Source organism: Salvelinus sp. IW2-2015, linkage group LG9 (assembly GCF_002910315.2).
Source record: "Salvelinus sp. IW2-2015 linkage group LG9, ASM291031v2, whole genome shotgun sequence".
Taxonomy (NCBI): domain Eukaryota; kingdom Metazoa; phylum Chordata; class Actinopteri; order Salmoniformes; family Salmonidae; genus Salvelinus; species Salvelinus sp. IW2-2015.
Genome location: NC_036849.1, coordinates 18,880,334 through 19,109,315, shown reverse-complemented (window position 1 = coordinate 19,109,315; position 228,982 = coordinate 18,880,334). Strand labels below are relative to the sequence as shown.

Genomic DNA, 228,982 nt, shown 5'->3' with positions numbered 1-228,982 from the left:
GGTCACGACTTCACCGGGGCAGGCTCTTCCTTCCGGGTTGGTGGTGCTCGGCGGTCGTCGTCACCGGCCTATTAGCTGCCACTGACTCTTTTTCCTCCCCCTCCTTATGTGTTTATTTGTATCACCTGTGTTCAGTTAAYTTGTTAATTAGTGTGGCTTTATTAGTCAGCCAGCCCGTAGGCTTCTTTGTGCGGGATTGTTCGTCTGTAGCTGTGGATTTCGGGAGTGGTTTATTGTACTGTATACTGGGTTTGTCTCCCGTGTTTGTAGACAGGTGTTTATGACACCCAGTAAGTCCGTGTTGGACATTTTGGTTTGCCGGTTGTCACCGTATTGAAGCTCTGCTGTTCCTGCGTCTGATTTCACACCCCCCGACACCCAGGTCATTACACATTCATTCAAACAGCACTTTCGTGCGTTGTGTCAGCAGCTCTTCGCAATGCTTCAAGCATTGCGCTGTTTGTGACTTCAAGCCTATCAACTCCTGGGATTAGGCTGGTGTAACCGATGTGAAAATGGCTAGCTAGTTAGCGGGGTGCGCGCTAATAGCGTTTCAAARGTCACTCGCTCTGAGACTTGGAGTAGTTGTTCCCCTTGCTCTGCATGGGTAACGCTGCTTCGAGGGTGGCTGTTGTCGATGTGTTCCTGGTTCTAGCCCAGGTTGCGGCGAGGAGAGGGATGGAAGCTATACTYTTACACTGGCAATACTAAAGTGCCTATAAGAACATCCAATAGTCAAAGGTATATGAAATACAAATAGTAGAGAGAGAAATAGTCCTATAATTCCTATAATTACTACAACCTAAAACTTCTTACCTGAGAATATTGAAGACTCATGTTAAAACTTCTTATGGCTGCAGTCCCGGTAACGGGATCGATATGACAAAAACAAAAAAAGTGCAGGGCGCCAAATTCAAAAAACAGAAATCTCATAATTAAAATTCCTCAGACATTCATGTGTCTTATATCATTTTAAAGGTAATCTTGTTGTTAATCCCACCAAATTGTCCGATTTCAAATAGGCTTTTCAGCGAGATTTCTGTTGTTTGAATTTGGCGCCCTGCACTTTCACTGGCTGTTGTCAAGTCGATCCCGTTAACGGGATCTCAGCCGTAAGAAGTTTCAACCATTTCAACATGTGGACTGCGTCCTCACGTTCTCTGGTCTGTATGTTAATTATTCAGCGAGTCCTTTTAAGCACTCACCTTGGAGGGCGATTCCATCACATTTACACAATGTCTGTGCTCACATGGGCGTGGTTACTGACTTGGAAAAAGCGAATAAAACAAAAACAATGATCTCATTTAGAAGGCTAAAATCACATTGCTATCTTTTCACAAAGGGTTTCATATTTAATCATATAAGTTTTACAACATTTAGATGTGAATCTGATATCTATACTGTGACATTTCTTAAAGATACAGTTATCTTGTTATACCATCTGTAATGACATCACAAAATGCTAAATGATATGACATGATTATTGTTCGGATCCCCACTATACATTCTGAATGTTTGGATTCCAAAACTAATGTTCCAATGTCCAATCTTTTGATGTTGAAGTTTTGCCGGCACAGTCTCTCTCTGTTGTAACAAAGGGGTTTTTAACTTCTCCGTACCGCAGTGCAAGAGAGAGACATTTGGGGGGTCTGGCTATCCTCAAACATTTGCCTAGCTGATGGGTCCTTTTGATCCTCGCCAAGGAGAGGGAGTCCTGACATTAGCCACTTACTGGCGCTGCAGCATAAACATTCTGAAACAAGATCATCAATACAGCTGATCAGATGTCCTACTAAAGGACTGATATCTGATCCTACAGATATAAATACAAGTTTAGAGCATATTATTCAGATTCATACAGTTCCTCACATACTGTAACTTTCATACGTCTGCTTGTCGGCAGTTCCTGGAGAACCTTACTTTGCTCAAACTCTCTCAAGAAGAAACAGTTTTATTAGAGGAACCTGGCACTTATCCGAACTGAAAGCTGCTCTTTTAAATAAGAAAGATAAAGAGCTTGGTTTTGATGGAATATCTCCTGAACTCATTCTCAACTTTTGGGATGAGCTAGGACCAGTTATTCTTGGATCGCTTAACATTGCTATTGAAAAAGGACAATTCCACAAAGACATCAATACGGCTATTATATCCCTAATTCCTAAGAAAGGAAAAGGCCTCACAAATTGTGCTAATTTTCTAATACATTTATTCAGAACAGAAATGAAGATGTATGCCAAAGTTCTAGCCATGCGCTCGAGAAAGTTATTAACAAGATCATACATCCTGACCAAACAGGGTTTATTAAGGGTCATCAGGCAGCCGATAACATGCGCCGCCTGTTTCATGTGGTTGCTGGATACCCTGTGTATCCAATCTGGATACCCCGTGTACTGTGTTATCATTAGATGGAGAGAAAGCCTTTGATCGCTTAGAGTGGGAATATTTACGGCTTGTTCTTGAACATTTTGGTTTTGGGGCTATATTTATACATATGATTCGCATCATGTATGTGAATCCTTCTTCTATTATATCTACAGGCACTACCCATTCAAATTCATTTATCATACAACGAGTATGTAAACAAGGTTGTCCCACCTCCCCTATGCTATTTGCTCTCTCTCTTGAACCACTGGCACAAAGCATACGGCACAATTCGGCTTCCTCACATATAAAAATCAAACAAACTGAACAAGCAGTTTCTCTGTATGCAGATGACACACTCTACGTCGCAAACGCTCAGAAATGTTATACCTGTGTTTCCTGTCTGTCTGTTGCCAGTTCGTCTTGTTTGTTCAAGCCTACCAGCGTTTGTCTCAGCTTCTGTTTGTCCCTAGTATCTCTTTTTCTCGTCCTTGTTTTTGACCTTTGCCTGTCCTGACCCTGTGCTCGCCCGCCTGACCACTGCTTGTTTCTGACCGTGAGACTGCTGGATAATCAACCCATGCCTGCCTTGACCTGTCGTTTGCCTGCCGCTGTGGTTACAATAAACATTGTTACTTCACAGTCTGCACTTGGGTCTTACCTTGATTCCTGATAATAGACTATTGGTCTAAACTTGACTCTGTCATAAAGAAGTATATTTGGGGGAGAAAGAGACCACAGATTAAATATGCAACATTACAGAGAATAAAAGTATCAGGTGGTCTTGCAGTTCCAAATGTAACATTGTATCACCTATAATTCCAAATGAATTTCCTGATACTGATACAGTCTTATCTTTTTTCTTTGTTTTTATCTCATAATTTATTTTACATGCTATCAGATTGCTGGTGGGGGGGGATGAAAAATATATATATAAATGTATTCTGTGAATCGTATGAATTGAAATAATAAAAACTTGATGTAAAAAAAGAAAAAAGATAAGACTGTGAATCATGTTGGCACTGGTTGAAATCCCAGAGTTAGGGCAAAGCAACCCAGAATCTCCACCAGGGATTCATCAGTAGAGAAAACAGGAAGTACCCATGCTAAAGAATATTCAATGCTGGTCTGACCAATCGGAATCCACGCTTCAAGATTTTTTTGATCACACGGACTGGGATATGTTCTGGGTAGCCTCCGACAATAACATTGAAGAATATACTGATATGGTGACTGAGTTAATCAGGAAGTGTATATATGTTGTACCCATTGTGACTATTAAAACCTACCCAAACCTGAAACCGTGGATAGATGGCAGCATTCGCACAAAACTAAAAGTGCAAACCACCACAACTAACCATGGCAAGGTGACTGGGAATATGGCAGAATACAAACAGATTAGTTTTTCCCTCCACAAGGCAATCAAACAGGCAAATGTCAGTATAGAGACAAAATTGAGTCGCAATTCAACAGCTCAGACACAAGAGGTATGTGGCAGGGTCTACAGGAAAACCAGCCACGTCGCGGACTACAACGTCTTGCTTCCGGACAAGCTAAACACCTTCTTCGCCCGCTTTGAGTGCCACCGACGCGGCCCGCTACCAAGGATTGTGGGCTCTCCTTCTCCGTGGCCGACGTGGCACCGTGTTAACCCTCGCAAGGATGCCGGCCAAATATGGCATCCCTAGCTGCGTCCTCAGAGCATGCGCCGACCAGCTAGCTGGTGTGTTTACGGAAACATTTAATCTCACCCTATCCCAGTCTGCTGTCCACACATGCTTCAAGATGGGCACCATTGTTCCAGTACCCAAAAAAGCAAAAGGTAACTGGACTAAATGAGTATCTGTTATCATGAAGTGCTTTGAGAGACTGGTCAAGGATCATATCACCTCTACCTTACCTGTCACCCAAAACCCACTCAATTTGCTTACCGCCCCAATAGATCCACAGACAATGCAATCGCCATTGCACTGCACACTGCCCTATCCCATCTGGACAAGAGGAATAGGTATGTAATAATGCTGTTCATTAACTATAGCTCAGCATTCAACACCATAGTACCCTCCAAGCTCATCATTAAGCTCGAGGGTCTGAACCCCGCCCTGTGCAACTGGGTCCTGGACTTCCTGACGGGCTGCCCCCAGGTGGTGAAGGTGGGAAACAACACCTCCACTTCACTGATCCTCAACACTGGGGCCCTACAAAGGTGTGTGCTCAGCCCCCTCCTGTACTCCCTGTTCACACATGACTGCGTGGCCAAAAAACGGCAACAACTCAATCATCAAGTTTGCAGACGACACAACAGTAGTAGGCTTGATTACCAACAATGATGAGACAGCCTACAGGGAATAACCTCTCACTTAATGTCAACAAAACAAAGGAGATGATCGTGGACTTCAGGAAACAGGAGAGGGAGCACCCCCCTATCCACATCAATGGGACCACAGTGGAGAAGGTGAAAAGCTTCAAGTTCCTCGGCGTACACATCACTGACAAACTGAAATGGTCCACCCACACAGAGTGTGATGAAGAATGTACAACAGGAGGTTGAAGAAATTTTTCTTGCCACCTAAAACCCTCACAAACTTTTACAGATGCACAATTGGGAGCATCCTATCGGGCTGTATCACCACCTGGTACGGCAACTGCACCACAGTCAACCGCAGGGCTCTCCAGAGGGTGATGTGGTCTGCCCAAAGCATCACCGGGGGCAAACTACCTGCTCTCCAGGACACCTTCAGCACCCGATGTCACAGGAAGGCCAAAAAGTTCATCAAGGGCAACAACCACCCGAGCCACTGCCTGTTCACCCCGCTATCATCCAGAAGGCGAGGTCAGTACAGGTGCATAAAAGCTGGGACCGGGAGACTGAAAAACAGCTTATATCTCAAGGCCATCAGACTCTTAAACAGCCACCACTAGCATATTAAAGGCTGCTGCCTATATACATAAACTTGAAATCACTGGCCACTTTTTAAATGGAACACTAGTCACATTAATAATGTTTACATATGTTCCATTACGCATCTCATATGTATGTACTGTATTCTATTCTATTGTATCTTAGTCTATGCCGCTCTGACATTGCTCGTTCATATATTTATATATTCTTAATTCCATTCCTTTACTTAGATTTGTGTGTATTGGGTATATGTTGTGAAATTGTTAGATATTACTTGTTAGATATTACTGTACTGCCAGAGTTAGAAACACAAGCATTTCGCTAAACCTGCAATAACATCTGCTAAACACTTGTATGTGACCAATAAAATTTGATTTGATTTGAGTTAGCCTGAACATGAAATAGAGATAAGAAAATAGAAATGAAAAATAAGAAGAACACCAGAAAGTAAGTAAGCTATATACAGGGTCAGTTCCAGGATCAGTAGCTATATACAGGGTCAGTGCCAATACCATATTTACAATGTGCAGGGATAGTTGAGTGGTAGGGGTAGATATGTATTGGGGTAAGGTGACTAGGAACCAGGATATATGATAAACAGAGTAGCAGCAGCGTATATGAGGTTTTTTATGATTGTGTGAGTGTGAGTGGGTGTGATGTGGTGTGTGTGGTGGTGTGTGTGTGTGTGTGTGTGTGTGTGGTGTGTGTGTGTGTGTGTGTGTGTGTGTGTGTGTGTGTGGTGTGTGTGTTGGGGTGGTGGTGTGTGTGTGTGGGTGTGGTGTTGTGTGTTGGAGTGTATAACTTTGCTTTGGAACTCACCATGTTCAAGATAGACTGTGAAGTGTTGGCCTTGGCTGAAATCCAAGAGTTAGTGCAAAGCAACCCAGAACCTCCAGGGATTCATCAGTAGAGAAAACAAAGCCAGTCAGCCAGAACATATCGATTCCAGGAGAGCTGAGGTGACCTGTTTTATCCACTAGGTATTTCTGGGAATTTATTTTACAGACGTTTTTATGAGATGTGGCACGAAAGTCATATTTTTTTCAACGGGGGCTAAGTGTGGTCATATATTAATTTATTACAACCTTATTTGGTTAGCTTTTCCTAGCTCACGACAGTCTATTAGCCTTTGCTGACAACAGTGTGAGTTCATGTATTCGATTAAGAAATAGTTCTATATTGTGGTGTTATCAAGCTGTTGACATTCCATAACTAAGTCAGCGAGTGCTACTGTATAGTGGGGTTTCAATTTGAAGTTGTCTATGTGATAGGCGTTAATTAAGTATTCTTTATGGAGTCTGAATGAAAGAATAGTTTCATTAGTTTATTGTCAAGTGCATAAGTACAGTGATATGCCTTCTTCTTGCAAGCTTTTCCTAACAATGCAGTAATCCAATATCAGTAGTACTATAAAAAAAGTAAAGGTAAAACAAAAACACACAAGAAATAGAAATAAGAAGAACACCAGAAAGTAAGTAAGCTTATACGGGGTCAGTTCCAGGGTCAGTAGCTATATACAGGGTCAGTTCCAGGGTCAGTAGCTATATACAGGGTCAGTTCCAGGATCAGTAGCTATATACAGGGTCAGTTCCAGGGTCAGTGCCAATACCATATTTACAATGTGCAGGGATACTGGAGTGGTGGGGGTAGATTTTATAGGAGTAAGGTGACTAGGAACCAGGATATATGATAAACAGAGTACCAGCAGCGTACAGTTGAAGTCGGAAGTTTACATACACTGTCACGTTCTGACCTTAGTTCTTTTGTTATTTCTTTGTTTTAGTATGGTCAGGGCGTGAGTTGGGTGGGTTATCTATGTTCGTTTTTCTATGTTGGTTTTTGCGTTTGGCCTGGTATGATTCTCAATCAGAGGCAGGTGTCGTTAGTTGTCTCTGATTGAGAATCATACTTAGGTAGCCTTTTTCCACCTGTGTTTCGTGGGTGTTTATTTTCTGTGTCTGTGTGTTCCACACGGAACTGTTTCGGTTGGTTATTTCACGTGTCGTTTATTGTTTTGTTTCAGTGTTCGATTGTTTTAATAAAGAGCATGAACACGTACCACGCTGCGCCCTGGTCCTCCGATCCTTACTACTCCTCCTCGTCTGAGGAGGAGGAAGACAGCCGTTACAGAAACACCCACCAACAAAAGGGCCAAGCAGCGTGGTAACGGGCAGCAGCAGCGATCGCAGGACTCCTGGACTTGGGAGGAGATTCTGGACGGAGAAGGACCCTGGGCACAGGCTGGAGAATATCGCCTGAGCTGGAGGCAGCGAAAGCGGAGAGGCGGCGGTATGAGGAGGCAGCACGGCAGCGCGGCTGGAAGCCCGAGAGGCAGCCCCAAAAATGTCTTGGGGGGTGGCACACGGGGAGTGTGGCGAAGTCAGGTAGGAGACCTGCGCCAACTCCCCGTGCTTACCGTGGAGAGAGAGGGACCGGGCAGGCACCGTGTTATGCCGTGAGGCGCACGGTGTCCCCGGTGCGCAGGCAGAGCCCGGTGCGGTACATAGCAGCGCCTCGTATCGGCAAGGGCTAGAGTGGGCATCGAGCCAGGTGCCGTGAAGCCGGCTCAGCGCATCTGGTCTCCAGTTTGTCTCCTCGGGCCGGGGTACATGGCACCAGCCCTACGCATGGTGTCCCCGGTTCGCCAGCACAGCCCAGTGCAGGCTATTCCACCTCGCCGCACTGGCCTGGCTACGGGGAGCATTCAGCCAGGTAGGGTTGGGCAGGCTCGGTGCTCGAGACCTCCAGTGAGCCTCCACGGTCCGGTCTATCCGGTGCCTCCTCCACGTACCAGACCTCCGGTGGCAGCCCCACGCACCAGGCTGTCTCTCCGTTTCCTTCCTCCAGGTGCTCCCGTCTGTCCAGCACCGCCTGAGTCTCCCTCCTGTCCAGCGCCGCCTGAGCCGCCCTCCTGTCCAGCGCCGCCTGAGCCGTCCGTCAGCCAGGAGCTGCCAGAGCCGTCCGTCAGCCAGGAGCTGCCAGAGCCGTCCGTCAGCCAGGGGCTGCCAGAGCCGTCCGTCAGCCAGGAGCTGCCAGAGCCTTCCGTCAGCCAGGATCTGCCAGAGCCGTCCGTCAGTCCGGAGACGCCCCCCAGTCCGGAGCCGCCCCTCACTCCGGAGGCGCCCCTCAGTCCGGAGGCGCCCCTCAGTCCAGAGGCCCCCCTCAGTCCAGAGGCGCCCCTCAGTCCAGAGGCGCCCCTCAGTCCAGAGGCGCCCCTCAGTCCAGAGGCGCCCCTCAGTCCAGAGGCGCCCCTCAGTCCAGAGGCGCCCCTCAGTCCAGAGGCGCCCTCAGTCCAGAGGCGCCCTCAGTCCAGTGGGGCCATTTATTAGGGTCCCCAGTCCAAGGTCGGCGGCGAGGGTCGCCGCTCTAAAGACGCCACTGAAGCGGACTAAGACTATGTTGGAGTGGGGTCCACGTCCCGCGCCAGAGCCGCCACCACGGACAGATGCCCACCCAGACCCTGCCCTATAGGTTCAGGTTTTGCAGCCGAAGTTCGCACCTTGGGAGGAGGGGGGGTACTGTCACGTTCTGACCTTAGTTCTTTTGTTATTTCTTTGTTCTAGTATGGTCAGGGCGTGAGTTGGGTGGGTTGTGTTGTTGGGTTATGTTCGTTTTTCTATGTTGGTTTTTGCGTTTGGCCTGGTATGATTCTCAATCAGAGGTAGGTGTCGTTAGTTTTCTCTGATTGAGAATCATACTTAGGTAGCCTTTTGCCACCTGTGTTTGTGGGTGTTTATTTTCTGTGTCTGTGTGTTCCACACGGAACTGTTTCGGTTGGTTATTTCACGTGTCACTTATTGTTTTGTTTCAGTGTTTGATTGTTTTCATAAAGAGCATGAACACGTACCACACTGCGCATTGGTCGTCCGATCAGCCGTTACACCTTAGCCAACTACATTTATACTCAGTTTTTCACAATTCCTGACATTTAATCCTAGTAAAAATTCCCTGTCTTAGGTCAGTTAGGATCACCACTTAATTTTAAGAATGTGAAATGTAGAATAATAGTAGAGAGAATTATTTATTTCAGCTTTTATTTCTTTCATCACATTCCCAGTGGGTCAGAAGTTTACATACACTCAATTAGCATTGTCTTTAAATTGTTTAATTTGTAAGTCGCTCTGGATAAGAGCGTCTGCTAAATGACTTAAATGTAAATGTAAATGTTTAACCTGGGTCAAACGTTTCGGGTAGCCTTCCACAAGCTTCCCACAATAGGTTTGGTGAATTTTGGCCCATTCCTCCTGACAGAGCCGGTGTAACGGAGTCAGGTTCGTAGGCCTCCTTGCTCGCACACGCTTTTTAAGTTCTGCCCACAAATGTTCTATACGATTGAGGTCAGGGCTTTGTGATGGTCACTCCAATACCTTGACTTTGTTGTCCTTAAGTCATTTTGCCACAACTTTAGAAGTAACCTTGGGGTCATTGTCCTTTTGGAAGATCCATTTGCGACCAAGCTTAAACTTCCTGACTTATGTCTTGAGATAATGCTTCAATATATCCATATAATGTTCCTTCCTCATGATACCATCTATTTTGGGAAGTGCATCCTGCAGCAAAGCACCCCCACAACATGATGCTGCCACTCCCGTGCTTCACGGTTGGGATAGTGTTCTTCGGCTTGCACACCTCACCCTTTCTCCTTATACATAACGATGGTCATTATGGCCAAACAGTTCTATTTTTGTTTATCAGACCAGAGGACATTTCTCCAAAAAGTGCGATCTTTGTCCCCATGAGCAGTTGCAAACTGTAGTCTGGCTTTTTTATGGCGGTTTTGGAGCAGTGGCTTCTTCCTTGCCGAGCGGCCTTTCAGGTTATGTTGATATAGGACTCGTTTTACTGTGGATATAGATGCTTTGTACCTGTTTCCTCCAGCATCTTCACAAGGTCCTTTGCTGTTGTTCTGGGATTGATTTGCACTTTTCGCACCAAAGTACGTTCATCTCTAGGAGACAGAACGCATCGCCTTCCTGAGCGGTATGATGGCTGTGTGGTCCCATGGTATTTATACTTGCATACTATTGCTTGTACAGATGAACGTGGTACATTCAGGCGTTTGGAAATTGCTCCCAAGGATGAAATTTTTTTTCTGAGGTCTTGGCTGATTTCTTTTGATTTTCCCATGATGTCAAGCAAAGAGGCACTGCGTTTGAAGGTAGGCCTTGAAATACATCCACAGGTACACCTCCAATTGACTCAAATGATGTCAATTAGCCTATCAGAAGCTTCTAAAGCCATGACATCATTTTCTGTAATTTTTCAAGCCATTTAAAGGCACAGTCAACTTAGGGTATGTACATTTCTGACCCACTGGAATTGTGATACAGTGAATTGTAAGGGAAATAATCTGTCTGTAAATAATTGTTAGAAAAATTACTTGTGTCATGCACGAAGTAGATGTCCTAACCGACTTGCCAAAACTATAATTTGTCAACAAGAAATGTGTGGAGTGGTTGAAAAACAAGTTTTAATGGCTCCAACCTAAGTGTATGTAAACTTCCGACTTAAACTCTATATGATTATTATATGTGAGTGTGCGTGTGCAGGGTCAATATGAATGTGTGTGTGTTATATGTGTGTGTGTGTGTGTGTGAGAAAATAAAGTGTGAGTGAGTGAGTGAGTGAGTGTGCAAAGAGTCAGTGCAAAAATTAAATAGAAGTGTCAATGCAGATAGTCCATATAGCCATTTTGTTAGCTATTTAGTAGTCGTATGGCTTTGGGATAGGAACTGTTCAGGACACTGTTAGTGTCAGACGTGTTGCTCCAGTACCGCTTGCCATGTGGAAGCAGAGAAAACAGTCTATGGCTTAGGTGGCTGGAGTCTTCACCAATTTTCTGGGCCTTCCTGTCACACCGCCTGATATAGAGGTCCTGGATGGCAGGGAGCTCAGCCCCAGTAACGTACTGGGCTGTCCGCACCACCCTCTGTAGCGCCATGCGATCGAGAGTGGTGCAGTTGCCATACCAAGCAGTGATGCAGCCAGTCAAGATGCTCTTAATGATGCAGCTGTAAAACTTTTTGAGGATTAGAAGGTCCATGCCACGATCAGCTCCTTGGTCTTACTGACATTGAGGGAGAGGTTGTTATCCTGGCACCACACTTCTGGGTCACTGACTTCATCCTGTAGGCTGTCTCATCGTCACAGGTGATCAGGCCTACCAACGCCGTGTCGTCAGCAAACTTGATGATGGTGTTGGAGTTGTGCGTGGTCACACAGTCATGGGTGAGCAAGAAGTACAGCAGAGGATCAGCATGGCGGAAGGTGATGTTGCCTAACCTTACCACCTGGGGTCAGCCTGTCAGGAAGTCCAGGATCCAGTTGTAGAGAGTTCAGTCCCAGGATTCCAAGTTGGTGACAAGCTTAGAGGGAACTATGGTGTTGAACGCTGAGCTGTAGTCAATGAACAGCATTCTCACATGGGTATTCCTGTTATTTAGATGGGTGAGGAAAGCGTGGAGTGCAAGTGAGATTGCATCATCTATGGATCTGTTGGGGCGGTATGCAAATTGGAGTGGGTCTGGGGTGTCTGGGATGATGGAGTTGATGTATGCCATAACCAGCCTTACAAAGCACTTCATGGTTTCAGATGTTAGTGCTACAGGGCGGTAGTCGTTGTGGCAGGTAGCCTTAGAGTTCTTGGGAACAGGAATGATGGCGGTCAGCTTGAGACGTGGGGATTACAGACTGGAACAAGGAGAGGAATAAAGTTTATTTAACTACCGTCTGTGAAATTAAAAAGGCAAATGTGTTTTAAAGGGACTAACCACATGATAATTTGATGGAGCATTGGATGCAGGAGGGGGCTAGGGCAGACTGCTGACTTTTGGGAAGTGAAAGTGAGGCCTTGGCGCACCAGTGTTGTGGAGAGGGAAAGCCATCGTACCCATCATTTCATTTCATACTCATATAGGTCTCAGCTGATGCCCGATGATGAGGACGATTCAATCCTACAGGAAACCCACCTCTTATGTAACAGTCATCTTCAGACTGCATCGAACTTCCTCCGGAGCAGCTCATTAAGAGTATTCCACGTACAGTGTGCCAAGGACGATAAAACGGGGTGTGCTTTAATGGTGAAAAGCCTCTTTAAGCCATGGAACATCTCCTTGTAAAAGTGAGTTATTTTACTCCCATCTATTTCTGTTTGAGCCTCTGACAGAGAGCAATGCATCTGGAATTTGTTCAGGAAACCGTATACAAGCTGGGTGTTCAGGGTTGTCGTGTCCCCCCTGACTAGAGAACACACTGTTCCTCCACCACTTAGAGAAAGACACAAAGTTTACACCTTTAAATTAAACACTAACTGATTTACCAGAGGGAAAAAAACTCTAGACCGCCTTTACTCCACACACAGAGACGCATACAAAGCTCTCCCTCCCTCCATTTGGCAAATCTGACCATAATTCTATCCATAATTCTACTGTTTACAAGCAAAACCTAAAGCAGGAAGTACCAGTGACTTGCTAAATACGGATGTGGTCAGATGTCGCGGATGCTACGCTACAGGACTGTTTTGCTAGCACAGACTGGAATACACGTTCCAGGATTCATCAAATGGCATTGAGGAGTACAATACCTTAGTCATCGGCTTCGTTAATAAGTGCATCAACGACGTCCCCCCCACAGTGACCGTACGTACATATCCCAACCAGAAGCCATGGATTTTAGGCAACATCTGCATCGAGCTAAAGGCTAGAGCTGTCGCTTTCAAGGAGCAGGACACTAATCCTGACACCTATAAGAGATCACGCTACGCCCTCAGATTAACCATAAAACAGGCAAAGCGTCAATACAGGATTAAGACTGAATCCTACTACACCCGCTCTGACACTCGTTGGATGTAGCAGGGCTTGAAAACTATTACGGACTACAAAGGGAGACCCAGCCGCGAGCTGCCCAGTGATGTGAGCCTACCAGACAAGCTAAAGGAGATGATTGCGGACTACAGGAAAAGGAGGACTGAGCACGCCCCCATTCTCATCGACCGGGCTGTAGTGGAGCAAGTTCTTTGGCGTCCACATCACCAACAAACTAACATGGTCCAAGCACACCAAGACAGTCGTGAAGAGGGCACGACAAAACCTATTCCCCCTCAGGAGACTGAAAAGATTTGGCATGGGTCCTCAGATCCTCAAAGGGTTCTACAGCTGCACCATCGAGAGCATCCTAATGGGTTGCATCACTGCCTGGTATGGCAACTGCTCGGCCTCCGACCGCAAGGCACTACAGAGAGTAGTGTGAATGGCCCAGTACATCACTGGGGCCAAGCTTCCTGCCATCCAGAACCTCTATACCAGGCGGTGTCAGAGGAAGGCCCTAAAAATTGTCAACGTTTCCAGCCACCCTAGTCATAGACTGTCTGCTACCGCATGGAAAGCCGTATCGGAGCACCAAGTCTAGGTCCAAAAGGCTTCTAAACAGCTTCTGATGAGACACAGACGAGACACTGATGTCATCAGAGCGTGACGTGTATTTGATGTTGTTGAATGCTGTCGAACGCCGAAACTAAAACCTGACGAACGCTGAAACCTGAACTAAAGGCCTCGGTTTAAAAGCTGACAGTGTTTTAATATACTTTTTTTTCATTTTGAAACCTGCGGCTCTGTTGGGCTAAATTGCTTTGAGCACTGCTATCTGTTCCGGGATCCTGCCAGATTCCGTATAGGGGGAGAGACGTGAAAGCCCAGCTAGCTTAGCTGGCTCGGCGGTCTCAAATGGAGGCCGCTATTGAACGTTAAGAATGTTGCAGGAGCTGCGTTTACTTTTCTTTGTTCCAGGACAATGTGGACCACATTGACTTTCAATGTAGCAACTGCTTGCGGAGGACTACAGGAGCGAAGTAGCTACTCTTAGCAAACAAGTAGCAAACCATAAGCTACTGGGGAACCCACACCCACCTACTTTTTATTTTTCTTCCACCCCAGTAGCTGGACGCCGCTCTGATCTGGTGGAAGTTTTGCCACCGTGTCGGCTCTCCACAGCTGACTGGCCGGTGCTAGGCAGGGTTCCATCCCCAAAGGGGTCTCCCCCTTCCCTGGAGAACGGAGCTGATCTCAACCCAACCAGCCATGGAGGTACGTCACTCGCCGTGGAAGTCGAGGAACGCGTCCTCTGGCAACGGGGGTCTCCATGGAGATGTTCAGCCCGGAACTGACACGAAGGCCCTGGATCCAGAGCCTTCGTCCCTGGTGGCTTCCCAATCAAGATCAGATCCGGAGGTACCTGCGTCTTCGTCCTCGGCTCTATCTCCCTTCTACCTCGGGTTCAGATCCTTGGAGCTCTCAGCCTCACCAGACCGTGAGGCTGCCTGAGAGACCAGCCCATCCAACATCACCAGCTGTCATCATAGGCAGCTCTATGGTGAGAAACATCTCGGTCCCCAAGGCAAAAGCCCTGTGCTACCCAGGAGCACGAGTACAGGTACATAACAAGGCTGTTTCCCACTGTTCTACCACAGATGCCGGGAGCTGACACTGTCGTAGTCCATGTGGGGTCAAACGACATCAGGAGGGCTAGTTCGGAACATTTGAAAATGTATTTTAAAGCACGGATTTAATTGCACTGAATGCATCTGTTTATCCTACAGCTATTGTAAGCAGTAATCATGAGCCTATAAACCAGAGTTACACTGTTAGCACTGAGGCGGTGTGCAATAGTAGGAAGACCACTTTATGCAGCTCACCCTGCACTGTCATCTCCAATGTAAATAACATGAGTAAGTCTACCTCTGATAAGCTTCCCAGTAAAGCATTAAAAACAATCAAGCAACCCATAAAAATGCTAAAAATAGACCCTATTAACATATGTAGCCTAACATGCTGACCAGACCGGACACGTCGTGCGCGCGAGCGTTGCAAAATAAATGTAGAAATCCATGTTATTCAATTATTGCACCAACAAGCGTCTGCGTTGCCAAGGGCTAAAATAGAAGTCATTCCTATTTCTGACACAGATCACGCTGCAAGTCCTGCCTCTCCCATCTCCTCATTGGTTTATAGAAGCAGGTACCCACGTGCCATCTCCTCATTGGTTATACCCACGTGGGTGATTGAAAGACGAACTGTTTTGCCGGTCGTTGTGGTAATACTATGAAAGTTTAGATGCCAATCACAATATAAGTTCAAAGATGAAAAAGCCTGGAAGGAGGAGAGATGACTAGAAACGATTCGGTTGACGGTTTAATGTGTGGATTAATTGTCGGTGTAGAGGACCTTGTGCATTTCAGGTAAAATAACAACTCAATGTTTATATCCCAGGACAAATTAGCTAGCAACAGCAAGCTAGCTAAATAGGACAAATTAGCTAGCATGTGCTAGCTAAATTGCCATACATGTTTAATGCTTTACGACCTGTCCCCAAATTAATGTAACTGGTTTAGAGTTTGTTTTGATATTTTAACCTGCGTGTCGTGATCGCGTTTGGTGTGGGGGGACAAAATAAATGTATGCACAATGGCGCACGATGGCACACGCGCGGAGCTGGATTGGGTTTCGTGTAAGAAACAAGGTCCATGAAGTCAGTAACTTGCTTGTAACAGATGACAATCATCTCTGAAACTCACTTAGATAATACCTTTGATGATACAGTGGTAGCAATACATGGTTATAACATCTACCGAAAAGACAGAAATGCCAATGGAGGCGGTGTTGCGGTCTATATTCAGAACCACATTCCTGTAAAGCTTAGAGACAATCTAATGTTAAATACTGTTGAAGTAATATGGCTTCAGGTTCATCTGCCTCACCTAAAGCCCATTCTTGTGGGAAGCTGCTATAGACCACCAAGTGCTAACAGTCAGTATCTGGATAATATGTGTGAAATGCTTGATAATGTATGTGATATCAACAGAGAAGTATATTTTCTGGGTGATTTAAATATTGACTGGCTATCATCAAGCTGCCCACTCAGGAAAAAACGTCAAACTGTAACCAGTGCCTGCAACCTGGATCAGGTTGTTAGTCAACCTACCAGGGTAGTTACAAACAGCACAGGAATTAAATCATCAACATGTATTGATCACATTTTTACTAACGCTGCAGATATTTGCTTTAAAGCAGTATCCAAATCCATAGGATGTTGTGATCACAATATAATAGCCATATCTAGGAAATCCAAAGTTCCAAAGGCTGGGCCTAATATAGTTTAAAAGAGGTCATACAATAAGTTTTGTAGTGATTCATATGTTGATGATGTTAAGAATATTTGCTGCTCTGTGGTGTGTAATGAGGAGCAACCAGACACAGCACTTGACGCATTTATGAAACTACTATTCCAGTTACTAAGCACGCACCCATTAAGAAAATTACTGTAAAAACTGTCAAATCCCCTGGGAATGATGAGGAATTGAAAAATGGTATGGTTGAGAGGGACAATGCAAAAGGTATGGCAATTAAGGCTGGCAGCACAACTGATTGGCAAACGTACTGCAAATTAAGAAGTCATGTGACTAAACTAAATAAAAATAAACTACACTATGAAACAAATATAAATTATATAAAGAATGATAGTAAAAAGCTTTGGGGCACCTTAAATTACATTTTGGGGAAAAAAAGCCAACTCGGCTCCTTCATTTATTGAATACGATGGCTCATTCATCACAAAGCCCACTGATATTATAAACTACTTTAATGACTTTTTCATTGGCAAGATAAGCAAACTTAGGGATGACATGCCAGCAACAAACGCTGACACTACACATCCAAGTATATCTGACCAAATTATGAAAGATAAGAATTGTACTTTGAATTCCGTAAAGTCAGTGTGGAAGAGGTGAAAAAATGATTGTTGTCTATCAACAATGACAAGCCACCAGTGTCTGACAATCTAGATGAAAAATTACTGAGGATAATTGCAGACAATATTGCCACTCCTATTTGCCGCATCTTCAATTTAAGCCTACTAGAGAGCATGTGCCCTCAGGCCTGGAGGGAAGCTAAAGTCCTTCCGCTACCCAAGAATAGTAGAGCCCCATTTACTGGCTCAAATAGCCGACCAATTAGCCTGTTACCAACCCTTAATAAACTTCTGGAAAAAACTGTTTGACCAGATACAATGCTATTTTACAGTAAACAAATTGACAACAGAATTTCAGCATGCTTATTGGGATGGACACTCAACAGGCACAGCACTCACACAAATGACAGATGATTGGCTGAGAGAAATTGATGATAAAATGATTGTGGGGGTTGTTTTGTTAGACTTCAGTGCAGCTTTTGAAATTATTGATCATAGTCTGATGCTGGAAAAACGTATGTGTTATGGCTTTACACCCCCTGCTATAATGTGGATAAAGAGTTACTTGTCTAACAGAACACAGAAGGTGTTCTTTAATAATGGAAGCCTATCAAATATAATCCAGTTAGAATCAGGAATTCCCCAGGGTAGCTGTTTAGGCCCCTTGCTTTTTCATGTTTTACTAACAACATGCCACTGACTTTGAGTAAAGCCAGAGTTTCTATGTATGCAGATGACTCAACACTATACACGTCAGCAACTACAGCAACTGAAATGACTGCAACACTCAACAAAGAACTGCAGTTAGTTTCAGAGTGGGTGGCAAGGAATAAATTAGCACTAAATATTTCTAAAACTAAAAGCATTGTATTTGGAACAAAACACTCACTAAACCCTAAACCTCAACTAAATCTTGTAATAAAGAATGTGGAAATTGAGCAAGTTGAGATGACTAAACTGCTTGGAGTAACACTAGATTGTAAACTGTCATGGTCAAAACATATTGATGCAGCAGTAGTTAAGATGGGGAGAAGTCTGTCTATAATAAAGCGATGCTCTGCCTTCTTAACAACACTATCAAAAGGCAGGTCCTACAGGCCCTAGTTTTGTCGCACCTTGACTACTGTTCACTCGTGTGGTCAAGTGCCACAAAAAATTGGCTCAGAACAGGGCAGCATGGCTGGCCCTTGGATGTACAAAGAGAGCTAATATTAATAATATGCATTTCAATCTCTCCTGGCTGAAAGTGGAGGTGAGATTGACTTCATCACTACTTTTATTTATGAGAGGTATTGACATGTTGAATGCACCGAGCTGTCTGTCTAAACTACTGGCACACAGCTCGGACACCCATGCATACCCCACAAGACATGCCACAAGAGGTCTCTTCACAGTCCCCAAGTCCAGAACAGACTATGGGAGGCACACAGTACTACATAGAGCCATGACTACATGGATCTCTATTCCACATCAATTGGAACTGACGCAAGCAGTAAAATTAGATTTATAAAACAGATTAAAAAAAACAACTTATGGAACAGCGGGGACTGTGAAGCAACACAAACATTGGCACAGACATACACACACACACACAATAACATATGCACAATACATACACATGGATTTAGTACTGTAGATGTGTGGTAGTGGTGGAGTAGGGGCATGAGGGCACACAATGTGTTGTGAAATCTGTGAATGTGTTGTAATGTTTAAAAATTGTATAAACTGCCTTAATTTTGCTGGACCTCAGGAAGAGTAGCTGCTGCTTTGGCAGCCATTACAAATACAAATTCGAATTAGATGGCTACCCAGGCTATTTGCATTTCCCCCCCTTTTACACTGCTGCTAGTCTCTGTTATTATCTATGCATAGTCACTTTAATAACTCCACCTACATGTACATATTACCTCAATTACCCTGACTAACCGGTGCCCCCGCACATTGACTCTGTACCGGTACCCCCTGTATATAGCCTCGGTATTGTTATTTTACTGCTGCTCTTTAATTATTTGTTACTTTTATGTCTTAATTTTTTGGGGGTGGGTATTTTTTAAATTAAATTGTTTAACTTCTTATGGCTGGGGGGCAGTATTGAGTAGCTTGGATGAATAAGTTGCCCAAAGTAAACGGCCTACTCCTCAGTCTCAGTTGCTAATATATGCATATCATTATTAGTATTGGATAGAAAACACTCTAAAGTTTCTAAAACTGTTTGAATGATGTCTGTGAGTATAACAGAACTCATATGGCAAGCAAAATCCTGAGGGGAAATCAAAACAGGAAGTGAGAAATCTTAGCTTTGTATGTATTCACCAGAGTCCCCAATGAAATCCCCTTGAGATATTAATGATGTTGCACTCCCTAGGGGTTCCACTAGATGTCAACCATCAATAGAAATTATAATGAGACTTCTATGGTGTTGTGGGAGTGAATGATAGCAGAATCTTTCAGGTGTCTGGCAGTCAGCCATTTTCTGATCACGCTTATTCCTCATGGTACCCACTTGCGTTCCATTTCTCATGAAGACAAGAAGGAATAATCCGGTTGGAACTTTATTGAAGCTATATGTTAAAAACATCCCAATGATTGATTCTGTACTTAGTTTGAAATGTTTCTTCGACCTGTAATATAACTTTTTGAAGTTTTTGTCCGATGTAACGCTGACCAGAATGAGCATTTGGATATGTGTACCAAACACGCTAACAAAAAAAGGTATTTGGCCATAAATAACGGACATTATCGAACAAAACAAACATTTATTGTGGACCTGGGATTCCTGGAGTGCTTTCTGATGTAGATCATCAAAGGTAAGGGAATATTTATCATGTAATTTCTTGTTTATGTTGACGTCAACATGGCGGCTAAATGTGACTAATTCTTCTGAGCACGGTCTCAGATTATTGCATGGCTGGCTTATTCCGTAAAGTTTTTTTGAAATCAGACACAGCGGTTGCATTAAGGAGAGGTATATCTATAATTCCATGTGTTTAACTTGTATTATCATCTACATTTATGATGAGTATTTCTGTTGAATGATGTGGCTATGCAAAATCACTGGATGTTTTTGGAACTAGTATTTTGATAAATATGAACTTGATCAAACAAAACATACATGTATTGTGTAACATGAAGTCCTATTAGTGTCATCTGATGAAGATCATCAAAGGTTAGTGATTAATTTGATCTCTATTTGTGCTTTTTGAAACTCCTCTCTTTCACTGGAAAAAAAATGGCTGTGTTTTTCTGTGGCTATATCCGGTGACCTAACATAATCGTTTGTGGTGCTTTTGCTGTAAAGCATATTTGAAATCGGACACTGTGGTGGGATTAACAACAGGAATAGCTTTAAAATGGTATGAGATACATATATGTTTGAGGAATTTTAATGATGAGATTTTTGATGTTTTGAAAATGGCGCCCTGCACGTTCACTGGCTGCTGTCATATCGATCCCGGTAGCGGGATGCAGCCATAAGAAGTACTGCATTGTTTGTTAGGACTTGTAAGTAAGCATTTCACTGTAAGGTCCACACCTGTTGTATTCGGCACATGTATCAAATGATCAGTAATCAAGGTAAGACCCAGATGCAGACACGTCGAATTGACAATGATTTAATATTCCAACAGGGGCAGGCAATAGACAGGTCAAGGCAGGCAGGGGTCAGTAAACCAGAGGTTGGGCAACTTTACCGGCAGACAGGCTCAGGGTCAGGGTAGGCAGAGGTCAATCCAGAGATGGGGCAAAGGTACAGGTCGGCAGGCAAGCTCAGTGTCAGGGGCAGGCAGAGTGGTCAGGCAGGCTGGCTCAGAATCAGGACAGGCAATGGTTAGAATCAGGAGGGCAAGAAAAAGGGAGACTGGGAAAAGCAGGAGCTGAGAACAAAAACGCTGGTTGACTCGACAAACAAGACGAACTGGCAACGGACAAACAGAGTACACAGGTATAAATACACAGGGGATAATGGGGAAGATGGGCAAAACCGGGAGGGGGGTGGAGACAATCATAAGGACAGGTGAAACAGATCAGGGTGTGACACAAATATAATTTGATTTGATTTTTAAAATGCCTTTGATGCTCGCTTCGAGCCAAGCAACACTGAAGCGTGCATGAGATCACCATCTGTTCTGGACGACTGTGTGATAACGCTCTAAAATCAAATCAAATTGTATTAGTCACATGCGCCGAATACAACAGGTGTAGTAGACCTTACAGTGAAATGCTTACTTACGAGCCCCTAACCAACAATGCAGTTTTAAAAACTACGAATAAGAATAAGAAATAAAAGAGCAAGTAATTAAAGAGACGCAGTAAAATAAATAAAGTAAAATAACAATAGCAAGACTATATACAGGGGGGGTACCGGTACAGAGTAGGCAGAGTTATTAAAGTGACTATGCATAGATGACAACAAGAGAGACTAGCAGCGGTGTAAAAGAGTGTGGGGATGCAAATAGTCTGGGTAGCCATTTGATTAGATTTGCAGGAGTCTTATGCCATCATAGCACTGAGACTGCACTTGTGAAGGTGGTAAATGACCTTTTAATGGCGTCAGATCGAGGCTCTGCATCTGTCCTCGTGCTACTAGACCTTAGTGCTGCCTTTGACACCATCGATCACCACATTCTTTTGGAGAGACTGGAAACCCAAATTGGTCTACACGGACAAGTTCTGGCCTGGTTTAGATCTTACCTGTCGGAAAGATATCAGTTTGTCTCTGTGAATGGTCTGTCCTCTGACAAATCAACTGTACATTTCGGTGTTCCTCAAGGTTCCGTTTTAGGACCACTATTGTTTTCACTATATATTTTACCTCTTGGGGATGTTATTCGAAAACATAATGTTAACTTTCACTGCTATGCGGATGACACACAGCTGTACATTTCAATGAAACATGGTGAAGCCCCAAAATTGCCCTCGCTAGAAGCCTGTGTTTCAGACATAAGGAAGTGGATGGCTGAAAACTTTCTACTTTAAACTCGGACAAAACAGAGATGCTTGTTCTAGGTCCCAAGAAACACAAGAGATCTTCTGTTAAATCTGACAATTCATCTGGATGGTTGTAAAGTCGTCTCAAATAAAACTGTGAAGGACCTGGCGTTACTCTTGACCCTGATCTCTCTTTTGACGAACATATCAAGACTGTTTCAAGGACAGCTTTTTTCCATCTACGTAACATTGCAAAAATCAGAAATTTTCTGTCCAAAAATGATGCAGAAATATTATCCATGCATTTGTTACTTAGTTTAGACTACTGCAATGCTCTACTTTCCGGCTACCCGGATAAAGCACTAAATAAACTTCAGTTAGTGCTAAATAACGGCTGCTAGAATCCTGACTAGACACAAGAAATTTGATCATATTACTCCAGTGCTAGCTTCCCTACACTGGCTTCCTGTTTAAGGCAAGGGCTGATTTCAAGGTTTTACTGTTAACCTATAAAGCGTTACATGGGCTTGCTCCTACCTATCTTTCCGAGTTGGTCCTGCCGTACATACCAATACGTACGCTACGGTCACAAGACGCAGCCTCCTAATTGTCCCTAGAAATTTCTAAGCAACAGCGGGAGGCAGGGCTTTCTCCTATAGATCTCCATTTTTATGGAACAGTCTGCCTACCCATGTGAGAGACGCAGACTCGGTCTCAACCTTTAAGTCTTTACTGAAGACTTATCTCTTCAGTAGGTCATATGATTGAGTGTAGTCTGGCCCAGGAGTGTGAAGGTGAACGGAAAGGCTCTGGAGCAACGAACCGCCCTTGCTGTCTCTGCCAGGCCGGTTCCCCTCTCTCCACTGGGATTCTCTGCCTCTAACCCTGTTACAGGGGCTGAGTCACTGGCTTGCTGGTGCTCTTTCACGCCGTCCCTAGGAGGGGTGCGTCTTGAGTGGGTTGAGTTACTGACGTGATCTTCCTGTCTGGGTTGGCGCCCCCCTTGGTTTTGCTGTGGTGGAGACCTTTGTGGGCTATACTCGGCCTTGTCTCAGGATTGTAAGTTGGTGGTTGAGGATATCCCTCTAGTGGTGCGGGGGCTGTGCTTTGGCAAAGTGGGTGGGGTTATATCCTTCCTGTTTGGCCCTGTCCGGGGGTTTCTTCGGATGGGGCACAGTGTCTCCTGACCGCTCCTGTCTCAGCCTCCAGTATTTATGCTGCAGTAGTTTATGTGTCGGGGGGCTGGGGTCAGTTGGTTACCTGGAGTACTTCTCCTGTCTTATCCAGTGTCCTGTGTGAATTTAAGTATGCTCTCTCTAATTCTCTCGTTCTCTCTTCTCTCTGAGAACCTGAGCCCTAGGACCATACGTCAGGACTACCGGGCATGATGACACCTTGCTGTCCCCAGTCCGCCTGGCCTTGCTGCTATTCCAGTTTCAACTGTTCTGCCTGCGGTTATGGAACCCCTACCTGTCCCAGACCTGCTGTTTTCAACTCTTAATGATCGGCTATGAAAAGCCAACTGAGATTTATTCCTGATTATTATTTGACCATGCTTGTCATTTATGAACATTTTGAAAATCTTGGCTCTCTCTAATTTTCTCCTTCTCTCTTTCTTTCTCTCGGAGGACCTGAGCCCTAGGACCATACGTCGGGACTACCGGCCGTGGTGACTCCTTGCTGTCCCAGTCCGCCTGGCCTTGCTGCTATTCCAGTTTCAACTGTTCTGCCTGCGGTTATGGAACCCCTACCTGTCCCAGACTGTTGTTTTTTCAACTCTTGATGATCGGCTATGAAAAGCCAACTGAAAATTATTCAGGATTATTATTTGACCATGCTTGTCACTTATGAACATTTTTGAACATCTTGGCATAGTTCTGTTATAATCTCCACCCGGCACAGCCAGAAGAGGACTGGCCACCCCTCATAGCCTGGTTCCTCTCTAGGTTTCTTCCTAGGTTTTGGCCTTTCTAGGGAGTTTTTCCTAGCCACCGTGCTTCTACACCTGCATTACTAGCTGTTTGGGGTTTTAGGCTGGGTTTCTGTACAGCACTTCGAGATATTAGCTGATGTACGAAGGGCTATATAAAATAAACTTGATTGATTGATTGATTGATTATGGCTTCGAGGTAGAAGCTTACTCTAAGCCTCTTGGACCTAGACTTGGCGCTCTAGTACCGCTTGCCATGCGGTAGCAGAGAGAACAGTCTATGACTAGGGTGGCCTTCCTCTGAAGGCCAACATTCACAAAGCCATGGGGCCAGTCGGATTACCAGGACGTGTACTCAAAGAATACGCGGACCAACTGGCAAGTGTCTTCACTCACATTTTCAACCTCTCCCTGACCGAGTCTGTAATACCACATGTTTCAAGCAGACCACCATAGTCTACAGCATGTGAGAGTGCTGTTCATTGACTACAGTTCAGCATTCAACACCATAGTGCCCACAAAGCTCATCACTAAGCTAAGGACCCTGGGACTAAACCCCTCCCTCTGCAACTGGATCCTGGACTTCCTGACGGGCCGCCCTCAGGTGGTAAGAGTAGGCAACAACACGTCTGCCATGCTGATCCTCAAAACTGGGTCCCTCAGGGGTGCATGCGTATTCCACTCATGAACTCCCTGTTCACCAACGACTGCATGGCCAAGCACAACTCCAACACCATCACTAAGTCTGCTAACGACACAACAGTGATAAGCCTGATAACTGATAACGATGAGACAGCCTGTAGGGAGAAGGTCAGAGACCTGGCAGAGTGGTGCCAGGACAACAGCCTCTCCCTCAGTGTGAGCAAGACAAAGGAGCTGATCTTGGACTACAGGAAAAGGCGGGACGAACAGGCCCCCATTAACATCGAAAAAGGCTGTAGTAGAGCGGGTCGAGAGTTTCAAGTTTCTTGGTGTCCACATCACCAACAAACGATCATTGTCAAAACACACAAAGACAGTCATGAAGAGGGCACGACAACACCTTTTCCCCCTCAGGACACTGAAAAGATTTGGCATTGGTCCCCAGATCCTCAAAAAGTTGTACAGCTTCACCATCGAGAGCATCCTGACTGGTTGCATCACCGCCTGGTATGGCAACTGCTCGGGATCTGACCGTAAGGCTCTACAGAGGGTAGTGCGTATGCCACAGTACATCATTGGGGCCAAGCTTCCTGCCATCCAGAACCTATATACTAGGCGGTGTCAGAGAAAAGCCCAAAAAAATTGTCAAAGACTCCAGTCACCCTAGTCATAGACAGTTCTCTCTGCTACCGCATGGCAAGCGGTACCGAAGTGCCAAGTCTAGGACCAAAAGGCTACTTAACAGCTTCTACCCCCAAGCCAGAAGATTGCTGAACAATTAATCAAATGGCCACCCGGACTATTTACGTTGACACCCCCCCTCCTTTTGTTTTTATACTGCTGCCACTCGCTGTTTATTATCTATGCATAGTCACTTTACCCCTACCTAGATGTACAAATCACCTCGACTAACCTGTACCCCTGCACATTGACTCGGTACCGGTACCCTCTGTACAGCATATAGCCTCGTTATTGTTTTTTTATTATGTTACTTTTTAAGTATTTTTTACTTTAGTTTATTTGGTAAATATTGTCTTAACTGTTTCCTGAACTGCATTATCGGCGCATGTGACAAATAAAGTTGGATTGGATTTGACAATACAAACATTTAAGTAAACACTAACTGATATGCAATAGAGACCTTTCCAGTAAACACTAACTGATATGCAATAATACAACAATTTTAAGAAGATAACTCTAAAGTATTATCAGTTAATTTGTCATTATTTAAAGGTGTTTTAAAGTGTGCCAGAACATTAATTTTTGGAATATACAGTAGGCTTGTCTTTGTGATATGCCAAGTTTATAATAATATTCTACAGTGCCTTCCGAAAGTAATCACACCCCTTGAACTTTTCCACATTTTGTTGTGTTACAGCCTGAATGTAAAATTGAAATGTTGTGTCACTGGCCTACACACAATACTTCATAATGGCAAAGTGGATGTATGTTTTTAGAAATTTTTACAAATTAATTAAAAATGAAAAGCTGAATTGTCTCGAGTCAATCAGTGTTCAATCCCTTTGTTATGGCAAGCCTAAAGATGCTCACAAATAACATTTGCTCAACAAGTTACATGATGGACTCATACTGTGTGCAATAATAGTGTTTTGCATGATTTTTTGAACGACTATCTCATCTCTGTACCCCACACACACAATGATCTGTAAGGTCCCTCAGTCAGGCAGTGAATTTCAAACACAGATTCAACCACAAAGACCAGGGAGATTTTCCAATGCCTCGCAGAGAAGGGCACCTATTGGTAGATGGGTAAAAACAGACATTGAATATCTCTTTGAGCATGATGAAGTTATTAATTACACTTTGGATAGTGTATCAATACACCCAGTCACTACAAAGATACAGGTGTCCTTTCTAACTCAGATGCCGGAGAGGTAGGAAACCGCTCAGGGATTTCACCATGAGGCCAATGGTGACTTTAATATAGTTACTGAGTTGGATGGCTGTGATATAAAAAAAACTGAGGATGGATCAACAACATTGTAGTTAATCCACAATACTAACCTAACCTAATACTAACCTAATTCACATAGTGAAAAGACGGAAGCCTGTACAGAATACAAGACATTAAAGAAATACTGCAAACAATTTGGCAAAGCAATTCACTTTTTGTCCTGAATACAAAGTGTTATGTTTGGGGCAAATCCAATACAACACATTATTGAGTACCACTCTCCATATTTTCAATCATAGTGGTGGCTGCAACATGTTATGGGGAGTGTTTCAGGTGAAAAAATAACACATCAGACACTGAATTCACCTTTCAGCAGAACAATAACCTAAAACACAAGGCCAAATCTAAACTGGAGTTGCTTACCAAGAAGACAGTGAATGTTCCTGAGTGGCCGAATTAGAGTTAGGACTTACAGTGCCTTGCAAAAGTATTCATCCCCCTTGGCGTTTTTCCTATTTTGCTGCATAACAACCTGTAAGTTAAATAGATTTTTATTTGGATTTCATGTAATGGACATACACAAAATAGTCCAAATTGGTGAAGTGAAATGAAGGAAATAACTTCGAAAAAATGTCAACCTGAAAAAGTTGTGCGTGCATATGTATTCACCACCTTTGCTATGACGCCCCTAAATAAGATCTGTTGCAACCAAATACCTTCAGAAGTCAAATAATTTGTTAAATAAAGTCCACCTGGGTGCAATCTAAGTGTCACATGATGTCAGTATATATACACCTGTTCCAAAAGGCCCCAGAGTCTGCAACACCACTTAGCAAGGGGCACCACCAAGTAAGCGGCACCATGAAGACCAAGGGGCTCTCCAAACAGGTCAGGGACAAAGTTGTGGAGAAGTACAGATCAGGGTTGGGTTATAAAAAAATATCAGAAAATTTGAACATCCCACAGAGCACTATTAAATTCATTATTAAAAAATGGAAAGAATATGGCTCCACAACAAACCTGCCAAGAGAGGGCCGCCCACCAAAACTTATGGACCAGGCAAGGAGGGCATTGATCAGAGAGGCAACAAAGAGACGGAAGATAACACTGAAGGAGCTGCAAAGCTCCACAGCGGAGATTGGAGTATCTGTCCATAGGACCACTTTAAGCCGCACACTCCACAGAGCTGGGCTTTGTGGAAGACTGGCCAGAAAAAGCCATTGTTTAAAGAAAAAGATAAGCAAACACGTTTGGTGTTCGCCAAAAGGCATGTGGGAGACTCCCAAATGTATGAAAGAAGGTACCCTGGTCAGATTATACTAAAATGTTACTTTTTGGCCATCAAGGAAAATACTATGTCTGGTGCAAACCTAACACCTCTCATCACCCTGAGAATACCATCCCCATAGTGAAGCATGGTGGTGGCAGCATCATGCTGTGGGTATGTTTTTCATCGGCAGGGACTGGGAAACTGGTCAGAATTGAAAGAATGATGGATGGCGCTAAATACAGGGAAATTCATAAGGGAAACCTTTTTCAGTCTTCAAGAGATTTGAGACTGGGACGGAGATTCACCTTCCAGCAGCACAATAACCCTAAGAATACTGGTATAGCAACACTTGAGTGGTTTAAGGGGAAACATTTACATGTCTTGGGATGGCCTAGTCAAAGCCCAGACCTCAATCCAATTGAGAATCTGTGGTATAACTTAAATATGTGTGTAAGGTAGTAGTGTGGAATTGTTAGGTTAGATTACTGTTGGTTATTACTGCATTGTCGGAACTAGAAGCACAAGCATTTCGCTACACTCGCATTAACATCTGCTAACCATGTGTATGTGACTAATAAAATTTGATTTGATTTGATTTGATTTGAATATTGCTGTACACCTGCGGAACCCATCCAACTTGAAGGAGCTGGAGCAGTTTTGCCTTGAAGAATGGGTAAAAATCCCAGTGGCTAGATGTGCCAAGCTTATAGAGACATACCCCAAGAGACTTACAGCTGTAATTGCTGCAAAAGGTGGCTCTACAAAGTATTGACTTTTTTTTAAATTACTTGGGGGTGCATAACCATTCACCCCCAAGTATTTTTTTTTTTTAAGTCTTATTTCTTGTTTGTTTCACAATAAAAAATATTTTGCATCTTCAAAGTAGTAGGCATGTTGTGTAAATCAAATGATACAAACACCTCAAAAATTAATTTTAATTCCAGGTTGTAAGGCAACAAAATAGGAGAAATACCAAGGGGGTGAATACTTTCGCTAGCCACTATAAATCTACTTGAAAATCTATGTCAAGACCTGAAAATGGTTGTCTAGCAATGATCAACAACCAATTTGACAGAGCTAAATCCTTTTGAAATAATAATGGGCAAATGTTGCGCAATCCAGGTGTGGAAAACTCTTAGAGACTTACCCTGAAAGATTCACATGTGTAATCGCTGCCAAAGGTGCTTCTTCAAAGTTTTGACTCAGGGTGGTGAACAGTATGTAAATTATATATTTCTGTATTTAATTTTCAATACATTTGCAAACATTTCTAAAAACATGTTTTCACTTTTGTCATTATGGGGTATTGTGAGTAGATGGGTAAGAGAAAAAATATACATTACCATTCAAAAGTTTGGGGTCACTAAGAAATGTCCTTGTTTTCCATGAAAACATACATGAAATGAGTTGCAAAATGAATAGGAAATATAGTCAAGACGTTGACAAGGTTATAAATAATGATTTTTAATTGAAATAATAATTGTGTTCTTCAAACTTTGCTTCGTCAAAGAATCCTCCATTTGCAGCCTTGCAGACCTTTGGCATTCTAGTTGTCAATTTGATGAGGTATTCTGAAGAGATTTCCCCTGATGCTTCCTGAAGCACCTCCCACAAGTTGGATTGGCTATATGGGCACTTCTTACGTACAATACGGTCAAGCTCCCCCCTCAACAGCTCAACAGGGTTGAGATCCGGTGAATGTGCTGGCCACTCCATTATAGACAGAATACCAGCTGACTGCTTATTCCCTAAATAGTTCTTGCATAGTTTGGAGATGTGCTTTGGGTCATCTGTTGTAGGAGGAAATTGGCTCCAATTAAGCGCCGTCCACAGGGTATGGGATGGTGTTGCTAAATGGAGTGATAGCCTTCCTTCTTCAAGATCCCTTTTACCCTGTACAAATCTGCCACTTTACCACCACCAAAGCAAACCCAGACCATCACACTGCCTCCACCATGCTTGTCAGATGGTGTCAAGCACTCCTCCAGGATCTTTTCATTTTTTCTGCGTCTCACGAATGTTCTTCTTTGTGATCCGAACACCTCAAACTTAGAATTGTCTGTCCATAACACTTTTTTCCAGTCTTCCTCTGTCCAGTGTCTGTGTTCTTTTGCCCATCTTAATCTTTTATTTTTATTGGCCAGTCTGAGATATGGCATTTTCTCTGCAACTCTGCATAGAAGGCCAGCATCCCGGAGTCACCTCCTCACTGTTGACGTTGAGACTGGTGTTTTGTGGGGACTATTTAATGAAGCTGCCAGTTGAGGACTTGTGAGGCATCTGTTTCTCAAACTAGACACTCTAATGTACTTGTCCTCTTGCTCAGTTGTGCACCGGAGCCTCCCACTCCTCTTTCTATTCTGGTTAGAGCCAGTTTGCGCTGTTCTGTGAAGGGAGAAGTACACAGCGTTGAACGATATCTTCAGTTTCTTGGCAATTTCTCGCATGGAATAGCCTTCATTTCTCAGAACAAGAATAGACTGACGAGTTGCATAAGAAAGTTATTTGTTTCTGGCCATTTTGAGTCTGTAATCGAACCCACAAATGCTGATGCTCCAGATACTCAACTAGTCTAAAGAAGGACAGTTTTATTGCTTCTTTAAACAGAACAACAGTTTTCAGCTGTGCTAACATAATTGCAAAAGGTTTTCTAATGATCAATTAGCCTTTTAAAATGATAAACTTGGATTAGCTAACACAACGTGCCATTGGAACACAGGATTGATTGTTGCTGATAATGGGCCTCTGTACACCTATGTAGATATTCCATTCAAAATCAGCCGTTTCCATCTACAATAGTCATTTACAACATTAACAATGTCTATGTTATTTTAATGGACAAAAAATGTGCTTTTCTTTCAAAAAGAAGGACATTTCTAAGTGACACCAAACTTTTGAACGGTAGTGTATATTTAATACATTTTGAATTCAGGCTGTAACACAACTAAATGTGGAATAAGTTAAGGGGTATGAATACATTCTGAAGGCACTGTAAGTCTGCCATTTCCTAAACTGCGACCCACCCATATCTTTTCTCTTATTTTTAAGAAACCACAAGCAATCAAGGCTTAAACATAATCTGAACATGATCACAGAATGTCATAGAGACTTAGAAAAGTTATCATTAAAACAAACCACATTAATTAGTCAATAAACATCTGCTTCAAATAAATAATAGGCAAAAATGTGCTTGGCATTTTTCCAGCCTAACCTGAATCTCCATTGCCATTCCATATTTGGCCCATGTCTTATAATGAAAACATCTCAGCTAAAACAACTTCTGATGTCTCTGATTCACAGAGGTTAAGAATAAAGAAATATGTACTATATTAAGGTAATGGTCTTTGACATTGTAGGATCGTATATCTTCCTAATATTTGGGATTATTTACAACAACATTAAAAAATCTCTTCAAATTCATCAAAGCCTTCAACATCTGTTAACCTTTTAATGCAGTGGGCTAAATCAGGGTCACACAGAAGGATTACTGGTAGACTTAAACAAATCTGAAACAAAAGTATATACCTCACACACATGGTTATGGGCTTTAAAAAAATAAGACATCTGTACCATGTCATACTGTAGAGTTTACATTTTTTTCAATTTTAAGTTTGCATCCCAATAATATACTTTATATACATCACAGAAGATTGAAATATAGCAAAACTTTGACAGAAACACTGGATTTTCGCAACAAACAAAAACAACTTTATTAATTAGGAAATGAGAAAAAAAGTAATCGCATTCCACCCATGAGGCCAAAGAGTGCACTTTTGGTCACTGACTGCAGGAAAAGGCTACAGATAATCACTTTACCACCTTTAATATTTCCATATTCATTGTGTATTTGATATTCCCCTATTAATTGCCTAGTTGAAAGCATATCAAACAATAAACCATTTCAAATATGGTTAACTTTATCCAGGGTGTGTTTATATAGAAACCACAAGATGGAAAATTGAGAAGCCAGACAGACCTGGCCTGAGCAGGGCTGATTTCCAGAAACAGGCTCACCGCCTCAGACGTGACGTGTTGTATAGAGAACCTTGCAATAGAGAAGACTTCCAATCTCCTTTAACGAGCTGCCTTGGCTGACTACAGGGAATTTGATGGAGGGTCATGAAGAAATTACATAATGTTATATGGTAATGTCTGTCAGGTCACAGGCTAGGAGCTCACTTTTGTGAGATCAAACCAACTACTGTAGAGATTGGACAACTTGTGGGGTTGATAGTGGAGCAGTTGTCGCACTCACTAAGAGTTTGCTTTTGATACATATGGCTGAATTTAGTTATTATCAACTCAGTGGCCTTGTGGTTAGAGTGTCCGCCCTGAGATTGGAAGTTTGATCCCCTGCCAAGTCATACCAAAGACTGTAAAAAAGTGGACCCGATGTGTCTCTGCTTGGCATTCAAGGACATGGATTGGGGTAAGGCCCTGCGATAGACTAAATAAAATAAAATATTATTTGTCACATGCACCAAATACAACAGGTGTAAGCCATACAGTAAAATGCTTAAAGTGAAATGTGTCCTGTCCAGTGGGTGTACTTGTACATCAAGCTGCCTCACGCTATAGAAACAGGAGAAAGGCTCCTGCTCCTTTGAGCTTTCGGCTCGCACAAGCCAAGGCTCATGCAAGGCTACTTACTTTTACTTAACATATGGCTGAGGAACTTGTCCAAAGTGTTTGAAATACAAACTGAGTGATCAGGCCAAGGACAAGTCACAGAAGTAGAATGCACGGGACTTGTGGTTTGCCTCCCTCCTTGTCTTGCCTCTCCAGGGCTAGCTCAACACGAGGGCCCTGAGACTATCTTTGTACTAAGTGATTTAGCAGAAGGAAGCTGGTTGTCTACAGTGCTGGTCGGACAGAGAGGTATGCCACTAAGGTTTTCGATCACATGTTTAAATCAAAGTCTCCACCACTGTCCAACCACCAAGGCCAGAATAAGTAGAATGTATTTGCTGCATCGCCATATGTGATTGCCATTCTGTGGCTTTTCTGGGGGGCTCATGCTTGTACTGGTCTCAGGGGAAGATGTTCAAATGGGAAGATGTTCAGATGGACCATGGTAGAGAAGTTGAAGAGTTCAATGGCTCCTATCATAACATAATCTAGAAAGCCTCATGTGTTCTTTTGAAGAGCATTGTTAAAGTTTGCATAACATCACTCAGATCTAAAGTGTCCACTGTCCAGCCCCAGTTGCTTTCCCATGTAGCAATGTGTTTTTGGTGCTTCCTAAGGAGGACATATGCTCTCCAGTCCTGTCCACACAGTTAGGTTAAGGTATGTTGACCTGACTCACTGAAGCCAGGAAGACTCCTGGCTGATAGCAGAAAATGGGTGAAGTACAGTACACCTGCGTTGTATATACAGTATGTGTATTTCTAGTCACTTCTATGTTGTGGTCCTGATGATGAAAAACATGACATTCCTGCCAATAGAGAAAGAAGGGATGTCATTGTAATTTCATGGAGCATATCCTTAGCGTTTGTGTAAATCAAGATGAATTTGTAGGAAAAAAAAGTTATTGAACTTTTGAGCAGGCCATGGAAATTAAATGACATGCCTTCATTGCGTTTAGAATGGAATCCCTTTAGATAGTCAAACGATGTTCATGTCATGAAAATCAAAGCAACGGAAACTGTGAGAAAACTGTAGAGCGCCTGACCATTAAGCAAACCTCAGATTACTTTCCAGAGGTGTTACCACCAGTGATGTTGTGTAGATGTGTTGGCCGAACCAGTTGGATCAAGGTAGAGAGGCATGGGCACCGTCTGGTTTTTCATGTGGACAACATTCCAGGCCACATCTGTTTTTGATATCTCAACACAGCCAGCTGTTTAGACCTTTACCACCAGTCTTTCCCCAATCAGTCTAGAGATACAGTAAATATGAATGAATTAGCCTTCAACATTGCTATACATAGACACGCACCACTGTCTGTGCAAGCAGAGACATTTGTCAAAACCAAACATGGAGAATCAAGTGTCAAAATTGTTTCAGTTTTATCCAAACCGGTTCAGTCAGCCAAATGTACACCACTTAATACAGTACAAAATACAATTACATACTATTCAGCACTCTCAGAATATTTGTCCTGAATCAATCAGAATGTTGACATGATGTTGCCAGCATTGTGTATACTGCTCTGGCTTCTATAACCTATAATACTCAGTGATTGAACGAGCCAGGATGAATTCCATCTTAACTGCCATCGTGCTGATGAACACAACCATTTTAGAGAAACCTAGATAAGCTCAATTCTACAACATGGTTTCTCTAATCGCTGAAGTGACTAAGCTGTTGCATCTGTTCCGTAGTCCACTGTTCTGAGTCTTCTAGTTCCTGACAGAATAACAACCACCTCACTTGCTACTGAAAATATGTTTGTAGAGAGCCAGAGAAAAAAACATTAATTTAATTGCCATTGTTTATGCCTTGCATCGGAGCGTGACCCTCTTTACGATCAGACTAGCATCAAGATTTGATAATTACTTGCAAAGGAGCCCCGTCCGTGTGTTTACAGATGTTGGAGACATTTCACCCCACCGCATTCGTCAGTCAGAGAGGAGGGCTCATGAAGAAACAGATGCCATGGAGGTCTCGAGTAGAGAAACGTGTGCGTTTAAATCAACACAGAGAAAAGCAATAACCATGTTTTCACTTTCGCTAGTCGTGCTCATATGACAGGCATCACATTTTGACAATGTGTTATTCTGCTTGTGTCTGGGCTCTGCCAGACATGCTGTGGAGTGATGGGGCCCGGACCTTTCTGCAGCGGGGAGATTTACCCCAGCGTGATACCCCCTCCCCACTGATTCTCACATGCAATCGGCATTAAACATTACCAGCTACTGCCTGGATTCTGTCCCAGGTCAAATTTAATGGAGGTAAGGGAACAAATGGGTTGAATATTGATGTGAGATCTTTTAATCACTTCTCAAGGTAAACACGTGGAGGGATCAGATGACTTCATCCCCTCATCACTCTGCTATCTCCATTTGAGCTCACTCATTTCACCATATTTCCTTGCATCTTGGCTCTGTAACTTTGTAACATGCATTTTTACCTTTATCTTTTCAAAGTCTGCGACTGAACTATTTCCACACGCCAACCCCAAATATTCCTTGGCAGTCACCTTAAGCGTTCATTTGGAGATAGGATCTGAACCTGTCTGCCTGCTCTCATCTGGACTATGGAACCGTGTCAAGCTGTCCAGGAGGATGGTAGGCTTGCCTGTCCAACCTCTGTCCTGAGGGGACATTTTCAAGGGTCTACATACAATCATTTCATTAGGTTCCCAATCCATGTTGGTGCGGGGAGCTGATTATTTAGTATCCATATTACCATATGACACGGATATTTGTGATCAACTTGGTGACTTGTATTTTTGTCTGAATAAGATGTCATAGAGAGACGTCATGTCCAGTGGCGTGTATTCATGGATTCCAAGGGAAGCCAGTTTTCCCCCCAAAATTGTCTCTCTCTCTGTTTCATAATTTTCCTTCAATTCGCAAGAGGCTGAATGTATCTCACTGAAGAAAGCATCCGAGCGAGTGAAACAGCGCCTGTCTGTCTCTGTATGTATAGCCCATCTATCTGATGCTGTCTGGTCATAAGGAGAATGATATTGTTGCCGCCCGTAGTACTGAATAAAAGGGAAGCCAGTGAGCATTTGGCCTCCCTTGATAAAAAATATATAAAATTATAGCCAATCAGCATTGAGCTAAACTGAGAGAGCTGTGAATGGTCCCGGCGAAACACCAAAAAAGTATCAAGGGAAGCCAGTTTGGATTTGGCTTCACACCAATCACATCACATCAAAAAACAAACATCATTGACAGAAAAAAAGTAAAATGGCTACCCGGACTATTTGCATTGACCCACCCCCCCACCCCCATATTACCTCAACTAACCTGTACCCCCACACATTGACTCGGTACCGGTAACCCCTGTATATAGCCTCGCTATTGTTATTTTAGAAAATATTTATATTCTTAAAACTGCATTGTTGTTTAAAACCTCTACCGCTTCTCTCTCCCGGATCCGGGATCCTCCTCATCAAAAAAGCTGACTAGCATAGCCTAGCCTAACGGGACAGGGATATCATATAATATAATTTATGAAATCACAAGTCCAATACAGCAAATGAAAGATAAACAGCTTGTGAATCCAGCCATCATTTCCGATTTTTAAAATGTTTTACAGCGAAAACACAATATGTATTTCTATTAGCTAACCACAATAGCCAAACACACAACCGCATATTTTCACCATGTTTCTACCGCATAGGTAGCTTTCACAAAACCGACAAAATAGAGATAAAATTAGTCACTAACCAAGAAACAACCTCATCAGATGACAGTCTTATAACATGTTATACAATACATTTATGTTTTGTTCGAAAATGTGCATATTTGAGGTATAAATCATAGTTGTACATTGCAGCTACCATCAAAAATATCACCAAAGCAGCCAGAATAATTACAGAGAGCAACGTGAAATACCTAAATACTCATCATAAAATATTTAAGAAAAATACATGGTGTACAGCAAATGAAAGATAAACATCTTGTGAATCCAGCCAATATTTCCGATTTTTTTAAGTGTTTTACAGCGAAAACACAATATGGAATTATATTAGCTTACCACAATAGCCAAACACACCAACGCATTTATTCACCGCAAAAGGTAGCTTTCGGAAAAACCAGCAAAAGATATAAAATTAATCACTAACCTTGAACAAATTCATCAGATGACAGTCAGACACAGACTCGTGTTTGCATCTCAATGTGAAAAAAACTGTTTGCATGTTCTTCACAAAGAGGGCAACAGATGCTACTGAGCCAGATGTCTATGTGTCAGGGGAGAAGCTCCAGGTGGTATCTGATTTTAAGTACCTTGGCATCATACTTGATTCCAACCTCTCTTTTAAAAAGCATGTGAAAAAGGTAATTCAAATAACCAAATTCAACCTAGCTAATTTCCGATTTATACGAAATTGTTTGACTACAGAGGTAGCAAAACTGTACTTCAAATCTATGATACTCCCCCACTTAACATACTGCTTGACTAGTTGGGCCCAAGCTTGCTGTACAACAGTAAGACCTATTCAGTCTGTCTACAAACAGGCTCTCAAAGTGCTTGATAGGAAGCCCAATAGCCATCATCACTGTCACATCCTCAGAAAGCATGAGCTCCTGAGTTGGGAAAATCTTGTGCAATACACCGATGCATGTCTTGTATTCAAGATCCTAAATGGCTTGGCTCCCCCTCCACTCAGTATTTTTGTTAAACAGAAAACCCAAACATATGGCAGCAGATCCACAAGGTCTGCCATGAGAGGTGACTGTATAGTTCCCTTAAGGAAAAGCACCTTTAGTAAATCCGCTTTTTCTGTGAGAGCTTCCCATGTCTGGAATACACTGCCATCAGACACACATAACTGCACCACATATCACACTTTCACAAAATGCTTGAAGACATGGCTAAAGGTCAATCAGATTTGTGAACATGGTCCCTAGCTGTGTGTTGCCGCTTTCCATGTCTGTTGTCTGTAACTTGTGAGGTGTGGAAACACTTTGTTGCTTTTATGAATTTTGTCTTGCTGCTTTTTGTTCTATGTTGCTCTGTCTGTATGCTACGTCTTGCTTGTCCTATGTTGCTATGTCTGTATGCTATGTCTTGTTCTATGTTGCTATTGTCTATATTGTAATTGTTTTTAATAACCTGCCCAGGGACTGCGGTTGAAAATTAGCCGGCTGGCTAAAACCGGCACTTTTACTGAAACGTTGATTAATGTGCACTGTCCCTGTAAAAATAAACTCAAACTCAACTCTTATAACATCATGTTATACAATACAATTATGTTTTGTTCGAAAATGTGCATATTTAGAGCTACAAATCCTAATTATACATTGTGAATACGTAGCATCGATTCACCAGAATCTCCGGAGATATTTTGGACACTCACCTAATCTGACCAAAGAACTCATCATAAACTTTACATAAAAATACTTGTTGTATGGCAAATTAAAGATACACTGGTTCTTAATGCAACCGCTGTGTTAGATTTTAAAAAATAACTTTACCATAACATACAGCTTGCGTTATTGCGAGACATTGCTCACCAAACTGGCTGAGAATAGGACTCAACATTTTACACAGAAATACGAAATAACATTATAAATGTTTTCTTACTTTTGTTGAGCTTCCATCAGAATGTTGTACAAGGAGTCCTTGGTCCAGAATAAATCATTGTTTGGTTTTGTCGAATTAGCAACCTTGGCTAGCCATGTGGCGCGAACATGCCCATCAACTCTTGGCGCAAAGAACGGAAAATTCCAAAAGTCCCAATAAACGTTGAATAAACTGATAAAACTCGGTTGAAAAAACCTACTTTATGATGTTATTATCACATGTATCAAATAAAATCAGAGCCGGAGATATTCGCCGTGTATACGTAACGCTTTTCAGAAGCCAATGTCGAGCTCCGCGGCGCGCCTTGGTAGACAAAGAAAATTCCTGACCTGCCACTCCAAAAGCTCTTGTTCGGCCTCAGATCAAGCTAGACACCCCATTCCACCTTCCACTGCCTGTTGACATCTAGTGGAAGGCGTATGAAGTGCATGCATATCGATAAATATAAGGCAATTGAATAGGCAGGCCCTGAAACAGAGCCTCGTTTTCAGATTTTTCACTTCCTGCATGGAAGTGTGCTGCAAAATGAGTTCTGTTTTACTCACAGACATAATTCAAACAGTTTTAGAAACTTCTGAGTGTTTTCTATCCAATAGTAATAATAATATGCATATTGTATGATCTAGAAAAGAGTACGAGGCCGTTTCATTTGGGCACGATTTTTTCCAAAGTGAAAACAGCGCCCACCTATTGACAAGATTAAGGGCTTGTAAGTAAGCATTTCACGGTAAGGTCTACACCTGTTGTATTCAGTGCATGTGACAAGTGCAATTTTATTTTATCTCGTTGTGTTGTCCTCCGGTGGCTAGCTATCAAGCTAAAATTGGCCTTTTCCTAAATTAGCCATGGATGGAGATAGGGATTTGGACTTGTGGTTTTACTTAATTCTCTGTACTTGCCAATGATTATAACGGCAATTCTGATCCAACCATACATTCTTACATTGTGTTCCTTGCCTGAGAGGATGGAAGTTCAATATGTAGCTAGATGTAGTAGGCTAATGTTAACTAGCTGGCTCATCGTTACCCATGAAGGAAGTTAGGCTAGCAAGCAAGCATTTAAGCCAGGTAGCCTAGGACAACAAAAACTAAAAGTGTGTAGGCTACTGTATGAAAGAGGATAGCATTGGCGTTTCTCTACCGATAGGGTGAGTCAACATGTTTTTTTTACTTGCAAGCACACACACTTTATTAGAGTAAGCATAGGTAATCGATGATATTTAAATGTTAATAAAGTTGAAATGGTGCTGGAAAAGTGGCGGAAACTGCTGTTGTCTTTGGAACTCTCCATGGTTCTAAATCAATAGTTGTTTAGGAGTCCAAGAATGTTGGAAACATTAACTTGCTTGACCATCCTGTAGGTCATGTAACTGTTTATTACATGCAATATGCTTTGTGGACTTCACTGGACAAAGTTTGCTCTCCAGTTTTGTGATTAAACAAAGGTGTGGTTGAATTTATTCTGCCACTATGTCTTCTTATTGTCTTGGCTTTAGGCCTATATATCACAGTGGCAAGGCATATGAACTAACAGGTTATAGAGCAAACACAATTACCACAACACATAGGTTGTAATATGGCTGCTTTTTTTCTGATTTTACCCACGCACCGCTACTGGTCATGTCATTTTAATCGTCTGTGAACAAACGTGAAGTGAAACGTGATTAAGTGAAACGTGATTAAGTGAAACGTGCTCTGCTGATCATGTATAAAACATTTCAACCTCACCACGGAATCCTGAGTGCTGATTTACAGTATCAGTCTCACTCCGCAGGTCTACAGTATATCCAACTGGCTTAAGTCAACAGTCCCTTGATCTGCTTCCAACACTGCTATTAAGGTTAAACTGTTTTACAGATGGGCAGGAAAACACCGTTTCTTTTCTCAGTAGATACTGTATATTTTTCCCCTTGGAGAAGTATCAGCATTTTTCAATTTAAGTATCAGCATTTTTCAACTTATGTTGAAATGTTCCCTTCCAGCCGATTGGGTCAAAGCCCCTATAACCCGTCAGGCCAACAGCGTGATGCAGCTGGTTGATCAGTGTGCAGATGGTTAGTAGTACAGCCATGGAATTCCCCTTGTCTCACTCAATTGTCTTACTTTACAACATACATAATGCATGCACATGTAAAACTACTTAGAGCTTGATTATAAAAAACTATATGGATAAAGCAGCACCGTTTAGGTCGGCATTGCACTAAGAACCAGACAATACGCTGTAAACCTGGCAGAATCCATTCCCAGCGAAACAAATCAATTGTTAAAAAGCCACCAAGTAAAACAACTGCACTGCCAACACTGGAACACTTTCACATTTAGCTGTCTCATCTCTATTTTTGTATTTAAGCTTCAGTTTTGGGTTTGTTCACATTTTTGACAGTGTGCGGGTCTCCATCTTTCTTAGTATTCATGAAGTACAAAATGGATCTAACAATTATATAGACAGCACAATAATTTAATGGTGGAAGATGGGAAGATTATATTCCCTGCCATGCCCTTATGTTGGGAAAATGTTCTCATCCTATCAAATCAAGACTGCTTGGCTCCTGAAGTCCGTTTTCAATATCTAACCATTCAACAGTGAGACCGTTCTGTCTGCTTAGATTTAAAATGGCTTACTGGAAATGGCTTACTCCCCACTGTGTTCAGGTACTGCGTCACTGCATCTGTAGTCCAGCCAGTTATGTCACAGCCAGTGGTGGAAAAAGTACCCAACTGTCATACTTGAGTAAAAGTAAAGATAACTTAACGGAAAATGACTCAGGTAAAAGTACAAGTCACCCAGTAAAATACTACTTGAGTAAAAGTCTAAATGTATTTGGTTTAAAATATACTTAAGTATCAAAAGTATAAATAATTTTAAATTCTTTATATTAAGCAAACCAGATTGCACCATTTATGTTTTTTATTTATTTACGGAAAGCCAGGGGCACACTCCAACACTCAGACATAATTTACAAACAAAGCATGTCGGTTTAGTGAGTCCACCAGATTAGAGGCAGTAGGGATGACCAGGGATGTTCGGTTGATGAGTGAATTTTACTATTTTCCTGTCCTGCTGTTACGAATCACTTTGGCCCGACAGTCTAGGGGAGGATGGTAACGAGACCGTAACAACTCATGCAAATTATAACAGTGAAAAAGTAACAGTGAGAACAAATAACCACGACAACTTAAATCTACTGTCAAACTCCCAGGGTTTATTAGTAAACACACGGTAATGGCGGGGGGGGGGAACAGGAAAAGGGGCTGAGCTGGACCCAAGGAAAGAAACAAATATCCCAAAACACCCCTAAGCTAGACTAGCCTACTTCAACAAGAGCTAACTAACTAACCAAAAATACAGTGGGTGGTCCACCCAGTTCTAACTAGTGTATTTAACAAAGTTTACCTACAGGTAGTGTATGCCCATGGGCGACCTGTCTGGTTACCCCCTTTTCCCACCATCAAACAAACACCATAACAATACTCACAGGTGGGGACAAAGTGACATGTAGGTGCTAAACCACACAAGAGCTCTACCGACATATAGCATTTACAGAGAGATTGCTCCAGAGAAAACAACAGACAGGGTTTTTAAACCAAGGGAAAGGGAATGTGATTGGGTAAGGGAAAAGGAGCAGGTGTCTTCCGATTAGCGACTGATTGGGGAATGATGATTGCCACCTGTGAGAAGGGGAGAAGGAGAGAAAAGATACACACAGGATACATACAGAATACTTGTATCCGTAACACCTGCTAAACATTCAAAATGTAACGAGTACTTTTGGGTGTCAAGGAAAATGTATGGAGTAAAAAGTACAATATTTTCTTTAGGAATGTAGTGAAGTAAAAGTAGTCAAAAATATAAATAGTAAATGAAGGTCAGATACCCAAAAAACTACTTAAGTAGTACTTTAAAGTATTTTTACTTAAGTACTCTACACAGCCATGGATACCTGATCCAAACACCTTATGCAATGGAGCAGGAAGTAGAGAAATATGAAAATATATTTATCCTGGGGCAGGGCAATTACTTTCCCTCAGTGTTTAAAAAAATTAAGCAGATGTCACGACTTCTTCCGAAGTTGGTGCCTCTCCTTGTTCGGGTGGCGTTTGGCGCTCGTCGTCACCGGCTTTCTAGCTGCCATCGATCCATGTTTTTTTTCTCTTCCATTGTTATGTCTTATTGTACACACCTGGTTCCCATACATTATAAATGTTTTCCCTATTTAACCCTCTGGTTCTCATTATGTTGTGTGCTTGATTGTTCCTGGTTTGTTAGTCTTTGTGTTAGGGTTTGTGATCCCTGCGTGGATTTATTTCCTGATTATTTTTCTGAGTAAAGTTCGTTATTTTACATTTACATTTACATTAGCAGACGCTCTTATCCAGAGCGACTTACAAATTGGTGCATTCACCTTATGATATCCAGTGAACAACACCTTACAATAGTGCATCTAACTCTTTTAAGGGGGGGGGGTTAGAAGGATTACTTTATCCTATCCTAGGTATTCCTTAAAGAGGTGGGTAACCCGGAAGGTTACTCAGTTCTGTGTCCTGCGCCTGACTCCGTTCTCACCTCTGCACAACTAACACCTGACAGCAGACTTCTCGCCATGGTGTATTGCTTGCTATAGCCAGATGAAATGATGGAGTGTAGTTCAGTTTTCTCTTTGAACCATGACCAAAATGTACACTAAATCACACATATTCACAACATCACATTTCAATTAATTTCCCCAAATTGCAATCCAGCGCAGTGACATGCAGAAACATACATATTTAGAGCGGTTAAATTGGCACCATTGGACGCTCTTATCCAGCAGAGATAATTCAATGCTGTGGCATAACCACAATGTCATGAATATTATGATAAATCAACATTGAGAGAAACACAGGTAGGTAGTTATTTAATTTGGGTCCATAGCAGGCAGTATCAGGTTCCCTTCTGCATACGTCAGATAAAAGCCTCCTGGTAATGAGAGTTAATGTGATCTTTGACTCGTAGCGCTCACACACCCCTGCAGCGTGAGAGGAATGGTGAGGACTGGAGATAGAGGTGGGCACCATGCCACATGGGGTTCATGTCAACTCTGAGACAATACAGACTGGTACACTGATCAATATAGATATCTTGTTACATCTTAGGCTTATATACTGTAATTACATCTAGACGTCTCCATGTATGGATGTGTTTCCAAGAGACTGAATCCATTCTCTGACAAGCGTTCTTGTCAGACCCTCGCGTGCAGTGTCGATGTTAGAAAGAGGGGGAGGCAAGGGGGTATATATGATCCTGAGTGATTTTACAGGGCAGATGATTTTGTTACAGGTCACTGTTTATTCTCTCAAGTACTTCTTTTGACTCTGTTCCAGTGAATGACATTCCGGCAGGAGGTGATTCAGCTGTCTTAGCTGTGATCCCAAAGTCCAGAATGTCCAGCACGCAGGAAATTCCAGCTTTGGTAAATTTAGCCCTTATAAGTATCTAGAAGCCCAAACCACCATGACCAGGACAAAAAAAAATGGCTTTAGACTTCAGATAAATCCATCAACTACGACAGTGGTCAATGAGAGGATAGATCAAAATATTAGAGTAAGGCGTAAGTAGGTAGTGTGTGAAGGATCATTCTAGCAGCTGAGCAGAAGTTGAAGCCGTTCAAATAACAGAAGGGCATTCATGAGTCTGCTGTGGCTGGTCTGGATGCTACTCCACTACTGGCCATCTGTCTCCCCTGGATAGCTGAGATTCCTGTCTGTCTGACCTGGAATCAGGTCACTCTCAGTCTCTCTTAGGATCAAGTAGCTGTCTTTCATCACTTACTTGACATCTATTTTCTGGACAGCTACTGTAAACTGGTCAAAGGAAGGATCTTCTTCCCAGCATGGCCTTACTGTACAAAGTGCTCTTTGTGGACTGTGTCTTAGAGACTTGTTTTTGGCAGGAGACTGTGGTTCTGATTTGGAAAACACTAGAGAATAGAAATAAGCTACTGGAGACAATTTGTCACATGCTTCATAAACAACAGGTGTAGACTAACAGTGAAATTCTTACTTACGGCCCTTCCCAACAATGCAGAGAGAAAGAAAATAGAGAAATAATAGAAATGTAAAACACATAATAATAAAAGTAATAATAAATACATAATGAGTAATGATAACTCAGCTACATACACAGGGTACCAGTACTGAGTCCATGTGCAGGGGTACGAGGTAATTGAGGTAGATACTGTATGTACATATAACTAGGAATAAAGTGACAGTAACAGCAGTGTATGTGAATCAAAAACGTTAGTGCAAAAAGGGTCAATGCAGATAGTTAAATAGTAAACCAAATATCTAACCAGACAAACTATTTAGCAGTCTTATGGCTTGGGGGTAGAAGCTGTTCAGGGTCCTGTTGCTTCCAGACTTGGTGCATTGGTACAGCTTGCCATGCGGTAGCAGAGAGAACAGTCTATGATTTGGGTGGGTGGAGTCTTCGACCATTTTTAGGGCCTTCCTCTGGCCACGCCTGGTATGGAAGTCCTGTTTGGCAGGGCGCTCGGCCCCAGTGATGTTGGCCGTACGCACTAACCTCTGTAGTGCCTTGTGGTCGGATGCCAAGCAGTTGCCATACCAAGCAGTGATGCAGCCAGTCAAGATGCTCTCAATGGTGCAGCTGTATAACTTTTTTTTGAGGAACTGAGGGACCCATGCCAAATCTTTTCAGCCTCCAGAGGGGGGAGATACTTTTTTGTGCCCTCTTCACAACTGTGTCGGTGTGTGTGGACCTTGATAGATCCTTAGTTATGTGGAAACCGAGGAACTTGAAGCTCTCGACCCACTCCACAACAGCACTGTCGTTGGGAATGGGAGCATGCTCGGCCCTCCGTGTCCTGTAGTCCATGATCAGCTCCTTTGTCTTGCTGACGTTGAGGGAGAGGTTGTGGTCCTGGCACCATACGGCCAGGTCTCTGACCTCCTCCCTATAGGCTCCCTATAGGCTGTCTCATCGTTGTTGGTGGTCAGGCTCGCCACCGTTGTGTCGTCGGCAAACATAGTCGTGTGCAGCCTCACAGTCATGGGTGAATACGGAGTACATGAGGGGACTAATCCTCCACCCCTAAGGGGCCCCGTGTTGATGGTCAGCATGGTGGGAGTGTTGTTGCCTACCCTCACCACCTGGGGGCGGCCCGCCAGGAAGTCCATGATCCAGTTGCAATGGGAGGTGTTCAGTCCCAGGGTTCTTAGCTTAGTGATGAGGTTGGAGGGCACTATGGTGTTGAACGCTAAGCAGTAGTCAATGAACAACATTCTCACATAGACGTTCCTCTTGTCCAGGTGGGAAAGAGCATTGTGGAGTGCAATAGAAACTGTTCCATCATTCCAACCAGGTGTTTTAACCGACATATGCATAATTCGATTTTGACATTATGCCGATTAAGATAAGCAGAGTAAGGTGTTTACATGACTATTGCATAATCTGCCTAATGTCATAATCCGTTTAATATTGAATTATTAGTGTGCATATAAACATACTCAATGTCTCAGACAGACAAGAGCCATGGTGTTTACTCATTCTGGTGTGAGCAGTATGAATATTATGAATTGAAAGTCCCTAATCACACAGCATAATAATTATTTATCAGGGTCTGATGTGCTAGGGTACAGATTTTTGCTTCACAATCCTGCCATCTCAGTTTCATTCTAAACAGAGGCTGCTCTGTTAATGTGCTGCAGACAGTCCTACTGTATAGCTCCCACCCCCAAACAAAAACATGCAACATGCACGCGTGTACACACACACATGTTGAAGTGTACAGTAGCAGGAACGTAGTGCTGCCAACAACGGTAGCGGCGCTGCCTCGAAATATGATAACCCCTCCTCTCCTCCCTATGGACTCTCATAAAACCTTCAGCCAGAGAGAGAGGAGAATTAGAAAGGTCTCCTTTGTAGTTAGCAGAGCCGGGCTTTTTTGAATTATTGCACTTTCTACACCAAAAGTATATGGGTAATGAAATGGCCATCTAAAACAACTGTTTTTTATACTTTAAATTAATGCAAAGTTTGGGTTAAAGGTTTGGTTAAATTCCTTTGACTGTAATATCAGAAGGATGAGGAGCCATGGCTACACCTTTCCTTGATTACACTTGTTGATACTGGCGTAAAGTAGCTGCCTGGAACCAAGGCTATTACACAACACTCAACACACATTCAGCGCATCCTTCAAATGAGTTAAGTTAATACGCAACCATGTAAGAACCCTGATAAGCCAAACACATGGGCATGAATCAGTTAATTTCATTATTTAAATTTTTGGGGATTTGTGTGTATTTCTTGGTATTACTACACTGTTGGAGCTAGAAACATAAGCATTGGAGCTAGAAACATAAGCATTGGAGCTAGAAACATAAGCATTGGAGCTAGAAACATAAGCATTGGAGCTAGAAACATAAGCATTGGAGCTAGAAACATAAGCATTGGAGCTAGAAACATAAGCATTGGAGCTAGAAACATAAGCATTGGAGCTAGAAACATAAGCATTGGAGCTAGAAACATAAGCATTTAGCTGCACCTGCGATAACATCTGCAAAATATGTGTCTGTGACCAATACAATTTGATTTGATTTGGATTTGGTTTTATAGTGTCATTTAATACGATGATTGGATGAATGGGAAGAGGCAAACCAGTGACATAGTGATCCAGTAAATTGACAATAGGGGAAAAGAGAAGACAAACAACAACAATAGTGGTATGGAAACACAAAGTGAAGAAGGGCCATTGGAAAGAGGGAAATGGAAAATAACATCACTAGTTAGTGGATTAGACGGTCTGATAATGTAAACTGAGCTCTACTTCAAAAGATTTAGCTGACATCTTAAGTGTTGGAAAAACCCAAAACAGAATCCAAAGCTCTCCATCCTGCTTTGGTTGTTCTCGTCAACCCAGAGATAAAAAAGGCTGTTTATTTGAGATGTCAGAAGGATTACCAAAGGCTTTGTCTGTAGTCTTAATCAGCCTGGTTTGCATTGTTACTTTAATGATATAAACAAGGGTCTAAACTTAATGGTCCCCTTGTGGTTACTTTTCTGTGGTTGCTAAATGACAATGTCACAGCTCATTACTTTGTTTTTATAGTGACACACACTCAGTATGACCACTGTAGAGATGAGTTTATTAATTACATGTATTATTAATAGATGTATTATTAGATGCATATTTTTGATTAGTTTGCCTTGATTATAAACGTATGATGTTTTTATTTTATTTTGTATTTTATTATCATTATTTCTATTTTTGCCTTTGTTGAGCTTTGAGACAAGGCCATATCTCATATTTAATTTTACTTGCAGAACAGGCACGGAAACAGAGATGAAAGAGGTCAATTGAATGGTAAGTCACGGCGCAAAAAGGTTTGGGAACCACCAAGTGAGCCCAAGCGTGTCATCACAAAATTATCCAGGTGAATGGATTAAGCTTCACCAAATAAGAGATAATAAGTTGTCTGTAATAGAATGTTAATATAGGTAACACTTTACTTGACACCCAGCGTCATAACGTGTTATGACACGGTCATAACCATGTCATATGTCATAATAGCTGACATACCGTGTCATAACCTGTTATAATATGGTCATAACACTGTCATGACACATATATTTAAACCTGTTGTGACATATGTTGCGTTATTTAATGACTTCTACATAAGAGTGTCAAAACCTACCACACAAGGCAAAACAGTCCATTACACCATAGCCTACACGTCAACAGTACGTTTGTGATATACAGTACCAGTCAAACGTTTGGACACACCTACTCATTCAAGGCTTTTTCTTTATTTTTACTATTTTCTACTATTTTCTACACTGTAGAATAATAGTGAATACATCAAAACTATGAAATAACACATATAGAATCATGTAGTAACCAAGAAAGTGTTAAACAAATCAAAATATATTATATTTGAGATTCTTCAAAGTAGCCACCCTTTTCCTTGATGACAGCTTTACACACTATTGGCATTCTCTCAACCTTCTTCATGAGGAATGCTTTTTCAAGGAGTTCCCACATGCTGAGGAGTTCCCACATATGCTGAGCACTTGTTGGCTGCTTTTCCTTCACTCTGCGGCTCATCTCATCCCAAACCATCTAAATTGGGTTAAGGTTGGGTGATTGTGGAGGCCAGGTCATCTGATGCAACACTCCATCACTCTCCTTCTTGGTCAAATAGCCCTTACACAGCCTGGAGGTGTGTTGGGTCATTGTCCTTTTTAAAAACAAAGATAGTTCCACTAAGCGCAAACCAGATGGGATAGCGTATTGCTGCAGAATGCTGTTGTAGCCACGCTGGATAAGTGTGCCTTGAATTCAAAATAAATCACAGACAGTGTCACCAGCAAAAAAAAAACACACCATCACACCTCCTCCTCTATGCTTCACGGTGGGAACCAACACATGCAGAGATAATCCGTTCACCTACTCTGCGTGTCACAAAGACACGGTGGTTGGAACAAAACATCTCTAATTTCGACTCACTAGTCCAAAGGACAGATTTCCACTGGTCTAATGTCCATTGCTAGTTTTTCTTGGCCCAAGCAAGTCTCTTATTCTCATGGGTGACCTTTAGTAGTGGTTTCTTTGCAGCAATTTGACCGTGAAGGCCTGCTTCACGTAGTCTCCTCTGAACAGTTGATGTTGAGATGTGTCTGTTACTTGAACTCTTGAAGCATTTATTTGGGTTGCAATTTCTGATCTTGGTAACTCTAATGACCTAATCTTTCTCTCAGCACATATCAAAGCTGTAGGCTAAAGTTAAATCTTGACTTGGTTTCCTCTATCGCAATCGTTCTTCTTTCACCCCAGCTGCCAAATTTACCCTGATTCAGATGACCATCCTAACCCTGCTAGATATTTGGAGACGTAATTTATAGATCGGCAGCTAAGGGTGCTCTCGAGCGGCTAGATGTTCTTTACCATTCGGCCATCAGATTTGCCACCAATGCTCCTTATAGGACACATCACTGCACTCTATACTCTTCTGTAAACTGGTCATTTCTATATACCCATCGCAAGACCCACTGGTTGATGCTTATTTATTAAACCCTCTTAGGCCTCCCTCCCCCTATCTGAGATATCTACTGCAGCCTTCATCTTCCACATACAACACCCATTCTGCCGGTCACATTCTGTTAAAGGTCCCCAAAACACACACATCCCTGGGTCGCTCGTCTTTTCAGTTTGTTACAGATAGCGACTGGAACGAGCTGCAACAAACACTCAAATTGGACAGTTTTATCTCAATCTCTTCATTCAAAGACTCGATCATGGACATTCTCACTGACAGTTGTGGCTGCTTTGTATGATGTATTGTTGTCTCTACCTTCTTACCCGTTGTTCTGTTGTCTGTGCCCAACAATGTTTGTACCCTGTTTTGTGATGCTACCATGTTGTGCTGCTGCCATGTTGTGTTGCTACCATGTTGTTGTCATGTTGTGTTGCTACCATGCTGTGTTGTCATGTGTTGCTACAATGCTATGTTGTCTTCTTAGGTCTCTCTTTATGTAGTGTTGTCTTTCTTGTCGTGATGTGTGTTTTGTCCTATATTTTTTATTTATTTATCTGTATTTTTAATTCCAGCCCCCATCCCCGCATGAGGCCTTTTGCCTTTTGATAGGCCGTCATAGTAAATAAGAATTTGTTCTTAACTGACTTGCCTAGTTAAATAAAAATAAAAATAAAAATCCTCTGCAGCAGAGGTAACTCTGGGTCTTCCTTTCCTGTAGCGGTCCTCATGAGAGCCAGAGGTGGATGGTTTTTGCAACTGCACACACATTTTCCGTATTGACTGACCTTCATGTCTTACAGTAAGGATGGACTGTCATTTCTCTATGCTTATTTCAGCTGTTCTTGCCATAATATGGACTTGGTCTTTTACCAAATAGGGCTGTCTTCTGTATACCACCCCTACCTTGTCACAGCACAACTGATTGGCTCAAATGCATTAATAAGAAGGAAAGAAATTCCATAAATTAACTTTTAACTAGATCCAATTGAAATGCATTCCAGGTTACTACCTCATGAAGCTGGTTGAGAGAATGCACCTACCCCAGTGCTCTGTTGCTGATGACTGGGTTGAATGCAGGAGCAGATTTCAGGAGCAGATGACTGATGGCTGATATAAGGTCATGTACGTGATAGGCCTATCTGCCTTATATGATTATGATGGTCATAATGCTTCTTGACAGTGTCATAAAGTGTATTTTCTTAGTCCAAGTAAAGTGACACAGGATGGTCATAATGCTTCATGACAGTGCCATAAAGTGTATTTTCTACAAGTTATTTAAAATATGGTGAAAGAAATATTACTGTAAAGAATTTATTACAACAAAAACAAAGAGAACTTTCAAACGAAAGGAAATATCTCTGCAGGGAAAAAACTAATTAGAATAAATGTGTGTTCTGACATTCTTATGTAGGTGTTATAACCAGCCATAAAATAACGCAATATATGTCACAACAGGTGTAAATATACGGGTCATGACAGTCTTATGACCATATTATGTTAGGTTATGACAAGTTACGTCAGCTGCTATGACATATTATGACATGGTTATGACAGCATCATAACGTGTTATGACACTGGGTGTCAAGTACAGTGTTAATATAACCTTAATATACTGTACCTAGAAAAAGCATTTGACCAAATCGCTGTTGTCCCAGGTGATTAAGAAATTAAGTTCAACAGCTGACAAGTAAATATGGGTCTCAACCCATTGTAATTACTTCACTACACTTGCATTTGATTTGTATTTCTCATTCTCAAGATTACAGGCAATTTCTTGATAGGAAACAAGACTGGATAACACAGTTCTCGTAATCTATTTACTCCTCCATTTGAAATCTGTACTGGTTCTGCCCGCTAATGTTAGGCTGATCGTAAAATTGGGGAATTTACCACAACAACCAGTAGAATCAACAGTGTTTGAAAAATGGGGACCACATTTTTGTTTTATGGACACCAATTTCAGTCTGTTAGCCATCTTGTTTGGATAAACGGGACATCCTCTGTCTATTCATCTTGTCTACTTGACATCCAAGGGTAGTAGATTGTAAGCAGACCACCACTTCCATCATTGGAGGCCACTGCGTAGGTTTGTATGTCAAATCTTTGAGTCTAGATAACTTGAGTTGAAACATCATCAGCGAACTGTGAAATGACATATTTAAGATAAACCTCTGAACATCTGGAAATGAGCTTGGAAGATTTTATAGCCATACCGTGCCATCAATTCTAATGAGAGGTCGCTGAGCTAATGAGAACCCTGTCTGGAAGGTGAAAATGAATGTCATTTGAGCTAATATTTTGTTGCAAGTGCTGTTAGAACAAAACAAAAAATGATTTAGGAACACATTGCATACTGAAACCAACTTAACATGGATAAAATAACTCATCCATCATGTATATGTCCTTATACACATGCATTTCACAGACCGGAGCTCATCTGTCGGGGATAGACCAGATTCCTTTGAGATTAGTAAAACATAAAAGTGTTCCGCAATGAACAGAATATAAACTATTTCTTAGATGTTTTTATACTTTTCATACCACTTTCATTGAAACAATGTGTGTTATTGTCGTTAATGTTAACAGTCCCCATACACGTCTCAGTGGTCTGTTCTTATGTCTAATTTCCTGCAGGTCCCCTTAACCCTGTTCACAGCTCCTCTTGGCTCTCCATGTCTCTGGGCTCTGGTAGAATCTGTATAATAGATATCCCAGCTATGGGTTCCGGTAGATGCTGTTGTTCATTGCTGTGGTTCAGCAGGTTACACACCCCTGGGTTACGTCTCCCAATGGGAACACCACCGGAACGTGTCAGTCATGAGACTCAGCCATCAGCAGCAACCTAGAAGACCAAAAACAATTTGTGTCTGTTCTCCACTTTCACTGATGCAGCACATCTCAGAAGGCACATGCCCGCTGCATGGGACCTTCAGCGTAGATGCAGTACATTCTGTGAGTGTCCATGAAGCAGTAGCTAACCCTGTGGGACAAGGAAATTAATGGGTAGGTAATTATGTGACTGGGTCTCTCAGTGGAACTGGTGCGCTGTGTCATGTCATATTGAACAGCTCGTCCATCAGCAAAGCTGGCGTTCACCACCTCCCCTTTCAGCAGATGTCAACATGGCCTTCCAGGGCCAAGACTTACAGGCCCAGTACAGGTCCAGCTATCTGTAAACAAACCATGGGCACCAGTCACTGTACAACACTGTCAGTTACATCGACTTTCTGATCACAGGGTTGGTTAAAGCCCCACACTGGAGCCTGTGATGTTGAACCTCACGTAACCTCCTGAGCAGTGTAACGGGAAATGCATTGTATTATCAGTTTTGGGGAAATCTCATGAATAACTTCTCTTGCCGTTTCAGATATTCCATGGCACTTTCTGAGTGCAATCATTGTATTCATGCAGAATGTTGTCTGCATAAATTACTATGGAAAAAAGGAGAGTAACCATACACAGAGACACAGTATCACTGACTGATTCACAACTTTGTCTTCATTAGGAATGTTCCTGAAACTTGATGAAAGAGGTTTCAAACTTGCACACAGCTGATTTCAAACATTAGTCATCCTGATTTCTCTACAGCCACATATCATCCCATCTAAGACCCTATGTGATATATTGGTCACAGAGGATGTACCACTGACCTGAATTAAGGAGTCAAGCTTCCTGAACAAATTCATCCCCATTGAAAGACAGTTAGGGGCCACATCACTGAGTAGGAAAATGTAATGTTTGTCCATGTGATGATCTGATGATCGCATGAACTAGGTCATGTAACTAAAAGAAACTGGATGGATGTCACTAACAGAAATGTTCTTTAGGTAGTTTTTTCTTCAGCACACGGTTGAAAGACTTTAATTGAAGAAGCAAGAGGTGTGTATTGTAGCACTATGATAAAGTTGGCCTAATAAGAGCAAGTTAAGTTGTAGAAACACTACAGTTGAGGATTACAACCAGTCATTATACCCAACACGAAAATACGAGGCAGATGCAACTGATCTAAAAACCCGAGCAGATGTTTGTGTTTCTCCGCATTGTGACATTTTACTTTGCTTTTGGATGAAAGAAAAGAGACGAGGATCAAATGAATGCATTACCACCCCATGGTCCTGATTAATGTCAAGAAACTTCAAAGCAGATTTGAAGTAAATAAATAAACAAGACCCAAATATCTAATGAGTGATACATGTAGTGTCTGAGTTTCAGTAACATGATTCATGTCCATATTGTACACAGCTGCCCCAGCTACCAACTGGAAAATATTGCAGAAATCTGTCTGGTGACTGTGACTGTGTGCCAGAGAAGTCACAGACATCGATTGGACTGTTATCATTTTGCTCTTGGCTCGTTATCCAGCAACACAATGGAGCTTTGCCTCCCATTTGAATGTTTAGCAATATATATTTTTTTCTTGGATATATTGCTACTCTACTTTTGTAAACATGTACAACCTTAGTACAAACTCACGTGTCTCTGTAAGTACCCTCAAACAGCAGTATGACGATACAGGAAATCTCCCTGAGCAACGTATGATGTACTATTGCTAAGGAACTGACTACCCAAAACCTCCTTTTACACCATACTCGCAAAGTCTAGGGTCTCTAGGCTTGCCTAGTTGTCCGGTAAACTGACTACGTGTGTGCATTGACGTGAAAGTCTGAATGTGAGGTCGGTGTTGGATGTGGGTGTACCTGGGGACAGCGGGTTCCCTTACCGGGGATTCAGGTGGGCAGCTCCTGCGTAACTCCGCAAGCGGGTCGTTGATGTTCAGTTATTGACAAAGAATAAATAATAATACGAAGAACTCCAAAAAGATACAAACACAAAAGCCCCGCAGGTCGGGAGATCACAATGATCAGCTCGGTAATCCCACCAAGCTGTGCACACCACCGACTTCTTATGCAGACCGAAGCTTCCTTACCTGGCCCCCCAGCTGCCACTGGCCCCTAGGGGTAGGATCTGTATCATGATAATGTGCTGAATAACTGTGACCTACCGTTTTTACCTACCTACTACATAACACTATGCAAACACTGTGTGTGATAGAGCACTGCAGTAGTACTATGGAGAGACCCTCCCGTTCTCTCCCCCTCATCTAAGTTAGGGTTAGACCTCCCAGACTGCCTCCCACCACCGCTCTCCCTCCATAACATCTGGAGAAAGACACAGTGAGCCAAAACACTGGGGTGCTCAGATGGTCCCATGAGATCCAGCTGCTACATACTTCAGCTTTACCGTAAATGCGGTGACATGGAAACATGAGTTATACAGTTTCAGATGGAGGGAGCTGCTCTCTGTGGGGACATACAGGGGCAGGCCTCCGACAGGAACAAGAAAAGGATTGCCGGTAATCAGGATGACAAAGTCAACCAATATTTCACACGATTTTTGGGGAAAGCCCTGTTTTTGTCAGCTATGAAGAGAGGCGCCTAATGGAGCATTCCTTTGACTCCTGCTTGTTCCAGTAAATCGAATGGGTAGGCTTATGTCTTCGAATGCAGGTTTGAGTTTTATCTGTTATCCTTGGGATCCTCGTTGAGATGCTGCACATTTTTTACAGCATGCTGGAGCCTTTCTGTTTATTTCCTTCACAATCTGTGTGCCAAAATCTGCAGAAATGTTTGATGAAAATTGTGGCTGTAAAATATATAATACTTGTAACATGTTCGGAACACATGATTTGTGTCTTGTTTCCAGCCCTAGCTTATGAGTCTTCAGACTTTAGTCACTGCTAAATACACTGAGTATACAAAACATTAACAACACCTTCTTGATATTGAGTTGCACCCCCCCCCCCCCCCCTTTTTACCCTCAGAACAGCCTCAATTCGTCAGGGCATGGACTCTACAGAGTGTCTAAAGTGTTCCATAAGGGATGCTGGCCCATGTTGACTCCAATGCTTCCCACAGTTGTCAAGTTGGCTGGATGTACTTTGGGTGGCGTACCAATCTTGATACACACGGGAAACTGTTGAGCATGAAAAACCCATCAGTGTTGCAGTTCATGACACAAACCCTTATTTTACCAGGTAAGTTGACTGATAACACATTCTCATTTCCAGCAACGACCTGGGGAATAGTTACAGGGGAGAGGAATGAGCCAACTGGACATTGGGGATGATTAGGTGGCCATGATGGTTACATTGGGAATTTAGCTAGGACACCAGGGTTAACACCCCTACTCTACAATACGTGCAATGGGATCTTTAGTGACCACAGAGCATCAGGACAACCATTTTAACTTCCCATCGAAAGACAGCAACATACACAGGGCAATGTCCCACTGCACTGAGATATTTATTTTTTTACCAAGGAAAGAGTGCCTCCTACTTGCCCTCCAACAGCATATGCCATACAAGTCTCATTCCGTGGCCTCCAACTGCTCTTAAATGCAAGTAAAACTAAATGCATGCTCTTCAACCGATCGCTGCCCACACCTGCCTGCCCACCCAGCATCACTACTCTGGACGGTTCTGACTTAGAATATGTGGACAACTACAAAGACCTAGGTGTCTGTTTAGACTGTAAACTCTCCCTCCAGACTCACATTAAGCATCTCCAATCCAAAATTAAATCTAGAATCAGCATCCTATTTCGCAACAAAACATCCTTCACTCATGCTGCCAAACATACCCTTGTAAAACTGACTATCCTACCGATCCTTGACTTCGGCGAAGTCATTTACAAAATAGCCTCCAACACTCTACTCAGCAAATTGGATGCAGTATATCACAGTGCCATCTGTTTTGTTACCAAAGCGCCTTATACCATCCACCACTGCGACCTGTATACTCTAGTCGGCTGGCCCTCGCTACATATTCGTCGCCAGATCCACTGGCTCCAGGTCATCTACAAGTCTATGCTAGGTAAAGCTCCACCTTATCTCAGCTCACTGGTCACAATAACAACGCCCACCCGTAGCACGCGCTCCAGCAGGTATATCTCACTGGTCATCCCCAAAGCCAACGCCTCCTTTGGCCGCCTTTCCTTACAGTTCTCTGCTGCCAGTGACTGGAACAAATTGCAAAAATTGCTGAAGCTGGAGACGTACATTTCCGTCACTAACTTTAAACATCAGCTATCTGAGCAGCTAACCTATTGCTGCAGCTGTACATAGTCCATCTGTAAATAGCCCACCCAATCTACCTACCTCATCCCCATATTGTTTTTATTTACTTTGCTGCTCTTTTGCACACCAGTATCACTACTTACACACCATCATCTGCTCATCACCATCTGTTCATCTATCACTCCAGTGTTAATCTGCTAAATTGTAATTACTTTGCTACTATGGCCTATTTATTGCCATACCTCCTCTTGCAATTTGCACACACTGTATATAGACTTTCTTTTTTTCCTATTGTGTTATTGACTGTACGCTTGTTTATCCCATGTGTAACTCTGTGTTGTTGTTTCTGTCGCACTGCTTTGCTTTATCTTGGCCAGGTCGCAGTTGTAAATGAGAACTTGTTCTCAACTGGCCTACCTGATTAAATAAAGGTGAAATAAAATTAAAAAATTAAAAAATACTTTTTTTTATGCAAACATTTCTTTACCTGTTTTTGCTTCATCATTATGGAGTATTGTGTGTAGATTGATGACTAAAAAAACAATTTAATACATTTTAGAATAAGGCTGTAACGTAACAAAATGTGGAAAAAGTCAAGGGGTCTGAATATTTTCCGAATGCATGTACGTACAGAAATACAGTTAAACATCTCACACAATGTATACTGTTAACCTATTACAATTGGAGAAGGCTAACCCTAATGGAGATCTGCTGGGTGTGCAGGGTTCTGTTTCAGCCCAGCAATAACACACCTGGTTCAACTTATCAAATCTAAGTCTTTCATGTCTGCTCACCCAGTAGATCAGGGATCAGTGGAGCAAGGCTGGCCACTGCTGGCATGGAGGTTTTTTTCTTTCTTTTGTAATAATAGCCTACTTGTTACTTCTCAATGATCTATTGTTGTTTAAACTAAGATGTCTAATATTTACATACGATTTAGCTTATTTGTACATTTTGAAGTGATGAAGTGTTTATTCTTCGAAGTGAAGTGTTTACACTTTTTGTAAATGTTAAACTATTATTCAAAATGAACTAGTGTCAATGTTGATTTATCACATATCACAATCCTGCAATAAAGAGGTGTTCTGTCTGTAATGTGTCTGTTTCTGTGTTGCATTCTCGTATGAACATTTCCTGTTTGTCTAGTTCTCCAATCGGTTTAATTTGATTGCCACTCTCTCTCAGTAGATCAGCTATGTGAATCCATTTTGCAGCTTACCATATGGCATGCATCGCCAATGCATCCATAGGCCAACAGTATGATGGCATTACTGGCCTTATGTGCATATGTCATCTGAAGCAGAGAATAGCTAAACTCACGCATTGTATACATGTTGAGCTATATGTTCTCAATTTAAAATGATAGACAATGTGTATTTGTAGACAATGTTTATTGGGCAAACTATGTACCAGATTCTGTGCATGCCTTTTCGTGCTGACATATAAGATTGTTTAGTGCAAATCCAACCCATGTAATTTAGGTACAGTATGAAAGTAAGGAAAGGACAATTAAGCTACAGGAAATGAACATTACAGGTAACATTTTATGAGGTGTATTTTATGTAATTCATTTTAGCAATGTTGCTTGCAAAATGATTTGTAACGGTTTTCTTCCATAGTTGAAGGAGAGGACCAAAATGCAGCGCGGTTAGTGTTCAACATGTTTAATCTGACAATAAACGGGAACACTATACAAACAACAAAATAACAAATGTGAAAACCGAGACAGACCTATCTGGTGCAGAACACAAACACAGAGACAGGAAACAATCACCCACAAAATCCCAACACCAAACAAGCCTCCTATATATGATTCTCAATCAGGGACAACGATTACCAGCTGCCTCTGATTGAGAACCATATTAGGCTGGACACAGAAACAGACAAACTAGACACACAACATAGAATTCCCACCCAGCTCATGTCCTGACCAACACTAAACAAGCAAAACACATAATAACTCTGGTCAGGACGTTACATGATTGAAGTTGTTCCCACAGATAGAGCAATCATGTACTGCCTATGTATCATTGACCCTGGATAAGCTAGCGACTGGGCTAGCACATCTAACCTTAAATGTCAATAATAAGCAGTTATTAACATTTTGTTTATAATCGTGAGATATATTTAACTAGCCAGTAGCTAGCTAGTTAGTTATATCTAAGTACAAGAAAAAAATAATCTAAAGGGTTCTTCGGCTGTCCCAACAGGAGATACCCTTTTTGGTTCTACGTAAAACCGTTTCCACAGAGGGTTCTACCTGGAACCCAGAAGCGTTGTACCTGGAACCAAAAAGGGTTATCCTATGCGGACAGCTGAAGAACCTTTTGGATCCCTTTTTTCTAAGAGTGTAGCTTACAAGGTTAGTTGACTTTTCTCAAAACTAACCTAATGGTGGCTAGCTACTTCTTGTCCCTCATGCTAGCCTTTACAGACAAATATCACTTCAGAAACGTAAAAATAATAAAATATTGATATGGCCAGCATTGTAGACCATTTCTCCCTTCTGGCTGCAGCTTCAGCTCATCTCAAAATAACATAGAAATGCTGTGAAACCAGCATGCTGCAAACTCAAAAATATTTTGTCACCAGTGCTTGTTTTTTTTACATTAGTCCTAACCCACTGTTGCTCCTACAGCACTAATCTGGTGAGCACCTTTGGAGCTCCGCCCAAGCAAAGCATTTGATTGGTTTGATGTGTTGCAAAGCATCCCTGATTTACACCGGGCTCCAAACCCTCTTTAGCTGATTTCTGCCATAGAACTTCCCCAGGCTTCCCGTTTTAGGAAGACTGGTTCGCGACGAGGCTAAGACCCATCCAGTGAACATCTGCTTCTACTTGGCGTTTCCCTGTAACAAATGACTGGAAATGATGCACAGTCAGTCTGGGAGAGTTCCATGCCGACCTCTCTGAGCTTTGGCATTAATCACTGTGTAGAGCCTGCATGTTCTCCAGTCTGATGACAGGTCTCACTGAACTGTTAACTGGTGCATATTGGATGACTATGTTTCACACTAGTAATGGGCTTATTCTAGAACTTATGGTAGAATCCATCTATGTCAAGGTATGCCTGACCAGGACATTACTGTAGGTGAATTAACAACATGTTGTTGGTCCTCTCAAGTCCGGAGAAAACAAGAAGCTAAAAATAAATTGACAGCATCATTGTGGAAATTAAACAAGAATAGGTAATACATACATGATCCAACATCAGAAGGCAATCTATCTGGTTCTGAGGAAATCCAGCCAAGCAAATGCATTCATCCCTTCTTTGCTGTGCAGGGTTTCAATGAAAGCAACTGCGGCTGTGGTGCTAACATCTGGTAAAATAAAAGTTATAATTCAGTTGTATAATTTCTTAAGAAAACAATGCATTATTTCATGCTTAGTGCTTAGTATTGTGTTATTCTTAATGTGAGTGCTTGAGGACAGGTATTTCTTCATTGATCATGAGTTTAAGGTACATTTACTGTGAGGAGACCAAAAGGAAAATATTCAAAGCTGAGCCTGTCTTCACTGTCCTCTTGGGTAACCGTGTCAATAACAGATGGACCCAAGTGTGTGCCCCAGACTGAAACAAAACACAAGCCCTATTTGGACGGGTGGTTACTTGCTGTTGATGACACCCAGTCAACTCAATCATGAATCAAGGATAATCAAACCTTTTTCCAACATTTCAAGCCTTATCCAAACAGGCCATAGTATCATAGTACCTCATGGAATTCCATGACGTATTTCCCAGAAAAAGTGAAAAGAATGTATGATTATCAACAACCATTTCCATGCAAGACTGTAACTGGTACCCCAACTGCCAATCAAAACTATAGTACCAACTTTGCTTGTTTTCACAAGGCAATGTAATGGCAGACTATTTTTACTCTGCTTCCATTTTCACTGATATTTCCATCCCTACAGATCCAGTATGTTTATTGAAGGATGGTTCAGCTTCACTTAAATTTCTGCATTTCCTTCACCACCCCCTGCAGCTTTAACAGAGGAGAAGAAAAATAGAGAGCTAAGGCAAAAGCTCTAATAGATTTTCAAGATGGTAGAGCCATGAACAGTAGTCAGCACTTCCATTTAAGTACTCTCCAAGCTGTTTGAGAGGGCCTCACAGACCAACTGGTAAAGGACTCTATTGGAGTCAAAGGGCCAGGGCCATGTCTGTGTTTGGGTACATTCTTAGGCAAAGTTCACAGGCACCAACAATGGCTTCCATGAGTCCTCACTAGTGCAACAATGGCTTCCATGATTTCTCACTAGTGCTTTGTTACAGCCATAGAACTATAAACAGGGCAGAGAGAGAGTGATAGCTATCGTACACTCTTAGAAAAAAGGCTTCCAAAAGGGTTATTCGGCTGTTCCCATAGGAACATGTAGTGGAGAACCTCTGTGGAAAGGGTTCTTCAAAGGGTTATCCTATAGGGACAGCCAAAGAAACCGTTTAGGTTCTAGATTAGGTTCTAGCTAGTTTAGGTTCTAGCACCTTTTTTTCCAAGAGTGTAGATGGGAAGAAAGTGATAGTGGAAATAACTGTTCTCTGCATTAACCACAATCCCTACCAAGGATGCTTTATATTTCCTATCATGAGTATGTTCCATCTATTCCCATTTTGGGTTTGCTGGTATGGTATTTGGCAGAGTAACTAATTTTGACGGTCCAACTGTCTTTGATGATAAGCCTACAAAGCTTGGCAAACCTCTATCGATTGCCTGGAAGAATAACGATTGCCGGCAGTAAATAAAGAGGCCTGTCTGCTTCATAATTATCTCATTTACTATGACCCTGACAACATCTGTATATTGGTTTCCCAGAGGAGAGGAATGGTTGTACATGGCACTCTCCCCCAGAGCCAGAACGGACACTATTCTAGATGTGCCAGCTCCTTTGGAGAGATGATTCATTTTACGTCCTTAGAGGAAGAATCTAAATGGAGAGTGAATTTTAAAATTGAGGGCAAGCCTTTGTGTGCAGAACATGAATGCAAAACAAGGCTAGTGCAAAACATGTTAGGATACAGTGGGGCAAAAAAGTATTTAGTCAGCCACCAATTGTGCAAGTTCTCCCACTTAAAAGATGAGAGAGGCCTGTAATTTTCATCATAGGTACACTTCAACTATGACAGACAAAATGAGAAAAAACTCAGAAAATCACATTGTAGGATTTTTAATGAATTTATTTGCAAATTATGGTGGAAAATAAGTATTTGGTCAATAACAAAAGTTTATCTCAATACTTTGTTATATACCCTTTGTTGGCAATGACAGAGGTCAAACGTTTTCTGTAAGTCTTCACAAGGTTTTCACACACTGTTGCTGGTATTTTGGCCCATTCCTCCATGCGATCTCCTCTAGAGCAGTGATGTTTTGGGGCTGTTGCTGGCAACACGGACTTTCAACTCCCTCCAAAGATTTTCTATGGGGTTGAGAATCTGGAGACTGGCTAGGCCACTCCAGGACTTGAAATGCTGTCTTACGAAGCCACTCCTTCGTTGCCCGGGCGGTGTGTTTGGGATCATTGTCATGCTGAAAGACCCAGCCACGTTTCATCTTCAATGCCCTTGCTGATGGAAGGAGGTTTTCACTCAAAATCTCACGATACATGGCCCCATCTTCTTTCCTTTACACGGATCAGTCGTCCTGGTCCCTTTGCAGAAAAACAGCTCCAAAGCATGATGTTTCCACCCCATGCTTCACAGTAGGTATGGTGTTCTTTGGATGCAACTCAGCATTCTTTGTCCTCCAAACACGACGAGTTGTTTTTACCAAAAAGTTATATTTTGGTTTTCATCTGACCATATGACATTCTCCCAATCTTCTTCTGGATCATCAAAATGCTCTCTAGCAAACTTCAGACGGGCCTGGACATGTACTGGCTTAAGCAGGGGGACACTTCTGGCACTGCAGGATTTGAGTCCCTGGCGGCGTAGTGTGTTACTGATGGTAGGCTTTGTTACTTTGGTCCCAGCTCTCTGCAGGTCATTCACTAGGTCCCCGTGTGGTTCTGGGATTTTTGCTCACCGTTCTTGTGATCATTTTGACCCCACGGGGTGAGATCTTGCGTGGAGCCCCAGATCGAGGAGATTAACAGTGGTCTTGTATGTCTTCCATTTCCTAATATTTGCTCCCACAGTTGATTTCTTCAAACCAAGCTGCTTACCTATTGCAGATTCAGTCTTCCCAGCCTGGTGCAGGTCTACAATTTTGTTTCTGGTGTCCTTTGACAGCTCTTTGGTCTTGGCCATAGTGGAGTTTGGAGTGTGACTGTTTGAGGTTGTGGACAGGTGTCTTTTATACTGATAACAAGTTCAAACAGGTGCCATTAATACAGGTAACGAGTGGAGGACAGAGGAGCCTCTTAGAATAAGTTACAGGTCTGTGAGAGCCAGGAATCTTGCTTGTTTGTAGGTGACCAAATACTTATTTTCCACCATAATTTGCCAATTATTTATTCATTCAAAATCCTACAATGTGATTTTCTGGATTTTCTTTTCTCATTTTGTCTGTCATAGTTGAAGTGTACCTATGATGAACATTACAGGCCTCTCTCATCTTTTTAAGTGGGAGAACTTGCACAATTGGTGGCTGACTAAATACTTTTTTGCCCCACTGTAAGCATGCACCATAAAATTCAGCTTGAAAGTGGGTTTTAAAAGGCCATGTCTCAAAATCTGGCTAAACTTTGGAATACACATTATTACTCTAATCATGTCGAAGAGGTGGAAATACAAATGCCAAAGTAAATGTTTGGATGTTTAACATAATCTCAGAACAGGGGAACCAAATCTCAAGTGCTTGCTGGCCAGCATCATACAACTATTCTAATCAGTGACTTCTCTATACAAACAATATTATCTGACGCGTGACACACAGAACAAGGGGGTAGTTTTCTACTATAGTCTTTTAATAAAAGTTGGTCAATCATGTTCCACAAATCATGGTAATAAAGCATGTACAGCAGATCTTTTTCTAGCCCCAATTAGTACTGGCCGAAAGACCCGTTGAGACCTGGAACGTCCAGCAGAGTGAGTCACCGCTGGGTGATGTAGTGTCTGCCAGCCCCCTCCCCAGTATATTTCGAGCTGTCCCTTTATTTTACCTTTATTTAAACTAGGCAAATCAGTTAAGAACAAATTCTTATTTCCAATGATGGCCTACCCAATATTGACTTTGCCACTCCAGCATGCTTTTGTGGCCCAGTCAATGCCATGTAGGGCTACAGGCCAGAAAGTTGGGTTCGCAGACCACAATGGACAGTTCACTCTCCCAGCCTGTTTCATTACATTATGATCAGAGGCGGCAGCAGACAATGATCAGCTAGGCGGCAAACAGACTTTCAACATTTTGATACCATATTTATAATTACATAAAATATATACAACAAATATACAACAAATTTTCCACCAACAGGTTTTTTTGCCAATGCAGCACACAACCAATAAACAAAGCATACCGACTTCAGGCACTTAAATATCATGGTTTGTGTTTTCAGTCAGTTCAGCTAAACCTAGGGTATGGCAAAGTACGATATTTTTAGGAGTGTGGCGTACCGCGGACAAGCCATCAGGGGGAGACTCGTCGAGGCCTGGTGACAGACACTACATCACCCAGCGGTGACTCACTCTGCTGGATGTTCCAGGTCTCAACGGGTCTTTCGGCCAGTACTAATTGGGGCTGATTGAGGCTGGTGAGTAATTCAGGGGCTGATTGCTCACCAGCCGTAAGGGGCCCATAAAGCTGTCAGGATGGCAGCACTAGTGTTCTACCCTAGCAGAGACAGCATTCACCGGAGCCTAGAAGGGGTAACATGGAAGAGGTCTCCTGGAGGAGATCGGTGTCTTTTCTTTTTTTTATTGTTTTAAATAAACACCCTTGAATCTGAGGTATCACATTTCTGTCTATGTCTAATCTGTGTAAATGTCTTGATCTGGTTTGCCACAAGTGATGTAGAATGCGGACAAGTCTGACAACGTGGTCAGACCAGAGTTGACGTTTACACAGTATCAGCATGGACGAGTTGATAGCTCAGTTCGTTCGGGCCCATCAAGCGCAACAGGACATTCTGGAACGAACAATGGAAGAACATTGTCTACAGAATAACCACCTGCTGGAGGAAGTCGGAAGCAGCGAGGAGAAACACAGAACGAATCACATCCAATCTGTTTTTAATCAAGCTAACGGAGGATTACGACATCGAGACCTACCTCTGCATGTTCGAATGAACAGCACTCCGGGAAGGGTGGCCCAAGGCAAAGTGGGTGAATCTGCTGGCACCTTTCCTGTCCGGAGACTCCCAAAAGGCGTATTATGACATCAACACCGAAACTACAATTGCTTCAAGAGGGAGGTCCTCAGCCGCTACAGGTACAGCCTGGCCCGTTGGAACAAACTGGTCCATGACTGGAGGTTCGTGGCCAAATATGTAACCTACTGAGCATCACCAGGACATGGCTCTTAACCCACGTAGCCACCCTCCCTGTTATCAATAAAGTGGTCATGGATTGCTTCTTACTTTTGCTACCTCACAACATGAAGAGAGCGACGAGCCTATGCATGCCCCAGACCTTGGAGGACTTCTTGGGAGCCGTGGAGATGCATCAGAATACCGAGGCCCTGCTAAAGGGCCTCGTCGATTCCGGAAGCCGTCGGAGAGGACGGAAGGACAACCCCACCACCGTACTCCCCAATCCGACAGTCAGCCAGGCTAAAAGACTGTAGACCTGCAGAGAGACAGCCGGGGGAGAGTTGACCCACTGCCGACGACCCCAGGTGGATGAAAACCAAAGGAGGTGTTTTGATTGTGGCACCCGGGGACACTGCATGGAATTGCCCAGGTCAAGAGGAGTCGATGCCATCAGCGGGCCCCGGAGATGAGCCGGGTCAGCCGGTTGTCAGACTTGTCCGCAACCAACCTCCCCTGGTGAACAACCGGAGCCCATGCTCCCCCTCCTCGATTTCGAGGGCCCCGCAGGTACGTCGGAACCGTTCTACAGCTGGCTCACACCCAATTGTTAGGGGCACACCTGGGAATGGAGAAGACCCGGGAACGGATCGCCGCCCAGTTCCACTGGCCCAGGATGAGGCGGGCCATCGAAGAATATTGCCGCAGCTGCCCGAAGTGTAAAATCACTGCCCCAAAAGCACACTTCCAGAACCAGCTGGTTCTCCTACTGATCATCGGAGTGCCGTTTGAACGCATCGCCATGGACATAGTGGGCTCTCTGGTAAAAACTGCCCAAGGACACCGATACATCCTGGTAATAGTAGATTATGCCACCCGAGATCCCGACCGACCAAGGTACCAAGTACATGTCCCTACTAATGTAAGATTTGTGTGCTCTCCTATAGATAAAGCAGATCCGAACCTCCTTCTTTCACCCGCAGACGGATGGGCTCATCAAACGGTTCAATAAGATGCTCAAACAAATGCTGTGGAAGGTCATCGAGCAGGACGGGAAGAACAGGGACCAGCTACTACCCCACCTAATGTTCTTGATCAGAGAAGTTACCCAGCCTCCACTGGGTTTACCCCTTTTGAAATCCTCTACGGGAGGAGACCACGTGGCCTACTGGATCTCGCCAAGGAGGTGTGGGAAATCCAGCCAACCCCTTTACACAGCGTGGTGGAACATGAAGAGACGATGAGGGAGAGGATGACAGTCATATGGCCAGTGGTGAGGGAACATATGGAGAAGGCCCATGGAGCCCAAGCCAAGGTCTACAATCAGGGTACCCAGCCTCGAGAGTTCCATGTGGGTGACAAGGTGCTAGTTTTAATCCCCACCGGGAAAAGTAAGTTCCTGACAACATGGCACAGGCCGTAAAATACCACGTACGGCAGCCGGGGAGATGAAAATCCCAACAGGTTTACCAAGTTAACCTATTGAAGAGGTGGAATGTGACGACAGCCTTGGCCATGTTGTGGTCAAAACCTGGGACGTTGACCGGACCAGTGGTGGTAAAGGAGTAATGAGGACCTCGAACCGGCCCAGAAGCAAGTGCTCCGAGAGCTCATCGATCGGGAAAACACTGCTGTGTTTTCAGAGAAGCCGGGCCGAACAACCCTCATTGAACACCACGTCCACACCCGGCCCGAAGAAACAGTACGAAAGAGGCCATACCGGATCCCCGAGGCCCAGAGGGAGGCCGGGAAGCAAAAGGTGGAGGCTATGCTGAGGATGGGAGTCATCGAGGAGTCCCACAGCGCATGGTGCAGCCCCATCGTGTTGGTTCTCAAACCGTATGGTAGTCTGCGTTTCTGCAATGACTTCAGGGCGGTGATCGACATCAGTTGTTTCGACGTCTACCCCATGCCGAGTGTGGATGAGCTCATCGACCGGTTGGGAAAGGCCCGATACATCAGCACCCTGGACCTGACCAAGGGATGTGGCAGGTACCCTTGGCAGCCTCCTCCCAGGAGAAGATGGCATTCTCGACACCGGAAGGCTTATACCAATACCGGGTCCTCCCGTTCGGTCTCCATGGACCCCCGCCCACATTCCATCACCTGATGGACTGAGTCCTCAGACCCCACCAACAGTACACAGCGGACCGCAGACAAGCCACCAGGGGGAGAATCGTCGAGGCCTGGTGACAAACTGAGTCAAAATCACACGGCGGGGGCTCCCTCTGCTGGACATGCCAGGTCTCGAAAGGTCATCCGGCCAGGACTAATTGGGGCTGGTGAGTAATCAAGGGGATGATTCCTCACCAGCCGTACGGGGCCCATAAAGCTGCCAGGAAGGCAGCACATCGGAGGGTTGGAGGTAGTGAGAGGTTGCTACCGAACAGACGTCCGCACGGTCTGCTAGAACCGAGGGGCACTGTGTTCTACCCCAGAGGAGACAACATTCCCCTGGAGCCCAGAAGGCAGTCACCCGGTTTGTCCTGGAGGAGACCGGTTTCTTTTCTTTTTCTTTATTGTTTTAAATAAACACCTTTGAAACTGAGGTATCACACTTGTGTCTGATCTATGTAAACGTCTTGATCAAACGCCCTGGTCTGCCACAGGAGGTTGAAGCCCATTTAGTGCATTTTTTTTAAACTCAAAAATGCCTTTTGGAAGACAGCAAAAACAAACAAACATGACCTTAGGCATTTAATTATTACAGCAATATTAGGTTTAAAGGTCTGTGGAACTGTGTGTAGGCTACAATGTCAACCACTACTCCACCTCATAACTTGACTCATTTACTTGTGGAAAGGTGCATATGGTGAACATGAAATAGATGCATAATACACCCTATCAAGTCACAACAAGGCCGACTTCAAATGCCGACATCAATGTGAAAGTAACCAGTGCATAAAAAAGCTGACTGCGAATGCAGACTATGCCAGATAATTCCTACACATATATTGAAATAAAAGGCATCGCCTACATCAAAGGACTTACTTAGACCTATAAATCGACAAGGACACATGAAGACAAAAACTGTTGCATTAAATGGCAAATGTGCCTACTCTGGTCTTGGCATGTGCACTCTAAATCAAATCCAAATCAAATTGTATTGGTCACATACACATATTTAGCAGATGTTATTGTGGGTGTAGCGAAATGCTTATGTTCCTAGCTCCAACAGTGCAGCAGTATCTAACAATTCACAACAGTACACACAAATCTAAAAAATAAAACAATGGAATTAAGAAATATATAAATATTAGGATGAGCAATGTCAGAATGGCATTGACTAAAATATAGTAAAATACAGTATATACAGTACCAGACAAAAGTTTGGACACACCTACTCATTCAAGGGTTTTTCTATATTTTTACTATTTTCTACATTGTAGAAGACATCAAAACTATGAAATAACACATATGGAATCATGTAGTAACCAAAAAAGTGTTCAACAAAGTAGCCACCCTTTGCCTTGATGACAGCTTTGCACACTATTGGCATTCTCTCAACCAGCTTCACCTGGAATGCTTTTCCAGTACTTGTTGGCTGCTTTTCCTTCACTCGGTCCAACTCATGCCAAACCATCTCAATTGGGTTGAGGTCAGGTCATCTGATGTAGCACTCCATCACTCTCCTTCTTGGTCAAATAGCCCTTACACAGCCTGGAGGTGTGTTGGGTCATTGTCCTTGTAGAAAAACAAATGATAGTCCCACTAAGCGCAAACCAGATGGGATGGCGTATCGCTGCAGAATGCTGTGTTAGCCATGCTGGTTAAGTGTGCCTTGAATTCTCAATCACACCTCCTCCTACATGTTTCACGGTGGGAACCACACATGCGGAGATCATCCGTTCACCTACTCTGCGTCTCACAAAGACACAGCGGTTGGATCCCAAAATCTCAAATTTGGACTCATCAGACCAAAGGACAGATTTCCACCGGTCTAATGTCCATTGATCATGTTTCTTGGCCCAAGCAAGTCTCCTCTTTTAACTGGTGTCCTTTAGTGGTGTTTTTTTTGCAGCAATTCAACCATGAAGGTCTGATTCATGCAGTGTCCTCTGAACAGTTGATTTTTAGATGTGTCTGTTACTTGAACTCTGTGAAGCATTTATTTGGGCTTCAATTTCTGAGGCTGGTAACTCTAATGAACTTATCCCCTGCAGCAGAGGTATCTCTGGGTCTTCCTTTCCTGTGGCGGTCCTCATGAGAGCTAGTTTCATCATAGCGCTTGATGGTTTTTGCGACTGCACTTGAAGAAACTTTCAAAGTTCTTGAAATTGACTGACCTTCATGTCTTAAAGTAATGATGGACTGTCGTTTCTCGTTGCTTATTTGAGCTGTTCATAACCATAATATGGACTTGGTCTTTTACCAAATAGGGCTATCTTCTGTATACCACCTCTACCTTGTCACAACACAACTGGTTCAAACGCACGAAGAAGGAAAGAACTTCCACAAACTAACTTAAGGCACACCTGTTAAATGAAATGCCTTCCAGGTGACTACCTCATAAAGCTGGTTGAGAGAATGCCAAGAGTTTGCAAAGTTGTCATCAAGGCAAAGGGTGGATACTTTGAAAAATGTCATATATAAAATATATTTTCATTTGTTTAACACTTTTTTGGTTACTACATGATTCCGTATGTGTTATTTCATAGTGTTGATGTCTTCACTATTATTCTACAATGTAGAAAATAGTTTTAAAAAATAAGAAAAACCCTGGAATGAGTAGGTGTGTTCAAACCTTTGACTGGTACTGTACACATGAAATGAGAAAAGTCGTATGTCGCCATTTTTAAGTGACCATTTTTAAGTGTTCCATTATTAAAGTGACTAGTGTTCCATTATTAACATTCCATTATTAAAGTGACTAGTGTTCCATTATTAACATCCCATTATTAAAGTGACTAAGTGTCCATTATTAACATTCCATTATTAAAGTGACTAGTGTTCCATTATTAACATTCCATTATTAAAGTGACTAGTATTCCATTATTAACCAGTGTTTGCATGTCTAATATACAGTACATAAGGCAGCAGCCTCTAAGGTGCAGGGTTGCATAACCGGGTGGTAGCCAGCTAGTGATGGCTATTTAACAGTCTAATGGCCTTGAGATAGAGGCTGTTTTTCTGTCTCTCGGTCCCAGCTTTGATGCACCTGACCTCGCCTTCTGGATGATATCGGGGTGAACAGGCCGTGGCTCGGGTGGTTGATGTCCTTGATAGATATTTTTGGTCTTCCTGTGACATCAGGTGCTGTAGGTTTCCTGAGGGCAGGCAGTGTCCCCCAGTGATGCATTGGGCAGACCGCACCACCCTCTGGAGAGCCCTGCGGATGCGGGGCAGTGCACTTGCAGTACCAGGTGGTGATACAGCCCGACAGGATGCTTTCAATTGTGCATCTGTAAAAGTGTGTGAGGGTCTCAGGAACCAAGCTTAGTGCCTTCTTCAAATCAAATCAAATTTTTGTTAGTCACATGCGCCGAATACAACAGGTGTAGACCTTACAGTGAAATGTTTACTTAAACCAACAATGCAGTTTAAAAAATATGGATAAGAATAAGAAATAAAAGTAACAAGTAATTAAAGAGCAGCAGTAAAATAACAATAGCAAGACTTATTACAGGGGGGTACCGGACAGAATCAATGTGCGGTTAGTTGAGGTAACATGTACATGTAGGTAGAGTTATTAAAGTGACTATGCATAGACGATAACAACAGAGAGTAGCAGCGGTGTAAAAAGGGGGGGGGCAATGCAAAAAGTCTGGGTAGCCATTTGATTAGATGTTCAGGAGTCTCATGGCTTGGGGGTAGAAGCTCCTTAGAAGCCTCTTGGACCTAGACTTGGCACTCCGATACCCCTTGCCGTGCGGTAGCAGAGAGAACAGTCTATGACTAGGGTGTCTTGAGTCTTTGACAATTTTTAGGGCCTTCCTCTGACACCATCGAGAGCATCCTGGCTGGTTGCATCACTGCCTGGTATAGAGGTCCTGGATGGCAGGAAGCTTGGCCCCAGCTTGGCCCCAGTTCCTTGGTGGAACTTGAAGTTCCACCAAGGAACTTGAAGCTGTCAACCTGCTCCACTACAGCCCCGTCGTAGAGAATGGTGGCGTGCTCGGTCCTCTTTTTCCTGTAGTCCACAATCATCTCCTTTGTCTTGATCATGTTGAGGGAGAGGTTGTTTTCCTGGCACCCCACTGCCTAGTCTCTGACCTCCTCACTTTAGGCTGTCTCGTCGTTGTCGGTGATCAGGCCGATCACTGTTGTGTCATCTGCAAACTTAATGATGGTGTTGGAGTCGTGCCTGGACGTGCAGTCATGAGTGAACAGGAAATACAGTTTCTGGGATAATGGTGTTGATGTGAGCCATGACCAGCCTTTCAAAGCACTTCATGGCTACAGACGTGAGTGCTACGGGTCGGTAGTCAGTTAGGCAGGTTACCTTAGTGTTCTTGGGCACAGGTGGTCTGCTTATAAGATGTTGGTATTTCAGACTCGGACAGGGAGAGGTTGAACATGTCAGTGAAGACACTTGCCAGTTGGTCAGCGCATGCTTGCAGTGGGAGGGATTTCTTATCAGCTTCCAGGTTAGAGTCCCACTTCTTGAATGCGGCTGCTCTAGTCTTTAGCTCAGTGCAGATGCTGCCTGTAATCCATGGCTTCTGGTATGTATGTAGGGTCACTGTGGGGACGACGTCATCAATGCACTTATTGATGAAACCAATGACTAATGTGGCGTACTCCTCAATGCCATCGGAGGAATCTCAGAATATATTCCAGTCTGTGCTAGCAAAACAGTCCTGTAGCTTTGCATCTGCTTCATCTGACCACTTTTTTATAGATCTATTCACTGGTGCTTCCTGCTTTAATTTTTGCTAGTAATCAGGAATCAGGAGGATAGAATTATGGTCAGATCTGCTCATTCAATGCTGTCTTAGTCCTAGCCTTAGTCTGTGGTGGTATGTAAACAGCTACGAGAAATACAGATGAAAACTCTCTAGGTAGATAGTGTGGTCTACAGCTTATCGTGACATACTCTACCTCAGGCGAGCAATAGTTCGAGACTTCCTCAGATATCGTGCACCAGTTGTTATTTACAAAAATACATAATCCACTGCCCCTTGTCTTACCAGACGCCGCTGTTCTATTCTGAAGGTACAGCATATAACCAGCCAGCTGTATGTTGATAGTGTCGTTAGTCGTTCAGCCACGACTTCGTGAAGCATAAGATATTACAGTTTTGAATGTCCCGTTGGTAGTTTAATCTTCTGCGCACGTCATCGATTTTATTCTCCAAACATTGCACGTTTGCTAGCAGAATGGAAGGAAGTGGGGGTTTATTTGATCGCCTACAAATTCTCAGAGGGCAGCCCGCCCTCTGGCCCCTTTTTCTCTCCGCCTTCTCTTCACGCAATTCACGGAGATCTGGGCCTGTTCCAGAGAAAGCAGTATATCATTCGCGTCGGGCTCGTCAGACTCATTAAAGGAGAAAAAAATATTCTGCCAGTTTGTGGTGAGTAATTGCAGTCCTGATGTCCAGAAGTTATTTCGGTCATAAGAGACAGTAGCGGCAACATTATGTACAACATGAGTTAAAAAATAAGTTACAAGCAACGCAAATAAACACAAAAAAAGTGCAATCGGTTGGGGACACGTAGAACGTCAGCCTTCTTCTCCGGCGCCATTTCCCATAAGTCGGCGCATAATTGGCCCAGGGTCGTCCGGGTTTGGCTGGGGTAGGCCGTCATTGTAAATAAGAATTTGTTCTTAACTGACCTGCCTAGTTAAATGAAGGTTAAATAAAAATAAATAATAAATAAAAATTCACCATGCTGTCTGTGTGCGTGGACCATTTCAGATTGTCAGTGATGTTTACTCTGAGGAACTTGAAGCTTTTCACCTTCTCCACTGCGGTCCAGTCGATGTGGATAGGGGCGTGCTCCCTCTGCTGTCTCCTGAAGTCCAAGATCAGCTCCTTCGTTTTGTTGACGTTGAGGGAGAGGTTATTTTCCTGGCACCACTCAGCTAGGGCCCTCACCTCCTCCCTGTAGGCTGTCTTGTCATTGTTGGTAATCAGGCCTACTACTGTTGTGTCGTCTGTAAACTTGATGATTGAGTTGAAGGTGTGCATGGCCACGCAGTCATGGGTGAACAGGGAGTACAGGATGGTGATGAGCACGCACCCTCGTACAGTAGGGCTCTTGTGTTGAGGATCAGCGTAGTGGGTTGCCCGCCAGGAAGTCCATGACCCAGTTGTACAGGGCGGGGTTCAGACCAAGGGCCCCGAGCTTGATGATAAGCTTGGATGGTACTATGGTGTTGGGCTGAGCTATAGTCAATGAACACCCTTGATATTTATTGGAAAGGAGCATCTAGTTCAACACCGTGCACTTTCCCCACCCTGTGAAGTTCATCATAACTTATTTAATCTGTAGCCTAATAAACTATATGGTTTCCCAAGTGGTAGTGGGAGGACCACACACCATATCATCGCATGGCTCCAAGTTTACTTCGATATGATATCAATATTTGTGCATAAAGGCATTTCCACCGCTATTTCTCGCGTAATTCATTTTACAGACAAAAACTCCCACCATGTCAAACAAATGTCAGCATTTATTTATCTACCTAAACTTCCCTTTTCCATCACAGCTCTCCTGATTTTTTTAATACAGTATGACTTTACTCGCATTAAAACTGGATGGAAACATGGTTAATGTAAGGACATTTTGAGGATGCTAATTATATTTTGGAGAGCATGCCTACAGGAGACTTTTGAAATAGCCTAATTAGAAAAAAACATTGTGACTGGTTGTGTTTATGCCACATATAAAAGGTAATACATTTAAAAGTTGAATAATAAATATTTAGGCTATATTGAGGAGTTAGGTTCTAGGTGCGCGAGGAATAGACGCTCGAATTGGAGAGGTAGAGCAAGCATTAAGCTTTCCCGAATAACTAGGCCTGCCAGGAGCATATGTGGCCACATTACTATAACACGACTAGGGAGAATGATGATATGCAACAGACCGCGCATCTCAGTATCAGAAGTAAATATACAGCCAGACTGGCCTGCTATTGTGCCTTTTTAGACCTTAGAAACTGTCAAGAGTACACCCACAACTGATCCAAATGTAATTAAACATTTAAACAGTAGTGGAAAAAGTACCAAATTGTCATACTTGAGTGAATGTAAAGATATCGTAATATAAAACGACTCAAGTAAAAGTGAGTCACCTAGTAAAATACTACTTGAGTAAAAGTCAATAAGTATTTGGTTTTAAATATACTTATGTATCAAAAGTAAATGTAATTGCTAAAATAGACTTAAGTATCAAAAGTCAAATTAAAAATATGAATAATTTCTAATTCCTTACCTAAAGCCAACCAGACAGCACAATTTTCTTGTTTTTTTTTAACCAGGGGCACACCAACACTCAGACATCATTTACAAATTAAGCATGTGTTTAGTGAGTCCACCAGATCAGGCAGTAGGGATGACCAGAGATGTTCTCTTGATACATTTACATTTACATTTAAGTCATTTAGCAGACGCTCTTATCCAGAGCGACTTACAAATTGGTGCATTCACCTTATGATATCCAGTGGAACAACCACTTTACAATAGGATCTTAACTCTTTTAAGGGGGAGGGGGGGGGGTTAGAAGGATTACTTTATCCTATCCTAGGTATTCCTTAAGAGGTGGGTTTCAGGTGTCTCCGGAAGGTGGTGATTGACTCCGCTGACCTGGCGTCGTGAGGGAGTTTGTTCCACCATTGGGGTGCCAGGGCAGCGAACAGTTTGACTGGCTGAGCGGGAACTGTACTTCCTCAGAGGTAGGGAGGCGAGCAGGCCAGAGGTGGATGAACGCAGTGCCCTTGTTTGGGTGTAGGGCCTGATCAGAGCCTGAAGGTACGGAGGTGCCGTTCCCCTCACAGCTCCTTAGGCAAGCACCATGGTCTTGTAGCGGATGCGAGCTTCAACTGGAAGCCAGTGGAGAGAGCGGAGAGCGGGGTGACGTGAGAGAACTTGGGAGGTTGAACACCAGACGGGCTGCGGCGTTCTGGATGAGTTGTAGGGTTTAATAGCACAGGCAGGGAGCCCAGCCAACAGCGAGTTGCAGTAATCCAGACGGGAGATGACAAGTGCCTGGATTAGGACCTGCGCCGCTTCCTGTGTGAGGCAGGGTCGTACTCTGCGAATGTTGTAGAGCATGAACCTACAGGAAAGGGTCACCGCCTTGATGTGAGTTGAGAAGACAGACAGGGTGTTGTCCAGGATCACGCCAAGGTTCTTAGCACTCTGGGAGAGGACACAATGGAGTTGTCAACCGTGATGGCGAGATCATGGAACGGGCAGTCCTTCCCCGGGAGGAAGAGCAGCTCCGTCTTGCCGAGGTTCAGTTGAGGTGGATGACTCGTCATCCACCATGATATGTCTGCCAGACATGCAGAGATGCGATTCGCCACCTGTTATCAGAGGGGGAAAGGAGAATATTAATTGTGTGTCGTCTGCATAGCAATGATAGGAGAGACCATGTGAGGATATGACAGAGCCAAGTGACTTGGTGTATAGCGAGATAGGAGAGGGCCTAGAACAGGCCCTGGGGACACAGTGGTGAGAGCCGTTGTGCGGAGACAGATTCTCGCCACGCCAACTGGTAGGAGCGACCTGTCAGGTAGGACGCAATCCAAGCGGGCGCGCCGGAGATGCCCAGCTCGGAGAGGGTGGAGAGGAGGATCTGATGGTTCACAGTATCAAAGGCAGCCGATAGGTCTAGAAGGATGAGAGCAGAGAAGAGGAGTTAGCTTTAGCAGTGCGGAGCGCCTCCGTGACACAGAAAGAGCAGTCTCAGTTGAATGACTAGTCTTGAAACCTGACTGATTTGGGATCAAGAAGGTCAATCTGAGAGAGATAGCAGGAGAGCTGGCCAAGGACGGCACGTTCAAGAGATTTGGAGAGAAAAGAAAGGGATACTGGTCTGTAGTTGTTGACATCGGAGGGATCGAGTGTAGGTTTTCAGAGAGGGGAACTCTCGCTCTCTTGAAGACGGAAGGGACGTAGCCAGCGGTCAAGGTGAGTTGATGAGCGAGGTGAGGTAAGGGAGAAGGTCTCCGGAAATGGTCTGGAGAAGAGAGGGGATAGGGTCAAGCGGGCAGGTTGTTGGGCGGCCGGCCGTCACAAGACGCGAGATTTCATCTGGAGAGAGGGGGAGAAAGAGGTCAAAGCACAGGGTAGGGCAGGTGTGAGCAGAACCAGCGGTGTCATTTGACTTAGCAAACGAGGATCGGATGTCGTCGACCTTCTTTTCAAAATGGTTGACGAAGTCATCAGCAGAGAAGGAGGAGGGGGAGGAGGGGGAGGAGGATTCAGGAGGGAGAGAAGGTGGCAAAGAGTTCCTAGGGTTAGAGGCAGATGCTTGGAATTTAGAGTGGTAGAAAGTGGCTTTAGCAGCAGAGACAGAAGAGGAGAATGTAGAGGGAGGGAGTGAAAGGATGCCAGGTCCGCAGGGAGGCGAGTTTTCCTCCATTTCCGCTCGGCTGCCCGGAGCCTGTTCTGTGAGCTCGCAGTGAGTCGTCGAGCCACGGAGCAGGAGGGGAGGACCGAGCCGGCCTGGAGGATAGGGACATAGAGAGTCAAAGGATGCAGAAAGGAGGAGAGGTTGAGGAGGCAGAATCAGGAGATCGGTTGGAGAAGGTTTGAGCAGAGGAAGAGATGATAGGATGGAAGAGGAGAGAGTAGCGGGGGAGAGAGAGCGAAGGTTGGACGGCGCGATACCATCCGGTAGGGGCAGTGTGGAGATGTTGGATGAGAGCGAGAGGGAAAAGGATACAAGGTAGTGGTCGGAGACTTGGAGGGGAGTTGCAATGAGATTAGTGGAAGAACAGCATCTAGTAAAGATGAGGTCAAGCGTATTGCCGCTTGTGAGTAGGGGGGGAAGGTGAGAGGGTGAGGTCAAAAGAGGAGAGAGGATGGAAGAAGGAGGCAGAGGGAATGAGTCAAAGGTAGACGTGGGGAGGTTAAAGTCACCCAGAACTGTGAGAGGTGAGCCATCCTCAGGAAAGGAACTTATCAGGGCGTCAAGCTCATATGAACTCGCCAAGGGAACTGGAGGGCGATAAATGATAAGGATGTTAAGCTTGAAAGGGCTGGTAACTGACAGCATGATATCAAAGGAGGCGATAGACAGATGGGTCAGGGGAGAAAGAGAGAATGTCCACTTGGGAGAGATGGGATCCCAGTGCCACCACCCCGCTGACCAGACTCTCGGGTGTGCGAGAACACGTGGGCAGACGAGGAGAGAGCAGTAGGAGTAGCAGTGTTATCAGTGGTAATCCATGTTTCCGTCAGTGCCAAGAAGTCGAGGGACTGGAGGGACGCAAGGCTGAGATGAACTCTGCCTTGTTGGCCGCAGATCGGCAGTTCGAGGCTGCCGGAGACCTGGAACTCCACGTGGGTCGTGCGCGCTGGACCACCAGGTTAGGGTAGCGGCGGCCACGCGGTGTGAAGCGTTTGTATGGTCTGTGCAGAGAGGAGAGAAGAGGGATAGACAGACACATAGTTGACAGGCTACAGAAGAGGCTACGCTAATGCAAAGGAGATTAGAATGACAAGTGGACTACACGTCTCGAATGTTCAGAAAGTTTAGCTTACGGTATAGCAAAAATAAAATCTTATTGACTAAAATGATATAGTGCTGCTGGCGGTGAAGTAGGCTGGCTAGCAGTGGCTGCGTTGTTGACTTTGTTTGAACCGTTGTACTGTAATACATGTAAGTGAGTGACTTGGACCATTTCGGTCCTGCTAAGCAATCTAAATGTAACAAGTATGTTTGGATGTCAGGGAAAATGTATAGAGTAAAAAGTACATTATTTTATTTTGCAATGTAGTGAAGTAAAATCAGTGGTGTAAAGTACTTAAGTAAAAATACTTGAAAGTACTACTTCAGTAGTTTTTTGGGGTATCTGTACTTTACTATTTATATTTTTGACAACTTTTACTTTACCACATTCCTAAAGAAAGATATGTACTTTTTACTCCATACATTTTCCCTGACACCCAAAAGTACTTGTTACATTTTGAATGTTTAGCAGGACAGGAAAATTGCCTATTTTCACTGCAGCCTAGAGTAGGATTTTGTGCTTACTTGAAGACAATAATGCAATTATTCATTGCATTGTGGTGTTGTAGGATAGTCTGTAGGATAATTGTATCGTCCCTAAACAAGATCAATAGGGAGCTGCATGTCTCATGTCTTCACTGTTCTTTCATGCACAATGATGCACTTGTCCTCTCCACTATTCCTATTTATTCATATTGAACATTTATGCAGCTTTGAATGTGTTTATGTGTGGTATGATTGCTAGTTAGCCTATTGCAGATATGGACAAACAATCCACCTACCACTATTGTCACTATGAATGGTGGATAGAGGGCAGGATAGACAGTGAGACTAGTAGACTATTGTTACGAATCCCTATGGCCCTGCAGTCTAAGGGGATGGAAACGAGACCCGTAACATAACTCATGCAAATCATAATAGTGAAAAAGTAACCGTGAGAACGAAAAACCACAGACAACTTAAATCTACCATCAAACACTCATGGTTTATTTGGTAAACACACGGTAAAGGGCGGCAGGAAAAGGGGCTGAGCTGGACCCAAGGAAAGAAACAAATATCCCAAAACATCCCTAAGCTAGACTAGTCTACTTCAATACAGTTAACTAACTAACCAAAAATACAGTGGGTGGTCTGCCCAGTTCTAACTAGGGTAGTTAGACAAAGTATTCCTACGTGTAATGTAGGCCCATGGGCAACTTGGCTTGGTACCCCCTTTTCCCACCATCAAACAAGTCATGAAGCACAACAATACATACTCACATAATTCCGGACAAATGTGACATGTATGAACAAAAACCAAAAGCGAGTTCTCTGCAGACACAGAGAGTTCGAGACACAGGGAAAACAACTGACTGGGTTTTTAAACCAAGGGAAAGGGGATGTGATAGGGTAAGAGAAAAGGAGCAGGTGTCTTCTGATTAGCGACTGACTGGTGACTGATGATTGCCACCTGTGAGGGGAGAAGGAGAGAAAATAAAATACACACACAGGATACACACTCAGGATACCTGTATCCGTAACACTCCCACCCTTAAAAGAGCAACCCTATAAGGATTGCTTACAAAGTATTTACAAAACATACAAAAATCATCATTTTTACACACGAGACAAAGCATCTGCTAATACATTATCAGAACCCTTTTTGTGGCGGATCTCCAAATTATAATTTTGTACAATAAGCACCCAACGCATAAGGCGCTGGTTCTGGTTGTACATCCGGTGGAGAAACACTAAGGGGTTATGGTCAGTATATACGATCACTGGTAGGGCACTGGAACCAATACATACCTCAAAGTATTGCAGAGCCAACAACAAAGCTAGAGCTTCTTGTTCGATGGTTGCATAGTTTGTCTGACATTTGTTAAATATTCGTGAAAAATAACAAACACTCCACTCTTGTCCTGCTGCAGTAGAACAGCACCAGCACCTCTGGCACTAGCATCTACCTCAAGTTTAAATGGTTGTTCAAAATCCGGAGCAGCAAGTACAGGGGTATTACATAAGAGTGCTTTAGCAGTATCAAAAGCTACCTGACAATCAGGGGACCACTCCAACAATTTAGCCGGACTGAGCAAATCGGTCAATGGAGCAACTACCAGAGAAATGTTTACAGAAACCACGGTAGTAGCCAACCATCTCTAAAAAGCGGCGTAGCTATACCATTGACCTGTGGTACAGTAAAAGTTAGCTGCAGAAAAGTGTAGTGCATAAGGGAAGTACCAAAATAACTTGTTATAGGGGAGGTGCATGCAAGCAGATGAGGAAATGTGGCTAGGATGGAATAAATTATATAGTAAAACCTGCAAAAGGGTGAATGTAAACCAGGGAAAAACACACTACCCTCCCGTGTGCACAATTTTTTTTTAAACACAAACCTCCTCAAAGCGAACCCCCCCCCAAGTAAATTTAGATACTGCATATCACTTAATGTTTCCACCACATTACTTTTATTTTACACTTTTGCTACTATGATGTGCCAGAGCACAGCGTGATATGATAAAGTGGTTTGCAACAAGAGCCAATGATCCAAGAATCGAAGGCCGATGATTTTACGGCCGGTTGTGATGCAGCCTGGAATCAAACCAGGGTCTGTACTGACGCCTCTAGCACTGAGATGCAGTGCCTTAGACCGCTGCGCCACTCGGGAGCCCATTCATTACTAATCAAAGAACATCCAATTCTCATCCTTATATTATAATTTTTTATTTATCCAAAGCCTAGTTCATTAGGTTTTTGTTGGGTGCAACAAGTGCAAAGACTCTTTGTTGTATAGTATCATTGATGTCTTATCTAACCCACTAGCCCAATGCCTAAAGCAGATAAAAGGTCACCCTGTGAGTTGTTTGCACACTGCATTTCCCTCAGAGCACTGTAAAGGGCACAATAAAAAACACTGGAAGTGTTTAAACTCATACTGTAGGAGCATTGAGAGCCAGAACTCCCTGAGCACTCTTGTCTAGGTCCGTTAAGTGACTTTGACAGAACTAGAACCTCTACATCAGAAGATTGTTATGATGTCATGGGACTGATGTATGCTGATGCGCTGTGGAGAGCTGTGGCCGACTGGCTGTTAATGGGTGCTCAGTGTCTGGGGGGTGGCACAAGAGAGGTTTGGCTTCAATTTGTCACCATTATTCAAAGCAGTTAAGATGCATGGTCTAAACATAATCCAGTGCCAGAGCAGTTGAAATCGCACACCCATACTTTCAGAATCGACTTGTAAGGGGAGAAAGCCAACAAAAGCAGAGTAGCCACAGCAAATAAAACAGGAAGTTTATGTGGGAAGATAACATGCCATTGTTGACCTTCGATTTGTTCCGCAAACGCCAATGCACAAATCAGTATTGGCTGCTTCCTGGTGTGGGATAGTGCAAGCAGGTGCGCAGAACCCATTAGGGTCGCAAAAAGACAATACAAACTCAAACTTGAATTGATGTTTGACAAGTCAGACTCAAGACGCACGTGGCAAGGACTACAGGCTATCACGGACTACAAAGGCAAATCCAGCTGTGCGCTGCCCACCGAAGCCTCCCTCCCAGTCAATCTTAACACATTCTATGCTCACTTCGAGCCAGACAATACTGAGCCATCCAGGAAGGCTCTCACTGCTTCGGACGACTAGGTGCTTTCGCTCTCCAAGGCTGACGTGAGGAAAACTCTCAAAAGAGTGAATGCTCACTAAGCCACTGGCCCAGATGGCATCCCTGGCCAAGTCCTCAGAGTGTGCGTTGAACATCTGGCGGACCTCTTCTCTGACATCGTAAACCTGTCCCAGGCTATAGTCCCCACTTGCTTAAACCAGACCACCATCGTTCCAGTGCTTAACAAAACCAAAGTGACATATCGCCCCGTCGCACTCACCGCTGTCATCTTAAAGTGATTCGAGAGACTGGTCAAGGCCCACATCAAGACCAGAATTCCAGGCATACTGGACCCACTCCAATTTGTCTACCAAACAGATCCACTGAAGATGCCATTTCCATCGCTATTCACAAGGCCCTAACACATCTGGACAAGAGGAACACCTATGTGAGAATGCTGTTCATTGACTATAGTTCAGCGTTCAACACTATTGTTCCCTCCAAGCATATCACCAAGCTCAGAGCCTTGGGTCTGGACACTACCCTCTGCAACTGGATCCTGGACTTCCTGACGGACAGACCACAGGCTGTGAGGATTGGCAACAACACCCCCTCCACATTGACTCTTAACACAGGGCTCCCCCAGTGGTGTGTCCTCAGCCCTCTGCTGTACTCCCTGTTCACCTATAACTGTCTGACTTTGCACGACACCAACTCCATCATCAAGTTTGCTAATGACACCACAGTTGTAGGCCTGCCACCCTGGGTCCTCTCCAGATACTACCACTGCACCATCGAGAGCATCCAGATAGATTGCATCATGGCCTGGTATGTGAATTGCACTGTACATGATGGCAAGGCCTTTCAGCGAAAGGTGAGGATGACCCAGTACATCCCTGGGACTGTGTCCCCACCCATCCAGGACATCTACTTGAAAAGGTGCCTGGGGAAGTCCCACAGCATCATCAAGGACCCCACACCCCCTAGCCACGAGCTGATCACGCCCTTACCGTCGGGCAGACGGTATCGGAGCATGAGGTCTGATACCAACAGGTTCAGAGACAGTTTCTAACTACAAGCCATCAGACTGCTGAACACTTGAATTGAACTGACCACCTGAGTCTCACACACACACACCTACACAGACATACACACATCCACAGACACACACACACACACACACACACATTCATGCTACATACACATCACAACTGCTGCTACACTTGCCCCAATCCCTCCATCCCTGATACATGTGACCATATTGTACTTTAAATTGTGCCTTCCTGTATTATACTTGTATTATACTTATACTAAAACACTGTATTTATTCCATTCTACTGAGCCATTTACTTTATGTTCATATTCTTATATTTTTATTATTGCTTATTGTTGTGGCATTGTCAAAAAGGGACCTGCAAGTAAGCATTTCATTGGACGGTGTATACCATGTGTATCCTGTACATACGACTAATAAAACTGTAAACTTGTGGGAGAGGCAGGCTATGCTGGTGTTCTGTACAGTGGAAGGACTGCCCTTGTGTGCGAGCGTGAGCATGTTTGCACAATGTGTGCACCACTCTACTAATGCACTCTTATGATCCACTCAATTAACACCTATGAACATTCAGATTACATTCATGCCATATATGATAGTTTGCCAATACTTATAGGTGCTGTGCCCTTTCAATTAGATTTAAAATGACATAATATTGGTGATACAGAGGTGTTTACATACCGAAAAAGCCAACAAACAGAAGAAGATAATCCCTACAGCTGCTTAGTTTTAGAACTGAAAAAAGTTTGTACAATGTCCACTGGAAACTCCAGCAATAGAACAGGAAACATTCCCCCCAAAACATGATTTATGATTATAGTGAAAAGAATCTTGGTGACTGCTTCGTACTAGTAATGTTCACATATTTGTCTGCTTTGTGTTTTTTGGGACATTAATTTTCCATTTGAGGTCAACTTAATTCCATAATTCCGTAGTAACAAGGATCATGGTACGTTCTTGTGTTTTTGCTATTGTCCAAAATGTTTGTTTTCATTAAGACTGAAAGGATGTCACTGAACAATATAATTAGTCATACATATGAGTTCCCTTTCCAATAAATCTTCTTCTGAACCTCATCAGTGTCAGTACGGGAAGTCCGTTCCATTGGTGCCTTTCAGTCATCAGTAGCTTTTCAACCACTGGCGACAGTCTGAAGTACAGTCTGAATGTCCATGGCACTCAGACAATGTCATCATTATCCACGGTGTGTAGTCGCCAGGAGGACCACTAATGTGATGATACTCCTTGTTGCTCTGCATAACGTAACGCTTCACGATGCATTTACAAAAGACACACTGTGTCTCGGGGTTACATTCAAAATGCTTTTTTACATTCCTGGATTCAGTGGCCTCTCTGGCTAGGAGTTTAGTGGCATGTGGTCTGTCAGATCATTATTCATCCATACAGTTAACTTAGTACAGTGCATGGACCAGGCAAAGCACAGTGGCAAATACCTTTACCTTGGAAGGCAGCTGATAGTCCATTATCACCAGCTCTGAGCCAATTAGCTACAATGTTCTGGGCTTGCATGTTTGGCACGCAAGAAGCACTGTGGATGACTTGGTGTCCATCTTTAAACAATGAGTGAAGACAAGACCTTTGAAAGAAGTGCATTCAACCTAATCACACTATGACCTCACTTCCAGGAATCGAGCAGAGTCACTGCCACCAATTCATCATCTTCTTCCAAGCATGGCTCCAAGAGCACTCCAATGTTAGCTAACTCACTGCACTGGGAATGCTTTAGTTAAGTTACCTCAAAATATGTTGCCTTAGAGATCAAATCAAATCAAATGTTATTGGTCACATACACATGGTTAGCAGATGTTATTGCGAGTGTAGCGAAATGCTTGTGATATAAAACAGATGCTGTATACATTATAGTGCATACGGATAGGCAATGATGGACTATATCTCATTCCAGATCAGAACACGTTGTTTGCCAGGCTCTATGGCAGTTTTATGGTGATTGAACAGGAGATCATGACGTTATTAAATATGACTTACACAGATCGATCAAGATGGCGGAACACAAGTATTGGGACAAAGTGGAGGAGCAACTCAGTGGGTCGGACACAAGGCATATGTGGCAGGGGAGCCTAACGATCACATATTACAAAAAAGAAAGCCAGCCACATCCCGGTCCCCAACGTCAACCTACCGGGTGAGCTAAACACCTTTTTCTCAAGATTCGAAAACAATGACCCTGAGCTTCCGAAGAAAGCCCCCCATGACAACTTGGGCTACATATTTACAGTCTCCACTGAGGACGTATGTAAGTCGTTCAAACGTGTTAACCCTTGCAAGGCTGCCGGCCCAGATGGCATCCCTAGCCGAGCCCTCATAACATGTGCAGACCAGCTGCCTGTTATGTTCTCTGACCATCTCTCCCTAGCTCAGGCCACTATACCCACCTGCTTCAAGATGTCCACTATCATCCCCGTGCCCAAGAAAGGGAAACTAACAGAACTGAATGAATACCGACCAGTAGCACTCACTTCCATCATCATGAAGTGCTTCGAGAGGCTAGTCAAAGACCATATCAACTCCTCCCTTCCCGACACACTCGACCCTCTCCAATTTGCCTACCGCCCGGACAGATCCACGGACGACTCAATCGCTATTGCACTGCACACTGCCCTTACTCACCTGGACAAAAGGAATGCATATGTGAGGATGCTGTTCATCGACTACAGCTCGGCCTTCAATAACATAGTGGCCTTTAAGCTCATTACAAAGCTCAAGGCCCTGGGTCTGAACTCCTCCCTATGCAACTGGGTCTTGGACTTCCTGACGGGCCGTCCCAAGTGGTGAAGATAGGCAACATTACCTCCTCGACACCGATTTTCAACACAGTGGGCCCACAAGGGTGCGTCCTCAGTCCCCTCATGTTTCCCTGTGTACCCACGACTACTTGGCCTCACACAGTTCCAACTCCATCATCAAGTTCGCTGACGACAGTTGTAGGCCTGATTACCAACAATGACGAGACAGCCTACAGGGAGAAAGTAGTCACTCTGACAGCGTGGTGAAAGGTAAGCAACCTCTCCCTCAACGTTAGCAACACTTCAGGTGGAACCAGGCTGGACACGCCCCCATCCTCATTAACGGGGCCACCGTAGAGATGGTCAATAACTCCCTGGCATACACATTTCAGAAAGCTGAAATGGTCTAACCACACGGACACCACAGTGAAGAATGCACGACAGCGACTCTTCAACCTCAGGATGTTGAAGAAATTCAGCCTGTCCCGAGGGCCCTCACAGTGTTCTACAGGAGCACCATCGAGAGCATACTGTCGGGCTGCAACACAGCCTGGTACGGCAACTCCACCACTGCAAACCACAAGGCTCTTCAGAGGGTGATGCGTGCAGTCTAACGCACCATTGGGTGCACCCTGCCTGCCCTACAGGACACCTACAACACCAGGGTTCGCAGGAAGGCCAAGACGATCATCAGGGACCCCAGCCACCCAAGCCTTGCCCTGTTGTCCCCTCTTCAATCATTCAGACACGGGCAGTACAGGAGCATCAAGGCAAAAACTGAAAAGACTGGCCAATAGTTTCTCAGACAATCATGTTGCTGAATAGCCACCACTAGTCAGCTACCTATTTCACTTAGTCCTGCATGTTGGAGCTCGAAGCCTGAGATTTTCACTGAACCCTGCAATCACACCTGCAACCCTGTACATATGACTATTAAACAATCTGAATCACTAAATAGTACATACTTTAGATCAAACCGTGCCAGGCAGTTCTAAGGCCATGGTAAAAGCCATACTTCCCTTGTAAGCCTTTAGGGATGAAGCGTGGATTACCATCAGTGATTTACCACAGCCAGCAGTTCAAATTCATTTCAGGACTTTGGCATGTTCCAGAGAACAAACAGCAGAACAAGAAAAGCCTTTGGCCAAGTCTGGCAACAAATTATTTTATGTTCACTGGCTTGGTTCTCATGTTCTCTGGCTTGGTTCTCATGTTTAGATGGTTTGGTTCCCATGTTTAGATGGTTTGGTTCTCAAACTTCCATGGAAGAATCTGGCTGTTTGATGGAAAAGGAGCTAGAGACTGTTTAATAAGGGGAACATATTTTTTGCCTATAACCTTCATGTCATCTCCCCAACTAGAGCCCTGCCACGTGTTCCCCTGCAAGTCTTCACTGTGCTCAAGGAACTGGCCAGCAATGATTCAACTTCTATCATCTGGCGATGGTCACCTGCCATTCAAGGCTGAACATGATCCACTTGTGCTCTCACAAATATAAGGCCCTGGCACTGCTGTCTTATATTTGCATTTTTGGAGATGATTTATTGAAGCATTCACTCCTGAGCACTCATGTGACAAATGTGCCTCAAGCTAAAACGTTAGCCAAAACACAGTTGCAAATACACCCCCTCCTTCACGCCACACCTCTTTCCGTAAGGACTTCTCATGGTTGCTGCAGTAAAATGAATGGCTGCAGGGCATGGAGTGGGAAATCGTGCAGGCTGGTGGAGGTGAGTGCTAATGTGCATTAACTGACTCACTATGAGTGGTTGTAGATTCCAGGCCTTAAGGGACATGGATGAGGTTCCTCATCTGAAAGTATGCTAACGCTAGCCTGCTGGATCACGCACAGTCTAATAAAACCCATAAACTGCCATTGATCGGTCACAGGGATAGGAGCCCTGGAGCTGCAGGACCAGGAAACTCTCATCACTCACCTGCATGGGGTCAGCATATGGATGGTTAAGAGTGAAACACAAATCCAATCAGAAAATGAATCAGTCAATCAGAAAATGTTATGTACATGTATCTACTGTGGCCACAGCAGAACCCAGTCATGGCATCTTACTGAAACAATCATACTCTATTTAACTCTACTCCAGAGATGCACATCTTGATTTTGGCCTCTGCATTTCCTTCAGGCAATTCATGAAGCAGTCTTGTCCAGCTCCTCTGACCCAGATGTGTCAAGGTAAAAATCAATCAGCCTGCAGTCTGGTCGGTACCTAGAGACACTGTCATCCTTGCTAGCTAAGCCAGCAAAGTATTCAACGGATATAGTTGTAGACAGAGCATAGATCTACTATGTTTAAGTACACAACGTATGTTTATTGCTATATCTAACAGAGTTACTGGTAAGACATTACCTGTCCTGGATGGGAAGGTATTCACAGCAATAAACAGGATTAATGAATGATGTCATTGGTCATTGCTTCCTTTGTTTAGATACTTGGGAATAAGACAGATGGTTAAGGGTGAGACACTGCGTAGAAATTCTTAAGAAAGACTAAACACACAAACTCTCTACCTCCTACCCTGAAAATCATGTGTGTGTGTGTGTGTGTGTGTGTGTGTGTGTGTGTGTGTGTGTGTGTGTGTGTGTGTGTGTGTGTGTGTGTGTGTGTGTGTGTGTGTGTGTGTGTGTGTGTGTGTGTGTGTGTGTGTGTGTGTGTGTGTGTGTGTGTGTGTGTGTGTGTGGTGTGTGTGTGTGTGTGTGTGTGATGTATGAGAGTGAGAGAGAGAGAGAGATTTTCCTTCTGAAATCATCGTGTGTGTGTGTGTGTGTGTGTGTGTGTGTGTGTGTGTGTGTGTGTGTGTGTGTGTGGTGTGTGTGTGTGGTGTGGTGTGGTTGTGTGTGTGTGTGTGTGTGTGTGTGTGTGTGTGTGTGAGAGAGAGAGAGAGATTTTCCTACCCTGAAAATCATGTGTGTGTGTGTGTGTGTGTGTGTGTGTGTGGTGTGTGTGTGTGTGTGTGTGTGTGTGTGTGTGTGTGTGTGTGTGTGTGTGTGTGTGTGTGTGTGTGTGTGTGTGTGTGTGTGTGTGTGTTGTGTGTGTGTGTGTGTGGTGTGTGTGTGTGTGTGTGAGAGAGAGAGAGAGAGAGAGAGAGAGAGAGAGAGTAAACACTGCTATCTATGGTCTGTTTCCGCTGCAGTCTGAACTTGGCTTGCTGGGTGGTTGGATGAGTATTCATCAGGACCTGGCATGTTCCTACACCAGCCCCTCCTCACACACACACACAACGCCAAACCCGCCTCCCATGCTGTGAGGTCACAAACATACCCCATCTGACACACTTGGTCACACCTGCGTATGTTCTCTGTGTGCTCCCAACTTGTCTCTGAAATATGAGACTCTATTCCAATCCATCCACCCCACCCCCAAGGACATTTTCCATTAGAGCATACATTTATTTGACCCTTGAGCACTATTGCATTATCATTTCCTGATTCCCCAAACAACTGAAACACTGATGTGAATAGCCTACTACAGGTCAATAGCTGTCGTAGGTATTCCCAGTCATAAGTCTTTCACATTCCAATGGTATGTATATGCTGCTGGCGGTGGTTCAGATGTCCAGATGTTGCCTGCACACAATCACACTCAGGGTTCTGTCTATCTCATGTATTTATAGGACCCCCTCTATTTTAGGGAGTAAGTCATGATGCGTCGGCGGTAAGGTGCTGTGAGTCTTCTGCTGTTTGTCCAGAGTGTTTCCATCACTGTCATTGTCTCTTCCTCATTTCTGCTCCTATCCACATCTGGAGGGAAGATACTTTTCCAAGAATTAGCTAACATTGATTTGGGGTAAAATGCATAATCTGAAAAAGTGAAATGTGGAACAATTCTCAATCAGGAAGGGGGGAATCTGTTATTACATAATAGGGGGAAACCAAAAGGAGGTTTAAGAGGGTTTAAGAATGACTCATAGGCTATGCATGGCTCTACCTTTCACATGATTGGTGATGTCATGTTAGGCAAAGAACCCAAGGAAGTGATGGAAATGATCAGATACATATGAGGACGATTATTTCCCTTTTTTTGTTTAATTTCTAATACAAAATGAATACATGATCAATAAACATGAACGGTTTCAGTTGAATTGTAATAACGGAATAAAATCCTAAATACCCAAATAAAATCCTAAATATAGTCTACTAGTCTGGCCCAAAATTCCTAGAGGCAATAACGTTTTCTGAAGTTATACTTTCTTCACTTTTCTCATCTTCATGTGAGGATGGAAAGTCTGACCAACTCAAATCTAAACTCACACAACGCCTCCCAGTGGATGAACTGTGAATGGCAAGAGGAATAGATCAGCAATAGGCCTATGCATCCTCTCAAAAAGCCAAAATATTCACATTAATTTATATATACATTTGCCATTAGCTTATATCATATTAAAGTATTATTTTTTCATTTATATATGACTATCTCAATAACATATTGGCTAGCAATCCACATGTTTTTATTTTAAGGGGATCTACATGGTTAATTCTGTAAATAATGACACTTTTTGTACATTTTATTAAAAAGAGACAATGAAAATAAAGAGGGAAGCATATTTGACAAAGAATGTACTTTTTACAGGAAACGACTGGTTGGCCCCTGTCCTCTATAAAATATTTATATGGAAATTCGGCTCTGGAATGCATTTTTTTCCTATGTGTAGCCTTCGCCTTGGAAATTACTCTCAGCGTCATGAGGTAAGAAGATAAGCTCGTCCCTTTTTCCTTCTGCGATCTGATTGGAGGAGATGTTGTCTCAGGAATGTCATGAAACTATTGAAATAGCACTTATGTCCACAGTGTTAGTAGAATAGTGTGAGCATCAGAATAAAGAAAGAACAAACTTGAAAAAGAGTTTTCAGCGAACATAAGATTACTATTCAACGAAGGGAATAAACTTGGAGAATTTAAGAAGAAATAACGGAACAACGAAACTGTGAAAATCCAGGGCTTTCCTCAACTGATCCGTCTGTGATTTATTTATTTTATTCAGGTTGGTAAATTCTAATAATAATATTTTCTTTAAATAACATGTAGCTTTTTAAAATATATTTATTACGTTTTCATAATGGGACTATAATCTTGAGAAGTGTGTAAATGACAATACCTATTTAACTGTTTTTCTACTTTCTAGTTGAAACAGATTCCTGAGGTTTCAAGATGAAGCTGACAGGAGTATTTCTCCTTTTGGTGCTTTGGAATTGTGAGGGCAGCCGGGTGGCAGGTGAGTTTTTGGAAACTTGGGGAAAGATTATACAAATTTTGACAATATGCTTTTTAAAATCAACAATGAAATTATTCCATTAAATGTTCCTACAATGTTTTATCTGTGAACGTGAAGTTGCCAAGAGAGACTCATTACAGTTTCTCCCTTCACAGAGAGTGGAGATGATAACAGTGTATACGACCTATTCGAGCTTGTGAAAGTGAACAAGAGGCACCAAGGAGTTACCTTGGTAAAAGGCGCAGATCCCTACAGCCCAGCCTATAAGGTCTTGAACGCAGACCTGATCCCCCCGGTTCCCGAGATCTCCTTCAGGGACCTCATTGATTCAGTACAAGCTGAAAGAGGATTCCTTCTCCTCGTCAACTTCAAGCAGTACAAGAAAACCAGGGGTAGTATTTTGACTGTGGAGAAGAAAGACGGATCAGGACCGATATTCGAAATTATTTCTAATGGCAAGGCGCAAACTCTGGATGTGGTATACTCTACCGGGAACAAGCAACAGGTAGTGTCCATAGAAGATGCAGATCTAGCGACAGGACATTGGAAGAATATCACGCTGTTCATTCAGGAAGATCGTGCCCAGCTGTTCGTAGGATGTGAAGAGATCAATATATCCGAAATAGACGTGCCCATCCAAAAGGTCCTGACGCATGAGGTTGCGGACATTGCCCGTCTGAGAATTGGAAAAGGAGCTGTGAAAGACAGATTTATGGTAAATATGACGTGATTCATGTGTTCATAAATACATTGCAAATAATGTTGTAATTATGTTTAAAAATAAATGTTACACTTCTGAAGTTTATAGCCTAGTCTGAGTAGCCCCAACCTCGTGGATCACGCACTGCGCAAAGTTTGGCCTCCAGAGATGTGATATTATTTGACATACACATTTAGATATTATGATCCCTAAGGAAATGTATTGAAAAGTTGTAAACGTGTGAATATGGAATAGCTCTAAATGGAATGTGTATTTGTGCAGGGAGTGCTTCAGAACGTGCGCTTCGTTTTTGGAACCACTTTGGAGGCAATCATGCGCAATAAGGGATGCCAAAGCTGTAAGTGTGATTTACAAAATTATAAATGTTATTTTTGCATTTAAATGTTGGAATTACTGTATAAGTTGATGTTATTCATTGCTTGTTAGTTGTAAAAATCTAAATGCATTTCATTACCAAATAGAATTACTAGTACCGGAATTCTATATGGCCATTAATAAAGTCTCTTCAGGTGGATGTTATTATGCTGTTCATGGAAATTACTGTCTGTCCTCCTCCAGCTGCAACATTGACTGATGTCATGACCCTGGACAACCCAGTCAATGGGTCTAGCCCAGCAATAAGGACTGATTACACTGGCCACAAAAGCAAAGGTGAGACCAGACTTCACTCTGCAGGGACAAGGCCATTTGCTCCCACTGGTCTGTGCTCATGTGAAGGAGGGAGGTGACTAACTGATTGCTTTTCTCCTCTTTAGAAATTCAGCAGGTCTGTGGCTTGTCCTGTGAGTATATCACCAGCATGTTCAAGGAGCTCAAGGGACTCGGCGTGGTTGTTAAGCAGCTGTCAAACGAGCTCAACAGAGTGGTAAGCACAGAAAGCAGCTGGGTCTGTGCACTGTCATCCTTCCTCCCTCCCTCTCAAGTCTATCTGTTCCCAGTTAAAACCTATCCACTGCACAGCCACTTGCCCTTGGAATGGCAGGCCCTGACAGATCATAATGGCTGCCATATGAATATACAAATATGTTTGGCTGTCATTGAATTTGTATTTGCTTTAGTTAAATCAAGCTATGTCCTAATCACAATGTTGATTGGTAATTTATTTATACTGGAACCTTGGCTATGTAAAAGTTTCCATCCTATTGCCTAAACACATGTCCCTCTCTCTCCCTCCCCTCTTCTGTGTTTAGAATAAGGAGAGCACTCTGCTCATGAACCAGATGAACATCCAACCTGGGGTCTGTCTTCACAACGGCATCGTGCACAAGGACAAAGATGAGTGGACCGTGGACGGCTGCACAGAGTGTACCTGCCAGGTAGGTGTCATTGTACTTGGTGGAATGCAGTTATTCAGTAACCCAGCCAGTAGTAAACTGTGTGAAAACCAGGCAGTAGCTCCGCAACCCCTTCTGTAATGAGGTGTTAATGGACTCTTGTGTTTAGGCTCTTGTGACTAGGCAGTGTCTGTCTGCTAGTCATCACCTCACCTCTAATGAGATGTTTGAGAGAATAGCAACAGAGCAGTAGGGGGGTTCTGCCATGTCAAACTCCTCTCTCTCTCTCACTTTCTCTCTCACTAAGGGTGTTATTGTAGTTATCTATTTGGCTAGGTATCAAGAATGTGTATTTAATTAGTACATCTGCAGAGACCCTCTGTTCTGCCTTTCCCACTGTCACCGTCCTTCCCTCCAGACCCCCAGCACATTGCTTGTCCTGAACCCTAGAGCAGGTGCACAGATCTAGGACGGTAGCACCTCGGGGATCCCCCTGCCCCAGCCAAACATCATCCCAATGTTTCCAAACATAGCAATTAGTCCTGGCAAAGCAGCAACCACTTTTGCGCAATGCAAAGTTAATGGTCCAGATTATTTTCCCGGCCGTCCTTGTTGTAGCCGGACAGCCTGCTCTGGAGACAAACTATTTACTAATTTCAGCAATCCTCTCTATAGAACTCTGCCACTGTGTGTCGCAAAATCTCTTGTCCCCTGATGCCCTGTGCCAACGCCACCGTGCCCGATGGAGAGTGCTGCCCACGTTGTGGAACCCGTAAGTACTCGTCTACTGTTGAAAACAAGCCTGTAACAGAATTGTAGTACTTTTTTGTGAGGTGGACCTGAACTTTTTTTGACAACCTGCCTATCAGGTGTATTTTAATTTGGAAAAGTCTTCCTTTATCATTTGTCAGTCATTCACATTCCCTGAGTACTCCTTGGAATGCCAGGTCTCAAATCTTCTGGGCAAAATTTATTCAAATAGACTGTTCTTTGAAAATCCTTTGCCCCCATGGCTGAGCTCTGCAGTGTTAATAGCTCTCCCATTGTCTCTCCCCCCTAGCGAGTGACTATGCTGAGGATGGCTGGTCCCCCTGGTCCGAATGGACTCATTGTTCTGTGTCTTGTGGACGGGGAATCCAGCAGCGAGGTCGATCATGCGACCGCATCAACAGCAATTGCGAGGGCACCTCTGTGCAGACCCGCGACTGCTACCCTCAGGAATGTGACAAGCGCTGTGAGTAAACCTACCATTTCTACTCAACAGTATCTCTCAGTACCATACATCTCATGTGTACTGTAATAGCACATTAACTAATAATTATGTGTATGTCCTTTACAGTCAGGCAGGATGGTGGCTGGAGCCACTGGTCTCCCTGGTCCTCCTGCTCTGTGACCTGTGGTGAAGGAGTCATCACCCGCATTCGCCTTTGCAACTCCCCAACTCCCCAGATGGGAGGCAGAGACTGCCAAGGACAGGGCAGAGAGACCGAGGTCTGCCAGAAATCACCTTGTCCAAGTAAGTAGAAGAGCAGCATCTAAACACATGTGCCTATCTATCTGTCTGGAGATACAGCTGTAACTCATCTCTCTCTCTCGCTGTACTTTAGTTGACGGAGTCTGGGGACCCTGGTCTTTATGGGACACCTGCTCTGTCACCTGTGGAGGTGGATTCCAGACTCGCCAGCGTCTTTGTAACAACCCCACCCCCAAATACGGAGGAAAGGAATGTCAGGGTGACGGCAAAACATCCCAACTGTGTGGAAAAGAGGACTGCCCTATTGGTACGAATTTTGTTAATAGATTATGGCATTTGTTATTTTTACCTAAAAGTGTACAAATCCATTTTTGTTCAGTATTTTAAAATAAATATGCTTCTTTATATAGATGGCTGTCTGTCCAACCCCTGCTTTGCTGGCGCTAAGTGTACCAGCTTTGATGATGGTTCCTGGAAGTGTGGCGCATGCCCAGTGGGCTACACCGGAGACGGCATCAACTGCAAGGACATCGATGAGTGCAAGGAGGTCCGTGACGCATGCTTCACACTCAACGGAGTCCACCGCTGTGAGAACACTGAGCCTGGTTACAACTGCCTTGCCTGCCCCCCTCGCTACTCAGGACAACAGCCCTTCGGGAGAGGAGTGGAGCAGGCCACAGCCAAGAAACAGGTGAGACAAACTCTGGCTACTGCAACAAAATACACAAATGTGAGGATTTCTATTTATTCTAATGCTAGGAGGTCAGCAGCACATCTTAACCCTTTAGTACGTGTCTCTCCCTTCCCCCTAGGTGTGCACACCTCGTAACCCCTGCCAAGACGGCAGCCATGATTGCAACAAGAATGCCAACTGTATCTACCTGGGTCAGTTCAGCGACACTATGTTCCGCTGTGAGTGCAAACCTGGTTACGCTGGCAATGGCCACATCTGTGGAGATGACACTGACCTGGATGGATGGCCCAACAAAGACCTCCTGTGTGTGGAGAATGCCACCTACCACTGCAAGAAGGTAGGAAGGATCACACCCCCAGCACTGCACAAAGTCTATCCCTAGCTTCTCCACTGTGTTATTGTGGTTATGACTCTCTAACCAACCTTTTTTTTTCAGGACAACTGTCCAAACCTTCCCAACTCTGGACAGGAGGATCACGACAATGATGGGCTTGGTGACGCTTGCGATCACGATGATGACAACGATGGGATCCCTGATGATAGGGTGAGAGATCAAAACAGGACTTGGTTATCCACAAAGAAACCAAACACAGCAATCAGTAGTCCTTTCTCTTATGGGTTAGAGAAATTGGAGGAGTCAGGGGGAAAGCGAGTAGCATATGAACAATGTAGTAATGGTGTTCATTTTTTCAAATTATTAGGACAACTGCCCAATGGTCTACAACCCCGCTCAGTATGATGTGGACAGAGATGACGTTGGTGATCGATGTGATAACTGTGTGCATGAGAGCAACCCCGACCAAGTCGACACAGACAACAACGGAGAGGGGGATGCCTGTGCTATTGACATTGACGGTGATGGTAAGAGATCATCACTCCTCCAACATCAGACAATGAAATCTCTCAGTCCTTAAAAGTTGTCATAGACTGATATAAATGTGTGTTCACTTCGCAGGCATTCTAAATGAGAGGGACAACTGCCCATACGTCTACAATGTGGACCAGAGAGACACTGACGGGGATGGAGTGGGAGACCACTGCGACAATTGCCCTCTTGAAAACAACCCAGACCAGGTAACTGCAGCTTTCATCTTCTACTACATAAGAACCCAATCTTATCAAGTATCTTGGAGGGAAGTAGAACTATCATAGAGCCACGCCTCTTAGGACAGTAGCCATAGATTGCACCTGTGCTCAGCTTTAATGAAAGACAGGAATGTGAAATTGTGAAAGCTGGGAGAAGAATGAGTGCAATTCTCCCCCTCTCCTTATTCATTCCCCCCTTCTGAATAGATATGAATGTGTATGTGTGTGTGTGTGTGTAGTCTTGCCAAGGTGCAAGGAAACAGTATTCTTGTTTGAAGGGAAATTACTAGCATATCTGAAGACAAGGGGGCACAAGGATGAGGGATAGAATAGCACCTCTCATATTGAGGGAGATGACTTAAGTTGAGAGTGGTGAAATACATTCATTATGTCTGAGTGCATTGAAGTAGAGCCACATTTATCTCATACAAGTGTGAAATAATGTGTTTTTGTCAAGACTAAATTAATTGTGTTGTTCTCCAGATTGACTCTGACTCAGACCGTGTGGGAGACAAGTGCGACAACAACCAGGACATTGATGAGGACGGTCATCAGAACAACTTGGACAACTGTCCCTATATCCCCAACGCCAACCAGGCCGACCACGACAAAGACGGCAAGGGTGACGCCTGTGACCACGATGATGACAATGACGGTATCCCTGACGACAAGGACAACTGTAGGCTGGCCTTTAACCCTGACCAGCTGGACTCTGATGGTGAGTCACTCTCTTCGGTAGCTCTATCAAACATTGGCGCCATTCAACTGACCTATTGAATAATTCATCTAGAAAGACAAAGTACTCTCTACAGAAATGCAGAGTCACAGAGATTACTATAGGGTTGGTTAGCTTGTTGTCTCCATGAAGAAATGTCTAAGTGCTTTTCTCTGCCTCCTCCTCTCAGGTGATGGTCGTGGAGATGTTTGCAAAGATGACTTTGACCAAGACAACATTCTTGATATCTACGATGTGTGCCCTGAGAACTTTGCCATCAGTGAGACGGACTTCCGCAGGTTCCAGATGGTACCGCTGGACCCCAAGGGAACCTCCCAGATCGACCCCAACTGGGTGGTCCGCCACCAGGGCAAAGAACTGGTGCAGACCGTCAACTGTGACCCTGGCATCGCTGTTGGTACGTACTGTAACACATATATAACACCTTAGGAACTAAAGAGAACAACTACAAAACTACCATTCGTAGATTATGGGTCCATTGAGAAAAGTCCTAACCAACTTCTTTGTTGTCTATAGGGTTCGATGAGTTCAACGCAGTGGACTTCAGTGGAACGTTCTTTATCAACACAGACAGGGACGATGACTATGCTGGATTTGTGTTTGGGTACCAGTCCAGCTCCAGGTTCTACGTGGTAATGTGGAAGCAGATCACACAGACTTACTGGTCCCACACGCCGACCAGAGCTCAGGGCTACTCCGGAGTGTCCATCAAAGTGGTCAACTCCACCACAGGACCTGGGGAGCATCTGAGGAATGCCCTCTGGCACACCGGTGACACTGCTGGACAGGTACGGTCAGCTTCAGTCCTCATTACAAGCCCAAAGCACATAAGAGCAGTGAGAGAGAAAACCACTGGGTAGGAAACAATTCTCATGTCTTTTTGTTATTCCTCCTCTTAGGTGCGTACTCTGTGGCACGACCCCAAGAACATCGGCTGGAAAGACTACACCGCCTACAGATGGCACCTGATCCACAGGCCCAAGTCTGGACTCATCAGGTGAGCTCAGATTAGCTTTAGCTTTGAACTCTTTAGCTCCTCTGCCTTTACTGAAGCCACATAAACTCCTGCTTTCATGTGCTAATGATCTCATGTCATCTTCCTTCCTTTCAGAGTTGTGATGTATGAAGGCAAGAGAATCATGGCCGATTCCGGAAATATCTACGACAAGACTTATGCTGGTGGAAGACTAGGCATGTATGTCTTCTCTCAGGAGATGACATACTTCTCAGACCTCAAATATGAATGCAGAGGTAAGATGCTTTCAGGAATGTTTTGTCAAACAAAAAAAATTACTTGCTCATGCCCTTTGAGTCAAAATATGTACAGGGTTTTAACTGATTCTTTCCTTCCCTTTTTCCTCCAGATTCTTAAATCGGACTAGAGAGAGGCTCTTAGAAGAATGTATTTACCTGCTCAAATATAAATGTAACATATGACCTGGGACCATATCAATATTACTCTTTACTTTGCGACAAGCACATTGGTGGAATGGAGAGCAAGTGTGTGGGATTGAGGCAGAATGGACATAGGCTAACTGCCTGCCCTATGATGACTAGACCCCTGCACTAACAGCAGGTTGAGCATAACTTTGCTCAGTGAAGAAATCAGATAGATTTCTCTGCACTTCTGAATTAGTTGCTATCCCTCTCTGGATGGAGGTCTAAAGGGAAGAGTATTTTCATTATTTCCGAGCATTACTTCAGCTCTGCTGTGGACTCAAAAGGACTTGACTTGTTTCCAAATGAAGAAACCAGTAGGATATTTACTCCAGATGGGCCACAGATGCCCCTTAAAGGAACTATTGAGGGACCGTGGACGGTATGGATTGGCAGTTACTATCAATGAGAGTGAATGTTTGTCTGCGTGTATGTTACCCATGAAGAGCTTTGTGATAAAGACACTTAAGCCAATTGTAGTCAAGGCATTAGCCATTTCAAATTCGGTAACTAAGTGGCTTCTAGTAGACTCTTGCAGTTCAGCTCAGTATGAAGTATGTCTTCAGGGTTTGACCAGGCTTGCTAAGTGGTTTCTCAGGAAAGAACTCTAGATGATATATGGAAGGAGCACAGAAGCAGGACTAGCACCCAAAGCCAATATAGACTACTAGCGAACAACACAACTGCTATTTCGCCAGGATTCCAGGATGTCTTTTCTTTTCATCTTAGCTCAGACATTAGTGGAGAGGGACAAAAAACACATGGGCCAGTCTAACCTGCCTTGAGAGGACTATTGTTACCAAGGTTGTACATAAGTTATTATTTATTTTATTTGCTACCAGTTGAGAGTATTGACACATGATCCTAGAGTTAGGATATCTCTCATCTTTATTCATCTCTGTCTTATTGTCATTAAAACCCGTTCTAAATAACTGGAATCTTGAAACAGGGTATAAATCCCTCTAAAAAAGTCCTCTCATAGCAGGGTGCAGTATTAACTCTCACACCAACCTTCCAAAATAGACTAATTAGGTGTCATTTAAATCCCATTGTTCTTCTGCACAGTATGTCTGACTTGTGGGCTTGAGAATGTGTGTATATTTCTGATGGGGAAAAGAAAAGGAAAACCTTTATGTACAAATATTACCTCATTATTTTTTTGATTGAAACCAACAAAACATGAGAGTACCCTTTTAGCACCAGAGTATACATTGGTTGGCTTCTTTTTTTGTGTGTCACTGTAGTACAATCATTTTTTTATGATGTATATAAAATGTTTTTGTAGCAGAAAATTCCCCTAACGTTTTAAAAACGTTTTCTGAAATATGTTGTGCTTTATGTATGTCCTGTGCATTTGTAATGGATAAATTATTGTTATGTTTGTCTGTTCTATGTTAAGAGGTTATTTAATGTGTAGATATATGCTATTTAAATAATTTATCAAGAAACGTGACCCGTGTTCCTGATTGTATAAACTTGTTTGCACACTGACATGAGGATGTCTTTGGATATTGTTTTGTTTAGTATTTTTTACTTTACTATTAGTGATGCTTGTCTATAAACATTTTTACCATAGTTTTACCTCCCAAATGCTGTTTATACTTCTACCAGTTACTTTGTAATGTCAACCGAACAATAAATACATCAGGAAAAATATATTATCATTGTTTTTGTCCTTTGCTTGCTTATGGATTTATTCTCAGCTTTGATATGCACAGTACTATGAAGCATTAAACATAAATAGGTCATGTTCTGTAAACTCTGATGGAATCTATCACTTGAGTCTGGGGAGTCCTCGAAGAAAGGGAGTATCCTTGAGAAGTCAACAGCATGGAAATTTAGGATGAACTAAAGTCCACATTCAATAGGACTTTCACGCTACAATATCCTCTTGAAAACACGATCCCACACCTATGGAGACAAGGAATTTAGCAACAAAGCCTTCAAAATGATTAGTTTATGGAAAAAACTCAAGTTGCGTCAATGTCTACCACCTTATACTATAACAAATGTAGAGCTATTACACAATATAACCCACAGCAATGTGTCTAGTTTTCTTGGAATTTCCCAGTGAATAAAACCTAAAATAGCTTACAGTCACACCTATCTGAGGCATTCCACAGACCTACAGCCTTTGCTCTTTGGCTTTTGTAGAGGTGCTAAGAGACAGTGAGCTTGTACACTGAGTGGACAAAACATTAGGAACACCTTCCCTTTTGCCCCCAGAACAGCATCAATTCGTCAGGGCATGGACTCTACAAAAAGTGCTGCAAGCATTCCACAGGGATGCTGGCCCACTCCAAAGGCAGGATGTCCTTTGAGTGGTGGACCATTCTTGATACACACGGGAAACTGTTGAGCATGAAAAATCCAGCAGCGTTGCAGGTCTTGACACAAACCGGTGTACCTGGCACCTACAACCATACCCTGTTCAAATGCACTCATATATTTTGTCTTGCCCATTCACTTTCTGAATGGCACACATACACAATCCATGTCTCAAGGCTTATTATTATTTATTTTTTACCTGTCTCTTCCCCTTCATCTACACTGATTGAAGTGGATTTAACAGGTGATATCAATGGATCATCATAGCTTTCACCTGGTCAGTCTATGTGATCCTCATGTGTTGTACACTCAGTGTATATTGTGTACAAATATAATTAAAGAGTGTTGATTCAGTCATTTTACATAGCACATCTCTGACAGTCAAAGGCAACACTGCAAATGCGTGCCAAATCCAAGTCCAGACAGCCCCTGCTTGCTACTGCTCTCTTTACCTCAGAGTTTACCTCATTGTTATGGAATGAAAGTTAGCAGATCATACCTAGAGGATGGCATTGGCTACTCAAATCACTCTGATTAAACCATACTATTCTGTCAATACCTGCAATTATGATTTGATAGATTGCGACATCGGTTTCCCTTCAGAGACATACACTGACTAAGTGAATTGGTGTTAAACTGCTTTTGTGAAATAATAATAATTAGATGGGTGCTTACATTTGTCCAATTTCACACATGTACAATGTGTATTATATTCGTGTGAATAGGAAATGTCCTATTTGAATATCCCACTCCCACTGAGACACTCTCCGAGAGTGGGGTCACGGCCAGGGATCAGCCATTATTGGCGGCGACCCTGGAGCAATTAGCGTTAGGTGCCTTGCTCAAGGTCACAGACAGATTTTTTGCTTGAGGATACAAACCAGCATCCTTTCGGTTACTGGCCCAAAGCTCTAAAACCGCTACCTGCCGTCCAAATAATAGGGCAGTTTCGTTCCTGGGAGTACTGCATGCTTCACTGATACCAGGACGTAACTTTGGGTTGACTTTGGAAGGTCACCTGGTGAATGTGTTTTCTGTTGACTGGAATGTGAGATAATTCCTGAAGCTTAGAATTAAGTCTGGGGTCAAGGTGTCTAAGGCAGAGAGTGAACAGTGAAGTCCTCTGGGTGTCCAGGGGAGAGGAGAAAGAGGACCTTTGCTCGAGGGTCAGACAGTTGCAGGATACTCCTGTCGCTGTGTGAACCTGAACATATACCTGTAAGAAACACGTCAACAGCTAATTCACCCCCAAAACTTACTTTCAAAGCTGACAGCCAGGTATTTTCTAAGGAGAATGCCAGATAAATCTGTAATTAGAGTAGAACTGGGGAGACACACAGGTTGGTGGATCGAACAAAGGCCTTCTGCCCTTGAGGAACTCAACTGAGCTCTGCTTAGGACTCACCTATAGAAGCAGGAATGTATGGAATGGCCTCCCTATTAGGAGTGGAAGTTGTAATGGGTTCCCATTGTCCCCTTCAGCAGCAACAATGTCTGTCTATTCACTCATTAGTACAGAAGGTATCCAACAGGGTTTGCCCAACATTGCCCCACACTCCCACTGCTCACAGGTAAATGCTTATGCATTTATTACATTCTGCAGTCAAAGAAATAAGTTGTTAAGTTGAATGAGACCATGAAGGGTCTGTTCTCTTCGAAATTAGCAGGGGTTAATACAATGGGCTCTCAGACTGTTCTGACTCCTCATTTGGAGGTGAAAATTTGGAAACTGAAAATGAAATACTCAAAGTGGAATATACAGAACTAGGGGAGCGCTCATTGTACAAAGCACAATTGAGCGATTGAGACAAGTAAAAATCCATTACAGGTTTCATTCATTTCGATTTTTCAATCTGTATCACGCTATTTAAGAAAGCTTGTACAAAGATATTTTATAAAGCCTAGACAAACATCAAAGACTTGTATAATATGGTTGTTTCACTAGAATCTTATGATTATACACTACACAGTTTTACAAGACACAGTGATTCATACAGTCATTGTGTTTTTGTTGGTGTGGAAATCCATATTGCTGCCCTTCTCGTGACATGACTGCAGGCCTGGTTGAATCATGTAGTAACCAAAAAAGTGTTAAACAAATCAAAATATATTTTTGATTCTTCAAAGTAGCCACCCTTTGCCTTGATGACAGCTTTGCACACTCTTGGCATTCTCTCAACCAGCTTCACCCGGAATGCATTTCAATTAACAGGTGTTCCTTGTTAAAAGTAAACCTGAGGAATTTCTTTCCTTCTTAATGCGGTTGAGCAAATCAGTTCTGTTGTGACAAGGTAGGGGTGGTATACAGAAGATGGTCTTTTACCAAATAGGGCTAAGTCCATATTATGGCAAGAACAGCTCAAATAAGCAAAGAGAAACGACAGTTTCAGAGCTACCTGTGCTGCAGAGTATAAGTTCATTAGAGCTACCAGCCTCAGAAATTGCAGCCCAAATAAATGCTTCACAGAGTTCAAGTAGCAGACACATCAACATCAACTGTTCAGAGGAGACTGCGTGAATCAGGCCTTCATGGTCAAATTGCTGCAAAGAAACCACTACTAAAGGACACCAATAAGAAGAGACTTGCTTGTGCCAAGAAACTCGAGCAATGGACATTAGACCGGTGGAAATCTGTCCTTTGTCTGATGAGTCCTAATTTGAGATTTTTGGTTCCAACCAGTGTGTTTTGTGAGACACAGAGTCAGAGACGGGGGGGGTAGGGGGGGGTGCTCTCCGGCAGGATCTCTATATCAGAGGTGTCCCTGGACAATGTGTCTCCTGTCCTCAGACCCAGACTGTGTCCCCAACTCTGAGATATCTCGCACTCCTCCATCAGAGTCCCCAGCTGCTCCTTCAGTAGTATTGGTGTGTCACACTGTAAAGAGAGGGTGAAAGACAGAGACAGTGTCAAAGACAGAGCGACAAACTACTGTAAAGGAAACAAGAAACACTGAGGATGTCTACCAACACTTCCCAGCAGTATTCCTACTGCACCTATTTTTCAGGAGTGCTCATGACATGGTTCTGATAAGCTCTGATGAAAATGCTCTACCAGTGAAACAGTGATATTTCAAGATGATAAATGAACCTGCCATGGATTTCCCCTGTGCTTGGTTGGACTGCATCCCACAAAATGGTTGGACAATCCAGCTAAAAACATTTCCAGTTGGCTAAAACTCTTCCAGTTGGACGGGAGGTTGTTTTTCTACAGATAAGTCAGACTTCTCAGAGCCTTTTGGGAACACAGGGAGTTCAAGGAAATCCAATCCTCAGAAATGGGACTGGGTTATATGGACGACAGAATTCAAAACGTCAATATTTGTTACTGTGAATGATATTGCAGACCAAATTATTTGGCAACTTCTGTAGTATAGATGCGGTAAAGAGGTCAATGGAGCGCAGACCGTGGGGGATAGAAGAAGGACACCAGTTTGGCACACATTCAACAAATCTGATTTAACAAAGTTGATATTTGTCAAATACGTTATGATCGATGTATTGTAACAGGCCCACAATGTGGTTACTAAAGTCCGATTAGGATATATTTGGCTGTTTTCGCTGCATAACATTTAGAAGTTGTTCCTTTCCAGGTTAAGAAGAAGTGAATGCTAAACGCTAACTCACGTTCATATAAGCTGTTAGAAGAGCTAGCATACAAATATTGGTGGTGGTAGTACTGGGGTTGACATCCATACAAGCATTATACTCTGATTTTTACCTCAACATAGTGTGAAATACACATACAAACAATAGCCTAAATGTTACTTGTTTCAGGAAACTAGGTGTATGTCGCGCGTCACTACTTCACAGGAGAGGCATTTGAACATACTTAAAACTTTTTTTTTTTTTTAAACACATTCTGGAACATGTGAACTGTCATGTGCAACAAACTTGTATGCTATCTGTAAATATGAATAAAATTGTTAAATTACGAGCGTAGTTGGATTAGCCAAGGAAAAAGCCAGCAACCTTCCCGCTATCCATGATTGGCTGAGATAATGGATGGGCTGGACATGCCGAGAGATGAGTTCAGATTGGTCTGCCATGTAGCGAGCTTCTGTCTATAACATGAGCTGGTCAGTATGTGTATGTAATTATTTCTAACACAGCTTTTTTGAAAGATATCACATAGTAGAATTGCAAAAGTGTTGCTCTCCACTTTCTGGAGGGCCGAGTTTTGAAATCAAAATTAGAGTATGATAGCTAAAATTCTGGCATTTGATTGCAAATATGCAGGGAGTAGAAAAGAGAGGGAGTAGAAAAGAGAACAGGCAGTTGTATTGAAAACCTGTCTCTGGATTACATCTTCAAACTAAGGGCAACCAAGGCATCCGTGACAGAGGGAAAAGCATCCATCCATGTATACGGGTAAGATAATCTAGCTAGCTACATTTTCAGATATTATACGTTTCAAATTTTGTCAGAAAGTTGTTTTCATTTCAAGTTAAAGCGTACGGTTAACTTGCTAGCTAACGTTAGCTGGCTGGCTCGCTAGCTAACGTTACATGTATGATCTGTGTAGTAATATTATTCATATCTCAGAGTCATTTGCATTGCTAGCTATAGCCTAATGTTAGCTAGCTAGCTAACATTGAACCTGGTTGGTTAGCTACCTGCAGATTCATGCAGAGTAGTAACATTATGAGTTGGGATTATGGTTAATTGTTTAGCTAGCTAGCTAGCTACATGAATAAACAAAAGACTCCACTATGCAAGTAACCATTTCACTTCACCTTCTGTATCCTGTGCATGTGACAAATAAACGTAGATTTGATTTGATATAGTATGTGTTTACCAGAGACGGTAATGTGAAGAACAACATGACCTGCACCCAATTCAAATTAGGATATAGATAGATAGATGGATAGATAGATCTATATATCTATATATATATACATAGATAGACAGATCTATATATATATATATATATCTATATATATACACACACACACACACACATATTACATTTTTATTTGTTGATCCTTTATTTAAATGTAGCCTATTTAAAATGTTAATGTTAGGCCAACGAGACATTGTTCAAGATCTAGAATACTCAAGTAGACAGCTTTTATTTCGTCACACTCACAACCGTAGGCTATTTTATGAAATTGGCTCGCCATTTACTTGTAAATAATGATCATGTTGTGAGTTTATTTTCCTGTAATAATGAAGACAAATGAGCTAAAGTGAAGACATTTTCAGCTATATGATATGGTCATTATTTGAACTGGCTAGCCAGCTAACTTAACATTAGATAGCTAGCTAACAAGCTAAAACTAACCAAAACATTGTTTAGAAAGTTGCTTTAGTTGCCTGGTTTGCTAGATTGACATATACTAAATTCATTTTTAAACATGTGAGTTTATTGGTGTTAAAATACACTAGTTATGCTATTTTGCACCACCAGGCTGCTGATGTAATGCAGCATGTAGTTTTTGTGTTTATACTTTTTCATAACGACAAAGACAAGTTGGATGTCGGACGACAATAGAATGTTCATGATGTCACTGCAAAAACTGTCGATAGACGTAGTATAAACCAGCCTTAAGTCTTGAAATCTTGGGTTGTTTAGTACATGGACTCAGATGTGAATCATTAGCACTGGTTCTCAATCCTGGTTCTGGGGACCCAAAGAGCTGCACTTTCTTTTTTTGCCGTAGCACTACACAGCTGATTCAAATTATAAATCATCAAAAGGCTTTGATGATTTGAATCAGGTGTGTAGTGCTACGGCAAAAAAAAAAAGTGCAGCTCTTTGGGTCCCCAGAAACAGGGTTGAGAACCAGTGCCTTAAAGAGATGGGTGGGACTAAGGCTTAAGATAAAGTAGAGCTCTCCAGTAGATTTAACAAAATAGTCAAGGGTCATTTTCTCAAAAGTGAGGTTTCAAGTTGATACATTTAAAAAAAAGAATGGCTTTCCCCTTGTTCGTCAACTGTAGTGTATGATATACCATTTTCTAGCTCTGAGTCTCTATTTTTATCCAATGTAAAAAACGGCATTTCAAATTTTGCTACTTAAGACCGAATTGAGCCAGTCGGTCACAAATGTAGGCACATTTTGCTGGGGAGCAGTGAGGAGATTCCAGATCTTTCCCCCACGTGTTTCCATGGCATTTCCATTGTTTGGGTCGTGTTCCATTGACCTCTTCACCGCATCTATTAAGGCTCTTGTTCTTTAAGTAAAAAATGAAGATAGGACTAGTTATCAAACTTAAAATACTACATGAATGATTATTCAAAGAACCTTTCACCACAAGAGAACATCTAGCCAACTTTTTTTAATGATGCATTCATTGTTCAATTGGTCAGTCTCTCATTCTCCCAATGTCTTTTCAGTATCCTGAGGGGGAATGGGCTTTGTCGTGCCCTTTTCATGACTGTCTTGGTGTGCTTGGACCATGTTAGTTTGTTGGTGATGTGGACACCAAGGAACTTGAAGCTCTCAACCTGCTCCACTGCAGCCCCGTCGATGAGAATGGGTGTGTGCTCTGTCCTCTTTTCCTGTAGTCCACAATCATCTCCTTTGTCTTGATCATGTTGAGGGAGAGGTTGTTGAATTGGCATCACACGGCCAGGTCTCTGACCTCCTCCCCATAGACTCTCGTCGTTGTCGGTGATCAGGCCTAACACTGTTGTGTCATCAGCATGTGCTCTTACTATATGCATATAAATAATACCGTTGGAAAGAAAACAATCTCCAGTTTCTAAAACCGTTTCAATTTTGTCTCTGAGTGATTCAGAAGTCATTTCACAGCACTTTCCATGACCAAGAACATAAAATCAAGATGTTTTGTGCTGGCTTCAAAGCTCTGCCTATATATGGTCATGCCTCCTATGACCCGAAACACAACTCACTGGCCTTCCTCTGGGTGTCTAGAGGACGTCAGAGGAAAAATTTCTTGTCTATCTGGGACTGACGTGAAATGAGAGCAAAATCTTTGGCATGACCGACAACTTCCGGGTCTTTTTTTGCAGTGGAAATTGGAGCTGCGTTTGCTTCTGTTGTGCGGCCATTATTATCTCCGTGTCGAAGTTTGTTTGATACATGTGACCAGATCATCGTAATGTATGTTTTTTCAATATAGTTTAATCAGATTATTTGAATTTTTTTAGGAGTTTTGCGGTGTTCAGTTGTTAGATTTAGTATCGTTTGAGAAATACGTGCCACTCCACCGGTACCTGTGCTAAATGGAGAGGGAAAAGAACGACTCTGAACGCAACCAACAACTCATCTTGACAATGGACACTTTGATCAACATTCTGATGAAAGAGCAGCCATAGTAAGACCCAATTTACGATGTTTATATCATATCTGTTGTGCATGTGATCTTGCCGTGGGCGCCCAGCCGAATCTGCCTGGTATAGCTATGCTAATTTAGCGCTACATTTTGTTTTCGTTATAAAAATTTTTAAAATCTGAAATATTGTTTGGATTCACCAGATGTTGGGCTTTCAATATCTGTACGCTGTGTATTTTTCTGAAATGTTTAAAATGAGTAATTAGTTATATGACGTTGGTCTCTGTAATTATTCTGGCTGGGTCGGCACCTTTTCAGAATGCAGCTGCAATGTAGAACTGTGATTTATACCTGAAAATGCACATTTTCAAAAAAAAACTATGCAATACCATAAATATGTTATCAGACTGTCATCTTATGAATTTGTTTTCTTGGTTAGTGGCTATATATATTTTTATTTAGTCGAATTAGTGATAGCTACTGACGCAGGGAAAAACTGTGGGAGTGAAAAAATCCTCTCCTTTGCTAACGTGGTTAGCTAATAGATTTACATATTGTTTGTCTTCCCTGTAAAACATTTTAAAAATCTGAAATGGTGGCTTTATTCACAAGACCTGTATCTTTCATCTGGTGTCTTGGACTTGTGATTTAAAGATATTTAGATGCTACAAGTTACTTGTGACGCTATGCTAGCTATGCTAATCAGTGTGTGGGGGGTGGGGGGTGCTCCCGGATCCGGGATTGATACTCGTGAAAGGTTAATGATGGTGTTGGAGTCGTGCAGTCATGAGTGAACAGGAGTACAGGAAGGGGCTGAGCACGCACCCCTGAGGGGCACATGTGTTGAGGATCAGCGTGGCGGATGTATTGTTACCTACCCTTACCACCTGGGGCGGCTAGTTAGGGAGTCCAGGATCCAGTTGCAGAGGGAGGTGTTTAGCCCAGGTTCTTAGCCATTGTTGAGCGTTGAGGGAAATATGGTGTTGAATGCTGAGCTGTAGTCAATGAATAGCATTCTCACATAGGTGTTCCTTTTGACCAGGTGGGAAAGGGCAGTGTGGAGTGCAATAGAGATTGCATCAATGTGGATCTGTTGGGGCGGTATGCAAATTGGAGTGGGTCTAGGGTTTCTGGGATAATGGTGTTGATGTGAGCAATGACCAGCCTTTCGAAGCACTTCATGGCTACAGACGTGAGTGCTACGGGTCGGTAGTCATTTAGGCAGGTTACCTTAGTGCTCTTGGGCACAGGCACTATGGTCGTCTGCTTCAAACATTTTGGGATTACAGACATATTATAGACAGGGAGAAGTTGAACATGTCAGTGAACACACTTGTCAGTTGGTCAGCGCATGCTCGCAGTACACGTCCTGGTAATCCGCCTGGCCCTGAGGCATTGTGAATGTTGACCTGTTTAACTTCTCTGGGATATGTGGGACGCTAACGTCCCACTTGGCCAAAAGCCAGTAAAAATGCAGAGCGCCAAATTCAAATAAAATACTATAAAAATCAAACTTTCATGAAATCACACATGAAAGACACCAAATTAAAGCTACACTTGTTGTGAATCCATCCAACATGTCTGATTTCAAAAATGATTTACGGCGAAAGCACACCTTGCGATTATGTTAGGTCAGTACATAGCCACAGAAAAACACAGCCATTTTTCCAGCCAAAGAGAGGAGTAACAAAAAGTAGAAATAGAGATAAAATTAATCACTAACCTTTGATGATCTTCATCAGATGACACTCATAGGACTTCATGTTACACAATAAATGTATGTTTTGTTCGGTAAAGTTCATATTTATATCCAAAAATCTGAGTTTAGGTGGGACGCTACTGTCTCACTTGGCCAATAGCCAGAGAAAATGCAGAGCGCCAAATTCAAATAAATTACTATAAAAATCAAACTTTCATTAAATCCCACATGAAAGATACCAAATTAAAGCTACTGTCATGTTCTGACCTTTATTTCCTTTGTTTTTGTCTTTAGTTAGTTGGTCAGGGCGTGAGTTGGGGTGGACAGTCTATGTTCTATGTTTCTATGTTTAGGTGTGTCATTTGGCCTGATATGGTTCTTAATCAGAGGCAGGTGTTTTTCATTGTCTCTGATTGGGAACCATATTTAGGTAGCCTGTTTTGTATTGTGGGTTGTGGGTTATTGTCTATGTATATACGTTGGTTGCTTGTGTCTGCACTTTCGTTATATAGCGTCACATTCGTTTTGTTGTTTTGTAAGTTTGTTTAGTTGTTTTTGTCTTCATTAATTAAATGAAGTATGTATTCATCAAACCACGCTGCGCTTTGGTCCGATCCTTACTCCTCCTCAGACGAGGAGGATTACGACGTTCGTGACAGCTACACTGGTTGTGAATCCAGCCAACATGTCAGAATTCAAATAGGCTTTTCGGCGAAAGCAAACTATGCTATTATCTGAGTTAGCACCATAGTAAACAAAGAGAGAGAAGCATATTTCAACCCTGCAGGCGCGACACAAAACGCAGAAATAAAAAATATAATTCATGCCTTACCTTTGATGACCTTCTGTTGTTGGCACTCCAATATGTCCCATAAACATCACAAATGGTCCTTTTGTTCGATTAATTCCGTCGATATATATCCAAAATGTCCATTTATTTGGCGCAAAACATTTCAAACTACTTTTGTAATACAACTTTAGGTATTTTTTAACGTAAATAATCGATTAAATTGAAGACGGGATGATCTGTGTTCAATACAGGATTAAAACAAACTGTAGCTAGCTTTCTGGTCACGCGCCTCTAACTAACAGCACACTTCCAGTGACCCTCGTTCAAGATGGCCGTACTTCTTCATTACACAAAGGAAAAAACCTCAACCAATTTCTAAAGACTGTTGACATCCAGTGGAAGCGGTAGGAACTGCAAGAAGGTCAATTAGAAATCTGTATTCCCAATGAAATCCCATTGAAAAGAGAGTGACCTCAAAACAAAACAAAAATCTGAATGGTTTGTCCTCAGAGTTTTGCCTGCTAAATAAGTGCTGTTATACTCACAGACATGATTCAAACAGTTTTAGAAACGTCAGAGTGTTTTATATCCAAATCTACTAATAATATGCATATCTTATCTTCTGGGGATGAGTAGCTGGCAGTTGAATTTGGGTATGCTTTTCATCCAAATGTGAAAATGCTGCCCCCTATCCTAGAGAAGTTAAAGGTCTTACTCACATTGACTGTGGAGAGCGTGATCACACAGCCTTCAGGAAAAGCTGGAGCTCTCATGAATGTTTCAGTGTTATTTACCTCGGAGTGAGCATAGAAGTAGTTTAGCTTGTCTGGTAGGCTCGTGTCACTGGGCAGCTCTCGGCTGTTCTTCCCTTTGTAGTCTGTAATGGTTTGCAAGCTCTGCCACATCCGACGAACGTCAGAGCCAGTATAGTACAATTTGATCTTAGTCCTGTATTGACGCTTTGCCTGTTTGATGGTTCGTCGGAGGGCATAGAGGGATTTCTATTAAGCTTCCGGGTTAGAGACCCGCTCCTTGAAAGCGGCAGCTCTAGCCTTTAGTTCAGTGCGGATGTTGCCTGCAATCCATGGCTTCTGGTTGGGGTATGTACGGTCACTGCGGGGACGATGTCATCGATGCACTTATTGATGAAGTCAGTGACTGATGTGGTGTACTCCTCAAAGCCATCGGAGAAATCCAGGAACATATTCCAGTCTGTGCTAGCAAAACAGTCCTATAGCTTAGCACCTGCTTCATCTGACCACTTTTTTATTGATCTAGTCACTGGTATTTCCTGCTTTAATTTTTACTTGCAGATGCTTTTTCTCTTGAATCATCATCTACTAGAAACTCATGAACTATATATATATACACAGGTGAAGTCGGAAGTTTACATACACCTTAGCCAAATACATTTAAACTCAGTTTTTCACAATTCCTGACATTTAATCCTAGTAAAAAACCCTGTATTCGGTCAGTTAGGATCACCACTTTATTTTAAGAATGTGAAATGTCAGAATAATAGTAGAGAGAATGATTTTTTTCAGCTTTTATTTCTTTCATCACATTATCAGTGGGTCAGAAGTTTACATACACTCAATTAGTATTTGGATGTATTGCCTTTAAATTTTTGGAGGACATATCTCCAAAAAGCACGATCTTTGTCCCCATGTGCAATTGCAAACCGTAGTCTGGCTTTTCTATGGCGGTTTTGGAGCAGTGGCTTCTTCCATGCTGAGCGGCCTTTCAGGTTATGTTGATATAGGACTCGTTTTACTGTGGATATACGTACAGTGGGGAGAACAAGTATTTGATACACTGCCGATTTTGCAGGTTTTCCTACTTACAAAGCATGTAGAGGTCTGTAATATTTATCATAGGTACACTTCAACTGTGAGAGACGGAATCTAAAACAAAAATTCCCCCAGAAAAAAAAAAAAATCCAGAAATCAATTGTATGATTTTAAGTAATTAATTTGCATTTTATTGCATGACATAAGTATTTGATACATCAGAAAAGCAGAACTTAATATTTGGTACAGAAACCTTTGTTTGCAATTACAGAGATCATACGTTTCCTGGAGTTCTTGACCAGGTTTGCACAACACTGCAGCAGGGATTTTGTCCCACTCCTCCATACAGACCTTCTCCAGATCCTTCAGGTTTCGGGGCTGTCGCTGGGCAATACGGACTTTCAGCGCCCTCCAAAGATTTTCTATTGGGTTCAGGTCTGGAGACTGGCTAGGCCACTCCAGGACCTTGAGATACTTCTTACGGAGCCACTCCTTAGTTTCCCTGGCTGTGTGTTTCGGGTCGTTGTCATGCTGGAAGACCCAGCCACGACCCATCTTCAATGCTCTTACTGAGGGAAGGAGGTTGTTGGCCAAGATCTCGCGATACATGGCCCCATCCATCCTCCCCTCAATACGGTGCAGTCGTCCTGTCCCCTTTGCAGAAAAGCATCCCCAAAGAATGATGTTTCCACCTCCATGCTTCACGGTTGGGAGGTGTTTCTTGGGTTGTACTCATCCTTCTTCTCCTCCAAACACGTCGAGTGGAGTTTAGACCAAAAAGCTCAATTTTGTCTCATCAGACCACATGACCTTCTCCCATTCTTCCTCTGGATCATCCAGATGGTCATTGGCAAACTTCAGACGGGCTGGACATGCCCTGGCTTGAGCAGGGGGACCTTGCGTGCGCTGCAGTATTTTAATCCATGACGGCATAGTGTGTTACTAATGGTTTTCTTTGAGACTGTGGTCCCAGCTCTCTTCAGTCATTGACCAGGTCCTGCCGTGTAGTTCTGGCTGATCCCTCACCTTCCTCATGATCATTGATGCCCCACGAGGTGAGATCTTGCATGGAGCCCCAGACCGAGGATGATTGACAGTCATCTTGAACTTCTTCCATTTTCTAATAATTGCGCCAACAGTTGTTGCCTTCTCACCAAGCTGCTTGCCTATTGTCCTGTAGCCCATCCCAGCCTTGTGCAGGTCTACAATTTTATCCCTGATGTCCTTACACAGCTCTCTGGTCTTGGCCATTGTGGAGAGGTTGGAGTCTGTTTGATTGAGTGTGTGGACAGGTGTCTTTTATACAGGTAAACGTTTCAAACAGGTGCAGTTAATACAGGTAATGAGTGGAGAACAGGAGGGCTTCTTAAAGAAAAACTAACAGGTCTGTGAGAGCCGGAATTCTTACTGGTTGGAAGGTGATCAAATACTTATGTCTTGCAATAAAATGCAAATTAATTACTTAAAATCATACAAATGTGATTTTCTGGATTTTTGTTTTAGATTCCGTCTCTCACAAGTTGAAGTGTACTATGATAAAAATTACAGACCTCTACATGCTTTGTAAGTAGGAAAACCTGCAAAATCGGCAGTGTATCAAATACTTGTTCTCCCCACTGAAGATCATTTTGTACCTGTTTCCTCTAGCATCTTCACAAGGTCCTTTGCTGCTGTTCTGGGATTGATTTGCACTTTTCGCAACAAAGTACGTTCATCTCTAGGAGACAGAAGCGTCTCCTTCCTGAGCGGTTATGACGGCTGTGTTGTCCCATGGTATTTATACTTGTGTACTATTGTTTGTACAGATGAACGTGGTACCTTCAGGCGTTTGGAAATTGCACCCAAGGATGAACCAGACTTGTGGAGGTCTACAATCTTTTTTCTGAGGTCTTGGCTGATTTCTTTTGATCTCCCCATGATGTCAAGCAAAGAGGCACTGAGTTTGAAGGTAGGCCTTGAAATACATCCACAGGTACATTCCAATTGACTCAAATGATGTCAATTAGCCTATTCAGAGCTTCTAAATCCATGACATCGTTTTCTGGAATTTTCCAAGCTATTTAAAGGCACAGTCAACTTAGTGTATGTAAACTTCTGACCCACTGGAATTGTGATACAGTGAATTATAAAGTGAAATAATCTGTCTGTAAACAATTGTTGGAAAAAATTACTTGTGTCATGCACAAAGTAGATGTCCTAACCGACTTGCCAAAACTATAGTTTGTTAACAAGAAATTTGTGGAGTGGTTGAAAAATGAGTTTTAATGACTCCAACCTAAGTGTATGTAAACTTCCGACTTCAACTGTATATATATACACACTATTAATTTATTTTAAGGTATTTAAGTATACATTTCCAAAGTTACAATAGATTGCCATAGATTTTCTGTTAATTACCAAAATTTCTGAGGATTCCAGTAACTTTGATAAATTACCAGTAGCTTTGCAATCCTAGCTGTGTTCATCAACCCCTACTTCCAGCAGGGTGACTGAAGAAGAATCTGCATTCCTCTGTCTCGTTTAACTCCCAAAGCCTAATCGCTCATCAATATCCCTTCTCTCACCAACCCCTCACTACATACCCAGTTGCTGCTAGATGTCTCTCACCCGGCTTACCGGTCCATGTTCAAAGTCTTCTAAAATGTAGTGAATCCCTTTATACTATTACAGGGTGGGCGGTGTTACATATTTACGAACCCTGCAATTACCCACACAGCATATTGTCTTTTCTCTGCTGACAGGGCCAGAGGTGTAGGCTCCACAGATACATTCCTTCTCTACCTCATGCATTCAGCACCCCATGATTCTCTCATCTGTCATGGAGGGCCCTGCTCTGCTCCTTGCCTGTGGACTTGACCTTCACCCCTCCATGGCCAAGGGGCCTTAAATAAACCCCTGCCTTGAGGGAAGAGGATGCATGAGGCATGGCCCTTGGCTTAGGGCCTCTTGGTGGTGTACTGACTATATACTGATAACACTAACCACTGAGATAAAATTAGACACACTTAACCTTTCTCTCAACCTGTCTGCAATATAATTAATTGACTGGTGTGTTTGGGTCACACAATAAAAGATAAGGGACATGAGGGAGCGATGGTGACTAGAAATACATATGCAGGACTGTAAATGAGCCATTACTGCAACTTCAAACCCCTGTCATTAAAACACAATGCCATCCGTCAACTACAGGCATGTCAGCGTTTGAGAGCTCATGGATGAAGCCATAAATCATCACCCCATGGTCCGCCTGTAGTAACAGGTATCTCTGGCTCTAGGCTAACCAATACCATTCGTGTTGGACATGGGAAGCACACATGAGCTTGCCCTATGGAGAGAGAGTAGCTTTAATGGCTATGACAAAGTGCTCTGATCCCACAGAGCAGCTGACCCTAAATGCCCCCTTGCCGGAGAGGACTGGGGTGTTGCTGGGTGACTGATGTATGTTCCCTTGTCTGTGTCTGCCCAGTCTGTCTCTGCCCAGTCTGCTTTTCACAGCGCCCACTCGTTAAGACCTGCACTGCAGCCGGGGCTTCTGGGATGCCGTCCAGTAGCCCAGATACCACATTCCAGCAAACAGAGAAAGTGCTGCATTGACAGGGAAGTAAAATGAAATGAAAAGTGACTTGTTTTAATGAGGTGGCATGTTTTAGGACTGTACTCTCCCACAGGGTTATCAGAGAGCCAGGAATGAGGATGTCTGGCCTGGTTCCATATGGGAAAAGGACAGCCTAGGAAACACGTCTTTATGAGAAACATGTCCGTTTACGACCAGCTCTGTGTCAGTCAGGAAGTGTGCGGCTATGGACCAGTTGTGGTCGGCTTCCTCACAGTGATACAACCTCCTCACACTGAAATATGGGGCAGAGGTGCCAGATTCATACAGTAGATCTAATTTCTGACTGAAGGTGCCTATTGCACAATGAACAGAAAAGTGTGAATTTCAGCATTCTGCTCAAATTGTAAGAAACACTACGGAAAGCAATTTGCACAGTTTTGAAAAATGATAATAGAGCATGTGCTATAAAAAGATAAACTATGAAAACCACAAATACTTCTGTATAAATGTGATACTGATTCTTGAGAGAACCAGCTATTTTCCAGAGAAGGGATAACTTGGAGGTCTGAAGGAGGAGAAAGATAGTCTGGAGGTTGTTACAGCAACCAAATAGGGCTGGGCCAGACAGACAGACATCTCTCCATGCTCCCTACGCTGCACCACATGCACACCACAGACCCATATGGCTCATTTCAGACAGTCAAATATTCTAAACCTTTCAGAATTCACATAATAACAGCATCTCTGCTCACTAATGACAAGCCACTTCTTCAGTGAGTTTATGACAGAGACACTTTGACCTGACTTTTAGAAGGTTTACATTTACACAAAAATCACCAGAAAACACTCTAGTCAAGTTATCATTACTCATTGTGTATTTATTATTACTTTTATTTTTACATGTTATTTATTTTCTATTATTTCTCTATTTTCTTTCTCTCTGCATTGTTTGGAGGGGCCTTAAGTAAGCATTTCACTGTTAGTCTACACCTGTTGTTTATGAAGCATTTTAGGAATACTATTTGATTCTATTTGGACCTGCAGTAGACTGTATTTTGGCTGTGAATGCAAGGGTGAGTAAGCCTTATTCACTTTCTGGCAGGAGAGTCTATGGAAATATGTTTGATTTCTGCTAGATGGTAGCATGATCCATTAAATCTTTCATTTGATGTCTCACCCAGTTGCAGGCAGTGGCCACCTGGCCAGAGCCCAAAACAAACCCAATCCGAGTCAGACAAAATCAGAGAGATTCAGAGAGAATCCTCCCCTTCCCCAGGGTGTGTAGTAGTGCAGTGTGCAGCAGCTTCCCGAGGAATTATCAAAGCCCTCTGACCTGCCCCCGTCTGTCACATTCCTGTGCTCTCCTCTCCTCCCCAGACACAGATAGACAGGCCTTTCTGGACAGCTTGACCGCTCTTGTGTGGCAAACTGTTATGAAACCACAGGGTTGGCAGAACAAAGAGCCCATACTACACCACCTGAATACTGAGCATAAAAGGTTTCTGACAGCAGAGCCAACCTACCTCCCACTACGAGTAGACTGAGAGTCATGTGTCAGAGCCTCTAGCAGCACCCTTCCCTTCCCTCATATCTTCACATTCCACATATGACAGCCCACTAAGGATTTGATGTCAGGCAACGTTTTTTGGATGACTTTAAAAAAATATTTTTTGATCCTCAGTCTTTTCTTTGTCTTTTCTTCTCGGTCCTGACCAAATCTGAAACAATCATAGATGTCCACAGATGTCCGGTCCTTCATTTAGCCCAAACATAGAGGTATATACAGTACCAGTCAAAAGTTCAGACACAACTACTCATTCAAAGATCCTGATCAAATCTGAACCAATCATAGACATTTATGTTTTGCAAGTTAGGACAGCACAGTACAGCACAGTAAAGAAAAGCAGAGTGTAGTACAGTACAATACAGTAGAGCACAGAAGAGTACAGTAAAGAAAAGTAAAGTATAGTGTACTGTTCTCTAATGTACTCTACTGAACTAAACTGTACTCTACTGAATTAAACTTTACTGTACTGTAAGGTACTGAACCGAATTAAACTATACTTTATTGTAATGAATTAAACTCTAATGTACTGTACCGTTCTGTACTCTACTGAATATAACTACTGTTCTGTATCGTATTGTACTGTACTGTACTCTTGTGCTCTACTGTGCTCTACTGTACTAAACTGTGCTGTACCGTGATTTTCAAAACTTGTGAAACATAGCCAAGACGTCTATGATTTGTTCAGATTAGAATCTGGTCCGGACCTGTAACAGCTTTCTTCTTCCTCCTCTGATGAGGAGTAGTAGGAAGGATCGGAAGACCAATGCGCAGCGTGGTACGTATCCATAATGACTTTTAATAAGAATGAATACGACAAAATACAAACTAACAAAGTGAAACAAAAAGGAAAACCGAAAACAGTTCTGTCTGGTGCAGACACACAAAGACTGAAAACATCCACCCACAAAACCCAACAGAAAACAGGCTACCTAAATATGGTTCCCAATCAGGGACAACGATTGACAGCTGCCTCTGATTGAGAACCATATCAGGCCAAACACAGAAATAGAAAATCATAGAAAAACTAACATAGACAACCCACCCAACTCACGCCCTGACCATACTAAAACAAAAGACAAAACAAAGGAACTAAGGTCAGAACGTGACAGGACCGACCAAATTTGTACTTGTTTTGTGGCAGGGCTTGCTTTGCAAGTGTTTGTTTTTACATTTACATTTTGGTCATTCAGCAGAAGCTCTTATCCAGAGTGACGTACAGTCAGTGCTTTCAACTAAGGTAGATAAACAACAACATATCACAGTCATAGCAAGAAGAAAAAAAGTGTAACCATTACTCATAATGTCATTGTAGTTGAAGTGGTCTGTTGGTTTATTCTGTTGGTTGGACTACTTTGAACATCATCACTGCCAGTGTTAAACCCTTTGAAGAAGCTAACATAAGTGAATGTGATAATAATGCATATATGATAATAATGCATATTTTGTTGCAGTCTTCAGTTGGCTCCTCTTTCCTATTAAGAGGCATCTTTTCAATGTTCATATACCAGAAAATTCGTATTCTAACCTTTCATTCAGCACCTGAAATGCACGTGATGTCAACGTCATTTTGCTTACTGGGTGGCTTTTTTTTTTATCAGCACATTCTGAGCCTGTACTAGTCTGTCAACAACTACTGTCTGAAAAGATAATATACTACAACAATACTTACAGTGTGTGAATGCATGACCTTTGGATTTTTATTTATAAAATCAGATAGACAATGGTTAATGAGATGATTAATGTATTAGTGATAAAATAAGGATTCCCCTTTTGGATCCATCCTGTCTTACTGTAAATTCTGGGATTGTGCTTCCTCATACTGTTGATATTGAGACAGAGCCAGATAAGGGTGCGGAAAAACTCTGCAGAGGATGGTACTGTAATAACACCACTTTTAGATTGGCCTGCTGCAGACTAAGCTAAAGAGTGGAGTTATCACATCTTTACAAGAAGCCTTTTTATGTTTTTTGTTACTTGGAAACACAGGGGGGGATCATCACACAATGGAACACATAGATGGTTATAACAAATAAATCAGACAACAATGTCTAGATCAAATCGTTCATATGAGGCGACAGTACAGAATGTCACCTTTCATTTGAGGGTGTGTTCATTCGTCTTTATCCATTATGAAGGTAGAAGTGTTCAGAAACATCTTCTATTCTTACTTACAATAAAAGTGACTCCAAAATGGTGCAAGACATTGTACATGATTCAGTTCCTTATGACCATAACTACTATTCCCTGAAGGGGGAGACGAGGTGCAACATACAATGGGGAATCGCACTCTTGCGACTTCGGTTGAAGGATCTGGAATTACGCCTGACAAGGCCAATGAAATCCACACCTCGCTGGAAGCCCCGCCTTCCACAGGAGATAAGCGTGAGGCTCGGATTCAAGAGCCCAGGAACGGACGGTTCGGGGCCAAACAGCTGTTAGGAACAGTAGTTACAGTCAAAACGTTACGTTCCCTTTCACTCAGTCAACTTTGGTACAACATACTATGGGGAAATATAATCACGCCCCAAGCCATCCCCCACTGGATAAATGAAACGGCCCAAGGCAGACCACTCAGAACCGATGCGGCAGTCTGGGTATTGCTCACACAGCGCATTGCTTAGTGACTTTTCCCTATCATAGTAGTAAGCACGCTGTGGGGTACACTGGGAGCAGTGACATCTAACTGATAAAACCTCACAAAGTGTGCGGTGACGCCCAGCTTGCCACAGCACAAATATCTCCTATAGTCAACCCTTTAAACAATGCCCAATATGCCACCAGAACCCTGGTGGAGTGGGCATGTACACCGCTAGGTAACCCCTTGCTGCTATATGCCAGAGAGAGAGCCTCCACAATCCAGTGGGAGAGGCTGCTTAGCGAGCACCCTGCCGCGAGCTGGATTAGCAAAACAGACAAAAAGCTGGTCACATAACCGGATATCCCGGGTCCGTTCAATGTACGTGTCTAAATCTTGTACCGGACACAGGTCTGGTATTTTATTTTTACCTTTATTTAACTAGGCAAGTCAGTTAAGAACAAATTCTTATTTACAATGACAGCCTAGGAACAGTGGGTTAACTGCCTTGTTAAGGGGCAGAAGGACAGATTTTTGCCTTATCAGCTCGGGGATTCGATCTAGCAGCCTTTCGGTTACTACTCCAATGCTCTAACCACTAGGCTAGGCAACCGTGAACATGCACCGGCCGAAGTGACATGTAATTGTCACACTTGGCGGGACGTGTCTGTCATGACCACCTGGCGGGACAACACCTGGCCCATTGGCAAGTGCCCGAAGGCATGTCAGGGATACCTGAATTGACCAGTTTAGTTGGCAAGATGCATCCAAGTGCATTGCTAGTACCCAGCGCTGGAACGGCCCCATCAATAATAGTCCAAGAGAAATGACCACTATCATAGAAGCCATTATCCCCAGTAGGCACAGGAACTGGTATAAAACGTACTGTGCGCCCCAACCAAAATTGTGCCAGGCAGAGCTGGAACCCTGACACCCTCTCCGGGGATAGAAAAGCTCGATTTACTCATGAGTCTAAATCAAGACCCAGGAATGGAATGCGCTGCAATAGGGTTAGACAGCTCTTTTTCTGGCTTACAATAAAACCAACATGGGAACATGGGACACCAGCCTGGATGTGTGTACTACTGCTTGTTCCCTTGACTCTGCTTCTATCAGCCAATCGTCCAGATAGGCCAATACCTTCACCCCCTGGCCGCTTATGGGTGTCAGAGCCGCCTCCACCACCTTTGAAAAGACTCTAGGTGAGAGGGACAAAATCTCATAGGCTACTGCCTCATAATGAAATCTCAGGAACTTTTCGGGACGCACGGACCGTAACAGCCGCTGATAGGTGGGCATTTTGAATTTGCGAACTCTGAGATGTTTGTTCAGGGCAAACATTTCTACAATGGGGCGTTAACCCCTGTCCCTTTTTGGAACCAGGAAATAGCGTCTGTACCAGCCGTCCTGGGCTTCGCACAGAGGAACCACTCATATTGCCTGTTTCTGGAGCAAGGAGGATATTTCCTCCCTTAATAATGGCACAGGGCCAGGAGAACAGTCGACTAGAGGTCTTCACGTGTCCACCCGAACCCGAATACCCGAGACCCCAGCCCAAATTCGAACTTTTCCCCCAGGTCTGGTCCTGTTTGATTGTCATTGGATATCGGGTCTATGTAACTACAGCTGATAGACCCGAGTGGACCATGGCTCTGCATAGCCTATAGCCCTCAAACTCACCACTGGACCTTGAAGCCAGTTCCACTGCATTTCTTCATTGTTCCCCCCTAATTTGGAATTGATTTAGACCTGGGACACCAGGTGTGTGCAAATAATTATCAGGAAAAACAGAAAACCAGCAAGCTCTGGACCTCATAGGGTAAGAGTTGAGTACCCCTGGCCAATAGCATATTTATATTACGCTAATAAGGTAACTTTATTGATTAGCAAAAATATAAAGACTATTTGTTAACCAGAGAAGCAACCTAGCTGATAAACAGCATTTTTTTGTCACTCGGGTCTGGTCTGGACCCAGCCGAGGTATCGGCATCTGGGAAAGGAAAGTCGCCATTGGTAACGGCAAGCTTCTTCAAGAATGCTACACGTCTTTCCAGGGAGTTTGCTTGAAGTACGTGGTAATGCACACACAGACTGGTTTGAGCAAGGGCCACCTGACAGTGTTCCAAGCAGAGATAAACTACACATAAATTGTGAGTATCTTTCACAGAAATACTCGACCCCGAACCTGGCAAAGCCAAATCAAATTCCATTTTATTGGTCGCGTATGTAGTGGGTGTCATGTAAAAATCTTCCCATCATGAAATAGTTCCCAATCATTCTGATTGTGACATGATGCTGTAAAATTTCTCCCAGCGTGAAAATTTCCCAGTTCAATAATTGCATGCACATATCTTTATGTGAATGGCCGAGCTCGTCTCTTTATGTGGATGTCTGAGCTCGTCTCTTAGTGGATGACTGAGCACATCTCTTTATGTGGCGGCAGGTAGCCTAGTGGTTAGAGCGGTGGACCTGTAACCGCAAGGTTGCAAAATCAAATCCCTGAGCTGACAAGATAAAAATATTGTTGTTCTGCCCCTGAACAAGGCAGTTAATCCACTGTTCCTAGACCGTCATTGAAAATAAGAATTAGTTCTTAACTGACTTGCTTAGTTAAATAAAGGTCAAATTAAATGTGGATGGCTGCGCTTGTGCTGATGTTTCTCTCACACCCTTCCTCAACCTCAAAAAAATATTCTGTGGGCATGCACATTTGCTTCACACATCAGTATTGACACTGACCAATCAGAAGCTTGTTGAGGTGTGAGGTCAGCATATAAACACCCAGACTCACGTGTCAAAGTGCTGAGGGTTGATGTGAGGAGCGATTTTTTTGCAATTGCAAAGATTGTGGCGCTACGGGAGGGTGTGAGAGAAACATCTGTATGAGCTCATCCATCCACATAAAAAGACACGCCTGCAATTATTGAACTGTGAGCAATTTTACAACATGACGTCACGATCTCAACACAACCAGAACGATTGGGAACTGTTTCACGCTGGGAAGATTTTTACATGACAGTGGGCAGTAAAACTTATCATGTATGATATAGTATATTATATTTGCCTATTCAAATGTTTATCTGACTCCATATGTCAGGTTTTGGCCAAGACTGTTCGGGTTTTGGTCACTAGATGTCCCCATTGCACGTTTTTTGTACCTTTTGTTTTTCTTGCTCTAATCATTGTTTGCACCTGTAGGTCATTCCCTTGTTAGTATTTAAACCCTGTGTGTTCCTTTGTTCCTTGCTCAGTGTTTGTAAGTTAGCACCCAGCCCCAGCCCAAGCCTTGTTTTATTCAGAGATTTCTCTTGTTGGATTTTCCAGAGGTTCTCTGGTTTAGTTCTTGTGTATTATTTGAGTAGTCTTTTGAGGTTTGTTTTTCCCTGCTGTTTTTTACCACTTTGTGAAGTTTCTTTTGTATTTTGGAGGATTTCCYTTTTGTGCCTTTTGGCTTTATTTTTGGACATTGTGGATTTAGTTTCTTTGCCTGAAGATTTTGTTCTTTATTAAACCACTATCGCTAGTACTGCTGTGTCTGCCTCATCTTCTGGGTTCTGACGATTATTAGTGACTGTTTCTCGCACCGGGTCCTGACAGAAAACACTGAGCATTATAATGAACCCAGAGGCAGCCAGTACCCAGGATCTTTTTCCATGCTGTCCACCACGAGGGACTGTCCAACGCCACGAAGCTGCTCTGGTTCAGCAAGAGGCCTTAATGGCTAGACATTCTCAACTTCTGTCAGAGATGCTGACTTCCATAAAGCAGATTTCGGATCGACTTTCCCCGGCAACCGCTTCTGCTCCAGTTCATCAGATTCAAGTGCCCCTGGCAGTTAACCCCTGCTGAACCTCGTCTACCGCCTCCCAACGGTTCTCAGGAGATCCGAGTGTTGTAAGGGGTTTTTCACCCAATGTTCTCTCTCCTTTGAGCTGCAACCATCGTCGTTTCCACACGCGACGGTCCAGATAGCATATATCATCACCCTGCTGTCGGAAAAGCCCTAGCCTGGGCTACTGCTGTGTGGGATGCCCAAAGTCCTTGTTGTGCCAGCTACTCTACCTTTGCTGAAGAATTCAAGCGAGTGTTTCAAGGTCCTACCAACGGCCCTGACTCAGCCAAACAGCTCCTGACTCTCCGCCAAGGTCGGCGCAGCGTGACGGACTATGCCATCCAGTTCCGCACTGTGGCAGCAGGAAGTGGCTGAACGACGAGGCGCTCACAGTGTGTTTTTGAAGGGTCTTTCTGACACCATCCAAGAGGAACTGGCCACTGGGAACCACCGGACAACCTCGAGTCCCTTATCAAGTTGGCTTCACGCATAGACCAGCGTCTGAGAGAGAGAGAACTCAACCGTAGACCGCTCACCCTAGCTCCTATCTTCCAGCTCCGAGTCTCCACCTTTTATCCTCGCTGGCTCCACCAGAACCCATGCAGGTTGGACGCATCTCCCAGGCTGAGAGAGACCGCGGATGAGGGAGCGATGCTGTCCGGGCCATTTCCGCTCCACGTGTCCCGGGCTCCAGGGAAACGCACTCTCCCGTGCAGGCCTGGGAGGCTGTAACGGGAAACATAACCTCCTCCCATCCATCCAACTCCCGCCTGCTCATTCCAGTTACCCTTTCCTGGGACGACCACGAGTTTTCTCTTCAAGCCTTGGTAGACTCTGGAGCCGCAGGTAACTTCATGGATGGGGTCTGGGCGAAAGAGAATGGCGTTCCTTCTGAACCTCTGAGTGACCCCATAAGGGTTACTACGTTGGATAGAAGCCCTTTGGGATCTGGACTTGTTACTCGTGCCACTACCCCCTTGCGACTTTCAGTTTCCCAACACCAGGAAGTGATGAACTTTCATCTGATCTCCTGTTCCGAGTTCCCTCTCGTCCTTGGTTATCCCTGGCTTCACAGCCATAACCCTCACATCGACTGGTCGGGCACTATCAAGCAGTGGGGTCCTACGTGCCAAGCCACTTGTATCTTCCCGAGTTCCCCGAGTTCCCCTTCCGAGTCTCTAGAATCCATCGACCTGTCCCGAGTTCCGAGTGTTACCATGACCTCAAACTGGTATTTAGCAAACAGGGGCCACCAAACTACCACCCCATAGACCTTACGATTGCACCATCGACCTGTTTCCGGGGACCTGCCCTCCCGGGGTCGGATCTTTTCCTTTCTCCTCCCGAACGAGCTGCTATGGATACCTACATCAAGGACGCTCTGGCAGCAGGCCTCATGCGTCCATCTACCTCGCCGGCGGGAGCAGGGTTTTTCTTTGTGGCCAAGAAAGACGGTGGATTACGACCTTGCATCGACTACCGGGGACTCAATGCCATAACCGTCCGTAACCGCTACCCGCTACCCTTATGGCCACAGCCTTTGAGCTGCTCCAGAAGCAGTTGTCTTCACTAAGCTTGACCTGCGGAACGCATACCATCTTGTGCGGATCAAACCGGGGACGAGTGGAAGACCGCTTTCAACACGCCTACTGGTCACTACGAATACTCGGTGATGCCCTTCGGCCTGACCAACGCTCCGGCTGTGTTCCAAGCGCTCATAAACGATGTGCTTAGGGATATGCTTAACATTTCGTGTTTTGTTACTTGGATGACATCCTCATCTTTTCGAGCTCCCTTCAAAACACACTAAGCATGTCAGACAAGTGCTCAAACGCTCCTAGACAGCCATTTGTACGTTAAGCCGGAAAAGTGTGAATTCATTCCTCTCGAGTACAATTCCTGGGATTTATAGTGGAACCCGGTCGAGTCCAGATGGACCCCAAGAAGGTAGGGGCGGTAGCGGATTGGCCCACCCCAAGTCCGTTAAGGAAGTTCAGCGTTTCCTGGGCTTCACCAACTTTACGCAAGTTCATCAAGAACTTCAGCTCGGTGCAGCCCCTCTCTCAGCTGTAACCAAGGGTGGCAACACAAGGTTTGTGGGGAAGAGAAGCTGAGACGGCCTTCCCAAGGACTCAAGCAGCGCATCCTCTGCTCCCATCCTGACACTACAACGGCGGATGAACCTTTTGTGGTGGAGGTAGACGCATCAGAGGTTGGGGTTGGAGCTGTCCTGTCTCAGAGGGGTGAAGACAAGAAGCTTCATCCTGGCGCCTTCTTCTCTCACGCGGCTTACCCCGGCCGAGAGGAATTACGATGTGGGGGATCGTGAACTCCTAGCGGTTAAGATGGCATTGAAGGAATGGAGACACTGGCTCGAGGGGGCTCTCAACCGTTTCAAGTGCTTACGGACCACAAAAATCTGGAGTATATCCAGCGAGGCGAAGCGGTTGAATCCAGACAAGCTCGATGGTCTCTTTTCTTCAGCCGATTTCAGTTTATCCTCACCTATAGACCCGGGTCGAAGAATCTCAAAACGGACGCCTTGTCACGAATCTACTCTCCTGCCATTCGAGAAGATACTGACATGACTGTCCTTCCGGCCGCTAAGATCGTGCTCCGATCTCGTGGCAAGTGGAGGATACCGGAAAAAGCTCAAGCCATCGAACCGGGCCCTGGAGGAGGTCCTGCTAATCGGTTGTTTTTGTTCCCAAGGCAGCAAGGTCCCAAGTCCTTCTGTGGGGCACTCCTCTCGCCTTACCTGTCACCCGGGCGTAGGTCGCACCTTGGAGTTCATCCAGCGTAAATTCTGGTGGCCCACCATAAAAGACGAGTTGCCACTTCGTCAAGGCCTGTTTCCGTGTGCTGCCAGGCAAATCTTCTCACCTCCGCCCTCAAGGACTCCTTCACCCTCTATCTATTCCCCACCGACCCTGGTCCCGATATCTCGTTGGACTTTATTACTGCCTTCCTCCGTCCATGGTAATACTACGATCCTAGTCATCATCGACAGGTTTTCTAAGGCGGCAGGTTTGTTCCCTTGACCAAATACCTTCTGCCAAGGAAACAGCTGAGTTGGTGATTAACCATGTGTTCCGAGTCTTTGGGATTCCGCAAGATATGGTTTCCGACAGAGGTCCCAGTTCGCCTCAAGGTTTTGGAAGGCCTTCTGCCAACTCATAGGGCCACGGCCAGTTTATCTTCAGGGTACCATCCGGAGTCAATGGCCAAACTGAGAGGATGAATCAGGAGCTGGAAACCACCCTCAGATGCATGGTTTCCAACAACCGTCCACATGGTCATCCTTCATTGTTTGGGCCGAGTACGCGCACAACACCTTGTGCTCCTCCTCCACTGGTATATCCCCGCATGAGTGTCAGTTTGGCTATGCGCCTCTATTGTTCCCGGACCAGGAGGCAGAAGTCAGAGTGCCTTCAGCCTCGAGGTTCATCAGACGCTGTCGGCTTACGTGGAAGAAGGCACGTCTTAATCTTCTGCGTTCCTCTCAGCAGTATCAACAACAAGCCAACAGACGTCGCCGTCCAGGTCCTACCCTGTACCCCGGCCAGAGAGTATGGCTCTCAACTAAGAATTTACCACTACGGGTGGAGTCTCGCAAGCTGTCCCAGAGGTTCATCGGTCCCTTTAAGATTGCCAGGAGAGTCAATCCCGTTACTTTTCGCCTGCACTTACCAGATCCTTAAGATCAATCCAACATTTCACATTTCTTTATTAAAACCTGTTGTTTTTTCTCCCCTTATCCGGCAGGCAGACCTCCCCTCCGCCCCGTGTCATTGGTGGCCAGTCGGCTTATACCGTCCACCGGATACTGGATTCCCGCCGGGTGCAGCGGTCCTGGCAGTATCTGGTGGACTGGGAAGGCTACGGTCCCGAGGAGCGCTCCTGGGTTCCTGCCAAGGCATACTGGACCCTGACCTCATTCGTCAGTTCAGGATCCTCCACCCTGAGAAGGCTGGTAGGAACGTCAGGAGCGTTCCTAGGAGGGCGGATTCTGTCAGGTTTTGGCCAAGACTGTTCGGGTTTTTGGTCACTAGATGTCCCCATTGCATGTTTTTTGTACCTTTTGTTTTTCTTGCTCTAATATTTGTTTGCACCTGTAGGTCATTCCCTTGTTAGTATTTAAACCCTGTGTGTTTCCTTTGTTCCTTGCTCAGTGTTTGTAAGTTAGCACCCAGCCCCAGCCAAGCCTTGTTTTATTCAGAGATTTTCTTTGTTGGATTTTCCAGAGGTTCTCTGGTTTGTTCTTGTGTATTATTTGAGTAGTCTTTTGAGGTTTGTTTTCTGCTGTTTTTTACCACTTTGTGAAGTTCTTTTGTATTTTGGAGGATTTCCATTTTGTGCCTTTTGGCTTTATTTTTGGACATTGTGGATTTAGTTTCTTTGCCTGAAGATTTTGTTCTTTATTAAACCACTATCGCTAGTACTGCTGTGCTGCCTCATCTTCTGGTTCTGACGATTATTAGTGACTGTTTCTCGCACCGGGTCCTGACACCATAAAGATGATTTAGTAACATGCAAGAACACTATAGTTGAGTTACAGTAATAGGCAATCAAGATTTATCTGAGAATGGAATTCTAAATACAAGTGTACAGTTGAAGTCGGAAGTTTACAACACTTAGGTCGGAGTCATTAAAACTCTTTTTTCAACCACTCCACAAATTTCTTGTTAATAACAAACTATAGTTTTGGCAGTCGGTTAGGACATCTATTTTGTGCATGACACAAGTAATTTTCAACAATTGTTTACAACAGATTATTTCACTTATAATTCACTGTATCACAATTCCAGTGGGTCAGAAGTTTACATACACTAAGTTAACTGTTCCTTTAACCAGCTTGGAAAATTCCAGAAAATGATGTCATAGCTTAGAAGCTTCTGATAGGCTAATTGACATCATTTGAGTCAATTGGAGGTGTACCTGTGATGTATTTCAAGGCTACCTTCAAACCCAGTGCCTCTTTGCTTGACATCATGGGAAAATCAAAAGAATCAGCCAAGATCTCAGAAAAAGAATTGTAGACTCCACAAGTCTGGTTCATCCTTGGGAGCATTTCCAAATGCCTGAAGGTACCACGTTCATCGGAAAACAATAGTACGCAAGTATAAACACCATGGGACCACGCAGACGTCATACCGCTCAGGAAGGAGACGCGTTCTGTCTCCTAGAGATGACGTACTTGGTGCGAAAAGTGCAAATCAATCCCGAACAACAGCAAAGGACTTTGTGAAGATGCTGGAGGAAACAGGTACAAAAGTATCTATATCCACATTAAAAGGAGTCATGTATCGACATAACCTGAAAGGTCGCTCAGCAAGGAAGAAGCCACTGCTCCAAAAGCACCATAAAAAAAGCCAGACTGTCTTGGGGCCATAATGGGCCATCGTTATGTTTGGAGGAAAAAGGGGGAGGATTGCAAGCCGAAGAACACCATCTCAACCGTGAAGCATGGGGGTGGCAGCATCATGTTGTGGGGGTGCTTTGCTGTAGGAGGGACTGGTGCACTTCACAAAATTGATGGCATTATGAGGAGGGAATTATGTGGATATATTGAAGCAACATCTAAAAGACATCAGTCAGGAAGTTAAAGCTTGGTTGCAAAAGGGTCTTCCAAATCGACATGACCCAAGCATACTTACAAAGTTTGGCAAAATGGCTTAAGGACAACAAATTCAAGGTATTGGAGTGGCCATCACAAAGCCCTGACCTCAATCCTATAGAAAATTTGTGGGCAGAACTGAAAAAGTGTGTGCGAGCAAGGAAGCCTACAAAACCTGGCTCAGTTACACCAGCTCTGTCAGGAGGAATGGGCCAAATTCACCCAACTTATTGTGGGAAGCTTGTGGAAAGATACCTGACACATTTGACCCAAGTTAAACACTTTAAAGGCAATGCTACCAAATACTAATTGAGTGTATGTAAACTTCTGACCCACTGGGAATGTGATGAAAGAATAAAAGCTGAAATAAATAATCTCTCTACTATTATTCTGACATTTCACATTCTTAAAATAAAGTGGTGATCCTAACTGACCTACGACAGGGAATTTTTACTCTGATTAAATGTCAGGAATTGTGAAAAAACTGAGTTTAAATGTATTTGGCTAAGGTGTATGTAAACTTCTGACTTCAACTGTATTTGATCACTTTGCAAAATGAATGGATTCACATACAAGGCATAAATTTATGTGCAAAGCATTACAAAGCATTATTCTAAGCGTGATCAGAGAAAGAAAGAGAGAGCAAAAGAAATCATGGCTTGTGCCATGGCCCATAGCGCTTGGGTGAGGGTGAGAAAGAGTGTAGGTATCTCACCACAGCAAGTCAGGAACAAATAAGAGAAAGAAAATTAATCTAAGATCCCATTATAAGCATCGGAGTTGTTTGAATTCGAAAATCTGAGTTGTTGACCAATAGTATTACCGTAAACTTAACCTCCAATCAGATCAGACCTACATGATGTAACCTCTGCTTCTCAGAGATGAGACAAATGGATGAGATCAACACAGAGAATGCTGAATTTCTAAGAAAACAGAGAACATTCTTGCATACAGTTGATTTGAAAGATTCACTTCGAGGTCCATGGCTGCCCTAAACGTATATTATATTTGCAGATGTTATCGCAGGTGCAGCGAAATGCTTATTGTTCTAGCTCCAACAATGCAGTAATACCTAACAATACAACAATCCACAAAATTCCCCAAGATTTTAGTAAAGGAATAAAGAAATATCAGAACGAGCAATCTGAGTCCGGAATATTGTTATATTATTATTTATGTATATGAATGGTGAAAATAACACACAAAAAATATTTAAAAAAATATTATACATAAAAAATATTACAGTGGGGAGAACAAGTATTTGATACACTGCCATTTTGCAGGTTTTCCTACTTACAAAACATGTAGAGGTCTGTAATTTTTATCATAGTACACTTCAACTGTGAGAGACGGAATCTAAAACAAAAATCCAGAAAATCACATTGTATGATTTTTAAGTAATTAATTTGCATTTTTTGCATGACATAAGTATTTGATCACCTACCAACCAGTAAGAATTCCGGCTCTCACAGACCTGTTAGTTTTTCTTTAAGAAGCCCTCCTGTTCTCCACTCATTACCTGTATTAACTGCACCTGTTTGAACTCGTTACCTGTAAAAAAGACACCTGTCCACACACTCAATCAAACAGACTCCAACCTCTCCACAATGGCCAAGACCAGAGAGCTGTGTAAGGACATCAGGGATAAAATTGTAGACCTGCACAAGGCTGGGATGGGCTACAGGACAATAGGCAAGCAGCTTGGTGAGAGGCAACAACTGTTGGCGCAATTATTCGAAATGGAAGAAGTTCAAGATGACGGTCAATCACCCTCGGTCTGGGGCTCCATGCAAGATTCACCTCGTGGGGCATCAATGATCATGAGGAATGTGAGGGATCAGCCCAGAACTACACGGCAGGACCTGGTCAATGACCTGAAGAGAGCTGGGACCACAGTCTCAAAGAAACCATTAGTAACACACTACGCCGTCATGGATTAAAATCCTGCAGCGCACGCAAGGTCCCCCTGCTCAAGCCAGCGCATGTCCAGGCCGTCTGAAGTTTGCCAATGACCATCTGGATGATCCAGAGGAGGAATGGGAGAGGTCATGTGGTCTGATGAGACAAAAATAGAGCTTTTTGCTCTAAACTCCACTCGCCGTGTTGGAGGAATAGAAGGATGAGTACAACCAAAGAACACCATCCCAACCGTGAAGCATGGAGGTGGAAACATCATTCTTTGGGGATGCTTTTCTGCAAAGGGGACAGGACGACTGCCACGTATTGAGGGAGGATGGTGGGGCCATGTATCGCGAGATCTTGACCAACACCTCCTTCCTCAGTAAAAGCATTGAAGATGGGTCGTGGTGGGTCTTCCAGCATGACAACAACCGAAACACACAGCCAGGGCAACTAGAGAGTGGCTCCGTAAGAAGCATCTCAAGGTCCTGGAGTGGCCTGCCAGTCTCCAGACCTGAACCCAATAGAAATCTTGTGGAGGGAGCTGAAAGTCCGTATTGCCCAGCGACAGCCCCGAAACCTGAAGGATCTGGAGAAGATCTGTATGGAGGAGTGGGCCAAAATCCCTGCTGCAGTGGTGTGCAAACCTGGTCAAGAACTCAGGAAACGTATGATCTCTGTAATTGCAACCAAAGGCTTCTGTACAACTATTAAGTTCTGCTTTTCGGATGTATCAAATACTTATGTCATGCAATAAAATGCAAATTAATTACTTAAAAATCATACAATGTGATTTTCTGGATTTTTGTTTAAGATTCCGCCTCTCACAGTTGAAGTGTACCTATGATAAAAATTACAGACCTCTACATGCTTTGTAAGTAGGAAAACCTGCAAAATTGGCAGTGTATCAAATACTTGTTCTCCCCACTGTATGTAGTATATATAAAATATATATATATATAGTATATATAAAATATATATACTACAAAGTTGTATATATAAAGTAGTATATATAAAATATATATACTACAAAGTTGGCTAAGAGCTAGAAAAAAAGGGCAACCATGTCACGCCATCTTGTTGATTCCATCGTCGTCTCTCACTTTCTTAGCTATCTTACTCATTGCACTAACAAATTGACAAATAACTAATTGTTTGTAATTTGGAAACTTATGAGAACAAGTACAAACTTCAGCACACAACGTCCAGGGGGTGAGCAAACTCTAACACTATGGGACAGTTTAGTTGGCACAATACAAGACAGTCTCGCTTCCAATTGTTGGTTTTAGTAGCGTGATTCCTTCCTGTTCACACCGAGGTGCAGAGCGGAATAATTGAAGGAATGAATCCGAGCCTCGTGTTTATCACCTGTGGAAGGCGGGGCTTCCAACGAGGCATGACTTTCATTGGCCTTGTCAGGCGTGATTGTACTGTAGATCCTTCAACCGAAGTCGCGACCAAAACAAACCCCAAACAAGTTTTTAGAGTCACAAGCTTGATGAAGTCATTGCGTGCTAGGAATATGGGACCAACTACTATACTTTTGACTACTTTAATACACTATAAGTGAATACTTATGAATTATTCAAATGAGAGGACTAGATAAATAAAGTGCTTTCATTTCTAAATGGGGAAAAAATATGTGTGGAAATATCCTCAAATAAAGGCTGACAGAATGTTTCATATAAGGCGACCGTACAATCTGAAACCTAAAATGCTGGAGTATAGAACCAAATTAAACATTTTAGCTTCACTGTCCAAATGCATAAGAAGGGGAGTGTATATCAACATGACACAGAGGCGTTCCAGCAAGATGGGGAACAAGAGGTGGGAGAAACATCACTGACAAATATGGATTTTGGATGAGAGAGGAGTGGAGGGTCAAGAGATTTGGAATAGGGAAGCTTCATTAAAGCTAGCCTAAGATCTGATTCCAGAAAAATTCAGGGAAGAAAAATATTAAACTGAGTGTACAAAACATTAAGAAAACCTTCAATTTGTCAGGGCATGGACTCTACAAGGTGTCGAAAGCGTTCCACAGGAATGCTGGCCCATGTTGACTCCAATGCTTCCCATAGTTGTGTCAAGTTGGCTGGATGTCCTTTGGGTGGTGGACCATTCTTGACACACACGGGAAATTGTTGAGCGTGAAAAACCCAGCAGCGTTGCAGTTCTTGACAAACTGGTGGGCCTGGCACCTACTACTATACCCCATTCAAAGGCACTTACATTTTTTGTCTTGCCCATTCACCCTCTGAATGGCACACATACACAATCCCTGTCTCAATTGTCTCAAGGCTTAAACATCTGTCTTTAACCTGTCTCCTCCCCTTCATCTACACTGATTGAAGTGGATATAACAAGTGACATCAATAAGGGATCATAGCTTTCACCTGGATTCACCTGGTCAGTCTATATCGTGGAAGAGAAGATGTTCATAATGTTTTGTACACTGAGTATAGAACTGCAGTGGGGAAAAAAGGGTGAATGTGTGTTTCCATGATCCATACAGATCATACTGAATCACCAGAACTCACTTTAGCCTAAACCACATTGAAATCAATCAAATGTGACAGGCCACAGGAGGTCTCTGGTCATTAATCTGTGACTTACATCAACAGTTCAGTTCACCAAACCTTTTAAAATGTTCCTCCTCTCCAAAAAAGTGGTGAATTCCAGAGACTCAGACTAAACAACATCTGAGAGAGCATACATCTCTTCCTCTACAAAGCCTTTGGAGAGAAATCACTACTGCTATTTGGATCTGTTGATGTGAAAGGGAGATATTTTCCAGTTTATTGCAGCATAGACAGAATTAGGTGTTATATTTATTCCAGTATTAAGAGAATCCCTAGTCCCCCAGATTAAGCTTGTGTCACCTCCCTTACAGGCTTGTTCCTGGCATATTAACCTACAGGGCAATAACTATGCAGAATGGACGGCAAAATAATAGTCCATAGGACAGACACACTTGGCTGGTACCAAAAGGGCTGTAACCAGGCTGCAGGAACATCATGCAGTCAGAAGGAACAACAATCATGAAGCAGTCAGCTGAGTTTGGACCAAGCAAACTCACCAAGTCAATGATGTGAACCTAGAGTCTCCCTATATACTTGCTTCTATTTCTGACCAATACTATCAAACCCTAGAACCCTACTCTTACAACACCTAAATGAGTGGGTTGTGATTAGAGTATAGGGCTACATCTAAAGAGGTAGAACACTTAAATGTAGTCTGGCAACAGAATCATGTCGTTTTGTTGGTGGTGGTTTTCATAATGAGGGTATCCTCCAGAGGATTTGGCCTTAATTAGCTAACAACAAATATTATTTGTTTCTCACTAATGAGGCTAAAAACAGATGTTGCATCTCATAATATAGCCAATTCCCCTTGAAGTTAGAGTGTGGTTAACGTAACTGTTTTGTGTAATAGTGGCTACTGATACTTGAATTAAACATACATAAGTTGAGTTGTGGTTCACCATGGCAAAGTCTACAACCAGTTGGTAAATTGTCAGGCCTAAATGGGATCCAGGCATATTTCATACTCTAAAAGCGACATCTTTTGTGTAAAAATCCATACTACCAGATGGGGATGAGGCAGGTACCCCAGAAAGCCATTGTGTGGGGTTGTAAAGAGCCGCACCTTTGAACAACGATATGGCAAAATGACTGAATCCACGGCTGATGCTCTCTTTTGCTACACACTAAATTAAAATCACAAATGTCAGTGGATGGAGAAGAAATCCATCACCCTTTGTCCCAGGTAAATTCCTTTGTTAATGGGGGTTTTCCCTGAGAAACCAGAGCTTTTGCAATGTGCAGCAATTGTATGGTTGAAACTCTACACAGAGTCCCAGACAGAAACCATGCTCAACTGTTTCCAAGGAACATTGGGAAATAGAATTTGAGGGAACAATGGCAGTGAGCCATTAAACACTAAAAAGAATCATTGGGCACAGACAATCAATGGAATTAACGAGTTCCCAAATGAAGGGTAAAATGTGTTCAGCATTCTAAAATAAGGGCGTTAAAGACCTTACAAGTGATATAGCCAGAATGTCTTGCAGCCGGCCGCGACCGGGAGACCCATGAAATGACGTCCAGCTTAGGGGAGGGTTTGGCCGGCTGGGATAGCCTTGTCCCATCATGCTCTAGCGACTCCTGTGGCAGGCCGGGCGCATGCACGCTGACACGGTCGCCAGTTGTACAGTGTTTCCTCCGACACATTGGTTCAGCTGGCTTCCGGGTTAAGAAGCATTTACATTTTTTTAGCTAGGCAAGTCAGTTAAGAACAAATTCATATTTACAATGACGGCCTACCCCGGCCAAACCCTCCCCTAACCCGGACGACGCTGGGCCAACTGTGCGCCTCCCTATAGGACTCCCGATCACAGCCCGGGATCGAACCAGGGTCTGTAGTTAGGCCTCCAGCACTGCGATGCAGTGCCTTAGACCGCTGCGCCACTCGGGAGCATTGTGGCTTGGTAGGGTTGTGTTTCGGAGGACGCATGGCTCTTGACCTTCACCACTCCCGAGTCCGTACGGGAGTTGCAGAAATGGGACAAGACTGTAACTAACAATTGGATATCATGAAATTGTGGAGAGAAAAAAAATATATACAGTTGTAGTCGGAAGTTTACATACACCTTAGCCAAATACATTTAAACTCAGTTTTTCACAATTCCTGACATTTAATCCTAGTAAAAATGCCCTGTCTTAGGTCAGTTAGAATCACCACTTTATTTTAAGAATGTGAAATGTCAGAATAATAATAGAGAATGATTTATTTCAGCTTTTATTTCTTTCATCACATTCCCAGTGGGTCAGAAGTTTACATACACTGAATTAGTATTTGGTAGCATTGCCTTTAAATTGTTTAACTTGGGTCAAATGTGTCAGGTATCCTTCCACAAGCTTCCCACAATAAGTTGGGTGAATTTTGGCCCTTTCCTCCTGACAGAGCTGGTGTAACTGAGTCAGGTTTGTAGGCTTCCTTGCTCGCACACACTTTTTCAGTTCTGTCCACACATTTTCTATAGGATTGAGGTCAGGGCTTTGTGATAGCCACTCCAATACCTTGACTTTGTTGTCCTTAAGCCATTTTGCCACAACTTTGGAAGTATGCTTGGGGTCAATGTCCATTTGGAAAACCCATTTGCAACCAAGCTTTAACATCCTGACTTATGTCTTGAGATGTTGTTTCAATATATCAACATAATTTTCCTGCCTCATGATGCCATCAATTTTGTGAAGTGCACCAGTCCCTCCTGCAGCAAAGCACCCCCACAACATGATGCTGCCACCCCCGTGCTTCCCGGTTGGGATGGTGTTCTTTGGCTTGCAAGCCTCCCCCTTTTTCCTCCAAACATAATGATGGTCATTATGGCCAAACAGTTCTATTTTTGTTTAATCAGACCAGAGAACATTTCTCCAAAAAGTATGATCTTTGTCCCCATGTGCAGTTGCAAACCGTAGTCTGGATTTTTTTCTGGCGGTTTTGGAGCAGTGGCTTCTTCCTTGCTGAGTGGCCTTTCAGGTTATGTCAATATAGTACTTGTTTTACTGTGGATATAGATGCTTTTGTACCTGTTTCCTCCAGCATCTTCACAGGGTCCTTTGCTGTTGTCCTGCGATTGATTTGCACTTTTCGCACCAAGGTACGTTCATCTCTAGGAGACAGAACGCGTCTCCTTCCTGAGCGGTATGACGTCTGCGTGGTCCCATGGTGTTTATACTTGCGTACTATTGTTTGTACAGATGAACGTGGTACCTTACTTGTGGAGGTCTACAATTTTTTTTCTGAGGTCTTGGCTGATTTCTTTTGATTTTCCCATGATGTCAAGCAAAGAGGCACTGAGTTTGAAGGTAGGCCTTGAAATACATCCACAGGTACACCTCCAATTGACTCAAATTATGTCAATTAGCCTATCAGAAGCTTCTAAAGCTATGACATCATTTTCTGGAATTTTCCAAGCTGGTTAAAGGCACAGTGAACTTAGTGTATGTACACTTCTGACCCACTGGAATTGTGATATAGTGAATTATAAGTGAAATAATCTGTCTGAAAAAAATTGTTGGAAATATTACTTGTGTCATGCACAAAGTAGATGTCCTAACTGACTTTCCAAAACTATAGTTTGTTATTAACAAGAAATTTGTGGAGTGGTTGAAAAATGACTTTTAATGACTCCAACCTAAGTGTATTTAAAATTCCGACATTCCGACAACTGTATATATAGCGACAACTGTATATATAGCGTTCAGATATAAAGCCATTGTTAAATGTGTCTTTGGACTTAATTCTAGGCACAGTGCAACAAAAAAATAACAACTTGCTTATTATGAAATGCTTAACCTGATCTAAGGTTAATTGCCCTGTGACATTTTTGCCAGCAGTGATAAGGCCCTTGTCACGTTCCTGACCTGTTTTATGTTATTTTTGTATGTGTTTAGTTGGTCAGGGCGTGAGTTGGGGTGGGCATTCTATGTTTTGTGTTTCTATGTTTAGGTCACTTGTAATTAGCCTTATATGGTTCTCAATCAGGGACAGGTGTTTGACGTTTCCTCTGATTGAGAACCATATATAGGTTGGCTGTTCACACTGTTTGTTTGTGGGTGATTGTCTTCTGTGTCTGTGTATGTTGCACCACACGGGACTGTTTCGGTTTGTTTGTTCGTTTGATGTAGTCCGTTCCTGTTCGTGAGTTCTTTGTGCATTTATGTAAGTTCAGGTCTGTCTACGTCGTTTTCTTATTTTGTAGTTTGTTGAAGTGTTTTCGGTTTTCGTCAGTACTTTAATAAACTTCATTATGTCCAAATATCACGCCGCACTTTGGTCCAATCCCTACTCCTCCTCTTCGTCTGAAGAGGAGGAGGACACCCGTTACAGCCCTTTTCATTTTCCATACAGACTGTGTGTAGCAGTGTGATGTTGTTCCCCTAGAATAGATTATGCACCAAAATGCACACAAGGACCAGTTCAAATAGGCCAGGTCAAGAGGGGATAAAACCGTGGTAAAAATAATTCAGTGTTTTTTTATTTAATTACAGCTGCATAGCTAATGTTATTTTTTTGTGTACAAACACTTTTTCATATCTATATTATAAATATACTGGATTGTAAAAGTTTTGTATATTTTGGTTTGGTCCATCGTGGGTTATCTGTATTTCCGTACCCTCCTATTGTTATCTCTTGCCTGACCTTCAGTTAACAAGGTATGTTGTCCTTGACTCCGCAATTGTTCAATATAAAACCGTGGTAATGTTACACAATGTGCTGTTATTCAACCATAAGTTTTGTTACAATGTGGACAATATAAAGATTTATGTTAGTTTTACCGAACTCGATAACTAGGGTACCTATTGTAACTTGTGGGTACTTGGGACAGTGTGAGTGAGTTTCCATGTGCTCGTGCAGGTGCCTGAGAGCTTTGACTGCGCCAAGGGCTAACATTGTGCGTTGTCTCTTCGTGCGCAGGTATGTCTTTTATTTTGTCCGAATTATGTTGTATATCATTTTACTTGTATTGTGTGCTGTTGAGCACTGAATGTGTGCACGCAGCACCTGTTATTTATTTTTGGTTCTCTCTTTGCCTGACCTTCAGCTAGCGAGGTGCCTGAGAGCTGTGACTGCGCCAAGGGCTAACATATTGTGCGTTGTCTCTTCGTGCGCAGGGCAAATAAAAATCCAACAAGCAGACCTCTAGTTGTGGCAGTGTCCTCAATAAATTACACAACGCAGAACGAACCACGCTACATATGCATTGTGTCATTGGAGTCTACGTCCACTTTGAGTGTTTGTATCAATGACTGTATATGCGTGTGTGTGTGTGTGTGTGTGGCTGCTTTGAACTCAGTCATCTCTGGGCTCTGGCCCAGCAACTCCAGCTGCAGCTGGATCACTTGGAGGCGCCTCTCCTACCCTCTCTTCTCCCTTTTATCCTGCAAGACCTTCTCTCCTGGCAGCATTCGCTGTCCCAGCCAGCCTCCAGACCCTGATAGACACAACAGACAGTACACGTTCTCATGGGGAACACACCACTCACTCATCACATGTGGAAGGAGACATTTGCTTGACCATAAAATCAGAAGGGACTCCCATGAGGCAGAATCTGTCACACAGGAAACAGCCATCAAGACATCCACTTCTTAAACGAATAACTACATTGTGTAAAAATGCTTTCATCCTCCTAAAGTCAAATTAGTCTTGTCTGTTGAATTTCACTGTAATGGTGCAATGTAATCAATACAATACAATGAAACCCAAATGGTAGATTTCTGTACTACTTTTTATAGTTATGGCAAAAAAATGGAGCGTTGAAACCAAACCGTTGTCAAAATAGATGAGAAATCTGAATAACCCCACCACTCCTCATGGGATCCAACATAAATCTCATATTTATGGCATGCACTTGTAAGCTGGGGACACATACAGTGCAGTATGCTGCATCCAAAGCAAATGTGGAAAATGGGTCAGGAGGATATGGGTGAATCATGCCTGGAAGACTATCCAGGGCTGATAAATGAGAAGGCCTCGAGAGCTTGTCATCTTGACCATGGGATCTGTTTCATGGGTAGACCATAGGTCTGGGTTACAGAGGAGAGAAACTCTGAACAGGAATCATGATGAGGTCAAGACTCCATGGAAACGCAGATGTCTACCCCCAATCTCTATAGGTCACATATGTCGTTCATATAGGTTTACACTATAGACACTTACTGTAAATGGTCATTAAGGTGACTCACATCAATGGGTTCACACTGTCACGTGGTGGAAAATATTTCAGAAAAGACACTTGTACTTAGGTTCCAAATGGCATCATGGAGTGGTCTTTCTTGCTTGTTTTGAGTGACCAATAGACCTGTGATAAGGTCACCATCTAACCCCAAAAAAGATATGAGTTCACATTTAAGCAGTGGTGGAAAAGTACCCAATTGTCATACTTGAGTAAAAGTAAAGATACCTTAAAAGAAAATGACACAAGTGAATGTGAAAGTCACCCAGTAAAATACTACTTGAGTAAAAGTCTAAAAGTATTTGGTTTTAAATATACTTTAGTATCAAAAGTAAATCTAATTGCTAAAATATACTTAAGTATCAAAAGTAAAAGTATTAATAATTTCAAATTCTTTACATTAGGCAAACCAGCGTGATATTCTTTATTTTTTATTTTTACGGATAGCCAGGGGCACACTCCAACACTCAGACATCATTTACAAATGAAGCATGTGTGTTTATTGAGTCTGCCAGATCATAGGTAGTAGGGATGACCAGGGTTGTTCTCTTGATAAGTGCGTGAATTGGACAATTTTCTGTCCTGCTAAAGCATAAAAAATGTAAAGAGTACTTTTGTGTGTCAGGGAAAGTGTATGGAGTAAAAATTACATTATTTTCTTTAGGAAAGTAGTGAAGTAAAATTATGAGTTGTCAAAAATATAAATAGTAAAGTACATATACCCAAAAAAGACTACTTAAGTAGTACTTTAAAGTACTTTAGACAACTGCATTTAAGACATAGGCCTAGATAAGTAAAATAATTGTTGGTTCTAAGAGCCACAGGGTTGATTTAGTGTGTCTAACCAGTGCTATGTGGTTAAAGTCTCCACCTCCTCTAGTCAGGTTGAATGACATGTAAGACTATGCATGATCTAATCATGTCAAATTGAGGGCTATTTCATATAAAATAGACATGTTAAGTGAGAGTCACTCATTGGGAAATAGTAGGTTATGAGAGAAGTCTGTTCCAAGAAAACTGAATAAATAATTCAATTAACATGTTATGACATATTTATGATTCTATATGACTTGAGGTCAAGATGGGGAAGGCTCAGTAATGAAGCATCACATAAATTCATTGAATGCAAGTCTGTTATAAAGGCCTTGTATTTACTTCCATAAGTAGTAAAGGTAACACGATAAGTCTGTTATAAAGGCCTTGTATTTACTTCCATAAGTAGNTATAAAGGCCTTGTATTTACTTCCATAAGTAGTAAAGGTAACACGATAAGTCTGTTATAAAGGCCTTGTATTTACTTCCATAAGTAGTAAAGGTAGCACGATAAGTCTGTTATAAAGGCCTTGTATTTACTTCCATAAGTAGTAAAGGTAACACGGTAAGTGTCAATTACAACTCTATTGATATCTACATTTGTCAACAAATCATCAAGCACTATGAGATTATTCTATTCATTTTCCATTTAGAATGAACCAAAAAAAAGCCCTTTCTTAACACATGGCATGGGGAGTGTCTGTGTGGCTTCACCTATAAATGCCCTGTAGTCTCCCTGAGCCTGAGGGAAATGATGACAACCTCCATGTGACGTCTCTTTTTAGTGGTTGTTATTAGAGTGCCTTCAGACTTACTCACATGGACCACCAGATCCTGGACCACTGTGGGATCAGGTTTCTCTCGTGCACTTGAGTGAGAAACATGCCGACCAAACAAGGCAAAATATACACTTAAGTCTAGTTTTACTACCTTACTCACACCGCTAACTACATGTTTCTAAAAAAGCAAAAATCATTGGAAAAAGACAGACCATTTAATTTGGAAAGCTTATTCTGAGCTACTTTCAAGAAATCACAACGATCGTCAGCAGACTAGATGAGAGACACATTTAGGTTTGAAATACCTTTTACTTATTTTTGATATAATTGAGTATGTCTTATTTTGTATAAATTGTATCACTTATAATAGCTACAGAGGCTACAACGATATCCTGTGCTATTTCTATTGAATGTACTGTAATTTAGGTTAGAGCTATCAACACTATAGTCCAGATCTTAAAGAAAAATGAATACTTTACCCACCCATAATTATAGCAGAGGGAGATGGAGACTCCACATTGCACATGCTCATTAGTATCCCATCGTAGTACCAATTTGAGGACCCTATGCACCAGAGGGCTAATTCTAACAACCCATCTGACTATAATAAATGACTCCATCTATGTTATTAGTACATCTATAGAAAACACCACAGCTATGTGACAGTCTATAAACATTTTACATTGGGACAAACCGTTGCTGTGACAGAGTACATTTGGTGACTAATGTCCAAGATTTTGTCATAATACCATGAATTGGAGGTCCGTGGGGCGACGCACAATTGGCCTAGCGTCGTCCGGTTTAGGGAGGGTTTGGCCGGTAGGGATATCCTTGTCCCATTGCGCACCAGCGACTCCTGTGGCGGGCCGGGCGCAGTGCGCGCTAACCAAGGTTGCCAGGTGCACGGTGTTTCCTCCGACACATTGGTGCGGCTGGCTTCCGGGTTGGATGCGTGCTGTGTTAAGAAGCAGTGTGGCTTGGTTGGGTTGTGTTTCGGAGGACGCATGGCTTTCGACCTTCGTCTCTCCCGAGCCCGTACGGGAGTTGTAGCGATGAGACAAGATAGTAATTACTAACAATTGGATACCACGACATTGGGGAGAAAAAGGGGGTAAAAAATAAATAAATAAATAATAATAATAATACCATGAATTGTTGAACTCAGGACAATGAGAAGCTGATACACTTTGACATGGCATTGATATACAGTATTTTTCAGAACCCCATAACTGAATCTTGTGTTAATTCATTTATTAGAAGACAAATAAATCGTGTTCATTAACCTTAATAGACTGCAGCTATTGTTTTTACATTATAGTCTGCCTCTTTATTAGTATATGACTGTAATCATTTTGGAATGTGAGCTAGCTGTAACCTAATAATAATGGGTCTGAATCAATCACTTCCAACACAGCACTGGAGGCCCTGTTTAAGGTTATATGAACATCAGCCAAATGCTAGTAATTGGCTTTCCACTGTGCAGCCACTTGACATGCTGTTGAAGATCTACAATCATCACACAACTTATCTGGGTCAGATATAGGGGCCAATATAATCTTGCTCTTATTTTCTTTAATCAAAAAAATACACTGGTGTTCAAAAGTTTGGAGTCACTAAGAAATGTCCTTGTTTTCCATGAAAACATACATGAAATGAGTTGCAAAATGAATAGGAAATATAGTCAAGGTGTTGACAAGGTTATAAATAATGATTTTTCATTGAAATAATAATTGTGTCCTTCAAACTTTGCTTCATCAAAGAATTCTCAATTTGCAGCAATTACTGCCTTGCATACCTTTGGCATTCTAGTTGTCAATTTGTTGAGGTAATCTGAAGAGATTTCACCCCATGCTTCCTGAAGCACCTCCCACAAGTTGGATTGGGTTGATGGGCACTTCTTACGTACCATACGGTCAAGCATGTCCCACAACCGCTCAATAGGGTTGAGATCCGGCGACTGTGCTGGCCACACCATTATAGACAGAATACCAGCTGATTGCTTCTTCCCTAAATAGTTCTTGCATAGTTTGGAGCTGTGCTTTGGGTCATTGTGCTGTTGTAGGAGGAAATTGGCTTCAATTAAGCGACATCCACAGGGTATGGCATGGAGTTGCAAAATGGAGTGATAGCCTTCCTTCTTCAAGATCCCTTTTACACTGTACAAATCTCCCACTTTACCACCACCAAAGCACCCCCAGACCATCACATTGCCTCCAACATGCTTGACAGATGGCATCAAGCACTCTTCCAGCATGTTTTATTTTTTTCTGCGTCTCACAAATGTTCTTCTTTGTGATCTGAACACCTCAAACTTAGATTAGTCTGTCCATAACACTTTTTTCCAATCTTCCTCTGTCCAGTGTGTGTGTTCTTTTGCACATCTTAATCTTTTATTTTTATTGGCCAGTCTGAGATATGGCTTTTACTTTGCAACTCTGCCTAGAAGGCCAGCATCCCGGAGTAGCCTCTTCACTGTTGACGTTGAAACTGGTGTTTTGTGTGTACTATTTAATGAAGCTGCCAGTCTGTTTCTCAAACTAGACACTCTAATGTACTTGTCCTCTTGCTCAGTTGTCCTCTTGCTCTTGCTCAGTTGTCCTCTATCTATTCTGGTTAGAGCCAGTTTGTGCTGTTCTGTGAAGGGAGTAGTACACAGCGTTGTATGAGATCTTCAGTTTCTTGGCAATTTCTTACATGAAATAGCCTTCATTTCTCAGAACAAGAATAGACTGACGAGTTTCAGAAGAAAGTGCTTTGTTTCTGGCCATTTTGAGCCTGTAATCGAACCCACAAATGCTGATGCTCCAGATACTCAACTAGTCTAAAGAAGGCCAGTTTTATTGCTTCTTTAATCAGACAACAGCTTTAAGCTGTGCTAACATAATTGCAAAAGGGTTTTCTAATGATCAATTAGCATTTTAAAATGAAAAACCTGGATTAGCTAACACAACATGCCATTGGAACACAGAAGTGATGGTTGCTGATAATGGGTCTCTGTACCCCTATGTAGATATTCCATAAAAAAATCTGCCGTTTCCAGCTACAATAGTAATTTACAACATTAACAATGTCTACACTGTATTTGTCATCAATTTTATATTATTTTAATGGAGAATTTTGGGGGGGCTTTTCTTTAAAAAACAAGGACATTTCTAAGTGGCCCCAAACTTTTGAACGGTAGTGTATGTCAAACACAATATAGTATCAAAAAGAGAACCTTAATATGACAATAGTGGAACGAGCTTCCCCCTAACGTCAGGGCAGCTGAGTCCCTTCTTATCTTCTGAAAATGTCTGAAATCCTACCTCTTAATGGAGTATCGAGCTAAATTACTAAAATGTAATGTAAAAATAAACTCAGCAACAACAAAAAAATGTCCCCTTTTCAGGACCCTGTCTTTCAAAGATAATTCGTAAAAATCCAAATAACTTCACAGATCTTCATTGTAAAGGGTTTAAACACTGTTTCCCATGCTTGTTCAATGAACCATAAACAATTAATGAACATACACCTGTGGAACGGTCGTTATGACACTAACAGCTTACAGACGGTAGGCAATTAAGGTCAGAGTTATGAAAACTTAGGACACTAAAGAGGCCTTTCTACTGACTCTGAAAAACACCAAAAAGAAAGATGCCCAGGGTCCCTGCTTATCTGCATGAATGTTCCTTAGGCATGCTGCAAGGAGGCATGAGGACTGCAGATGTGGCCAGGGCAATAAATTGCAATGTGAGACGTGTAAGACAGTGCTACAGGACGGACAGCTGATTGTCCTCGCAGTGGCAGACCTTGTAACAACACCTGCACAGTATCGGTACATCTGAACGTCAAACCTGCGGGACAGGTACAGGATGGCAACAACAACTGCCCGAGTTACGCCAGGAACACACAAAACCGCCATCAGTGCTCAGACTGTACGTAATAGGCTGAGAGAGGCTGGACTGAGGGCTTGTAGGCCTGTTGTAAGGCAGGTCCTCACCAGACATCACCGGCAACAACTTCGCCTATGGGAACAAACCCACCGTCGCTGGACCAGACAGGACTGGCAAAAAGTGCTCTTCACTGACAAGTCGTGGTTTTGTCTCACCAGGGTTGATGGTCGGATTCGCGTTTATCGTCGAAGGAATGAGCATTACGCCGAGGCCTGTACTCTGGAGCGGGATCGATTTGGAGGTGGAGGGTCCGTCAAGGTCTGGGGCGGTGTGTCACAGCATCATCGGACTGAGCTTGTTGTCATTGCAGGCAATCTCAACTCTGTGCGTTACAGGGAAGACATTCTCCTCCCTCATGTGGTAACCTTCCTGCAGGCTCATCCTGACATGACCCTCCAGCATGACAATGCCACCAGCCATACTGCTCATTCTGTGCGTGATTTCCTGCAAGACAGGAATGTCAGTGTTCTGCCATGGCCAGCGAAGAGCCCGGATCTCAATCCGATTGAGCACGTCTGGGACCTGTTGGATCGGAGGGTGAGGGCTAGGGCCATTCCCCTCCAGAAATGTCTGGGAACTTGCATGTGCCTTGGTGGAAGAATGGGGTAACATCTCATAGCAAGAACTGGCAAATCTGATGCAGTCCATGAGGAGAAGATGCACTGCAGTACTTAATGCAGCTGGTGGCCCACCAGATACTGACTGTTTCTTTTGATTTTGACCCCCTTTGTTCAGGGACACATTATTTCATTTCTGTTAGTCACATGTCTGTGGAACCTGTTCAGTTTATGTCTCAGTTGTTGAATCTTGTTATGTTCATACAAATATTTACATATGTTAAGTTTGCTGAAAATAAACGCAGTTGACAGTGAGAGGACGTTTCTTTTTTTGCTGAGTTTATATCTTGTGACACAAACTCAGACCTAGATTTTGTTTGCAAATATTTTATCCATTCAATATCATATCAGGAAAGACAATGGTAAGACATTGGCATTTGGCTAATTTAGATATGCCTAACCTAACCAAGAGATTCCATTTTGTTTATGAAATCAAATACATGTATATGATTCATGAAAATTTGAATTCAGGTTTGAATTCATATTTTCAGTTCCAACACAACTTACTTTAAGGGGATGTTGACAGATTCTGTCCAAAAGCATTTTATTCTGTCACTTTTGGTTATTCAGGATTGCAGCAATAGGCCTAGATGTCTGTTGACCAAAAACAAGTAAAAGGGGATTATCTAGGTAAAATACTGTCTCAAGACAAAATTGAAATACAATCAGTCATCAAAGTGGTAAGAGTGGTAAAAGTGAAGAGCCAAAACAAATGTGTGAATCTCACAAAAACTGATATTGGCTTTGGACATAACTGAGCTGTAGGCATTTTTATTTTTTTTAATATTTTTTGACCCGGCACCTAAACCAGTGACACGTGCCGTCATGCATATCTTTTATTTGTCAGGGGTGAAGAATAGACATAGAGACTGATACTGAGCACTGAGTAGTGTCTGCTCCAATGTGGGTCCCATCTGTCCTGCTGCTCACCATATCAACAGCTGGATCCTATTGATACAGACACCACTGCAAATATAGCCCACCAACTGCAACAACAAGAAAACTAATTAAGTCACATTTGCACTTACCATCAAGCAGCATGGTGTGTATGCTCATAGGAGACAGATATTTATCCTGACACAGTCAGTACATGGCAGCAGCTTGCAAGCATATTGATGATAGATTTATTCTTGACTACGGGAGTCTAGATTCAGGTAACAGGAGCCAAAGGAAGTGCATCATTCCCTTGTCAACAGACTGAAGAGGAGGCAAACAAGGCATTCTGGTCACTGATTTTGCACAAAAAAAATACACCTTAAAAACACATTGGCATAGGACTAATGCTCTTGCAGGGGCTTAAACTCTCACCCAAGCGCTAAACATGCTTAACTCGGTCTAGCTTGGAAAAGGTTATTCATTGTTTTGCATATCTACTAAATTAATTAAACCATGTAGATTTTGCATTCTTGAAGGTGAACTTCCGACAGGGCTCTTCATTGACCAGTGGAAGCTGAACGTACCAATGAAAACAGGAGCTAGCCTTTGTCTGACTCACTCAGAGCGGGTGTTTTGAGAACAGCATGCTCCCCTCTCAGGCTGGGCTACAGCAGAGCTTCGTATTTGGGGTGTGCCACGTGGAGTCTGGCTATCTGCCAAGGCCTTTCCCAATGCCCCGCCACAAGCGCTGCACTGCGAGAGCTCTGGGGTCCGCCATGCCGTGCGGAAGCACCGGCTGAGAGCCTCTCAGTCAGACTGACGCTTTGCCCAGCCACCCATGACCCGTAATCCTTCTCCCCGCCTCGCAGACAGAGGTGTGAAATGCAGCTGTGGCCCTGTCAGAGCACCACTTGCAGTGAACCCTGGACATGGAGGTCAACCCAACAGCAAAAAAAATTGAACCCCACACTAATCAACCTACAAAGACATACACTACAGCCCACACTGATCTCGCTCCCTCTCCCTCTACTTACCAGAGACCTGACTGACAGAAAAAAACATATACACTTAAAAAAGACCTCATGACAGGAGAACAATGTCAGATTATATATGAACATATTTAACTTGTGTCAAAGTTGACCCTTTTCCTTCCATGTCTTTTACAACAGCGTGCTAGATCATCTGCAGACGCCACACTGATTGCTGGACATTCCTGAGTTATTAGAAGATGTACTCATGGGTCATCTGGACTTCATAGTTCCTTCTTGGGATCTGAGGGTGGTCTGGAGCAATCATTGATGTGCAGATCAAAACCGCATGGTTTTATTAGCCAAAAAGAACACTGAATACAATATTAGTCCAAAATTATGTCTTGCATGTCTTATGTCTCACATAACAGGCATAAAATACAATTAGACTATATGTTAAGTTTGGAGGAATGCATGGGTACAATTTTCTAAACATTTCTCGGCAAAGCAGGAACTACACTAACATCCGGGGTAATATAATTCCTCTGATCATGCTATTCTTTCACCAACTAAAACACATCACAACCCAACACTTCTGCTAAAGGTTAGAGAGACTCTGGAGAACACTAACCAATGACATCCCCCCTTTTACACCCCTCAACAATATGAAGTAGCTATAACTTTAGCCAAAAATGACTCATTAATAAGTTGAGTAACATGCTCTATTCTTTAATACTTCTCCAACGCATCTGGAGCAAGACCTACTGACCCAAGATTTTATTTAGCCCAAAACACTAAGTGACACAAATGTGGTTGAGCGCAATATTTGACCTACATTTTCAGCTGTTAACAATCTCTTCTACAATAACATTTATTGATTGGACACATATCGCTGAACAGGGAGCAGTGTCTGTGGTAGTAGTGACTACAGAGGGATGTGATAATTTCTTGTCCTACTGGTGAACGAACAGCTAAAGTGCTATCAGAAAGTTTTCATACGCCTTGACTTATTCCACACTTTGTTGTGTTACATCCGGAATTCAAAATGGATTAAATAGATTTTTTTTACCCATCTACATGCAATAACCAATTTTGATCCTAATTTTGACATTATGGAAGATTGTGTGTAGGCCAGTGACACAAAATATCAATTTAATCAATTTTAAATTCAGGCTGTAACACAAAAAAAGTGTGGATAAAGTAAAAAGGTGGAAAAACTTTTTGAAGGCACTATATTGTATATAATATTATTACAACTGTGTCAGGCAATGAAAGTAACTAGGGAATGGATTCCCATAAAAAACTGCCTAAAGCAAGCAATCAGAACGCATAGTGTAAATGGCTTACTGTGCATTTGTTTCTTAAATCCATTTGTCATTGTGTCGCCAGTCTAGGCCTATATCAAACTCTTAACATTGGAATGGATAAAAAATAATAATAAAGAAACGTTAACCAAAGAAGTAAACACCAGTGCTCCTGTGGACAGCACCAATGGGAAAATTGCTTATAAACCTGATCCATGGGAATTACAGGCTAGGGAAGGGTGTGAAGTCGTCTCTTTACTCAGGCAAGAAACATTAAAAAAAGGGGCAATCAGCAGTTGCTACATCCATTTTTGGACGTATAAATGAATTATATGTGCCCATTGATTCTTGAAGAATATGACTTATAAATGCCTCATGAGCTTAGTTGAACTGTTGTACCCCGTCAGAACCCCAAAGATAAGCTTGTTTGACTCCAATGTTTGTAAACAAAGTAAATGTAAACAACCACTGTAAAGCCACAAAACATGGTTAAAACTATAATTTGTATATCATGGACTCAGTCCAGGTTGCATCCATAGTTGTTTATGAATTTTAGAATGGTTACATTTCTCCAGCCCCATCTCTCAGCTTTTTACTGAATCTGTGGCAGGGATCGTTTGAACTTCTGATTGACCCTTTAAAAGTGCCACCAGATGACATCTCACTGCTTCAAAGGCTCTCTTTACCACCCTGTTTTATACTTTATCCTCAATTTAAGGTTGATATTGAGTCCCTGCTAGACCATAGAAGTTGACCGCCTTGTCAACTCTGGCCTTGGTCGTGCTAATCTAAATGGCTTGGTGCTGAACTGCGTCAGATCAAGTTAAAAATGTGCGATTTACTACGAGTTGGACTTTAAAGCTAAAGCAATTGCCCAGAAACAGAACATGCCTTTTGTATTGTTGCTGGGGTTTTTTATATATAAAAGGAGGGAGATTTTCTTCTAATTTTAGGCAAAGAATTATCTGCTTATCATCCTATTGGCAAAGGATTAGAGGAACTGATATTGTTCTGTTATAAATTACACTGGCCCTTTTTTGTCATGTCAATTACTCTAGTCCTATTGACGCCAAGGCACACATTGGGTCTTGGGAAAGAAAATCAAACAATAGTGCTGAAAATGTGGAACCATATGCCTTATCATACAACGATTTAGGTCATTTTAGGACAGAGCCGTATTTGGGATTGTTTGAGAGATGACACTAGCTCCAAAGTCTCAATGTGATTTGTAACTCCTTGGGCCGATGGGATGGGAAGATATAAACGTTGCCACATCTGCTAAGAGTATCAAATAAGCCGAGTTTGCACAGTACAGTAGACACTGCTCATGTGGTGGTCAGCAGGGCGTTTCTGTGTTGGTCACTGACTCACCAGTTAGTGCAGTGAAACCATGGGTTTCATCAGAGCCCAATGACCTCATAGCCTCACACATCAGAAATAGCCAGCCAGCAGACAACAATAACAACGCTAGAGTTACTAGGCAAATGTAAACAAGGCCTTGATATTCTTGTGTAAAGGATCAGATGTGATCACAACCGTCACTGAGAATTCTGGTCCCTAGTCAAATCCCATTGCATCTGCTGCCATGTTGACCGCTATATTTTCTCCCAGCCACCTCCTGCAGAAATAGCATGTGTAATAAGGATCTGTAAAAGCTGCACCACCCAACAGCTGACCCTCATAACCGTCCCCACCTCTAGATTTAACATGCATTACGACAGAAATACACTGTAAGGGGTTGGTACATGTACAGTAATGATAGACACCAACAGTTTATATTAACCAGGATCTCTCAGTCTTAGAAAACTAGACAAACATGTTGTTGTGACGTGACTTTAATTAATCTGATGACTGTTATTTATTCAATCCACTAACTATGTTTAATTGTTACCCGATTAAATTAATCATGTAACAATTAACTCATTTGGAATTTGGGGAACCACGGCAGAAGTTGTTTAACAAGTTACCATCTCCCGAATTAAACTCTAAAGATAAGTTATATATTGATAACAGTCACTTATTAATCTTTACCTCATATCAGTTTTCATTCTGAATAGTCATGACCTTCTTTTGTTCCGCATGAACCCCAGCCTTGTCTGATTATTCAGTTCTACACCAATTGATTTAATTATCTATTTACTAACTAACTAACTAACAACACAGAATAGACATACGCACTTACATGAGACAAAAGTCCCTATTGAACTGAAAAGATATGACGGGAAAAGGGGTGTGGAAAATAGAGAGAAAGGGTCATTTATCATACATTTGTTAACTATGCTCACAGTAACCATATACCTTGCATACGAGCCGCCACCTGTTTGGGTAAGAAATGCAATGTATTTAGGTGTAGATGTTTTTGTTGGTCGTCTCTGTTGAAACCAATCAATACTTTTATGGGGAATGGCTCGATGGGTTGGGTTGGCTCTGGTTGTCCACCAGAGGTCACAATGTCCTTGTTAGTGGTCCGGTCTCCAATGGTGATGAGCGTAGTAGGATAGTTGTTAGATTCGCTTTTCTCGATATCTGACGTAAGACAGCTAATCAGCTGTACCAGTGATTGTCTGAGGTGGGCTTCTCGCCTCTTTTACTCCTCGGGTGGATAGTCAAAGTTCTAGATGACTTTACACACACAGCTGCAGACTGTCAAATGTTCTGGTCTAGTGAGATTCTCTTCTTCACCTCCTGTTGTGTTTCAGGGTTACCAACCATTTCAACGTATAGCCACAGCTGCACGATTTCTGGTCTGGGAGTTTGAACCATTTGTAACATTTAGCTCACACTTCACGTCTGCTGGTCTGATATGTTCATTCTTAGCGAGTCTTTTAAAGCTCACTGGTCGAAAAGGACGGTTCCATCACACTGACACGCTCTTCTGACCTCATTCGGAGCGTGGCTTAGTTAATGTGCAAAGGACATGAAAACTATGATCTCTTTAGGAAACTAAAATCACATTCCTATCTTAACAAAAATAGTTTAATTGTTCTTCATATTTCCTACACAACTTAAAGAATGTAACACTGTGTCAGGTTGAAAGCGCTTCAAGTTACAGTATTTCCGTTATACAGTTTTTAACTTCTTATGGCTGCAATCCTGTTACCGGAATGATATGACAACAGCCAGTGAAAGTGCAGGGCGCCAAATTCAAACAACAGAAATCTCATAATTAAAATTCCTCAGACATACATGTGTCTTATATCATTTTAAAGGTAATCTTGTTGTTAATCCCACCAAAGTSTCCGATTTCAAATATGCTTTTCAGCGAAAGCACTACAAACGATTATGTTAGGTCACCACCAAACCACAATAAGCACAGCCATTTTTCCAGCGAAAGATAGCTTTCACAAAAAGCAGAAATAGAGATAAAATTAATTACTAACCTTTGATTATCAGATGACACTCATAGGACTTCATGTTACACAATACATGCATGTTTTGTTTGATAAAGTTAATATTTATATAAAATAATCTGAGTTTACATTGGCGCGTTACATTCACTAGTTCCAAAAACATCAAGTGATTTTGCATAGCCACATAATTTCAACAGAAATACTCATCATAAATGTAGATGATAATACAAGTTATACACATGGAATTATAGATATACCTCTCCTTAATGCAACAGCTGTGTCAGATTTAAAAAAAACTTTACGGACAAAACAAACCATGATATAATCTGAGACGGCGCTCAGAACAATAGCCAAATTAGCCGCCATGTTGGAGTCAACAGAAATACGAAATTACATCATAAATATTCCCTTACCTTTGATTATCTTCATCAGAATGCAGTGCCAGGAATCCTAGTTCCACAATAAATCGTTGTTTTGTTCGATAATGTCCATTACTTATGTCCAATTAGCTAATTTTGCTAGCATGTGTAGTACACGTGTCCAAACGCTCGCGCAGATGCAGGCAAACGTCGGACGAAAACTTCAAAAAGTTATATTACAAGTCGAATAAACTGGTCAAACTTAGTAGAGAATCAATCTTCAGGATGTTGTTATCATCTATATCCAATAACGTTCCTACCGGAGCATTCTTTTCAGTCTCTATAAGTAATGGAACGCATGGCGATATCATGAGGAAAGTGCGTGACCAAGAACTGGCACTCTGCCAGACCACTGACTCAAACACCTCCCATCCGGTCCCACAACACAYCATAAGCTTCATTCCACGTTCTACTGACTGTTGACATCTAGTGGAAGGCGTAGGAAGTGCAAACAGATCCATATATTACAGGGAATTGAATAGGCGATGACTTTAACTTCTTGACGCACGGATCCCGTTACCAGGATCATTTATCAACAACAACCGCTAAACTGCAGAGCGCCAAATTCAAAAATAATACTAAAAATATTTATAATCATGAAATCACAAGTGAAATATACCAAAACACAGRTTAGCTTGTTGTTAATCCACCTATCGTGTCAGATGCTGAAAATATGCTTTACAGTGAAAGCAATCCAAGCGTTTGTGAGTTTATCAATCACTAGACAAAACAGTAAGAACAGCTAGCCCCAAATTAGCATGGTCACGAAAGTCAGAAAAGCAATAAAATTAATCGCTTACCTTTGATAATCTTCGGATGTTTGCACTCACGAGACTCCCAGTTACACAATAAATGTTATTTTTGTTCGATAAATATTAGTTTTATAACCAAAAACCGCCATTTGGTTTGCGCGTTTATGTTCAGAAAACCACAGCCTCGTTCTGTTCCTGAAAGGCAGACGAAAATTCCAAAAAGTATCCGTAATGTTCGTAGAAACATGTCAAACGTTTTTTATAATCAATCCTCAGGTTGTTTTTAATATACATAATCGATAATATTTCAACCAGACGGTAACCTATTCAATAAAAGAGAGAAAGAAAATGTCGAGCTACCCCTCTCGCGCGCAGGAACTAATCGGAACTAATCAGAGAGAAAGAAAATGTCAGAGTGTTTTTTAGAAACTTCTGAGTGTTTTCTATCCAATACTAATAATAATATGCATATATTAGTAACTGGGATCACGCTCATTTTTCAAAATAAAAGCCTGAAACTATGTCTAAAGCCTGGTCACAGCCTGAGGAAGCCATTGGAAAAGGAATCTGGTTGATACCCCTTTAAATGGAAGAGGGGCAGGCAATGAAACAGGGATAAAAAAATAAAAAAATGCACTTCCGGGTTGGATTTCCTCAGGTTTTCGCCTGCAAAATCAGTTATGTTATACCCACAGACAATATTTTGACAGTTTTGGAAACTTTGGAGTGTTTTCTATCATAATCTGTAAATTATATGCATATTCTACGATCTGGGCCTGAGATCCTTGGGAACGGACTATTTGCCTGCCATATGAGTTCTGCCTGCCATATGAGTTTGCCTGCCATATGAGTTCTGTTATACTCACAGACATAATTCAAACAGTTTTAGAAACTTCAGAGTGTTTTCTATCCAATACTAATAATAATATGCATATATTAGTAACTGGGACTGAGGAGCAGGCCGTTTACTCTGGGCACCTTTCATCCAAGCTACTCAATACTGCCCCTGCAGCCATAAGAAGTTAATGACATCACAAAATGAAAAACAATATGAAATGATTATTCTTTAGATCCCCACTGACCATTCCTGTATATTCTTAGAAATATTGTTCCAATATTCACTTTTTGGACGTTAGGCTTTTTGGGCAGGCAACAGTCTCTCTAGACAAAGGCATTCCTTTGGTTGATACTGAAGAGCAGGAGAGGGTTCTCTGCTGCATAAGATTTACGACTGGTGTGAGATGTCATAAAACCGTCCCAGCCCCCCCTCTCCTATCCTCTGGGAGAGAGAGTGGTCTAGCTGTCAGCCATTTGACAAGCTGATCTGAGGCCTTTGATCCTCGACCAGGAGAGTCATGACAATGTCCACAACTTTTTGGTACCCAAACCTAGTCGCAACAAGGTGAGGTTAACCATATAGCACAGAGCACAGTTAGGTTCACTTCCCAAAACAAAGAGCAAATAATTGAAGGAGAAAGATTTCAGAGCCTTTCTTACATACTATAAACACTCCACCTGAGACAGGAGACAATTGATTATTAAAATCAGCAAATACCAGACTTATTCTGGTTTATGAGCCATTTAACAACATGGATCTTTCAGGAATCCATGCAGCTTTCATTTAAAGCAGTACAATATCCACCAAGCCCTGCATACCAGTGTTTTACATTAGACTGGAGGTATAAAAAGAGAACTTCAAAGACAAATGTCTGCCTCAACTAACTCAACCTGGGCTAGGGCCACCACTAAATCAAAGGCTGCATGTCTGAATACCAAACAGGAAGTAGACAAGACCAGCTATTTCAGTTTGGTAGAAAGTCTCATGAACAATTTTTTTTTGTTGTTGCCTGAAACACTGGACTCCAGTCTGAAACACTGGACTCCAAAATAGTAAAAAAGATCAAATCGGTATGTTTAGATTAAGGAGACACTATTACACACAATTTGCGTATTGTATACTGTAACATTATGCCCTGATGCCTCCAATTAAAGTGATAAGGTTGTGTCATTTGTGGAGCAGCCTTGCTGTCATTAGGCTCTGGGCATGATGGGGGGTTAACTCTCTGTTGCTGCAGCAGCCAGGACACGAGAGTGAACCCACCCAGCCAACCAACATCCTGCTAAGACAAATGACCAGGAATTCTGGGGTTGCTGAAGTTGGATGCATTTATTTCCTCTGGAAATTCAACCCTTAGATTTGGCTGCACATGAGATGGAAGAAGAATTAAACCAATCTCAAATCCCAGATTTAAGCAATGATCCCCGGTGACTGATCAGCTTTCATTGGGAAGGAAATTAAAAATGACCTCTTCCATGTCAAATGTAACAGGTCATCGATCTGAAATGAAATTGTTCCAACAATTATTTGCAGGTTAACTAACATGTGTTATTCAAAGACACATTATGCTTAATTTGGGTACAGTGTGAGCAAGACATACAGTACCAGTCAAAAGTTTGGACACACCTACTCATTCAAGAGTTTCTTTATTTTTACTATTTTCTAAACTGTAGAATAATAGTGAAGACATCAAAACTATGAAATAACCCATATGGAATCATGTATTAATCAAAAAAGTGTTAAACAAATTTATTTATTTTTTATTTTACCGTTATTTTACCAGGTAAGTTGACTGAGAACACGTTCTCATTTGCAGCAACGACCTGGGGAATAGTTACAGGGGAGAGGAGGGGGATGAATGAGCCAATTGTAAACTGGGGATTATTAGGTGACCGTGATGGTTGAGGGCCAGATTGGGAATTTAGCCAGGAAACCGGGGTTAACACCCCTACTCTTACGATAAGTGCCATGGGATCTTTAATGACCTCAGAGAGTCAGGACACCCGTTTAACGTCCCATCCGAAAGACGGCACCCTACACAGAGCAGTGTCCCCAATCACTGCCCTGGGGCATTGGGATCTTTGTTTAGACCAGAGGAAAGAGTGCCTCCTACTGGCCCTCCAACACCACTTCCAGCAGCACCTGGTCTCCCATCCAGGGACTGATGATATATTTTAGATTTTAGATCATTCAAAGTAGCCACCCTTTGCCTTGACGACAGCTTTGCACACTCTTGGCATGTAACTTTCCAAAATAATAACTTTTTCCAGTAACTTGGCGGTATGTATACGACAGGAGAGCAGTGCATCCAAACTGTTTCAATTAGGAGTCAGACTGGTGCAAGCTACTGCCGAGAAGAAAGGCAACCACAAAACAAAATCATATTTATTTTACGACCACCCTTGGATTTACCACCACTGAGGCAGAATGAACAATTGGTGTAGATAGTGATGTATTGACACTGTAGTCCTGCTTTAATATGTATGCCATAACTGTGAAACAAGATTAAAAGGTACAATGCAGCCGTTTTAATCTCAATATCAAATAATTTCCGGGTAACAATTAGGAAAATGTATTTTGATTGTTTTCAATTAAAATTGTCAAAAATAAACAAAAATATCTTCTTAGCAAAGAGCAATTTCTCAAGCAAGAATTTTGCCATGACTGTCTGGGAGTGGAAAAATGAAAAATAGATGTTATTGGCAGAGAGGTTTGGAACTCTTTCTTAATGGCCTACTAACTAATTTACCGCCTGGTGATATCAACAGGCAGGCCAAAACTCCATCCCACCAAAACAGGCTGACACATCAGGCAGCCTTTTAAAAACAGCTCTTAAACTAAAAGGGCATTATCATCATTTTCACAGTATTATTCCAGCTTCAGTGTGGAAATATATATAGAACACAGGGAAATTATGTTTTTAACTGCACTGTGCCTTTAAGCGAGGGAAAGAAAAATGCATTTCTTTCTGACAGAAGTGCAGCACGACTTGGCATATTGTTGACCTTTTTTGACAATACCTTCAATTCCTGCCCCCTAAGACATGGCAATCAAACTGCTAAAACCTCATTTACGGGCACACACTTGCAACATAGCACCGCATATAAACTCAGCAAAAAAAGAAATGTCCTCTCACTGTCAACTGCGTTTATTTTCAGCAAACTTAACATGTGTAAATATTTGTATGAACATACCAAGATTCAACAACTGAGACATAAACTGAACAAGTTCCACAGACATTTGACTAACAGAAATTGAATAAGGTGTCCCTGAACAAAGGGGGGGTCAAAATCAAAAGACACAGTCTGGTATGGCCACCAGCTGCATTAAGTACTGTGGTGCATCTTCTCCTCATGGACTGCACCAGATTTGCCAGTTCTTGCTGTGAGATGTTACCCCACTCTTCCACCAAGGCACCTGCAAGTCCCCGGACATTTCTGGGGGGAATGGCCCTAGCCGTCACCCTTCTATCCAACAGGTCCCAGACGTGCTCAATGGGATTGAGATCCGGGCTCTTCGCTGGCCATGGCAGTACACTAACATTCCTGTCTTGCAGGAAATCAGCCATACTGCTCATTCTGTGCGTGGTGGCATTGTCATACTGGAGGGTCATGTCAGGATGAGCCTGCAGGAAGGGTACCACATGAGGGAGGAGAATGTCTTCCCTGTAACGCACAGCGTTGAGATTGCCTGCAATGACAACAAGCTCAGTCCGATGATGCTGTGACACACCGCCCCAGACCATGACGGACCCTCCACCTCCAAATCGATTTCGCTCCAGAGTACAGGCCTCGTTGTAACGCTCACTCCTTCGACAATAAACGCGAATCCGACCACCAAAACCGCGACTTGTCAGTGAAGAGCACTTTTTGCCAGTCCTGTCTGGTCCAGCGACGGTGGGTTTGTGACCATAGGCGACGTTGTTGCCAGTGATGTCTGGTGAGGACCTGACTTACAACAGGCCTACAAGCCCTCAGTCCAGCCTTTCTCAGCCTATTGTGGACATTCTAAGCACTGATGGAGGGATTGTGCGTTCCTGGTGTAACTCGGGCAGTTGTTGTTGCCATGCTGTACCGGTCCCGCAGGTGTGATGTTCAGATGTACCAATCCTGTGCAGGTGTTGTTACACATGGTCTGCCACTGCGAGGACGATCAGCTGTCCGTCCTGTCTTGCCCTGGCCACATCTGCAGTCCTCATGCCTCCTTGCAGCATGCCTAAGGCACATTCACGCAGATGAGGATGGACCCTGGGCATCTTTCTTTTGGTGTTTTTCAGAGTCAGTAGAAAGGCCTCTTTAGTGTCCTATGTTTTCATAACTGTGACCTTAATTGCCTACCGTCTGTAAGCTGTTAGTGTCATAACGACCGTTCCACAGGTGTAAGTTCATTAATTGTTTATGGTTCATTGAACAAGCATGGGGAACAGTGTTTAAACCCTTTACAATGAAGATCTGTGAAGTTATTTAGATTTTTACGAATTATCTTTGAAAGACAGGGTCCTGAAAAAGGGAAGTTTACTACTTTTACCTCTCAACATCAAACTTTGAATGTTCTCCAGTGTCACATTCTGTGACTAATATTCTTTGAATGGTTGAGAAAATATAGGCCTTTGGTGGGAGCATGGAAGGGGAAAAAAAGGCCAAATCAAACAGGCAAAGATTCTACTCCACACAATAAATACTCAGGACGTAATGAAACATGAACTTGCCATTGGGATTCCATGGCCATTCTTTTTTCAAGCTGTGATCCAATGAGAGACATAATTAAATGATACCCTAAATGCTCGAATTCCATCCCAAAACGTTTTATGACTTCAAAAACAAGCAGGACAGGAAAATAGTCAAATTCACGCACTTATCAACCGAACATCTCTGGTCATCCCTACTGCCTCTGATCTGGTGGACTCACTAAAACACACATGCTTCATATGTAAATGATGTCTGAGTGTTGGAGGTGCCCCTAGCTTTCCATAAATACATTTTTTTAAAGTAAGGAATTAGAAATTATTTCAACTTTTACTTAAGTATATTTCAAACCAAATACATTTAGACTTTTACTCAAGTATAATTTTCTGGGTGACTTTTACTTGAGTCATTTTCTATTAAGGTATCTTTACTTTTACTCAAGTATGACAGTTAGGTACTTTTTCCACCACTGGCTACATGGCCTCTACAGATGACACAACTGATGAGCATGCCATCTGTCCTGGTGAATTTAGCGATAAGGTTCTGAGATAATTCTGAGTGATCTCATGTCTCGGAGCAGTCACTAAAGTGAGGACAAAAGTTAATCTGGTCCCAATTCAATGAACTTAAACATCCTCAAAAATGGTCTTTACCGAAGGTGTATCAATACTGATTTTGACCATTACTGTCTTGTGGTCTTGATTTCTCTTCTGTAAAAATCCAGTAAATGAGCAGAGCCAAAGGAGTCAGATATGCCTTGCCAAGTCTTACCTAGGCTCCTCAACAAGCACTCAGTCTAATCTACCTTAGATGGAGTATGTAACCTGAAGAAAAGTGGTAGTGGGGTAACATCCAGAAAGGAACAGTAAAGAACGGGGAATGAAGACTGCAACATCAGCTTTCCTCGTGTAGAAGCTGAATAAATTAGCCTTATTCTCTCATTGAAATTCAAATCTAAGATAAATGAGACAGTCAATGTTGAAATGGTGAACAAACAGTTGGGAGTTGACTTCCAAAATTCACATATGGTTTTAATGAGCAAAAAAGTGATCATGCAACCCCAGAACATTAAGTTCAAACAACACACAAGGAGATACTGGAATCCGCATGTGAATCAGGGGACACAATGTTCCTGTTCCATTGTGGTAGTTTTATTACGTGAAATCGTTGCCATTGTCCTTTGCCTCAAACACAGATTGTTTTAATATTTTCAATATACTTTGTTGTATTGCATTAGCGATAGTTAAGAGTCAGATGGATTTGTGCATGCAACATCTGAAAAGTGAAAAAATATTTATTGGGCAATGCTCAAGCTCAGTCTAGCAGCAACTTAAACTAGCCCACAACTTGCTGATGCTCAGACAAATATGATTATTTTTAGGACAATTTAAATACAATTATGTTGCATTTAAATTGGTGGGTGTTGTGGAAAATATGACTCAATTTAAGAACTCTAAAGTTAGGGTGCAAACTACCAACAGAAAATCTAAATTTTAAGGAAGGAAGGAAAGTGGGTCTCCCTGAGGCTCAACAAACAGAGCTTTTATAAAAGTCTGTAGTTGATGCCCCACTGTGTTAACCTTGTTATAAAAGTCTTAAAACCTCTTAAGGATCGGCCCTTTAATTTTTTGTTTTTTGCCTAAAATGACATACCCAAATCTAACTGCCTGTAGCTCAGGCCCTGAAGCAAAGATATGCATATTATTGGTACCATTGGAAAGGAAACACGTTGAAGCTTGTGGAAATGTGAAAGGAATGTCGGAGAATATAAACACATTAAGATCTGGTAAAAGATAATACAAAAGAAAAAAACTTTTTTTTTTGTACCATCGTCTTTGAAATGCAAGAGAAAGCCCATAGTGTATTATTCCAGCCCCGTTGCAATTTAGATTTTGACCACTAGATGGCAGCAGTGTATGTGCAAAGTTTTAGACTGATCCAATGAACCATTGTATTTCTGTTCAAAATTTGGCTATCAAGACTGCCCAAATGTGCCTAATTTGTTTATTAATAACTTTTCATGTTCAAAACTGTGCACATACCTAAACAATAGCATAGTATTCTTTCACTGTCATAGCTACTGTAAATTAGACAGTGGAGTTAGATTAACAAGAATTTAAGCTTTCTGACAACTTATTTTTATTTCACCTTTATTTAACCAGGCAGGCCAGTTGAGAACAAGATCTCATTTACAACAGGGACCTGGCCAAGATAAAGCAAAGCAGTGCGACACAAACAACACAGAGTTACACATGGGATTAACAAACGTACAGTCAATGACAAAATAGAAAAATCTATATACAGTTAGTGCAAATGTAGTAGGATTAGGGAGGTAAGGCAATAAATAGGCCATAGTTGTGAAATAATTACAATTTCGCAATTAAACACTGGAGTGATAGATGTGCAGAAGATGATGTGCAAGTAGAGATAATGGGGTAAAAGGAGAAGAAAAAAAAACGATATGGGAATGACGTAGTTGGGTGGGCAATATCAGATACAGTTGAAGTCGAAAGTTTACATACACTTAGGTTGGAGTCATTAAAGCTTGTTTTTCAACCACTCCACAAATTTCTTGTTAACAAACTATAGTTTTGGCAAGTCGGTTAGGACATCTACTTTGTGCATGACACAAGTAATTCTTCCAACAATTATTTACAAACAGATTATTTCACTGTATCACAATTCCAGTGGGTCAGAAGTTTGCAAACACTAAGTTGACTGTGCCTTTAAACAGCTTGGAAAATTCCAGAAAATGATGTCATGGCTTTAGAAGCTTCTGATAGGCTAATTGACATAATTTGAGTCAATTGGAGGTGTACCTGTGGATGTATTTCAAGGCCTAGCTTCAAACTCATTGCTTCTTTGCTTGACATCATGGGAGAATCAAAAGAAATCAGCCAAGACCTCAGAAAAAAAAATGTAGACCTCCACAAGTCTGGTTCATCCTTGGGAACAATTTCCAAACGCCTGAAGGTACCATGTTCATCTGTACAAACAATAGTACGCAATTATAAACACCATGGACCACGCAGCCGTCATACCGCTCAGGGAAGAGGCGCATTCTGTCTCCCAGAGATGAACGTACTTTGGTGCGAAATGTGCAAATCAATATCAGAACAGCAGCAAAGGACCTTGTGAAGATGCTGGAGTATCTATAGGCACAATAAAACGCGTCCTATATCGACATAACCTGAAAGGCCGCTCAGCAAGGAAGAAGCCACTGCTCCAAAACCGTCATAAAAAAGACAGACTACGGTTTGCAACTGCAAATGGGGACAAAGATCATGCTTTTAGGAGAAATGTCCTCTGGTCTGATGAAACAAAAATAGAACTGTTTGGCCATAATGACCATCTTTATGTTTGGAGGAAAAAGGGGGCTAGCAAGCCGAAGAACACCATCCCAACCGTGAAGCACGGGGGGGGCAGCATCATGTTGTGGAGGTGCATTCCTGTAGGAGGGACTGGTTTGATTTGGATCTCTTTTAGTCCCCATTTGGACTAATCTTCCAAGAGTCCTTAAACATTAAAATACAATTTATAATACAAACACATTTTCACATATAACACACTATTACAAACATACATAATATACATAACATAATGACCCAATAAATACTCAAATCACTGGTGCACTTCTGGTGCACTTCATAAAATAGATGGCATCATGAGAAAGGAAAATTATGTGGCTATATTGAAGCAACGTCTCAAGACATCAGTCAGGAAGTTAAAGCTTGGTCGCAAATGGGTCTTCCAAATGGACAATGACCCCAAGCATGCTAAGGTATTGGAGTGGCCATCACAAAGCCCTGACCTCAATCCGATAGAACAATTGTGGGCAGAACTGAAAAAGCGTGTGTGAGCAAGGAGGCCTACAAACCTGACTCAGTTACACCAGCTCTGTTAGGAGGAATGGGCCAAAATTCACCCAACTTATTGTGGGAAGCTTGTGGAAGGCTACGCGAAAATTTGACCCAAGTTAAACAATTTAAAGGCAATGCTACCAAATACTAATTGAGTGTATGTAAACTTCTGACCCACTGGGAATGTGATGAAAGAAATAAAAAGCTGAAATAAATCATTCTCTCTACTATTATTCTGACATTTCCCATTCTTAAAATAAAGTGGTGATCCTAACTGACCTAAAACAGGGAATTTTTACTCTGATTAAATGTCAGGAATGTTGAAAAACTGAGTTTAAATGTATTTTGCTAAGGTGTATGTAAACTTCCGACTTCAACTGTATGTCTATGTTCTGGGAAATGTTCTTGTTCCTTACAACCTCATGCTAAACAGTTGAGCCATAAAGCTTCGACTGCCAAGTACAGCACAAACCAAGAACTTGAAATGACCCATCTGAATAATATTAAGTGTATTAGTATTATGCCCAGGTACCATTTTTTGTGTGTTGATTATTTAGTGATAAATGTATTAATACAGTAGACCGATCTAATATGAATACAGTAGAATGATAGAATGTGAATGTAAAAAGAGGACAGAGTCTAATTTATAGAAGCAAAACAGACAAATCAGTCAGGTACTGGATGTACAGGAGCACAACAGAATTTATCTAGAATTTATCTAGGATGAGACACGAGGAAACAGAGCTATCCAGGGTCCTGAAGTGCACACACACACACACACACACACACACACACACACACACACACACACACACACACACACACACACACACACACACACACACACACACACACCACACACACACACACACACACACACACACACACACACACAACAAAAATATAAAACACAACACGTAGTGTTGGTCCCATGTTTCCCGAGCTGGAAAAAAAATCCCATAAATGTTCCATACGCACAAGAAGCATATTTCTCTCAAATTTCGTGCACAAACTTCTTTACATCCCTGTTAGTGAGCTTTTCTCCTTTGCCAATATAATCCATCCACTTGACGGGTGTGGCATATCAAGAAGCTGATTAAACAGCATGATCATTACACAGGTGCACCTTGTGATGGGGACAATAAAAGGCCACTTTAAAATGTGCAGTTTTGTCACACAACATAATGCCACAGATGTCTCAAGTTTTTAGGGAGCGTGCAATTGACATGCGGACTGCAGGAATGTCCACAAGAGCTGTTGCCAGAGAACTGATTTTCTCTACCATAAGCTGCCTCCAACGTTTTAGAGAATTTGGCAGTACGTCCAATCGGCCTCACAACCGTAGACCACATATATGGTGTACTGTGGGGAAGAAGTTTGCCGATGTCAACATTGCGAATAGAATGCCCCATGGTGATTGTGGGGTTATGGTATGGGCAGGTATAAGCTATGAAGAATGAACACAATTGCATTTTATGGAAGGGAATTTGAATGCTGAGAATGCATACCATGACGAGATCCTGAGGCCCATTGTCGTGCCATTTATCTGCCGCCCTCACCTCACGTTTTAGCATGATAATGAACGGCCCCATGTCACAAGGATCTGTACACAATTCCTGGAAGCTGAAAATGTCCCAGTTCTTCCATGGCCTGCATACTCACCAAACATGTCATCCATTGAGCATGTTTGGGATGCTCTGGATCGTTGTGTATGACAGTGTGTTACAGTTCCCGCCAATATCCAGCAACTTCGCACAGCCATTGAACATTGGGACAATATTCCACAGGCCACAATAAACTGCCTGATCAACTCTATGTGAAGGAGATGTGTCACGCTGCATGAGACAAAAGTTGGTCACACCTAGGGTTGCACATTTTGGGGAATATTCAGGAGGTGGAAACTTTCCGTGGGAATTAACGGAAATATGAATATTAATATTAATACCATTTAAATGTAGATGCTTTTTGCATTGGATAGATTTACCATATCATATGGAGACAGAAACATAAACCTTTTACCTTCTCATAAGTAGATATAATTGCAAATGATTAAATCCTTCCAATAGAATTTTTTTTAAACAATTTAGTTACGAACTGAAGTTTAATTAAATGAGCTGACTCTTTACATGGGAAGATTTCACTGAACAAAAGGGAACATTGAATGATCCCCAATGATCCATCGCATCTCCCAAAAACGTTTAACACACATCTGTAAAATTATAGTCTAGAAACTAAAGATTTGGTTGTCTTCCTCTCAGGCTTCCATGTCTTCTCCCTGGACCTCCTCAATGTCCACCTCTTGAACATCAGACTGACACCTCATCGTCACTGTCACTTTCCAACCTTGTTGAGGATGGCTCGTTGTCAGGCTCAAAAAGCCTCAAATTTGCCCAGATGGCCACCAATTTTTCAACCTGTTGCGTGTGTTCAGCCTGTTGTGTGTGTTCCCAAACAAGGATCAGTTGCGCTCTGAGGCGGCTGATGTTGGTGGGATTTGGAGGATGATGGAGGCAACAGGGGAAAGAGCCTCAGATCCGCAAAGTCCCTTCCACCAGGTGGCTGATGAGATATGTTGACACGACTGCCATATTCCATCTCCATCCCAAAGCCCTTGCTTGGAAGCGTACTTCGCCAGACTGCCAAGAACCTTGCCCTCATCCAGGCCAAGGTGGCGAGACACGGTAGTGATGACACCATAGGCCTTGTTGATCTCTGCACCAGACAGGATGCTCTTGCCAGCATACTTGGGGTCCAACATGTACACTGCAGTGTTTATATGCTTCAGGCAGAAGTCTTCACGCTTTTTGATGTATTTCAGAACTGCAGTTTCCTCTGCTTGGAGCAACAGTGGGCAGGGCAGTACGGATTTCTTCTCTTACATCTGCAAGCAGTCTGAACATCAGACAGGATGGGACTGTCTCCCTCAATCCGTGCAATGGCTACTGCTATAGGTTTCAGGAGTTTCAGGCTGCTTACCACTCTCTCCCAAAATACATCATCCAGGATGATCCTCTTGATGGGGCTGTCCATATCGGCAGACTGTGATATGGCCATTTCTTGGAGAGACTCCTTCCCCTCCAGGAGACTGTCAAACATGTTGACAACAACAGCCCAACAGGTGTTGCTGGGCAGCTTCAATGTGGTGATCTTATTCTTCTCACTTTGCTTGGTGAGGTAGATTGCTTCTATAACTTGATGACCGTTCACATACTTGTAGATTTTCTTGTAGAGTGTATCCATTGTTTTCAGTGCCATGATGTCCTTGAGGAGCAGATTCAATTCATGAGCAGCACAGCCAATGGGTGTGATGTGTGGCTAGGACTCCTCCACTTTAGACAAAGAAGCCTTCTTGTTTGCAGCATTGTCTGTCACCAGTGCAAATACCTTTTGTGGTCCAAGGTCATTGATGCCTGCCTTCAGCTCATCTGCAATGTAGAGACCGGTGTGTCTGTTGTCCCTTGTATCTGTGCCCTTGTAGAATACTGGTCGAGGGGTGGAGATGATGTAGTTAATTATTCTTTGTCCACGAACATTCGACCACCCATCAGAGATGATTGCAAAACAGTCTGCTTTCTCTATGATTTGCTTGACCTTCACTTGAACTCTGTTGAACTCTGCATCCAGCAAATTAGTAGATAAAGCATGTCTGGTTGGAGGGGTGTATGCTGGGCAAAGAACATTCAGAAATCTCTTCCAATACACATTGCCTGTGAGCATCAGAGGTGAGCCAGTTGCATACACAGCTCGAGCAAGACATTCATCAGCATTTCTCTGACTACATTCCTCCATCAAGTCAAAAAAACCTTCTCTGATTCCAGGAGAACCATGAGCTGTTGCTATCGATAAGGTGTCAGATTCACCATTTTCACCTCGAATAGAAGTAGAGGGACTTGTTGTGAGCGCTGAGGGAACTTTATGCACTTGGCCAGATGATTCTGCATCTTTGTTGCATTCTTCACATATGATTTGGCACAGTATTTGCAAATGTACACAGCAATGAGTAAAAAACAAACAAATACAATTCCATGAACAGATAAATAGTTAAGCAGTTAGATTAAACATCTCCTTTGTAAGATAAATGTTTTAAAATGAAACATGTATAGAAACAGGTGAATTAACACTCAGTTAGCTGGCTCAAGCAAGATAAAACCCACATGGTATCAAAAACTAACTAGCAGAAATTGTTAACAAGTTAGAAATAATTTAAACACCCTTTGCTGTAGGCTACTATTTACTAGTTTGCAAAAAATAATGTATGTCATATAAAATATTTTCACCCCACCCAGTATTGTAATCAAAACTTACCAGAAAGCATGTAGTCCTTGGCTCAGACAGTGTAGTAGTGTGGGCTCAATAGCATATCATTAGTGTGCAAGATCTTGAGAATCAGCTGTACATGTGATGGAAGAGTGCACTGCACATGTGATGGAAGAATGCACTGTGCATGCAGAGGGATGCAATTCCATTGAATTGGGGATAGTTTAACCGAAATATGCCACAAGACCTAGAATTGCCTTATGTGTATGCCACAAAAAAGGTTCACTGTTATAAACTAACTTTTTTGATGAATTTAAGCAAAATTCAAAAAAAATCCCGGGCTTAACTTCCCATGGACCAACAGATGCATATCTGTGCTCCCAGTGATGTGAAATCCATAGATTTGGGCCTAATTAATATATTTCAATAGAGAGATTTCCTTATATGAACTGTAACACGGAACCCAAACCGGCTGCGCACGTGCGCCATCGTGCCCTATCGTGCATAAATTTATTTTGTCCCCCTACACCAAACGCGATCATGACACGCTGGTTAAAATATCAAAACAAACTCGAAACCAATGACATTAATTTGGGGACAGATCGAAAAGCATTAAACATGTATGGCAATTTAGCTAGTTAGCTTGCACTTGCTAGCTAATTTGTCCTATTTAGCTAGCTTGCTGTTGCTAGCTAATTTGTCTTGGGATATAAACATTGAGTTGTTATCTTACCTGAAATGCACAAGTTCCTCTACTCAATTAATCCACACATAAACGGCCAACCGAATCGTTTCTAGTCATCTCTCCTCCTTCCGGGCTTTTTCATCTTTGAACTTATATCGTGATTGGCATCTACACTTTCATAATATTACCACGACAACCGGCAAAACATTTGTCTTTCAATCACCTACGTGGGTATAACCAATGAGGAGAAGACACGTGGGTACCTGCTTCTATAAACCAATGATGAGTTGGGAGAGGCAGGACTTGCAGCGCGATCTGCGTCAGAAATAGAAAGGAGTTCTATTTTAGCCCTTGGCATCGCAGACGCTTGTTGGCGCGCGCGAGCAATGTGGGTGCAATGATTGGATAACATGGATTTCAAATTTTATTTTGTGACGCTTGCGCATGCGACGTGTCCGGTCTGGTCAGCATGTAACTCAGTAAAATAGTTGAAATTGTTGCATGTTGCATTTATATTTGTGTTTAGGATAGTATCAGAAAGAGATTGAGGTTTCCAAAACACTTATCTTTGAAATTAAAAAAAATTATTAATATCACTTTTTCTAAGAATAACCGCAGTTCTTTTGTGCTCCTCACGAGAGCATGCAGCAGCAGACCGCCTACAGTAACAAACCAATGAAACTGCTAGTGTTCTTTGAAATACACATTTTTTCATATTCTAATGTTACCCGTGACTTTCATAAACACATACACGCAATTTAAGTGTTAAACAGTTTCTCTGTGTACTTAAGAGCAATGGCTATAGCAACAATCAATACAGCTATGTGAGTAACACAGTGCTTGAAAGATGTTGGTCATCAAACTCCCTCACGACGCCAGGTCAGCGGAGTCAATCACCACCTTCCGGAGACACCTGAAACCCCACCTCTTTAAGGAATACCTAGGATAGGATAAAGTATATCCTTCTAACCCCCCCCCCCTTAAAAAGAGTTAGATGCACTATTGTAAAGTGGTTGTTCCACTGGATATCATAAGGTGAGTGCACCAATTTGTAAGTCGCTCTGGATAAGAGCGTCTGCTAAATGACTTAAATGTAAATGTAAATGTATTATATTACAAAACTATTCCCACCATGATAAAAGTGTTTACTGGCTACTACTACCCTAAACATAATGAGTGAAATGTTTGTGTGTAGAACAAGTGCTGTGAGAGACAAACGGTGCTCTCTAGACGAACTCTGTTTGCCACATTCAGACAGTTGAAAACATGAGTCATCCTCCAGCACATGCTCCCCATCAGGGCTGTATGTTGGCCTACCTCACAGCATGCCTTCACAGCATTGTCCCCTTCCTCTTCCTCCATGTCTCTGAGGAGAATCAGCTGGCGCCGACAGATGGTCGCCTCGCTTCAGGTCCTTAGAAAACGATGCAGTTATTTGTTTTTTTTATGTACTATTTCTTACATTATTAGCCTAGAAAATCTCAAGTGTTATTACATACAGCCGGGAAGAACTATTGGATATAAAAGCGATGTCAACTTACCAACATTACGACCAGGAATACGTCTTTCCCGAAGTGGATGGTTTGTTCAGACCTCCACCCTGGACATGCAATCTTATCCCAGAGGCCGACCCAAAACAACGCGGTCGCCACAGGAGAGGCAGACGGAGCGGCCTACTGGTCAGACTCAGAAGGCGAGCACACCATCCACCGCTTCCTAGCATATTACTCACCAATGTCCAATCTCTAGATAACAAGGTAGACGAAATTAGGGCATGAGTTGCTTTCCAGAGATACAGAGATTGTAACATTCTCTGTTTCACGGAAACATGGCTCACTTGGGATATGTTGTCAGAGTTGGTACAGCCACCCGGTTTCTTCACGCATCGGGCCGACAGAAACAAACATCTCTCTGGTAAGAAGAAGGGTGGGGCTGTATGCCTTATGATTAACGACTCATGGTATAATCACAACAACATACAGGAACTCAAGTCCTTTTGTTTACCTGACCTAGAATTCCATACAATCAAATGCCGACCACATTATCGTCCAAGAGAATTCTCTTCGATTATAGTCACAGCCGTGTATATCCGCCCCCCAAGCAGATACCTCGTCGGCCCTGAAAGAAATTCACTGGACTCTATGTAAACTGGAAACCATACATCCTGAGGCTGCATTTATTGTAGCTGGGGATTTTAACAAAGCTAACCTAAGATCAATACTCCCTAAATTCTATCAGCATATCGAATCCGCGACACGAGCTGGCAGAATTCTGGATCATTGCTACTCGAACTTCCGCGATGCATACAAAGCCCTCCCGCGCCCTGCCTTCGGCAAATCTGACCATGAATCCATTTTGTTGCTCCCAGCATTTAGACAGAACCTAAAACAGGAAACGCCCGTGCTCAGGTCAATACAATGCTGGTCTGACCAATCGGATTCCACGCTTCAAGATTGCTTCGATCACGTGGACTGGGATACGTTCCGGATAGCCTCAGACAACAACATTGATGTATACGCTGACTCCGTGAGCGAGTTTATTAGCAAGTGCATCAGAGATGTCGTACCCACTGTGACTATTAAAACCTTTCCTAACCAGAAACCGTGGATTGATGGCAGCATTCGTGCAAAACTGAAAGCGCGAACCACCTCTTTTAATCATGGCAAGGCGACTGGAAACATGACCGAATACAAACAGTGCAGCTATTCCCTCCGCAAGGCAATCAAACAAGCAAAGCGTCAGTATAGAGACAAAGTAGTCGCAATTCAACGGCTCAAACACGAGACATATGCGGCAGGGTCTACAGTCAATCAAGGATTACAAAAAGAAAACCAGCCCCGTTGCGGACATCGACGTCTTGCTCCCAGACAAATTAAACAACTTCTTTGCAGGGTCTACAGTCAATCAAGGATTACAAAAAGAAAACCAGCCCCGTTGCGGACATCGACGTCTTGCTCCCAGACAAATTAAACAACTTCTTTGCTCGCTTTGAGAACAATACAGTGCCATTGACACGGCTCGCTACCAAAGCCTGTGGGCTCTCCTTCTCCGTGGCCAACGTGAGTAAAACATTTAAACGTGCTAACCCTCGCAAGGCTGCCGGCCCAGACGCCATCCCTAGCCGCGTCCTCAGAGCATGCGCAGACCAGCTGGCTGGTGTGTTTACGGACATATTCAACCAATCCCTATCCCAGTCTGTTGTCCCCACATGCTTCAAGATGGCCACCATTGTTCCTGTTCCCAAGAAAGCTAAGGTAACAGAACTAAATGACTATCGCCCCATTGCACTCACTTCTGTCATCATGAAGTGCTTTGAGAGACTAGTCAAGGATCATATCACCTCCACCCTACCTGATACCCTAGACACACTCCAATTTGCTTACCGCCCCAATAGGTCCACTGATGATGCAATCACCATCACACTGCCCTATCCCATCTGGACAAGAGGAATACCTATGCAAGAATGCTGTTCATTGACTACAGCTCAGCATTTAACACCATAGTACCTTCCAAACTCGTCATTAAGATCGAGACCCTGGGACTCGACCCGCCCTGTGCAACTACATCCTGGACTTTGACGGGCCGCCCCCAGGTGGTGAAGGTAGGGAACAACTTCTCCACACCGCTGAGCCTCAACACAAGGGTGCGTTCTCAGCCCTCTCCTGTTCACCAATGACTGCGTGGCCATGCGCGCTTCCAACTCAATCATCAAGACTGCAGACAACACTACAGTGGTAGGCCTGATTACCAACAACGACGAGACGGCCTACAGGGAGGAGGTGAGTGCCCTCGGAGTGTGTTGTCAGGAAAATAACCTCTCACTCAACATCAACAAAACAAAGGAAATGATCATGGACTACAGGAAACAGCAGAGGGAGCACACTGTATTCTATACCATCTACTGCATCTTGCCTATGCCGCACGCCATCGCTCATCCATATATTTATATGTAGATATTCTATTCATCCCTTTACATTTGTGTGTATTTGTGTGTATAAGGTAGTTGTTGTGAATTTGTTAGATTCCTTGTTAGATATTACTGCAGTCGGAACTAGAAGCACAAGCATTTCGCTACACTCGCATTAACATCTGCTAACCATGTGTATATGACCAATAAAATTTGATTTGATTTGAGGAGGTCATCCAGGCGATCCTGCTCCTCCTGTGTCATCTGCACCGGGCCTCCTGCACCCCTCGCCAACTGTCATGTTTCACATAGTAGTGAAAACAATCCTTCATCAGATCGTAGTTATTTTCAATCAGGCCCCTATGTCTGAGTCAAATAAATATGTATTTTTCCCAGTGGGGGGGGAGAGAACACACGTAACATGAGACTGACACTGCACTTGGACCAACATGAACTTTGACATACCTCAATGTTTTTCTTCACAAAGTCTTGTTTCTTTTTGTCCCTGGGAATTGGACTGGCTGCCTTGTGACTCATCTGCCCTCTCTTCGTGACCCACTTCAGCCAAGTCTGCTGCTGTGTGGGAGTTGAGTTCATGCATTGTTTGGATTCCAGCAGGTAAGCATGGCATACAGGAGCCTAAACTCAGAGTTTAAGAACCCTTAGCGAGCTCTGTCTAGTATCATCCTGAGATGTTTAGGAGATACATTGTCAACAATCTAAGCAATAATTCAGAATTTGCATATATCAATTAAACCTGATGCATGTTTTTTTCTAGACCACTGAAATACATGCAATTTGAAAAAGAGCCCACTGGCCAGTGTTCATGACTCTCTAACTATGACTTTAAGTGACATGTCATTCCCCCGAACAGCAAATTCAAAAGTATATGGGAAAGTTGTTCATGGACAGTTTAATGGGAAACCGGTTGCCTATGTGGTGTTTTCAGAAATCAAAGAACCAAGAAAAAACGGAATACAGTGAAAGTACAAAGCAGTTACATTGTTTCCTAGGGTTATATTGCCATCTAGTGTAGAATAATACAACTGCATTGTAAGACTAACATTGTTACAGGAGTAGTTAGTGTAAATTGGCCTACATAGGAAAGGGAGATACCTAGTCAGTTGTACAACTGAATGCCTTCAACTGAAATGTGTCTTCTGCATTTAACCTAGCCCCTCTGAATCAGAGAGGTGCGGGGGCTGCCTTAATCGACATCCACGTCTTCAGCGCCCGGGGAACATGAGCAAAGGAATTATGTAAAGTGTTACCATCTATAATTGTGTTCCAGCATATTTAATCAAATTCACTTTCCTCCACTTGTGTTGTGTCTCTTTGTCAGGCTCTTGAGTCACAAACACAGAAACAAAGTCCACTTCTTCACTGGATCCATGAACTAGGGTGAATGAAAATGTATTATTAAAACATAGCCTGCATATGAATAACAAATTACCATATTTTTTAAAATACATTTTTACCCCCTTTTTTTCTCCCCAATTTCCTTGTTTCCAATTGTTAGTAGTTACTATGTCTCATCGCTACAACTCCCATATAGGCTCGGGAGAGACGAAGGTCAAAAGCCATGCGTCCTCCGAAACACAACCCAACCAGCCACACTGCTTCTTAACACAGCGCGCATCCAACCCGGAAGCCAGCCGCACCAATGTGTCAGAGGAAACACCGTGCACCTGGCGACCTTGGTTAGCGCGCACTGCGCCCGGCCCCCAACGGGAGTCGCTGGTGCACGACTACTGAATCTAAGTAAGGTTATCAATTTGCTGTGCCATATCCCATGCAAAAGAAAGCTGATGATTTATATCACCATTTTCCAAGTTCTTTAGTTTATCATGGAATTGTAATTTGGCATGTGAGTAGTATGACTAACATTGTCCTCAAAGCTCCAGTGAATGTGCATTGTAGACAGTATCCACACTGGTCAGTATTCTGAAATTATACTATTTCACTTACTACTGGAAGGAGCCAGGACCAAAAACATCCTTATATTTTCTGCTTCATCTGCACATTCTGAATATATGTTGGGTTTTAGCTGTTGCACAAAAATTGGTAGAAAATACCCTTCAGCATATACACATTCTCACATCAGAATCGCCTTCATTTGCCAAGTACATTTACACACTCTGAATTTTATGGTGATATGGTGCTGCATTAAATTCTGTGTACTCTGCGTATCCTTGTGCTTACCAATAGTTCCTTCCATAGTTGATGGAACTCCTTCCCTTTTCCATTTGAGATCCTTGAAGCCAGGATTTTGTCAAGTACTTTATATTTCTTAATGTCCTTCTGGATCTTCGTTTTCCTCATCAGATACATCTCCAATCGAGTGAACTGGAAATTCATACATAGAGATGAACAAACACAATTTCACTATTCTTTACCACTTATTCCAATTTCACAGTGATGTAGAGTGCATTCGAAAAGTATTCAGACCCCTTAACTTTTTCCACATTGTTACGTTACAGCCATATTCTAAAATTGATTAAATAGTTTTTTCCCCTCATCAATCTACACAAAATACCACATAATGACAAAGCAAAAACTGGTTTTTAAAAAACAATATTACAAAAATGTTTAAATTACAACTGAAATATCACATTTACATAGGTAATAAGACCCTTTACTCAGTACTTTGTTGACGCACCTTTGGCAGCGATTACAGCCTCGAGTCTTCTTGGGTATGACACTACAAGCTTGGCACACATGTATTTGGGGAGTTTCTCCCCTTCTCTGCAGATCCTCTCAAGATCTGTCAGGTTGGATGGGGAGCGTTGCTGCACCATACTGCCACCACCAAGCTTCACCGTAGGGATGGTGCCAGGTTTCCTCCAGACGTGATGCTTGGCAATCAGGTCAAATAGTTCAATCTTGGTTTCTCATGGTCTGAGAGTCCTTTAGGTGCCTTTTGGCAAACTCCAAGCGGACTGTCATGTGCATTTATTTGAGGAGTGGCTTCCGTCTGGCCACCCTATCATAAAGGCCTGATTGGTGGAGTTCTGCAGAGATGGTTGTCCTTCTGGAAGGTTTTCCAATCTCCACAAAGGAACTCTGGAGCTCTGTCAGAGTGACCGTCGGGTTCTTGGTCACCTCCCTGACCAAGACCCTTCTCCCCAAATTGCTCAGTTTGGCTGTGCGACCATTTCTAGGAAGAGCCTTGGTAGTTCCAAACTTTTTCCATTTAAGAATGAGGTAGGCCACTTTGTTCTCGGGGACCTTCAATGCTGTAGAAGTGTTTTGGTACCCTTCCCCAGATCTGTGCCTCGACACAATCCTGTCTCAGAGGTCTACGGACAGTTCCTTCCACCTCATGGCTTGGTTTTTGACAGGTGTGTGCCTTTCCAAATCATGTTCAATCAATTGAATTTACCACAAGTTGTAGAAACATATCAAGGATGATCAATAGAAACGGGATGCACCTGAGCTCAATTTTGAGTCTCATAGCAAAGGGTCTAAATACTTATGTAAATAAGGTATCTGTTTTTTATTTTTAGTACATTTGCAAAAATGTTTAAAAAACGATTTTTTCGCTTTGTCATTATGGGGTATCGGGTGAAGATTGATGAGGAAAAATATTTTATCCATTTTAGAATAAGGCTGTAATGTATCAAAATGTGGAAAAAGTCAAGGGGTCTGAATACCTTATAAAATGCACTGCACACATTAACACACAGAAACAGTACAGCCTCCATATAATTCCTATCATAGGCCTAATAGTACTGTAGAGCTCTTTTTACTTGCACACAATATAGATGGGTCACCCCGTCCTGTCCCTAGGGGTCTATGGCCCTGCAGCGACCCAACCCAGTACACCCCACTCAGCTGTAGCATCTTAGTGAAACATTCATTATTGGTTTCGGGCCAACGCCAGAGTGCCAATCAAAAATACGGCAGACCCCCAGGGCCAGGACTGAGAAGCCCAGCAGCTAGGGATTGCCTAAATAGGCATCTCCCCTGACATGGGCATGTTTTCAATACAGACGCCTTTTGTTGTACTGTATTCCATATAAGGCATCCAGCCAGACCTTATGAAAGTTGCACAGTATGCACTTAATCTTGTAACAAATCAAATCTAGTGATGCATAAATTGTGGGAGGATAACCAACCTTCCAATTAATTTCTTAACCGCTATAAATGCGAAGTTACACAGTTTCTTCTTATAAGTCTCCAGTATCAACATTTCCAATAGGGATGCACCGATATCACATTTTTGGCCGATACCGATATCCAATATTTTCCTTGACAAAAAAACAGTACAAATAAGCAATATTTTAAATTTTAGAGGCCTTTAAAGCATTCTAGTACAGTTAAATAGTTAACGCACACACGGTACCGTGCATCCCTAAGGCACTGCATCTCAGTGCAAGAGGCGTCACTATAGTCCCTGGTTTGAATCCAGGCTGTATCACATTCGGCCGTGATTGGGAGTCCTAAAGGGCGGCGCACAATTGGCCCAGCGTCGTCTGGGTTTGGCCGTCATTGTAAATAAGAATTTGTTCTTAAAACTGACTTACCTAGTTAAATAAAGGTTACACACACACACAGACCAAAAAGTAATTTTGATGGCATTTACATATGTCCCCATTACAAGTAAAACATAATCAAAACCCATTTCTTTCCCTTACTTGCTGTGCTGTTGCGTTGTTCATTTGTTCAGTCCTTTCATTCTCAACCAGGATTTCATCATACAGGTCAAGCAGTGAAGTTTCAACTCTGTCTGTCCGTGTCCTCTCTTCCTCGGTGCGCACTGTCACTGTGTCCATGTCCATCTTGTCCAGCTGTGTCTAACATTTCACGTAAACCCTATTTCTTGTCTGCATCGAAGTAGCGGTACTTGTACCTAGCATCCAGCATGGTGGCGACACAGTAAAGAGGCTCAGAGAGAGTGCCACCGAATCGTTTGTTCACAGCCTCTAGTAGAGTACTTTTGCAAGTTTTAACCCCACGGTCTGTCGGCAGTTTTGTTGAGCAGGCCTTTCAATGCCATGACAGAGGGTATCACATCTGCTGCAGACACAGTTGATGAGCTTATTTCTTGAGTCAGTTGTTCGAAAGGCGCTAGGAGTGTGTTCATGTTTCCAAGTTTCAAACATGTTCTCAAATGCCATTGACATGGCAGCAGCGGTATGAGAACCAGCACATTCTTGAGCATGCAATACGGCTTTCCTCAGAACTAAATCCTCGTCGACCCACTGTGCTGTCAGACTCAGCATGCTCATGGGGCTGACATCGCTGGTCCAAATGTCAATCGTGAAGCTAATAGCAGTGACGTCCATAGCAAGTAGCTCATGGATGTGTTTCAACAATACTGTGTAACTCCGGTAGGGAAACATCTGGACAAAAATAGCGCCTACTTGGTAGTGTGTACTGGTGCTCGAACCAGTTGACGAAAGCCAACATCATTCACGACAGAGAACGGTTGATTGTCAAGGGCAATGAATTCCATTATCTTGGCGTTAATGGATTTCGCCTTTGAGTTGTCTCGCTGAAATGTTCTTACTCTTTCAAATGAGTGCTCGACTTGAACTTGTTTAATTGTTGAAGGTGTGCTCTTAGTATTTTTCGGCTTTTGTTCAGTGTAACTCTGTATTTTTTGTGGCATCATTATGTCATATAGGTATGCACGTCAGCTTTGACATCGGTTTTGGACATCGGCATTGAACTAGACATCGGGCCGATGCCGACATCACTCTCTTGACATCAGTGTTAAACTAGACATCGGGCCGATGTTGGCGCATCTCTCACTCTCTCTCTGATTGATTGATTGATAAAGCTAGCTAGCACTGCAGTGCATAAAATGTGGTGAGTAGTTGACTCAAAGACAAAGAGGGAGAAAGACAATAGTTGAACAGTTGTACACTGTAACGTTACTGCATGATTGTAACAGGTTTACTAACGCGTTAGTTCTATTAGCTATGTTGACTATGACGTTACTTTAGCTAATATGGTGACAACAATTTGGTTTGGCTTGATAAGTTTTTTTCCGCCAGGGTCACATACAGCTGACATGTTGTTCATTGAAGTCCACATTCGAAGGGAAAAGGTGATAGAAAGAGAGCGCGAGAAGGAATACAACGTTACTGCTATGAAAGTGAACTTTGTTTACAAGTGATCAGGGATGTATTCATTCTGCCGATTCTGTTGGAAAAAAAATCTTAAAAACGGAAGCAAAGGGAACAAAACATACCTGAATTTGTCCAATAGAAACTCTCATTTGCAACTGTTGGACTAATAATTACACCCTATATCAGCTAGCTGCAGGTAAGTGTGCAAGGCAGTATTCAATGTGTCACTGTCTGTCAGCTCGTATTTTTCTCACGACCTGTGTGCACCTATGTTGTAAATGTTCATTCATAGGCTAGGTTGTAGCAACCTCATGATGGGTATAGGGAATGTATCATGTAATAGCCTAAACCTGTAGTCCCTGTTACATTGACCTGGATGAATGGAATATTAATGGCAGTCATCCAATATGCTGTAATAGAAATAAGGCCATGCTCATTAAAAATCATCCTCCCTTATCTTAAACGGCACTGACCGCCACTGGTAGCTAGAGGCTATCTAGAGTTGAACTGGCTATGGTAGCTAGTAGTTCATTCATCAGTCGAGAAGAGATGAGACATTGGCTAACGTAACATGTCAGTTACACTACTAACTCAACACTGAAAAAAAATTATGTCAAGCAGCACTTACCTTGCCATCTAGACCAGTCAACTAAAGAGTAGTCCGTTTCTGCTCTGCTTGTTTTTACAACTCGAAGAAAAAGCGCAACACAGACAGCAGCAGCTGCCTCTGTTCATCTCTCCCGTGCTGGTACTATACGCCAGACTTTCAGAAGCTTTGCCTTCACAAAGCCTGTCTGCACCCCTCTGTGGTGTCAGTGCGGTCCTAAATCCAGCTGGCTGAAACTGGAAAACAGCCTACCCACCTGCTCTGAGGCGTCCGCATGGTCCTAAAGCATAACGGTGCCGCGTTACGTATCACAATGCAATTATACAACTGGGGGGAATAAACATGCAATATTCTCCACCGTGCAACTTGTGCATGTAGATACGATAGCTACCTGCTTATTGTTGGGGACATCATCGCTCAGGACCACCAGGGACGTTGGGCTGGGGTGACAAACTCTCCCGACTTCAGGCAGTGACACAGCTGACACATGGCTACCGCCAGGCCGAGAACTCTCGCTGGATGCCGGGCGGGAGATTTAATCTAAACTGCCTCTCATAATATCCATCGATGCCTTGCCCTTGACGCTCTGGTAACGTAACCCAAGATTAGAACACCGTCAGACAATTTTGCAAGACATTTGAGGTAAATAAATAACATTTCCTATTGTATTGTACATTAAATTATACATATTAAGTCTACCTGATAGCAGCTGATGAGGCAGGCGTGGTACTGTTTTTTATTTTATTTTGGACTGGTATCTAAGGACGCAAAAGACCCGGATGTGGTAACTATACAAAAGTTGTATCTTTATTGGTTAATTTTCTTTTCACAATAACAGACTTCGATGGAAGAGACTAAATCGAGGCAGCTCAGCAGATACAATTAATTCATTATTTATATGGCTCAGCCTAGCAGCAAAGCAGTTGCGAAGCTAGTCTAGCGGGGGGGCGATTTGCAGTCTCCCCTGACCGTGCATAGTTGATGCTTTTAGTGAGGGACAGTTGCCGTTTTACAGAAACTGATTAGGCAAATGTATCGACCACAGTGAGCGAGTACAGTAGAATAGGGTGGAGGAGGACCTGACTGTCCGTGTTGTTGTGTGGGTAAACGAAGAGATTAGCTGGCTAGGTACGGCTAGGTATAGCTGACGTTGCTAACTACAAGCAAAGGTAACGATAATGGTTTATTGTTGTTAACATAGCTATTGTAGCTAGCGTTACATGATTCACAGTTCGCTAGCGTTGTTATGCTGACGACGTCTAGTGTGAGAAAGAACGTTAACTACAGTAGCAATCTAATGTTAACCAGCTGGTGTTCTCTACGTAACATTCATCTGCCGCTGCTAGCCAGATATTGTGGTGTGTAGGTAGTAGGTAACGTCTATGTTCTCTCTCTCTCTCATATATATATATATATATATATATATATATATAATATATACACACACAAAAGTATGTGGACAACCATCAAATTAGTGGATTCGGTTATTTCATTTTATACACTCGTTGCTGACAGGTGTATAAAATCGAGCACACAGCAATGCAATTTCCACAGACTAATATTGGCAGTAGAAGGGCCTTACTGAAGAACTCAGTGACTTTCAACGTGGCACCATCATAGTATGCTACTTTTCCAACAAGTCAGTTCATAAAATTTCTGCCCTGCTCGAGCTGCCCGTTCAACTGTAAGTGCTGTTATTGTGAAGTGGAAACGTCTAGGAGCAACAACGGCCCAGCCGTGAAGTGGTAGGCCACTCAAGCTCACAGAACGGGACCAACGATTGCTGAAGCGCATAGCGCGTAAAAATCGTATGCCCTTGGTTGCAACACTTTCTACCGAGTTCCAAACAGCCTCTGGAAGCAAAGTCAGTCAGCACAAGAACTGTCTGGAGCTTCATGAAATGGATTTCCATTGCCAAGCAGCCGCACAATAGCCTAAAATCACAATGCCAAGCGTCGGCTGGAGTGGTGTAAAGCTCGCCGCCATTGGACTCTGTGGAAACGTGTTCTCTGGTGTGATGATTCACGCTTCACCATCTGGCAGTCCAACGGAGGAATCTGGGTTTGGCAGATGCCAAAATAACGCTACCTGCCTGAATGCATAGTGCCAACTGAAAAGTTTGGTGGAGGAGGAATAATGGTCTGGGGTTGTTTTTCATGGTTCGGGCTAGGCCCCTTAGTTCCAGTGACTGGAAATCTCTTAAACAATGACATTCTAGACAATTCTGTGCTTCCAACTTTGTGGCAACAGTTTGAGGAAGGCCCTTTCCTGTTTCAGCATGACTGCCCAGTGCACAAAGTGAGTTCCATACCGAAATTGTTGTCAAGATCGTGTGGAAGAACTTAACTGGCCTGCACAGAGCCCTGAACTCAACTCCATCTAACGCCTTTGGGATTAATTGGAACGCCAACTGCGAGCCAGGCCTAATCGCCAAACCTTAATAATGCTCTGGCGGCTGAATGGAAGCCTGTACCCGCAGCAAATTTACAACATCTAGTGGAAAGCCTTTCCAGAAGAGTGGAGGCTGTTATAACAGCAAATGGGGGACCAACTCCACATACTTGTGGCCACATACTTTTGGTAATGTAGCTAATAGTTTTCCTCTCTGCTATCTGGCTAGTATAAAGGTGCAATAAGCAGAAATCGCATGAATTCTAATAGTTCGCCTAAATGTGACAAAACAAACCACTGAGCGTAGAGAATAATTGTACCGTCTTTTCAATAACCAAAAAGATTGTATTTTCAGCTGTTTGAAGCAGATGTACATAACTGAAAGTAAAATATGAAAAAATTAAACATAAGAAAGGGGAAGCATAGAAATGTGCTCCCGAGTGGCTCAGCGGTGTAAGGCACTGCATTTCAGTCACTATAGACACCCTGGTTCGATTCCAGGCTGTATCACAACTGGCCTTGATTGGGAGTCCCATAGGGCGGGGCACAATTGGCGTCATCTGGGTTTGGCCGGTGTAGGCCGTCATTGTAAATAAGAATTTGTTCTTAACTTACTTGCTAGTTAAATAAGGGTAAAACAAATATTTAAAAAATTGCCACATAGAGCAGATCTACTGCTTCTTAGACTTGTTTCGATGAGTATGACAGATCTATAACTCAGATTTCTATGAATTTGGTCAGTTTGCCCAAAAAAGTTACTTGGTTTTGGAGGACCTACCCAGACTGTAGTTACATTAACTAGTTAATTAGCTAGCTAGGTAGTTATCAAATAGGATGCTAGTATGAGTGTCTTTGGCTGTAACTTAACTACAGTCAGATCTTTTTTTGTTTAGCCTTTATTTAACTAGGTAAGTCAGTTAAGAACAAATTATTATTTGGCCTACCCCGTCCAAACCCTCCCCTAACCTGAACGATGCTGGGCCAATTGTGCGCCGCCCTATGGGACCCCCGGTTGTGCCGGTTGTGATACAGCCAAGGATCGAACCAGGGTCTGTTGTGATGCCTCTAGCACTGAGATGCAGTGCCTTAGACCACTGCGCCACTTAGTTCTCATTGGACCCAAATAAAGGGTCAGTGCTATCCGGGATACTTGGAAAATCCCTTCCCTAAACTACAACCTTAACCTTTTAAATGTCAACTTCAATGGGGATAGGGACCTCCCAAGGGTCTGTGATTGCATGGTCCCCAAACAAAGCATCTGCTCTTTCTTGATTGATCTTGAGATATATGCATTAGACTCAGTCAAATGTGACTTTGCAGTTGCTAGTAAATAATAATTAGAACTTGGACAGGGTTGATTATTTGGGGGGTGGGGGACAACTCCATTCAGTTTTCACTCAATTAATTCTGGTCTTCTATCCCTAGGTTAAGCTGAATCCCTCTGCAGTGGAAGTAAAAGATGTGCAATGGAATGTTAGAGTCAATGTCAAAAGCCCTTGAGCTGCTCACCTCAGCTGACAAGTGGTCACTTTCACTGTTGCTCTTTCTGACTGTGCTATCCACGGGACAAGGGTCAGGTAAGAGATCTCTCATAAGCAAAAGCCCTCCCACACATCTCCGTTCCATACATTACTGTTATGCTGCTACATTTCCGCTTCTCTCTTTCAGTCTAATAATGCAGGATGTATATTGCCCTATGTGGTAAATTATAACATCGGAATTGGGTTTATTTGAGCAAACAGCTGGCCAACACATGAGCTACACTCAATATTAACGTGTCAAGTCCCCACATCCTCTCCCTCTCATAGTTGATGAGTAAAAGATGCTGGATGGCGTGCGTGAAGCTGTTGCTAGAAGTCCCACTCACCTCCCACTGCCTTTGTAACTCATTGATATTATATAAACCTCATAAAACCCACTCATAGAAAGGCCCTTAACAACAGTGTTTTAAAACCAAAATATAGCAGGGAAAAAAACATCAGAATGCGCTAGCATCAATCATGACCTTTTGTCCCTCAGGATGTGTGAGGCCATTCATGGTGCAGAACAGCTGGGTCAACCTGACAGAGACCAACAGGGGTTTCTTTCCTGTGGGCACGGTGCTCCAGTACAGCTGTGACCCAGGCTACCTGGCTGATGGGCCCAGCATCATCACATGCAACCCCCTGGGCCTCTGGACCTCAGACCCACCCCGCTGCAAACGGAGTGACGGTGAGTGGCTCTCTACAATGTGGCCACCAGTATGACTCATTGTGAACAGGATTATTTCTCTCCAGTTGAACAACATAGTTGATACCAAAATGTGGATAATGTAGGATTATAACTTTACAACATTATTGTGTTGTTTCTGACCAGCAGTGTGCCGGCCTCCGTTTGAGCCTGAGAATGGAGGGTACACCTGCCACCCGTCTCCCTGCCATTGGCTAGGCCAGGGCACTGTGATAGAGTACTTCTGTGATGAAGGCTACATCCTGAAGGGAGACTACAAGTACAAATATCTTACCTGTCAGGATGGGGAGTGGGACGGCCCCATGCAGATTAGCTGTGTCAACCAAGGATGTGCAAGGCCGTTCATTGTCCAACATGGGTCAGCCAACCTGACAGAGACCAACGGGGGTTCCTTTCCTGTCGGCACGGTGCTCCAGTACAGCTGTGACCCAGGCTTCCTGGAGGATGGGCCCAACATCCTCACCTGCACCCCCCTGGGCCTCTGGTCCTCAGACCCACCCCGCTGCATACACAGTGATGGTACTAATGGCTTTACTCTATACTCTGAATTCATTCCACACACACTAACATATTTGGAAGTCTAAAATGAGTTTTGTGAGCTCACTGATGATGGTTCTCTTGTTTCTTGTCAACAGTGTGTCTGCCTCCATTTGAGCCAGAGAATGGGGGCTACACCTGCCACCCGTCCCCCTGCCATAGACTGAACCATCGCACTGTGATCGAGTACTTCTGTGATGAAGGCTACATCCTGAAGGGAGACTACAAATACCTGACCTGTCAGGATGGGGAGTGGGACGGTCCCATGCAGATTAGCTGTCTCCTGGACCAAGGTTGGTCTTACTCTTCAGAGTTCAGTGTTAGGTAGCTTGAACTATTTGTTTTTTGTTGTATCAACCTGCAAGATGAAATTTCACTAACATTATTACTTTTTTCATGCCTCAAGCGCGACTGCCAACCTGCACACATTTTGCGTACCATGCACGCAATTTGAGGTCAAAGTATGATGGTACGATAAACTATCTTAAAATAGGCACGTTGCGGTAGTAGGCATTGACGAGCAAGGAAACGAATGTTGCGGTAGTTCAGTGTGTGTCGCTGCTTGGATGGAAACAGACATGGCAGAGAGATATTCTGCTAATGTCCTTCACAAAAAGTTATGTTAGACTGTTAAACATTAGTAGGCCTATGATAATTAATCACTTCTTGATCTGTCCTCTTGATATAGTTGTATGTCAACAGTAGGCTGCAAATGATGTGATAAGTCTGTTCACCAATGACAAGGCATGTTGAATGAATGGTAGCCTAGTAGTCAAACTTGATGGATTAGGTCAGGGATGGAAATCTGATGGGGGGGGGGGACAAGCTCATTTTTTATTATTTTTTGTATATACACTGCTCAAAAAAATAAAGGGAACACTAAAATAACACATCCTAGATCTGAATGAATGAAATATTCTTATTAAATACTTTTTTCTTTACATAGTTGAATGTGCTGACAACAATCACACAAAAATTATCAATGGAAATCAAATTTATCAACCCATGGAGGTCTGGATTTGGAGTCACACTCAAAATTAAAGTGGAAAACCACACTACAGGCTGATCCAACTTTGATGTAATGTCCTTAAAACAAGTCAAAATGAGGCTCAGTCGTGTGTGTGGCCTCCACGTGCCTGTATGACCTCCCTACAACGCCTGGGCATGCTCCTGATGAGGTGGCGGATGGTCTCCTGAGGGATCTCCTCTCAGACCTGGACTAAAGCATCCGCCAACTCCTGGATAGTCTGTGGTGCAACGTGGCGTTGGTGGATGGAGCGAGACATGATGTCCCAGATGTGCTCAATTGGATTCATGTTCTGCGGGAACAGGCGCTCCAGTCCATAGCATCAATGCCTTCCTCTTACAGGAACTGCTGACACACCAGCACATGAGGTCTAGCATTGTCTTGCATTAGGAGGAACCCAGGGCCAACCGCACCAGCATATGGTCTCACAAGGGGTCTGAGGATCTCATCTCGGTACTAATGGCAGTCAGGCTACCTCTTGCGAGCCCATGGATTGCTGTGCGCCCCCAAAGAAATGCCACCCCACACCATGACTGACCCACCGCCAAACCGGTCATGCTGGAGGATGTTGCAGGCAGCAGAACGTTCTCCACGGCGTCTCCAGACTGTCACGTCTGTCACATGTGCTCAGTGTGAACCTGCTTTCATCTGTGAAGAGCACAGGCGCCAGTGGCGAATTTTCCAATCTCTGGCAAATGCCAAACGTCCTGCACGGTGTTGGGCTGTAAGCACAACCCCCACCTGTGGACGTCGGGCCCTCATACCACCCTCATGGAGTCTGTTTCTGACCGTTTTGAGCAGACACATGCACATTTGTGGCCTGCTGGAGGTCATTTTGCAGGGCTCTGGCAGTGTCCTCCTTGCACAAAGGCGGCGGTAGCGGTCCTGCTGCTGGGTTGTTGCCCTCCTACGGCCTCCTCCACGTCTCCTGATGTACTGGCCTGCTCCTGTACCTGGTAGCGCCTCCATGCTCTGGACACTACGCTGACAGACACAGCAAACCTTCTTGCACCAGCTCGCATTGATTGTGCCATCCTGGATGAGCCTGCACTACCTGAGCCACTTGTGTGGGTTGTAGACTCCGTCTCATGCTACCACTAGAGTGAAAGCACCGCCAGCATTCAAAAGTGACCAAAACATCAGCAGGAAGCATAGGAACTGAGAAGTGGTCTGTGGTCACCACCTGCAGAACCACTCCTTTATTGGGGGTGTCTTGCTAATTGCCTATAATTTCCACCTGTTGTCTATTCCATTTGCACAACAGCATGTGAAATTTATTGTCAATCAGTGTTGCTTCCTAAGTGGACAGTTTGATTTCACAGAAGTGTGATTGACTTGGAGTTACATTGTGTTGTTTAAGTGTTCCCTTTATTTTTTTGAACAGTATTTTTTTTACTCATTGAAACAAGTCTAAGAAGTGGTAGATCTGCTCTATGTAGGCAATCTTTTATTTATTTTGTACCTTTTATTTAACTAGGCAAGTCGGTTAACAACAAATGATTTACAATGACAACCTACACCGGCCAAACCCCGACGCCGCTGGGCCAATTGTGTGCCGTCCTATGGGACTCCCAATCACGGCCGGATGTGATACAGCCTGGATTTGAACCAGGGTGTCTGTAGCGACGCCTCTAGAACTGAGATGCAGTGCCTTAGACTGCTTCACCGCTCTGGAGGACTAGTTCAGTTGTTTCATATTCCAAATAACCTACAGTAAACTAGACTACTGCATTGCATCCAGTAGTTGGAATTGTTCAGATTTTTCTCCCCTCCAAAAATTGAGTCAGTTTACATTTTCAATAAAATGTAACCTAGAAACATTTCATTGAGACATCAATTTAATTTAGGATCAAACACAAGACTTCTGTGTTGGCTATGTTGTTTGATATAAAATCTTAGGGAGAGCCCTGATGTATACATTTAAGCATATCTCTTCTAGTTAGCTATCGAAGAGCAGCCAATTAACAAGTACCATACCAATCTAAAGCCTCACATTCCTACTTAGGCAGTCTTCTGTCAACATCATTATTAGGCAAAAAACAAGTGCATTGCTTATGATTTGAGCAGTGTGGGTGTCGCATGTGCGCTGTCGTGGGGGCCGGGGGTGGCACCACCGTGCTGAATTGGTACTCCTAAATATTCTTCAAGGTTGGCAGGTCTGGGACACTGTTTGCACTTGGGCTGATTGCCTGATTCCCCTCTTCCAGACAGAGACCCTGCCCTGCCATTGGGCATACCCACCCTGTCCATCGTGGCCTCCACTGCCAGCTCTGTAGCCCTCATCCTGCTGCTGGTGGTCCTGTTTGTCCTGCTGCAGCCAAAACTCAAGTCCTTCAACCACAGCCGGTGAGTGGCCTGAAACTACAGACATGCTTATTCGGCATCAGCTATGGTAGACTTATCCTAGCTATTTGTGTACTCCAGGGGTGTGCATGTCTCATAAAACTAGCTCATAAGTCTCTAAAGTAATGAGTTTCTAACACACTGTTTCACTCCTCTCTGGTTCCCCTCACAGCCGTGAGCAGGGGGTGTCAGGCCAGCCTGTGTCCATCATGGTGGAGGGGGTGCAGGTGGCCCTGCCCTCTTATGAGGAGGCGGTGTGTGGCGGAGGGGGTCTGAGTCTCAGCTCTGAGTCCCGGGTCCAAATAGTGCTGTCAGAGGGCCAGCAGGCTGCAGGGACAACCGAGCCGCTCATTGCCCAGGCCGGGCCCTCCACCCTCTCCCAGCGCTCAGAGATGGCATTGGTTCACCCAGTACCACCATCCTTCACTTCTTCCCCTTCATCCTCCTGCTGGGGCCCGGAGCAGGCTGCTGCTGCAGCGCCTTCACCTTCACAGCGGAGGGACTCCACAGGCAGCGAGCAGCACAGCCTGCCCCTCCTCGACTCTGAGATGGACTACTCTGACGGTAGACCCCCTATCAACATGTCTCTCCAAACAGGCCTCTTCACACATGTATTGGTTGATAATGCCCATATTTGCATACGGCATATTGATGATGTCTCTTTGTTCCTGCAGATATGCCTTTGTTAAAGGAGGCCTGACTCATGCTGTAGCCACTTGGGCGTACATTAGAGACCTCCAGGATTGCTGTTGATCGGCTGTGTTGAGTCGGAAGCCTGTATGAAGCTCCCCACTGCAGCAGCTGCCAACACAACAGACTACCCACCCACCTCCTCCAGGGGCACTAAGTGAGGCCGTGTCATGCTCAGCAGAATGTTACTTCTCCCCCATCCAGAGGAGGGCTCAGAGGGGTTTCACACGTACATAATGCTTAGCCATTTTCTAAGTGTCTGACACTTGTTCTTTTAACCATTGGCTTAGCGCAGGGACGTAACTGTAAAATAATGAGCACCCTGTATGTTGGAAGGCCTTTTGGAAAGCTCAATATGACATTTGAAAATTCTCTTTACAGCATTACATATGTTTTTTTCAGTGGTTAAACACATTTTATGAGCTAATCATTGCACCCATCACCAATTTGTACCATGTCGACCTGTTTTTACATGATCACTGCAGAACATGCACAGCAGCATGTTAGGAATGATGCATGAAGACCACTGCAACTTAGAGATTGAACCGGTCATTCTCACACATACACAGATTTGACCATTTATGCGCTATAAGGTAAGTAAGAGTAACTTGTGATAATATTCTGGATGGGGTTCTTAATGTATCCATTCTGATCATCGTTTTGAGCGCAATGTTTTTTTTTCATGCACTTAAAAGATGATTTTGCTGAAGGCCAGTGTTCCCTAGGTTGAGGCACACCTCTCAGCTTATTGACATTGGGCTTAGCGTTCATATCCTCTTATTCATGTCAGTATACCTTTTCCCAGATGGCCTTAGAGCTCCACTTCTATGCACAAAAAGCATTTGTATTGAGTTTCCTTCCTAAAAAAGGATTAAAAAATGAATGTCAATTTTCGCTCTTCACAGCTCAGTGACGTAACAAATTGGAGAAATAGTTGGTGTTTCTTGGAGACCTGACAATGTTATACTTTATATTTATTTGTGGGTTGTTTAAAATGATTCGTTAAGATGGGTAAACTAAATTGAGTATTTAGTATATTCATGTCCAGAATGCTGTTGATCAGCCATGGTTGCTTGGATGCTTCCACAATTCTTGAAAAAGCATATTAAGACGTGTCTTTTAACATTGCCACCTTGGTGGACTCATAAGGACATAATATGTGGAAGACTGAAGTTAATTGGGTTAACCATAAATAGTTCAAAAGAGGTCATTATTGTTATGTACAGAAGCTTAGTGTCATGTCTTTTCAAATGGTTTCATTTGCTTTGGGACTACACAATGCAATTGGTGTAAAGATAGTATTTTAATATTTGAAAAAAGGTTTGTTAATTTTACTCTGTAAATACCCTGTTATAATTTTGAATAAATGTTATTTGAGCTGTGCAAGGTTTTGTCCTTGTCAACCAATTCCATTCTTAAACAGTTCAACCTCTTTCACTGAACTGTTTGATATCTATGTTTTGTGGACGTTCTTTCAAGAATTAGGTGGCATTGTAATGCACTTTATTTATACTCTTGTCTTCTAGAACCCACTTCTTGAAAAAAAACAATCTGACATTTTAGAGGCTTGTTTGATATTAAACATCACAATTTTTGTTTTCATAAAACTGCAACAAAGATGGAGACCCTACAGCTGTATGCTGCTTTTATGTCCTCTACAGAAATGACCCCATTGTGTATTTGGTTAAAACCTTAATCTACATTATACATTTTTTATATTTACACACTAAGTATAAAATACCTGGGCATAATCTATTGTCAAAATTCTAAACATTGGCAGTAGATCAACTATTTAAATTCATATCTTCTCTAGAAATAAAAGCTTGTCAATATAAATACAGTTACTCTTTCTTTCCTCCAGGTTAGTATCTAGTGGCTTAGACACTGCATTCCAACTACAGTATACAGTTGCATTGGTAAAATTGTGCTGCACATCACCAGCCAGTTATGTTGCCCTAAAAAGCCATACATTTGATGTCACTGAAGTGACTAAGCGATGACCATATTAGACTACCATCTTCTGTTCTCAACACAGCCTGATTGTCTGATGTGTCCCTCTCCCTTCTGTTGCCTTTCCAATGCTGTGGTCTTGGCTCCTGTCCTGGGCCTGTTCAGTTTGGTCCTCTGTCCTCCTGTGACCGCTCCATTTCTATGGGCCTCTCCCATATGGGACCTATAGAACCTTTACTTCCTCTATTTTACCGGCCACTGTCATGTATACAGGCTATGGGAGAGAAAAATAGATTTCTTTAGAAGAAAGATTGCCTATATTTTCTCAAACAGTCTGGCACACTGTAACAGCAGAGGTAAGGGGACAGTACATTCTCTGAGCCACGCTACCCTAGTGTTACCCAGACAGCTGTGACACTTACCCTCAGCTGGTGGCTTGAAGCTTTGGTAACATCTGAAGAGGATGATGAAAAGCAGCGCCTCGCCTCCCTGGAATATGATGTAGATCAGCGGGAACAGATACAGGGGGCCAATAACCTCTGGGGGAAAGGCCACTTTCAAGATGGTGGAACACAGCTGGATGTTCTGACAGCCTGTCTCCATAGAAATAGTCCTCCTGCATCTGAGAAAATATTTGTTACATGGTTTGCTCAACTGTATATTATTATTGATAGCTTGGCCCAGTCTATCCTTGAACTGATGAATACAGCAGTGCACTTACTGATGATTGACTTTGAAGATGGTGGACATGATGTATCCCAGCAGGTAGCCTGTCAGGGGCATCAGTGCAGCCGCTGCCATGAGTTGGGGTGAGAGAACCACCCACACTGTTCCCCCAATGGAGATGCCTGACATGACACCAATGGCCACGGAGGCAATTAGTAAGATGCTTAGACCAACCTGTGGAGTAAAAGCTCTGTCAAATCAAACGTGCTTTTACAGAGGATGTTTATTAATGTCCTTTAGTAAATAGAAAATGCTATATGAATGAACTAGGATTAGAAACACAATTTTATATACCTTAAGATGTGTCACTTTGTTGACCAAAAATACAAGATCTGGAGTCAACCTCACCTTGATGATGATCTGAGAGTACTGTGGTACCCGGTGGTTGATGGCTATGCCAATGGCACAGGGCACTAGGGTCATGATGAGAGCTATGGTGATGCCAGTGTAAGGCACAGCGTTTTCCAAATTATTGAAGCCATGGCAATATAGGAAGAGCAGCAGAGGCATCATACCCAGGGCCAAAACAGTAGAACATGTGGTCATTACAATGCTGTAGGATATAAAGAGAAGGTGAGATTGAAACTTTTATAATTTCCATTCAATTTTCTGAGTTTTTGTGATATCCTTGCCAAATCTTAACAATAGAACATGTGTTATCTTTAGTTTAGCATTCATGCCATGTGCAAAATTATTCAAACCTTTGCATTTTTCTGTATTGTGAAACAATTGTATAAATGTTTTTGTCCAACATTTTTGTCCAACATGTCCTGCCTAATCATTTTTCTAAATAAAACAAAACGTCAGATCAAAATGTCAATGAGTTCACCTTAGGTTCATGTCACCCTTCAGGGCCAGGGCGAAGATGTTGGAGAGGTTTCCCCCCGGACAGCAGCCACAGATCAGCACGGTCACAGCCTCGATGGCGCCCAGCTGGAAGATTTTGGCCAGGCTGAAGGCAGTGAGAGGCATGATACCAAACTGGGCCACCACTGCGATGGCCACCCCTTTGGGCTTCAGGATATGGGCCTTGATCTTGGAAATCTCCATGGTGCAGCCCAGGGACACCATGGTTATGAAGAGGATGATGATGGTGATGCCATTGATGGCCATGTCCATAACCGGGGAGAAGGGGGACTGGAAGCCAGTGGTGACATTATGAGGTGTGATGTTGTAGGTGTTGCCGCCATTCCAAGCTGTCTCATAGCCATCTCTGTACTGTCCCTCTGTCTGGTTCATGGTACCATTCATCCCAAAGCTGTTCGTTTACTTTATATTTATTGAGACACCGAACATAAAAAAAATGAAGAAACATATCTATGTCAATGGAGAGCAAATGTTTCTGTGTTGTCTCTTGGACTTGACCAACGGGAGAGTTACAACTCCTCCTGTCCACTCTATTACACTTCAGCCTTGTGATCTAAACTTTGAATGGTATCTACTCTAGACTTCCATGATGAGTATTACTATTTTTACAATAAGAAAGTTTGGTACTAGCTACGTTACTCAATGACACCACACAATTAATATATTTGATGAGACTTGAACAATGCAATCTATGAATGTATTTTGCTACCAGGCAACATTTCACCTCAGAAGATGATTCAAATCTATCCTGCAGTGTTGATTGACTCCGTAGCTATGCTGATGATGACACACCAGTCCAGAGAGTTAATACACTACTCTATAAATGTATACCATCGTCACTCAGTTCTGACCGTACAGTGGTTAGTAAATACTTTCTTAATGCTATTTTTCTTAAAACTGCATTGTTGGCTAAGGGCTTGTAAGTAAACATTTTACTGTAAGGTCTACACCTGTTGTATTTGGTGCATGTGACAAGTAAAATGTGATTTGATTTGAGTATTAGCCTTTGGTGTTGCTCAGAGAGCTCTAAGATATTCTCCTTGTGACTTTCAGCTGCTAGAGAAGCTGAACGGATGAGGAACAAATGATTGTTCAAAGAATATCTCCCTTTTCTAGAATATGTGACTAAAGAGCAAACATATACATTTTATCACAATTAATTGGATAAGTACGATTTGTTTTTCTACATGGTTTGCTATCCTAATGCGGTTCCCTAGGCACCCACTGAAGGGCTATTCATCAACCCGTGCTATTCAGACCGCAACAAACAGGCACAGTGCCTCAAAGAATAGAGTGCAGTGGGGTGCCCAATCCTACACGGATTCAAAGAGGCCTTCAGTAGGGCGAATATAGGCATGTCTTAGAAGTGTCTCAGAACACGTCTCTAATGAAAATATCAGGACCCGAAAGGATATTCTTACAAAACAGAGTGCAGAAATACACTAAGTATACCAAACATTAGAAACACCTTCCTAATATTGAGTTGCACCCCCCCCCTTTTTGCCCTCAGAACAGCCTCAATTCGTCGTGGCATGGACTCTACAAGGTTCAAAAGCGTTCCACATGGATACTGGGCCATGTTGTCTACAATGCTTCCCACAGTTGTGTCAAGTTGGCTGAATATCCTTTGGGTGGTGGACCGTTCTTGATACACATGGGAAACTGTTGAGCGTAAAAAACCCAGCAGTGTTGCAGTTCTTGACATAAACCGGCACTTAAATCTGTTGTCTTGCCCATTAACCCTCTGAATGGCACACATGCATAATCCATGTCTCAATTGTCTCAAGGCTTAATTAGGTTTTATTATCTGTCTTTTTTTCTTGCCCTTACTCATTAGTATTTATTTGCATTTAATGAGATAAACTAAATCTAGATCTGCTTTATGTGTAAATTAGATTACTTTCATGCAGGTCATGTCTGTGTTTTAAACGTATGAGTCCTGAAGTGGCACTGTAGTTCAACTAGTTATTACATTGTTATTAAAGTCCAATTGATAAAAAGATAAATAAAGTAGATAACAATCCCAGATTATAATGCAAGTAGTAATGAATTTTCATGACACCTCAAGGCACTGTGATTATTTAAAAAGTATTTTCTTACCTTCATTGTGTGCAGTCTTGTGATGTTCAAGTCTCTGGTCCGCTGAGTGCTTTCTCTCTCTTCTCTCTCTCTCTTACGCCCCCTCTCTCACCCCTCTCTAGCACACACACTTTACCCATCCCTCCTCACATTCTTCTATCTAACACCATAGCTCTCTATCTAGAACCCCCTGTCACATGGCATTATGGTCACATGTTAGGGGGGCTAACTCCTGCGCAACAGGCTACATCTTCAAATTCATAACAATCATCACATTTCTGGCATTCTGGCCCTCTTACATCCTGGACATATCCACCTGAATATGTTTGTATATGACAGGGGATGTAAATGAGACAAAGGAATGCATGTATCTCTTCCCAATTCAACTTTCTTAGCAGAATTGACGTTAATTGGTTATTACCCAATCATCACCTAAAAACAGCTTGTTAGATATCCATGGTTAATGATGATGTCAACACTCTTATGTTTCAGGGCTCTAGAGCTAACATTCAGTACAGCTGAAGATAAGCTGATCACAATACTGTACCAAGAAGTTCCAGTAAATGCTCATCCACACCTGCTAATATGAGATGCCAGCCCTGTCCCTTGTTTGGCTGTATTTCTATTAGACTTGAGTACCGTGGGAAAGCCCTGTTTAGCATCAATGGGTCAGATTGTGTGGACAGAGTGTAATTGTTGCCAAAGCACTTTAGGAGGATTTTTTCTACTTGGCATTCATGCACATGTAGCAAGTAACAATTAATATTACACAACCAGGCTGAAAGTTCAATGCCTTTGCCTGCCAAAGGTGCCAGTCCTTTCAGGGGAGCCCCTCCTCACTTTATGCCATCCTTGGCAACTTGGGACCTTCCAGACACTACTCACACAACTGGGCCAGAGATGTCAAATAAAGCTGAGTTGTTGATTTTGTAAACAGTGTGTTACGGATTAGTTCAAAGAAATGTACTCAGAGCATGTACTGACCAGCTTGCAAGTGTCTTCACTGACATTGTCAACCTCTCCCAGGGGCTATGGTGGTCTGCTTAGTTCCCTCCTGTACTCCCTGTTCACACACGACTGCATGACCGCCACGACTCCAACACCATCACTAATTTGCAGAAGATACAACGGTGGTAGGCCTGACCACAGACGACAATGAGACAGCCTATAAGGGGGAGGTCAGAGACCTGGCAGTCTGGTGCCAGGACAACAACCTCTCCCTCAATGTCAACAAGACAAAAGAGCTGATCGAGGACTACAGGAAACAGAGGGTCGAGCACGCCCCCATTCACATCGACGCCTATAGTGGAGCAGCACGAGAGCTTCAAGTTGCTCTGTTTCCACATCACTAAGGGTCTATCATTGTTCAAACACACCAACACAATAGTGAAGAGGGCACAACAACGCCTCTTCCCCCTCAGGTGGCTGAAAAGATTTGGCATGGCATGATCCTCAAATAGTTCTACAGCTGCAGCATTGAACGCATCTTGACTGGCTGCATCACCGCTTGGTATGGCAGCTGCTTAGCATCCGACCGCAAGGCGCTACAGAGGGTAGAGCGAATGGCCCAATACATCCCTGGGGCCGAGCTCCCTGCCATCCAGGACCTCTATACCAGGCGGTGTCAGAGGAAGGCCCTAAAAATGCTCAAAGACTCAAGCCACCAAAGTCATAGACTGTTTTCTCTGCTACCGCACAGAAAGCAGTACCGTTGCACCATGTCTGGAACCAACAGGACCCTGAACAGCTTCTACCCCCGAGCCATAAGACTGCTAAATAGTTAGTTATCCAAAGAGCTACCTGGACTATCTGCATTGACCCTTTTTGCACTTACGTTTTTGACTCATCACACAGGGTGCAGCTACTGTTTACCATCTGTCACTTTATTCCTAGTTATATGTATATATCTACCTTAATTACCTCGTACCCTTGCACAACGACTCGGTATTGGAACCTCTTGTATATAACCAAGTTATCGTTCCTCATTGTGTATCTATTATTACGTGTTTTACTTTTCTATTATTTCTCTATTTGCTTTCTCTCTGCATTGTTGGGAAGTAAGCATTTCACTGTTAGTCCACACCTGTTGTGTGTTACAAATACCACATATGCATTCTGATTAAACATTTCACTGGAAACATTTATTTATGTGATACTATGCTTTGCACGCCATGAAAGAGCTTGAAGAAGAAAAAAAACGTATTTTCAAACCGAACCTGTGCTTTTCTTACTTGCTCACATTCCAGTGTTACAAAAATGTCCAGTGATCCCTTTCGCTGTAGTGGTTGTGGAGCTTAGGCTCACTGGGTGCACACAGCACCTCAGGAAACCGGCATTTACTGAAGTAGGCAGGCAGTTCATGAGACCTGTGTCCACAGGCAGTCCCCTAATATGTACACTGTTGGATAGTGTTTTACCACATCAAGTGAGCTATGTGTGGGTAAACTTATGCTTTGCAGTTCTTTGGAAAGTTGTAGCTATTTGAGAAATAAATTACTTTGACATTTACTCTTTATATGTGTAGTGGGTAATATTTAACATATTTATTATATATGCTGTATTATATATACCTCACATGCGACTCGTAATAAGACTAAGCAATTAGCCTATTCAAATGTTTATCTTTATCTGACTCTGTTTAACATTATACAAGGCATAAGCTTAAGTTGCAAAGCATTAACAAGCATTACAAGGCATTATTAAAAGCATGGTCAGAGAGAAAAAGAGAGACAAAGAAACCATGTTTGTGCCATGGCCCATAGCTCATGGGCGAGGGAGAGAGAAAGAAAGAGTGTAGGTAATGTATTTCACCAGCGCAACATAAGAGAAAGAGACAAAGAATCTAAGACCATTAATAACATCTGAGTTGTTTGGATTCATAATCTGAGTTGTTGACCAATAGTATTACTGTAAAGTTAACCTCTAATCAGATATCAAACCTACAGACCTGTAAAGACAACAGAACCTTTGCTTCTCAGATCTGTGACAATGGGGGTTGGAGATCAAGACAGAGAATGCTGAATTCTTAAGACAACACAGAGGAAATTGTTGCATACAGTTGATAAGAAGAGTCACTTCGGGGGCTGCCCTACATATATACAGTATCTTGATCAAGAAATATCTGAAGATTCTTTGGAGGAGAGGGGGAAATATGCCAATGGTTGTATGTTGGCCATTGTGTCATGGAAACGGCCGTGAGGGTTGAGGGTAGCATATGGTGTGGCTGGTGATGAATATGACATTAGAAGGAGCTGCAGAAGTACAGAAAGTGAAAGTGCTGGTTGTTTTATGGACACTAATTAAGTCAACAGGATGCAAGTTGCCTAGTTGGATTTAGTCTGGCCCTCTGTCTCTGGTAGTGCCTCCTTTGGATATTTATCATTTGACAGTGTCATTCTCTTTACTGCTAAAGAATTGGTGTCAAACATAACTTATACAAGAAGCACCGTCGAGTGTTTGTATCATCGACTGTAAGATCATCCATCAACCATCAGAGGATCACATAATTGCAGAATGTCAGATGGTTGGTAAAATGTATGTTTACTTATCCGATTGATTAGGTGAACACCAAACATAATCTCATTTATGAATTATAGCCTGTTTTCTGTGTGTTTTTGTTTTACAGTACATATACAAAAACCAGTTTTGCAGAGTTATTTCCTTGATTATCAAATATTATCCCGATCTGTGATATGCTTTTTTTGTTATTACATTTGAACTCAGCATACCCTCAGATTGCAGCAATGGGAATATTCAGGTGCTTGTAGGGAAACAGCAGGTTTATACAGGTCCTATGGAGAGAAGTGTATGATCAGGGTGAGAAGTGGGGGAGGGATGCTGAAACTGGGCTGCCATCTGGCCTCATAATCACAGGCTACAGAGGGAGAGGCCTGGTTATGATCACCGCATGCCTAATAGTCTTGTGATCCAGGGCCTTTGCAAACAAGAATGATAACCCTGAATGCTTAAACAGTTAACATGTATAGATTGTACATACATAGGCCTAATTCTGAATAACAATAAACAAGTAAAGTCAGCAATGATGATATTACTGTGAGTTCTCATCTGTGTGTAGTTTGATAATATATATATATATATATATATATATAATTTGAAAAAGTAGGTATTGGTCAAAGAGTCTGCCTGCCTGTCTGTCTCTGTACGTCTGTCTGGATCTCTTTCTATACATATGTATAAATCGCTGAATTAGGATCAGCTATTTCAATGTGTAAGGCAAAATGATCAAAACAGATCCTTGAACAGTTGTAGGGGTATTTTGAGACTTTTCCGTAGCACGGGCGCGTCCAAATAAAGAAGCTTTGTGGGGAATATAGTCCAATTACAGACGGTCACATAATGGTAGGAATCAAACGAGTCACACCAAGGACATCAATACCCATAAAACCTTTCGTCGTCGCACATGCGCTTTACAGACTGTTGTGTCCATGTGTAGGCGAATCACGTGTAGAGAATCCGTTGGTCGTCATGTCCCTGCTATAGGATTCGTTTCGTTCTTCGTTTCATTTTGGTTGCTAGCTATCTCCTGTGTTAATTTTAAACTATTTTAATTTTCTCATACATTTCACCGAAGAATGAGCGACAACGAAGATATCGATGTCGACAGTGACGTAAGTTAATGTGATTGCGTTAGTATTTTTGATTAGGGAAACGCGTGCTTTTCGTTGTTCCCTGGGGTATGTTAGCTGGCTCGATGAAATAGCTGGCAGATCAGAAATATTTTTCCACACAGTAGCCTGCAAACCCAATCAGCTGAGTAGCTTGCCAATGAAACAAAATACATGCATACATGATTACTCAACAAATGATAATTTCAATATATGCATCTATCATAATGTCATCAAATAAACTTTGTTTACTTGTTAGCGAATTTGAGCAGTTTTAGCAATGTAGCTACCTAGCTAGCTAACACGGAGCTTGATTGTTATATTTGAAGCGGTGAACTGAACATCGCTTGCTAGCTGGCGCTAACTTGTCTAGAACAACAAACAGCGAGCGTTGCATGCGACGGCAAAAGCAGCAAACTATGTAGTTAAATATTACCCCTATAACTCGCTTGCAAGGTCAGCTAGCTAATGTAGCTAATTAGGTAAGTCGGTGTAGAGCAGTGGTTCCCAAACAGGGGTACTTGGCCTATCCACAGGGGGTACTTGAGAAGACTCATCAGACCATAGACTTAATGGTAAAATACACGTGAGGTACTCCAGGCAGAGTAAAATTAAGTTGGTTGTACAGTAAGCGAAAAAGGTTGAGAGCCACTGGTGTAGAGAAGTGTAACGTTACAAGGGCAGTGTAATGTTTCTAAAGTTAGTTAGCTAGTTATACTTTGCGCTTGTACATTATGTAAAATGACAGTTATCTACAAGGCTCGTGCAATTTTTCAGGTTTGATGGGGAGTTATCAACCCTGAAAATATTAACGCATGAAAGGGTAGTCTCATCCCATAAACCAAGGGGAATTGTCCTTTGAAGCAAACCAAATGGTTATGAGCTAGTATTATGTTATGCAGAGGATAAGCCATTCAGAAGTCATGTCATTTTGTGTTTGTACTGTGCACCCCATGAGAGGAAATCATGTACATTGTGCCCTTACCATCATAGTTAATTTGTTTAGTCTTTTTGACAGGTTGTTCATACGTTATCAATAGGTGATAAGATCGTGCATTGCATTTGGTGCTGTTAAAAGCAACACAAACATATGTTTTCATAGAGAACTAAAGGAGAGTTGCCCTCACACATTTTGATGAAGCTGGATGATGGATATCAGCTCAGGATAAGAACAGTGCTATTACACTGACTCATGCCATAATGTCTTCTATGCATTAATTCAATGCTGCTTGCTGAACCCCTTATAATGCTTGGTGATGAACATGGAGTCATAATATGTTTTGTTGGCTGTTTAGAGAGCAGAGGTAGCTGCCAAGCAACCAACAGGTGGTACCATTCTGTCCTCCTTAGAACATGAGACATTAGTGATTTCTAAAATAATATAACAAAGAAATATAAGCTAGATGTCGGTGGTGATAAGGATCAGAGTGCATAGGAGGTAGTTTGGTATGTATGAGACAGACATTGTCCATAGCAACCAGTATTGTAGACTTCATACCAACAGTCAGTATTGATTCAACACTTTTATGTCATAGAAATCACGCATCAGTCTATATTTTGTCTAACTATTACTACAATTAACTCATTAGCAATCACAATATGAATTGTGTTCAATAATTGTGTTTCGATTTGGATGGGGATTGAAATGGTCAACTGAACATTGCTTGCTAGTTGGCACACACAAAAATAACACAAATACACGTTTCAACATTGCAGGAAGAAACACTTTTTTTAACACTTATTACTTGGCATCTTATTATTGCTATTTTGGTTGAAGCTGTTTTGTCTGTGGATCTCTCGTTGCAGGCAGACAAACGAGCACATCACAATGCGCTGGAGCGCAAACGTAGGGACCACATTAAAGACAGCTTCAGCAGTTTACGGGACTCTGTGCCTGCGTTACAAGGGGAGAAGGTTAGTAAAGTTAGTAATCGATATTTTCTACTTTCCAGCTCTGACTGACTGTAGAATGAATGCTATATGAAGTTAATTTGTATGAAATGTATGAATGTCCAAATGTATTAATGCTAAATGTACTGCTGTATCAATGATGATCAAATAAGCCTCAACCATTATTTTGAATGGTTTAGTTTTCATTTTCGTGAATGATTAGCTCAGTTATGAATTAGTTTGGATTTCTACTTGGTTCCAATAAGTGAATGGTATTTAGCACATCTTGAATAACTGGGCCAGCAGTGCATGTTTCACCTGTAATACTGTGATAAGGACAAATGCAACATTGCCTCATGGCTGAGTTTGTCATTTGTTGCTGACAGCAATCTGTCAAACAGGCCTCCCGAGCTCAGATCCTAGACAAAGCCACAGACTACATCCAGTACATGAGACGGAAAAACCACACACACCAGCAGGACATTGACGACCTGAAGAAGCAGAATGCACTGCTGGAGCAGCAGGGTGAGTGGGGGCTCAAGGCCCAGGGACAACTGCAGTAGCAGGAGGGTGAGTGGTTGGGTCATGGGATCAGAACCATACTTATGCTGCTTTTCAGCTGTAACACCAGTGTTCCACTAGTCTATTCATCCTTATCTTATACTATGAACATTGTGTTTCCATAGCTAGGGCTGGCAGTGAAGACTTGAGAAGAGCAGAATCAACAACTTCTGCATAATCAAAACAGTTGCTTTGTAGGAACAGTTAGCCATTATTTAATGACAGCTGAGAAGTAACGGTGACCTGGCTTTGGCCCCAAGTGAGAGCAGGTACGCCAGAGCCGTGGCCCAGTGAGACGCAGGTGCCGGCCCATGTAGATAGAAACAGAAAAGTCTGAACCTTTTGAGTAAAACACTGGTAAATCCTGATTCGAAATGTGCCATTATGGATATGCTACTGATGGCTTTTTGCATTATCCCAATGAACAATATTTCATGGTGAAGGGAGAGACCGATACTTCTCCTGTTGTTTTCTGACTTGTGTTTCTCTGGGTGATTGCAGTCCGTGCACTGGAGAAAGCCAAGGGGAACACTACGCTCCAGGCCAACTATACATCCTCTGACAGCAGCTTGTACACCAACCCCAAGGGGAGCACAGTGTCCGCCTTTGATGGTGGCTCCGACTCCAGCTCTGAATCAGAGCCAGAGGAGCCGCCCAACAGAAAGAAGCTGCGTGTGGAGCCCAGCTAGACCCCATCCACAGTGCTATCGCTAGAGACTCTCTTATCTACCAGCCCACTCCTCCTGTTCAGTCTCTTTCCAGTCTTCTCATGCCAGTCCAGGAGACAGAGGGAAGACTGTGTGATAGAGCTGCTATCATATATACAATGCTTCAACCTTTCTCTTCCCTCGCCAGCATATTGTCACACCTTTCATGGCACAGCAACAACTCTCAACACCCTCAAAGTGAGGCGGCTCTGCAGTTTGAAGGAGTTAATGCGTTTAAAACCTAATTCTATTGATCCAGAATTGGATATGGAGGTGACCAGGTGTACAGCTTTAGTCTAGTTTACAACAAATAGCCCAATTTCTCTTTTTATGTCACCTCAATGAACCTGTTCAGAGTTTTGAGACTTAGGCAGACCTTTGAGAAATTGTCCTAAGCTTGTCCTAAGCTTGTCCTAAGCTTGTCCATAGCTTACCTTGTTAATAGTTGTACTTTTTCACTAAAGAATTTGAAGTTGCTTTGGAAAAAATATATGTAATGCAACCCTCCTGAATCAGTGTAGATGGCTGATGTTTTCCGTCTTTGAAATATTTGTGTAATCAAATCCCTAAATTTAGAGTGATCGTTATATTGAAATGAATTTCGTATCCCATATTGTACATTTTTGTCATTTAGCTTGACCACTTGTCAATGGAGATAGATAGATGAACAATGTTGGCCTCATTTAATATATTCTCATCTCACAGGTTCAACACTTTGTTTTTATTTTTGTTATTCTCAAGGAAATTGAGATTTGAAGAAAAAAAGTTTCTTAAAATCCATACTGAATGTTACACAATGCAGTTAAAGGTAGTAACCTTTTATTTTTATGAAAGGAAAATAAATCCATATCAGTGTAGTGCATAACACTATACTCTTAAATGTCAATTCTACAAAGAAAAACTTATTTGGAAATATTTGCCGGTACTGGGAATGTTTCTTTTTTTCTTTTCTTTTTTACAGAGATAATTAGTGTGTACAAAATAGATATTTGATTGATTCCATTTCATGGAAATTACAGATATGTTGTACATACTGCCAACAATTGTCTTGCAAGTTGAGGCATACCTTTGCTATGAGACTATTATAAATAAAACTATTTTATCCTTTAGTGCTGTGTGTAGAAGGGAGACCTGGTGAAGAGGGCAGCTTAAAGTGTATGCCCAAGCATACCTGACTGAGTTTTCTTTGTATTTTGTGCTTGTTGTTTGGTGAGTTTTCTTGGTATTGACTGCCAGTGCTGGGCAAGGTACATGTACACCTCTGCACTGTCATATGTGTCAACATTTTAAACCATACTTGTTCTAAGCACTGTGTGGCATGGTGTTGGCTGACCAATTGACACGGATGCTTTGAGGTGCGCACTGAGCACTTATCTGCACACCTGACACCCACTTTTCATGCAGGTACATGCATCTCAAAGGAGCCATCTTGATATCTGGTGGAGTAAATGAATGAGTTTCAGTTAGGAGAGTAAAGGAATGACAGGTGAAGCGTCCATATCAACAGTAGGATCTCAAAGACTGGTGTTTGTCTAAGGTTGAGGGTGAAAAAATGTTAGCAATTCAAAGAAGTTCAAAATGATTGAGATGGCATCTCTTTTGTTCAGTACACTAATGGCTCACAGTTTTTGGAAAATGAGTCAAAATATTATCAGATGATGGTAGCAGTGGCGATTATAGCATGTAAATCTTGGTGGGGCAAAATAAAAATGCATGTCAGCAAAGCACTACACAACCCTAAACAATACATGAATTGCACTAGAATGTTGACAAACAGTGCCCACAAACTTAGGGCAAACATAAAGCTGTCCCAACAGCAGAGCTTTCTTTTCAGCACCATGAAGTGAATCCTTACCACTGCTACACCTGGCTATCAGCAGAGCCTTGTCTGCCATCGAAGCAGTTAATTCAGCCTCATTTAATGCCTTTAAAAAAAACATGGCTGACTTGCTTAAACAAATGTGATTTCTGACAATTGAGATGTACAAACTATGGCATGTAAGAGGATGGCGAGCAGATAAGAGAAAATCTGTAATTTCGAGTAAGACAATGAGCGAGCTAGGACTGACGTAGTCAATATAGCAATTTGTACTGCAACAGAATTCAGAACTTGGGCCATTCTTACAGTATTCTCCCTGTTGAATCATGGCGTCAGTGATCTTCAGGTCGGCGCTCTAGAAAAAGGCCTGAGTTCCCGAGTTGGATGACCAAACTTATTTTCCCAGTCTGAACTCTTTTTTTCTCAGAGTTCCCAGTTCTATTGAGCGTGGCAGATGTCATGCTGGATTGACAGCATGGCCACTGTATTCAAACTTTTCTGTCCCATAATGTGGAATGTTTATTCTTTTAAGATTGGAAAAGAGAATGTTAAACAGACTTGGACCACACACCCACTCCACTGAATAGCAGGCTAGTGATTGCTTGGCAACGCTTGCAGTTAGCCACTGATTCCTTCCAAAACACTAATTGTTGAATTCATGATTTCCAACTTGTTGTGTAATGTTCAATGGTCGATGAGCACCGGTACGTTTTATCTATAATTTCTCTTCATATGACAATAATTGAAAAGGATTTGCCAGTAGATTGTCAACGTGATTCATGATACTGACTGCTTGTCTAGCTTTCTAGATAAGATTTTGAGAGTATGATGTTGACATGATCAGTCTGATCAAAGCTACCGTAGATATAACGTTATTTTACGTAATTGTATCTTTGGCCAATGACCTTGAGCCTTCATTGATGGGCACTTCTAATGTAACTATGGCAGCACACAAGGGGCTTCAACTTTTGAGCTCCCCCTGTAGATTTTTGTGGTGATGTGGTGTCCCCATGAGTGACAGAACACTGAGCCAATCACGGCGCAACTAGAGAACATTACCAACCCCGCCACTCTGTATTTTCCGCTGGCTTCCCCACCACCTCAGAAAGCACTGAGCTAGGCTGGAACACCTGCCTTACTCAAGAAAGCGAAGAAAAATAGACCATGTTTGTATGTGGCTTTATTAACTCAATGATTATTTTAACATTGTTTGAAAATTGCTATGTGACACATAATGGCAAAATAACATGCAAAACAAACAGGTGGAGCACAAAACAGGTTGGGCTCCGCCCCACCTACCCTGAATGGCGGGTCGCCACTGGATGGTAGACTGGTATGTTCATATACAACACTATCTGCTGCACTAGTCTATCAACACCAAGATAAACTTATTGCGGGGTATGCATACATCAAAACCCTAGCCTTTGATCATGAAACTGTTTCATTACATTACACATAAGTCATTGGACGAAGGCGTCTTTTGTGCGGGGGACTTTTGTTAAGAGCCATGGCGCTCGGTTTTAACATCAACACGCATCGCCTGCGGTCCGGTTTTGGAAGCACAATGACGTTATGTTTCATATCAGCAAGAAATCATTAAACGGTTATATTGAAACAACTTTATGTTAGTGTTCCCACACGGCCATATCACAGCGCTTGTTTACGGAAAACAAGACTGAAGAATGCACCTGTGCTATCTAGCGTGCTCTGAACACCTGTGTGTAAGTGTAACTCGGGAAGTGTAGTTTCAGCAGATGGAGGCACACAGCTGTATGGGTCTGTTCAAAACTGCTACAGTAAGTATATATATATATATTTTTAAGGATTCTTTCACGCTGTTGAAAGATAAGGGCCATATCGCAAATTATGATTATTGACGTTAAAATTAAGTTCACATGAGCCAAAAGCTAAAAATTAGGGAAATGGCAGAGGAGACCTAGTTTTCAAGAACTACAAAAAAAACAGGAGGAAAGAGTTCCAGTATTTGTTACGAGAAACACTGACATCTCCTGGTAGATAATGGCAACGTATCAATATTAATGAAATCAGTCTGCGCAGTTCAACATGAATTGAAGATGTATTACCAAATGTTAACGTTACCATTTTGACACTACATTTAAGATACCGCTTACATTTTTTAGTTTGAAAACTTTACAGAGATGAAACGTATATAGGCAATTTTTCATTTGAGAGAGGCACATGGGGAGATAGGCAAAGGCAAATTTTTATTTTTACAAAGGCTAATTTGTAACCACTATTTTTGTGGTGCTGTCGTCGCTTCTCCAAGCCTTTTGATCTAACCGCCGTACTAAAAGCATGTTCGTTCCTCCCTTCTGGCAAATCATAGAGCAGCCCCCATGCAAGTGAGTTTTCGCTGAACAAGAAACTCGTTTGTTTTTGTCCACCATGGCAAAGCAGTATGACGTTTTGCTCAGGTTGCTGCTTTTAGGAGATTCCGGGGTTGGAAAGACCTGTTTGTTGTGCAGGTTCACGGACAATGAATGCCATTCATCGCATATCTCTACAATTGGTAAGCTGCTGTTGATTGCAATTGGTTAGTTTGACTGTTGACTGATTCAGGCAAGTTTGCCGCGAATATGCGACTCCCACAATAAGTGATTGACAGCAATTCTATACGAAACGCTTGACGGGACTTTTCCCTAATAGATTTAAAATGCTGTCACCTAAAACTTGATTGAAGGACATATTTCTGAAACTCTACTATGCCTTAGGCCAAACTGTATCAAATAGGAATTTGTTCTTAACTGACTTGCCTAGTTAAATAAAAAATCAAATGTTGTCTTTGTTAGGCCTGCAAACCTAAAATATACATTTTTCACAAACACCTGTTTTCTAAAGAACATGCCTCTACTAGAACCAGTTGACTGTTTCCATCATTCCATGTCCAACATAATTTCCCCCTGGACCCAGGCTCTGGACATGTTTGTTTAGAAACTCCAGTGTGAGCTCACTGGACAGTGCTCAAGATAGGCCTCAGTCACATTACATGACTAATTATTCCTCTAAATAGGGTTATATTCCCATCTATCATCATAATACAGATGTTGTCCATTGAAAAACGCATGGTTTAAAGGAATATCTAGTTTTCAGCCAACAGGTGTAGGCATATAATTAGTCGCCTAAGCATTCAGAATGGACTAAGGATCTAAAACTGGACAAAACTCTCATGGTACAGTGTTTTCTGCAATAATGATCACATACAGGACCTTTTAGCCTATTATGGATGGGGGATGCTTTAAGGAAGTACGCCTCTCTTTGGCAGAGCACAATGGAACAGCAGGATCTGTAATTGCATAGAAAGCCTCTCCAAGCCTGATGATGGTATTTACTCGGAAGGGAGGTCTTTCTTGTACAGGAAGTGGCAGGGTTGGGGGAAATTAATTTTCTATGTTCCCTCTGATTGTGTAACTCCATTACTCCACCACTTCATTTTTGTTTTCATACAAAGTACAGGTATAGACAGACAATGTAACTCACATTAAAAGGGTGCTCTCAATACTGAAGCTTTCCCCTATTTATGTGGCTAATGATAATGATAAATGTGATATGCAGCAGAAAATGGACTGATTGGCCAGAATGACTTCTGTTTGGTTTAGGGCTACTCTGCCTACTGTCTGATTTATTTCCCATGGGTCATCGGCAGTCATTGCACCCTCTTATTTATGAAAATGGTGGTGATCCTGCAGTATGACTGACTGGGTAACAGAGCAGGGGTTCTGTTAGAAAAGCAGCAGATTACAGGAAAGTCTACATATTATATATATATACACACACACACTAAGGCACATGTCTTCAGGTTGTTTATCTAACCCTGTAACTTTCTTCCTCCTGTTTGTTCAACTTAAACAAAACAATATGTGATTAGAAGGAATGGGGAAGGTTGTGACTTACATTGCAGTTCTACTGGTGTGTTTAATCTCTGTGACGCAATCTTAGCTGCTGCTGATCTACTAAAAAACTATTGTATTTGGTTGGTGTTAGTGAGGGGGATGGGTCCGTTAGAGTAGCATACAGAACAGAATCTGACCACGGCACCTGATGTCTCCCCATGATAATCACCCTCCTAGATTCTACTTCTGCTTCATTCCTTATTATTGCTCAGTCTTGAACCCCCAACCCCAGTTCCTGAAATACAGTGTTACCCACTAAATTAGCTCAATTAAGATTTGGCTGGCCTCACTGGCAGTGAATGTAATGTCAGATGTGTTGAACACATGATTAGCCTATAACACTGGCACAGGGAGATATACACGCATGCAAAGGTAGTGAAGCATGTACAGCATGTCAAATTTGAATGTGCTCTCTCTCTCCCATCTGTCAGTGTTGGCGGCGCTAATTGGGAAGGCTGCCTCCATCGCTATTGAAGATGACATCATGGCATGTTTTAGTCATGGTCAACAGACAGTCAGAATGGGTCTATCGTGACTAGAAGCACGGTTTGGATTTACCAAGAACGTATAATGGCCAGTCTTTTGCCTGAAGCATATCCTTGTGTGACGTGTTTGTGTCAGCTCTGTGTTTACTCTGTTTGTGGCAGGTATGGTGGTTATGGCAATGTTGCAAGCAACTGACATTTTACGTCTGATTATTTGATGGTTTTTTTTGCTTTTTCAACTGTGAAGCTATCACACACCACTGACATTTAAATGAAGGTTGTTGTGAGTGAGATATATTTCATGCATCGTCTTCCCTGTCCATTGGCCCAGCTGAAATACACCGTAGTAAATGACACATTTAATTTCCATGAGCAAGATGACGGATTGAAAGGACATTCAACTGTGATAAGTGGGTATCTAAACAAACCAGTCCCCATCAGTGTCTACTTCCAAACTGGCCAAAATACATTTTTGTTAGCCAAGTGGAAGAATGCTACGTTACCAGGGATACTTATTGACTAGTACAGGCTGATTTGGTAAGTCATGAGAAGGAAAATGTGGGGACTGGTTTCTTTTTATCACTTATTTATTCAGGAAAAACTTGTTTTAACCACCAGTAGGATAGGCTACAATATTTGAGCCTTCAGTAAAACTACTGTCCTGCAATGGGGAAAGAATAAAGAAACAGGATAGCACGAGTGAAATTAAATCAATCAATAGTAACATGTTTGCCATGCATAACAATATATTTTTGTCTTCTGTAGGAGTGGATTTCAAAATGAAAACATTAAAAATAGATGGCATTAAAGTGCGAGTACAGATCTGGTGAGTGAACAGATCTTTGCGATAACAACTCACTCACCATAATGCAGTAGTTACTGACACATCCATCACAAATGTCATGTTTTCATTCTGTAAGTGTAAGATATGCTTTACCTCTGATTGAGACATATTCTGGTATGTGGTCACATCACCATGTAAAACTGGGGATTGCCTCTATGCCTTTGTCTGTCTACACTAGGGATACTGCTGGCCAGGAACGGTACCAGACCATCACCAAACAGTACTACAGACGGGCACAGGTGGGTTCTCTACACACCAATAATCACTGTCCAGAAATGAAGTACATTACCAGAGTTAAAACCATTTTACAACATCAAGTGCTTGGTCCCGTGCTCACCATTAGTCATGTGCTCACAATCTGTCATGATGGTCCCTCCGTCAGGGATTTATCCTGGTGTATGACATCACTAGTTCCCGTTCCTTTCAGCACATTGTGAAGTGGGCTAGCGATGTGGATGAGGTAAGGCTAACACCTACTGATAAAACTGCCCTCCTTCATTCACTTGGTCAGTCTCTTTGTCTCCCCTCTGTTTCTCAGGTTCTCTTTGTTTGTTACCCAGTTTTTACATATTTTTGTTGAACTGTAGGTGCCCAGTTGTCTTTTTCACAACCCTGTCTCAATGTGTTTCAGTTTGCCCTTGACAAGGTGCAGAGGATCCTGGTGGGGAACAAGGCTGATGAGGAGCAGAAGAGGAAAGTGCCTAAAGAACAAGGGAACAAGGTTGGCCTTTATCTTGCTGTTTTACTCAGTCATAATAGTTTTCTTTCATACTTAATGAACTCTTGTGTTACAGCTAGCAAAAACCTATGGAATGGAATTCTTTGAGACAAGTGCCTGCACCAACTGCAACATAAATGAGGTGAGTCATAGGCCTTATTGAGTCAATACCTTGTATGTACTCTGTTGGGTGATCATGTGAGGCAATTGTGCTAAAATATTTTCTTGACATCTTCCAGTCGTTCACCCGGTTGACAGAGCTGGTCCTGCATGCTCACAAGAAAGAGATGGATGCCTTCCAGGGTTCAATTAATAAATACCTAGACATGACTTATCTGGAGGGAGAGCAGGACAAACAGGACAACTCCCAGAAGGCCTGCGCATGTTAGCATGAGGCAAAACTCTCAACCTGGGGGTGTTTGGCTAAAATATTTTGTTGTTTTTGCAATACCTCTGGCCCTGTGACATAATGGCATTGAAATGATGAGTAACTTATTAAATGTGTGAGGACAGTTGAAGTCGGAAATTTACGTACACCTTAGCCAAATACATTTAAATTCAGTTTTTCACAATTCCTGACATTTAATCCAAGTAAAAATTCCCTTTCTTAGGTTAGTTAGGATCAACACTTTATTTTAAGAATTTGAAATGTCAGAATAATAGTAGAGCGAATGATTTCTTTCATCACATTCCCAGTGGGTCAGAAGTTTACATACACTCAATTAGTATTTGGTAGCATTGCCTTTAAATTGCCTTCCACAAGCATTTGGGTGAATTTCGGCCCATTCTTCCTGACAGAGCTGGTGTAACTGAGTCAGGTTTGTAGGCCTCTGTGCTTGCACATGCTTTTTCAGTTCTGCCCACAAATTTTCTCTAGGATTGAGGTCAGGGCTTTGTGATGACCACTCCAATACCTTGACTTTGTTGTCCTTAAGCCATTTTGCCACAACTTTGGAAGTATGCTTGGGGTCGGGTGGCGCGGTGGTCTAAGGCAATGCATGGTGGCACACTGGTGTGCCACCAGAGACTCTGGGTTCGAGCCCAGGCTCTGTCGTAGCCGGCCGCGACTGGGAGGCCCATGGGGCGGCCGGCTTAGGGAGGGTTTGGCCGGCAGGGATATCCTTGTCTAATCGTGCACTAGCGACTCCTGTGGCGGGCTGGGCACAGTGCACGCTGACCAGGTCGCTAGGTGTACGGTGTTTCCTCCGACACATTGGTGCGGCTGGCTTCCGGGTTGGATGCGCGCTGTGTTAAGAAGCAGTGCGGCTTCGTTGTGTTTCGGAGGATGCATGGCTCTCGACCGAACGGGAGTTGCAGCGATGAGACAAAACTACTAACAATTGGATACCACGAAATTGGGGAGAAAAAGTGGGTAAAAAAATATATATATCCACATCATTCCACTCCTCATGATGCCATCTATTTTGTGAAGTGCACCAGTCCCTCCTGCAGAAAAGCACCCCCACAACATGATGCTGCCACCCCGTGCTTCACGGTTGGGATGGTGTTCTTCGGCTTGCAATCACTTTTCCTCCAAACATAACGATGGTCATTATGGCCAAACAGTTCTATTTTTGTTTCATCAGACCAGAGGACATTTCTCCAAAAGGTACGATCATTGTCCCCATGAGCAGTTGCAAACCGTAGTCTGGCTTTTTTATGGCGGTTTGGAGCAGTGGCTTCTTCCTTGCTGAGCGGCCTTTCAGGTTATGTCGATATAGGACTCATCTTACTGTGGATATAGATACTTTTGTACCTGTTTCCGCCAGCATCTTCAAAAGGTCCTTTGCTGTTGTTCTGGGATTGATTTGCACTTTTTGTACCAAAGTACGTTCATCTCTAGGAGACAGAACGTGTCTCCTTCCTGAGCGGTATGACAGCTGCGTGGTCCCATGGTGTTTATACTTGCGTACTATTGTTTGTACAGACGAACGTGGTACCTCCAGGCATTTGGAAATTGCTCCCAAGGATCAACCAGACTTGTGGAGGTCTACAAATTTTTTTCAGAGGTCTTGGCCGATTTCTTTTGATTTTCCAATGATGTCAAGCAAAGAGGCACTGAGTTTGAAGGTAGGCCTTGAAATACATCCACAGGTACACCTCCAATTGACTCAAATGATGTCAATTAGCATTTCAGAAGCTTCTAAAGCCATGACATAATTTTCTGGAATTTTTCAAGATGTTTAAAGGCACAGTTAACTTAGTGTATGTAAACTTCTGACTCACTGGAATTGTGAAATAATCTATCTGTAAACAATTGTTGGAAAAATTACGTGTCATGCACAAAGTAGATGTCCTAACCGACTTGCCAAAACTATTTGTTAACAAGAAATTTGAGGAGTGGTTGAAAAACAAGTTTTAATGACTCCAACATAAGTGTATGTACACTTCCGACTTCAACTGTATGTTCGGTGTTTACTGAATATTGCCCTTGCTTTTGCTCAGATTGATGCATCTAATAGTTTTACTCACTGTTAAATCTTCATGTGTTTTATAGTTACTTGACTTTTTCATGTTTTATTACCCGGCTTTGCAACACACAAACTGATGGCACCCTGAGTTGAGTAGTCAACATGTAATAAGAAGATTTGCCTGCAGATGGGCTGCTGTCTGCAACGCTACACTGAAAGTTGCAGCTCCACCCCTGTTTGGATGACATGGTATACTTAAGCTTACCCCTGTATTATTTGTTGCCACCAGGGGCGTCATGCACCCCAAAAATCTGAGGGGCACAAAGTACATGAGGATGATTGGCAGGTGGACCGGGAGAAGGCTCAATTTAGCTTTTCCCTGCATCTAGAGCCATCACTATGCTTAATTTTATATCCATTTTTTCCTGCATATCTAAGCAGACCTCTTGACCTGTCTATTCTCCTGACTGGTGGATATTTGTTTTTAGAGACTAAAATCTTGGTAAAATATTGAAAGGAATGTGAGTCTTCAATACATTTAGTAATTGCTTGCTTTTCTAAAATCTACTTGCCAGCTAAGATTGTTAGACAAGCTAGCTACTCTAACTTGATAGCCTGAAATGCCTTCTTGGTAGCTAGTTATGAGGTTGGGAGAGTGGGAACCTATATGGGCTAGCTAAAGCCAACGTCATAAAATCGTTTGGTGGCTAGTAGCGTTAGTATTGGTATTTTTTTTAAACGAGACAAATCTGAGGGTGCGCGTGCCCCTGTGTCCCCATGGGCATGATGCCTCTTAAGTTTTGCCACAATTTTACCCTTCATATCACAAACGTTGCTGTCTACTTAAAAAAACGAAATATGCTTACAAATTCATTTGCTAAATAGTTTAATAGTGGGACGGACCAAAGTGAAAGAGAATCTGAAGTTCTTGATTGGTGCTTTAGGAGATGAGACGAGGATACGGGAGATAGGGTGGGCAGAGGGCATTGTTCAATTATTCACATGCAGAAATAGAATCCAGGCTAGCAAGAAGGGCTCATTTACCTGTGGAAGACTAACCCATACTCAAACATGCATGAAGCCGAAAACTCAAATCTAAAACAGAAATAATGTTCAAATCTATTTTTAGTAGCTTGTATGTTTTGTGAATTTACAAGTTGTCATGACAAATTCTAGGTATTTTTACAGGTTGAAAAGCTGTAGCAAATGCCACTATGGTGCATGCACATACATTATTATAAAGGGCTGTTAGGGTGCCACTGATAGCAGACTGGTTTGATGTTTTTGACTAGCTGTGCTATAAGATAAAATATTATGGTCATCTTGTAGTTGGCTATTTGTGAGATTTACTAGAGAGGAGTTGAGTGAAGTTGATGTCCATTGAGTTTAAATAGAAACAGAAGATCAAATAGGACAGTCATACATTTTTTTATCATATGCTGAGAAAGGCAGGTAATGACTTAGATGGTGACAAACTGATATGGGTCCTATAATTACCATAAAGCTGAATATTGTGCCCATATCATAATACATGGTTCCCTTCTCAATATTCTCACAGGAAATAAGTCATTTATAATGACAACTGTACATTTCTTTATATATATAATATATATAAGTTACCTTTTTATTTAACTAGGTAAGTCAGTTAAGAACAAATTCTTATTTATAATGACGGCCAAAGCCGGACGATGCTGGGCTAACTGCGCTGCACTACGGGACTCCCAATCACAGCCGGATGTGATACAGCCTGGATTCAAACCAGGGACTGTAGTGATGCCTCTTGCACTGAGATGCAGTGAATTAGACTGTTGCGCCACTCAGGAGCCAAATACAAGCATAATGTATTTTACTGTACATTACATCTCTGGTAAATGTTTAGATACTGTGGAATACATTGTTACTAGATCAGATTCACAGACAAGAGTCTGACTGTAAAACCGCTAGGTGTATTTGGCCAATATGAAGACGTATAACATGTAATTTGTATAAAAAACTATTACGTATTTAGTATGCAAGTAATCTTGTTTTTAAAATGATGCTATTTTAACAAACCATGCAACGAATAACCATAGATGTAATTTAACATGACCCCGTTCATACTGTTCTGTGCAAGTTTACAAGCTGAGATATGAGCCTATCTACCTTTGTGTGTGACAGTATTGTATGTCAGGTGGGTATCATTTTACTGCAGAGATATTTGACACCCAGGTAAGGCAGGCACATGTCTGAAGTCAGGTGACCTGAGGTGGTATTACACACGGACACACTGGTCCTCACTACTGCCAGTAACTACAGAACAGGACCATGACGTTCATCGCGAAGACCTTCTATGATCTGAAGGCCATGACCCTGGAGGGGGATTCAGTAGACTTCAATGTGTTTCGAGGGCGGGTGGTCCTCATTGAGAATGTGGCATCGCTCTGAGGGACAACCACCCGGGACTACAGCCAGCTCAACTTGCTCCAGAGCAAGTACCCTCACCGGCTAGTGGTCCTGGGCTTCCCCTGCAATCAGTTTGGCTACCAGGTCAGTATGCGACATTGTGGCCTTTGGTTATGTGGTTCAGTGAAATCAATGAAAACAAGCTAATCTAGTAAAATATTCTGTTAATTTACAGGTATCGGGTGATTTGTTTAATGATTCATGTCAGATGAGAATGTTGCATGTTTTACAGGAGAACTGTTCAAATGGGGAGATCCTGAACTCATTGAAGTATGTGCGTCCAGGAGATGGCTACCAGCCTGGCTTCACTGTCTTTGAAAAGTGTGACGTGAATGGAACCAACACTCACCCTGTCTTTGCCTATTTGAAAGACAAACTTCCCTATCCTGATGATGATCCACACACCCTCATCCAGGATCCTAAATTCCTCATCTGGAGTCCCATCAGCAGGACAGACATCTCTTGGAATTTTGAGAAATTCCTGGTTGGGCCAGAGGGAGAGCCCTTTAAACGTTATAGCAAAAAATTTGAGACTATCAACATCGAGCCTGACATACAAAGACTGTTGAGACTAACCAAGACCTGAAAATAGCATGGAAATGTTCTCCTTGTGTACTACTCATTCATGACTTCACATCTATGATAGACAGGAACTATTATGGCGTCGTCCATCCTTTTGAGTTTTACTAAATGAGGTTAATATTCTAAACTTGGGAGTATTATCTGAGGCCATGTAAATGCTCAAGAGTTGTGGGTTATGCCTTGATATGTCTTGCTCATGTAATAAAAATATGGAAAGCATCAGCTATATTTTTGTATGTCCTCCAGCAGTGATCCTGACCTTTAGTAAACCCTCTCCTGTCTTTTTCTATGCTGGCCAGCAGGTGGTGCCACTAACTTGAGTTTAGATTAGATCTTTGCCACCAACTCAGTGAAGTTTGTCAGACAAAAGGCAATATATACACAAGGTAACTGTAGTTGGAATAAAATTATTAGGTTCTACTTGTGTTAACCTAAAAAGTATTCTTATCGTTCCACCATATCCCATGTGTATTAATCATGTTATAATCATTTGACATTTTCTAGTTTCACATTACACTTTATTTTAGTAACTGTACAATGTTTCCAGATTTCTATGAAATATGACCTATAATAACAATATGAGTGACGAAGTTTTCGTTCCAAAAAACGGTAATTAAGTATGTTAAAAAACAAATATTGTTTTGGAATGGTGTGGGTGTGTAAATGGGTTAGCTGACAACATCACGAAAATGATGTGCACACTTCAATGGGGCTGAAGTCCGTGTGTTGTGATTCTGGATGACCAGGGTCTGGTTTCCCCATAGCGATGGAATTTAGGCATACGTCACACCGGTTTCCCAAAACACCATCCAGTTAACTCGTTCCAAAGTAAAACTTAACTGTGTTGTTACAGGCGCTGCTGTCCCGTGCTGAAAATTATTCCAGAAAATAGGCTTAAAAGGATCCGCCCCTTTATTTTAATTTCCGCCTAAAATGACATACTCAAATATAACTGCCTGTAGCTCAGGCCTTGAAGCAAGGATATGCATATTCTTGGTACCATTTGAAAGGAAACACGTTGAAGTTTGTGGAAATGTGAAAGGAATGTAGGAGAATATAACACAATAATCTGGTCAAATATAATACAAAGGAAAATACTTTTTTTTTGTATTTCTTTGTACCATCATCTTTGAAATGCAAGAGAAAGGACATAATGTATTATTCCAGGCCAGGTGCAATCTAGATTTTGGTGTTTGTGCAAAGTTTTAGACTGATCCACTGAACCATTGCATTTCTGTTCAAAATTTTGTCTCAAGAATGCCCAAATGTGCCTAATTTGTTTATTTGTAACTTTTTATGTTCAAAATTGTTTACTCTCCTCAAACAATAGCATGGTATTCTTTCACTGTAATAGCTACTGCAAATTGGGCAGTGCAGTTAGTTTAAATTCTTGTTAATCTTTCTGCCAATATCAGATATGTCTATGTCCTGGGAAATTGTCTTGTTACTTACAACCTCATGCTAATTGCATTAGCCTACGTTAGCTCAACCATCCCGTGGACGGGACACTGATCTCGAAGATGCAAAGAGCTCGCTGTAGCCTTAAATGATTTTTGGCTATTCAAAGTCCCCTTTTTTTTACACAATGCAATTTTCCCAACAACAGAAATACAATTCTGTAGCCTATTATGTATTTGTATTATACACTGAACAAAAATATAAATGAAACATGCAACAATTTCAAAGATTTAACTGAGTTACAGTTCATATAAGGAGATCAGGCAATTTAAATAAATTCAGTAGGCCCTAATCTATAGATTTCACATGACTGGGAATACAGAAATGCATCTGTTGGTCACAGATACCTTTAAAAAAAGTAGGGGCATGGATCAGAAAAACAGTCACTGTCTGGTAAGACCACCATTTGCCTCATGCAGCACGACATCTCCTCCACATAGTTGATCAGGCTGTTGATTGCCGCCTGTGGAATGTTGTCCCACTTGTCTTCAATGGCTGTGCGAAGTTTCCGGATATTGGCGAGAACTGGAACACGCTGTCGTACATGTCAATCCACAGCATTCCAAACAGGATCAATGGGTGACATGTCTGGTGAGTATGCAGGCCATGGAATAACTGGGACATTTTCCGCTTCCAGGAATTGTGTACAGATCCTTGCGACATTGGGGACTTGCATTATCATACTGAAACATGAGTTGATGGCAGGGGATGAATGGTGTGACAATGGACTTCAGGATCTCATCACGGGATCTCTGTATATTCAAATTACAATCGATAACATGCAATTGTGTTCGTTGTTCGGTCCGTAGCTTATGCCTGCCCATACTATAACCCCTCCTCCACCATGGGGCACTCTGTTCACAACGTTGAGATCAGCAAACCACTCGCCCACACAACACCCTATATGCTGTCTTCCATCTGCCTGGTACAGTTGAAACCGGGATTCGTCCAGGAAGAGCACACTTCTCCAGCTTGCCAGTGGCCATCGAAGGTGATCATTCCTCCACTGAAGTGGGTTACAACGCCGAACTGCAGTCAGGTCAAGACCCTGGTGAGGAGCACGAGCATGCAGATGAGCTTCCCCGAGACGGTTTCTGACAGTTTGTGAAAATTCTTTGGTTGTGTAAACCCACAGTTTCATCAGCTGTCCGGGTGGCTGGTCTCAGACAATTCTGCAAGTGAAGAAGCCGGATGTGGGACATTGTGTTCACAACGTTGACATCAGCAAACTGCTCACTCACATGACGCCATACACATGATCTGCGGTTGTGAGGCCGGTTGGACAGACTGCCAAATTCCCTAAAATTACGTTGGTAGAGAAATTAACATTAAATTCTCTGGCTACAGCTCTGGTGTACATTCATACAGTCAGCATGCCAATTGCATGCTCCTTCAAAACTGTTGTGTGACAAAACTGCACGTCTTAGCGTGGCCTTTTTATTGTCCCCAGCACAATCAACTTCTTGATTTTCCACACCTGTCTGGTGGATGTATTGTCTTGGCAACGGAGAGATGCTCACTAATGCACAACATTTTAGAGAAATAAGCTTTTTGTGCTTATGGAAAATGTCTGGGATATTTTATTTCAGCTCATGAACCATGGGACCAACATGTTTTCGAGTTGATATTTTTGTTCCGTGAATGTTTGCCATGTGTTATGTATTCTAAGTGTTTTCTTGTGCTATTTTGTATGCAATGTTTGATTATGTAAATTCTGTATTTCTTCAGTTTGTGTAAACTGGGAGCAAATATGAATAAAATCAAAGTTGCTTTTTCAACATGACCTAAAAATAGGTAGGTCTATCGATTGCACATACATGAAAGTGATGTCGATATTTAGCCTAATAATCTAGCTATTATATAATTTGGTTATCTCGGTTTTCTTTTTTAAATTATTAGCCTTGCTTCGCTTGTTTATAACATTGTCACATTCAGAAAGCCTTATTCTAAAATTTATTAAATTCACTTTTCGCTCATCAATCTACACACAATACAACATAACGACAAAGTGAAAACAAGTCTTTAGAAATGTTTGCAAATGTATTAAAAAATGAATAAAATAGAAATACCTTATTTACATAAGTATTCAGAACCTTTGCTATGAGACTCGAAATTGAGCTCAGGTGCATCCTGTTTCCATTGACCATCCTTGAGATGCTTCTACAACTTGATTAGAGTCCACCTGTGGTAAATTAAATTGATTGGACATGATTTGGACCGGCACACACCTGTCAATATAAGGTTCCACAGTTGACAGTGCATGTCAAAGCAGAAACCAAGCCTTGAGGTCGAAGGAATTGTAAGGGTACCAAAAAATGTCTTCAGCATTGAAGGTTCCCAAAAACACAGTGGCCTCCATTATTCTTAAATGAAAGAAGTTTGGAACCACCAAGACTCTTCCTAGAGTTGGCTGCCCGGCCAAACTGAGCAATCGGGGGAGAAGGGCCTTGATCAGGGAGGTGACCAAGAACGCTATTGTCACTCTGATAGAGCTCCAGAGTACCTCTGTGGAGATGGGAGAACTTTCCAAAAGGACAACCATCTTTGAAGCACTCCACCAATCAGGATTTTATGGTAGAGTGGCCGGACGGAAGCCACTCCTCAGTAAAAGGACTTTGACAGCCCACTTGGAGTTTGCCAAAAGACATATAAATGACTCTAATACCATAAGAAACAAGATTATTTCCACCTTTCCAGAAACATGTCTCTCACTGTTGCCGCTTGTTATAGACCACCCTCAACCCCCAGCTGTGCCCTGGACACCATATGTGAAATAATTGCACCCCATCTATCTTCAGAGCTCATACTGTTAGGTGACCTAAACTGGGATATGCTTAACACCCCGGCCATCCTACAATCTAAGCTAGATTGCCCTCAATCTCACATAAATGTTCAAGGAACCTACCAGGTACAACCCTAAATCCATAACCATGGGCACTCTCTTAGATATCATCCTGACCAACTTGCCCTCTAAATACACCTCTGCTGTCTCCAGGATCTCAGCGATCACTGCCTCATTGCCTGCGTCCGTAATGGGTCCGCGGTCAAACGACCACCCCTCATCACTGTCAAACGCTCCCTAAAACACTTCAGCGAGCAAATCAAATCAAATGTATTTATATAGCCCTTCGTACATCAGCTGATATCTCAAAGTGCTGTACAGAAACCCAGACTAAAACCCCAAACAGCAAGCAATGCAGGTGTAGAAGCACGGCCTTATCCCGTCAGTAGAGGTTGCCTGGTTGCTCTTTAAAAGTGCTTTCCTCACCATCTTAAATAAGAACTGATATAGCCCTTGGTTCACCCCAGACTTGACTGCCCTTTACCAGCACAAAAACATCCTGTGGCGTTCTGCATTAGCATCGAATAGCCCCCGCGATATGCAACTTTTCAGGGAAGTCAGGAACCAATATACACAGTCAGTTAGGAAAGCTAAGGCTAGCTTTTTCAAACAGAAATTTGCATTCTGTAGCACTTATTACAAAACGTTTTGGGACACTGTAAAGTCCATGGAGAATAAGAGCACCTCCTCCCACCTGCCCACTGCACTGAGGCTAGGAAACACTCTCACCACCGATAAATCTACCATAATCGATAATTTCAATAAGCATTTTTCTACGGCTGGCCATGCTTTCCTCCTGGCTACCCCTAACCCGGCCAACAGCTCTGCACCCCCTGCAGCAACTTGCCCAAGCCCCCCCCCCCCCCCTGCTTCTCCTTCACCCAAATCCAGACAGCTGATGTTCTGAAAGAGCTGCAAAATCTGGATCCTACAAATCAGCTGGGCTAGACAATCTGGACCCTCTCGTTCTAAAATTATCCACCGAAATTGTTGGAACCACTATTACTAGCCTGTTCAACCTCTTTCGTATCGTCTGAGATCCCCAAAGATTGGAAAGCTGCCGCGGTCATCCTCCTCTTCAAAGGGGGAGACACTGTAGACCCAAACTGTTATAGACCTWTATCCATCCTGCCCTGCCTTTCTAAAATCTTCGAAAGTCAAGTTAACAAACAGATCACCGACCATTTCAAATCCCACCGTACCTTCTCCACTATGCAATCTGGTTTCCGAGCTGGTCATGGGTGCACCTCAGCCACGCTCAAGGTCCTAAACGATATCATAACAGCCATCGATAAAAGACAGTACTGTACAGCCGTCTTCATCGACCTGGCCAAAGCTTTCGACTCTGTCAATCACTGCATTCTTATCGGCAGATTCAATAGCCTTGGTTTCTCAAATGACTGCCTCGCCTGGTTCACCAACTACTTCTCAGATAGAGTTCAGTGTGTCAAATTGGAGGGCCTGTTGTCCGGACCTCTGGCAGTCTCTTTGGGGGTGATTCTCTGATCCATCTCTACGCAGACAACACCATTCTGTATACATCTGGCCCTTCTTTGGACACTGTGATAACACTGTGTTAACAAACGAGCTTCAATACCATACAACACTCCTTCTGTAGCCTCCAACTCCTTTTAAATGCTAGTAAAACTAAATGCGTGCTCTTCAACCGATTGCTGCTGCTGGCACCCGTCCGCCCGACTAGCATCACTACTCTGGACAGTTCTGACAGAATATGTGGACAACTACAAATACCTACGTGTCTGGTTAGACTGTAAACTCTCCTTTCAGACTCACATTAAGCATCTCCAGTCAATCAATCCAAAATTAAATCTAGAATCGTCTTCTTCACTCATGCTGCCAAACATACCCTCGTTAAACTGACTATCCTACCGATCCTTGACTTCGGCGATGTCATTTTCAAAATAGCCTCCAACACTCTACTTAGCAAACTGGATGTAGTTTATCACAGTGCCATCTGTTTTATCACCAAAGCCCCATAGAATACCCACCACTGTGAGCTGTATGCTCTCGTTGGCTGGCCCTCGCTACATATTCATCGCCTAACCCACTGGCTCCAGGTCATCTACAAGTCTTTGCTAGGTAAAGCCCCGCCTTATCTCAGCTCACTGGTCACCACAGCAACATCCACCCGTAGCAAATCACTGAAGCTGGAGACTTATATCTCCCTCTCTGACTTTAAGCATCAGCTGTCAGAGCAGCTTATGTACCTGTACACAGCCAATCTGTAAATAGCACACCCAACTACCTCATCCTCATATTGTTATTTATCTTCTTGCTCTTTTGCACTCCAGTATCTCTACTTGTACCTCATCATCTTGTCACGACTTCCATCGAAGTCGGCTCCTCTCCTTGTTCGGGCGGCGTTCGGCGGTCGACGTCACCGGCCTTCTAGCCATCGCCGCTCCATTTTTCATTTTTCCATTTGTTTTGTCTTGTTCCCCACACACCTGGTTTCCATTCCCTAATCACATTGTTTATATATATTCCTCTGTTCCCCCCATGTCCTTGTGTGGAATTGTTTTTGTTTCATGTTCAGTGTGACGCGCCAGGCTGGTTATTTCCCCCCTGGGTATTCTTGTTTAAGGTTTGATTATTACGTTAGTTTAGTGACTGTATTTTGCGCATTTCTCTTTTTGCATTTCGGCTGGAGCTTTGACGCAGTTGCGTCCGTTTGTTGTGCTTCTGCCCTAATAAAGAGTGCGCCTGATCACAACTATCTGCTCTCCTGCACCTGACTTCAACACCAGTAGCGCACACGCTGACACATCTGCACATATATCACTCCAGTGTTAATGCTAAGTTGTTATTATCTCGCCTCTATGGTCTATTTATTGCCTTACCTCCCTACTCTTCTACATTTGCACACACTGCACATATATTTTTCTATTGTGTTATTGACTGTATGTTTCTTTATGTGTAACTTTATGTGTTGTTGTTTTTGTCACACTGCTTTGTTTTATCTTGGCCAGGTCGCAGTTGTAAATGAGAACTTGTTCTCAACTGGCCTACCTGGTTAAATAAAGGTGAAATAAAAAAATAAAAATTCTCTGGTCTGATGAAATCAAAATGTAACTATTTCGCCTGAATGCCAAGTGTCACATCTGGAGGAAACCTGGAACCATTCCTACGGTGAAGCATGGTGGTGGCAACATCATGCTGTGGGGATGTTTTTCAGCGACAGGGACAGGGATATTAGTCAGGAGCAAAGTACAGAGCGATCCTTGATGAAAACATGCCCCAGAGTGCTCAGGATCTCAGACTGGGGCGACGGTTCACCTTCCAACAGGGCAACGACCTTAAGCACACAGCCAAGACAATGCAGGAGTGACTTCGGGACAAGTCTCTGAATGTCCTTGAGTGGCCCAGCCAGAGCCCGGACTTGAACCCGATCAAGCATCTCTGGACAGACAATTGCTGTGCAGCGACGCTCCCCAACCAACCTGACAGAACATGAGAGGATCTGCAGAGAAGAATGGGAGAAACTCCCCAAACATAGGTGTGCCAAGCTTGTAGCGTCATCCCCAAGAAGACTCGAGGCTGTAATTTCTGCCAAAGGTGCTTCAACAAAGTACTGAGTAAAGGGTCTGAATACTTATGTAAATGTTATTTTCCGTTTTTTGTTTTTAATAAATTAGTTTTTTTCTTAGTCATTATGGGGTATTGTGTGTAGATTGATCAGTAAAAATTCAATTTTAATCCATTTTCAGAATAAGGCTATAACGTAACAAATTGTGGAAAAAGTCAAGGGGTCTGAATACTCTCCGTATATTCAACTATTACGTTTTCTGCGCTCACAGAGAGACAGATAAACATCTTCATTCCATGTTTAGCTGACCTTTTCTGTGTGTGAAGTGACGCGGGAGGGCAAACAGTAATCTAACGACACATATAGCGAGTGGTCTGAGGCAGGCGATTACGAGCGATTTCAATTGCTACGTTAATAAAGACGGTTTTGAGAAATGGCTCGGAAATGTAAAGATACTCTTACGAAGGTTCTAACAATGAACTTAGCCTTAAGATGCTTTTGGGAAACCGGGCCCAGATAGCTAACAACAATGACAAGAAGCTGCCATGTGGGGAGTTGTAAGTGGCTCGTTTCAGCTAGTTTTATCTTGTTCTTAATACCATGTTTGACTGATGTCACATCTATGCTAATATGGCAAAAATTCACAAGCTACAGTAGCTAACTAACATCTGTAACAATGTATTTAAGAGACAACAAGTGCTCTTTCTGCAAATGTATTTATGTTTTCAATAAACATTAGACTAAATATATTTTACATGTTGTCAGCAATTTAACCTGACCCGTCTGTTTTGCCCAATAAATTGTTAGGGTTTATGCACTATAGCCTGCTAGCATATTGTTTTGTTACACACACACAAACAATACAGATGTGTGTAAGGACTGACCAACACAGTCAATCTGGAGAGGGGAGGGGTGCATCTCTCTAGGCCAACCACGGAGGGTAGATTACTGGACAATACCATATTAGGAACTGTTTCAGTGTAGAATCGACAGACACAAGACGGATCTAATCTACCCAGCAACCAGATGTGGACAAAGGAAAGCACTAAGGGACTTGGACAAGTCCGAGGGCCAGCAAAGGCGGGGCAAAGTCTAAACCGCGCCCAGCCTCTACTGTGATAGGCCAACAGACGCGTTGGAACTACGTCATCACGGTATAAGAACAGCTGTTTACGTACTTCCTGCCAGTTCCCTGCTTTTACCCTGCGTGGTGATACAGCGAACCCGTATATACGAAAATTGCATTTGCCATTCATTGTTTGCGGTAATTAAACATAATTAAAGAAAGTTAGCAGACCTTGCTTTTTATTTATCCTGACACCGGATGTGTTACACGCAGCGTTCACAATTTGCGCACCAACACTTCTACACAGTAGCGCACCAACCCGTCTATACAGTCATTAAAAAATATTAATGCAAGTAGACCAGTGATTACCTGGCTCATCCTCATCAGCAGGATAACATTATCCTCTGAGTCAATAGCAAGCATTTTTTAAATGGTGAGATTTTTGAGGTGGGTTATTTGAAGTGTTTTCCCCCCTCCAATTTATGCTTTGGCCACGAATACGAATAAGCATGAGTCAACAACATTATTTGGGCATGAGTTAACAGAATATTAACTTTTCAAAGCAAGATTTTCACTGGACAGTTACTTTAAAGACTGATAGCACAGTCAGTACAGTCAGCTCAGCTATCCCCATTGAGACCGTGTCTGTGCCTCAATCTAGGTTGGGCAAAACTTAACATGGCAGTGTTCGCTCTAGCAATCTCACTGGAATAAAGACCTCCTCCATTCCTGTCATTATTAAAAGAGATTGTGATATCTCACATCTCAAAATAGGGCTACTTAAAGTTAGATCCCTCACTTTCAAGGCAGTTATAGTCAATGAACTAATCACTGATCATAATCTTGATGTGATTGGCCTGACTGAAACATGGCTTAAGCCTGATGAATTATTGTTTTAAATGAGGCCTCTCCTCCTGGTTAAACTAGTGACCATATCCCCCACGCATCCCGCAAAGGTGGAGGTGTTCCTAACATTTATGATAGCGAATTTCAATATACAAAAAATACAGCATTTTCGTATTTTGAGCTTTTAGTCATGAAATCTATGCAGCCTACTCAATCACTTTTTATAGCTACTGTTTACAGGCCTCCTGTGCCGTATACAGCGTTCCTCACTGAGTTCCCTGAATTCCTATCGGACCTTATAGTCATGGCAGATAATATTCCAATTTTTGGTGACTTTAATATTCACGTGTAAAAGTCCACAGACCCGATCCGAAAGGCTTTCGGAGCCATCATCGACTCAGTGGGTTTTGTCCAACATGTCTCTGGACCTACTCACTGCCACAGTCATACTCTGGACCTAGTTTTGTCCAGTGGAATAAATATTGTGCATCTTAATGTTTTTCCTCATAATCCTGGACTATCGGACCACCATTTTATTACGTTTGCAATTGCAACAAATGATCTGCTCAGACCCCAACCACGGATCATCAAAAGCCATGCTATAAATTCTCGGACAACACAAAGATTCCTAGATGCGCTTCCAGAGTCCCTCCACCTACCCGAGGACGTCAGAGTACAAAAATCGGTTATCTACCTAACTACGGAACTAAATTTAAACTTGCGTAATACCCTAGATGTAGTTGCATCCCTAAAAACAAAAGTAATTTGGCATAAGAAACTAGCTCCCTGGTATACAGAAAATACCTGAGCCCTGAAGCAATCTTCCAGAACATTGGAACGGAAACGGCGCTACACCAAACTGGAAGTCTTCTGATTAGCTTAGAAAGAAAGTACCGTGCAGTATCGAAGAGCCCTCTGCTGCTCGATTATCCTATTTTTCCAACTTAATTGAGGAGAATAAGAACAATCCCCCCAAAAATGTTGATGCTGTTGCAAAGCTAACTAAAAAACAGAATTCCCCAAGAGAGGATGGCTTTCACTTCAGCAGTGATAAATTCATGAACTTCTTTGACAAAAAGATCATGATCATTAGAAAGCAAATTACGGACTCCTCTTTAAATCTGAGTATTTCTCCAAAGCTCAGTTGTCCTGAGTCTGCACAACACTGCCAGGACCTAGGATCAAGGGAGACATTCAAGTTTTTAATACTATATCTCTTGACACATTGATGAAAATAGTCGACCTTCAAGCTGCATACTGGACCCTATTCCAACTAAACTACTGAAAGAGCTGCTTCCTGTGTTTGGCCCTCCTATGTTGAACATAATAAACGCCTCCCTATCCACCGGATGTGTACCAAACTCACTAAAAGTGTCAGTAATAAAGCCTCTCTTGAAAAAGCCAAACCTTGACCCAGAAAATATTTAAAAAACTATTGGCCTATATCGAATTTCCCATTCCTCTCTCTCAAAAATAGAAGCTGTTGCGCAGCAGCTCACTGCCTTCCTGAAGACAAACAATGTATATGAAACGCTTCAGTCTGGTTTTAGACCTCATCATAGCACTGAGACTACACTTGTGAAGGTGGTAAATTACATTTTAATGGCGTCAGACCAAGGCTCTGCATCTGTCCTCGTGGTCCTAGACCTTAGTGCTGCTTTTGATACCATCGATCACCACATTCTTTTGGAGAGATTGGAAACCCAAATTGGTCTACACTGACAAGTTCTGGCCTGGTTAGATCTTATCTGTCGGAAAGATATCAGTTTGTCTCTGTGGATGATTTGTGGATGGTTTTAGGACCACTATTGTTTTCACTATATATTTTACCTCTTGGTGATGTCATTCGGAAACATAATGTTAACTTTCACTGCTATGCGGATGATACACAGCTATACATTTTGATGAAACATGGTGAAGCCCCAAAATTGCCTTCCCTGGAGGCCTGTGTTTCAGACATAAGGAAGTGGATGGTGGCAAATGTTTTACTTTTAGACTCGGACAAAACAGAGATGCTAGTTCTAGGTCACAAGAAACAAAGAAATCTTCTGTTGGATCTGACAATTAATCTGACAATTAATCTTGGTGGTTGTACAGTTGTCTCAAATAAAACTGTGAAGGACCTCGGCGTTACTCTGGACCCTGATCTCTCTTTTGAGAGCACATACCAAGACTGTTTCAAGGACAGCTTTTTCCATCTACGTAGCATCGCAAAAATCTGAAACTTTCTGTCAAAAACATTATGCTGAAAAATGTATCCATGCTTTTGTCACTTCTAGATTAGACTGCTGCAATTCTCTACCTTCCGGCTACCCGGATAAAGCACTAAATAAACTTCAGTTAGTGCTAAACACAGCTGCTAGAATCTTAACTAGAACCAAACATTTTTATCATATTACTCCAGTGCTAGCCTCTCTACACTGGCTTCCTGTTAAGGCTAGGGCTGGTTTTACTGCCAACCTACAAAGCATTACATGGGCTTGCTCCTACCTATCATTCCGATTTGGGCCTGCCGTACATACCTACACGTACGCTACAGTCACAAGACGCAGGCCTCCTTACTGTCCTTAGAATTTCTAAGCAAACAGCTGGAAGCAGGGCTTTCTCCTATAGAGCTCCATTTTCATGGAATGGTCTGCCTATCCATGTGAGAGACGCAGATTCGCTCTAGACCTTTAAGTCTTTATTGAAGACTCATCTCTTCAGTAGGTCCTATGATTGAGTGTAGTCTGGCCCAGGGGTGTGAAGCTGAACGGAAAGGCACTGGAGCAACGAACCGCCCTTGCTGTCTCTGCCTGGCCGGTTCCTCTCTCTTCACTGGGATTCTCTGCCTCTAACCCTATAGAAATCCCTCTAGTTGTGTAGGGGCTGTGCTTTGGCAAAGTGGCTCAGGTTATATCCTACCTGGTTGGCCCTGTCCGGGGGTATCGTCGGATGGGGCCACAGTGTCTCCCGACCTCTCCTGTATCAGCCTACAGTATTTATGCTGCAATAGTTTATGTGTCGGGGGGCTAGGATCAGTCTGTTATCTGGAGTATTTCTCCTGTCTTATTCGGTGTCCTGTGTGAATTTAAGTATATTCCCTCTAACTCTCTCTCTCTCTTTTCTCTCTTCCTTCGGAGGACCTGAGCCCTAGGACCATGCCTCAAGACTACCTGGCCTGATGACTCCTTGCTGTCCCCAGTCCACCTGGTCGTGCTGCTGCTCCAGTTTCAACTGTTCTGCCTGTGGCTATGGAACGCTGGCTGACCTGTTCACCGGATGTGCTACCTTGTCCTAGACCTGCTCTTTTCGACTCTCTCTCTCTCTCTACCGCACCTGCTGTCTCTAACTCTGAGCAATCGGCTATGAAAAGCCAACTGACATTTACTCCTGAGGTGCTGACCTGTTGCACCCGCTACAACCACTGTGATTATTATTATTTGACCCTGCTGGTCATCTATGAACGTTATAACATTTTGGCCATGTACTGTTAAAATCTCCACCTGGCACAGCCAGAAGAGGACTGCCCACCCCTCAGAGCCTGGTTCCTCTCAAGGTTTCTTCCTAGGGTTCTGCCTTTCTAGGGAGTTTTTCCTAGCCACCGTGCTTCTACATCTTTATTGCTTGCTGTTTGGGGTTTTAGGCTGGGTTTCTGTATAGCACTTTCTGACATTGGCTGATGTAAAAACGGCATTATAAATACATTTGATTGATTGATTGATGGCGAATTTGTTGTCATACCTGAAATACTGTACATTTGTGTTGCAGATTAGACATAATATATCAGTAGTACAGGAGTTGTATCTCTTACAAAGATACTTTCAGGTAATTCTCCTTCACTGAACCCCCTGGTGATGAAGCTTGCTTACAACAGATTATCTGTCTGTGTCTACAGGCATTTGCATGAGTAATAGAGGCAAACCTCTGCAAATTCCTCAACATCATTATCCCCCTCCAGTTTGTTCAACATTTACATAATTTAGCAGACACTCTTATCCAGAGCGATTTACAGTAGGGAGTGCATACATTTTTTTACTGGTCCCCCATGGAAATCAAACCCACAACCCTGGCGTGGCAAGTACTGTGCTCTACCAACTGAGCCACAGGAAATAATCTCTGCAGTCCCCTTCAATACCCAATCAGTCTGGTCTCGTAGACTAGACGTAAGATAGTAAATGTAAATCCGAGACACTGAAATTAGCAGGGTTGTAAAGTACTTAAGTAAAAATACCTTTAAGTACTACTTAAGTAGTTTTTTGGGGTATCTGTACTTTACTTTACTATTTATATTTTTGACAACTTTTACTTTTACTCCACTACATTCCTAAAGGAAATACTGTACTTTTTACTCCTTACATTTTCCCTGACACACAAAAGTACTCGTTACATTTAGAATGCTCAAGCAGGACAGAATTATGGCACCTATTAATATAACGCTCTGTCATCTCTACTGCCTCTGATCTGGCGGACTCACAAAACACAACTACTGTGTTTGTAAATTGAAGTGTGCCCCTTTCTGTCCGTAATTTAAAATAATACGAAAATAGTGCCGTCTAGTTTGCTTAATATAAGGAATTTGATTTATAGCATTTACATTTACTTTGTAAATGTATGACAATGTAGTACTTTTTCTACCACTGTACTTAAGTACATTTAAAACCAGACACTTTTAGGCTTTTACTCAATTAGTATTTTACTGGGTAACTTTCACTTTTACTTGAGTCATTTTCTGTTAAGGTGTCTTTACTTTAACTCAAGTACTACAATTGTGTACTTTTTACACCACTGAAAATTAGTATGATATGCACTTGCGACCCAGTGTGCCACCTGTTATGAGCCCCACCTGTTTTTGTTTTTTTTGCCTATCTTGCATGTTATTTTGGCATTAATATGTGTCACATACCAATTTGCAAACAGTGTAAAAAAAAATCTTAACTTAATAAAGCCGCATACAAACATGGTCTCTTTTTCACTTTTTTGAGTAAGGCAGCTCCAAAATGCAGGTGTTTCAGCCTAGTTCAGTGCTTTCTGTGGTGCTGGGGCAGCCCACGGAAAATACGGAGCGTAGGGGTTGGTAATGTTCTCTAGTTATGTCGTGATTGGCTCAGTGTTCTGTCACTCATGGAGACACTGCGTCACCGCAAAATCTACGGGTAGAGCTTGAAAATTCTAGCCACTTGGGTACATTAGAAGTGCCCGTTCAAGAAGGCTCAAGGTCATTGGCTTCAGATAAAATTACGTCAAATCACGTTATATCTACCATAGCTTTGATTGGACTGATCATGTCAACATCATACTTTAAAAATCTTAGCTAGCAAGCTAGCAGTCATCATCATGAATCAATTCGACAATCTACTGGCAAATCCTTTTCAATCCTTGTCATATGAAGAGAAATTATGAAGAGAAATTGCAGATAAAACATATCGGTGCTCATCAGCCGTTGGACAGAAACATTACAGAACAAGTTGGAAATCGCAAATTCAACAATGAGTGGTTTGGAAGGAATCAGTGGCTAACTGCAAGCATTGCAAAGCAATCAGTTGCCTGCTATTCAGTGAAGTGGGTGTGCGGTTCAAGTCTGGTTTTGAGGATCTCTTTTCCAAGCTTAAAACCTTTTGTCAATAGGGGGAGCTGTTAGCATTATTTTTTTTTTTACATTTCATTTCCAAATTAAACTGCCTCCGTACTCAATTCTTGATCGTACAATATGCATATTATTGTTATTATTGGATAGAAAACAGTCTATAGTTTCTATAGGAGTTGAAATTTTGTCTCTGAGTGGTACAGAACAATTTCTACAGCACTTTTCATGACAGGGTTCAGATTTCAGAAATTTTTACCTCTGATCTGGGGTCTGTTTTATAAGGCCACAGTGAATGCTATGAAGAAACCGACACTGCCTACGTCTTCCTCTGGGTGTCTGTACGTCATCACGTTTTCAATGAAGTGGATGGGACGTTCACAGCCATTATAAATGACA

At 42.6% G+C, this 228,982-nt stretch overlaps 6 protein-coding genes and 2 long non-coding RNA genes across 17 annotated transcripts; 5 read left to right on the top strand and 3 right to left on the bottom strand.

Annotated features, from left to right (window-relative positions):
• Positions 1-89,220: 89,220 nt before the first annotated feature.
• Positions 89,221-98,728, top strand: LOC111968762 (thrombospondin-1-like). Its single transcript, XM_023994620.3, has 22 exons — positions 89,221-89,419; positions 89,561-89,650; positions 89,806-90,365; positions 90,633-90,708; positions 90,930-91,022; positions 91,127-91,236; positions 91,562-91,687; positions 92,321-92,417; positions 92,706-92,879; positions 92,985-93,161; positions 93,253-93,426; positions 93,530-93,810; positions 93,932-94,150; positions 94,250-94,357; positions 94,515-94,674; positions 94,769-94,887; positions 95,383-95,617; positions 95,805-96,032; positions 96,152-96,423; positions 96,535-96,632; positions 96,747-96,886; positions 97,000-98,728. Exons 2-22 carry the CDS (start codon positions 89,587-89,589, stop codon positions 97,005-97,007), a joined length of 3,519 nt encoding a protein of 1,172 aa, XP_023850388.1. The 5' UTR covers positions 89,221-89,419; positions 89,561-89,586; the 3' UTR covers positions 97,008-98,728.
• A 306-nt stretch (positions 98,729-99,034) lies between these two features.
• On the bottom strand, positions 99,035-171,348 carry LOC112081139 (uncharacterized). Its single transcript, XR_002896342.2, has 5 exons — positions 171,209-171,348; positions 168,674-168,747; positions 168,378-168,581; positions 168,154-168,250; positions 99,035-102,275 (listed from the first exon to the last, which is right to left on the bottom strand). It is a non-coding gene; the product is annotated as an uncharacterized lncRNA (long non-coding RNA).
• LOC111968759 (sushi domain-containing protein 6) lies at positions 106,392-188,030 on the top strand. Of its 7 annotated transcripts, none has more exons than XM_070445197.1 (8): positions 106,392-106,681; positions 181,244-181,395; positions 181,838-182,029; positions 182,174-182,566; positions 182,683-182,877; positions 185,819-185,957; positions 186,127-186,518; positions 186,629-188,030. In XM_070445197.1, exons 2-8 carry the CDS (start codon positions 181,278-181,280, stop codon positions 186,652-186,654), a joined length of 1,455 nt encoding a protein of 484 aa, XP_070301298.1. In that variant the 5' UTR covers positions 106,392-106,681; positions 181,244-181,277; the 3' UTR covers positions 186,655-188,030. The 7 variants fall into 7 exon arrangements, with proteins under 7 accessions (XP_070301298.1, XP_023850385.1, XP_023850381.1 ...); XM_023994617.3 differs by lacking the exon at positions 106,392-106,681 and adding an exon at positions 171,274-171,361; XM_023994613.3 differs by lacking the exon at positions 106,392-106,681 and adding an exon at positions 172,215-172,504.
• LOC111968761 (uncharacterized) lies at positions 171,632-178,213 on the bottom strand. The gene is made up of 5 exons (XR_002877912.2): positions 178,127-178,213; positions 177,819-178,013; positions 177,449-177,707; positions 172,946-173,089; positions 171,632-172,139 (listed from the first exon to the last, which is right to left on the bottom strand). It is a non-coding gene; the product is annotated as an uncharacterized lncRNA (long non-coding RNA).
• A 164-nt stretch (positions 188,031-188,194) lies between the features above and the next one.
• Positions 188,195-192,403, bottom strand: slc10a1 (solute carrier family 10 member 1). The gene is made up of 6 exons (XM_023994619.1): positions 192,288-192,403; positions 190,150-190,589; positions 189,669-189,873; positions 189,316-189,494; positions 189,017-189,216; positions 188,195-188,868 (listed from the first exon to the last, which is right to left on the bottom strand). Exons 2-6 carry the CDS (start codon positions 190,569-190,571, stop codon positions 188,843-188,845), a joined length of 1,032 nt encoding a protein of 343 aa, XP_023850387.1. The 5' UTR covers positions 190,572-190,589; positions 192,288-192,403; the 3' UTR covers positions 188,195-188,842.
• A 4,328-nt stretch (positions 192,404-196,731) lies between these two features.
• max (myc associated factor X) lies at positions 196,732-200,680 on the top strand. Of its 4 annotated transcripts, none has more exons than XM_023994608.3 (4): positions 196,732-196,894; positions 198,698-198,814; positions 199,168-199,306; positions 199,844-200,680. In XM_023994608.3, the coding sequence occupies exons 1-4, from the start codon at positions 196,859-196,861 to the stop codon at positions 200,029-200,031; spliced, it is 480 nt and encodes a 159-aa protein (XP_023850376.1). In that variant the 5' UTR covers positions 196,732-196,858; the 3' UTR covers positions 200,032-200,680. The 4 variants fall into 4 exon arrangements, with proteins under 4 accessions (XP_023850376.1, XP_023850377.1, XP_023850379.1 ...); XM_023994609.3 differs by having other exon boundaries at positions 196,734-196,894; positions 198,698-198,805; XM_023994611.3 differs by having other exon boundaries at positions 196,763-196,894; positions 198,698-198,805; positions 199,183-199,306.
• A 3,197-nt stretch (positions 200,681-203,877) lies between these two features.
• LOC111968346 (ras-related protein Rab-15) lies at positions 203,878-210,326 on the top strand. Its single transcript, XM_023993839.3, has 7 exons — positions 203,878-204,398; positions 207,030-207,090; positions 207,287-207,347; positions 207,491-207,568; positions 207,740-207,829; positions 207,903-207,968; positions 208,066-210,326. The coding sequence occupies exons 1-7, from the start codon at positions 204,275-204,277 to the stop codon at positions 208,213-208,215; spliced, it is 630 nt and encodes a 209-aa protein (XP_023849607.1). The 5' UTR covers positions 203,878-204,274; the 3' UTR covers positions 208,216-210,326.
• A 651-nt stretch (positions 210,327-210,977) lies between these two features.
• LOC111968757 (glutathione peroxidase 2) lies at positions 210,978-213,480 on the top strand. The gene is made up of 2 exons (XM_023994607.2): positions 210,978-212,763; positions 212,912-213,480. Exons 1-2 carry the CDS (start codon positions 212,542-212,544, stop codon positions 213,263-213,265), a joined length of 576 nt encoding a protein of 191 aa, XP_023850375.1. The 5' UTR covers positions 210,978-212,541; the 3' UTR covers positions 213,266-213,480.
• Positions 213,481-228,982: the final 15,502 nt, after the last annotated feature.

What these genes read in the sequence shown, in the direction of transcription:
- LOC111968762 (XM_023994620.3), top strand. Translation starts at nt 89,587, where the DNA reads ATGAAGCTGACAGGAGTATTTCTCCTTTTGGTGCTTTGGAATTGTGAG. An exon ending in CTGTGAAAGACAGATTTATG is followed by an intron (nt 90,366 to 90,632) that starts GTAAATATGACG and finishes GTATTTGTGCAG; the next exon opens with GGAGTGCTTCAGAACGTGCG. An exon ending in GCACAGAGTGTACCTGCCAG is followed by an intron (nt 91,688 to 92,320) that starts GTAGGTGTCATT and finishes TCCTCTCTATAG; the next exon opens with AACTCTGCCACTGTGTGTCG.
- LOC111968759 (XM_070445197.1), top strand. Translation starts at nt 181,278, where the DNA reads ATGTGCAATGGAATGTTAGAGTCAATGTCAAAAGCCCTTGAGCTGCTC. An exon ending in CCGCTGCAAACGGAGTGACG is followed by an intron (nt 182,030 to 182,173) that starts GTGAGTGGCTCT and finishes GTTTCTGACCAG; the next exon opens with CAGTGTGCCGGCCTCCGTTT. An exon ending in TGAGATGGACTACTCTGACG is followed by an intron (nt 186,519 to 186,628) that starts GTAGACCCCCTA and finishes TTGTTCCTGCAG; the next exon opens with ATATGCCTTTGTTAAAGGAG.
- slc10a1 (XM_023994619.1), bottom strand. Translation starts at nt 190,571, where the DNA reads ATGAATGGTACCATGAACCAGACAGAGGGACAGTACAGAGATGGCTAT. An exon ending in ATCTTCAAAGTCAATCATCA is followed by an intron (nt 189,217 to 189,315) that starts GTAAGTGCACTG and finishes ATATTTTCTCAG; the next exon opens with ATGCAGGAGGACTATTTCTA. An exon ending in CTTCAAGCCACCAGCTGAGG is followed by an intron (nt 188,869 to 189,016) that starts GTAAGTGTCACA and finishes TCTCTCCCATAG; the next exon opens with CCTGTATACATGACAGTGGC.
- max (XM_023994608.3), top strand. Translation starts at nt 196,859, where the DNA reads ATGAGCGACAACGAAGATATCGATGTCGACAGTGAC. An exon ending in AAGGGGAGAAGGTTAGTAAA is followed by an intron (nt 198,815 to 199,167) that starts GTTAGTAATCGA and finishes TGTTGCTGACAG; the next exon opens with CAATCTGTCAAACAGGCCTC. An exon ending in TGCACTGCTGGAGCAGCAGG is followed by an intron (nt 199,307 to 199,843) that starts GTGAGTGGGGGC and finishes GGGTGATTGCAG; the next exon opens with TCCGTGCACTGGAGAAAGCC.
- LOC111968346 (XM_023993839.3), top strand. Translation starts at nt 204,275, where the DNA reads ATGGCAAAGCAGTATGACGTTTTGCTCAGGTTGCTGCTTTTAGGAGAT. An exon ending in ATCGCATATCTCTACAATTG is followed by an intron (nt 204,399 to 207,029) that starts GTAAGCTGCTGT and finishes TGTCTTCTGTAG; the next exon opens with GAGTGGATTTCAAAATGAAA. An exon ending in GGGCTAGCGATGTGGATGAG is followed by an intron (nt 207,569 to 207,739) that starts GTAAGGCTAACA and finishes AATGTGTTTCAG; the next exon opens with TTTGCCCTTGACAAGGTGCA.